The sequence below is a fragment of the Bos mutus genome, chromosome 6 (genome assembly GCF_027580195.1).
Source record: "Bos mutus isolate GX-2022 chromosome 6, NWIPB_WYAK_1.1, whole genome shotgun sequence".
In the NCBI taxonomy this organism is placed as follows: Eukaryota; Metazoa; Chordata; class Mammalia; order Artiodactyla; family Bovidae; genus Bos; species Bos mutus.
This window is the reverse complement of record NC_091622.1, coordinates 54738651-55027008: the sequence shown is the minus strand read 5'-3', so window position 1 is coordinate 55027008 and position 288358 is coordinate 54738651. Positions and strand designations below refer to the sequence as shown.

The window sequence follows — 288358 nt, the reverse complement described above, 5'->3', positions numbered from 1 at the left end:
TAGGCGACCCTCACTAAACAACTTTCACTGTTTGGGTTCTGGTAATTGCTTCGTTTTCTTGCTCATTTAGACCTAGCAGTAGAAAGCCAACAGCTCTTGCCAGCCCAGGGCACTGCATCATCCCTTGGTAGTTTTCTCCACTTACCCTTTTGAAGACCACCTTCGTTAAGCTATCTTGAATTACCCAATTTGACTGTGCCACCTGTTTTCTGTCTAGATCCTCACGGATACATACATCCAAGTTTGAACTGTAGAGTAAGCAGCCATATCTGAGACATATGAAAATGTTAAGAGCTTCAGAGAGATGAACTTTATGGTTGTTGAAATTTTATAGTGTCTTCAGTGTGGTAGTTAAAGTGCTTGTTTTATATGTCACCGTTTTGAAGATGTGAGAATGTTTGTCATCCTCAGTAATACAATTTTTAAAAAGTGTTAAAAAGTAGAGTGCCTTTTGGAAACATAAGGTCAGATTAGCATTCATTTGGATTTCACAAGGTAACTGAACACAGATTTGAATTGTAAAGTAGCTGTAATTATCTTTTTAACAGACTCAGTAACTCTTCTTGGCAACCAGCACTATAATTATAGACATTGTGTTGGGTACAAACTTCCATGTTTTTGACAGACTAGAAGATGAAAAGATACACAAGGACTTCCTATTGTTAGTCTCACTTTTTGTCTCCTCACATTTCTTTACATCTGAAACTATGACCCAAATGGGATTTACACTTCATTATTCATGACATATTGTCCTCTTTAGCAGAATAAAGAAACTATGCCTTTATGGAATAAAGTTGATGTTAGGGCTAGGATGTAATGTATTGTTTGCATGATGATAATAACCTTTCTAAAGAATAAAATGTGCCTAGATATTGCAGTATTTATATAAGGCAAATAAATAATACTATAAGATAATAAAAGTGAAATAATTCTTATTAATAAGATATAACACACCAGAGATATTGGCAATAACAAAACATATCAGAAAACTCAGGAAAAATGCTAAAGCAGAAATGTAAAAATTAATTTTTGTTTGGAATGTTATTTGGGGGGGATTAATTTTGTTTACTCCTTTGAGAATGCAAATCACACTTAAAAAATAAGTATCTCCTTAAACTTCTTTTCTATTCTTACTTGAGATGAAAACATTTGTTTTTATAATTAGCTGAGTGGTTAGGAAATGGTATGGCTATGCCAAGGAAACAAAAAGAGATATAATTTATTTCAGAAAAAAAATTTAAATAAAAAGTAATGGGAGAATTTGTTTAACATTTACAAGGAGAAAATATAAAGTGTTCCTGAGATTCTAGACACTTAATGTATTGTTATTTATTATATAATTATATATAATAAAACTAATATAGAGAAAAAGTATTATTATTCTCTCATCTTCCATCCTATCTACTTTCACACAGGGAAACAACCTCAAATTTAAAAGAGATAAGACCTTTCAATGGTTGATATAACTTACAATTGTTACAACTCAGAACATAGTCATCTCAGGGAGTAGCTGAGTCAACTCGGGCTTCCGTTACTGTGTACCATAGACTGGGTGGCTTAAATGACAGAAATTCATTTCTCACAGTTCTGAAAGCTGGGAAGTCCAAGATCAAGGTGATGGCAAGGTAGGTTTCATTCTGAGCCCTCTTGGCTTATAGGTAGCCACCATTTCACTCTGTGCTCACATGAGCTCTTTTTTGTATGTGAGTAGAGAAAGCAAGCTCTGGTCTCTGTTCTTTTTATAAGAAGTCTCATTACTAATCACATCAAGGGGGTTTTGCCCCGGTGTCACTATCTAACCCTATATATACCCTCTGAAGGTCCTACCTGCAAATATCATCACATTGGGGGTTGTGGCTTCAACGTGTGAAATTTGGAGGAACACACACATTTGGACTATAACAGAGAGGGTACTTCTTTATATGTCTTGATCTATTGGTATTGTGAATTGGGTGATAAAGGAAGTTATCCTTTAAGTGATTTTCCTTGTTTTCTTTGCTTCCTTCTTTTCCTGCTTCCTTCCTTCCTTGTTTGAGGTTTTTTATATGTGACTATGAATAAATGTGAATAGGTGACATGTTCCTACCTAGTTTTTTTTCCTTAGGAAATACATAGTCATTCCTCCTTTACTTTACAATTTGATTTACAACTACATTGCTATTTTTTTCAAATAAAACAAAGAATTTATATGCATTTTCATAGTATGTACTTTAGCAGTATACAATGGTTTATCAAAATAATAAAGAAAATTAAAATTTTAGCTCAAATTACCTAGTTCTCAGAATGCATCTCACTTGTTTGCAGCTTCTTGTGTAAGAATTTTTTTTAAATGCTGATTTTCAACATCTCCTTATTACTTTTTTTTTTTTACTGTAGCTTTAAGCTTGTACACATGTGCATATAAGTTCTTTATAAGAATATATATGTAATAATGAAATATTATGTAATCCTTATCCTTTGTATCTCTTGGGAAATGATAAAGGTGATTTTTTAAAGAACAAAACTGTGACTTTAGTGATACAAAGTAAAGGGAAATATATTTGGGAAAAAATGAGCAATTAGATATAAGAATAATTTGTTTTTAGGAGTAGACATGAAATTAACCAGAAGAATTTGAAAAAATGTAGTAGACATAGTGGTAAATATTTGATGATTCTGATTGTCAAATATTATTTCAGAGAGCATAGTTTTGAATGGAACAGATGAAGAATCCAATATTTTGTCTATAGAATTTTATATTTTAGTCCTAGTGTTCTCTTAAGCATCTTCCTCCCTTAATGTTATGTTTTTAGGCAGATTAAACAAATAAACCTATTTGAATGTAGCTGCTTTATGTCATGTACAGTGTTGATCTTCTGGAAGCCTAACAAGTTAAAGTTAACTCTACTGGTATGTTTTGAGATACTTGGTTGAGCCTTTCTTTCCAAGCTGGTCATAGAAGGAAGCCAGCATGCATTGATCACATAGGTTTGGCCAATGGCAAAAATAAATTAAGGCTTCCCTGTGGCTCAGATGGTAAAGAATCTGCCTGCAGTTCAGGAGTCCAGGGTGTGATCCCTGGGTTGGGAAGATCCCCTGAAGAAAGGCATGGCAACCCACTCTAACATTATTGCTTGGAGAATTCCATGGACAGAGAAGCCTGGTGGACTACAGTCCATGGGGTCGCAAAGAGTTGAACACGACTGAGCAACTAACACTTGCACTTTCAAAAATAAATTAATTCTCTGCATTGATTGATATCATGATAGTTTCTCTCTCAGAGGAAGGATTGTGATGAGACATATGACTATATGAGGCTAAAGGACAGAGCTCAACCCCATTAGTTAAATTTGTGAATAGCTTGGTTATGGCCATATGTGATGTTCCATGACTTCCCTCAGAAATTATAGAATATACTATAGTCTGTACCAGATCCCACTCATAAGAAAAATTCATAATTTATTATCCAGCCATTTGGATTTAGATGGACCCATGAAAATTCCTGATATTTTGTTTCCTCGAGCCTCCTGTTAGCCCCAATGCATGAAATGACATGTTGAAATGTGATTCAGAGCACACACTGACATACAGTGGGTTGAACTCAAGCAGCATCATTAAGACCACATTATGTTATTATACAAATGATTTTGAAAGTTAACTGCTATGCAGGTAAATAGTGGATGCAGTCTATTGTATAAATCTAACATTTTTCCCACCATGGTGATTATTGAAATTTTGGGCTCATAGGTTGTTTGATGTAGTGGATAGGTATAGCTCCTTTGAGGGACATAAAACAACCTGCTAATGAGCTATGGTGAAACATTCCCACTGAAAGATATCAAATAATCTGAGTACTGAAATATCTTTTCTGTCATAGGTATGTTAGAGAGACACTGAAATAAGGATATTCCAGTTTAGCAAAGCTCACTGATAATATGAAGATAAATTATAGGAATATGTCACCTGTATGTCCCATAGGTCAGATCACATTTCTGCTTTGGGATAGGTAATGGAATTCCCATAAAAGATTTCAATAACTATTGATAAATAGTATCAGTTCAGTTCAGTTCAATTCAATCCCTCAGTCGTGTCTGACTCTTTGTGACCCCAGGGACTGCAGCACACTGGCTTCCCTATCCATCACCAACTAACAGAGCTTACTCAAACTCATGTACATTGAGTCAGTGATGCTATCCAACCATCTCATCCTCTGTCATTTCCTTCTGTTTTTCTCCCAGTTTCAATCTTTCCCAGCATCAGGGTCTTTTTCAGTGAGTCAATTCTTTGCATCAGGTGGCCAAAGTATTGGAGTTTCAGCTTCAGCATCAGCCCTTCCAATAAATATTCAAAGTTAATTTCCTTTATGGTTGACTGGTTTGATCTTTTTGCTATCCAAGGGACTCTCAAGAGTCTTCTTGACAGTCCAAAAGCATCAACTCTTCAGTGCTCTGCCTTCTTTGTGGTCCAACTCTCACATCCATAGATGACTACTGGAAAAACCATAGCTTTGACTAGACAGATCTTTGTCAGTAAATATCTCTGATTTTCACTACATTGTTTAGGTTTGTCATAACTTTTATTTCAAGGAACAGGCGTATTTTAATTTCAAATTCTCTAAGAATTTGGTATAAAGCAAGCTGCCTGGCTGACTGATAGAAATGTCATAATAAAGAATGTAATGCCATTTGGAAGTCTGCTGCCCTGGTTGAGGAAGAAAAAGATGACCCTGCCCAATAAGCATAAATGATAAGTGTATCTGATACTGAAGGAAGAATTATGCTCTTACTTTCATGTTAATGTCTGGGCTTTGGCCAACAATTTTGTTGTATAGACTAGAAATTGGGTTTTACATACCTGAACATTAAATAATGTTCCTATTTGGAGAATACACCTATGGAAATGTTTTTGGGAATTCTGAGGATAAATTAAGCTAGACCTTTATGATGTCCACCAATTATTAGCTTAGAAAGCAACTGTAAAGCCAAGACATACAACCTGATTTGGCCTCTGGATATGGCTAGTTCGGAACATGAAATCAGCAGACACAGAAGTGTATACCCTGTATAATTTTGAATAAAATGATGATATTTTCCTCTATCAATGACTGACATTGCAAATGTGGTTAATGATGTACAGAATGCCAATAGAAATCATCAAATACAATATGGTAGTTTTCAAAGAAGACATCTGATGAATCTTATCTCTTAGCATTTAGCTCTTGTAAAGTCTTACACCTGTAACTAGGCTAGCCTGTAACTCATGTTGACCAATAGACTATGGAGGGGGTCACTGCACCAGTTATACATCTAGATGACAGGCAGCTTCTGTTTCCTCTCTTGGATTGCTCAGTTTCTTAAACTTTGAGATAATATTTGAGAGGTATAACTCTTCTGCTGAAGGTATGAAAATATCCTATAGAGAAACCACTTGAAGAGGAGCCACCTTAGGATGACATGGAGATGCTAAAGATACAGCAATCCCATACAGTGACTTCAATACCAGCTGCTCCTAACTGCAATTTTATTAGACACTTCAGGTGAGACTAGTGAAACAACTTCCCAGCTCATTCAAAGAAATTCACAAAATTAGGAAAGATTTAAAAAATTTAAAAACGTGTCCTAAGCTACTAAGCTTGAGGTATTTTGTTATTTAGCAATCAGCAATCAAAATAATGACTGTCAATGAAATTCCCAAAGCTATGTGATTGGGTAAAGAATTTATAGGTTTACTCATAGGAATAAGTGAAAATAAAGCTTATGTGAATAATAAACCCAGGATGAAATATATTTTATAAATTGTTCTAAATGGCCCAATTGATATAATGTCAGTGAAGACATGAGCTAAAAGAAAAATAAATAGGGGAGAACAAGGTGGCAGAGGAGTAGGTGGATGTGGAGTATATCTCTCTTCATGGTTACATCAGAAATACACCCCCAGACACAGAAGTGCATTCAGAACACCAGCTGAGAGCAGACAGGAGTACTAGACTAGTGGAAAAGAACATAAAACCACACAAAACTCAGTAGGATGAAGGAACTAGGGGGAGAAACAGGAGTGTTAATAGGACTGGACCTGCTCTCAGCAGATGGGGGATCTGAAGTAGGGGTCCGATCCCCACAACAGGGCAATTGTCTGAGTCAGAGGAGAACCATTTAAGGCTGAGAGTGAAACAGCTGATCTATGGCAGCCTAAATGAAACGATAATCAGATAGTCCTTGCTGCAGCCATACATACCCTTTGCAGGAACGCTGGTCTCCTGGAAGAGGCAGCGGCTGGGAGCTGAACTTAAGGGATTGTGGAGCAATCACAGGGTAAGGGCTGCTGTTGACTGCAGAGAGACAGATTGAGGGGATGTGAGAGAGGAGGTTGTGGTGAGAAATGCTGGTGAACGAAAGCCAGGCAGCCATGGAAGCAAGGAGATACTGCTAAGTCACGCTTAGGGGGTGGAGCCATCACCCTAGCCTCTCTCTCCCCACTTGTCAGCATCTGGCAGCTGAACAAGAGAGAGGCTGGCCCATCAAACACCTGATGCACTGAACTACAGAGTAGGACCCCACCCAGGGTGCTCCTTTCAGTGACTGATGTGCCAAACTACAGAGTAGGACCCCAGTCAGGGGGGCCCCTCTAAGTGCCTGACATGCTGAACAACAGAGAAGGACCCCAGGCAAGGGAGCCCTCCAAGTGCCTGAACGTGTGGAGGTACAGAGAAAAACTGACCACAGAAGCCTGCTGATCGCTAGCTACAAGAGGCTTGAAAAAAGACATGGATAGGGCAATAACTCCTGCAGTGGAGGCAGTCTGTTTCCCTGTACACTTGTTGCACCAGGTGGTGCAAGTGAAGCAGCTGCACCACCTTCACACTCAATTCTCACTGGGGCAGAGCTGCCACAGGCAAAAACAAAAAGTCTTGCATTTATGTGGACAAGGTCGCTCAGGTTGTGTCCTACTCTTTGTGACCCTGTAGACGGTGGCCTGCCAGCCTTCTCTGTCAGAGGGGGGTTCTCCAGGAAAGAATACTGGAGCTTATTTTCCAAGACTGGTTGCCATACCCTTCTAGAGGACTATATTTCCTACTACCCTAGCCGCCAATTCCCCTGAGTACCTGGTGCTGCCAGAACCCCTGTGCCACAAGCAATTGCACCACCTCCACACTTGGCCCTCACAGGGGCAAACCCAAGTCCTCCAAGGCAGCCTCAGGAGCTAAACCCACATGTAGAAGTGAAAATAAAACCACAACTCAAACCCAAGGGTAGCTGTGGCTAAGGAAGAAGATCCAAAATCTTCCCATCAGCTGTACAAGCCGCAAATTAAATCCACATGATCAATTAAGCAGACTCTGTGTCTATGGAATATATAAAAGGCCATTGAGAGTGCACACAAAGGAAACCACTTGAATACAAGACCTGACATCACCAAATCACCAGTAGCACCCTGTGCAGGATGCCTCATCTAAACAATAAACTAAACAAAAATACAAACCCAAACATCAGCAGAGAGGAGTACCACCTCACTCAGCCTTGCCCATCAGAGGAAAAACAAACAAACAAAAACTCAGCATAAATCTCATCCTATACGAAACTCATCACAAACCACTGTGCCAACATTAGGAGGGCAGAAACTGAAAGGAAGAAAGAATTCAACGTCCTTCAAGGAAATAATTCAACTTTCCTTGAAGCCTGGGAAAATGAGACTTCAAACACAATAACTTTAAAAATAAATGATAAGGCAGAGAAATACTGCACAAATGAAGGAACAAACTAGAAACACAGGTGTCCAAATAAATGAAGAGGAAATAGGAAAATTACCTGAAAAAGAACTCAGAATAATGATAGTAAAGATGATAAAAACCTTGAAAACAAAATGGAGAAAATGAAAGAATCAATTAACAAAGACCTAGAATAATTAAAGAATAAACATACAGACACAAACAACACACTGAAATTAAAAATATCCTAGAAGGAATCAATAGCAGATTATCTGAAGCAGAAGAAAGAATCAGTGAACTGGAAAATAAAACGGTGGAAATAACGTCTGAAGAGCAGAATAAAGTAAAAATAATGGAAAGAGCTGAAGACAGTCTCAGAGACACCTGGGAGCATATCAAATGCACCAACATTCGAATTACAGGGATCCCAGAAGAAGAACAGAAAAAGAAAGGATATGAGAAAATTGTTGAAGAGATTACAGTTTAAAATTTCCCCATACATGGAAAAGGAAATAGTCAGTCAGGTCCAAGAGGCACAGAGTCCTATACAGGATAAACCCAAGGAGAAACATGCCAAGACACATACTAATCTAACTAACAAACACTAAAAACAAAGAAAGAATATTAAAAGCAGCAGGGGAGAAGCAACAAGTAACATGCAAGGGAAACCCCATATGCTTAATAGGTGATCTTTCAGCAGAAGTTCTGCAGGCCAGAAGGGAATGGAAGGATATATTTAAAATACTGAAAGGGAAAAATCTACAATGAAGATTACAGTATCTGGCAAGGATCTCATTCAAAATTGATGGAGAAATAAGCTTTTCAGACAAGCAAAAATTAAGAGAATTCAGTACTACCAAACCAGCTTTAGAACAAATGTTAAAGGGACTTATATAGTCCAGAAATACAAGAGAAGAAAAAAGATATATAAAATCAATCCCAAACAATTAAAAAAATGGCAAGGGGAACATATACATCAATAATTACTTTAAATGTAAATGGATTAAATGCTCCAACCAAAAGACGCAGACTGGCTGAATGGATTAAAAAAAAAAAAAAAAAAAGGCCTATATATATGCTGAAACCCACTTCAGACCTAAAGACACATATAGACTGAAAGTGAGAGGATGGAAAAATATATTCCATGCAAATGGGAACGAAATAAAGCTGGAGTAGCAATCCTCACATCAGACAAAATAGACCTTAAAATAAAGAAGATTATACAAGATAAGGAAGGACACTATGTAATGATCAAGGGATCAATCCAAGAGGAAGACATAACAATTGTAAATATCTATGCATCCAACATAGGAGCACCTCAATACATAAGACAAACACTAACAGACATAAAAGGACAAATTGACAGTAATGCAATAATAGTAGGAGACTTTAACACCTCATTAACACAAATGGATAGTTCATCAAAGCAGAAAATTAATAAGGAAACACAAGTCTTAAATGATACATTAGATGAAATTGATCTCATTGATATCTTCAGGACATTCCATCCAGATGCAGAAGAACAAACCTTCTTCTCAAGTGCACGTGGAACATTCTATAGGATAGACCACATCTTGGGTCACAAGTCAAACTTCAGTAAATTTAAGAAAATTGAAATTGCATTAAGCATCTTCTCTGATCACAACACTATGAGACTAGAGACTAGATATCATTTACAAGAAAAAAACTGTAAGAAACACAAACACATTCAGATTAAACAACACGTTTATAAATGACCAACAGGTTACTGAAGAAATCAAAAGGCAAATTATAAAATTTCTAGAAACAAATGACAATGAAAACATGACAAGTCAAAACCTATGAGATGCAGCAAAAGCAATTCTAAGGGGGAAGTTTATAGCAATACAACCCTACCTCAAGAAACAAGAAAAAACATCAAATAGACAATCTAACTTTACACCTAAGATCAGATCAGGTCGGATCAGTCACTCGGTCGTGTCCGACTCTTTGGGACTCCATGAATCGCAGCACTCCAGGCCTCCCTGTCCATCACCAATTCCCGGAGTTCACTGAGACTCACGTCCATCGAGTAAGTGATGCCATCCAGCCATCTCATCCTCTGTCATCCCCTTCTCCTCCTGCCCCCAATCCCTCCCAGCATCAGAGTCTTTTCCAATGAGTCAACTCTTCGCATGAGGTGGCCAAAGTACTGGAGTTGCAGCTTTAGCATCATTCCTTCCAAAGAAATCCCAGGGCTGATTTCCTTCAGAATGGACTGGTTGGATCTCCTTGCAGTCCAAGGGACTCTCAAGAGTCTTCTCCAACACCACAATTCAAAAGTGTCAATTCTTTGGTGTTCAGCCTTCTTCACAGTCCCAACTCTCACATCCATACATGACCACAGGAAAAACCATAGCCTTGACTAGATGGACCTTTGTTGGCAAAGTAATGTCTCTGCTTTTCAATATGCTATCTAGGTTGGTCATAACTTTCCTTCCAAGGAGTAAGCGTCTTTTAATTTCATGGCTGCAGTCACCATCTGCAGTGATTTTGGAGCCCGGAAAAATAAAGTCTGACACTGTTTCCACTGTTTCCCCATCTATTTCCCATGAAGTGGTGGGACCAGATGCCATGATCCTCATTTTCTGAATGTTGAGCTTTAAGCCAACTTTTTCACTCTCCTCTTTCACTTTCATCAAGAGGCTTTTGAGTTCCTCTTCACTCTCTGCCATAAAAGCAACTGGAAAAAGAAGAACAGAAAACCCCCAAAATTAGTAGAAGGAAAGAAATCATAAAGATCCAAGCAGAAATAATATTTTTTAAATAAAAGAAACAACAGTAAAGATTACTAAAACTAAAAGCTGGTTCTTTGAGAAGACAAACAAAATTGACAAACTCTTAGCCAGACTCATCAGGAAAAAAAGAGAGAAGAATCAAATCAACAAAATTAGAAATGAAAAAGGAGAGGTTACAATATACAATGCAGAAACACAAAGGATTAAAAGAGACTATTATGAACAACTATATGGCAATAAAATGGATAACCTGGGAGAAATGGACGGATTCTTAGAAAAGTTCAATTGTCCAAGACTGAACCAGGAAGAAATAGAAATTATGAACAACCCAATTAAAAGCACTGAAATTGAAACTGTGATCAAAAATCTCCCCAAAACAAAAGCCCTTGACCATATGGCTTTACAGGAGAATTCTATCAAACATTTAAAGAAGAACTAATGCCTATCCTTCTAAAACTCATTCAAAAAATTGCAGAGGAAGGAGCACTTACGAGCCCACCAACACCCTGATACCAATACCAGATGAAGACAACACAAAAAAAGAAAACTACAGGCCAATATCACTGATGAACATAGATGCAAAAATCTTCAACAAAATTTTAGCAAATAGAATTCAGCAACACATCAAAAAGCTCATACACCATGATCAAGTTGGGTTAGTTGGGTTTATTCCAGGGATGCAAGGATTCTTCAATATACAGAAACCAATCAATGTGATATACCATATAACTAATTGAAAGATAAAACAATATGATAATCTCAATAGATGCAGAGAAAGCCTTTGACAAAATTCAGCACCCATTTACGATTAAAACTCTTCAAAAAACGAGCATAGAATGAACCTACCTCAACATAGTAAAGGCCATATATGATAAGCCTACAGCAAACATTCTTATCAAAGGTGAAAAACTGAAAGCATTCCCCCCATGATCAGGAACAAGACAAGGAAAAAGACACCCTTGTCGTCAACATTTGCCAGTATTATTCAATATAGTTCTGGAAGTCTTAGGTACAGAAATCAGTGAAGAAAAATAAATAAAAGGAATCCAGATTGGAAAATAAGAAGTAAAGCTCTCACTGTTTGCAGATGACATGATACTGTATATAGAAAACCCTAAAGATAATATCAGAAAATTACTAGAACTAATCAGTATTTAGCAGTTTCAAGATGCAAAATCAATATACAGAAATCATTTGAATTTCTAAATACTCACAATGAAGAATCAGAAAGAGAAATTAAAGAATCAATCCCATTCACCATTGCAAAAAAAAGAATAAAATATCTAGGAATAAACTTACCTAAGGAGACAAAAGAACTGTACACAGAAAATTATGACACTAATGAAATAAATTAAAGACAATGTAAACAGATGGAGAGATATTCCATGTTCCTGGGTAGGAAGAATCAATATTATGAAAATGACTATACTACCAAATGCAGTCTACAGATTTAATACTGCTGCTGCTGCTAAGTTGCTTCAGTCGTTTCCAACTCTGTTCAACCCCATAGACGGCAGCCCACCAGGCTCCCCTGTCCCTGGTATTCTCCAGGCAAGAACACTGGAGTGGGTTGCCATTTCCTTCTCCAATGCATGAAAGTGAAAAGTGAAAGTGAAGTTGCTCAGTCTTGTCCAACTCCTAGTGATCCCATGGACTGCAGCCTACCAGGCTCCTCCATCCATGGGATTTTCCAAGCAAGAGTACTGGAGTGGGGTGCCATTGCCTTTTCCAATAGATTTAATGCAATCCCTATCAAATTACCAACAGCATTTTTCACAGAACTAGAACAAAATTTTCACAATTCATATGGAAATACAACAGACCCTGAACAGCCAAAGCAGTCTTGAGAAAGAAGAATAGAGCTGGAGGAATCAACTTTCCTGACTTCAGATTACACTACAAAGCTATAGTCATCAAGATAGCATGTTACTGGCACAAAAACAGAAATATAGACCAATGGAACAAGATAGAAATCCCAGAAATAAACCCATGCATCTATGGGTACCTTATTTTTCACAAAGGAGGTAAGAATATACAATGAGGCAAAGACAGCTTCTTCAATAAATGGTACTGAGAAAACTGGACAGCTACAGGTAAAAGAGAGAAATTCAAACACTTCCTAACACCATACACAAAGATAAACTCAAAATGGATTAAAGACCTAAATGTAAGACCAGAAACTATAGAACTCTTAGAGGAAAACATAGGCAGAACATTTGATGACATAAATCAAAGCAAGATCCTCTATGGCCCATCTCCTGTTGCTACTGCTAAGTCGCTTCAGTCGTGTCCAAGTCTGTGCGACCCCAGAGACGGCAGCCCACCAGGCTCCCCTGTCCCTGGGATTCTCCAGGCAAGAGCACTGGAGTGGGTTGCCATTTCCTTCTCCAATGCATGAAAGTGAAAAGTGAAAGTGAAGTCGCTCAGTCGTGTCCGACTCCTAGCGACCACATGGACTCAGCCACTAGGCTCCTCCATCCATGGGATTTTCCAGGCAAGAGTACTGGAGTGGGGTGCCATTGCCTTCTCCATGGCCCATCTCCTAGAGTGACATAAATAAAAACAAAAGTAAACAAAGGGAACCTGATTAAACTTAAAAGATTTTGCACAGCAAAGGAAACTATAAGCAAGGTGAAAAGACCACCCTCAGAATGGGAGAAAATAATAGCAAATGAAACAATTGGCAAAGAGTTAATTTCCAAAATACACAAGCAGTTTATACAACTCAATGCCAGAAAAGCAAGCAACTCAATCAAAAAGTGCTAAAAAGACCTAAACAGATATTTTCCCAAAGAAGATATACAGATGAGTAACAAACACATACATGAAAAGATGCTCAACATTGCTCATTATTAGAGAAATGAAAATCAAAACTACAATGAGATATCTCCTCACACTGGTCAGAATGGCCCTCATCAAAAAATCTACAAACAATAAATGCTGGAGAGGGTGGAGAAAAGTGAATGCTCTTGCACTGTTGGTGGGAATGTAAATTGATACCCCAACTATGGAAGATGGTATGGAGATTCCTTAAAAAACTAGGAATAAAATCATCATATGACCCAGCAATCTCACTCTTAGGCATATACCCTGAGGAAAGCAAAATTGAAGAAGATAGATGTATCCCATTGTTCATTGCAGCACTATTTACAACAGCTAAAACAGGGAAGCATCCTAGATGTCCATCAACAGATGGATGGATAAAGAAGTTGTGTTACATACACACAATAGAATATTACTCAGCCATAAAAAAGAACACATTTGAGTCAGTTCTAATGATGTGGATGCACCTAGAACCTATTATACAGAGTGAAGTTAGTCAGAAAGAGAAAGATAAATACTGTATTCTAACACATATATACAGAATCTAGAAAAATGGTGCTAAAGAATTTATTTACAGGGCAACAATGGAGAAACAGACATAGAGCATAGACTAATGGACATGGGGAGAGGGGAGGAGAGGGTGAGATGTATGGAAAGAGTAACATGGAAACTTACACTACCATGTGTGAAATAGCCAATGGTGATTTGCTGTATGGCTCAGGAAACTCAAACATGGGCTCTGTATCAACCTAGAGGGGTGGGATGGGGAGGGAGATGGGAGGGAGGTTCTAAAGGGAGGGGACATATGTATACCTATGGCTGATTCATGTTGAGGTTTGACAGAAAACAACAAAATTCTGTAAAGCAATTAGCCTTCAATAAAAAATAAATTAATTAAAAAAAAAAAAAAATATATTTTAAGAGTGTGGTATGCCTCTACTAATACCTATAAAATGTATAAGTAGAATAAAAGAGAGATGGGAGAATAGTCTAACTGGTAGCAAAATATTTTAAAAAGTAAACATATATGATCATAATAAACATTTTATTTTTTTATTCATTGATACAAATGATGATTGACCATATTTTTGTATATCTATAATTATGCATAAAATGTTATAGTAGCTGCTCTAATACAATCTTAATAGAATTTTTAGAAATATTAACAAAGGGATATTGACCATGATCAGGAGGTGAACTTGGGGAGTGGAAGGGTAAATAGATGATTCATTTTTTCTCTTATCTACCTTTTGAAATAACAAAAGACCTTTGGTCAATTACCCCTTATAACACTGACTTAAGAAATATTAATATATAGGTGGATACAGGATGAGAATCTGACCAACAATTGAGTACTGGAGAAAACACCCATACTTCAGTATCAATATTAACTAATAAGTCATGACTAACTGGTATTGATGGGATGCACCTACACCAGAGAATGGGAACTAGCCACATATTCCTGAGTCCTAATTAGGAGTAAAACCTGAAAGAAGCCTAGATCTTGATGACTTCTCTAAGCTGAGACTGAGCATACTTTATCATCATCAGGGCGATCAGACGCATCTCAAGAATAAAATGGTTTCAAGATATTCAGATGCTGGACTTATTTATGTGCTGTTTCTTATAGTATACATTTTTTACTTGTTCAATTTCTTAAGGCTAAGTAAATTTATTGTAGGAAGAGGTTACTGTGTCTGGTAAATTTGGTTGAAAATCTGAACCCAGGATTAAAAATGGAGTGTTCTTTGATGTTAAGAATCATATATCTTCTCAGGACTTCCCTGATGGTCCATTGATTAAGACTCTGTGTCCCCAGTGCAGGGGCCATGGATTCAGGTTCAATCCCTGGTCAGAGAACTAAGATCCTGCATGCATGCTGCATGGCACAGCCCCAAAATAAAAATAAAGACATGAAAACTTTGGGAAAAAATCATGTATTCATATGGCAATAGGTAAAAGGAGTCTCAAGGTTGTGTGTTGTTTTAATGCCTTACTCTGAAAAGGAAGGGCTGTCTTCTCTTGCTGTAGAGCATCTAATCATGACTAGTCCCTATCTTCTTTTGGGCAAGATATTTATATCCATTGCTGAAGTCTGTAATTGATCAAATTCACGGTTTGTTTTCTTTTGACTCCAGTTCTTAGTGAACTACCTGGTATGGTTTTCATCACTATTGGATTCAGAGCTGCAAAATCCATCATGTGGCACATTTAATAGTCCTGTTGTTCTACTGGGAATCTCTTTCTTTGCCTCATGACATCTAGGATGCAACAGAGGACTCTGCATGTCTCTAAAATCAGTGAAATTTTCCAATTTTGTATTCTTGTAACTGTTAAACAATTCCTAAATGTACCTGGCTATTTCTAGATTCTGCTGGCTTCAGAGTTTCTTCCCAGACAGGGAATCTAGGACACATTTCTCAGGTCCAGTTTTCTTCCTTCTGATTCTCCCTCAGATCATTTAATTGCTACTTCCTGCTTGGAAGATAATTCCCCTATGTCCTGTGGCTTTCCTTTTCAAAGTACCCCTCATTTTCCCCCCTTATTTCAGACTATAATTGAATACTGAAACTAAAGAATTAATTCATTCTACATCAGGCAAAATCAGTATCTACTATGAGCCACACTTTGTTCTAGATACTGAACAAGTTAGACAAGATTGCTGATCTCATGGAACTTATATTTTAGTGAGGAGAAACAGAAAAAGCAAAAAGTATAGAGAAAAGAAAACTGATCAATGTTACACAATAAAATGAACTTCCCTGATGGCTCATATGGTAAAGAATCTGCCTGCAGTGCAGGAGACCCAGGTTCAATCCCTGGGTCAGGAATATGCCCTGGAGAAGGGAATGGCAATCCACTCCAGTATTCTTGCCTGGAGAATTCCATGGACAGAGGAGCCTGGTGGGCTGCAGTCCATGTGGTCACAAAGAGTCAGACATGACTGAGTGACTAACACTAGACATAAAACAGTATGTCTTGGTTGATAACCTAGTTAAGTTGGGTGGTTAGAATAGGTCTTACTGAAGAGGTACATTTGAGCAGAGAAATTAATGTAAGAGTAACCGAGTGAGACCTGCAAGGATGACAGGACAGATCATTCAAGTGAGGTAGCAGTGAGGGCAAAACTGCTTGTTAAAAAATCATTAAGAAATAGTTAGAAGACCCATGAAGCAAGAGAATAAAGAACCACTGGAAGAAGAATAGATTAGGTCAAAGAGTTCAGTAGGTAGCAAGTCATGGAGAAGTTTTTTACCATGATGAAACATTTAGATTTCAGTCCATTTGCAAAAGGAGAGTTTAGGAAGATTCCAAGCAGAGACGTGGAGCTGCCAGGTGGTGCAGTGGTAAAGAATCTGCTTGCCAGTGTAGGAGATGCAAGAGACTCAGGTCTAATACCTGGATCAGTAAGATCCCCTGGAGAAGCAAAATGGAAACCCACTCCAGTATTCTTGCCTGGAAAATTCCATGGACAGAGTAGCCTGGTGGGCTATAGTCTATGGGGTTGCAAAGAGTTGGACATGTCTGAATAACTGAACATGGAGGCCTGAGACCAGAGATATAACACTATCCAATTTATATTTTTCAAATGTCACTCTGGGCTTCTTTGGAATTCTATGTAGAGGGTGTAGCAGGGTAAAGAGAGCAAGCAAAGAGATCTTTTATGAAGCTCTTTCTGAAATCTACATTAAAAATGGTGATGTAAAATAGACAAAAGAATATTCAGCGAATGCCTTTTGGAGGTAGGGCCTATAGGACTTACAAATGGATCAATTGCACTATATGAGGAAAAATAAGAAAATAAGAACGATTCTACATTTTGGTTTTGAATAAGCAAAACATCCCTCTATTTGTAGATAGTAGTAAGATTAAGAAAATAACAATTTGGACAGAGGTGGGAGAGAAGAGGAAGATTGTTCTATTTTTTTATGTTAAATTTGAGATTTCCCTCTTGCATGTCTATCCAATGTAGATGTAAAGAAACAAGTACAGTATATTAATTTAATCCTATGAGATGTACAATGTTATAAACTACATGGTACCAGTAATTTTTTTTGACAAAAATGGCACTGCTGTGAGATCAACACTGCCCAGGAAAATAGGATCATGTAGGTATAATTTCTGAGACTCACTCCTTAGGTCACATTTATTTCCCAAGGAAATACATAAGAAGCTTTAGAGAAGAGAGAAAACACAGCTGAGAGCTGAGAAACCAAGCAGATCTAAAGTATACTTGATAAAAAGAACAAACACCTTAAACTTTTTCCTTGACCAACAATGATCACAAAGATCCTAACCTTCTTCACAGGTCTCTTGAGATTAGAGCAGTTTTGTGAGATGCCTCATAAGTTCATGACAGCTGGAAATGGCAAGCTACTACATTTGTATTACATTCGTAGGCACCACTCATTTTCATGATGCACCTGATGGATTCATCTGAGTAATTAATTTGGTTTACTATAAAGTAAAAATCAAGTTTAAACAGTATATGTGCTTCACTAACCTATTTAATGAGTTTTTCCCTGTAAAAAGAATATATATAGTAAAATAAAGTAACAAATGCAACCTATCTAGGTCAAATACTGGAGTTATAATGCTATCAAATTCTGAAGAGTGGCAAAGTTTTTAATTATATATTCATATATATCCAAGTGATGAGAGGCTAGAATTTGAAAAAGTATTGGAAAACTTCTGAAATTGTGTTCTGTTCTGTAACTATTAAGGTATTATTATTTATAAATATATGTTTCAGTTGACTTTAATTATTTGCCCAGTGATTGTGCCCTCTTTTTGAACCTACAGTAACAAAAAAACAGAATAATAAGTATAAAGAATAAGTATAAAGTTTTAAAAATGTGTGTCCATGGTCAATTATGTTGTGAACTCTGATGAGCTTGCTAACAATAAGGAACATTCAACATCCATAATGTTTGTTTAAACGTAGAGTAGGGTTTCAGCTTTTCAGTTCAATTCAGCTGCTCAGTCGTGTCCGACACTTTGTGACCACATGAACTGCAGCACTCCAGGCCTCCCTTTCCATCACCAACTCCCAGAGTTCACCCAAACCCATGTCCATCAACTTGGTGATGTCATCCAACCATCTCATCCTCTGTCGTCCCCTTCTCCTCCTGCCCTCAATCTTTTCCAGCATCAGGGTCTTTTCAAATGAGTCAGCTCTTCGCATCAGGTGGCCAAAGTATTGCAGTTTCAGCTTCAACATCAGTCTTTCCAATGAACACTCAGGACTGATCTCCTTTAGGATGGACTGGTTGGATCTCCTTGCAGTCCAAGGGACTCTCAAGAGTCTTCTCCAACACCACAATTCAAAAGTGTCAATTCTTCAGCGCTCAGCTTTCTTTTATAGTTCAAATTTCACATCCATACATGACCACTGGAAAAACCATAGCCTTGACTAGATGGACCTTTGTTGGCAAAGTAATGTCTCTGCTTTTCAATATGCTATCTAGGTTGGTCATAACTTTCCTTCCAAGAAGTGTCTTTTAATTTCATGGCTGCAGTCACCATCTGCAGTGATTTTGGAGCCCAGAAAAATAAAGTAAGCCACTCTTTCCACTGTTTCCCCATCTATTTCCCATGAAGTGGTGGGACCGGATGCATGATCTTAGTTTTCTGAATGTTGAGCTTTAAGCCAACTTCTTCACTCTCCTCTTTCACTTTCATCAAGAGGCTCTTTAGTTCCTCTTCACTTTCTGCCATAAGGGTGGTGTCATCTGCATATCTGAGGCTATTGATATTTCTCCCAGCAATCTTGATTCCAGCTTGTGCTTCTTCCAGCCCAGCGTTTCTCATGATGTACTGTGCACATAAGTTAAATAAGCAGGGTGACAATATATAGCCTTGATGTACTCCTTTTCCTATTTGGAACCAGTCTGTTGTTCCATGTCCAGTTCTAACTCTTGCTTCTTGACCTGCATACAGGTTTGTAGGCTTATTTATTTCCTTCCAAAGAGGAAGGCACAATAATGATAAGACAGCAATAATTACCACACACAGAAAATTGCAGTTTTATAACAAGTAGAAGCACAGAGATAAGTATAAAAGGCAAAATGCAATATATCAAAGATAACTGATTAGAATTAATATTAATTAATGTTAAAAACATCACTCTAAGCTCATCATTCTGTTAGAGTTTGAGGAAACCCAGTGGTTGTTATCTCTGTTTACTTCACTTAAGTTCAAAATCTGTTAAGAAAACAGTGGTTTTGGCAGATAAAAATCAAAGTGGAATCTTTATTGTCAATAAAAATGGCACTGAAGAATGCAAATTAAATGTACTCAGCAAAGTCTTAACACTGAACTTAAGTGTTACACATGCCCATCCACTCAGTTGGAGGAAGCTCTGTGCTACCACATGTTTGTTTTCCTCCAGGGCAATCGAACAAACTTCGTAGTCACATTCAGAAGCTCTTCAATGTACCTATTATAATTTTGTTTTGTTTTCCTACGCCTGTCTAAATTACATTACAGTCAATATCCCTTCTTCCTTTCTTTTTGACAAAACACTTCAAAATTTCCTTATGGTATGGTGTGTGCATGTGCTTGTGCAACATATTTGGGTATGTGTATGTGTGTGTGTGTAGCAAATTCCGTCTTATCAGCAACAAAATATTTTTTTAAATTGTGGTTAGATTTGATAGGCAATGGAAAATATTGAGGGTTTTTTTTTTGACAAGTATCAAATATTATAAAATTATATGCTAAAATTTTGAAATTGATCATGTTTTAGAACGTCCCGTTTTCCTACAGCTAATGTAGTTCATAAAATGAAGACATTAAGAGAAAGCATTTATAAAAGTTAAAGCAAGTGACTCATACACAGCCAACTCTCAAATAGATGACAGTTCCCTTTCTCCTTTTCATTTCCTTACTCTGGACCCTTGGAGGAAAAGGATGCAATTCTGAATTACTAGTCAAATTTAACAATCAAGTAGAGTTGGTAGCTTCTGAAATTATTGTCATTGATTTCTTTGGGCATCATTTAAAAATAGAATTGTGAGGTGTTATAAGAAGAAATAGACCTGTTATAATTTGGGAACAGGACAAGGAAAACAGTTTTCCAAAATTTCCTTGTGCCCTTCAGAATTCTCCAGTCAGTATATTTGTTCTTGATGTTATCACTATACTTTCATTTTCACTTTTCAATTTTATGGTGGTTTTGAAAGAAAGTCTGTAGCTTAAGGTTTATAAATATTTAAGCTGTTGCTAGATAGAGTTGAGATCTGAAGCCAAGTGGAAAGAAGAAAACGTACTCGGGGGGAAAAACAAAACAAAACAAAACAAAACACGAAACATTAGGAAGCCTCAAACAGTGCCTGGAGAAGTTTTTAGGAAAAAAGGTGTGTGTACAGATAGAATCATCTACTTTGGAGCTAATTTTAAAGTACCTCAAAGCTGAAAAAATACAGGAAAATTCTTATATCTTCCACTGAAGTAATTTATTTATAGTTCTGCTGCTGCTCTTTAGTTGCTAAGTTGGGTTCAACTCTCTGCAACCCCATGGGCTGTACCCCTCCAGGCTCCTTTGTCCATGGGATTTCTCAGGCAAGAATACTGGAGTGGCTTGCCATTTTCTTCCCTAGGGGATCTTCCCGACCCAGGGATCAAACCCAGGTCTCCTGCGTTGCAGGCAGATTCTTTGCCAGTGAGCCACCTGGGAAGCCCATTTATAGGTATAGTATAATCAAATTCCCTTTTATAGGTTTGGGCCCAGAAGTAGAATCTTAGTAAGAATAGATAGCATTAAATAGACAGTATATATATATATATATATATATATATATATATATATATATCAGTTTATTCTATTTATGCTAAAAATAAAGATTACTCAGAAAGCACACATTTAACAATTATAGCAATAATAAAAAGTTCAAAACACTTCTAAGTGGTGTGTATGGTAGTAAGTGCTGCAGAATTATCTTCTCATGTAGTCAATGTCATGAAGTAGGTCTCATTACCTGTACTTTAAGTATGAAAGAATTGACATTTATAGAAGAGGAGTCAACAATAGACAGCATTCTAACCCTAGTCTGTCCTACCCAAAGTCCATGATCCTATCCACACAAAACACAATCATTATCACTTGGTGCAATAGGCAGACCTTAGAGTGGGCCCCCTGACTCACACCCTTGGTGTTCATGCCTGGTAAAATCTCTTCCCTCCGTTTGTGGTAGAACCTCTGACCTGCTTTTTAAACAATGGAATGCAGGAAAGGTGAAGAGCTTAAAACCCCAAATCAGACTTTCTGCGGTCTTAAAGAAATTGGTCATGTTGGAAAAGCCCCTGTGTCAAGGAACTGTGGGCAAGCTCAAGAAATGAAAGGCATCCAAACTGGAAAGGAAGAAGTAAAGCTGCAACTATTCATGGATGACATCATTTTATATAATGAAAACACTAGAGACTCCACCAAAAACTGTTAGAAATAATGTAATACGTTAAAATTGCAGGATACTATACAGTAATCTGTTGCATTTCTATACACTAACAATGAGCTAGCAGAAAGAGAAATTAAGAAAACAATTCCGTTTATACTCACAACAAGAATAATAAATTACCTAGGAATACATTTAACCGAGGAAGTGAAAGACCTATATGCTGAAAACTATAATAGTGCCTTGGAATACTGTGAATTAATAGATTGGATAAGATTCTCTATACCTTCAAAGTACTGAAGATAAAATTCAAAAGTCATAGTCTATGGAAATAATTTGCAAGTCTTAAAAAAAGGCTAGTTGACCAAAATAAGATCAAATAAACACTATAAAGATGCAAATGTGATACAAAATACTTTATGTAAATGGAAAAATTTACCTGTAGCAATTTTAAAACTTTCTCCAAGGTCATGTAATTATGTGGAATACATTTTTTTAATGTGTGTGTGTATATACACATATCGGAGAAGGCAATGGCCATCACATTTTGTCCAAAGGTTTTGAAATGGTTCACGTGACAAGCTAAAATATAAAATTTGATTTTCTCAGTTCCTTGAGGACTGTCAAATGCAAATCTGTGAAGAAACATCTTCTTTTCATTGAATCAGTGTATTTTACATGCACTATATATTTGTTTTGAGTGCTTATCTTCAGGAAACAGTTTCAGAGATTTTTCATAATTTCAGGAAATAATTTTATGAGGAAGAACCATCACTTTTATGATATTTTAAGAAACCTTTATGAAAAGGTAGATATCACTGATTTGATAGCACTTATTGAAATTGTAAAGTATAAAGTGACTTAATAAGATTGATGTTTTACTCTTGGAAACACACTCCAGATACTTCCTGAACTTAGGACAAAGTTATTTATTATTTTTATATATTTGATATGATTTTTAAACTAAAAACATAAGACTGAAGTTCTGTGAAACTTTAAGATAAAGAGTAATGAAAATGCAAAAAATATTGGCATCAGGAATTTTTATAAAGTGAATTGTGTGCCCCTAAAATTCAAACAATGAAGCACTAAACCCAATGTGACTGCATTTTGAGATTGAGGTTTTTTTAAAAATTTAATTTAATTTTATTTTTTATCTTTACAATATTGTATTGGTTTTGCCGTATATCAACATGAATCCACCACAGGTATACACGTGTACCCCATCCTGATTCAGGATGGGGAGATTGAGGTTTAATGAGGTAAATAAGATTAAGTTAAACAATAAGCTTTAAGGCTGTCATCAGATAGGACTAGTGCACTCATAAGAAAATGAAAAGACACCAAAGGTCTCTCTGTTTCTTTTCACAGGGTTACAGAGCAAAGTTCATGTGAAGCCACAGTGAGAAGGTGGCTCTCTGCAAGTCAGGAAGAGAGGAAGAAAGCAAACCTCCTGGCACTTTGACCTTGGGTTCCTAACCTCCATAACTGTAAGAAAATAAATTTCTGCTGTTTAACTTACCCAATCTCTGGTATATTATGGCAGCCCAAGTTGACTAGTACAGGGCTAAAAGTGATGGAGAGACATGGAGAAGAAGATGCTGTGGGAAAAAAATCTATGAAGATAACATTACAGTCTTAAAGTGGTAAATAAGATGTTTGTTTCTAAATGAAGAAAATAATATCTAGAAAAATATTTGAGTTTAATAAATATAAAAATTATGTCATAATATCAAAATATTTAATTGGTCCTTCTATAATATATATACAAATACAACCAGGGATGTAACAGAAGCAAACATAATTGCCACAAATGAGGACATTTAAACTCAGTGGACTGTGTTTCTGTAGAGTTTGTTTCACACACCCTATCTTGTGAAAATTCTAAATGAGTGACTCTACTTCAAGAAGTCTCTGTGTATGTGAGTGTGGTATGTTCTATAATTTTATATCCAGGATAATTTTTTAAGTTTATAATTCATTTTTTAAAAGAAAAGAAATATAACCTTTATGTTTTATGTAATTGACTCCATAAACAAATCTATGCATAAAATTAGTATTTAGGAGCAGTCTGATATTCCTCAATAACTGACAAACACATTCATTTTAAAGGTAAATAAGATGGTCAATAAAGGTAAATAAAATAAAGCTTCCCTGGTGGCACAGATGGTAAAGCTTCTGCCTGCAATGCAGGAGACGTGGGTTCGATCCCTGGATTGGGAAGATCTCCTGGAGAAGGAAATGGTAACCCACTCCAGTATTCTTGCCTGAAGAATCCCACAGATGGAGGAGCGTGGTAGGCTATAGTCCATGGGGTCGCAAAGAGTTGGACACGACTGAGTGACTTCACTAAGATGGTCAAAATATTAATTAATAGGTATCATAGGCATTTTCAAGCTAATTATACCATCAGTTCAGTTCAGTCGCTCAGTCATGTTCGACTCTTTGCAACCCCATGAATGGCACGCGGCATGCCAGGCCTCCCTGTCCATCACCAACTCCCGGAGTTCACTCAGACTCACGTCCATCGAGTCAGTGATGCCATCCAGCCCTCTCATCCTCTGTCATCCCCTTCTCCTCCTGCCCCCAATCCCTCCTAGCATCAGAGACTTTTCCAATGAGTCAACTTTTCGCGTGAGGTGGCCAAAGTACTGGAGTTTCAGCTTTAGCATCATTATTCCTTCCAAAGATATCCAAAATCCCAGGGCTGATCTCCTTTAGAATGGACTGGTTGGATCTCCTTGAAGTCCAAGGGACTCTCAAGAGTCTTCTCCAACACCACAGTTCAAAAGCATCAATTCTTCGTCGCTCAGCTCTCTTCACAGTCCAACTCTCACATCCATACATGACCACTGGGAAAACCATAGCCTTGACTAGATGGACCTTTGTTGGCAAAGTAATGTCTCTGCTTTTCAATATGCTATCTAGGTTGGTTATAACTTTTCCTCCAAAGAGTAAATGTCTTTTAGTGTCATGGCTTCAATCACCATCTGCAGTGATTTTGGAGCTCCCCAAAATAAAGTCTGACACTGTTTCCACTGTTTTCCCATCTATTTCCCATGAAGTGATGGGACCAGATGCCATGATCTTCGTTTTCTGAATGTTGAGCCAACTTTTTCACTCTCCACTTTCACTTTCATCAAGAGGCTTTTTAGTTCTTCTTCACTTGGCTTCTGCATATCTGAGGTCATTGATATTTCTTCTGGCAATCTTGATTCCAGCTTGTGCTTCTTCCAGCCCAGCATTTCTCATGATGTACTCTGCATATAAGTTAAATAAGGGTGACAATATACAGCCTTGACGGACTTCTTTTCCTATTTGGAACCAGTCTGTTGTTCCATGTCCAGTTCTAACTGTTTCTCCCTGACCTGCATATAGGTTTCTCAAGAGGCAGATCAGGTGGTCTGGTATTCCCATCTCTTTCAGAATTTTCCAGAGTTTGTTGTGATCCACACAGTCAAAGGCTTTAGCATAGTCAATAAAGCAGAAATAGATGTTTTTCTGGAACTCTCTTGCTTTTTCCATGATCCAGTGGATGTTGCCAATTTGGTCTCTGGTTCCTCTGCCTTTTCTAAAACCAGCTTGAACATCTGGAAGTTCACGGTTCAGGTATTGCTGAAGCCTGGCTTGGAGAATTTTGAGCATTACTTTACTAGCATGTGAGATGAGTGCAATGTGTGCTAGTTTGAGCATTCTTTGGCATTGCCTTTCTTTGGGAATGGAATGGAAACTGACCTTTTTCAGTCCTGTGGCCACTGCTGAGTTTTCTAAATTTGCTGGCATATTGAGTGCAGCAGTTTCACAACATCATCTTTCAGGATTTGAAATAGCTCAACTGGAATTCCATCACCTCCACTAGCTTTGTTCATAGTGATGCTTTCTAAGGCCCACTTGACTTCACATTCCAGGATGTCTGGCTCTAGGTGAGTGATCACACCATCATGATTATCTTGGTCGTGAAGATCTTTTTTGTACAGTTCTTCTGTGTATTCTTGCCACCTCTTCTTAATATCTTCTGCTTCTGTTAGGTCCATACCATTTCTGTCCTTTATCAAGCCCGTCTTTGCATGAAATATTCTCTTGGTATCTCTAATTTTCTTAAAGAGATCTCTAGTCTTTCCCATTCTGTTGTTTTCCTCTATTTCTTTGGATTGATCGCTGAGGAAAGCTTTCTTCTCTCCTTGCTATTCTTTGGAACTTTGCATTCAGATGTTTATATCTTTCCTTTTCTCCTTTACTTTTCGATTCTCTTCTTTTCATAGCTATTTGTAAGGCCTCCTCAGACAGCCACTTTGTTTTTTTGCATTTCTTTTCCATGGTGATGGTCTTGATCCCTGTCTCCTGTACAATGTCACAAACTTCCGTCCACAATTATACCATAGGTTTCTTATTATTCACACTCAAGGGATTGTATATGTATCAGAATATACATAAAATATGTTTATGAACATCAAAATATCAAATATGTTTAAACATCAGACATATTTGTTATAAACATCAAAATAAGTTTATGAACATTATCAGCCATGAAATTAAAAGACCCTTGCTTTTTGGAAGAAAAGCTATGACGAACCCAGACAGCATATTAAAAAGCAGAGACACTGCTTTGCCAAGAAAGGTCTTTATAGTCAAAGCTATTGTTTTTCCAGTAGTCATGTATGCACGTGAAATTTGGATTATAAATAAAGCTGAGTGCTGAAGAATTGATGCTTTTGAACTGTGGTGTTGGAGAAGACTCTTGAGAGTCCCTTGGACTGCAAGGAGATCCAGCCAATCCATCCTAAAGGAAATCAGTCCTGAATAGTCATTGGAAGGGTTGATGCTGAAGCTCCAATACTTTGGCCACCTGATGTGAAAAACTGACTCACTGGAAAAGACCCTGATTTTGGGAAAGACTGAAGGCAAGAGGAGAAGCGGACTACAGAGGATTAAATGGTTGGATGTCATCACCAACTCAATGGACGTGAGTTTGAGCAAGATCTGGGAATTAGTGATGGACAGGGAAGCCTAGAGCGCTGCAGCCCATGGGATCACAAAGAGTTGGACACTACTGAGTGACTAAACTGAACTGAACTGATGAACATCAAAATATTTCAATGTTACTTTTTGTAGTTTACAGTACAAATTATTTAGGGAGTTAGTCTAATGGTTTATCTTTTCATGGGAAATAAGCACATTACATTATGTCTTGGTTTGATTAATTGGATTATTAAGGTAGGCTTTGAGTGGGAAAAGGGGCTTACATAGGCACATGGAATTTGCATGATACTGTCATTAACAGCAAATCACAGTGCTTGCTAGAGTCTCATTGTTACTCCAATTTGGGATCATAGGCAGCTGCTCTCTAACTCTCCCTAAAAGAGTCATATCAGCATTTATGTTTTTTTAATTTGATACGACTATAATACTCTACTGAAAAAATTAGAAATGACTTATATTTGAATATAAATTTAGCCTAATTAGTACAATTTTTTAAAAACATTATGTTTCTGTTTCTTTTACAGACTCTGAAATCTCCTACTTCTTTCTCCCCATCCTAGGCGTCATGTCTAGCTTTCCCAAAAGATAACAACTTTACCATACCCTTCCACAGGGCCCTTTCCATTTCAAATTTTGATTGTGAGACTCTAAAATGAACACATAGTTTCGCTAGGCATTAGATAATTACACTAGGTTTCAGAAAAGCAAGATATTATTTATTATCATCCTCAAAATGTAATGTCGTGTTTGTGGAGATATTTAACCATGATAATATTTTATAGTCTTTGAGCAGCTTAAATCTAGAACATGAAACATGTTTTGTCTAGTATAAATCCATGTAATAACAGGGTTGTTGAAAGAAAGATATTTAATGAATGGTGAAGTGTTGTCAAAATTTTCATAATACCTGTATGGATAATCTTAGGTGGTCTATTTGAGGGAGTGGTAGGAGGAAAATAAATGAGCATCTACATTTAATCATGGACAGATGATGTCAGGGCAAAATGGTTGGACTTCATTCACTAGATTACAGTAACCCATTCTGAGTTATTAAGCAGGCAAGTAGCAGAATGGAAAACATTTTGGGAAGACTAATATAACAGAGGTGGACAAGGTAGAGAAACTATAAAAGTGGAGTCTTTACAGCCCAGTGAATTGTTCTATTCCAGAAAGGTATAAAAACAACATGAATCAATGAAAGTAAAGGTATAAAATATTGTTGTCTAAATAGATATAAGCAGGAGATAGAGAAGTGTAAAATGAATTTGAGATTTTGATTTAAAGAAATAGAAGAATGTGATGCATTTAACAAAGCGAGAAATTAGATAAATAGGGGAAATTTATGAATTTTCCTTTATGTGTGTTGAGTATGAAATGGAAGTGAAATAGTAGATAATAAACATATAAGACTTACTATATGCTGCACATACTTCTAAGCACTTTTCAGATATTTACTCATTCAATATCAAACAATACATTTTATAATATCTATTTTTTAACTTTACGATATTGTATTGGTTTTGCCATACATCAAAATGAATCCACCACAGGTATACATGCGTTCCCCATCCCGAACCCTCCTCCCTCCCCATACCATTCCCCCGGGTCACCCCAGTGCACCAGCCCCAAGCATCCAGTATCGTGCATCGAACCTGGACTGGCAACTCATTTCATACATGACATTATACATGTTTCAATGCCATTCTCCCAAATCATCCCACTCTCTCCCTCTCCCTCTCTCACAGAGTCCAAAAGACTGTTCTATACATCAGTGTCTCTTCTGCTGTCTCGTATACAGGGTTATTGTTACCATCTTTCTAAATTCTATATATATGTGTTAGTATCTCACATGCTAGTAAAGTAATGCTCAAAATTCTCCAAGCATCAGAGTCTTTTCCAGTGAGTCAACTCTTCACATGAGGTGGCCAAAGTACTGGAGTTTCAGCTTTAACATCATTCCTTTCAGCTTTAGCATCATTCCCCTTCTCCTCTTGCCCCCCTGGAGAAGGGGATGACAGAGGATGAGATGGCTGGATGGCCTCACTGACTCGATGGACGTGAGTCTGGGTGAACTCCGGGAGTTGGTGATGGACAGGGAGGCCTGGCGTGCTGCGATTCATGGGGTTGCAAAGAGTAGGACACAACTGAGCGACTGATCTGATCCGATCTGATACTGTATTGGTGTTTTTCTTCTGACTTACTTCACTCTGTATAATATCTAAATAATATTTTTAGGCAATTGATGATATCTGATTTAGAACTGCAAACATTTAGAACTGCAAACAGATCATCAGTATCTATCATTGTTCTTATCAAGGCCCCTTCTACAGGAAAAAAGCAATAATAATTCTAAAATTACTTAAGTTTATATAGAGACTGTCATAGATAAAACCAAGTTTCCTGTATCTCTGAATATATATTTCCATTAGAGTTCATAGGAAGTATTTCAATTTTGAGAAAACAAAGGTTAAATTTTAAGTATCATTCATGCATGAGTATGTGCTAAGTAGCTTCAGTTATGTCTGATTCTTTGCAACCCCATGGTCTGTTTCCACCAAGCTGTTCAGTCCATGGGATTCTCCAGGCAAGAATACTGGAGTGGGTTTCCATGACCTTCTCCATGGAACCTTTCCGGCCCAGGTAGCAAACCCGTCTCTAACCTATCCTGCATTGGCAGGTGGGTTCTTTACCACTATTGCCACATGGGAAGCCAGGTGTCATTCATACAGTGTCACTAAGTTACAAGATAGTAACTACACATTTCAAAGTTACATCATTTCGCCTTAAAAGAGCTTAGAGGCAGTTTGCAGTTACCTCCTGCACTTATATACTTTTGGCTAAGACAAAGTGACTTTTTTTCTTTAGGATCTGTGCAAAATAGTTCATTTTTTGCCTTTCTATACTGACTGTGACTTTGGATCATTCTACAGTAATATTGTAACTTAATATAGAATATTACATTTTACCATTTCTGTCGGTGCTTCCAGTTAATACTAGTAGGAGTAGCAAAAATCTGCCTTTGAGCACAAATTTTATTCACTCAAGAATTCCTCCCAGAAATGAGCCAAAAACATATTAGCAAATATAAACCTTTTTTGGAGACCTATTGGCCGCTGGATCTAGACTTTCTTAAAATAATACTTAGGAATTCACAGCCATACATGGCAACTCTATAATGCTTGAAAACTATAATAGACTGTGAGAGAAATCATGTTTGACACATTCAAAAAAGACTTTTCCTCTTTGACCACATTTATTCAAACTTCTTTTCTTCCGCTTTCCTTTGCTACTCATCCCCATGGTCTCTTTCTCTTTGTCTACACCTTATTTCTTCATTTCCAGTCATTTTCTCACTGTATTTTCCTCTTAGAACTATGGTGCTGGAGAAGACTCCTGAAAGTCCCCTGGATAGCAAGGAGATCAAATAAGTAAATCTTAAGGGAAATCAACCCTGAATACTCGTTGGAAAGACTGATGCTGAAGCAGAAGCTCCAGTATTTTGGTCATCTGATGCAAAAGAACCAACTCAGTGGCAAAGTCCCTGATGCTAGGAAAGATTGAAGGCAGAAGGGAAGCGGGCATCAGAGGATGAGATGGTTGGATGGCATCACTGATGCAATGGACATGAATGTGGGCAAACTTTGGGAGATGGTGAGGGACAGGGAGGCCTGGCGTGCTATAGTCTGTGGGGTCACAAAGAGTCGGACACGACTGGGCAACTGAACAACAGCACCAACACCGCCTTATCTCTTCATTTTCTCACTATGTTTTTCTTTTTTCTTCTCTTCTACATGTTATTTTCACTGTTAAAACTAAATTTATTCTTTTACTTAACTTTAATCTCTTTTTTAGTTACTTCATTCAATTATTTTAAGTGGAAGTAGATTTGAATTTGATACTAAAACGGAAGTACATGTTTCCTAAACCCAAGCAGAAATAACATCTTGTCTTTTTGCTACTTACTGTAGGGAAAGACAAAATAATTACACATCAACATTTAATGTCACTGAACTTTTAAAGAAGATTTAATGCTAATAAAATGTATTTTGTACTTTTTTCCTAAGGTGTAAAAATAAAAACTACTTATATTTCATTTTTAAAGTGCTCAAATAAAATTTTTATGTTTGTAGTATATAGCGATTCTGACCCTGATGACTCGTATTTGGAAAATTCATTGTTTACCTTTAAAATGGCATATCATCTTATTTGTTCTAGTTTATAATACTTGCTAACTGTTAATTTTTTTGAACTGCCAGAGCTTTATGTCTCTTTTAATATGATGAAAGAAAAAAAAGAAAGTTAATTGTACAGTCGTGTTTGACTCTTTGCAATCCGATGGACTGTGGCCCATCCAGGTCCTCTCTCCATGGAATTCTTCAGGCAAGAGTTACTGGAGTGGGTGCCATTTCCTTCTCCAAGGGGTCTTTCTGATCCAGGGATCGAACCTAGTTTTCCTGCATTATAGGCAGATTCTTTACCAACTGAGCCACTAGGGAAGCCCTTTAATATGATAATAATCCAATGTTATAGCTTGGGTATATACTGAAAGTGAAGAAATGTTGTCTCCTTGAATATTAATCCATATCTAATAAAGTTCAAGTAACAAGATAAATCAGTTTATATAATATTTTATATAATCCTACAGTTAAAAAGGATATTAGGCATGTAAATAATACATTTTAAAAGCATTGTCCTTCATTAAATAGTTATTTAACTTTCTCCTTCATTTTAGATATGTAGAAACTGATATCCAGGGAGATTAGGGACTCCTATGAATCACTCTGACAGTGATGCCAGTGATAGGACCAGAACTCATCTGTGCTGAATCCTTTTTTAGTAGCCTTTGAAATTTCATTCTGCTGCAAAAAAAACAACAAACAAATGCATAAAAATAAAGACAAGAATTCAAAATTTCTGTCACTATGGTAATCCAAGTTAGTGTGCTAATCAGTAGTTCTCACTTTTATATCCCCCAATACTTGAATGCTATAGGGGATTCAAACTATTAGGTCTTTCTAGGTTTTGATAGCTGCATGATGCCCATAAACAAATTCTCAAGATAAACAGCAATGGCACCCTACTCCAGTACTCTTGCCTGGAAAATCCCATGGACGGAGGAGCCTGGTAGGCTGCAGTCCATGGGGTCTTGAAGAGTCAGACACAATTGAGCAACTTCACTTTCACTTTTCACGTTCATGTATTGGAGAAGGAAATGGCAACCCACTCCATTGTTCTTGCCTGGAGAATCCCAGGGACAGGGGAGCCTGGTGGGCTGCCGTCTATGGGGTCGCACAGAGTCGGACACAACTGAAGCGACTTAGCAGCAGCAGCAGCAGCAGCAAGATAAACAATTATGGAATTATCCTAATGTACTGTAAGAATGTTTGATATATTTGTCTGTCTTTCTGGGATTTGAATATAGCTTAGATTCAGAAAAAAATATGTCAGCATTTTAAACAATTACAGCTATGGTAAATAAAATGCTTTAAGAAACTTCAAAAAAAAAAACAAAAAGAAACTTCACTAAGTCTTCAAAATGCCCATTAGCCTCCAACCATTTTGACCTAGGTTCAGTTCCTGGGTTGGGAAGTTCCCCCGGAGAAGGGAACAGATACCCACGTCAGTATTCTGCCTTGGAGCATTCCATGGATCAAAAAGAGTTGGAATACTGAGCAACTTTCACTTTCACTTTGATTTAACTGGAATTTTTAAAGTTTTCCTTTTAAATTATCTTTAAGTAGAAAGCATCTTGAATCTATTCCAACTCATAATTCATAATTAGTTTTACTTACAATTTAGTACCTGCACCTCATTTGCATAACTATCTGCTACATTTGCATCAACACAGCACAGGATCTATAACTTACTTACTGAAAGTACCTCACAGCATTTACAAAGAGCTGCTCCACTCAGAAGCTGCCTTATGTTTGCATGGTGGCTGTATTTGAATTATCACAGCTGTGATTTACTTCCAGTCTCCAACTCAGTAATTTCAGTATAGTAGATTTTTTATTTTTAATTTATTAATTTTTCTTAGCATCGATTACACCTTGACCACAAGTTCAATTTCCAGCTGGAGATGTAGCCATTTATATTCTGAGTCTAGAGTCACTGTTGCCAGAGAGTGATTACCTATTACCAGCAATTTGATTTAGTACACGTGAAAAATGAGACACCTCTTTGACATCCTTGTGGAGGTGTCAAGTAAACATTTAATCATTTAACTGTGAAACTGTAGGGAGAGATGTGATATATATATATTTGGTATATTTGGTAGATAGCATTTAAGACGTGAAATTATCTGAAGAACGTTAGAGAAACTGGGACTGTACCTTTAGATGTTAATGTTTAGAGATCAGAGGGAGAGTAGAGGAAAATGAGAAGGTGCACTTAACGTATGGGAAGAAAATAAGATGACTTTGGATTCCTAAAGCCTCAGTGAAGGAATTATACTAAGAAAGAGAGAATTGTAACCTGGGTCAGATGCTGCTGCTCAGTCAAATATGCAAATAGGAACTGATCTTTTCATTTTGCAAAGTGAGTAACACTGGTCATACGTATAGGAGTAATTTTGTTGGAGTGGTGAGGCAAACCTCCCATTGGTATGAGCTTAAGAAGCAGTAGGAGAAGAAAATCAGGAGAAACAAAGTACAGACACTTTACATGAAAGTTTGCTATAATCAAAAATGCAATGGGACAATCGCAGAGACTGAGGTATACTTGAGTAGGTTTTTAATTAAGATGGGCAAAGAAAAGTGGAAGAATGGGGTAGGAAAAGATGATTTTTCTGGGAAATAAAAAACTACTTAAAGTTGTTGTTATTACTTTTCTGATTAATTAATTTCTTTATTGTATTTATTAATGGCTGTGCTATGTCTTTATTGCTACCTATAGGCTTTCTCTAGTTGTGGCAAGTGGGGCTACCCTCTTGTTTTAGACCACAGGTTCTAGGTTGCGTGGGCTTCAGCAGTTGTGACGCATGGGCCTACTTGCCCCATGGCATGTAGGATCTTAGTTACTAGACCAGGGATTGAACCCATATCCCCTGCAATGGCAGGTAGATTCTTAGCCACTGGACTACCAGGGAAGTCTCGACTTGAAGTTTTTGATACTGATATTAAACTGAGAATAGTCAGCATTGTTTTGTTTTCTTTTTTTTTTCTCAGATATTTTCAGTTCTGGAGACAATAGCCTGCAATAAGTTTACTCTTGGCTTTAACTAGGGTGTTTTCACCAGGCGAGTATGTCAGTGAGAGGGGCAAAGATATTGATGGTGTATACAAAAGGTTATAACTGATTAAGGAAATAAGTGAGGTCATATGGAGCTTAAAGAATACTAAAAACTGATATAATCAGTGTTGTCTAGGTTCCAGTGGAGTCAAAGATTTGGAAGAATATGGAACTACAATGACTAATCTGAAGAAAAAAAAAAAAGGAAAGTGGTAGTTGGAGAGTTGAAGGTACAGAAACAGGTTATGAGGGGCTACAGTTATTATATGTAAGAGTAGCTGAAAGAGAAGAGGATACAACTCTGGAGAATAGGAGATTTAGCAAGGGAGACTGAGGAACTAAAATGTTAGGGTAAAGGAAGAATTGTGATGATTTGAGTAATGTTAAAGAGGGTAACAAAAATCCAGGAAATAAAATTTGGAAAATGAAGAGAAGAGCCTTAGGATGTAGATGAATGCAACAAGGAGGAGGAGTAAGTGGAAGAGTCTGAAGACAAGAGACTCAATTTAAATGTACAGTTCTTTTTTTTTTTTTTCAGTCATTTTATTTTATTTATTCTTTTTATTTTTATTTTATTTTTAAACTTTACAATATTGTATTAGTTTTGCCCAATGTCGAAATGAATCCGCCACAGGTATACCCGTGCTCCCAATCCTGAACCTTCCTCCCTCCTCCCTCCCCATACCCTCCCTCTGGGCCGTCCCAGTGCACCAGCCCCAAGCATACTTGTTCTGCATTTTGCCACTCTCTTCTATTAACAGGAAAAGTGCATGAGGATACAAACTTTAGATATCTGTTAACTACTCTATCTCCAGTGTCTAGAAGAGTGTCTGACATACATTTGTTATTTTTCAGTCACTTAATTATGTGTGACTCTGCAATCCCACAGACTGCAACATGCCATGCTCCTCTGTCCACTACTATACCAGGAGTTTGTTCAAATTTATGTCCTTTGAGTAAATAATGCCTCACAACCATCTCATCCTCTGCTACCCTCTTTTCCTTCTGCCTTCAATTTTTCCCAGCATCAAGGTCTTTTCCAATGCTTTGGCTCTTTGAATCAGGTGACCAACATTTTGGAGTTTCAAATTCAGCATCAGTTCTTCCAATGAATATTCAGAGTTGATTTCCTTTAGGATTGACTGGTATGATCTCCTTGTTGTCCAAGGAACTCTCAAAAGTCTTTTCCAGCACCACAATTTGAAAGCATCAATTCTTTGGTGCTCAGCCTTCCTTCTGGTACAACTCTCACATCTGTACATGACTACTGGAAAAACCATAGCTTTGAGTATATGGAACTTCGTTGGCAAAGTAATGTCTCTGATTTTTAATACACTGTCTAGCTTTGTCATAGCAATTGTTTGACATATACAGCCATGCAATTGTTGAATAAATAAATCATCACACAAAGAAGAATCTATAAGACAGAAATACCTCAAAAACACACATATATATTATAATTTTGTATATGATGTGTTTTGTTCAGGGTTCAATGGTGACTCATACAAAATAGTAAGCAATTCTACTTGAAAAGGATCAATCATAAAAGACTTCTGAGAAAAGGTAAGTCAAAATCTGAATTCCTGGAATATGGTTATGTGTTGTGAAGATGAAGAGAGAAGGAAGTGTGGTCGTTATACCAGTAATAGAAATTTGTCAAGAAAGAGCTTTGTAAGAACAGGTGTGAAATAATGTATACTTCTAAAATGTGGTTTTGTATTATTTCACATACAATAGAGTCATTGAAAATAATTCAAAATGAACTGATGAGACAAAAGGCAGTTACAGTTACCTCTACTTATTCAGAGATAATAATTGTTATCAACTTGGTATTTATTATATGCCGTGTTGGGCCACCCAAGACAGATGGGTTACAGTGGAGAGTTCTGAGAAAACGTGGTCCACTGGAGAAGGGAATGGCAAATCACTTCAGTATTCTTGCCTTGAGAACCACATTAACAGTATGAAAAGGCAAAAAGATAGGACACTGAAAGGTGCCTAATATTCTACTGGAGAAGAGTGGAGAAGTAACTCCAGAAACAATGAAGAGACAGAGCCAAAGCAAAAACAACACCCAGTTGTGGATGTGACTGGTGATGGAAGTAAAGACTGCTGCTGCAAAGATCAATATTGCATAGGAGCCTGGAATGGTAGGTCCATGAATCAAGGTAAATTAGAAGTGGTCAAACATGAAATGGCATGAGTGAACATTGACATTTTAGGAATCAGTGAACTAAAATGGATTGGAATGGGAAAATTTAATTCAGATGATCATTAATCTACTACTACTGTGGGCAAGAATCCCTTAGAAGAAATGGAGTAGCCCTCATAGTCAACAATAGAGTCTGAGATGCAGTACTTGCTTGCAATCTCAAAAATGACAGAATGAACTATTTCCAAGGCAAAACATTCAATATCAGGGTAATTCAATTCTATGTCCCAAACCAGTAATGCTGAAGAAGCCAAAGTTGAATGGTTCAATGAAGGCTTACAAGACCTTCTAGAAGGTCTAACACCCTTCTAACACCCAGAAAAGATGCCCTTTTCATTATGGAGGACTGGAATGCAAAAGTAGGAAGTCAAGAAATACCTGGAATAACAAGCGATTTGGCCTTGGAGTACAAAATGAAGCAGGGCAAAGACTAACAGTTTTGCCAAGAGAACATACTGGTCATAGCAAACACCCTCTTCCAACAACACAAGATAAGACTTTACACATGGACATTACCTGATGGTCAAAATCAAAATCAGATTGATTATATTCTTTGCAGCTAAAGATGGAAAAGCTCTATACAGTCAGCAAAAACAAGACTGGGAGCTGACTATGGTTCAGATCATGAACTCCTTATTGCCAAATTCAGACTTAAATTGAAGAAAGTAGGTAAAACCACTAGACCATTCAGGTATGACCTAAATCAAATCCCTTACAATTATACAGTGGAAGTGAGAAATAGATTCAAGGGGTTAGATCTGATAGACAGAGTGCCTGATGAACTATGGACAGAGGTTTGTGACATTGTACAGGAGGCTGTGATTAAGACCATCCCCCCCCCCCAAAAAAAAATAAATGCAAAAAGGCAAAATGGTTGTCTGAGGAGGACTTACAAATAGCTGAGAAAAGAAGAGAAGCTAAAGGCAAAGGAGAAAAGGAAAGATATATCCATTTGAATGGAGAGTTCCAAAGAATATCAATGAGAGATAAGAAAGCATTCCTCAGGGATCAATGCAAAGAAATAGAGGAAAACAATAGAATGGGAAAGACTAGAGTTTTTTTCAAGAAAATTAGAGATACCAAGGAACATTTTATGCAAAGTTGAGCACAACAAAGGACAGAAATGGTATGGACCTAACAGAAGCAGAAGATATTAAGAAGAGGTGGCACGAATACAGAGAAGGACTGTACAAAAAAGATCTTCATGATGAAGATAATCACAATGGTGTGATCACTCACCTAGAGCCAGACATCCTGGAATGAGAAGTCAGGTGGGCCTTAGGAAGCATCCCTATGAACAAAGCCAGTGGAGATGATGGAATTCCAGTTGAGCTATTTCAAATCTTAAAAGATGATGCTATGAAAGTTCTGCACTCAATATGCCAGCAAATTTGGAAAACTCAGCAGTGGCCACAGAACTGGAAAAAGTCAATTTTCACTCCAATCTCAAAGAAGGACAATGCCAAAGAATGTTCAAACTACTGCACAATTGCACTCATCTCACAGGCTAGCAAAGTAATGCTCAAAATTCTCTAAGCTGGGCTTCAACACTACATGAACCATGAATATCCAGATGGTCAGATTTAGAAAAGACAGAGGAACTGGAAATCACATGGCTAACACATGTTGGAACATAGAAAAAGCAAGAGAATTCCAGAAAAACATCTACTTTTGCTTTATTGATTATACCAAAGCCTTTGACTGTGTAGATTACAACCATCTGGAAAATTCTTCAAGAGTTGAAAGTACCAGACCACCTGACCTGCCTCCTGAGAAATCTATGTGCAGGTCAAGTTGCAACAGTTAGAACTGGACATGGCACAACAGACTGGTTCAAAATTGGGAAAAGAGTACATCAAGCCTGTGTACTGTCACTCTGCCTATTTAATTTATGCACAGTGTAGGTCATGCAAAGTGCTAGGCTGGATGAATCACCAGCTGGGGTCAAGATTGCTGGGAGTAATATCAATAATCTCAGATACACAGATGAAACCACCTTTAAGGCAGAAAGTTAAGAGGAAATAAAGAGCCTCTTGATAAAAGTCAAAGAGGATTGTGAAAAAGTTGGCTTAAATCTCAACATTCAAAAAACAAAGCTCATGGCATCTGGTCCCATCACTTCATGGCAAATAGCTGGGGAAACAATAGAAACAGTGACAGGTTTTATTTCTTGGGCTCCAAAATCACTGCAGATGGTGACTGCAGCCATGAAATTAAAAAACTCTTGCTCCTTGGAAGAAAAGCTATGACCACCCTAGACAGTGTATTAAAAAGCAGAGACATTACTTTGCTGACAAAGGTCTGTCTACTCAAAGCTATGGGTTTTCAAGTAGTCACGTATGGATGTGAGAGTTGGACCATAAAGAAAGCTGAGCACTGAAGAATTGATGCTATTGAACTATGGTGTTGGACAAGACATTTGTGAGTCTCTTGGACTGCAAGGAGATCCAACCAGTCAATCCTAAAGGAAATCAGTCCTGAAGAGTCATTGGAAGGACTGATGCTGAAGCTGAAACTCCAGTACTTTTCCACCTGATATGAAGAACCTATCATTGGATAAGACCCTGATGCTGAGAAATATTGAAGGCAGGAGGAGAAGGGGAGGACAGAAGATGAATTGATTAGATGGTATCCCCGACTTGATGGACATGAGTTTGAGCAAGCTCTGGGAGCTGGTGATGGGCATGGAAGCCTGGCGTGCTGCTGTCCATGGGGTCACAAAAATGGACACAACTGAGGGACTGAACTGAACTGACTGATTTATTATATACCTACACATATACATGAATGGATTTAAAAAATATCAGTTGTACTAACCAACGGAAAGTTCTTCATGACTTGTTTTCTGTCTCAATATGTAAAGAACTGCCTTATTATTTTTTGATGAAAACATAGAGGTCTTAACAGGTTTGGGTAGGAAATATATGATAATTTCACCAAATATTTCCTTGTTTATTCTCCTTTTGCATCAATGTTTCCCTGAAACAAAACCAATAGGGTGTGTGTATGTTTACATATCTATGTGTCTGTATCTATCTGTGTTTCCACATCTCTATCTATCTATGTAGACAAATGTGGAGATAGAGACCTAAAGAAAGAAAGGAGAGGAAAGCATTTTATTTATTTTAAGACATTGCTTTATACGATTGTAAGGACTGGTACATCTGAAAGCTCCAGGGTATATCTGAAGGCTGGAGACCCAGGAAGAGATGATATTTCAGTGCAATCTTGGGTGATGGTGATTTGAAAATTAATTTCTTCCTTCTCCAGGCATTTTCTCTTGAGAAAATGAGACCTACCCACATTACAGAGCTAATATACTTAAAAACTACTTATTTAAATGTTCAGTTCAGTTCAGTTCAGTCGCTCAGTCATTTCCGACTCTTTGCAATCCCATGAATTACAGCATGCCAGGCCTCCCTGTCCATTACCAACTCCCGGAGTTCACCCAAACCCATGTCCATCAAGTTGGTGATGCCATCCAGCCATCTCATCCTCTGTCATCCCCTTTTCATCCTGGCCCCAATCTCTCCCAGCATCAGAGTCTTTTCCAATGAATCAACTCTTCACATGAGGTGGCCAAAGTATTGGAGTTTCACCTTTAGCATCAGTCCTTCCAATGAACACCCAGGACTGATCTCCTTTAGGATGGATTGGTTGGATCTCCTTGCAGTCCATGGGACTCTCAAAAGTCTTCTCCAACACCACAGTTCAAAAGCATCAATTCTTTGGCTCTCAGCTTTCTTCACAGTCCAACTCTCACATCCATACATGACTACTGGAAAAACCATAGCCTTGACTAGACGGACCTTTGTTGGCAAAGTAATGTCTCTGCTTTTTAATATGCTGTCTAGATTGGTCATGGGAAAAGCCTATGGCACCTCACTCCAGTACTCTTGCCTGGAAAACCTCATGGATGGAGGAGCCTGGTAGGCTGCAGTCCCTGGGATCGCTGAGGGTAGGCCATGACTGAGTGACTTAACTTTCACTTTTCACTTTCATGCATTGGAGAAGGAAATGGCAACCCACTCCAGTGTTCTTGCCTGGAGAATCCCAGGGACAGGGGAGCCTGGTGGGCTGCCGTCTATGGGGTCTCACAGAGTCGGACATGACTGAAGTGACTTAGCAGCAGGTTGGTCATAACTTTCCTTCCAAGGAGTAAGCGTCTTTTAATTTCATGGCTGCAGTCACCATCTGCAGTGATTTTGCAGACCAAATTAATTACATCTAAAAAATACCTTTATAGCAACATCTATACTGGCATTTCGCCAAAAAGTGGGTACCATAGTCTAGTCAAGTTGATGCATAAAATTGACCATCATAGTGGTTTATAATACTTGCCATCACAACCACTGCAAAGAACTATCTTTTGTGGGTATGATATAAATATGTATAGGATATTTTTAGAGCATGATATAAATATTTCTGTTTTTATAGTAGTATATTATATTATTATATTTTTAGGACTTTCTTTTCAAAATGGAATTGCTGGAAAAAGGCATTGTTATTGTTAAATATGAAATATATTGTCTACCAAAAATGCTACATTTAATGTACACTCAGTATATGAAATTGCAAGGTATATTTAAGATTTTTCAGTAATCCTTTGTGACTACCAACCATAAAAGACATGATTTAGTTTAGACACTGTCCAATCCATTGTATAATCATTGAGTTCCTTCTATTCTTTGGGCATTAGGGAAATAATCATATAATTAAGTAACTGCCCTCAAGGAGCTTAAATCTAGTGAGAAAAATATAGACAACCAGATAATTATAAATAATATGAAAAGTACTATCATAGATGTCTGCACAGTATACTCAGCAGCATGCAGTAAGTGTCTTCTCACTTCTCTTGGAAGTTGGGAGGGAGCAACATCTGCCTACATACCTGCTAAATCTCTTCAGGTATGTCCAACTCTTTATGACCCTATGGACATTGGCCTGCCAGGCTCCCTGTCCATGGGATTCTCCAGGCAACAATACTGGAGTGAGTTGCCATGCCCTCCTCCAAGGGATCTTCCTTACCCAGCAATCAAACTGGCCTCTCTTACATCTCTTGCATTGGCAAGTGGGTGGTTCTTTACCACCAATGTTACCTGGGAAGCCCAAGGAACACCTGGATTAAGACTCAAAAGTTAGGAGAGAGACATAAACAAGAAAGGGATAACATTAAAAAAAAAAAAAAAAACCAGAACCTGGTGTGAGCAAAGACTCAGAGGTTAGGAATCATATTTTGTCTCTGGGGACTGTATACAGTTTTATGTTGTTTGAGCATGAAGTGTGAAGTCAGGCATGATAGAAAATGGGGCTGTGGAGTGAGGCTATAAACAGATCGTGGATGACCTTGAAAGCTATTTTAATGAGCTTGCATTTTATGTGCTAGATGATGAGGGGATTTTACAGAGTGTTGAGCAGAACATGGAAATGATCATATTCACATTGCAAATGCATCATGTGGAGAAAGGGCTTAAGCAGTGCCAGGGTGATGACAGAGTAACCAGGGAAAATGAAGTAAGATGTAGGTTGAAATGACTGGCAATGGCTAGACAAATGAGGACCTTATTTTGATGAGGAATTTCAGCTTTATCTTACTTAAAAGGATTTCAAGCAGAGGATTAATATAATTAAATTTAAATTCTAGAAAGATCATTTTCAAAGATATAAAGGATGGAAGGGAGTAATGGGAATACTAGTTTGATAAAATGTTAGTTAATATTTGCCAGACAAAACGTTACTCTCTGTAAAATTTTAAGGTATTTTATTAAATAGTGAGGAAAAGCTAAGTATTCGATAATTCAAAATGAAAAGTGCCAGGGTCCAGCCCCGGCTGATCCAGGATATTCGAAGGGGAGACGGCTTCGGCGACTATTTAAATATTCATCAAAGATATAAAGAGTAATAGAATGAGCATAGCTCAGTAGGAAAATTCAGTGGAGAAAAGAGGCTGAGTAGCTCGGTTTATGCGGGAGACCAATAAAACTTCAAGACAAGAAGCTTGCACCACTTACGTAGGCCGCAGGTGTCCTTCCGTTCTCCCGAAGGAGAGGAGACACTGAGGCCTCCCCAGTCGGATCTTAGAAGCCCAGGCATAATTAGTAAGCATGGTGGGTTCCGCGCTCCAGATGGAGACTCAACCAGAGTTTGAGAGGGAGAAAGACATGGGGAGACCAGTATTTCGAGGAACTGATCCCAATTCTTTATTTTCCAGAGTCTGTTTTTATACACTGAGATGTTATACAAAAGTCACGTGGGGACAGCTGTCCTGACTTTTATTAAAGTCAGGTGCTTCACACAAATGTATACAGAGGTCTTAGGGGTGTTACATCATCTTCTGGCCAGGGGGGCCTGCTGACAATTTACGACCCTCTCCTTGTGACAGTGGTCAGTCAACCAGGACACTTATTTCTCCAGGGTGATTATTCTCAAAACAGACACCACCCAAATAAAGTTACATTCCTATAGGGTGAGGGTATAGTGGGTTTTAGTTAAGGAAAGAATTTACTTAGCCTAAGGTCTAATGTGATTAATATCAAAGGTTAATACTTATTTCTTCTATATATTCATTAATGTGTGTAAGGGCAGGGAATGTGGAGTCTTAGCAACAAACATTGGCTCGACAAATGAAAAACCCTTCACCAATACAATTTCTAATCAGCCCATTATACTTATACTAATAGTTTTCTAACTTTTCTAAGGAACCTGTTTTTAGAAGGTTTAAAGCATCTCGTGCCTCTCATGGTTGGGAGGCTGTGAGTGATCACATGTGGCTGGACAAGCCTGTCAGGCAGGCTAGAGAAACTTCAGAGGAGTTTGTAGGTTAAAACACTCTTATCACGCCCAGGAGTTTTTATTAACTGGAACTCTAGGTTAACTCCTTCTCCGAAAGAGGTGGTGGGAGACAGCCCCCCATAAAGTCAGAGGTGTAGGGGAGAGCACAAAGTAGTAAAGTAGGCAGGCTCTGATTATGGGGGTAGATGCTCGAGGATTTCCGGGGGGACTCCTGAGGCTCAACCCTGCCTTTGCGTATGTCGAGCCTCCTTCCTCATGACCTTTGTCATGGGCGGAGTGCCTCACGCCGGCCCCCAACAGAAAAGAACATTGTCTACTTTCCCATATCTTCCCAGTTTTCTAGAATCATTGTATTTTCCTTTTCTTAATGTCATGGGTTTTGATGAAGTCCAAAAAATAGTACTCACCTTTCAGGTTATGAACCAATTGGGTATTACAAAAATCGGTAATGAAAGAATAACATGTTAACTTCATTGTTTATGAAGATAAAAGTATTTAGGGAGGGTGATAGTTAACCCTGGTCTCTGCATTAGAAGGCAGCCCATTAGGAGGAGAGAGAAGTAGATAACTGACCTTATCCTTTAATTCCTGGGCCATGTCAATTCTTTGGATGGTTAAGAGAAAGAGAAGGGGAGGCACAAGTTATTTCCACCTTTCCCCCCACTAAACCTACTGGATTTAATCACAGGTCAGTGACTGACCAGTAGAGCAGGTATGGTTACCAACCATCAGGATGATAAGCCTCTAACCTCATGAGGCAATTCTCTAAGTAACAGTGACTATGATTGCTCATTTGGTTCTCTTCCTTAGACCATTCATCAGCAGAGTAGTTTAAACTTGCACTCCCAGAAGTCTCAGAAATGGGTCAGATTTGTGTTTAGTAAGTTTCTTTCAGGGTTATTTTATTCAGTTCAGTTCAGTTCAGTCGCTCAGTCGTGTCTGACTCTTTGTAACCCCATGAATCTCAGCACGCCAGGCCTCCCTGTCCATCACCAACTCCCGGAGTTCACTCAGACTCACGTCCATCGAGTCAGTGATGCCATCCAGCCATCTCATCCTCTGTCGTCCCCTTCTCCTCCTGCCCCCAGTCCCTCCCAGCATCAGAGTCTTTTCCAATGAGTCAACTCTTCACATGAGGTGGCCAAAGTACTGGAGTTTCAGCTTTAGCATCATTCTTTCCAAAGAAATTCCAGAGCTGATCTCGTTCAGAATGGGCTGGTTGGATCTCCTTGCAGTCCAAGGGACTCTCAAGAGTCTTCTCCAACACCACAGTTCAAAAGCATCAATTCTTTGGTGCTCAGCCTCCTTCACGGTCCAACTCTCACATCCATACATGACCACAGGAAAAACCATAGCCTTGATTAGATGACCTTTGTTGGCAAAGTAATGTCTCTGCTTTTTAATAAGCTATCTAGGTTGGTCATAACTTTCCTTCCAAGAAGTAAGTGTCTTTTAATTTCATGGCTGCAGTCACCATCTGCAGTGATTTTGGAGTCCAAAAAATAAAGTCTGACACTGTTTCCACTGTTTCCCCATCTATTTCCCATGAAGTGGTGGGACCGGATGCCATGATCTTCATTTTCTGAATGTTGAGCTTTAAGCCAACTTTTTCACTCTGTACTTTCACTTTCATCAAGAGGCTTTTGAGTTCCTCTTCACTTTCTGCCATAAGGGTGGTGTCATCTGCATATCTGAGGTTATTGCTATTTCTCCGGGCAATCTTGATTCCAGCTTGTGTTTCTTCCAGCCCAGCGTTTCTCATGATGTACCCTGCATATAAGTTAAATAAACAGGGTGACGATATACAGCCTTGACATACTCCTTTTCCTATTCAGGGCTGAAAATTCACTTTTCATTTTGTCTCCTGCTAGAAATTTTGTTCATCCACATTATCTAATATAAACTTTTAGAGATTCTGTAATGAGGGAAAATTGTAAGGGAATTCTATTATTAAAATACTAGTCATCCCAAAGATAAAATGTCAGCCACATAGAGTTGTCCCCAGTTTCAAAAAAAACTTTTTTCTATTTTCAAATGTCAAAGATAAATGGAACACAAAGAGTTTAAATTCTCTTGAACAATTTAGGTTCAGAAACAAAGTCAGGATGAAATTTGAAAGTCCAATTTTATTTTATTTTAATTTTATTTTATTTTTAAACTTTACATAATTGTATTAGTTTTGCCAAATATCAAAATGAATCCATCACAGGTACACATGTGCTCCTCATCCTGAACCCTCCTCCCTCCTCCCTCCCCATACCATCCCTCTGGGTCGTCCCAGTGCACTAGCCCCAAGCATCCAGTATCGTGCATCGAACCTGGACTGGCATCTCGTTTCATACATGATATTTTACATGTTTCAATGCCACTCTCCCAAATCTTCCCACCCTCTCCCTCTCCCACCGAGTCCATAAGACTGTTCCATACATCAGTGTCTCTTTTGCTGTCTCGTACACAGGGTTACTGTTATCATCTTTCTAAATTCCATATATATGCATTAGTATACTGTATTGGTGTTTTTCCTTCTGGCTTACTTCACTCTGTATAATAGGCTCCAGTTAAGTCCAATTTTATTATTTTAAAATTAAAAGTCTGAAATCCAAAATCATTGTTACATATTTTTTTCCAAAATCCATCCTCCCCATTATTTTTAAAAAATTTTGACAACTCATTAAGAGCATTCTCAATGTTGATGTGAGGTTTGGATTTTTTAGAAGCCAAGCTCTCTTTTATTGAAATGAGTGTGGTAATTTCTGGGTCTCAGAAGTTGTATTAATTTAATATCAAATTTTACTTTTTATTTATTTTTTTGCTTTTTGTTTATTTTTAAAGAATTGAAAAATCCCCTGGGCCTTCCCACTATTCTATCCAGCACCTGGAGTTCTCGTTTCATTTTTTTCAAACCATAGGAAAAAGTTAAACTATTCTATATTCATGTTTTTTCAAACTAGCACATATTCTAAGGCTAAGTATTTCAAGTTTAATTTACATATATATTCCCAGAACTCTAGTCATAGTTTTATAAACACACGCACACACACACACACACACACACACACACACACACACACAGACCATTGTAAAACAACTGGTACCCAAGTGAAGGTGGAAAGGTGAAGAAATCTTTGTTTTTACCTTAATAGGATGCTAGCTGGCCTTTGCCAGCTACCAGAAATTCATCACTTGTGAACCTAAACTGCTCTGTGTACTATGAGGTGGCCAAAGTATTGGAGTGTCAGCTTTAGCATCACTCCTTCCACAACACCCAGGACTGATCTCCTTTAGAATGGACTGGTTGGATCTCCTTGCAGTCCAAGGGACTCTCAAGAGTCTTCTCCAACACCACAGTTCAAAAGCATCAATTCTTTGGTGCTCAGCTTTCTTCACAGGCCAACTCTCACATCCATACATGACCACTGGAAGAACCATAGCCTTGACTAGATGGACCTTTGTTGGCAAAGTAATGTCTCTGCTTTTCAATATGCTGTCTAGGTTGGTGATGACTTTTGTTCCAAGGAGTAATGTCTTTTAATTTCTTGGCTGCAATCACCATCTGCAGTCATTTTGGAGCCCAAAATAATAAAGTCTAGGTAACAATATACAGCCTTGATGTACTGTTTTCCTATTTGGAACCAGTCTGTTATTCCATGTCCAGTTCTAACTGTTGCTTCCTGACCTGCATATAGGTTTCTCAAGAGGCAGGTCAGGTGGTCTGGTATTCCCATCTCTTTCAGAATTTTCCACAGTTTATTGTGATCCACACAGTCAAAGGCTTTGGCATAGTCAATAAAGCAGAAATAGATATTTTTCTGGAACTCTCTTGCTTTTTCGATGATCCAGTGGATGTTGGCAATTTGCACTCTGGCTCCTCTGCCTTTTCTAAAACCAGCTGGAACATCTGAAGTTCACGGTTCATGTATGCTTAAACCTGACTTGGAGAATTTTAAGCATTACTTTACTAGCATGTGAGATGAGTGCAATTGTGCGGTAGTTCGATACCTTCTTAGAGGGTAACAAATCATACATCTGTTCTCTCAGAGTAAAAACTGAAACATCTGAGAAGTTGCTGACTTCTCACAGAGTTCTGAGATTTATGGTAACTGCATTCTTTACTTTCCATGCTTTACTTCCCTATCCATGATATCCAATTACACTGCACTATCCTATCAATAATGAATTCTGTGTAAACTCTAAACATTAAAAGAAAATAGGAAAGCTTCTTTCTTTAATGAGAGAGCATCCCTGGCTTGCATGTTAGTGTTTCTCCTGACTGTTTTCACAGAATTGCTTAGGTCTAAGAAACTTTCCTCTTATCAAAGAAACTTTCCTCATATGCAAAGAGTCCCTCTGGATATAAATGGTTCTTGTGGTACCAGTGCCTCTGGGGCATGTGTTCAAGCCAGAGGACTCCTACCTTAGTCAGCTCTTCTGCAATTCCGTTTGGGAACAAAACAAGTGCTAATTACATTACTAGGTTATAATAAATGACATCTTTCATTCTTTCATATATCTACTCATCTATTTATTTAGTTTCTTGCTATGAATGTATGTTATTCCTTCACTTATTCTTCCTTATTCCTTTTCTCCCAAAGAAGACCTGAGGGCTAGAGGAGTTTTTCTGATACCAGTAACTGATGGAATACATGAGAAGTTGAGAAGAGAGAAAATTTTCTAGGATCCTAATAAACTATAAGATAATTAGATTAATTAGTTACTTTACTAAGTAAAGAGTAGGTGAGCAGATGTCATCCTATTTGGGGAAGTTTATTAAGATGGGTTAGAGTTATTCACGGAGAAGGCAATGTCAACCCACTCCAGTACTCTTGCCTGGAAAATCTGATGGACAGAGGAGCCTGGTAGGCTACAGTCCATGGGGCCGCAAAAAGTTGGACACGACTGAGTGGCTTCACTTTCACTTTTCACTTTCATGCATTGGAGAAGGAAATGGCAACCCAATCCGGTGTTCTTGCCTGGAGAATCCCAGGGACAGGGAAGCCCGGTGGCCTGCCGTCTATGGGGTCGCACAGAGTCCTACACGACTGAAGCGACTTGGCAGCAGAGTTATTCATGGTACAGGATGGCATAGGGGTCTGTGGATATTTAATTAGATTGCTTTTTGGGAGCTCCATGTTTCTATTTCCTCCTCGTAGACTGGCTTTGGCTCTAGAAGTATAGAGTAATAACTTGGTAGCTTTATCTAGGAAAGTTTGAGAACTTTTAATACCTTTAAATAGCTAAAAAAAAAATAGGATGCTTATTCATTTCCACTCTCCTTCAAAAATGATCAGAGAATAATTCCTGGTCAGTCATCCTGCTCACTCACATCATGGATTTCTACCACTCTCTAATGTGAAAAGTCAACTTGGTACTCAGGCGTGGTATGCTATACCTGCAGCGCTTTTTTCTTTACCTCTTTTTTTTTTTTTTTTTTAATTTCTAATTTTAAGCAGATTCCCGTAGTTAATGATTTTAAACAACAGAGTCATGGCAATGGTATAGATAACCTGCTCAACAAAAGTGGGACCCTATATAAATTTTCAATATAAATTTTTTGTGGCCTAAAAACATATATTTTTCTCATAAAATAAAGCTCATATATACATAACCATCATTCATGTATTACTTAATCATTTGCTATAAGGCTAGCCCCCATATAATTTATTTATACCCACATCAAAACATGTAATTTTGCCACTCATCCTTGAAGTACCTCATGTGTCCCATCCCAATTTCAAATTCCCTTTCGCTCAAAGCAGCCAATATCCTAATTTTTATGGTAACCTCTTTCTTAAATTTCTTCACAATTTTATCACAAAAGCTACATTCTTAGATACTATAGTCTTGCTTATTATTTTTTAAAGTTGTGGTCTATTTTGAAATTATTTTTATAGGTACCCTGTCACTACTTTGATTTTTTAAGAATTAATTTACTGTTGGTCTTTAACAATCTGGATTTTGCTGACTGCATAAAGGTAGCTGGATCCAGAGGTTTGATAAGAATCTTGTCTAATATCTTTGTCAGAAATATAGACAGAGGTGTATTCTTGCAGTAGAAGGTACACAATGTCTAATTGTTTTTGTTAGAGATGCTGTTGAAATTCAACGCCTAGTATAGCCAACAATTCATTGCATTTTGCAGTTCACAATTGCAAAATTGATGACACTAAATCAATCACTTATTTATTATTACTTGAAATGCTTTATACAGAAAGATAAAGACCTCTTTATATCATCTACTATTTGATTAGGAAGTGGCACAGTTAAAATAGAAAATATGGGCTAAGTTGTTGTAATTTCTTCATAGTTACTGGTTTTCAGAATAAAGAATTGATCCCCTATCATCCTTCTAAGTGGACCAATTAACTTTTTCTTTTTTTTAACTTTCAATTCATAAATTCAAATGAATGCAAAAAATTTCAAATAATGGAAATTATTATTCTAAGTACAAAAAAGATCTTCATGACCCAGATGATCACGATGGTGTGATCACTGACCTAGAGTCAGACATCCTGGAATGTGAAGTCAAGTGGGCTTCAGAAAGCATCACTACAAACAAAGCTAGTGGCGGTGATGGAATTCCAGTTGAGCTCTTCCAAATCCTGAAAGATGAAGCTGTGAAAGTCATGCACTCAATATGCCAGCAAATTTGGAAAACTCAGCAGTGGCCACAAGACTGGAAAAGGTCAGTTTTCATTCCAATCCCAAAGAAAGGCAATGCCAAAGAATGCTCAAACTACCACACAATTGCACTCATCTTACAGGCTAGCAAAGTAATGCTCAAAATTCTCCAAGCCAGACTTCAGCAATACCTGAACCGTGAACTTCCTGATGTTCAAGCTGGTTTTAGAAAAGGCAGAGGAACCAGAGATCAAATTGCCAACATCTGCTGGATCATGGAAAAAGCAAAAGAATTCCAGAAAAGCATCTATTTCTGCTTTATTGACTATGCCAAAGCCTTTGACTGTGTGGATCACAATAAACTGGAAAATTCTGAAAGAGATGGGAATCCCAGACCACCTGATCTGCCTCTTGAGAAATCTGTTTGCAGGTCAGGAAGCAACAGTTAGAACTGGACATGAAACAACAGACTGGTTCCAAATAGGAAAAGGAGTCCATCAAGGCTGTATATTGTCACCCTGTTTATTTAACTTATATGCAGAGTACATCATGAGAAATGCTGGGCTGGAAGAAACACAAACTGGAATCAAGATTGCCGGGAGAAATCTCAATAACCTCAGATATGCAGATGACACCACCCTTATGGCAGAAAGTGAAGAGGAACTAAAAAGCCTCTTGATGAAAGTGAAAGAGGAGAGTGAAAAAGTTGGCTTAAAGCTCAACATTCAGAAAACGAAGATCATGGCATCCGGTCCCACCACTTCATGGGAAATAGATGGGGAAACAGTGGAAACAGTGTCAGACTTTATTTTTGGGGGCTCCAATATCACTGCAGATGGTGACTGCAGCCATGAAATTAAAAGACGCTTACTCCTTGGAAGGAAAGTTATGACCAAACTAGATAGCTTATTAAAAAGCAGAGACATTACTTTGCTAACAAAGGTTCATCTAGTCAAGGCTATGGTTTTTTCCTGTGGTCATGTATGGATGTGAGAGTTGGACTGTGAAGAAGGCTGAGTGCCAAAGAATTGATGCTTTTGAACTGTGGTGTTGGAGAAGACTCTTGAGAGTCCCTTGGACTGCAAGGAGATCCAACCAGTCCATTCTGAAGGAGATCAGCTCTGGGATTTCTTTGGAAGGAATGATGTTAAAGCTGAAACTCCAGTACTTTGGCCACCTCATGAGAAGAGTTGACTCATTGGAAAAGACTCTGATGCTGGGAGGGATTAGGGGCAAGAGGAGAAGGGGACGACAGAGGATGAGATGGCTGGATGGTATCACTGACTCGATGGATATGAATCTCAGTGAACTCTGGGAGTTGGTGATGGACAGGGAGGCCTGACGTGCTGTGATTCATGGGTTTTGCAAAGAGTTGGACATGACTGAGCGACTGATCTGATCTGATCTGATCTGATTATTCTATTTGAAACATTATATCAAGTTAGTGGAAGATTCTTTAATTTGGTACCTTTGGCTTGTTGCTTGCTGTTTTATTTGTTTGACATTACCATAATTGACGTATGATAAGACCTTACTTCACTTTGATAGCCTCCTCAGTATTTGGTACAATTAAGATATTCCAGGGTCACTGTATCCATTTTTCTGTCCCAGACGTGGATCAACATTTATTCAAGGGATGCTTTTCCTTTTCATGGGTAATGGAATTTCAAACTAAAATCTCAGCTCCTAACAGCTTCCTAAGGTTGCCATTGTTTCCCGGTCTGATCATACTAATACTTCAGATTCATATTTAGGCCTACCTTTAAAATTTAACCTTTTGTAATTAACCTACTTTTAATTTTTTTTTTCCCCATTCTGAGAATCCTTGTACTAAAGGACATAATGGATGTGAGAATTAAAATAATCCCATAATTTCTCATTAACTTTCAGTTCAGTTCAGTTCAGTTCAGTCACTTAGTCTGTCCTACTCTTTGTGACCCCATGGACTGCTTGCAGCATGCCAGGCCTCCCTGTCCATCGCAAACTCCCGGAGTCTACTCAAACTCATATCCATTGAGTTGGTGCTGCCATCCAACCATCTCATCCTCTGTTGTCCCCTTCTCCTCCTGTCTTTAATCTTTCCCAGAATCACAGTCTTTTCAAATGAGTCAGTTCTTTGCATCAGGTGGCTAAAGTACTGGAGTTTCAGCTTCAGCAGCATCAGTCCTTCCAGTGAATATTCAGGACTGATTTCCTTTAGGGTGGACTGGTTGGATCTCCTTGCAGTCCAAGAGACTCTCAAGAGCCTTCTCCAAACCACAGTTCAAAAGCATCAATTCTTCAGTGCTCAGCTTTCTTTATAGCCCAACTCTCACATCCATCCATGACTACTGGAAAAACCATAGCCTTGACTAGATGGACCTTTGCTGGCAAAGTAATGTCTCTACTTTTTAATTTGCTGTCTAGGCTGGTCATAACTTTTCTTCCAAAGAGCAAGAGTCTTTTAATTTCATGGCTGCAATCACCATCTGCAGTGATTTTGGAGTCCCCCAAAATAAAGCCTGTCACTGTTTCCACTGTTTCCCCATCTATTTGCCATGAAGTGATGGGACCGGATTCCATGATCTTAGTTTTCTGAGCTTTAAGCCAACTTTTTCACTCTCCTCTTTCACTTTCATCAAGAGGCTTTTTAGTTCCTCTTCACTTTCTTCCATAAGGGTGGTGTCATCTGCATATCTGAGGTTATTGATACTTCTCCCAACAATCTTGATTCCAGCTTGTGCTTTTCATCCAGCCCAAAGTTTCTCATGATGTACTCTGCATGTAAGTTAAATAAGCAGGGTGACAATGTACAGCCTTGATGTACTCCTTTCCCTATTTGGAACCTGTCTGTTGTTCCATATCCAGTTCTAAGAGTTGCATCCTGACCTGCATACAGATTTCTCAAGAGGCAATTCAGGTGGTCTGGTATTCATATCTCTTGAAGAATTTTCCAGAGTTTGTTGTGATCCACACAATCAAAGGCTTTGACATAGTCAATAAAGCAGAAGTAGTTTCTCTGGAACTTTCTTACTTTTTTGATCATCCAGCAGATGTTGGGAGTTTGATCTCTGGTTTCTCTGCCTTTTCTAAAACCAGCTTGAACAACTGGAAGTTCACAGTTCATGTACTGTTGAAACCTGGCTTGGAGAATTTTGAGCATTACTTTGCTAGCCTGTAAGATGAGTGCAATTGTGTGGTAGTTGGAGCATTCTTTGGCATTACCTTTCTTGGGGTTTGGAATGAAAGCTGACCTTTTCCAGTCCTGTGGCCACTGCTGAGTTTTCCAAATTTGCTGGCATATTGAGTGCAGTGCTTTCACAGCATCATCTTTCAGGATTTTATATAGCTCAAATGGAAGTCCATCACCTCCATAATTTGTTTGTAGTGATACTTCCTAAGGCCCACTTATACACAAAACATTATCCCACATTATATACACAACAATTTTAGATTGCTGCTGCTGCTGCTGCTAAGGCGCTTCAGTTGTGTCTGACTTTATGACCCTATAGACAGCAGCCCACCAGGCTCTTCTGTCCCTGGGATTCTCCAGGCAAGAATACTGGAGTGAGTTGTCATTTCCTTCTCCAATCTTAGACTAGCTTTATAAATACTGCTACTTGTGGTATCATAAATGAATCTTCACATGGCATTTCCTTTGTGTGTGTGTCTGTCTCCAGCTTTCTTTCTTTTATCAGGACACTAGTTATACTGGATTAGAGCCTACCCTTATGACCTCATTTTAGTTTATTATTTATTACCTCTCTGAAGATCCTATCCCCAAATAAGGTCACATTCTGAAGCACTGGGAATTAGTACTTGAACATATGAAATTTGAGAAACAATTAAATCCATTATAATCTTTCTGATATAAGGATAGTGGATTAAAAATATTATATTAGTTTCAGGTCTACAGCATAGTGATTCAGTATTTTTATAGTTTATACTCCATTAAAATTTTTTGCAAGATAATAGCTATAATTCCCTGGTTGCTACTTTTCTACTGTTTAATTATATTTGAATTGGTTTTCCTAAACTTTTAAAAGAAAGTGTGGTTCAGGGTACTTTTTCTACCTTCACAGACCTTCTTTTTTTGCTTGTGTAATAGTCAAATATGTGGTAACCTAGCTGTATCATCTCCTTCACTTTCATGTGGATTTTTATATTCTAAGACCACTTTTCTGCTAAGTTTTGATTCAACTCTGAGCACTTTTTCCTCAATGTGAGTCCTATCAAAAGAAGTTCTGAATGTTAAGTTTCGAGAGTTTATGGATGGCTTCTCTAGGCCCTTATAGATCTTGCCCTGGACTCCTTGTACACGTCCTTCTGGATTAGGCACAGCCTCTCCACTTCAACTGGTGTTCTGAGTGGTCTCAGCGTGATTGCTACTAAGTGTGTGCTAGTCGCTTAGTTGTGTCTGACTGTGTGTGACCCCATGGACTGTAGCCTGCCAGGCTCCTCTGTCCATGGAATTCTCCAGGCAAGAATACTAGAATGGGTTGCCATACTTTTCTGCAGGGCATCTTCCCCAGGGGTTGAACCTGGGTCTACTGAGTACCTGCTGATTATTCTGGAGCTCTTGCTTCTCAGGTCCATCCAATACTTTATTCTTACCCTTTGCTTTCTCCTGCACAGATGGTGATACCATGCAGGTATTGTTTTACTGTGACTTAGAACTTCGAGTTCATAAAGATCTTTTCACCTGGTTTAGTATTAGTTCATGAATTGGTTTTTGTTTTCCTTTCTTCTATCTCCCCTAGTTGTTTGTATGTAGGGATTTGTAAAGAGTGAAAAATTATGACACCATTGCTCTTTCCCTAGAATCGAACCTTCAGGGAAATTGCTTTATTTAATCTAATGTAATTACACATTCCAATAACTTTTCTCCCTTTTTCCCCCTTTCTTATTGTAACCGTCCACTCATTTTCCATTTTGACCATCTGAATCTATCTGGGAAATGTGGCTCGAGGAACACTGAAACATAAAGGAGTGAATTATCACCTCTTGAATTCTGAAATAGTGTTTCAAAATTTCTAAAAAATCATAATAATTTGAAAAGAAAAGTTTTTCTTTTTTTGCTTTCCCAGAGTATATTTACATTCCAAGTGCCAAAGGTATTCAAAAATAAAAACTAAATTTTAGAAAAATATTTCCTAATCTACAGATCAGATGTTCTATCCTAAGTTTGGTTTTGGATTTGGGCTGAAAGATTTTATGACTGGGCTGGAAGTATCATCAGGGGAAGTAATAGAATCTAGTAGTGTTGGAAATCTCTGTGAAGGGCCTTTTGTCTACAGTGTATATTTTAGAAAACGAATGTATAGAGATAACTTCTGTCCTAATTCTTTCACTAAACTCCAATAGAGTATAGCTCAACAGAGGTATCCTTGTGAACATGGAGCAATAGTAGACGAGAACTGGCTTTACTTGTTGTCAGGGGCATTGAGAGAGAATGCTTAAGCATTTTGTGTGAAATGAACTGGAAGACCAGCAGCTTTCCTGTGACTGGAGAGGGCATATCAGTTTTTCAAGACAGAGAAAGCTCCCAGAAATCTTTTAGAAGTGATAAGAGGCCACAAAAGCAATTACTGATCTGTCCTGTGTCAGCAGAGATAAGGTAGGTTTTACCCTTTGTGGAAGATGGCAGGGAAGAGGGGGAAAAAGCCAGGAGTCACGTAGTATCAGAATATGTCAGACCTCTGCAGATGTCTGTGGGCCACCAAAGATAGAGCCTTAAGTTTATTTAGAAGGATGGCAGAAAATGAGGTCTAGAACGATTTTGAAAACACTGAGATGAGCATTTATTTTGTTACTATTACATGGACTAAATGCTTAAAGTAATACCTGAGTTATTGATAAAACAAGAATTAAAAAAAAATTGCTTCCAAGATGATATCTGATGCTTTATTCTCTGATGTTCTGCTGAGGCCAGTTTTCCCAAATAGTTCTATGTGGTTAAAATGGCAGGTGCACAGTTGAAAAAGTTTTAAAAAAGGAAAATTATGAAGAACTTTTGACGTGAATAAAAATATTAGTTCAAATCAAATGCTTGTGACTTGAAAATGCCACCTCTCTATAGTAAATATTTTAGATAATAACTTCTAAATAATTGATATAGAGTTCTGTCTGTTAGCATTTGCCTTCAATGTATGGACAATGAAATCTGAAGTATCTGAGACCTACAAAGAGTGAATATTGTAAAACATTTACATTTTTCTAATAACTTAGTTTTACTTCTTAAACACCAAGAGTCTGACAATATTAGGAATTTCTACCTTGTACTCCTTTCAATATATATTACAGATTTTCTATATTATAGAAAATCAGATCAGATCAGATCAGTCACTCAATCATGTCCAACTCTTTGTAATCCCATGAATCGCAGCACGCCAGGCCTCCCTGTCCATCACCAACTCCCAGAGTTCACTGAGACCCACGTCCATTGAGTCAATGATGCCATCCAGCCATCTCATCCTCTGTCATCCCCTTCTCCTTCTGCCCCCAGTCCCTCCCAGCATCAGAGTCTTTTCCAATGAGTCAACTCTTCACATGAGGTGGCCAAAGTACTGGAGTTTCAGCTTTAGCATCATTCCTTCCAAAGAAATCCCAGGGCTGATCTCCTTCAGAATGGACTGGTTGGATCTCCTTGCAGTCCAAGGGACTCTCAAGAGTCTTCTCCAACACCACGGTTCAAAAGCATCAATTCTTTGGCGCTCAGCCTTCTTCACAGTCCAACTCTCACATCCATACATGACCACAGGAAAAACCATAGCCTTGACTAGACGAACTTTTGTTGGCAAAGTAATGTCTCTGCTTTTGAATATGCTGTCTAGGTTGGTCATAACTTTCCTTCCAAGGAGTAAGCGTCTTTTAATTTCATGGCTGCAGTCACCATCTGTAGTGATTTTGGAGCCCAGAAAAATAAAGTCTGACACTGTTTCCACTGTTTCCCCATATATTTCCCATGAAGTGGTGGGACCGGACGCCATGACCTTCATTTTCTGAATGTTGAGCTTAGAGCCAACTTTTTCACTCTCCACTTTCACTTTCATCAAGAGGCTTTTTAGTTCCTCTTCACTTTCTGCCATAAGGGTGGTGTCATACTGTTAATATACTATTAGTATACTAGTATAGTATATCTTATACTATAGTATAGGATAGTGTCAAAATGAACAGAAAGTTTTCTTCAAGGCATGCATGGATGCTCAGTCACTTAGTTATGTTTGACTCTTTGTAACTCCATGGATTGCAGCCCACTAGGCTCCTCTGTCCATGGAATTCTCCAGGCAAAAATACTGTAATGGGTTGCCATTTCCTCCTCCAGGGGATCTTCCCAACACAGGGATCAAACCCACATCTCCTGTGTCTCCTGCATTGGCAGGTGGATTCTTTACCACTGAGCCATCTGGGAACACCCTTTCTTTAAGGCATATGATATCAAATAGCCAAACTAATTATTTGGTAACCCTTATTTTTCTGACTCCAAGCAGTATATCCATAACTTAAAATTAGGGAGCCCTATGATAGACAACTCAGGGTCCCTAATATCATTTCTTCTTGCATGCATGCCAAGTCATGTCAGTAGTGTCCAACTCTTTGTGACGCTATGGACTATAGCCCTCCAGGCTCCTCTGTCCATGCAATTCTCCAGGCAAGACTACTGGAGTGGGTTGCCACCCTCCTCCAAGGGATCTTCCTGACCCAGGGGTTGAACCTGGGTCTCTTACATCTCCTGTATTAGCAAGCAGGTTTTTGTTTTTACCACTAGTGCCACCTGGAAAGCCCTAGTTTCATTTCTGCTCCACAGTACTTTAGCCTCTGTGAAGAGAGCTCTAAGGGAGCTGTTTTGTAGGAGGCTGGAGATGATTGGAATAAGAGTAAGTATTTACCTAACAAAAAAGATAAATTTGGCAAATCAGATGTGTAAGAATCAGAAATCTTATCCAATAACAAGCATTACTAATATGCAAGATATCAAAAGGCATAGGAACATGGAGAATGGACAGGCATGTCAATGGTCTCTTCTCAGATTCTTTCCTTCCTACGTTGGATAAGCACTCTGGTGCAGAATGAAAAACATAAAATATTACCTGATACATCTTGGAGCATTTAATTTATGAAACCTTTCCATTTTACACACCAGCTTATGTGACATTTTCCATAAATTCTGAGTTTATTTACCAAGCAAGAGCATTACGTAGATAAGAATCTTTCTCTTAGTGAATATCATTAGTCTACAGCCAGGAAGGTCATTTATTAGTGTATTTACAAGGAGATTAGACTATGTCATATGACTTTCCCCAGAAGCCCTCACCTCCCAATGAGGAAAGTAAATGGATTATAGGAAAGTTTCTTTAACTTCTGCCACTCCAGTGACCCATAGAGAAAAATAGCCCCTTACACAGACTTTTACTTTTACCTAACATTTAATAGCAAATATATACCCATGTCTCTGTAGAAAGGAACTTCATACTGGGAAAAATCTTTAAGACAACTTCAACACACACACACACACACACACTACCACTAATACCACCACCACATAGCATTATTTCATGCTATGTGGACTCTCCATTCTATTTATATTTCATCTTTTATCTCTTTTTAACAATTCCATATGTCCTGGATGCCTCAGAAATAGTTCTATGTAATCCCTCTTTTTAGATTATTAAAATGCCTCTGGGTTCAGTTCTGGCTTTATTCATTGAAAAGAAATTTGGTTTTTCATCCAGGCTGTTGCCTGGGTTAATGTGAATTAATTGTATTAAATTAATGTATTATTACATTAAATTAATGTGTTATTACATTAATTTAATTAGGGCTTCTGTCATAGCTCAGTTGGTAAAGAATCCACCTGCAGTGTGGGAGACCCTGTGTCGATTCCTGGGTCCAGAAGATCCACTGGAGAAGGGATAGGCTACCTACTCCAGTATTCTGGCCTGGATAATTCCATGGACTGTATAGTACGTGGGGTTGCAAAGCGTCGGACATGACTATGCAACTTTCACTTTCACTCACGTTGATGTAACTGAAACACCCATTTATATAACTCTCTTTTGAGCTTCAGACTGGTAAATCAAGTGTGACCACTTAAGGATCTGATGTATCAAATTTAACACCGCATTTCCTCCTGTACCCCAAATATGTTCTTTGGTTTTTGCCAATTTTCCCATTTTAGTTAGTACCATCATTCATCTCTTTTGTTGTTAACATTCAGTTCAGTTCAGTTCATTTCAGTCACTCAGTCGTGCCTGACTCTTTGTGACCCCATGAATCGCAGCACACCAGGCTTCCCTGTCCATTAAAAGTGCTAAAATTATAACTGATATAGTCTTTATTTAGTCTTCAATTTACAGGAAAGTCTGGTCCATTTCTCTCCAACAGTATCATCTGTCAATGTTCACTGCTAATAACTTAGAACAAGACACAAATTTACCCTTACCTAAACTATGGCAATAAATTCCTAACTGGTCCCCTCTCACTCTTACCCTTTCAAATCTGGTTTGCTATAGAAAGGCAGAAATGATCTCTTATCTATGTCATTAAAGGTAAAATTGTGTTCCCAAACAATATCTCAAAGTCCTAACTTCCAGTACCTCAGAATGTGACCTTATTTGGAAATAGGGGAATTGCAGACATAATCAGTTAAGATGACTTGAGTCCTCATAAGCAGATGGCCTGGTTAAGATGACACACAAGAAAGATGCCTTGGGAAGATCAAGGCAGAGATTGGAGTTGTACTGTCACAGGCCATGCAAAGGCAGGGGATATTCAGAAATTCCTGGAGGAAGTATCTCCTGTAAAGGCTTTGGTGAGAGCTTTGCATGGCAGACACCTCGATTCAGACTTCTAGCCTCTCAAACTTCTAGGGAATAAATTTCTGTTTATTATTATTATTTGTTTGCTTATCTTTGGCTGTGCTGAGGTCTTTGTTGTTGCCAATGGACTTTGTCTAGTTGCAGTGGGCAGGGGCCACTCTCTAGCTGTGGTGCACAGGCTTCTCACTGCAGTGGCTTCTCTTGTTGTAGAGCACACGCTCTAGGGCGCAAGAACTCAGTAGCTGCAGCTTCTGGCCCCTACAGCACAGGCTCAGTAGTTGTGGTGCAGGCTTAGTTGCCCTGCAGCATGTGGGATTTTCCGGGATCAGGGATCGAACCCATGTCTCCTGCATTGGCAGGTAGATCCTTTCACTGAGCCACCATGGAGGCCCAATATCTGTTGTTTAAGCCATGCAGTTTGTGGTACTTTGTTGCAGTAGCTCTAGGAGACTAATACATATCTAGATCAGATAGGGTTAGTCCTCTGCTTAACACCCTCCACTGACTTCATTGAGCAACCTTATCATGGTCTCATGGCCCACAAGATCTCATCTTTATCCACACCTCAGGCTGCTATCTCTGTCATCACTACACCCCAAGAGACCACTCCACTACGTAGCACTCTCTTCTCTTTTCCTCTTCTTCAGGCCAATGCTAGGTCTTGCCTTTCTCTGGACTGGGAGGCTCCTTGGGCTCAAGGCAGACTGCTTCTTATCATTCAGATCTCAGCTCAAGGAACATGTCTCTAGAGGCACCCAACATGACCATCCTGTGTTAAAGTGCCCTCCAAGTCATTCTTTATCAAATTACCTTATTTCTTCTACAGCACTTTTCACTATTCAATGTTATTTTGTTTAATAATATTTTTGTCATTTTCATGTGGAATAAACAGGGACATTATCTCTCTTGTTCATTACTGTATTCCTAGGATATGTTAGGCACCCAATAAATGTTTATTAAAAGAATACAGTGGAAACAGTGGCAGAATTTATTTTTGGTGGCTCCAAAATCACTGCAGATGGTGACTGCAGCCATGAAATTAAAAGACACTTACTCCTTGGAAGGAAAGTTATGACCAATCTAGACAGAGTATTAAAAAGCAGAGACATTACTTTGCCAACAAAGGTCCATCTAGTTGAGGCTATGGTTTTTCCAGTAGTCATGGATGGATATGAGAGTCAGACTATAGAGAAAGCTGAGCGCCGAAGAATTGGTGCTTTTGAACTGTGGTGTTGGAGAAGACTCTTGAGAGTCCCTTGGACTGCAAGGAGATCCAACCAAACCATCCTAAAGGAGATGAGTCCTGAGTGTTCATTGGAAGGACTGATGTTGAAGCTGAAACTCCAATACTTTGGCTATCTGATGCGAAGAGCTGACTCATCTGAAAAGACCCTGATGCTAGGAAAGATTGAAGGCAGGAGAAGAAACAGACAACAGAGGATGAAATGGTCAGATGGCATCACCGACTCAACAGACATGCCTTTGAGTAAACTCTGGGAGTTGGTAATGGACAGGGAGGCCTGGCGTGCCACAGTCCATGGGATTGCAAAGAGTTCGACACGACTGAGCGACTGAACTGAACTGAAGTGAGACTAATACACAAATCCTTCTGTAATCATACTACAGGAAATGGTGAATATAATACTGCATATTGCAAATCTCTGCATTTCCTTTTGCTATGCCTTGAGGCAAGAAGACAGCCTTGTCTTTGCCCTATTTGTTTGTTCAATAAATGATATTAGATTTGCTCATGTTTGCTCATGTTTCTACATTCTTCTCAGCTGCAGGCTCATACTTTAAACTGTATGAATGAAGTCGACCTACTGTTTCATTCTTAATTTTAAATATTTTTGTAAGAGCCTTGAGCTCTGTACCATTGTTTGAACATTACTGTCATTTAGGAAATACCAAACATTCAATCCTGAGTGTGAATGTCAATATTGCCTTTTTCTTCATCCTATGATTTTGCTTCTATTCTGCTATTAGTTTGCAAAGTCAATAACAAACCTTGGTAGAATTGTTTGGGGGAATAATTGTTGGATTGAGACTGATTGCTTCTTATATGAGTAAACCACAAGAACTCTACTCATGAAAGTTAGCATCTGTTTTGCTTTTTAAGAGTCTTTTTTCCTCTATAATCTTTGGGGTTTTTTGTTTGTTTGTTTTGGTTTCTATTTATTTATTTATTTTTTCGACTGCCCTGGGCCTTCATCGCTGTGTGCAGGCTTTCTCTAGTTGCAGTGAATGACGACTACTCTCTAATTGCAATGCACTGGCTTATTGTGATGGTTTCTCTTGTTTAGCCCACAGGCTTAGCTGCCCCTTGGCATGAGGAATCTTCCTAGAGAAGGGATTGAACTCATTCCCCTGCATTGACAGGGAGATTCTCAACCTCTGAACTACCAGAGAAGTCCTCTCCAGGACCTTTGATAGTATTGGTTGTTGAAATTCTAGGACAGTTAAGTTTTTGATAGCTGATGTAATCACTGTATATCCCTAATTAGTTGGGGATTTATCTTTCTTTCTATCCAAAGTTTAAAATACTTACTAGTATTTCCAGAAGTATGAAGATATATACATGTAATGTATATTTATTTGTGTGAGTGCCATACGGTGACCAACTGTCCTGACTTGGGACAAAGGGATTTCACTGGCAAAACTAGGGTGACCTGGAGCAAATTGGGGTGGTTGGTCACCCTGGTGTGCTGAATATGTTGCGTTTATCCCTGAAATGAAGGCATTTTTTATATTATCATGCTTAACATATACTCATATATCATTGTATGAGATGAATTTTATTGTTATCTCCAAAATCCAAATGAGAATTCAAGAGCAGTAGCTGCATGTCCTAGGTTACACAACTGAATTCTGCCAAAGCTTGAGTTCAAATCTAGTTTTGTCTGTCTTTAGAGTCTGAGAGGTTTAGAATGCACGGAAATGGATGGATTCTAGCCAGACATAATTATCACTCAATAAAAGTGACCTAAGGAAGAAAATTGCAGAAAACAGTAAGTTTTCTGTGGTCTGAGTATTTTTATGACTTGTGCTGATATAATGAATTATTTATAATGATCTCATTTATTCAAAACTGAGAAATGTAACATTTATAAAATCTGTCTCCAATTGAAGTATTTTTTCAGAATTATTCTTTCTATGAAATCTGTGTACATCTTTTTAAACTGCCATGAGAGTGTTAATATTTTATGAAAAGATCATAATTGCATGTATAATTGAACTATGACTTATCTGGATTTCATCATGTAAGCTGCTTGGCTTCTTAGAGTGAAAAAAAATTACACTCATATATTTCTACCCAAAGTATTACATAGACTGTGACTGTGTTGAAGTGAGTTGATTAAAAGAATAATATTTAGGTTGGCCAAAAGCTTCGTTTTTATTTTTTTATATATAAGATGACTGTAGTAGCACTTAGATGCCTTTAGCATCATTCTGAACACTTTTGTTAGATTGTTTTGTGACAGCTGTATTGTGATAGCTGTTGTATCAGCAACAGTTAAAAACAACCTTATCAAAATTTGTAAATTTTTGAATAGCCAATTTAATACTGAAGATGGAAGGATAAAAACATTTTCAGAATATTATGCTTTGTTATTTCAAGAAAGTAAAAAATGCAACTGAAATGCAAAATAAAAGATGTGTGCACTCTATGGTGAAGGTGCTGTGACTGACCAAATGTGTCAAAAAGTGGTTTGTAAAGTTTGGTGCTGGAGATTTCTCACTGGGCAATGCACCACAGTCAGGTATACCAGTTGAAGTATGGCAATCAAATCAAGATATTAGTTGAGAGCAATCAACATTACGTCATGAAGAAGATAGCTGCCATTCTCCAAATATCCAAATCAAGCATTGAAAATCACTTGCACTAGCTTGGTTATGTTAATTACCTTGATGTTTGGGTTCCACGTAAATGAAAAAAAATAATAAAAAACCTTCTTGACCATATTTCCACATGTGACTCTTTATTTAAATTTCACTAAAATGCTCCATTAAAAAAAAAAAATCTGATGGGTGGTGAAAAGTGGTTACTGTTCAATAGTGTGAAATGGAAGATATTGTGGGGCAAGCAAAATAAACCAACCAGCAACCACATCAAAGACTGATCTTCATCCAAAGAAAGTGATACTGTGTATATGGTGAGATTAGAAGGGAGTCCTCTATTATGAGCTTCTTCAGGAAAGTCATAAATTAATTCCAACAAGCACTGCTCCCACTTAGACCAACTGAGGGCATCATACCACAAAAAGTACCTGGAATTATTCAACAGAAAATTCTTAATCTTCCATTGGGAGAACACAAGACAGTTCATTTCTTTGATGACCAAGGCAAAAACGGTTACAGCTTGGCTAGGGAGTTCTGATTCATTTGCCATATTCACTAGACATTGTACCATCAGATTTCCATTTACTTTGGCCTTTACAAAATTTTCCAAAAGGAAAAAAAAATCCATTTCCTGGAAGACTGTAAAAGGCACTTTGAATAGTTCTTTACTCACAAAAAGATAAAACATTTTGGGAAGATGGAATTAAGAAGTTGGAGTATTACTCAGACATTAAAAAGAACACATTTGAATCAGTTCTAATGAGGTGGATGAAACTGGAGCCTATTATACAGAGTCAAGTAAGCCATAAAGAAAAACACCAATACAGTATACTAACACATATATATGGAATTTAGAAAGATGGTAACGATAACCCTGTATATGAGACAGCAAAGGAGAAACTGATGTATAGAACAATCTTTTGGACTCTGTGGGAGAGGGAGAGGATGGGATGATTTGGGAGAATGCCATTGAAACATGTATAATATCATATATGAAACAAGTCGCCAGTCCAGGTTCAGTGCATGATACTGGATGCTTGGTGATGCAGCACTGGGATGACCCAGAGGGAAGGTACCTGGAGGGAGGAGGGTTCAGGATGGGGAACACGTGAATACCTGTGGTGGATTCATGTTGATATATGGCAAAACCAATACAATATTGTAAAGTTAAAAAATAAAATAAAAAAAAGAAAAGAAAAATAATCTAAAAAGATTAAATATATGTATATGTAAAACTGAATCACTTTGCTGTACACCTGAATCAAACACAACATTGTAAATCAACTATATTCCAATAAACGCTTAAAAATTAAAAAAAAAAAAGAAGTTGCCTGAAAAGTGGCAGAAAGCAGTGGAACAAAATAATGACTAGATTATTCAATAAAGTTCTTGGTGAAAATAAAAAATGCATCTTTTATTTTTATTTAAAAACTAAAGAGACTTCACAGATTGAACAACTCAGACTACCACTAGACTGTTTGTATACATCACGCACACATCACAACAGCTTGAATCTGAAAAATGGAGAGTAATAATAGTCAAATTGTCATTTTTATATTGCACACTGTCGTAAATTTCTCGAGCACTTAATATGGTTTGAGAAATGTGCTATATTGTTAATATATTAAGCATATTATAAATGGTTTTTTTTACTTGACACATTAAATACAAAATCAAATTCAATAGTTAATATGTAAAGATCTGGATTATACATTTTAAACAATATAACTTTATGTCTATTTCAGTATATATTTGTTTGAAGGAAATGTTTCCAGTGAATGTGCATCTCCTGGCACATTGTATTCTTATCAAGAACATGACCTCTGTATTCAGATGACACATGTTTGAATTCCAGCTCTGTCAGTTCAGTTCAGTTTCAGTCACTCAGTCATGTCCTACTCTTTGTGATCCCATGGACTGCAGTATGCCAGGCCTTTATGTCCATCATCAACTCCCACAGTTTACTCAGACTCATGTTCCTTGAGTCGGTGATGCCCCATCTCATCCTCTGTCATCCCCTTCTTCTCTGGCCTTCAATATTTCCTAGCATCAGGGTCTTTTCATATGCATCAGCTCTTCACATCAGATGGCCAAAGTATTGGAGTTTCAGTTTCAACATCAGTCCTTCCAATGAACATTCAATCTCCTTTAGGATGGACTGGTTGGATCTCCTTGCTGCCCAAGGGACTCTCAAGAGTCTTCTCCAACACCACAGTTCAAAAGCATCAATTCTTCGGTGCTCAGCTTTCTCTATAGTCTGACTCTCATATCCATCCATGACTACTGGAAAAACCATAGTCTCAACTAGATGGACCTTTGTTGGCAAAGTAATGTCTCTGCTTTTTAACATGTTGTCTAGATTGATCATAACTTTCCTGTCAAGGAGTAAGCATCTTTTAATTTTCTGGTTGCATTAAACATCTGCAGTGATTTTGGAGCCCAAAAAAATAAAGTCTGCCACTGTTTCAACTATTTCCCCATCTATTTGCCATGAACTGATGGGATCAGATGCCATGATCTTACTTTTCTGAATGTTGAGCTTTAAGCCAACTTTTTCACTCTTCTCTTTCAGTTGCAGTAAGAGGTTCTTTAGTTCTTCATTTTCTGCCATAAGGGTGGTGTCATATGCATATCTGAGGATAATGATACTTCTCCTGACAATCTTGATTCCAGCTTGTGCTTTTCATCCAGCCCAGAGTTTCTCATGATGTACTCTGCATATAAGTTAAATAAGCAGGGTGACAATATACAGTCTTGATATACTCCTTTCCCAATTTGGAACCAGTCTGTTGTTCCATGTCCAGTTTAAACTGTTGCATCCTGATCTGCATACAGATTTCTCAAGAGGCAGTTCAGGTGGTCTGGTATTCCCATCTCTTTCAGAATTTCCCAAAGTTTATTGTGATCCACACAGTCAAAGGGTTTGGCATAGTCAATAAAGACGGAATAGATGTTTCCTGGAACTCTTGCTTTTTTGATGATCCAACGGATGTTGGCAATTTGATCTCTGGTTCCTCTGCCTTTTCTAAAACCAGCTTGAACATCTGGAACTTTAGGGTTCACAAATTGTTGAAGCCTGGCTTGGAGAATTTTGAGTATTACTTTACTAGTGTGTGAGATGAGTGCAATTGTGCGGTAGTTTGAGCATTCTTTGGCATTGCCTTTCTTTAGGATTAGAATTAAAATTGACCTGTTTCAGTCCTGTGGCCATTACTGAGTTTTCCAAATCTGCTGACATATTGAGTGCAGCACTTTCATGACATCATCTTTTAAGATTTGAAATAGTTCAACTCAATTCCATCACCTCTACTAGCTTTGTTCATAGTGATGCTTCCTAATGCCCACTTGACTTCACATTCCAGGATGTCTGGCTCTAGGTCAGTGATCACACCATCGTGATTATCTGGGATGTGAAGACCTTTTTTGTACAGTTCTTCTGTGTATTCTTGCCACCTCTTCTTAATATCTTATGCTTCTGTTAGGTCCAAACCATTTCTGTCCTTTATTGAGCCCATCTTTGCATGAAATATTCCCTTGGTATCTCTAATTTTCTAGAAGATATCTCTAGTCTTTCCCATTCTGTCATTTTCCTCTATTTCCTTGCACTGATCACTGAGGAAGGCTTTCTTATCTCTCCTTGTTCTTCTTTGGAACTCTGCATTCAAATGGCTATGTCTTTCCTTTTCTCCTTTGCTTTTTGCTTCTCTTTTTTTCTCAGCTATTTGTAAGGATTCCTAAGACAGCCATTTTGCCTTTTTTGCATTTATTTTTCTTGGGGATGGTCTTGATCCCTGTCTCCTGTACAGTCTCATGAACCTCCATCCATAGTTCATCAGGCAATCTGTCTATCAGATCTAGTCCCTTAAATCTATTTCTCACTTCCACTGTATAAGCCTAAGGGATTTGATTTAGATCATACCTGAATGGTCTATTGGTTGTGCATACTTTCTTCAAATTAAGTCTGAATTTGGCAATAAGAAGTTCATGATCTGAGCCACAGTCAGCTCCTGGTCTTGTTTTTGCTGCCTGTATAGAGCTTCTCCATCACTGGCTGCAAAGAATATAATCAATCTGATTTTGGTGTTGACCATCTGGTGATGCCCATATGTAGAGTCTTGTCTTGTGTTGTTGGAAGAAAGTGTTTGCTATGACCAGTGCTTTCTTTTGGCAAAACTCTATTAGGCTTTGCCCTGCTTCATTCTGTACTCCAAGGCCAAATTTGCCTGTTACTACAGGTATTTCTTGACTTCCTGCTTTTGCATTCCAGTCCCCTAAAATGAAAAGGGCACCTTTTCTTTGGGATGTTAGTTCTTAAAGTTCTTGTGGATCTTCATAGAATCATTCAACTTTAGCTTCTTCAGCATTACTAGTCAGGGCATAGACTTGAATTACTGTGATATTGAATGGTTTGTCTTGGAAACGAACAGAGGTTATTATGTCATTTTTGAGACTACATCCAAGTACTGCATTTTGGAATCTTTTGTTGACTATGATGGCTACTCCATTTCTGCTAAGGGATTCTTGCCCACAGTTCAGTTCAGTTCAGTCGCTCAGTCTTGTCTGACTCTTTGTGACCCCATGAATCGCAGCAGGCCAGGCCTCCCTGTCCATCACCAACTCCCAGAGTTCACTCAGACTCACATCTATCGAGTCAGTGATGCCATCCAGCCATCTCATCCTCTGTCATCCCCTTCTCCTCCTGCCTCAAATCCCTCCCAGCATCAGAGTCTTTTCCAATAGTCAACTCTTCACATGAGGTGGCCAAAGTACTGGAGTTTCAGCTTTAGCATCATTCCTTCCAAAGAAATCTCAGGGCTGATCTCCTTCAGAATGGACTGGTTGGATCTCCTTGAAGTCCAAGGGACTCTCAAGAGGCTTCTCCAACACCACAGTTCAAAAGCATCAATTCTTTAGTGCTCAGCCTTCTTCACAGTCCAACTCTCACATCCATACATGACCACAGGAAAAACCATAGCCTTGACTAGATGGACCTTTGTTGGCAAAGTAATGTCTCTGCTTTTGAATATGCTATCTAGGTTGGTCATAACTTTCCTTCCAAGGAGTAAGCATCTTTTAATTTCATGGCTGCAGTCACCATCTGCAGTGATATTGGAGCCCCAAAAAATAAAGTCTGACACTGTTTCCACTGTTTCTCCATCTATTTCCCATGAAGTGTAGGACTGGATGCCATGATCTTCTTTTTCTGAATGTTGAGGTTTAAGCCAACTTTTTCACTCTCCACTTTAACTTTCCTCAAGAGGCTTTTTAGTTCCTCTTCACTTTCTGCCATAAGGGTGGTGTCATCTGCATATCTGAGGTTATTGATATTTCTCCCGGCAATCTTGATTCCAGCTTGTGCTTCTTCCAGCCCAGCATTTCTCATGATGTACTCTGCATATAAGTTAAATAAGCAGGGTGACAATATACAGCCTTGACGGACTCCTTTTCCTATTTGGAACCAGTCTGTTGTTCCATGTCCAGTTCTAACTGTTGCTTCCTGACTTGCATATAGGTTTCTCAAGAGGCAGATCAGGTGGTCTGGTATTCCCATCTTTTCCACAGTTTATTGTGATCCACACAGGCAAAGGCTTTAGCATAGTCAATAAAGCAGAAATATATGTTTTTCTGGAGCTCTCTTGCTTTTTCGGTGATCTAGCGGATGTTGGCAATTTGATCTCTGGTTCCTCTGCCTTTTCTAAAACCAGCTTGCACATCAGGAAGTTCATGGTTCAGGTATTGCTGAAGTCTGGCTTGGAGAATTTTAAGCATTACTTTACTAGCTTGTGAGATGAGTGCAATTGTGTAGTTTGAGCATTCTTTGGCATTGCCTTTCTTTGGGATTGGAATGAAAACTGACCTTTTCCAGTCCTGTGGCCACTGCTGAGTTTTCCAAATTTTCTGGCATATCGAGTGCAGCACTTTCACAGCATCATCTTTCAGGATTTGAAATAGCTCAACTGGAATTCCATCACCTCCACTAACTTTGTTCATAGTGATGCTTTCTAAGTCCCACTTGAGTTCACATTCTAGGATGTCTGGCTCTAGATCAGTGATCACACCATCGTGATTATCTGGGTTGTGAAAATCTTTTTTGTAGAGTTCTTCTGTGTATTCTTGCCACCTCTTCTTAATATCTTCTGCTTCTGTTAGGTCCATACCATTTCAGTAGATATAATGGTCATTTGAGTTAAATTTACCCATTCCAGTCCATTTTAGTTCACTGATTCCTAAAACATCAGTGTTCACTCTTGCCATCTCCTATTTGACCACTTCCAATTTGCCTTGATTCATGGACTTACCATTCCAGGTTCTTATGCAATATTGCTCTTTACAGCATTGGACCTTGCTTCCATCACCAGTCTCATCAACAATGGGTTTTCGTTTTTGCTTTGGCTCCGCCTCTTTGTTCTTTCTGTTTTTTTTTTTTTTTTCCTCTACTGATATCCAGTAGCATGTTGGGCACCTACCGTCCAGGGGAGTTCTTCTTTCAGTGTCTTATCTTTTTGCCTTTTCATACTGTTCATGGGGTTCTCAAGGCAAGAATACTGAAGTGGTTTGCCATTCCCTTATTCAGTGGACCACATTTTGCCAGAACTCTCCATCATGACCCATCTGTCTTGTGTGGCCCTACATGGGATGTCTCATTGTTTCATTGTGTTAGACATGGCTGTGATCCATGTGGTTAGATTGGTTAGTTTTCTCTGATTGTGGTTTTCAGTCTGTCTGCCCTTTGATGGAGAAGGATAAGACACTTATGGGAGCTCCCTGATGTGAGAGACTGACTGATGGGGAAACATCTTGTTCTGATGGGCGGGGCCATGCTCAGTAAATATTTAATCCAATTTTCTATTAATGGGCTCTGTAGGTTGTGAATCATATAGTTATAGATAAATTACTTAATTTCTCAGTGTCTTAGTTCCCTGGCCTTTAGGGCTCCGACATCTTCCAGTGTTTGATTAGTTGAGCTAATAACTGTACATCCCTCAGAACTGTGGCTGACACAATGAGCTTACCTACGTGTCATTGTCATTCTGTATCTAAGGCACATGACTTGATTGGTCAGTCATTTCCAATTCCTTGCAACTCCATGGACTGCAGCCCACCAGGCTCCTCTGTCCATGGAGCTTTCCAGACAAAACTGGTCATTGTGTATACAGCCTTCAATTATTAAAGTAAATTTTAGACCACATTGTGGCATGCATTAAGTATCAGTTTTATATTAGTTTGTATCCTTGCTAGCACATTTTAACATATCTGAAATATCGTGTTGGCGAAATTAAATTTAGACAATAAATGGGTTTGTATTCCTTGAGATTGACCATTAATTCACATCTTTACATCAAAATGGAAATAAAAGGCATTGTGTTTCTATGCTGTGTTAGTGTACAGCTGACACATTCCAAACACTTGTGGGAAGAACTGTTACTGAGCATGTCCCAGAGGTACAGAGTCAGCAAAAATTTTCATAGTCCTTGTGGCCTGAGGAGTGCATGTCTCTAACAGATTGCCAGGAAAGATTAACTGCTGTAGGTTAAACAGCTGCTGGTTCAAACTGTTTTGATTTTTTGATATCTCATGTTCATTCCGTTTCCAGATGGAATTGGCCCACTTGTTAAGGAGAACCACAGGTAGCCCAGCTGCTGTTTCAAAAAGTCTGGTCATCTTGTACATTGTGATCATTGTGTTTTGACACAGAATTGGCTCAGTTGTTTTTAGAAAGCCCCCAAGGGAAAATTTTACAAAATAGTGTCTTAACCTTTTCAAGGAGATAAATATACCTCCCATTTTTCCTTCCTGTGGCAAGTAACATAGGACATCCAGGAAACCCAATTGTAAAACGACTGCCTTAAAATGTATGGAAGAGAATAGTATAGAGTTCAATAAATTAATCAGGAAATTGATAAATAGCCAGACTTTCATGCTCAGCTTTTTCATTTTTTTTAAAAAAAGGGGTATTTGGCCATTACAAAGGAGAGTCTGGCATTTATGTGTAGGAAGGTATTTATGTGCTTAAAACATCAAAAGAAAATTGTTCTGCTGAAGCATGCTTTACAGAATGTAAATCACCCTTTACTACAGGCCGTTGCCCACTCAGAGTACAGTAGGAGGGTTTTGAGGTTGTGGCCATCACAGCCTTTTAAACATTTAGAATTAGACAAAATAATGTATATTTTATATATGCACATCTGTATGTACACATTTACAAAAATAATAATATTCAAATGCCATATATATTAATAGATGTATGCTATTGAGGTGAATTTCCTTCTCCTCCAGGTTTTTGATTCCAGATATTTTGAAATCCAATTCTGAGTTTCATGATGTTACATTCCCCCATCTCCAATGAAACAAAGTCACATGCAAAATTATTAACATATGATTAGAGAGATCACTTTTGAGCACATTTATTCTATCTGGAAAATTACTGGCCAATAAAAAACTCTCTATATAAATCTCTTTCTATTTTAATTAAAATCTTTACCTGACTGTAATATCATTTATATGTTGTTAGCATATGTGTGGCTTAGTGGATAAAAAAATCTGCCTGCAATGGAAGAGATACAGGAGACACAGGCTAATCTCTGGATCGGGAAGATCCTCTGGAGGAGGAAAATGGCAACCCACTCCTGTATTCTTGCCTGAAAAATCCCATGGACAGAGGAGCCTAGCAGGCTATAATCAAAAGAGTTGCAAAGAGTCGGAAAGGATTGAGTGAAAGCAAAACGGCCACATACTCTGTATCTTTGTGCTTACTGAACCGCAGCTCCTGTGCCTCCTGCACTGCAGGCAGATTCTTTACCACTTGAACATTTGGGAAAGCCCTGTTAGATGCAACTCTCTTTTAAATCCTTCCTAAAGAGCAAAACAATGAAATAATTAACTCAAATAATAAAGGCATAATTTCAAGTAAATACTAATAGCATGGATCATTGTTAAAGAGCAAAAACAGAGGCCCTAACTTTAGCACACAGGTGCTAAAGTCTGTGATACCAAATCTAGATTTAATACCTACCCTAACTGTAGTTTCAAACTTCCTCAGAAATATAATCTTCCTACCAGAAATTTTCTGGTCAGTAGCAATGAGGTAAGGGGCTTCCCTGGTGGCTCAGTGGTAAAGAATCTGCCTACCAAGTAGGAGATGAAGATTCAGTCCCTGGTACCAGAAGATCCCCAGAGAAGGAAATGGCAACCCACTCCAGTATTCTTGCCTGGGAAATCCCATGGTAGGTTACAGTCCATAGCGTCACAAGAGAATCAGACGTGACTTAGTGACTAAACACTAAACAACAACAACAACCAATGAGATAATCTGTCCTATGGGCTCTTTCCCTACCATCGTCTCCCACCTCCCCTGCTGTCATTTCCTTATCCAGGGAAAGAGCAATCTGCATGATAAAACACCAAGTATACTCTTTCCAGGGAAAAGATAGTGTTGTTCCTCAGTGTCTAAGTCATGTACCACTCTTTGTTACCCCATGGACTGTAGCATGCCAGGCTTCCTTGTCCTTCCCTATATCTTGGAGTTTGCTCAAACTCATGTCCCTTGAGTCAGTGATGGTATCCAACCATCTCATCATCTGTCACTCTCTTCTCCTCCTGACTTCAATCTTTCCCACTATCAGGGTCTTTTCCAGTGAGTTGGCTCCTCACATCAGGTAGCCAAATTATTGGAGCTTCAGCTTCAGCATCAGTCCTTCCAGTGAATATTCAGGGATGATTTCCTTTAGTATTGACTAATTTGATCTCCTTGCAGTGCAAGGGACTTTCAAGAGTCTTCTCCAGCACCACAATTCAAAAGCATCTGTTCTTCAGTGCTCAGTCTTCTTTATGGTCCAACTCTAATATTTGTACATGACTACTGGAAAAACCATAGCTTTGACTATATGGACCTTTGTCAGCAAAGTGATATTTTTGATTTTTAAGACGTTGTCTGCAGGAAACATGGGTTCAATCTCTGGGTCCGGAAGAACTAATGGAGAGGGCATGGTAAGCCACGCCAGAATTCTAGACTGGGGAATCCCAAGGACAGAGTAGCCTGGTAGTCTACAGTCCACAGGACTGCAAAGAGTTGAACATGACTGAAGTGAATGAGCAAGCAGGTTTGTCATAGCTTTCCTTCCAAGGAGTAAGCATCTTTTAATTCTATGGCTAGTCACCATCAAGTGATTTCAGAGCCCAGGAAAGTAAACCCTGTCACAGTTTCCAATTTTTCCCCTTCTGTTTGCCATGAAGTGATGGGACTGGATGCCATGATCTTAGTTTTTTGAATGTTGAGTTTCAAGCCAGCATTTTCACACTCCTCTTTCACATTCACCAAGAGGTTTTTTAGTTCTTTACTTTCTGCCATTAGAATGGTATTACCTGTATATTTGAGAAACCTGTATGCCATTTAAGTTCACTGATTCCTAAGAGGTTGATATTCACTCTTGCCATCTCCTGTTTGACTACATCCAATTTACATTGGCCATGTGATGCAAAGAGCCAACTCAGTGGAAAAGATCCTGATGTTGGGAAATATTGAGGTCAGGAGAAGAAGGGGATGACACAGAATGAGATGGTTGGATGGCATCACTGACTCAATGGGCATGAGTTTGAGCAAAAGACTCCAGGAGATAGCGAAGCACAGGGAAGCCTGGCATGCTACAGTCCATGCAGTTGCAAAGAGTCACACACAACTTTGCAAATGAACAAAAACAAATTTACCTTGTTTTCATGGATGACCCACTAACATCCCAGTTTTTTATGCAACATTGTTCTTTATCACATCAGACTTTACTTGCATCACCAGACATATGCACAGTTGAACATTGTTTCTGCTTTAGCCTAACTGCTTCATTCTTTCTGGAGCTATTTCTCTGCTTTTCCCCAATAGCATATTGGACACCTAACCTGTGGAAGGATCATCTTCTGGTGTCATATCTTTGTACCATTTCATACTGTTCATGGGGTTTTTGAGGCAAGAATTCTGGAGTAGTTTGCCATGTCCTCCTCTGGTAATGGTGATTCTAATACTCATGGAAATAACAATTGCAAATACTGTACAAAGTATAAACAAATTCTTTAAAGGTAGTGAGGAATGGCCTTAGCAAGCAGATTTTTTTCCCCCATGCTCACTAAGAAACCATCCATTTTTAATTGGATTATAATTGTTTTACAGTGTTGTGTTTAGGTTCTGCTGTACAAGGAAGTAAATCAGCTATATGTATACATATATCCACTCCCTCTTAGAACTCCCTCCCACCTCACCTCCCCATCCCACTCATCTAGGTCATCACAGAGGACCAAATTGAGCTCCCTGTGCTATATGCATCATGTCAAACCTAATCTCCCTATTCATCCCACTCTCCCCTTCCTTCTCTGTATCCACATATGCATTCTCTGTATCTGTGTCTCTATTTCTGCCCTGGAACTGTTAGACAGACATAAGCAGCAAGGAGGTGACATGAGTAGAAAAGAAAAAAAAAGGGGAGATTACTTAAGCTAAGCCCCAACCATCTGGTGACCCTACTCTGATATTAGCAGCAAAGAAGTGATGTTGGGTAAAGACAAGAGGGGAATAGTCTAGTTAGACCCCAACCATCAGGAGACCCTCCCCTGACCTCACCCAGAATGAGTGAAGCTGTGGTCAGGTGGTGGGGAATTTATCCTGATGAGTGAGAATGGTCACATGAGAGAACTTCCCTGGCCTGCGCATACCAGGATAGACAGACATGTGGATGTGCAACTCTGCGACCCGTGGACTGTAGCCCTCCAGGCTCCTATGTTCATAGGATTTCCCAGGCAAGAATACTGGAGTGGGTAGGATTCCCTTCTCCAGGGTATCTTCCCGACCCAGGGATTGAACCCATGTCTCCTGCATTGCAAGTGGATTCTTTTTCATCTGAGCCACCAGAGAAGCCCAGACAGACCTATAACCTCTAGTAAACTCAAACTCATTAAACCAACATTATAATAAAATCTACATGTGGCTTTGACCTCTCCCAGGTGGGTTTTTGTTAGTGAATCAAGGGTAGGAGCATATGCAATAATGAACTTGTTATAAAACTCAGGATAGTCAATCAAGTAGCAAACCTCTGTCACTCACCCATGATTGCACCTGCCTCCTCACAGAACAACTCCTTACAAATACCCTTAAGAATGTATAGTAGTGCTGGTTTCACTTCATAGAATGCAGGTTTCACTTCACAGAGGTCCACTCTCCCTCTGAGAGTGTCTCTGTACTTTAATAAACTTTGCTTTGCACTTAAGCCCGAAGTGGCAGTTTGTGAATTTTTGTGTGCTATCAAAAGGATCAAGATTGTTGATCTGGGTCCCCTGTTTACCTTTTTGATTCAAGCCATCTGACAGCAATGCACACAAACCAGGTATCAGAACTAGGTTCATCTGTTCCATTTTTCTAGATTCCACATGCATGCATTAATGTACGGTATTTGTTTTCCTCTTTCTAACTTACTTTGCCCTGTACGACAGACCTTAGGTCCATCCACATCTCTACAAATAACTTAATCTTTTCCTTTCTATGGCTGAGTAATATTCCATTGTACACATGGATCGTATCTTCTTTATCAATCAACCCTTGAGAGAAGAAAAACAAATTCTCTGAGTGACATTCACAGTTGTGTTACATTTCCCCAAAGTCACACCCCTGTCAGTGTGACATGAGGCTAGTTGAAATATAAGCAGAAAGGCACAGTTTTATTGACTTAAAATGTCCAAGGAGAGAGTTTAGGGCTGTCAGAGAATTCAAGGGCTGGGTGGGGAGCAGAAAGGAAAGGAAAGGAAAGGAAAGAAACCTAAAATCTGTGAGCACATCCTCCTGAAATGTTTGCCTAAATCTAAACTTTATGTGTTTGGAGTTCCTGCTAAAAATAACATCTGGAAAATTAAAGGAATTGGGCAAATGTTTTAGCTGATATCTACTGCAATAGAAACAGGGTTTCTTGTTTGACTTTTGCTGAGTTCGATAAACAACTCAGGCTTTACACAAATTGGCACTATCCAATATTAACATTGTTGCTGCTGCTGCTGCTGCTGCTGTCACTTCAGTTGTATCCGACTCTGTGTGACCCCATAGATGGCAGCCCACCAGGCTCACCAGTCCCTGGGATTCTCAAGGCAAGAACACTGGAGTGGGTTGCCATTTCCTTCTCCAATGCATGAAAGTGAAAAGTGAAAGGGAAGTCGCTCAGTCGTGTTCGACTCTTTGCGACCCCATGGACTGCAGCCTACCAGGCTCCTCCATCCATGGGATTTTCCAAGCAAGAGTACTGGAGTGGGGTGCCATTGCCTTCTCCAATATTAACATTAAGCCTCTACAGATTCTTGGTAATCACCTATTAATTTGTTTGCCTGCTACAAAAATAATGAAGCATTCTTAAATTACAAAATAGAACCAGGAAAAATGTCCTCAATAAATGGAAAGTCACCAGGCATGTGTAGGAAGAGAAAATGCATATAATTAAGAAAAAATCCCTCAAAGGAACAGACTCGAAGGTGACTAGGATGTTGGAATTAGCAGAATGGCACTTTAAAAGAACTATTATGAAATCTAAAAAATTTGAAGAAAAAGATGACCATAATAAGTTAATAGATGGGAAGTCTCACTAGCAAAATTGAACTATAGAGAAAAAAAGTCAAATTGAAATTCTAAAATTGAAAAATACAGTGTCTAATTTTTTTTTAATTACTGAATGGGTCTCACAGTAAGTTGGTGATGACAGAGAAAGAATCAGTAAATTTGAAGACAGAAGAATAGAAATTATCCAATCCAGGGAACAGGGAGAAAAGGATTTAAAAAAAAAATCAATGAAGAACATCATAGACCTGCATGGTAATAACAAGCAGTACAAGGTATGCTTAATAAATTTAATAACTTTAATGTGCTTATCTATACTTTCTATCATTTCTTTTCCTATTTGTTTCCTTCTTAGTTTTAGCTACATCTCATCTCATGTAATAATACTTAAAATTTTCATTATCTTAATCTTTGTAATACATAGTTGAAATTGGCTCTTGATAGCTTAGTTTTGTTGGTTTTTGTTGTTCACTCACTCAGTCATGTTGAACTATATGCAACCCCATGGACTGCAGCATGCCAAGCTTCTCTGTCCTTCACCATCTCCCAGAGTTTTCTCAGTCTCATGTCCATTGAGTCAGTGATGCCATTCAGCCATCTCATCCTCTGACATCCCCTTATCCTCTTGACTTCAATCTTTCCCAGCATCAGGGTCTTTTTCAATAAGTCAGGTCTTTGCATCAGGTGGCCAAAGTATTGGAGCTTTAGCTTCAGCGTCAGTCCTTCCAACCAATATTCACGGTTGATTTCTTTTAGGATTGGCTGGTTTGATCTCCTTGCAGTCCAAGGGACTCTTAAGAGTCTTCTCCAGAACAATAATTTGAAAGCATCAATTCTTCAGCACTCAGCCTTCACTATGGTCCAACAGTTTTGTTGGGGCCACCTGCATTTGCTGGACTAAAGGGTACCACAGTCTGGCTTTCCTGTGATAATAAGACTTAAATCTAATGTGCTGGACTAAAGGACACCATAGTCTGGCTTTCCTGTGATAATAAGACTTAAATCTAATGTGCTGGACTAAAGGATACCACAGTCTGGCTTTCCTGTGATAATAAGACTTAAATCTAATGTAGAGAGAGAGGAGGAACCACTGTAAATTCCAGCATTTGGATCATACTTCATTTTCCTTAAATATTTGCTTCTCAGAATTTTATACATCAAGAAACACATATAAAAAGATGCTGACTTACAGAATGCTAAAGAAAATGAAAAATCCACTTTGTGGTTAAAAAATAAATGTATCAGGGCCCATTCTGTGTACCTGTAGCTAGAAAACACATATACACACACATCGCACCAAAGACCTCATCACTGGACATTCTAATACAAAAGTGAAGTTGGCTCAGACAGCTAACATTTCCGCTGGAGCTACTGGATTTTGTTGTGCTAAGAGTTTTTAAGTGGAGAATGAATTCAAGTGAATTTAAATTAAAAATGCTCTTATATCCTGATATGAGAGTAATTAAGCACATTCATGTTACTAAAGCACAGATCAAAGTGCAAATCAAAGTTTTGAACTTTATATATATATATATATATATATATATATATATATATATATATATATATATGGAGAAGGCAATGCCAACCCACTCCAGGATTCTTGCCTAGAGAATCCCAGGGACAGAGAAGCCTGGTGGGGTGTCGTCTATGGGGTTGCAAAGAATCAGACACGACTAAAGCGATTTAGCAGCAGCTGCAGCATATATATATCAAGTTGGAAAATAACTAAGCCTCCCTAAACTTGCTTCCCTCTCTGTAAAGTGGAAAAAATTATAGTCTTGTCTCATAGGTTTTAGAAAAGTTAAATGAGAATGCATGCAAAGAGCCAACACGGTTTCTGTCACAGAGTAGGTATTCAGTACACACTAGCTATCATCTCTATGATAATCATCAGTATAGTTCTTTACATTAAGATCATTAGTAGTAGTATGTGTGGAATTCTTATCATGTAGGGAAAAGCAGCATCATGGGTTTCTGTTTCTCTCAATAAAGATAATTTAGTTTTAGATAAGTATATATATAAGAAGAAAATGGACACAATTTAAATAGTTATATAAAGACATGCAAATCTACCAAATCAAGTTTAAAATAAAGCATATTTTTAAATGAAGATTTTTATCTTGTTTATTTAATATCAGGGTATGCTTTCTTCAGTACATAACTTGTACACTTGACTTCAACATGCTTAGTTGAACAGGAACAAAACATACATATTCATATTCTTTTTGTCAAAGAAGTAGACACACAAAGCAATTTACTTTTAGATAGCAGGATGGAAAAGATTCAAGATATGTATGCATCTTTCTCATCCTGAGATCCAAAATGGAGATAATTACAGTCTCTGATTCATAAGACTGAGAAAAATTGTTAGTGCATGTAAAGATTAAATATAATGGATATGTAAGTATATGGGATTCCCAGGTGGTGCTAGTGGTAGGAGCACAATGTAGGAGACACTACAGATGCAGGTTTGATCCCTGGGTCATGAAGATTCCCTGGAGAAGGAAATGACACCCCACTCTAATATTCTTGCCCAGAAAATTCCATAGGCAGAGAAGTCTGGCAGACTATAGTTCTTGGGGCTGCAAAGAGTCAGACGTAACTGAGTGACTGAGCACAAACACACATACAAGTATATGTATATATAATGTATTAATGATATACAGAGGATCACTTTTACTATGGGAAATTTTTTATAGTTCATACTGTACGCAGTGATAAATTTTTATTATTTATGTGGATTAAATAATTGTTTTAGAAAATACCCAATAGGATAAAAATGTACTGTATTTTTTTTGTTTGTTTGCAAACCACTTTTATTTATTAATTTATTGTTGATTTCTTTTTTATTATTATTATTTTTTACTTTACAATATTGTATTGGTTTTGCCATACATCAGCATGCATCCACCACGGGTGTACACGTGTTCCCAATCCTGAACCCCCCCTCCTACCTCCCTCCCCATACCTTCCCTCTGGGTCATCCCAGTGCAGCAGCCCCAAGCTTCCTGTATCCTGCATCAAACCTGGACTGGCGATTCATTTCCTATATGATATTATACATGTTTTAATGCCATTCTCCCAAATCATCCCCCCACTCCCTCTCCCACAGAGTCCAAAAGATTGTTCTATACATCTGTGTCTCTTTTGCTGTCTCACATACAGGGTTGTCGTTACCATCTTTCTAAATTCCATATATGTGTGTTAGTATACTGTATTGGTGTTTTTCTTTCTGGCTTACTTCACTCTGTATAATAGGCTCCAGTTTCATCCACCTCATTAGAACTGATTCAAATGTATTCTTTTTAATGGCTGAGTAAGAATCCCATGGACGGAGGAGCCTGGTGGGCTGCAGTCCGTGGGGTCGCTAAGAGTCGGACACGACTGAGCAACTTCACTCTCACTTTTCACTTTCATGCATTGGAGAAGGAAATGGCAACCCACTCCAGTGTTCTTGCCTGGAGAATCCCAGGGACCGGGGAGCCTGGTGGGCTGCTGTCTATGGGGTCACACAGAGTCGGACACGACTGAAGTGACTTAGCAGCAGCAGCAGCAATACTCCATTGTGTATATGTACCACAGCTTTCTTATCCATTCATCCATTCATCTAGGTTGCTTCCATGTCCTGGCTATTATAAACAGTGCTGCGATGAACACTGGGGTACACATGTCTCTTTCAATTCTGGTTTCTTCGGTGTGTATGCCCAGCAGTGGGATTGCTGGGTAGTATGGCAGTTCTATTTCCAGTTTTTAAAAAAAATTAATTAGTTTATTTTAATTGGAGGCTAATTACTTTACAATATTGTATTGGTTTTGCCATACATTGACATGAATCTGCCATGGGTGTACATGTGTTCCCCATCCTGAACCACCCTCCCACCTCCCTCCCCATCCCATCCCTCAGGGTCATCCCAGTGAACCAGCCCTGAGCACCCTGTCTCATGCATCAGACCTGGACTGGTGATCTCTTTCACATATGATAATATAAAAAATGTACTGTATTTTAACTGTGCGTCATTTACAGATGGTAGACTATGATGAAGTGCAGTCAGGCTGCACTTTAGATACATATAGTTTTGGTAGGATTTTTCAACCAAATAAAAGACCTAATAGTAGGTTTTATAATATAGTGTTTTTTTTTAAATAATCTATTAGTTAATAGATGATCTACTAACTTAAAATATATCTAAAATAATTCTGTATTATCTAACATATTAAGTAATTTACTACTAAAATTATATAAATAATTTACTTCTAAATCCCCCCCTGTTTTCAATATTTGTAGGAATGTTTACATGCATTTATACATTTTTTTTTACTGAATTATTTTTATCTCTGATAGCTTTCGCTGAGAAAGGGCAGTTGTGAATTTCTGACAAGTTAGTACGTGCTGTTGAAAAAGTGTGAACCAAGTAATTAAATCCTATTTGAAAAAGAAGATAGATTTAGCCACTGCTCACACCTCTTCAACTCCTCTTATCAAGCTTTAGTAGTTGCTTTTTTGAAATAATACTGCAATTTCTGTTAACCTCAATGGACAGTTTTAGGCAAAATATATAATTTGGTTTTCTACACTATTGATAGGTTTATGGAATATTTATTTTTCGTTTGGAGAGTAAAAATCAACCCAAATAGAAATTTAACATACAGATGCTTTGTCTTTATAGATAACATATTGAAAATGCACCAGAAATGTTTTGATAGGCATTTTCATCACAAGGACTGCCTATGTTTGTTCTTTTTGATAATTTTATGTGATATTTGATTAATAGAGCATTTAAGTAATGAATTCAATTGCAGTAGAGGCATTCTGGCTCTCAGTTTAGATCCTGAAACATGAAGATTTAATTACCTTTAGTTTATCTAGATAGCTACAAGCAGCATAATTGGTCATAAAGTTACATAGTGCTTTTTTTTCAAAACTCAGACATAATATTTGACTCAAGAGCATTTTGCATCAGTGAATTCTATTAGTGGATACAATTTGTTGGAAACAGTCTAATTCTTTTGGAAAATTGCATCTTTCTTATTTGTATATGCTACACTTTTATTGGAATAGATAAATTTTGCAAGAAATTAAAAAATAAATGAATCATATTTTTGTTATAGAGTAATCTTATTTGTTAATAAAAATAATGCATGTAATCCATTAATTGAAGAACATAAATGTTAATCTCAGTTATTTTGCATGAGTACTAAATCGCTTCAATCATGTATGACTCTTTACAACCCTATAGACTGTAGCTCCTGCAGGCTCCTCTGTCCTCCACTGGGATTCTCCAGACAAGAATACTGGAGTGGGTTGTCATGCCCTTTCTCCAGTGGATTCTCCACCCAGAGATCGAACCTGCGTCTCTTGTGGCTCCCGCATTGCAGGGAGATTCTTTAGTGCTGAGCCACCGGGGAAAGCCCCCCAGTTAATGTATAGAATGGCTAATTCATATCTTTTCTATTTTACTATTTTTGACACTTCCTTGTCCTCAATCCCTTTTGTAGAGAATTTTCTCCTCAATTCACTCAAATCTGGGTTTGCTTTCATCACTTCATCAAGATCATCCTTATTTATTAAAATGCAGCCTTTATTTTCCTATATCCAAAATATATTTTTCAATGCCCTTTATAATTTATCTCACTGTTTTTTTTTTTTTTTTCATGAAGCTTTCTGGACTCTTACATCACTTGAGACTTTCATTTTTCACCCTTTATCATTCTGGCAACTATTTTTCACATGCTCAATCTTCTTTTCATTCAGTGTTCTAATAATCTCTCTAGAACTGATCCTAAAGGTTTTTCTTTCATAGATTTTCCTTAAGCAATATTGTAACATACATGAATTAATTTCATCTATCAAAAGAGATCCAAACATTATTGTATTCCTTAAGATTATCAGATCAGAAATAAGTATTTATAAGTGCATAATTTAGAGTTAGAATTCTCATTCCAAGTAACGGCACTGTGAACTTTAAAATGATTTTTAAAATTAAAACTAATGAGGTGAATTTATTGGGATACAGCCAATTATTTTTTCCTGGGAAAATAATAAAAAAAGATCACCTAGAGAGTTTAATCTCTAACTCTTAAAACAATTTCACTCCCCTAAACAAAATATTTATTTTTATTTTCCACTGAACACATGGATAGCCAACATAATATAGGGTGCATATAATTAGACAGCCTATCAGCTCAGATGCTCTACTCCAAGGAGATTTTTAATGCTCGTACCCAGGAAGTAAACTGCCCATCCCTGGTTCAGGCTTGAGTGAGGCTCAAAATTCAGTTGAAACTCCAATTTAGTCAACAAAGAAATATTTAAAACCACCTCTATTCCTCTTGAAAACAATAAAGCAGAAGTCTATTCAGAGAACAGCAGTTTTGGTTTAAAAAGGAAAATGCAACAACACATAAGCTTAGAGATAACCCAGTCTTTGGCATAATTAGTAAAATTGAACCCTATTGGATCTGTGTCTTCTTACGTATGAGTATAGAATAATATGACTTATTTGTAAGCTTTTTTTTATTATAGATTTTTTGAATTAGAAAAACCTGGGCTTGAATTTCATCTTTGATTCGTAAAAAGGTAGGATTTGTGTGACAGCACTTTTGCCCCTGATTTTTGAGTTGAGATCAGTTTGCTTATTGGTAATGTGGAGCCAAACGTTGAAACCATGAGGTTATTCTTCAAATTATTTTAGGAATATGTCAATGACTTACATTAAACTCCTACGTTATGCTTGTTTCATGCTGTGCTGTGCTTAGTTGCTCAGTCATGTCTGACTCTGAGAGTCCATGGACTGTCTCCTGCCAGGCTCCTCCATCCATGGGGATTCTCCAGGCAAGAATACTGGAGTGAGTTGCCATGCCCTCCTCCAGGGGATCTTCCCAATCTAGGGATTGAACCAGGTCTCCTGCATTGCAGGTGGATTCTTTGCTTGCTGAGCTACTATGGAAGCCTGTACATGTCTCATATTAGGAACTTATTAAATAAACATTTGCTATTTTTCTTGGTTGTTCCATCTCAGTGTTCTCTTTCTCCTCTTTTCTAAGATGCCACACAATGTAAGCCATTCTTATCTATATCTGTCTTTCTAATTCATATATATTTTATGCTGTGCTTAGTTGCTCAGTCGCGTCTGACTCTTTGTGACCCCATGGACTGTAGCCCGGCCAGGCTCCTCTGTCCATGGGGATTCTCCAGGCAAGAATACTAGAGTTGGTTGCCATGCCCTCCTCCAGGGATCTTCCCAACCTAGGGATGAAACCAAGGCCTCCCGCATTGCAGGCAGACTCTTTACCATCTGAGCCACCTCTTTTTAATCCATACATAGTTTACAGAGATGTTACTATATTGTATTATCCACTAAAATATTAAACATCAACATAGTAATTTTTTTTTAATTTTTTAACTTTACAATATTGTATTGGTTTTGCCATATAACAAAATGAATCCACCACAGGTATACATCTGTTCCCCATCCTGAACCCTCCTCCCTCCTCCTTCCCCTTTGTGACCTCATCAGAGAAGATAAATTAGGGTGAGTATCTTTTCTAAATTACTGGCTTAAGAACACAAACTATGGTATCAGAAGTCTGTGGCTGTTAGTCGCTTAGTCCTGTCTGACTCTTTGAGACCCCATGGATTTTAGTCCACCAGGCTCCTCTGTCCATGAAATTTTCAAGGCAAGGACACTGCAATGCATTACTATTCCTTCTCCAATGGTATCAGAAGGAAGTGAGTTTGAATCCTACTTTGATTTTTATAACAGGCAAGCTACATTTTCTTTCTAAGGCTTTGTAAAAGAAATTAAAATGACATTTGTGAACTGTTTGTGATGTTCGCAATATCTGCATATATATATATAATAAAGGACTCAATAATTTTTACATGTTATTTAATTATCACCACTGAAACTACAAATATATCTGAGTATTCTTTACTTTGTTTACTTATAAGGGTGAGTCTTAATACAAATATGAAGCACTGGGTGCACACAGATATTTGTATAATTTAACACCAGGCCCATAATTAGTGTTTTTGAAAGCTGTTAAGAAAACTGAGTTTCTATAATATCTAAGTAAAGATTCTTTATTTCCCAAGATTTACTGATTTAAGAAATGAAACTCTGAAAGTAAAAGAGGATTTAAGAAAGGTCTGCTTAAGTTCATACCAATTCTCTCATTTATTTGTGATTTATCACAGTCTAGGATTTTATACCACTCTACTTTCAAAATTAAATTAAAATGGTTAGCTTGTACTTACTGTCCTGTCCCAGTTTCCCTGCTCTGTTGGCTTGTAATATTATTTCTTAGAATCAAACTCAGTAAAAACAAACAAAAATCTTAATGTTTAAAGAAGTAAAGAGTTTATACGATATGTATATGGTATTGATTTATATGTTTCTCACAGTTTCAACGTTAAAAGATGTTTTCAGGAATGTTTCATACTAACAGCAATAAGCTCCGTTCAGTCGCTCTGTCGTGTCCGACTTTCTGCGACCCTGTAATTGCAGCACGCCAGGCCTCCCTGTCCATCATCAACTCACGGAGTTTACTCAACTCATGTCCATTGAGTCGGTGATGCCATGCAACCATCTCATTCTCTGTTGTCACCTTCTCCTCCAGACTTCAATCTTTCCCAGCATCAGGGTCTTTTCAAGTGAGTCAGCATTCCGCATCAGGTGGCCAAAGTATTGGAGTTTCAGCTTCAACATCAGTCCTTCCAATGAACACTCAGGACTGATTTCCTTTAGGATTGACTGGTTGGATATCCTTGCAGTCCAGGGGACACTCAAGAGTGTTCTCCAACATCACAGTTCAAAAGCATAAACTCTTCGGTGCTAAACTTTCTTTATAGTCCACTCTCACATCCATTTATGACTACTGGAAAAACCATAGCCTTGACTAGATGGACCTTTGTTGGCAAAGTAATGTATCTGCTTTTTAATATGCAGTCTAGGTTGGTCATAACTTTCCTTCCAAGGAGGAAGCATCTTTTACTTTCATGGCTGGGATCACCATCTGCAGTGATTTTGGAGTCCCCCAAAATAAAGTCAGCCACTCTTTCCACTGTTTCTGCATCTATTTTCCATGAAGTGATGGGACTGGATGCCTTAGTTTTCTGAATGTTGAGCTTTAAGCCAAATTTTTCACTCTCCTCTTTCACTTTCATCAAGAGGCTCTTTAGTAATTCTTCTCTTTCTGCCATAAGGATGATGTCGTCTGCATATCTGAGGTTACTGATATTTCTCCTGGCAATTTTGATTCCAGCTTGTGCTTCATTCAGTCCAGCGTTTCTCATGATGTACTCTGCATATAAGTTAAATAAACAGGGTGACAATATACAGCCTTGACGAACTCCTTTTCCTATTTGGAACCAGTCTGTTGTTCCATGTCCAGTTCTAACTGTTGCTTCCTGACCTGCATACAAATTTCTCAAGAGGCAGGTCAGATGGTCTGGTATTCCCATCTCTTTCAGAATTTTCCACAGTTAATTGTGATCCACACAGTTAAAGACTTTGGCATAGTCAATAAAACAGAAGTTGATGTTTTTCTGGAACTTTATTGCTTTTTTGATGATCCAGCAGATGTGGGCAATTTGATCTCTGGTTCCTCTGCCTTTTTTAAAACCAGTTTGAACATATGGAAGTTCACAGTTCATGTATTGCTGAAGCCTGGCTTGGAGAATTTTGAGTATTACTGTACTAGCGTGTGAGATAATTGCAATTGTGTGGTAGTTTGAACATTCTTTGGCATTGCCTTTCTTTGGGATTAGAATGAAAACTGACCTTTTCCAGTCTTGTGGCCACTGCTGAGTTTTCCAAATTTGCTGGCATATTGAGGGGAGCACTCTCACAGCATCATCTTTTAGGATTTGAAATAGCTCCATTGGAATTCCATCACCTCCACTGGCTTTGTTCATACTGATGCTTCCTAAGGACCACTTGATTTCACATTCCAGGATGTCTGGCTCTAGGTGAGTGATCACACCATCGTGATTATCTTGGTCATGAAGATCTTTTGTGTACAGTTCTTCTGTGTATTCTTGCCACCTCTTCTTAATATCTTCTGCTTCTCTTAGGTCCATACCATTTTCTGTCCTTTATTGAGCCCAACTTTGCATGAAATGTTCCCTTGATATCTCTAATTTTCTTGAAGAGATCTCTAGTCTTTCCCATTCTATTGTTTTCCTCTATTTCTTTGCACTGATCACTGAGGAAGGCTTTCTTATCTCTCTGAAAACCTATAAGACCTTTTATAAGAAACACCCAAAAAAGATGTCCTTTTCATTATAGGGGACTGGAATGCAAAAGTGGGAAATCAAGAAACACCTGGAGTAACAGGCAAATTTGGCCTTGGAGTACAGAATGAAGCAGGGCAAAGGCTAATAGAGTTTTGCCAAGAGAACGCACTGGTCATTGCACACACACTGGTCATAGCAAACACCCACTTACAGAAACACAAGAGAAGACTCTACACATGGAGATCACCAGATGGCCAACACTGAAATCAGATTGATTGTATTCTTTGCAGCCAAAGATGGAGACACTCTATACAGTCAACAAAACAAGACCAGGAGCTGACTGTGGCTCAGATCATGAACTTCTTATTGCCAAATTCAGACTTAAATTGAAGAAAGTAAGCAAAACCACTAAACCATTCAAGTATGACTTAATTCAATTCCTTTATGATTATACAGTGGAAGTGAGAAATAGATTTAAGGGACTAGATCTGATACAGTGCCTGATGACTATGGATGGAGGTTTGTGACATTGCACAGGAGCCAGGGATCATGACCATCCCTAAGAAAAAGAAATGAAAATAAGCAAAAAAAAAGAAAATAAGCAAATGGCTATCTGAGGAGGTCTTACAAATAGCCGTGAAAAGAAGAGAAGAGAAGAGCAAAGAAGAAAAGGCAATATATACCCATTTGAATGCAGAGTTCCAAAGAATAGCAAGGAGAGATAAGAGCAATAACCTGGTCCATTAAACAAGTATTGATTATTTTACATTATTTTTGCTTTCTCTGAGTTCATTGATTTTAGTATAATTCTTTTATTTATGGCAAACTTTCTTTAAAGTAACTTTAATGAAAATAATAAGAAATAGTTGTCTATTAAGTTCCAATAATATTTCATTATGTACCTTAGTATGTTTTTAATTACTTCAAGAGTTAAATTAAAAAGTAGCATGATTAGTATAATCATGTTGCATTCAATTTTAAATATTACAGATCCCAAATTATTTAACCTATATTGTTTATACTGGGGCAATTTTATTTTTATTCAAAAATTTCTCTTGTGTATGTGCCTATTTCTTAATTTTTACACATACTGATATAAAAAATTGAATTCCACTATATTTATATATCCAGGCTGGCATTAGTCCATAACTTAATGCCAAGTCTCTATACTTCTTCTTGAGCATATTAAAAATGTTAGTGAATGAATTAAAACATACAAGCCAAAATCTCAAAGGCAATTAGGGCATAGGTTATTGAGGCACTCTTCTCTGCTTTGTTATGTATTACTTCAATAATACTTAATAATGGTTTGGACTACATCAATTGAAGACATTGAGGCATAGAAATATTTAGAGTTACCCCAGGACACAGAGCTAGGAAGAAAGTTCGAAGACTACAACTCAGATATGGGACCCCAAGGCTCTTATAATCATTACACTAAATAGGCTTACAGCAGTTACCTTGTTATACATATCTGAGCTATCTTACACAAGTTCTATGTTTTAGGTTTAATTATAAAATAATACAAATTGTTAGTGACTGAACATTGAACCTTAAACTTTGTCACAGTAGGTGAGAATTGTGTCTGCATCTTAAAAATAATAAAGCAATCATGACAAGAATTATACTGCAAATTTGAAATTTGCTTGGAATAGGCATTTTAATGCCTACAATAAAATTGCTAATGCTTGAATATGATTTTAAAGTCTGTGGTTCATTTTGATTTATCGTCTAGACATGGAAGAAGAGTTCCAACAAAACTCATCTAAAAGCTGAAGTGGAAAGAATGAGGTTGTTTCCTAGTTTGCACAGCATCAAGCCAGATCCTTCAATAAGTAAGTTAAGAAGGTAATAAATTTAAATGGGACAGCAGAAGTCTTCCATGAAGGTATGCACCATTAAATTTCAAAGGCTACTAAGTTTAAGTCTATTTCCCAGCATGAGTTTGTCCTGCCTTGTTTTCACTGGCTTAATTTTCCTAATCGAATACAGTCTCTGTGTAAGGTGAAATAAGGCCCTGATATCTCATTGGGAAGCTTAGAGGGTAGGCAGAATAATGGCTCCCCAAAGATGTCCATGTTCTAATTCCTGATGTTAAACCTGTGAATATGTTAACATTACATGACAGAAGGGAATTATAGTTGCATATGGAATTAATGTTGCTGATTAGTTGACCTTAAAATATGGAGATGGCTTCCCTGGTGCCTCAGCAGTAAAGAATCTGCTTGCCAGTGCAGGAGACATGGGTTCCATCCCTGAGTTGGGAGAAAGAAATGACAAACCACTCAAGTATTCTTGCCTGGGAGATCTCATGGACAGAGGACACTGGTGAGCTTTAGTCCATGGGATTGCAAATGAGTGGAACATGACTTAACAACTAAACAACATCATCAAAAACAACAACAAAAATATGAAAAATATTCTAGATTATCCAGGTGGGTTTGGTGTAGTAGTCACATGGGTCCTTAAAGGTGCAGCAAAAAGCAACAAGAATGAGTCCGAGGGATATGACAGTGGAAGAAGGCAAGACTGATGGCAGCACATGAAGGATTTCATACCCAGTTGCTAGTTCTTAAAAGAAGGGAGCTTTGAGCAGGGATGAGAAAGATATCTCTAATTGCTAAGGGCAGCCTCCAGATTACAGTGAGCAAGGGAATGGAGACCTCAAGACAATTGCATGGAACTAACTGAATTCTGCTGAAGCTCCAATACTTTGGCCACCTGATGCAAAGAGCATTAGAAAATAACCCGTTGCTGGGAAAGATTGAAGGCAAAAGGCGAAGAGGGTGGCAGAGGATGAGATGGTTAAATAGCATCATGGATATGAATTTAAGCAAACTCAGGGAGATAGTGAATGACAGGGAAGCCTGGTGCACTGCAGTTAATGGCATCATAGAGTCAGACATGATTTTGCAACTGAACAACAACAAACTGAATTCTGCCTATAACCAAAGACCATGGAAATGGATTTTCTGCTGGAGTCCACTGAAAGGAAGGCAGTATGCTGACATGTTGATTTAGCCAGTGAGACAATGCTGAAATTCTGATTTCCAGACTGTAATGATAATTCTGTATTGTTTCAAACCACTAATAGAGTTTATAGCAATGTATTACTTTGTTATTGTAATAAAAGGCTAATGCACTCAAAACCCACAAATCTCTGCTCAAAATATTCTATTTTCCTATCAACCCTCATTACTTTTTACCTTGAACATTTTAATATGCAAATAGTGACTCTATCCTTTCTTTGATTAGTAATCAAATGGGTAAACTGCAAGTAATTCCTCTTTTAAAATTAACAGCTAGAAATTCTATTTTGAACAATCAGTTCAGTTCAGTTGTGTCCGACTCTGTGACCCCATGGACCGTAGCACACCAGGCTTCCTTGTCCATCACCAAAATCCAGAACTTGCTCAAACTCATATCCACTGAGTTGGTGATGCCATCCAACTATCTCATCCTCTGTTGTCCCCTTCTCCTCCTGTCTTTAATCTTTCCCAGAATCACAGTCTTTTCAAATGAGTCAGTTCTTCACATCAGGTGGCCCAAATTTTGGAGCTTCAGCATCAGTCCTTCCAATGAACATTCAGAACTGATTTCCTTTAGGATGGACTGGTTGGGTCTCCTTGCAGTCCAAGAGAATCTCAAGAGTGTTCTCCAACACCACAGTTCAAAAGCATCAATTCTTCAGTGCTCAGCTTTCTTCACAGTCCAACTCTCACATCCATACATGACTACTGGGAAAATCATAACTTTGACTAGACGGACTTTGCCATCTAAGTAATGTGTCTGTTTTTTAATATGCTGTCTGTGTTGGTCATTGCTTTTCTTCCAAGGAGCAAGTGTCTTTTAATTTCATGGCTGCAGTCGCCATCTGCAGTGATTTTGAAGCCCGAGACAATAAAGTCTGTCACTGTTTACATTGTTTCTCCATCTATTTGCCATGAAGTGATGGGACCAGATGCCATGATCTTAGTTTTCTGAATGTTGAGCTTTAAGCCAACTTTTTCGCTCTCCTCTTTCACTTTCATCAAGAGGCTATTTAGTTCTTCTTTACTTTCTGCCAGAAAAATACTATTTCAAGTAAGTTAAAAGTACATATTTATTAGTATATGCTGCTATATCTATGCATAGAAATAACTAAATGTTTTTTACTTCTTCACAAAGCCTTGAGGTTGTTTGATATTTTATAGATAAACTACTTTATATCTGGGTTTCATTTTAGAAAAGAAATGATCTTGGAATGTTACTGATTATTGATTCAATTTCTTTGTGAGCTATAGGCCTATTCCAGTGCTTATTTCTCTTTATGTGAGTTTTGGTAGTTTGTTGCTTTCAAGGTACTTATCCATTCCATATAATTTATCAAATCTGTGGACAGAGATTTGTTCATTGTGTTCTTTGTTATTCTTTATTGTCCCATGATCAGTAGCAACGACTGCTCTTTATTTTTTTGTGTGCCATGGATTATTTATTTCCCCTTAATATTGCTCTCTGAGAGCAACTCACTGCCTATATTTTTGACCCGCTGTAACTTTTTCCTTTTTAAAAAAAAATTTTTTTATTATTATTATTTTTTTACTTTACAATATTGTATTGGTTTTGCCATACATCAACATGCATCCACCACAGGTGTACACATGTTCCCCATCCTGAACCCCCCTCACACCTCCCTCCCCATAATGTATTTTTAAATTTTTATTTTAATTGGAGGCTAATTACTTTACAATATTGTAGTGGTTTTGCCATACATTGACATGAATTAGCCATGGGTGTACCTGTGTTCCCCATCTTGAACCCCCCTCCCACCTCCCTCCCCATGAGACAAGGTGCTCAGGACTGCTCTTTAATTTTAATTTTAATATTGATCATTTATGTCTTTTCCCTTTTACTTTTCTAAGACTTTCCACTGAAGTCAATATTTCCCACAGTTTCTTTTGATTCCTTCTTAGAGTCTCCATCTCTCTGGTTACATTACCCATCTATCCTAGCATCTTGTTAATTTTTTTATAGTGTCCTTAGCATATGAGTCATAGGTATTTTATATTTCCTGTCTAAAAATTACAACTTCTGTGTCCTACCTGAGTCTGATTCTGAATCTTTCTTTTCATCTTCAGATTGTGTTTTAGCTCATTTTTGGAAAGCCTTGCAAATTTTTGTTGAAACCAAAAATGTTGTAATGGGTAATAGGATTTGAGGTGAGTAGACTTTAGTATGAATTTTAATACTGACCTGGCTATGAGCTGGACTGTGTGTAATATTTACTTGGCTGGATTGAGAGACTTCCAGTTACTTTCCTGGACTTGTTTTTGTCTCTCCTGTTGACTTTGTTCTTCTAGGTGTATTTCTCCTCAGTGACAATCTATGTCTTGCAACTCTTTCATTTGTAAACCATAAAATTGCAAAAACAGTTTCTTATTTGTATCTTCACATTTTAAAGAATAACCTGAATTTGATGGTTTATACCTTGGAAAAGTCAAGGCAGATTGAAGAATACCAGAGTATTATTTGGAATTCCTACTGGTTAAAATTATTCAAAATTTTTTGTTTCACTAGTTGAATTAAATATTCTTAGATGTTTAACAATTTATTTTACAAAGAAGTCAGAAGCTTATGACTCAGAAATATTTAGCATTTGAATGATATTCTGTGAACCATAAGTTGCTCACAAAAACCATTTTTTACCTCAAGGAATTGAGTATTCTGAACTATTTGGCAATTCTACTGCCATTTATTGTATTGTATGACATATGACCTGCAGTCTTTTGAGTGTCCAAAACTTTAAATCATGTAATATTTTTAAGACAATCAAGGATCCATTTTGAATTCAGTTCAGTCGCTCAGTCGTGTCCGACTCTGCGACCCCATGAATCGCAGCACGCCAGGCCTCCCTGTCCATCACCAACTCCCGGACTTTACTCAAACTCATGTCCATAGAGTTGGTGACGCCATCCAGTCATCTCACCCTCTGTCGTCCCCTTCTCCTCCTGCCCGTGGTTCAAAAATCATAAGTGAGATGACAATCTGATGAAAAATATATTATTCAGGGTTCCTGGTTCATATCTATTTTAAACAGAAAGAGGACAGATAAAATGACACTAAGTAACTAACGGGTTTTCTAGGAGAACCTGAAAAGAAGTCATGAGAACTACAGAAACTGAATGACATATATAATTATATTGCTGGGGAATAGATACAGACTGTATTCCTGCTATTGCTGCTAAGACAGAAACATTAATTGGCACACAAATAATCAATACTGTTCACTCATTCTTGTTTCCTCATCTAAGATATTCGTGTCACTCATTTCCAAAATTATCAGGCATAGATATTTCTAATTGTGGGAGCCTAGGTTACATGCCTAGGGAAAGACTAGATATCTCTACAAAAATTGAAATTATCAAGAGAAAATTTTAACCAAGGTAGACACAATAAAGGACAGAAATGGTAGAGACCTAGTAGACGCTGAAGAGATCAGGAAGAGATGGAAAGAATACATAGAAGAATTGTACAAAAAAGATCTTTATGAATGTGATTACTATGATGCTGTTGTCAGTCACCCAGAGCCAGATATTCTGGAGTGTGAAGTCAAGTGGGCCTTAGAAAAAACTACTATTAATAAAGCTAGTGGATGCAATGGAATTCCAATAGAACTATTCAAAACCCTAAAGGATGATGTCATCCAGGTGTTGCATTCAATATGTCAGCAAATCTGGAAGGCTCGACAGTGGCCACAGGACTGAAAAAGATCAATCCTCATCACAATTCCTAAGAAAGGTACTAGTAATGAATATGCTAACCATTGGACAATTGTACTCATCTCCCATGCTAGTAATGTCATGTTTAAAATTGTGCATGATAGGCTTCAGCATTATGTGAACCAAGAAATTCCAGATGTCCAAGCTGGGTTTATAAAAGGAAGAGGAACCAAAGATCAAACTGTCAACATTCACTGAGTCATAGAGAAAGCTAGGAAATTACAGAAAAACATCTACCACTGTTTCATACACTACATTAAAGCCTTTGACTGTGTGGATCATAACAAACTGTGGAAAGCTCTTAAAGGCATGGTAATATCAGACCATCTTACCTGTCTTTGAGAAACCTGTATGTGGGTCAAGAAGCAACAGTTAGACCTGTATTGTGGGTCAAGAAGCAACAGTTAGAACCCTGTATGGGACAACTGATTGGTTCAAGATTGAGAAAGGAGTACAGCAGGGCTGTCTGCTGCCACCCTGTTTGCTTAACGTATACACTGAATTGCTGCTGCTGCTAAGTCACTTCAGTCGTGTCACATCATGAGAAATGCTGGGCTGGATGAGTTGCAAGCTGGAATCAAGATAGGTGGGAGAAACATCAACAACCTCAGATATGCAGATGATACCACTCTAATGGCAGAAAGTGAAGAGGAACTAAAGAGCCTCTTGATGAAGGTGAAGGAGGGAGAGTGAAAGAGCTGGCTTAAAACAAAATAGTAAAAAAAAAAAAAAAGAAAGCTCAGATCATGGCATCTGGCCCTATTACTTCATGGCAAATAGAAGGGGAAATAGTGACAGATTTCCTCTTCTTGGGCTCTAAAATCACTGTGGATGGTGATTGAAATCATGAAATCAGAAGATGTTTGCTTCTTGGCACGAAAGCTATGACAAACCTAGACAGTGTGTTGAAAAGCCAGAGACAGTACTCTGCCAACAGAGGTCCATGTAGTCAAGGCCAAGGTCTTCTCAGTGGTCACATATGGTTGTGAGAGCTGAACTGCAAAGAAGGCAGAACGCCAAAGAATTGATGGCTTCAAATTGTGGTGCTGGAGAAGACTCCTGAAAGTCTCTTGGACAGCAAGGATATCAGATCAGTGAATGTTAAGGGAAATCAACTCTGAATACTTGTTGGAAGGACTGATACTGAAGCTCAAGCTCCAGTATTTTGGTCTCTGAAGCAAACAGCCAACTCATTGAAAAATGTCCTGATGCTGGGAAAGATTGAGGGCAGAAGGAGAAGAGGGTGTCAGAGAATGATATGGCTGGATGGCTTCATGGATACAATGGACATGAACTTGAGCAAACTCTGGGAGATGGTGAGGGACACGGAGGCCTGGCATGCTGCAGTCCATGGGGTCACAAAGCTTTGGGCACGACTAGGAACTGAACAACAACAGGTTACATGCCTTTCCCCAAGCTGCAGAGAGTGCTGGGGGATTAAGTTCTAACTTTTGCTCTGGAAAGGAAGGACCAATAATGTGAAAATGTTCTTTGAATAGAAATGTTGATTTAATACTTCTAAGGTGATTTAAATATGAACACTTGCAATAACTGAGACTATATAATATCTAGGCAGTTGGTAAAGTTTTCTCTTACATTGACTGCAAGGGAAATGTTAATTTTTATGAAGTGAAGTATGTGAAAAATATATTGTAGAATCAAATACATGGCATTTATATCATCTGTTTTCCCACTCTGTGACTGAAGAAATTTAAAACTTAGAAATACAATTTCAGCATGTGTGTTGTGGAGTCAAAACAATTCTCTTTTACACATGAATACATGTTTCAGGTTAAGTAAGGTGATGTATATTATTTGGTGTATTAACTGTAAATATTAAAGTAGTGCTTTCAAATAACCTTATTAGTTACGGGTAAAGAATAAATTTTTAATTTATATGCATATATTGAGTGAAAATTGCAACTGTTTAATTAAGAACTTAGGTGTTTTGTATGGTGTGAGGTTTATATATATATATATATATATACACACACATATTATCAATATATGATTATGTTTACTAAGTAACTAGTAAATAAATGCCTAAGTAGATGGTTTGAACCTGTTTTACGACCTCAAGATGGAGGGAAAAATTTGTAACTGCGTTGTGAATTAAAGAGCATATTGTGATCTTTATGGAAGTTATCTATTTTAATAATTACCTGTCATCTGCTGGGACAAAAGAATGGAAAGAGCCAGAGAGAACTAAGACTCAAGGGAACGTATTTTATAGACTGAAAAGATCTTGCATAATTGAAAATTTTCTTTAGGAGGGAATAATGTGAAATTGATATTTCAGCCTATAACATTGACAACTTTTACTGGAGAATTAAATGCCTGCATAAATGATGAATCTCAGGGCATAGATTAGCACAATTTTCTTTTTTATTTCTTCATAACTCATTGTATAGTTAGGAGCATCTATTTGTGAATTATGAATACCTTATTTGTAATATGATTTTTTAAATAAATTGTGACATTGAGATAACATGGATACTATGTAATTGCTTTTTCTATAAACTAAGGATTTATTAATCATATTGATATTCAAAACTTGAAAGTACTGAAAGGCAATGAGCCTCATGTATGTCCCTTTAATAGATGTGTATCTTAGCAGCTGAGAACTAGAATCTGCTCATTATTAACCATAATATAAAATCATTAAAGAAAATAGAAAGGAAGGAAAGAGGGGGAAAAACGGATGCAAAGATGGAAGGGAAGAGAAAGGGAAAGAAGGAGAGCGGAAGAAGGAATGAAGTGTTGCTCTCTGTTAAAATTTCTCCAACACCAGAATTTCAAGAATCAATTGATTTAAATATTGTTTATGTCAAACACACTTCTCTAATTAAAAAAATATCTTTCAAAAATATATGAGATTTTGCCTTGGTAGCGACTGTGTTACATAATGTAGTATGCTGCTGCTGCTGCTGCTAAGTCACTTCAGTCGTGTCTGATTCTGTGTGACCCCATAGATGGCAGCCCATCAGGCTCCCCTGTCCCTGGGATTCTCCAGGCAAGAACACTGGAGTGGGTTACCATTTCCTTCTCCAATGCATGAAAATTAAAAGTGTAAGGGAAGTCACTCAGTCATGTCTAACTCTTGGTGATCCCATGGACTGCAGCCTACCAGGATCCTCTGTCCATGGGATTTTCCAGGCAAAGAGTACTGGAGTGGGGTGCCTTCGCCTTCTCCATGGAATCACATAATTAGTAAAGTAAGATAAACTGATGACTGGTTATGTATCTGGGAAGGATTGTCAGCTTCATATACCACCCAAAGCCTTTGACTGTGTGGATCACAATAAACTGTGGAAAATTCTTAAACAGATGGGAATACCAGACTACTTGACCTGCCTCCTGAGAAATCTGTATGCAGGTCAGGAAGCAACAGTTAGAATTGGACATGGAACAACAGACTGTTTCCAAATAGAAAAAGGAGTAAATCAAAGCTGTACATTGTCACCCTGCTTATTTAATTTATATGCAGAGTACATCATGAGGAACACTGGGCTTGATGAAGCACAAGCTGGACTCAAGATTGCCGGGAAAAATATCAATAACCTTAGATATTCAGATGACACTACCCTTATGGCAGAAAGTGAAGAAGAACTAAAGAGCCTATTGATGAAAGTAAGAGAGGACAATGAAAAAGTTGGCTTAAAGCTCAACATTCAGAAAACTAAGATCATGGCATCCAGTCCCATCACTTCATGGCAAGTAGATGTGGAAACAGTGCAAAGAGTGGCTGACTTTATTTCTGGGGGCTCCAAAATCACTGCAGATGGTGACTGTAGCCATGAAGTTAAAAGACGCTTACTTCTTGGAAGGAAAGTTATGACCAACCTAGACAGCATATTAAAAAGCAGAGACATTACTTAGCCACCAAAGTCTGTCTAGTCAATGCTATGGTTTTTCCAGTAGTCATGGATGGATGTGAGAGTTGGACTATAAAGAAAGCTGAGCACTGAAGAATTGATGCTTTTGAACTATGGTGTTGGAGAAGACTCTTGAGAGTCCCTTGGACTGCAAGGAGATCCAACCAATCCATCCTAAAGGAAATAAGTCCTGAATGTTCATTGGAAGGATTGATGTTGAAGCTTAAACTCCAATACTTTTGCCACCTGATGTGAAGAGCTGACTCATTTGAAAAGACCCTGCTGCTGGGAAAGATTGAAGGCAGGAGAAGGTGATGACAGAAGATGAGATGGTTGTATAGCATCATTGACTCAATAGACATGAGTTTGAGTAAACTCTGAGAGTTCTGATGGACAGGGAAACCTTGTGTGCTGCAGTCCATGGGATCACAAAGAGTCAGACATGACTGAGCGACTGAACTGAACTGAACGTCTTATTGTCTTATTCAGTGAAATGACATCATCACTTCTTGTTCATCCATTGACAGTACATAGATAGTTGAAGATGGAGGACCCTCAGCAAAGACCAACAAGATGATGAGCTTAGCTATGAAAGCTTTCCAGCTCTGCTGACAGAAGTACATTATTAAACAGTCAGGAGTGTTTTGCAGGCTTTGACTCAACATTTACAGTTGTCCTTGATATTGGTCAGGCATGATTCTGGGCAGTTTCCAGGTACTGATTCTCTCTCTCCATCAGTAGCTATCATTCCTTTGTCTCAGGATCTGCTTGGATCTGCTCCAAAATCATGTCCTTTTCTTCTCTAAGTATGCAGTCCAGTGAATCCCTGGAGAGTTAAATAATCTCATTTTGCTCTTGTGTCTTTCAGATTGGTGCAATAAAAACTGTTGCCTTTATTCCCTCAGAGGATTCCATTCTGATTACTTCAAGACATTTCTACTCTCAATACAACCAGCTCTTGGAAATCAAATGTTTGATTTGTTCTTGCAGATCTTTTATAATAAGCCGGCTGTTGCTGCTAAGTTGCTTCAGTTGTGTCCAACTCTGTACGACCCCATAGATGGCAGCCCACCAGGCTCCCCCATCCCTGGGATTTTCCAGGCAAGAACGCTGGAGTGGGTTGCCATTTCCTTCTCCAATGCATGAAAGTGAAAAGTGAAAGTGAAGTAACTCAGTCATGTCCGACTCTTTGTGACCCCATGGACTGCAGCCTACCAGGCTCTTCCATCCATGGGATTTTCCAGGCAAGAGTACTGGAGTGGGGTGCCATTGCCTTCTCTGTAATATGCAGTCACAGTTGGAAATAAAGATATGACAAGAAGAATTACATACAAGCAAGTGTTAAAAACTATAACACAGTGATTAATATCTTAATATGTTATTATAACTTTATAACACTATAGGGAAAATTACCAATATGGAGGCTTTCCAAATATTAAATAATTGTGAGATTTGTTTGATCTTTATATAAAATGTTAGACAAACAATAAACTAGTGCAAAAAATGCTCCAGTGAAGTTAATATTACCTTGGGAACTAGACAAGAGTTTCAGTCATGCCATTTTGTTTCAGAACAGTAACAGATAAATATATTTAATACCATTTGGAAAAATTCTTAATATCTATAAAACAATTTTAAATGAATTTAATATTTATTTTTTTTTAAAAGGAGGCTTTTTTAAATTTGGGAATTGTAAAAATGTTTACAGATATAACTGCAAGATCATTTTTAAACAAAAATGTATTTTATTTTTAAAAGTAGTAAAAAAGTTCATTTTGATCCAGGCATCATCTTAGGTTACATGATTTCCCCAAATGTTAATAAAATGTGTTTTGTGCCACCCGAGAATTTATATTCTATTGAGGAGCAGATATTTAATAAATAAAACACTATATAAATAACAGCAAGTTTCTCTAGTTTTATTTTAATATTAATAGAATTGAGATATGGCTAGTTGTATTTTCACCAGATTTAAAGAATAAGGTTTGGGATGCCCCAGTCCCTTGGAGGAGGGCCTGGCAATCCACTCCAGTATTCTTGCCTGGAAAATCCCCATGGACAGAGGAGCCTGGTGGGCTACAGTCCATGGGATCACAAAGAGTCAGACATGATTGAGCGACTTAGCACACACAAACATCATAAAAGATAGGGTATATGGGCATCTAAGAGCATCCTAGTGATACAGGTAGGAACACTCAAAAGCAAATAAGATATTTCTATTGTGACTCAATCAGAGTTTTTAAGCATTTTGGATAGATGAATAGCATTCCCAGACCGATTGGTTAGATCACTCTGGCTATGGGGTATAGGATGTATTCATTCCAGTAGAAGACCTGGATTCAGTAATAATCTAGTTTTAACAATAATTCAGGAAAAGATATGGCCTAGACTATGGCCTTTAAAAAATCTTCTTTAATATTTTTAGTAGAAAATAATTTATTCAGATTCTTTTGTGGTGAAAGAATCCTCTCCCAAAGGAATATCTTTAAAGGTATTGCATGAGCAATAGAACTAAGACTGGGATGAGAGTGCAACCTCCAAATAAATCTCTTGAACTGTAACACACAAACCCATGCATCCTAGAATTTTTATTGTTCTTTTACCACTATTCTGTACACTGTAATAAAATGAGGTGTAGAATTTCTGTATATTTTTGATATAAGGGAACAGAATTTGTAATCCTGAATTCTGCTCACCAATTAAATTGAGCCAGGGACTATGCCTGATAAAAAAGATTAGATTTAGATCAACTATGTCTATTTGGTATTTGGTTGCCTCATAATAGCCTAAATGGTTAGGCTACCAGATTGCATAATTTAGTAGATAGGTGGACAAATAACTTGAACACACTACATTATGACTTGAACACACTACATTATAACTTGAATACACTACATTATATACTACATTATACGTGTGTACTGTCAATAGACATGTACAATATAGTGATACACTTCTTTCATTGTATTTTTGTTTTATATTTTAGAAATAAAGTCTGGGTTAATTTCACAAGTAGAATCGACATTTGAACTTTCACTCTAGTGTCTTGAATCTGACTTGACTTTTCTGAATTAAGTAAAGGAGTATGTATCATTTCAACAGTGCAGTTATGTTAGTGAGTATCATGGGGTATACTACATTAAGAAGAGATGGCCAAATAAGCAGTTTATTCTGGTTGTGTGCCACAAAGTTATCAACCATCTCATGGATTTCCAGAAATAAGATAGCCTTTCAGTGTTCCCCAAGCTTAAGAGACTTCCAAAATACTGGATAACATATGCCAGGTCTGACGATAAAGAAAAAAGTGGTTTAACGTAAGATATTTGTGCAAAGATAACTGGAAAATATTGACAGTAAAATTAGCATAGGAGAACAACTCAAGCATATTAAAACAGTCTCCTAGTTATGCAAATTTCATACATTTATGCTTCTAGTATGGTAACTAAAATGGATCTGTTGTTGAATTCCATTCCATTCCATTATGGAGTCAAATGTTCTTTTATTTCCATGGGGAGAAATTCAGCCCCAGATGCTTTTCTTCCCTTTCTTGTCAGTAGCATTTCCACATTTGTACCAAGCATAGAAAAATTATATTTTGCTGAAAGCCCTAAGAGATTTTTTTTTATCATATGCTGTTCTTCGAAGACTTGTTATAAAATCCAAGCAATTTTTCATTATAAAATGCAAATGAAAATCTTGAGTCTCATCATCTATACTAGTTACTTCTCATTCCTATATTTACCTCAGCTGAGAAGACTCTTCCTTCTACATAGACTGATTATGTTTTATAATGTATGCAAAAGAGTGTTATGTAATGTGATATTACAGTAATAGTCGTGGTTCAAATTCATTCCAAAGGTAATTCTGTTTATTTTTTTTTAAACTTTCTATCACAATCTCAAGAATACACATCTACTATTATTCTCCAAAAATATTTTTACATAACATTAAAGAAAGGAAGAAAACTTTGCTTGTTTCTTTAAATGTTTTTTTCCAACAAATAGTGGTTTTTCTAAGCCACTAAACCATGAGACAGGTCCTTAATTCTTAAGTGGATGTAATCAAAATATCATCAGGATTTTGAATGGATCAGTGATCACATGAGAGGAAATTAAAAAGTGAAGCAGAGATATAAAATTAAAAGTATGCTATCAGGCCATTTTTCTTCCACTTATCTAAGCTCCCTTTACCTTTTATGCCTCTAGATGGACAATTTTAGTAAGGGATAGATTTTTCACAGTAGTTGTCACTCAAGTTAAAAGAGAAATTTCTCATTTTAGGCTTGAGAAGGAAAGAAATGCAGGCAAGAATGAGGGGAAACACACATGCACACACACGTGTACTTAGTCACTCAGTCATGTCTAACTCTTTGTGACCTTAAGGACTTTAGCCCACCAGGCTCCTCTGTCTGTGGGATTCTCCAGACAAGAATGCTGGAGTGGGTTGCTGTTTCCTTCTCCAAGGGATCTTCCTGACCCAGGGGTTGAACACATAGTCTCTTGCATTGATGGGCAGATTTTTTACTACTCAGCCACCAGGGTAGCCCCCAATATGGGCTTCCCTGTTAGCTCAGTTGGTAAAGAATCCACCTGCAAGGAGACCCTGGAGAAGAGATAGGCTACCCACTCCAACCTTCTGGCGTAGGGAATTCCATGGATTGTATAACCCAAGGGGTCGCAAAGAATCAGACGTGACTGAGCAAATTTCACTTTCACTTTTCATACATACATATATGTGTGTGTGTGTGTGTATGTGTGTGTATAAGCATCCTAGGTGGTTCAGTAGTAAAACATCTCCCTGCCAATGCAGGAGATGCAGGAAACACAGATTTGATCCCTGGGTCAGGAAGATTCCCTGCAGAAGAAGTACTCAAGTATTTTTGCCTAGATAATCCCATGGAGAGAGTAGCCTGGCAGGCTTCTGTCCATGGGGTCAGACACGACTGAATGACTGAACACACATGCATGTGAGGAGGTGGCATGTAGGGCATGACAACCCACTCCAGCATTCTTGTCTAGAGAATCCCATGGACAGAGAAGCCTGACGGGCTACAGTCCAAAAGGTTGTAAAGAGATGTGACTGAAGTGACTTAGCACACACACATACACCAACACACACATATATATATATATGTGGAGTCAAATACTGAGCATTATGTATACAAGGGAATATTAAGTCCCATATATATAATAAATGTATGTTTAAACTCAACAGGTCATATAATATGACTGAAAGCATATAAGCACCAATTATATGGTTCATTTACTAAACAAATTATGCAAATTTTTAATTTTAAAAATGTTAAATATAAGAACCATGTATGCTTCCTTGTATGTATTTGAGAATTGTTTTAGAATTGTGTGGTACTATTTTGAATCTGAGCCACCAGGGAAGACACTATTTTGAATACATATATCTATTTCCTTAATAGCAAAGTAGAAAAACAGTAGTTAATATTTTATGCAAAAGTACATTTTGATGAAGAGAGTTGATGTCATTGGTACTGTGTCTAGCAAAACATTTCCATTGTGTTAAATATATAAATATTTGCTCACATAATAGGTACTTTTCTTTAAGACTGACCGTTGTTCAGTCGCTCAGTCACCTCTCTTTGTGACCCCATGGACTGCAGCACGCCAGGCTTCCCTGTCCTTCATCAGCTACGGGAGACTACTCAAACCCATGTCTATTGAGTTGATGATGCCATCCAAGCATCTCATCCTCTGTTGTCCCCTTCTCCTCCTGCCTTCAATCTTTCTCAGCATCAGAGTTTTTTCTAATGAGTCACATCAGGTGGTCAAAGTATTGGAGCTTCAGCTTCAGCATCAGTCCTTCCAATGAATATTCAGGGTTGATTTCCTTTAGGATTGATTGGTTTGATCTCCTTGCAGTCCAAGGGACTCTCAAGAGTCTTCTCCAATATGACAGTTCAAAAGCCTGAATTCTTTGGTGCTCAGCCTTCTTTGTGGTCCAGTTCTCATCCATACATGACTGCTGGAAAAACCATAGCTTTGACTAGGCAGATCTTTGTTGGCAAAGTAATGTCTCTGTTTTTAACATGCTGTCTAGGTTTGTCCTTTCTTCCAAGGAGCAAGAGTCTTTTAATTTCATGGCTTTAGTCACTGTCTGCAGTGATTTTGGAGACCAAGAAAGTAAAGTCTGTCATTGTTTCTATTGCTTCCCCATCTATTTGTCATGAAGTGAAGGGACCAGATGCCATGATCTTCATTTTTTGAATGTTGAGTTTTAAGCCAGCTTTTTCACTTTCCTCTTTCACCTTCATAAAGAGGCTCTTTAGTTCCTCTCTACTTTCTGCCATAAAGGTGGTGTCATCTGCATATCTGAGGTTGACTAGACAGACTATTATCATATTTATAGTGTTTATGTTTATGGTGAATTTTTTTGCACTGATCATATTTTCAAATTAATTATTCACCCTTCAGGTGAACTGAAACTGAAAAAGCCAGATATTATGAGTATTAATCTTTGTTAGCTGAAAAATACTATCAACATTTTAGGTGTTATTTTTAATACTCACACTATGACTGGAGGAGTGTCTAAGTCATAAGAAATCATGTGCTACACGTACAGTTGAACTCTTTCATCTCAGGGGGAACCACTTAGGATAGCAGAGATTCAAGTCACTTTATTCCCCCTTTTTCTCTTCATTGCTAACAAGATAAAGGATGTGTTTTACTTCCTATACTCTAAGTTGTAAAGAAATCACTGTATATAAAAAGGAACAGTGGAAAAATTGTGGCAGACAATTATTAAGACTGACTGACCATGCATTCTGGGAACTGCCTCTTTCTGTTTCTTTCTTTTCCACCCACAAAATTACAGAGAAGGAAGCTCAGAATACATGTTGAATAATATGAAGCATCCCACCATGTGCTATACCCCTGAGCCCTGCATATCTGATTAGTCCAGAAGGGGCTAAATCATTTATTTCTCTAGGTGCTTGACGTTTTGATATGGAGAAAATTCTAGGTCTCGTTTTATGTTGCTGAAACTATATAGTGTAAAGTGGGCATATTTCATGTTTATGCATACAGTAGAAAAGCAGAGAATTTCTGTTCTGAGTCAGAGAATAATGATACTGTGAGGAACATGTTGAGAGGGAGAGAGAGAAACAGAAAATCTGGGGAGTCATTTTTTATTTCCTGGGTTTAGTCCAATAGATTTCAGTGAGTTAACTGTTTGTCCTTACTATAAATCACTGTTTTACTTCTTGATTTTAAGCTGTTTCACTTGTGTTACATCTTAAAAGAGATTTACAAAATTTAAATCTTGAAAGCCACTAAATTTTTAGATTGTGTCAGTACAAAATTTCCAACACTTTTCATCAGTTATCAAGTATAGTATTTATTTCATAATTTACTGGGTAACATTTTCCCTAATTCCTCAAGTAATTTCTGGCATCAAAAATGAATATATATGAAGGTGCAGTCAACTGTATTCCTACCCTGAGGCACTGTTATATTTTAAAACAGAATAGATTAACACTGTGTTGAGTAGCTACTGTGGAATACAGTTCTCCATGATGATCTCATGTTTCCACACATTTTCTAAGCAAAATGCTGACTGCAGTGGTCTGGGGCTATATTTTTAAGATGTTTGTATAGCTAACAGCCATGGGAAGTTGAAACACTGCTCACCTATCTGGCAAAAGGCAGATTTGCTTGCAGGCTTTCAAGACAAAGAGAACATCTCTTTCTGAAACAAAGGTGAAACATACGCACTGTCCCCAAATAATTGGGATTCTCTAAACTCGGGTTTCCTCTTCCTATGATACATGTTAATTGGCCATCTTTGTGTCACCCTGTGGGAAGTGGGGCTCTGGAAAACAGTGGAGAAACACTGATATTCTGTTGCTATTTCTGTGAGTAATAAACTATTTTTCATCTATAACTTAGGAATCCCATGTCTTTTCCTATCATCCTTGGTACAGACTATCTTATTAGTTTGAATGTGAGATGAAGTTTGAGATCTTTCATAGTTCTCTACAGTTAGCTTCTGTCAAGTTTTAAATAAATTATCTATTTTTAATAATAATTTCATCTAAAAGCTTATTAACACATAGCTTTAATTGTAAAGAAAGGAGATCAAGTTAAATAGCACAGTGTACTGGCTTATTTAGAGAATATTTGAGCTCTGTTCTGTGTTCTTAAAAATGTATAATGTTTATAGGAAATACACCTCAAAAATATGTTTATGTATATGTGTGTATGTATATATACACACACATACATACATATGTTTATATATTATTTCTTTAATACCACACACTAACAGGTGAATTAATTCCAAGCTTTTAATGATCTTTGTCCACTATCTAATATTTATTGGATTTATGTTTGTGTGTTTGTTTAATTGTTGCATTTCAATCATCCAGTAAAAAATAAGATTCTTACATTTTGTGTTTAATATACTCATAAGATTATTCACAGTTTAATATAAAATTAATTGTAAATCTTGTTAACATGACCATTTGGTATTTGTATTCATAGTGCTCTTATATAAATTATTAAAACTATTTAAAATTATCTATCATATTTTATTAAAAATAAAGAGATAAAGAAGAGGTATATGTTGCTCATGCTATATTTCATTAACTCACATCTGATTTCTGTGGTAGACTGTTAAGCGGAGCTAGCACACACCCCCCAAGCCAGCATAGGCAATACAGCTGTCTAACCCAGGGCCTTCTCCATAGCAGAGCTCATCCAACCCTCAGTTTTTATGCAGGCAAAGCTGAACTGCCAGGAATTAACATCCTGGGGGAAATTTCTTAAGGAAGGATGAATAACATCCTCTGTATAAAGGCTCTTGTCCTTTTTTCTCTCCAATATATACAACTCTGGGAAGACTTCCGTGGGCTTTCAGAAGGTACCAACAGTATAACCACTCTTTCTCAAGTCAGTGAACTCAATAAACTCAATAATATATCCTCATTATGGCCATCCCCTACTTCTTCGGCTCTCTCTTGAAGCTTTGTCTTTTGTGCCTCCAGGGCTCACTTCCCTAGTATACCAATAGATCACCCGCAACCAGCAAACATAAGTGCTTCCATCAGGCTCTGCTCTGGGCAGAACACACAGGAAAATGTAAGTTAATTGAAATTTATTGAATGTCTTCTCTGTATCAGGCATCGTGTAACTTTAGCTCCAGTTTTCAATTTTTCGGAAGAAAAATGGAGTGATATAAGAATTAAATATTGAATCCAGGTGTCTTAATTCAATGGCCTGATCTTTTCTACTTTATGTCTTCAGCACTTTTTTAGAACTAGGTGCATTTTAGGGTAAAAAAAAAAAAAATAGTGAGATTCTTGGAAAGATGGTATCAAAGGTACCTCTCTATTTTTAGACCTAACTCTGAGTTTCAGTCTGGTATTGCTTTAATTCAGAGTCTCTCAAAGTTGAGACTGTTTACATTTGAGGTTGAATCATCTCCCACTGCTGGGGGCAAAATCCCAAAAGTCTCCCAGTTCAACGCACATACACTGTTTAAAACCACTGTACTAAACTAAGCTTTCAAAGCAAAAAGACTGGACCATTCTTTTGTTCTCCAGCATTCTTCACAGTGGTTGACACTTAATCAAGGCTTACTAAATATACAGCTAATCCCTGAACAATGAGAGATTTAATTCAAATGTAATATATAATTTGCCCACCTGTTTTCACTGTCCCTCCCCATTTGCAGATTTAACCAATCACAGACCATGTAATGCTGTAATGTTTACTATTTAAAAATATCCATACATAGGTGGACTTGCACAGTTTAAACCTGTGTTTTGCAATGGTCGACTGTATACTGCAAAAAGAAAAAAAGAGAGAAAGAATAAGTGCCTTAGAATTAAAAAGAAAATCACCATAAAAGCTTATAGATCATTTATTTAAAGAATTATATATCTATTTAGTAATTTCCAAACTACATATTTCATATTACTTGTTAAATTTTGATCACTAAATTGTCTAAATGTATTTTTTTCTCTGTTTTAAATAACTTTACAGAGAAAAACACTCAAAAAGAGAATCCTTGGATGTGTTTTTTTTTTCCATTTTCATTTTTCTATTTCAGCCTCACACCTTTAATTGAGTATTACTCAACATAATGAATTGATTATCTTCAAATGACTCTAAATTTATATGAGCTCAGAGAAAACCCTCAAACACTTGTCCTTGTTTATGACTTTTGCCATTCTCATGTCATTCATGAGTATATCATCTGAATTTCTCATCCTTGCATAAAACATATTTTCACTTATTGAATGGTTTTAAGTTCTTCAAACACAGTGATATCCATGGCATTATATGAAAAAAATGATAAATCCATAAGAATTTAGGTATAGTTAAAGTTGAATTCTTATGATTTATGAGGTCTGCAGAATATCTGAGAGTAAGATCCATAAGATAACTGCCTCAGGATGAAATTTCATCATTTTTTTAATACTTAAAATATAACAATCTCATCAAGTTTATCAGTAAGTTGTGTTTCAATGCTTTAATAGTGTTTAAGAAACAAACCCAGTATTCTTTTTTTCACTATAATATTGATGTTTCAAAATCTGAGATTTTATTTCTTCATAAAATCAATGGTTTAAATAACCTGCCATGGTATATCTGAATAAATTGTATTTATTAGAAGTGTATTTATTATTAAATTCCAGGGATAATTTTTAAAAATTACTTTATTTATATCCCTAGTACCTGCCTCAGCAGAAACCAAATAAAACAAAGATTGGTGGATTAAACCAGGGTTTATTATATGATCATAAATATGTATTGATAGACGATTCTAAGAGTGTGTTAATAAGGTATAAACACATTTCTACTGCCTAAGTATCTTTATTCTTAATAAATTTTAAATTTTAAATAGGGGCAACCTGTTTTCCAATACTTATTCAGAAATAGGATAACATAGCATGAAAACTTGACTACTTGACTTCAAAATTCCTGACTCACACCCAATAAACCCTAAGGTACATGAAAATATGTTTTACTCATTTTGTCCACTGATGTAGTCCAAGAAACTAAAACAGTTTCTGGCATGTTACAGAAACTTTAAGATTTCATTAGTGAATGAATAAATAAATGCAGTCTTTAACTTAAGTATAAGTTTTCTATTGCTGCTGTATCAAATCACTAAAATCTTGGTGGCTTAAAACAACACAAATTTATTATCATATCATACTGGAGCTCACACATCTGGCATGGGTCTCCCTCAGTTAAAATCAAAGTCCTAGCAGGGCAACATTGCTCCTGGGGGCCAGTGGGGAAAAAATCCATTTTTGTGTCTTTTCCAATTTCTAGATGCTTCCAGTATTTCTTAACTCATGGCTACCTTTCATCTTCCAAACTAGTAATGGCTGGTTTGGTTAAATGGTTAAATCTTTTTCACATGAGGCATCACTCTGACACTGACCTTTCTTCTGCCTCCTGCTACTTTTGAGGATCCTGGTGATTATGCTGGGTCTACCTGAATAATCCTGGATAGTCTCTATTTTGAAGTCAGCCCATTAGCCTCATCAGTTCCAGATGCAATCTTATTTCCTCCTAGCCATCTATGTAGCTTAGCATAATGGATATGTTCAGGTGGTAAATCTGCCTACCACAATTTGGTAATAATTATGCAATATCAGATAAATTATTTAACTATATTGAATAGTATCAACCCTAAGAGACTCTATTTAACAATTTGTTTTGTTGAGTTATGCAAAGGTCTTGGAAGAGTGTCCTGCCACATTTAGCACACAGTAAAATAGTTCTTATTACAATAATGTCCTTTTGAAGCTAAACTTTTGTATTTAATAATTTAATTCCATTCTTGCTTAAAGGAGGATGGATTGATGTCATCTGCCTAAGGTTTCTTGAATATTTAATGACATTTAAAATGTGAAAATAGAAAAGGTGAATGCAATTTCAACATTCTTTCCTCAGAAGGAAGATCTTCCTGGCTTTATGTGCTGGAAAAATCACCTAAAGATATTGTCAGAAAAGGTGAATATGCTTGCACTATATGTGTAATAGTGAAACTCTAAAGTTTGAAATATTGAAGATTATCTAATTTTTATATATTTGCATTGTAAATATAATGGAAATTAGATAAAAACAGGAAAATCTTCAAAAATAAGTTTTAGGGCCCTCATTTGAATGTTTTTCAAACAATAGGTGTAAAGGTGGTATAGGAGGAATTAACTAGATTAAACCAGGGAAAATCATTCAGATCAGGATCATTGCATAGTGTGACTAAATATCTATTCTTAGAGAATAAGTCGGAGAAGGCAATGGCAACCCACTCCAGTACTTTTGCCTGGAAAATCCCATGGACGGAGGAGCCTGGTAGGCTGCAATCCATGGGGTCGCGAAGAGTCAGACACGACTGAGCGACTTCACTTTCACTTTTCACTTTCATGCATTGGAGAAGGAAATGGCAACCCACTCCAGTGTTCTTGCCTGGAGAATCCCAGGGATGGGGGAGACTGGTGGGCTGCCGTCTATTGGGGTCGAACAGAGTCAGACACGACTGAAGTGACTTAGCAGAGAATAAGTGTTCAGATACTTGAATTATCTTTTATCTAAACCAACCAGACTATCCCTGTATCTCTGTAGGGGAAAAGTGAGATATATTAATGACAGCTATTTGTTAATGTGAGTTAAAAATTGTTAAAGATTATATGCTGATTACATAGTAAAGGGGCAAAGCTGCAAACAGTAGCTGCTTCCTCAGGATGTAAATAATTTAATTCAGTTGAATTAATAAAATAACATTTAAACAATCTTTGTATTTTTTAATGGAATTGTAATTTGAAGTATGAGCGTCTGTGTTCTCCAGTAATCCCATAAAATATAAGATTCGTGTTCTAATTTCTTCATTTCACTTTTCCTGAAAAAAGAAAATTATTTTCAAACAGACACTAACTGTATTTGTATTGCAGACTCTTCTACATTTTAAGATATATTTATCTTCAAAATAATTTTTTTCTTGGCAAATAAATTAAACAAGAGAAAAATTCCTGTTAAAATGTAAAATCTTTCTATTTGTTTTCAATTTGGGGGGGCGTGCTTTTCTAGTCAAAATAAACCTCTAGTAATACTTTTCCTTAAAATTGAGAGAGAATACTTTTTCCAGTTCAACTTGTGTAAATTTTGGTCATGCATTTAATTTCACCAGATCTCTTCTTTCTTATTTGTTAAAAATGGGCACATTATTCCTTGCCTTCCTTTCTTATCATCACATACATAAAATGAAATGACTTATGACAGAAAAAAACTTTTTGATTATGAAGCTTTTACACATGGGTCCCATTATTCAATATTTTAGCTTTGCTATAGTGTTGCATTAGCTCTGTGAGTTAACTGTCCATTGAACCTTTTGGACAGTTAGCTTGGCAGCTATGTGAAGTCTGTGACTTGGAATTGCGGAGATGGGTGGCAATGACAGTCATCAAGTGTGAAGGAATTTAATGTTTAAAATATAGCTTCTTTATTTTTTGTGCTATGATATTGTGGGATATTTTGAACTTATTGCAAGTAAGAAACAGGTAGAAAGAGTTTAAAACAAGCAAAAATCAGAAACAAAACTAATAACTGGATAGAGAATTTCCCTCAAGATCCTGTAACTACTGTTTGCACCCCTATTACTATGACCCCCACCAATAAGAACAGCAACAATAACTTTTGTAATACCAGAAAGTTTTCCAAATGCTTTATAATAAATTATTACGTACAAATGCCAGGATTTTCCATTTTTCTCAATCATTTTTATTATTATTTACTTAGTATATTTTTTAAAAAATCATGCAGATTTAATATTTTTACTTTAGCCTCCTCCTGGGAAATATTATCCTTGAAAGAATGGGTGTGATATAGCTATTAATATTATTTTTAAATTCTGCTTAAGATAAAATTAATATAGAAAATTTAGAAAATTTTATTAACATGTCTCCTAAAATAAGCTCTTGCTCCACCATTGGTTTGCTAGCTACACTTTGGGGAAGACTGAATGCATTTCTATACCCATTTTACAGATGTAAGAATAGATAATTACAGAGGTTGAGTAACATGACCAAAGGCACATGTTTTTATCAGTAAGTCAGAGGTAGAGGTTTTTATCAGTGTAAAACGTGTACTCTAGTAACCTGCAAGTTCATGTTCCTTGGTATGCTAGCCCAAATTCATACCATCTCGCCATCCATTAGGTATTTTTCAGAGTGGCTTCTTGTCCTCAGAAACAGACAGGGCCAGATGTCCACTTAAGCTTTTATAAACTTTAATAAGCCAAACTAGAGAGTTCCTGTTGTTTGTCCTTGGATTGTGCATTTTATTTCTCCTATAACAAGTTATGCATTTGTTTGAAAGCATCATGACATTTATTAATTATCCAAGCTGAACTCTCATTTTCAGTAAATGGCACCTTACACAGTGGGACCATGTCAAACAGGAGCCTTGACTGAGGAACAAATGTCAGTGTGGTGGGAAGCCTGCTGAGTGTTTAATAACTACAAATGAAGTGCACTGCCAGTGTTATAAAGCACCGTTCCATCACCCAGTAGGCTTCCTTTGTAAGTAAAGATAAAATGACTTGGACGATCTGTACTGAATCCATCCACTTTAACTGTAAAAGCACCGGACAAGATAAGATTTCTTCATCCAGAATGGATGCTGGAGAAGAAAGAAGAACAAAAAGGTCATTATCTAATAATAAATGAAATACATAATTTCAATGCATGGTCAGTATCATGGTTTTGGGAAATGAGCTTTGGAAAATGAGGGTAAACCATTTTTGAGCCCTCCATATTCTCTGGATGTGGTGGGCCTAAAAAATTGGAGGATGTGGGCCTGTACTATAAAGTTATTTGTGTTAAAACACTGAAAGACACAATGAAAAACATTACAACTAATTCTAAAGGAAAAGACTCAGTGATTTTAATGTGCCTATAGGTCTACTAAAGACAGAGAATATGAATAAAGTAAGCACATTGTACATAATAAAAAGTTGACATGTTGTCACCAGGGCAAGAGATCTTTCAGCAAAAATTCTAGTGTTTTTGGCGTTGTCCTGAAGTATGTCTCAAAGAAATGTCAGTCGTTGGAAAGAATTGTAGACAAATAGGAAAAAGCTGTATTAAATATGAAAGCTTCATGAACATTTTATTAAACATAGCTTCTTTTTAAATTCTTGCAACAATCTTGTGAAATAGGTAGTAGTATAATACACTTAAAGTTGGTAAGACTGATGCTCATCAGATTTAAGGGAAACCAGGGTCAGGCAGTACTAGTGTTAAATAACCTGCCTGCCAGTGCAGAAGAGGTCAGAGACATGGGTTCAATCCTTGGATCAGGGAGATCCTTTGGAGAAGGGAATGGCAACGTACTCCAGTATTCTTGCCTAGAGACTTCCATAGACAGAGGAAATTAGCGGGCTAGTGTCCATGGGATCGCAAAGAGCTGGATGTGACACACACACAGGGTCAATCAGAACAAGGGAAATCAAATCCACGATCCTTCATGACACCACTGTGGCCTTGCTGTACAGGCTTCAAGAGGAATATGGGTCAGTATGAGCCCAAGGGGGCTTCTCAGGTGGCCCTAGTGGTAAAGAACCTGTCTGCCATTGCTGGAGACATAAGAGATACAGATTCAATCCCTAGGTCAGGAAGATCCCCTGGAGGAGGACGCAGCAACCTACTCCAGTCTTCTTGCCTGGAGAATCCCATGGACAGAGGAGCCTGGTGGGCTACAGTCCGTTGGATGGCAAAGAGTTAGACCTGACTGAAGTGACTGAGCACACACACATATGAGCCCAAGGGAGTTGTTAGTGGAGGTTTTACTGACCCTGGTCAGGATACATAAAAATAATGGAGTGTATTTCATAGTAATATTTCTAAAAATCACTTGGAGCAGCCAAGTCTTATATATAGTTAAGGAAGGAGAGAGGTACAGTCAGACAGAGACAGAGAGAGAGACTACCTTGGAATGAGTGTCGTTAGCTCAGCTGGCACTGATCACTCCAGAAGGTCCCATGAGTTGAGTTTTTCTCAATCCCTTGTTCTTCTGTATCAGGTGTTAAATTATCTTTCCTAAAATTGTTCTCAGCAATTTATACCAACTACACCTAACCTCTCATTCATATTGGAGACCTTAACATCAATTTGAAGAATCAGTAGGTTTGGGTTTGAACTTTCATTGTTCCCTTGTGTGCTGAGTAATGTGCACAATGTACCTGATTACTCTGAATGGACTTTAATATTTTTAATTTAAAAAATGAGAATGTAACCACTTCCCATGGTATGTCTTTGAGCAATAGCTAAAACAATGTACCTCTGCCTTAATGATCAGTGAAAGAAAATGAAAGCTAAAGTTGCTCAGTCATATCTGATTCTCTGCAACCCTGTATAGTCCATGGAATTCTCCAGGCCTGAATACTAGAATGGGTAGCGTTATCCCTTCTCCAGGGGATCTTCGCAACCCGGGGATCGAACCCACATTTCCTGCATTGTGGGCAGATTCTTTACAAGCTGAGCCACAAGGGAAACCCAAGGATACAGGAGTGGATAGCCTATCCCTTCTACAGGGATCTTCCCAACCCAGGAATCGAACCAAGGTCTCCTGCACTGCAGGTGGATTATTTACCAACTGAGCTATCAGGGAAGCCCTCTAATGATCAGTAGTACATGCTTACTATTGCATGGAGTTTATATAACTTTTGCCTTTTTGAATTTCTTTTTCTTGGGAATGGTCTTGATCACTGCCTCCTGTACAATGTCATGAACCCCCATTCATATTTCTTCAGGCACTGTAACAGATATAATCCCTTGAATCTATTTGTCACTTCTAAGGGATTTGATTTAGGTCATACCTGAATGGATTACTGGTTTTCCCTACTTTCTTCAATATAAGTCTGAATTTGGCAATAAGGAGTTCATGATCTGAGCCACAGTCAGCTCCCAGTCTTGTTTTTTCTAACTGTATAGAGTGTCTCCATTGTTGGCTGCAAAGAATATAACCAATCTGATTTTGGTATTGACCATCTGGTGATGCCCATGTGTTGAGTCTTCTCTTGTGTTGTTGGAAGAGGGTGTTTTCTATGACCAGTGTGTTTGCTATGACCAGTGCATCCTCTTGGCAAAACTCTATTAGCCTTCTCCCTGCTTCTTTCTGTACTCCAAGGCAAAATTTGCCTGTTACTCCAGGTATTTCTTGATTTCCTACTTTTGCATTCCAGTCCCCTATAATGAAAAATACATCTTTTTTTGCGGGGGTGGAGGGTGCGGGTGGGTTCTAGAAGGTCTTGTAGGTCTTCATAGCACAGTTCAGCTTCTTCAGCATTACTAGTCAGGGCATAGACTTGGATTACTGTGATATTGAATGGTCTGCCTTGGAAACAAAGAGAGATCATTCTGTCGTTTTTGAGATTGCATCCAAGTACTGCATTTCAGACTCTTTTGTTGACTATGATGGCTACTCCATGTCTTCTAAGGGATTCTTGCCCACAGTAGTAGATATAATGGCTACCTGAGTTAAATTCACCCATTCCAGTCCATTTTAGTTTGCTGATTCCTAAAATGTCGATGTTCACCCTTGCCATCTCCTGTTTGATTACATGCAATTTGCCTTGATTCATGGATGTAACATTCCAGGTTCCCATACAATATTGCTCTTTACAGCATCAGACATTACTTCCATCACCAGTAACATCCACAACTGGTTGTTGTTTTTGCTTTAGCTCTGACTCTTCATTCTTTCTGGAGTTATTTCTCCACTAATCTCCAGTAGCATATTGGGCACCTACTGACCTGGGGAGTTCATCTTTCAGTATCCTATCTTTTTGCCTTTTGATACTGTTTATAGGGTTCTCAAGCAAGAATACTAAAGTGGTTTGTCATTCCCTCCTCCAGTGGACCACATTTTGTCAGAACTCTGCACCATGACCCATCCTCCATGGGTGGCCCTAAATGGCATACCTCATACAGGAAGCAGTGATCAAGACCATTCCCAAGAAAAAGAAATGTAAAAAGGCAAAATGGTTATTGAGGAGGCCTTAAAAACAGATATGAAGAGAACCAAAAGGCAAAGGAGAAAAGGAAAGATATACCCATTTGAATGCAGAGTTCCAAAGAATAGCAAAGAGAGATAAGAACACCTTCTTCAGTGATCAGTGCAAAGAAATGGAGGAAAACAATAGAATGGGAAAGACTAGAGATCTCTTCAAGAAAAATTGAGATACCAAGGGAACATTTCATGCAAAGATGGCACAATAAAGGACAGAAATGGTAGGGATCTAATGGAAGCAGAAGATAATAAGATGAGGTGGCAAGAATATACAGAAGAACTATACAAAAAAAGATCTTCATAATCCAGATAACCATGATGTTGTGATCACTGACCTACAGCCAGACATCCTGGTTTGAGAAGTCAAATGGGCCTTAGGAAGCATCACTACAAACAAAGCTAGTAGAGGTGATGGAATTGCAGTTGAGCTATTTCAAATTCTAAAAGATGATGCTGTGAAAGTGCTTCACTCAATATGCCAGAAAATTTGGAAAACTCAGCAGTGACCAAGGACTGGAAAAGGTCAGTTTTCATGCCAATGCCAAAGAAAGGCAATGCCAAAGAATGCTGAAACTACTGCACAATTGCACTCAATTCACATTCTAGAAAAGTGATGCTCAAAATTCTCCAATACTACTGTGATTTGTCAATGCGCATTACTAAGAGGCTTTTATTTTTTTTTCTAATTTTATTTTATTTTTAAACTTTACATAATTGTATTAGTTTTGCCAAATATCAAAATGAATCCGCCACAGGTATACCTGTGTTCCCCATCCTGAACCCTCCTCCCTCCTCCCTCCCCATACCATCCCTCTGGGTCGTCCCAGTGCACTAGCCCCAAGCATCCAGTATCCTGGACTGGCAACTCGTTTCTTACATGATATTTTACATGTTTCAATGCCATTCTCCCAAATCTTCCCACCCTCTCCCTCTCCTACAGAGTCCGTAAGACTGTTCTATACATCAGTGTCTCTTTTGCTGTCTCGTACACCGGGTTATTGTTACCATCTTTCTAAATTCCATATATATGCGTTAGTATACTGTATTGGTGTTTTTCTTTCTGGCTTACTTCACTCTGTATAATAGGCTCCAGTTTCATCCACCTCATTAGAACTGATTCAAATGTATTCTTTTTAATGGCTGAGTAATACTCCATTGTGTATATGTACCACAGCTTTCTTATCCAAAAATAAACAACCCAATCAAAAAATGGGCCAAAGAACTAAATAGACATTTCTCCAAAGAAGACATACACATGGCTAACAAACACATGAAACGATGCTCAACATCACTCATTATCAGAGAAATGCAAATCAAAACCACTATGAGGTACCATTTCACACCAGTCAGAATGGCTGCGATCCAAAAGTCTACAAATAATAAATGCTGGAGAGGGTGTGGAGAAAAGGGAACCCTCTTACACTGTTGGTGGGAATGCCAACTAGTACAGCCACTATGGAGAACAGTGTGGAGATTCCTTAAAAAACTGGAAATAGAACTGCCTTATGATCCAGCAATCCCACTGCTGGGCATACACACTGAGGAAACCAGAAGGGAAAGAGACACGTGTACCCCAATGTTCATGGCAGCACTGTTTATAATAGCCAGGACATGGAAGCAAACTAAGAGGCTTTTAAAATATGGCATGTCTTCTTTAATTTTTGAGTATATATGTGAATATTTTAAGTGATTGTTATTTATTCATACACATATATATATATTTTAAAAAGGAAAACACTGAAAAGAAAATGTAACAAGAAAGCTAGAGTAAAGATGTGCTGTTTGATGTTGACTTTAATTAATGATTCATAGAGCATTTAAAATGTTACAATATGGATCACATACCTTTTGTGATGCATTTCATATGTATCTTTGTGCCAACAAAAATGCAAGCAGAGCAAAGGGAAAATTGGAAAGACAAGGTTTCTGTTTCCTAGTCTTTGTCAACCATCACTGAACCCAGGTTAGAGCATATATTATTATTTCAAATTACATTCAGCTTTGTATGGAAATTAAAGCATGACTACACATGGAGAAATATGATATATTTATAAGTATGAGGTGCTTTGATGCTGATCTAATTATTCCCATTAAGAGACCTACTATTTTCAATAGAAAAAGTATAAGTTAAATTTTATCGAATAAGTTTCTCCAACAAAGAATATCTATTTTCTTTATCAGTAAAGATTTATTAGAATGTGTAAAATTTTAAAATGCTGAATTCATAGAAATGAAGGGTAGAATGGTAGTTGCCAGCGGCTGTGGGGTGGGGAGGGCTGGGGAAACGTTGGTCAAAAGGGTACAATGTCAATGTCAAAAAAAAAAAAAAAAGGGTACAATGTCCAACCAGAAGATGAATTAAGTTATGGAGATCTATGTATACAGATCTATGTATGTATTATGTATAGCACGGTCACTATAGTTAGCAATACTATATCATGTACTTGAAAATTACTGACAGTAGATCTTAAAATTCTCATCACACACACACACACACACAACGGATGGCAACTATGTGAGGTGACAGATGTCTTAACTAACCTTATTGTGGTAAACATTTCAAAATATATAAACTGATTTCATATACACTTTAAAATAACTTTCACATGTTACTTTGTTCTTCACAATAGCTAATTATGATTTTTATCACTATTTTGTATGTTAAAGAATGTGAGACTCAGAGATACAGAGCTCCTAAATATGTAGAAAATCCAGAACAATTACTCAAGTCTCTTTTTATCCCTTTGCTTTCCCATGGGAAAAAAATGATAAAAATGAGGGAAAAAATTATCAACTTCATATGGAACATTTTTAGACAGTTGTTATTATTATTTGGACTAAGTCATGTCCAACTCTTAGGGACCCCATGGACCATAGCATGCTAATCTCCCCTGTCCTCCACTATCTCCCAGAGTTTGCTCAAAATCATGTCCATTGAGTCAGTATGCTATCTAACCATCTCATCCTATGCCACCCCCTTCTCCTTTTGCCTTCAATCTTTCCCAGCATCAGAGTCTTTTCCAATGAGTTGGCTCTTCATGGTGGTGGTGGTTTAATTGCTAAGTTGTAATCGACTCTTATGACCCTATGGACTCTAGCCCTCCAGGTTCCTCTGTTCAAGAGACTCTCCAGGCAAGAATACTGGAGTGGGTTGCCAGGGGATCTTCCTGACCCAGGAATCGAACCCAGGTCTCCTGTATTGCAGGCAGATTCTTTACTGACTGAGCTATAAGGGAAGCCACCTGGCTCTTCACATCATATGTCAAAGTAGTAGAGCTTCAGCTTCTGCAACAGTCATTTCCTTTAGGATTGACTGGTTGTATCTCCTTGCAGTCCAAGGGACTCTCAAGAGTCTTCTCCAGCACCACAGTTCGAAAGCATCAATTAGAGTATGAATAATTTGAATCTTCTATAAACAAAAAAGAAATGGGGAAAACAAAATATGGTAGAATACATGATAACACAATTTTCTAAAATAAAATAAGTCAGGGAGGAGAAATATCAGCATGTTTAAGTAAATATAAATTGAGGTATGTGAAACAATTTTTTAAAGTTTTAAGACCTAGACTAAAATCTTGGTTCCGTTTCTTATTAGCCATGCGATTAACATCAAAACAGTCAGTTTCTCTGAATCTTTATTTCCATACTTATACAATTAATAAATTAGATGTAAGAGGTAAGACTTACTGGTTACAGAATGTATAAACACAGGTGAGAAATGTAGGTAATGCATAAGAAAGAATTCTAAATGCAGAAAGTGTTATGAAAGTGGAAGGCAGTCATTTCATTCCCAAAAACCTTTAGTTTGAGCCATTCTTTCTATAAGGGATTTGAAATAAACACACCCTATGCAACTACTGTATCTCACTGCTGTCACTGCCTCTATAGTTCTTTTTGTGAAAGTGGTGTTGTGTTATAATTGATGTCAGTTTTCTCTGAGGCCTCCATTTTTAAAATTTCTAGTTGGCAAAACTTCAAAAAAGCCAGTCAATAATTTGGATCTGAATTCTTTGTAGAGATTTTGGTCCTTTGCTGAAGAAGAGAAGATGTAGTATGAGACATTCTGTGACCATTTCTTATAATGACCTTTTATATTTTATCCTGTTGATGGATGATGGAAAATGCAGCTTATCCTTGTATATTTGTCTTAACTCAGTAGATGTCATTGCCTTTCTCTTACTTCTATCTTTCTGCCCTGTGGTACTCTGAATTTAATCAAGAGCTTTTATTTTGTCCTTGGAAAGATGCAGATAGATTTTCATATTCATTTTGTGGATTATAAAACCAAAGTTAAACCATTCTGTAAAAATTCCAATGCCTTCAGTTCAGTTCAGTTCAGTCGCTCAGTCGTGTCTGACTCTTTGTGACCCTATGAATCGCAGCACACCAGGCCTCCCTGTCCATCACCAACTCCCGGAGTTTACTCAAACTCATATCCATTGAGTCGGTGATGCCATCCAGCCATCTCATCCTCTGTCATCCCCTTTTTCTCCTGCCCCCAGTCCCTCCCAGCATCAGGGTCTTTTCCAATGAGTCAATTCTTCGCATGAGGTGGCCAAAGTATTAGAGTTTCAGCTTCAGCATCAGTCCTTCCAATGAACCCGCAGGACTGATCTCCTTTAGGATGGACTGGTTGGATCTCCTTGTAGTCCAAAGGACTCTCAAGAGTCTTCTCCAACACCACAGTTCAAAAGCAGCAATTCTTCATTGCTCAGCTTTCTTCAGAGTCCAACTCTCACACCCATACATGACCACTGGAAAAACCATAGCCTTGCCTAGATGGACTTTTGTCAGCAAAGTGATGTCTCTGCTTTTGAATATGCTATCTAGGTTGGTCATAACTTTCCTTCTAAGGAGTAAGCGTCTCTTAATTTCATGGCTGAATTCACCATCTGCACTGACTTTGGAGCCCAAAAAATAAATTCTGACACTGTTTCCACTGTTTCCCCATCTATTTCCCATCAAGTGATGGGACCAGATGCCATGATCTTAGTTTTCTGAATGTTGAGCTTTAAGCCAACTTGTTCACTCTCCTCTTTCACTTTCATCAAGATGCTTTTTAGTTCCTCTTCACTTTCTGCCATAAGGGTGGTGTCATCTGCATGTCTGAGGTTATTGATATTTCTCCTGGAAATCTTGATTCCAGCTTGTGCTTCTTCCAGCCCAGTGTTTCTCATGATGTACTCTGGATATAAGTTAAATAAACGGGGTGACAACATACAGCCTTGACATACTCCTTTTCCTATTTGGAACCAGTCTGTTGTTCCATGCCTTCAGTGATTTTTAAGTCTATCTAAGGATAGATTCTTACAGAATTACTGGAGAAATGGTAACAATTGTTTTGAAAAATCTTGATACAAATTGATAAGTTGCTTTAAGAAAAGAGCTTGAGAAAAGAATATATCTGCTTCCAGGGAATTTGCCATACACTCCCTGTCACTGAGGATCAATTTTAAAATATGTTAATTTGGGAGACAATAAAGTATTTTGTCAAAAGACATACTTAGATAATCTAATCATAATTAGATTGAGGTGAAATATTTCTCTAGTTTATTTAAATTATAAATTTCTTCTGTATTTTTTTCTAAGGTTTACTTTTTCTATATCAGATTATTATTTGCAGCAAAATTTTTCACAATTTACAGATTTTCTTGTAATTTTTTTATGGTATAACTTTATGTAAAGTTAGTGTGTAAACTTTATGTGGGTTAGTATTTCTCTTTATTATTTCAGGATTTTGTTAGCATTTCTAACATACATTTTTATTTATATTTAATTGAAATTTTTATTTTGAAATAAGTATAGATTTACTCACAGTTTTAAGAAGCAATCAGAGAGATCCAATGTAACTTTTACTCAGTTTTCCCCCAATGGCAATATCTTGCAAACTTCTACTGCAACCTCACATCCAGAATATTGAAATGATGTACATTTCCAACACCATCAGAATTCCTGTTACCTTTTATAACCATGCCCACCTCCCTCCCATCTCCACTCTGCTGTAACCTCCCCCAAACTGCTGCTTTATTCTTAGTATCTATAATGTCTTCATTTCAGAAGTATTCTACAAATGGAGTGACAATGTATGTAATCTTATGCAATTGACTTTTTCTTCACACTGCATGAGGTTCTGGAAATTTATTGAAGTTATTGTGTGCATCAATGGTTAGTTCCTTTTGTATTTCTGTGTAGTAGTCCATGATATGATGTACCACAGTTTTGCTTTTTTTTTTTTTAATTTTATTTTATTTTTAAACTTTACATAATTGTATTAGTTTTGCCAAATATCAAAATGAATCCACCACAGGTATACCTGTGTTCCCCATCCTGAACCCTCCTCCCTCCTCCCTCCCCATACCATCCCTCTGGGTCGTCCCAGTGCACTAGCCCCAAGCATCCAGTATCATGCATGGAACCTGGACTGGCATCTTGTTTCATACATGATATTTTACATGTTTCAATGTCATTCTCCCAAATCTTCCCACCCTCTCCCTCTTCCACAGAGTCCATAAGACTGTTCTATACATCAGTGTCTCTTTTGCTGTCTCGTACACCGGGTTATTGTTACCATCTTTCTAAATTCCATATATATGCGTTAGTATACTGTATTGGTGTTTTTCCTTCTGGCTTACTTCACTCTGTATAATAGGCTCCAGTTTCATCCACCTCATTAGAACTGATTCAAATGTATTCTTTTTAATGGCTGAGTAATACTCCATTGTGTATATGTACCATAGCTTTATTGAAGGATAATTGCTTTATAGAATTTTGTTGTTTTCTGTCAAACCTCAATGTGAATCAGCCATAGGTATACATATGTCCCCTCCCTTTAGAACCTCCCTCCCATCTCCCTCCCCATCCTACCCCTCTAGCTTGATACAGAGTCCCTGTTTGAGTTTCCTGAGCCATACAGCAAATTCCCATTGGCTATTTATTTTACATATGATAATGTAATTATTAATCTGCTGAAATGGTTTGTTTAATCTTTAACCTGCATCTGGGTTGTTTCCAGGTTTTGGCTACTACAAATAAAGCTGCTTTACACATTCATGTATAGTGAACATGAGTTCATAAATTTTCATTTCTATGAGATAAATCCTCAGAAGCACATTGCTGAGTGGTTTGTTGTTCAGTTGCTAAGTTGTGTCCAACTCTTTGTGACTCCATGGATTGACTTCAGCATGCCAGGCTTTCCTGTCCTTCACTGTCTTCTGGAGTGTGTGTGTGCTTAGTCACATATGACTCTTTGCAACCCCATGGACTATAGCCCACTAGGCTCCTCTGTCCACGCCATTTTCCAGGCAATAATACTGGAATGGGTTGCCATTTTTTCCTCCAGAGGATCTTCCTAACCCAGGGATCCAGCCCCAGTCTCCTGCATTGACAAGCAGATTCTTTACAACTGAGCTACCTGGGAAGCCTCTGAAGTTTGCTGAAATTCATGTCCACTGAGTCAGTAATTCTATCTAACCATCTCATCCTCTGCCTCCTCCTTCTCCTCCTGCCCTCAGTCTTCTCCAGCATCAGGGTCTCTTCCAATGAGTTGGCTCTAGATGTCAGATGGTCAAAGTATTGGAGCTTCAGTTTCAGCAGCAGTCCCTCCAATGAATATTCAGGGGTGATTTCCTTTAGGATTGACTAGTTTGATCTCCTGGCAGTCCAAGGGACTCTCAAGAATCCTCTCCAGCACCACAATTTGAAAGCATCAACTATTCAGTGCTTAGCCTTATTTATGGTCCAACTCTCACATCCATAGCATGACTACTGGAAAAAGCATAGCTTTGACTACATGGAATTTTGTTGACAAGGTGATATCTCTGTTTTTTAATATCCTGTCTAGGTTTGTCATAGCTTTCCTTCCAAGGAGCAAGCATCCTTTAATTTCAGGGCTTCAGTCACCGTCTTCAGTGATTTTGGAGGCCAAGAAAATAAAATCTGTCACTGTTTCCACTTTTCCCCATCTATTTGCCATGAAGCGACAGGACGGGATGCCATGATCTCAGTTTTTTGAATGTTGGGTTTTAAGCCAGCTTTTTCACTCTCCTCTTTCACCCTTATCAAGAGGCTCTTTGCTGAATGGTATTAATAATAGTATGTAGACCTGGCTTCCATCCCTGGGTTGGGAAGATCCCCTGGAAAAAGGAAAGGCTACCCACCTCAGTATTCTGGCCTGGAGAATTCCATGGACTGTATAGTTAATGGGGTCACAGATTTGGACAGGACTGAGAGACTTTCATATCCTTTGGTTCTTAAGAAACCACTTGTTATTCAAAGTGACTGTATGATTTTACATTTCTACTAACAGTATATGAGTGATTCAGTTTGTCTACATCTTTATCATCTTTTGGTGTTTTCACTATTTTTTAATTTTAGTTATTTTGATAGGCATTATAGATTGTAGTTTGAATCTGCAATTCCCTAGTGGCTAATGATGTTGATATTTAATTGTACTTTGCCAACACCTTTATTGTTGGCATATTTTAAGGGTTTATTTATGGGTTCTCTTTCATTATTTTATCTGCAAGTACCACATCATCATAATTAGTGTAGCTATATAAATGTCTTGAAACCATGTAGACAGATTCGTCTCCATTCAATCTTCTTTTGGAAAATTGTTTTAGGAATTATAGTTTCTTTGCTTTCTATATAAATTTTAAAATTACCCTTTTATATCTGAAAATATCATGTTTGGGTTTTCATAGGAACTATATAAAATCCATATATCCGTTTGGGAGAACTGACATATTTTCTATGTTGAATCTTCAGATTCATAACATAGTTGTGGTAGACATTCTAATTGCTAGAATTTGTGTTTTTTCAGTTGTAAAATTTCCATTGGTTTTGCTTTGTATTTATTTACTGATAGTTTATATTTTGCTAAGACTATTTTTCATGTGTTTGAAGCATGCTTCTAGTTGCTTGTTGAAGCATTTTAAAATAGCTGCTTTAAAATCTCATTTAGCTAATTCTAACATTTCTCTCATCTTAGCATTGGTATCTTGATTGCCTTTTTTTTTTTTTCATTCAGTTTGATATCTTTCTGGTACTTAGTATGATAAGTGACTTTCAAATGAAACCTGGACATTCTGAGTATTATAAGACTGGCTCTTACTTAAACCTTTTGTTTTAGTTGGCTTTTTCTGAGACCACTTAGGCAAGAAAGGGAGTTACCACCTCCTTATTGCCAGAAGGAGATGGATTCCAGTTTCCCCACTTTGCTGCTAATACACAAGGAGATTCTCATTACTCCTGGGTCATTTGGTCATTTTGCTCTCCACTGTTCCTCCACTATACCACCTTGCTTGGGAAAGGCATGTATGCCTACTTACTGCTTCTCCTGTGAACTCAATTGACACATGAGAGGTGGGACCTCATTACTGCTTGATGGTGGTGAAAGTCTTAATTATCCACAAGATCTCCTCTGATACCGCTGGGGAAAGGGAAGAGAACTCATTACTGCTAGATGAAGGTTGAAGTCCAGATATCCCACACAGTCTTCATTGAGCTCCCAAGCTGCTGCTGCTGCTGCTAAGTCACTTCAGTCATGTCCGACTCTGTGTGACCCCATAGACAGCAGCCCAACAGGCTCCCCCATCCCTGGGATTCTCCAGGCAAGAATACTGGAGTGGGTTGCCATTTCCTTCTCCAATGCATGAAAGTGAAAAGTGAAAGTCGAGTTGCTCAGTCGTGTCCGACTCTTAGAGACCCCATGGACTGCAGCCTACCAGGCTCCTCCAACCATGGGATTTTTCCAGGCAAGAGTACTGGAGTGGGGTGCCATTGCCTTCTCCAGAGCCCCCAAGAGAGAGGGTTTATTACTGCCTAATGGGAATGAAAGTCTCAGCTCTCTCCCTAATCTTCTCTGCTACCACTCTTGCAGGGACTGGAGAGGATATTGGCTACCTCTTTTCAGCTGGGCAAGGGTAGAAGTACAGGATCTTTACTTGTCCTCGGTTAGCATGCATGAGGATGTAGCCATATGTTTTTCCTGTGAACTTTGTATGGAATAAAGTGGTTGTTTTATAAAAGTTTTCTTTCTAACTCACCACTGTGTTCTTCCTTTGACTTTGAGGTCCCTCATTGGCCTTTCTACTTATCTGGCTTTCAGAGTCTTCATATGTTTATTTATTATATAACTTCAAGTGTCAACTTAGTGGGAGGGATAAAGAAAAGGGCCCACTGAGAGCCTAGTGCCACAGGAGCCACCAGTGGACATGGGGGCCTGCTGGTATGGGTGAATCAAACGTGTGGTTTCATAGATCATTTCAAAGCCACCTGGAGCCATGAGAGCTGCCTGAGGGGCCGTCACTGGGCTTTCTAGGGCCTTGAAACCAAGGAAGGTACATGAAGCTGCAGGGGCTTCCTAGAGCCACTGAAACAGTAGGCACACTGGGGTGAGACAGGTGCCCAGTGGGAGCTACTGGGGCCATTGGATCCAGCACCCATGGTTACCCAGCAGACTGAAGTCACAGTAGCCCACTGCGAGCTGCCTAAGACTGTATGAGTCATCCTGGTGTTGGGATGGACAGGTCAGATTTGGAATTCAAAGTGAAGTTGAACGCTCATTGTAGGGAGGGTGTCTCCATGCTGGGCTACTAGCGGTTGGTGAGCAAAAGATGGGGATACTGTGAATTTATATTCTACCTCAATGTGTCTTTTTACTGTGCTTCCCCCACTTGCTGTCAGCTCTCACCTGGAATCCTGGGCTTTTGTGAAGGGTTTTTTTTTTTTTTTTTTTCATGTACAGAGACTTCTTCAAGTTGATGTTTCGGGGTCGGGGGTGAGTGCTAGAAATATCTATTTTGGTGACCATTACCCAAATGTCTTGCTGCTGCTGTTGCTAAGTCGCTTCAGTCGTGTATGACTCTGTGTGACCCCATAGATGGCAGCCCACCAAGCTCCCCCATCCCTGGGATTCTCCAGGCAAGAATACTGGAGTGGGTTGCCATTTCCTTCTCCAATGCATGAAAATGAAAAGTGAAAGCGAAGGCGCTCAGTCGTGTCTGACTCTTAGCGACTGCAGGGATTGCAGCCTACCAGGCTCCTCCAACCATGGGATTTTCCAGGCAAGAGTACTGGAGTGGGGTGCCATTGTCTTCTCCCCAAATGTCTTAGCCAAATTTTAAAATAAGTTAAATTCCTAGTAGCCTTTTACTGATTACTTTGGGTTTATAAGTGAATTTGGAGGACTTTACCTCTTTACTGTAAGTAATATTTTCTTACCTATGTTGATTTTTTGAAAGTCTCTTTCTGATATCATAGCAGTTTCAGACATCATAGCTGTCAAGTGTGTCTAGATCCTCATATATTTTGGTACTCTTGTCGATTAGCCTTTTTTCTATTATGATTTATGAATGTTCGTACTCATATATAAAAGTATAGCCAATGGTTGTGGTGTAATTATTATTTTTCTAGTAGCTCTATCATGCGTGTAGTGTTTAGTACATGATTTAGGAGTGTCCTTTATTAAGAAAGATGCCATAGAATTACTAGTGTCTTTACAGCCTAATGTGTGAGAGTCTCTTTTGATTTTAATAGATTTATTTATTATACATATATATATTATTCACATCCATGTTTATTTTTCTATTATGAACCTATTTCAATTTTCAAATACATATATTTAAAATTTTTTTGATTTTACTCATTTTAAGTATTTTTTCCTTTATAATTCTATTATATGACCTTGCTTTACTATTATAATATTCTCTGCAAAGATCTTGAAGAGATGGCACATTTCTTTTGATTCTGTTGATGACTTTGAAGGTCATTTCAGAGATTCTTTTATCTTTATTAAGCTAAGTGTCTATCAAAGAAAATATTTTACAAGAGAACTTTAATGCTTTTATTGAGATATGTTTCCAGGTTTTCACACATCTACTTGACTTTTTAAATTTTAAATGGAGTCATAAATTATGCTATTTGAATTTTTCTTACATTGCATAGTCTAATTGGTTTTGTAACCAAATTTAAACTATAATTAGACTACATGTGTGACTGGGTTTAAAACTGTCATTTAATAGCTAACAAGTTTATTAAAGAGGGTTACATAGTTGACACATGTTCTGAGATCACACAAATTTGAGAATTTCTATGGCTATATTCAAACTGCTTTGGAATCACAAATTTAGTTTCAGCAGTTTGTGGCTATTTAAAAATTTTTCTTTTACAGTTTGGTTTTGCAGAAAAATCAGTAGTGTTGCTTAGATTTTTATTTCTTTATGGATAACAGTATTTTCTTTCCTGGAGCTCTATAGATTTATTTTATTTGATAAACTATCCTTGAAAATTTCAAAGTGACACATCTAGAGTCCTATTTATTAGTACAAATAACATAGTTTTTATGATTACATAAGATTACTGATATACCTGGCAGAAAACATGACAATATAGAAAGCATAATGTGGAAATTGAAATCTTCCTTAATTTAAATATCAAGAGAATATTTAGTCAATAGTATATTTTATTATTTATTTAGATATATTACTGTAAAATAGCTATAATACTGGTTGATACTATCATCCAGCTTGTATTTGATATTTTTACCTAACGTAATAATTTGAAATATTCTTTCCAAATTATTGAATAAATATATGATATTTATTTATACAGATATAATTTTATTGTTCAGTCTCTAAAAGTGATTGCCATAGGCTTCAATGAACAAAGATGAACCTAAGTCTTTTTCCATATTTATGAGTCTGTTCTTAGATTTATTTCATAGATATAGAAATGACAGTTTGGAAAGCACGTTTAAAATATATGTATGTATGGTTGAGTTTCCTCCCCCATGGCAGAGACAATATAGAATGATACAAGAGTATCCATTTTCAGGAGTGTTTCTCTTAAAATTAATTTTGAACACATAACTTATTGTCAAGTTTGGGACGATATGCTGCTGCTGCTGCTGCTGCTAAGTCGCTTCAGTCGTGTCTGACTCTGTGCGACCCCATAGACGGCAGCCTACCAGGCTCCCCCGTCCCTGGGATTCTCCAGGCAAGAACACTGGAGTGGGTTGCCATTTCCTTCTCCAATGCATGAAAGTGAAAAGTGAAAGTGAAGTCGCTCAGTCATGTCTGACTCTTAGCGACCCCATGGACTGCAGCCTACCAGGCTCCTCCTTCCATGGGATTTTCCGGGCAAGAGTACTGGAGTGGGGTGCCATTGCCTTCTCCATGGGACAATATAGTAGGACAATATTTTACTTCCTTTCTTTGGCTACATTTGTATTGCTTAAGCTGTAATTTCTTTTTCTTTGCTCTGGAACTCCTATATTAAGATTGTATTGATCATTTGTGTAATCTAAGAAAACACATCTACTATGTAACTTTCTGTAATAAATTTGATTTACATTAACTGATAGTATTCAAACCAATCACACTTGGTATAGCGTCATCGAAAAATCAAAAGACTTCTCTATTGTTTTTTTTGTTAGGAAAATTTTCCAACTTTCTTCATGGGTAACTTAGTATTCTCTTTTTAAAATTTTTATCAGTATCTGCTGTTCTTCACAATTAACATTATAGTTTTAACTCAGTAATTATGTTATTTACCTTTACAATGTTTCTTAATCTTAGAAATTTATTTATTTATTTATTTTTTGCTGTATACATTTTATGGATAGACTTTTCTTTGGAATTTTGTCTAATTTAGGTGGATGTTTAACTTCATATTTTCAACAGTAAACCTGTTGCAGATCACGGCATCTTCCACTTTCTTTGGATCTTCAGGAAGATGGTTTGATCGGTAGAAACATCTAAGCTTTGATGCTATTCATGTATTTGTACACAGATGTGGGCAATACCTGCACTGCATTGGCTTATATATGTATTTAAGGACTGAGAGTGTTTTTCATTGCTGGTTGACGTTCCTGACCACGTTTTACCTAGAGGACTTCAAGGGATGGAGGTGAAAATATAAAAACTACTTGGTATATGGAATTTAGAAAGATGGTAACAATAACCCTGTGTACGAGACAGCAAAAGAGACACTGATGTATAGAACAGTCTTATGGACTCTGTGGGAGAGGGAGAGGGTGGGAAGATTTGGGAGAATGACATTGAAACATGTAGAATATCATGTAGGAGGCAAGCTGCCGGTCCAGGTTCGATGCGTGATGCTGGATGCTTGGGGCTGGTGCACTGGGACGGCCCAGAGGGATGGTGTGGGGAGGGGGGAGAGGGGAGGGTTCAGAATGGGGAGCACATGTGTACCTGTGGCGGATTCATTTTGATATTTGGCAAAACTAATACAATTATGTAAAGTTTAAAAATAAAATTAAAAAAAAAAGGAATACTTCAGAAAAAACAAAAAAAAAAAACTACTTGGTAAATTTCTAGTTCAAAAATGTAGTATGGGACCAATGAACAAAAAGAGTTGAATTTATAGATAACCATGAATGACTTGGGGGCCCTTTTTAAAAATGAAAGCATCTTTGTGAAACTCACAGAACATGATACTTAACTTCTATCATAAATCCTGAGGCTTTTTCTTTGTTGAGGTTTTTCTTTGCTCTTCATAGAGTCATATGAAGTTGCCATGGTTAAATTCAACTGGCATGAGTTTCTACAGTGGGAGGGAATCTTAGGCCCCTAAAATCCTTCTTTAGCCAGTGGGAAGAGATGAGATCCCAGACTCCTTACCTTCATCTGTCATCCTTTTAGTTGGGAAGGTCAGAGAGAGTTTTTTAAAGATCTCCCCAATCTTTATATCCTGAAACACTGTTCTCTTTTTTTGGATGGTAGAGGGAAAGGGGATCAGATGAAGTGCGAGAGGGGTGAGACAGATTCTCACTGCTTCTATCAAGCTTGTAGCTTTGAAATTGTATCAAGTACACCAATAGCATCTATCCAAAGTTTTCTCTTTTTTTCCATTTTAAATGGCCAATGGGAATTTGCTGTATGTCTCAGGGAACTCAAACAGGGGCTCTGTATCAACCTAGAGGAGTGAGGTGGGGAGAGAGATGGGAGAGAGTTGCAGGAGGGAGGGGACATATGTACACCTATGGCTGATTCATGTTGATGTTTGACAGAAAACAAGAAAATTCTGTAAAGCAATTTTCCTTCAATGAAAAAATAAATAAACTTAAAAATAAATGTATAAGAAGAAGAAAAAAATTACTTCATTGACTTTGCTGGGCTGGGTATTTGTTGCTGCTCGCAGGCTTTCCCTAGTTTTAGTGAGGCAGAGGTACTCTCCAGTTGCGGTGCTCAAGCTTCTCATTGCAGTGGCTTCTCTTTTCGCAGAGGGTGGCTCTAAAACACATGAGTTTCAGTAGTTGTGACACACAGGCTTAGTTATCCTGTGACATGTGGAATCTTCCTGGACCAGGGATCGAACCCACGTCCTCTACATTGCCAGGTGGATTCTTAACCACTGGACCACCAGGGAAGTCCTCTTTTTTACATCTTGATACACATATTCTCTCTCTCTTTTTTCAATTATTTCTTTCAGTGGGAGTGGGAAGTGAAGGATATAATTATTCTGTTATTATTCCAACATTTTGTCTAAAATGTCTACAGGTGTCTATTCAAATGATTATTTCTCAATTTAATGAATAAAAATGACATGAATTATTAACAAAATTTACCTTGTAATTACTTCTTAGCTTCCTTTCTTAGTTTTATTTTATAATAATCAGCATTAACAAATATTACCAAGTTATTACATTTGGGTGTATAAGCTATATAGGGATGCACACTTTATTCTTTTCCTCTTTGTCATTCAAGAAATAAAAAGCTTTACTAGGTAAAACAATTTTCTGTTTCTTTTTTGTATTTTTCTATTTGTATTTTACTGTTCATTAAGATACAAGAATTGTACATAGTCTGCATATCTCAAACCTGCTTTACTTCTCCCTAACTCATTTTTAAAATTCTGCTGGTACAAAAAGTGGCTTGGGATTTTTAAAATGCTTCATCCCTGAAACAGGTTAAAAGTTAATCTATTTTTGAGTATGGATGACCTTGTTACAGAACACCCTAGTCAATTGATATAAATTAACATCTTCTCTGAAGTTAAGAAAAATAGTTAAGAGAAAACATTAGCTTAATCAAAACTAATTCTCTCTAATAGGTTGCTTTCCTGACAGTTCTTCAAGTGACCTACAGAATAAGATGGTGAAGGCCGTTCTAGGTGGATTGTCTCAGGTTATTTATTATTCCTAACCATTAAATCCTACTGTAATCTATGAAAAGCTTAATGTCATAGTTATAAATGGCAATCACACCTTCACAGAACCCATCTGAAGACCTCACATTCTTTTGGAAAATACAATTTTTGTTCATCATAAATAAACTGAGTTTCATTAAATAGCTAGATATCAATTTCTTTTTTTTTCCTCCAAAATTCAGGCTCGGAATTTAGTATTAGCCATAAAAGTAAGTTTATGGTTCTACCGAACTTGCTTCCAGTGTTAGAAATAAGGACAGCTGGGTATTTTAAAGTGAAGCTCCCTGGTGTTCCCTAGAGTTAGGTCCCTAGAGTTAGGTTCTTGCAAACTTACAGTACTTTTGTCTCAATATAAATACCATATGGGGTAGACATGGTTGAAGTTTTACTCCTATTTTTATTCCTAAACTAAAACAATTAAAAAACTCCATGAAAAGGAGAATTTTAGTGACATTTTCAGTAATGTTAATTTGTAATAAAATTTATCATGCAGTTGAATAAATCTTTGATTCCTTTATGACTTGCATTTTTGATGACCATGTTGCATTCATGATACAGATGAGGATGATTATTTATATGGAATAAACATGAATATAGATTATAATTAAGAATTATAATGCCCAATAATGCCCAATTTTTCTTACAGTAAAAATATCTTTACCTTAGCAGGAGTATATGATCTTATTTTGAAGGTTTATATGAACCTATATAGATATACTAACTAAACCAAGGTGCCTCAAAAGCTATTCTATGAAATATTAATTCCATAAGATAAATTATCAGTGAAAGCAATTTTTATAAAAAATTCATGTTTGAAAAACAAGGGATTCAGTCACATGTAGTAGTTTTTGCACTGAGCAAATCTGAAAGACGGAGAAGGCAATGGCACCCCACTCCAGTACTCTTGCCTGGAAAATCCCATGGATGGAGGAGCCTGGTAGGCTGCAGTCCATGGGGTCGCAAAGAGTCGGACACGACTGAGCGACTTAACTTTCACTTTTCACTTTCATGCATTGGAGAAGGAAATGGCAACCCACTCCAGTGTTCTTGCCTGGAGAATCCCAGGGACAGGGGAGCCTGTTGGGCTGCCATCTGTGGGGTCGCACAGAGTTGGACATGACTGAAGTGACTTAGCAATCTGAAAGACTTTAATCTGTTAATATATATTTCTAATCAATAAGAAGGAGAGATGGCTGGAGCATTTTCTAGGATGATTTTATCATGACAGATGACAATTTATTGGACTACATTTGAGAATAACGTTTTAGGCTTTCTGAATGTGTTTCATCTTTTGAAGGATGTATATATGCCAAATGTTTTTATTTTTTTGGAGAATCTTTTACATATGATTATACCCTTGGAACAAATCATTTGCATTTTATCAAAAGTTTTATAGTTAGACTTTTTTTAGTGACTCCCCAAAATAAAGTTTATGAATATGTTAGATTATGAACATTAGGAAAAAATACAAGATTTGTTCTGCTCAGAGGTGTATTTGCTTATTGTGTTTAGAACAATGCCTGGCACAGAATGTTGTTTAGTTACTTAGTCATGTCTGACTCTTGTGACCCCATTGACTGTATCCTGCCAGTCTCCACTGACCATGGGATTTCCCAGGTAAGAATACTGGAGTGGGTTTTCATTTTCTTCTCCAGCGGATCTTCCCAACCCAAGGATGGAACCAAAGTCTTCTGCGTTGCAGGCAGATTCTTAACACTGAGCCACCAGGATAGCCCTTGGCACAGAGTAAGTAGGCCAGTATTATTGTTTAGCTATAGAAATGTAAACTATTGCTTTTAAGAAGGGCTTTGACTTTCTTCATTAATTGCTAGAAAACCTTGTCTTTTTGGTCTGCTGATAGCACACCTGTGCCATACTGATCAGAAAGCACAACAGCCAGTTACATTCTTTCTGCCACCCCTAGCACTCAGTGTGATCAGTGATGAGGTGGCAATTTTGAACACACTTGGCTATGGATGAATTACCTCTGTAAAAACCAGAAATAGTATGTCAATCTACACTTTCATTGCATCATCAACATCAGCTCTTATTAAATTGCTTCACACCCGTTATAAGATGACATGAATAGCATCTCACTGTATTAGCCATGGCTAGAGAGTCAGCAATAATGGAATGGTGGAAAATAGAACAAAAGTCAGAAGAGTAGAAGTCAGTAAACACAGAAGTTTACCACCATCTTAAAAAAATCAGTAAGACAATAGAGTGACTTCAAAATTCTCACAGGTGCCAAAAATTACACAGAAGAAATGAATTCACAAGTTTGAATTTCTCTTCTGAATAGTTCATAGTTGTAGAAATTCCCATGCTGTCTCTTTCTCTTCCTCTCCTCTCTCTCAATGCCTACACATTAGTATATATTAAAAAAAATGTTCTGTGCCATTATTACCCTCATTACATATATATTGTTCCGTTCAGTTCAGTTCAGTTCAGTCACTCAGTTGTGTCCGACTCTTTGCGACCCCATGAACCGCAGCACGCCAGGCCTGTGCTGTCCATCCCTGTCCATCGCCAACACCCAGAGACCACACAAACACAAGTACATCCAGTCAGTGAGCCATCCAACCATCTCAGCCTCTGTCATCCCCTTCTCATCCTGCCCTCAATCTTTCCCAGCATCAGGGTCTTTTCAAATGAGTCAGCTCTTCTCATCAGGTGGCTAAGGTATTGGAGTTTCAGCTTCAACATCAGTCCTTCCAATAAACACCCAGGAATGATCTCCTTTAGGATGGACTGGTTGGATATCCTTGCAATCCAAGGGACTCTCAAGAGTCTTCTCCAACACCACAGTTCAAAAGCATCAATTCTTCGGTGCTCAGCTTTCTTCACAGTCCAATTCTCACATCCATACATGACCACTGGAAAAATCATAGCCTTACCTAGATGGACCTGTGTTGGCAAAGTAATGTCTGCTTTTAAATATGCTATCTAGGTTGGTCATAACTTTCCTTCCAAGCAGTAAGCATCTTTTAATTTCATGGCTGCAATAACCATCTGCAGTGATTTTGGAGCCCAGAAAAATAAAGTTAGCCACTGTGTCCACCATTTTCCCATCTATTTGCCATGAAGTGATGGGACTGGATGCCATGATCTTAGTTTTCTGAATGTTGAGCTTTAAGCCAAATTTTTCACTCCCCTCTTTCACTATCATCAAGAGGCTCTTTAGTTCTTAACTTTCTACCATAAGGGTGGTGTCATATGCATATCTGAGGTTACTGATATTTATCCTGGAAATCTTGATTCCAGCTTGTGCTTCATCCAGCCCAGGGTTTCTCACTATGTACTCTGCATATAAGTTAAATAAGTAGGGTGACAATATAGAGCCTTGACGTACTCCTTTTCCTATTTGGAACCAGTCTGTTGTTCCATGTCCAGTTCTAACTGTTGCTTCCTGACCTGCATATAGGTTTCTCAAGAGGCAGGTCAGGTGGTCTGGTATTCCCATCTCTTTCAGAATTTTCCACAGTTTATTGTGATCCACACAGTCAAAGGCTTTGGCATAGTCAGTAAAGCAGAAATAGATGTTTTTCTGGAACTCTCTTGCTTTTTCCATGATTCAGCAGATGTTGGCAATTTGATCTCTGGTTCCTCTGACTTTTCTAAAAACAGCTTGAACATCTGGAAGTTCATGGTTCATGTATTGCTGAAGCCTGGCTTGGAGAATTTTGAGCATTACTTTACTAGCATGTGAGATGAGTGCAATTGTGTTGTAGTTTGAGCATTTTTTGGCATTGCCTTTCTTTGGGGTTGGAATGAAAACTGACCTTTTCCAGTCCTGTGGCCACCGCTGAGTTTTCCAAATTTGCTGGCATATTGAGTGCAGCACTTTCACAGCATCATCTTTCAGGATTTGAAATAGCTCCACTGGAATTCCATCACCTCCACTGGCTTTGTTCCTAGTGATGCTTCCTAAGCTCACTTGAATTCACATTCCAGGATGTCTGGCTCTAGGTCAGTGATCACACCATCGTGATTATCTGGGTTGTGAAGCTCTTTTTTGTAGAGTTCTTCTGTGTATTCTTGCCACCTCTTCTTAATAGCTTCTGCTTCTGTTAGGTCCATACCATTTCTCTCCTTTATTGAGCCCATCTTTGCATGAAATGTTCCTTTGGTATCTCTAATTTTCTTGAAGAGATCTCTAGTGTTTCCCATTTTATTATTTTCCTGTATTTGTTTTCATTGATCACTGAGGAAGGCTTTCTTATCTTTCCTTGCTATTCTTTGTAACTCTGCATTCAAATGGGTATTTCGTTCCTTTTCTCCTTTGCTTTTTGCTTCCCTTCTTTTCACAGCTATTTGTAAGGCCTCCTCAGACAGCCATTTTGCTTTTTTGCATTTCTTTTTCTTGGGAATGGTCTTGATTCCTGTTTCCTGTACAATGTCACGAACCTCCATCCATAGTCAACAAGCACTCTGTCTATCAGATCTAGTCCCTTAAATCTATTTCTCACTTCCACTGTCTAGTCATAAGGGATTTGATTTAGGTCATACCTGAATGGTCTAGTGGTTTTCCCTACTTTCTTCAATTTCAGTCTGAATTTGGCAAGAAGGAGTTCATGAACTGAGCCACAGTATATTCCGGTCTTGTCTTTGCTGACTGTATAGAGCTTCTCCATCTTTGGCTGCAAAGAATATATTGCTCACTAGTGCCTTAAAGAAGACATATATACATATGTGTATATAAATTTACATGTATATTCATTACATATATATGTATGTCATGTACATATCTCACTTCTATATTCCTAGATCCTAGTACAATGCTTAATACTATTAAATGAAGAACAAAAGTATAAGTGGCAATTCTTAATTTTCCTCAGTTTTCACCAAGATCAGTTACATATTCTTTCATTTACAGTTTTGTGGGATAAAATTTGATTTAATTTTAACTACACACACCATATGTACTCTATCATATGTATAAAGAGAATATTTATTTCATTGAGATAAATTTCCATTGTTTTAAGTTGGAGATTTTCAACTGAATATGTCCTTGGTTGTTTTAATGAACAGTGTTAGAAATATGCATCCACAAATACTCATAAGAAAGAGTATAATATGAATATTTATAAAGTTTCTAAAATGGAGAACATTTATTTCTTGGAACTCCAGTATTAACAATAGGAATTACTATTTCTCTTACCACTTGTTAAGGGGTTTATATAAACATTTCAAGAACCTCTAGGCAAAATACGTCTGAAGAAGTCAAACTTTGTTTGCACTGATTTTATTTAAATGAAATATTTGAAATGCTTTTTTCATGTGCATATCATAATACAAAATAATAAAATTAACAATATAAATAAACCAGTTTCAATCCCAAAATTTGAAAATGAATCAAAGCTGGCATATCTATTGGAACAAATAGTGTATTTTCAATATGGATTAATTGCTGTATACTTGCAAATATTAACTTTTGAATTCTTAGATGATATATACTTAAATCTTCATATTTGCAATCATAGAATTATTCTGTACTCACTAAAATAAGTAACAAATAAAAGCATAAATTGGAAACATTGAAAATCCCCTTACTTGTTATACCCATGGGACATATATTGCTTTTAAAATTCATTGTAATTCGTAAAGTATAATTCAGGTCCTGGAATATATACAGTAGCTAAAAAGACATAACTTTTATTTTGGGTTGAGTATGGCTGATTTAATCTTTATTTTCAAAACCAGTGGTCCAAGAAATTGATAGCTGAGACATCATTTCTTGAGATTTCTTCAATTGATCTTATTTATAGTTCATTAATTTTTCATTTAAGAAAAATAACAGGACAATGATAAGTAATGTCTGTGGAATACTTACTCTGTGTCAGACACCTGTCTAAGGATCCTTAGAAAGTAGAATTCTTATTTTTCAAATTTATAGGTAAGAAAATGAAGACTTGAAATATGTGATCAGTTTACCTAATATATTTCAGCAAATTCATGTCTTGAGTTGAGGCTCAAACCTCTCTTTGGAGTCAACCTGACTCTGAAACTCTTTTCGTTTCATTTCTGACCTGTAGTGTGTCCAGCTGGCACTTCTGGGAAAAAAATGTGTTAATGCAAATGAAAACCAGAGTCATAAGGACAGATTTCTAAGTGAAAACTAGATATAATGAACAAAAATATTTGTGCTTATCACAAATACTCACTCAACATCTATTCATACTTTTCTATAGTTCTCACAAGATTGGCAGTTTCATTTGTAAGGGCATAGAATACAAGAATATGAAAACTATTTGATACAAGCAAACTGAGTAAGGGTAGTAGAAAGGATGTTACAGAATAAATGATGAAATAGTCCTAGGAAAATCAGAAAAAAAAATAAACAATATTGTTGGCTGATTTTATTTTATAAGTTGACATTTGATACATATGAGTATTTATTATTTTCATTCCTTTTCTGTTGCCACAGTAGTGGATATTGAACATATGAAAGGAGGAAATTTTGCTCCTTTAATTATAAAGTAATTAAGTGATAGTATAAACAAAAATGATCTTTAAAATGTTTAAAAACGTGAAAATCAGACACATAGTTCTGGAAAATAATCCATAAAAGACACAGAAAAAAGAGAGTTTGTTAATTTTCAAATAAATGAGCTCTCAACTTACTGTCAATCAAATTGCTTTTACTGGAAATTTATTAGCAAAATTTTGTGCAACAAATGTATGGGCTAATACCACATGTTAGCAATTGTTTACTTATTTCTACAATGTCTGTTGCACATGCATATGTGCTCAGTTGCTCAGTTATGTCCGACTCTTTGTGACCCCATAGACTGTAGTCCAATTAAATCTATTCATGACCCATAATGATTTCTCAGAAAATGATGATTTTATTGAGGTATTGATTAAGAAAGTATACCTTACAAATCTTTGTAAATTTAGAATATTACATTTTATTTTTTGATTATATGATATATTGTAACAAGTAAATTCATCCCCATCTTTCACTTTATTATATATCATCTAAAACCTTTTTTCACTCTGTCTTCATTTTGCAGCTACTGAACATGTTTTATACCTTTGTTAGCCTCATTATATGCCAATGATTTATTGTTGTTCACTCAAGTCTGACTTTTTGTGACCCCATGGACTGCAACATGCCAGGCTTCTCTGTGCTTCACCTTCTGCTGGAGCTTGCTCAAACTCATGTCCACAGACTCAATGATGCCATCCAACCATCCCATCCTCTGTCACCCCCTTATCCTCTGCCCTCAATATTTCCCAGCATCTGAATCTTTTCCAATGAGTTGCCTCTTCACATCAGGTGGCCAAAGTATTGGAGCTTCAGCCTTAGCATCAGTCCTTCCAATGAATATTCAGGGTCGATTTATTTTAGGATGGACTGGTTTGATCTCCTTCCAGTCCAAGGAACTTTCGAGAGTCTTCTCCAGTACAACAGTACGAAATAATCAATTCTTTGGTGTTCAGTCTTCTTTATAGTCCAATTCTCACATCCATACATGACTACTGGAAAACCATAGCTTTGAGTAAAAGATATTTGTCAGTAAAGTGATGTCTCTGCTTTTTAAAACACTGTCTACGTTTGTCATAGTTTTCTTCCAAAGAGCAAGCATCTTTTAATTTCTCCATCTACAGTGATTTTGGAGCCAAGAAAATAAAGTCTGTCACTGTTTCCATTTTTTTCCCCTTCTATTTGCCTTGAAGTGATGGGACCGGATGCCCTGATCTTTGTTTTTTGAATGTTAAGTTTTAAGCCAGCTTTTTCCTCTCCTCTTTCACCATCAAGAAGCTCTTTAGTTTCTATTTGCTCTCTGCCATTAGGGCGGTGTCATCTGAATATCTGAGGTTATGGATATTTCTGCTGGGAATCTTTATTCCAGCTTGTGCTTATTCAAGCCTGGCATTTCGCATGATGTACTCTACATATACGTTGAATAAACAGTGTGACAATATACAGCCTGATGTACTCTTTTCCCAATTTTGAAACAGTCATATTGGTTTTAACTGTTGCTTCTTGACCTGCATACAGGTTTCTCAGGAGGCAGGTAAGCTGATCTAGTATTTCCATTTCTTTCAGAATTTTCCATAGTTTGTTGTGATCCACACAGTCAAGCCTTTAGCACAGTCAATGAAGCAGAAGCTTTTCTGGAATTCACTTGCTTTCTCCATTATCCAACAGATGTTGGCAATTTGATCTCTGGTTCCTCTGCCTCTTCTAGACTGAGCCTGTACATCTGGAAGTTCTCAGTTCACATACTGCTGAAGCTTAGCTTGAAGGATTTTGAGGATAACCTTGCTAGCCTGCCAAATGAGAGCAATTGTGCAGTTGCTTGAACATTCTTTGGCATTGCCCTTCTTTGGGATTGGAATGAAACCTGACTTTTTCTAGTCCCATGGCCACTGCCAAATTTTCCAAATTTCCTGGCATTTTGAGTGCAGCACTTTAACAGTATCATCTTTTAAGATCTGAAATAGCTCAGTTGGAATTGCATCATCATCACCAGTTTTGTTTGTAATAATACTTCCTATGGCCAGCTTGACTTCATATATATTATTGTATATATTGATTCTAATATATATCTAGATGATTATGCATATATTTCCTGGATCATTGTACAGAATAAATTATTGGTGATTTTAAGTAATCTTAATGAGTGTTTGTTCCATAAACCAAGGGGACATATTGGTGTTTATAACTTAAATATAATATTAGTATCATAATATTGATTAAAAATATGGACCACATTTTAGAAGAAATGTTTCATTTGAAAAGTTAAGTAAGTGTATTTATATGTAAGCATACATAGTTATCCTTGGTGGCTCAGTAATTAAAGAGGACTGCAGTGCAGGAGACCTGGGCTTAATCCCTGGGTTGGGAATATCCCCTGGAGAAGGAAATGGCAACACATTCCAGTATTCTTGTCTGGGAAATTCCATGGGCAGAAGAGCATGGTGGGCTACAATCCATGGGGTCAAAAGTGTTGGACATAAGTTACAACTAAACCTACCTACATATAATTATATATTGATATGTATGCTGCTGCTGCTAAGTCTCTTCAGTCGTGTCTGACTCTGCGCGACCCCATGGACTGCAGCCCACCAGGCTCCCCTGTCCCTGGGATTCTCCAGGCAAGAACACTGGAGTGGGTTGCCATTTCCTTCTCCAATGCATGAAAGTGAAAATGAAAGTGAAGTCGCTCAGTCGTGTCCGACTCTTAACAACTCCATGGACTGCAACCTACAAGGCTCCTCCATCCATGGGATTCTCCAGGCAAGAGTACTGGAGTGGGGTGCCATTGCATAATCACCTAGTGCCTGGCAAATTCTATGGACAGAGGAGCCTGGTGGGCTACAGTCCATGAAGTCACAATGAGTCAGATGCTGCTGACCACAGCAGCAGCAACATGTATACGTATGCTATAGAGGTGAAGTGATAATTGCTCAGTCATTTACAACTCTTTGTGACCCCATGGACTGTAACCCACTAGGCTCCTCTGTCCATGGAATTTCCCAGGCAGGAATACTGGAGTTGGTTGCCATTTCCTACTCCAGGGGATCTTGTCAACCCAGGGATTGAATGTGTGTCTCCTTCATTGGCAGGTGGATTCTTTACCACTGAGCCACCAGGGAAGCCCAGTATATACATATTATATGTATATAAATGCATATTGGGGTTCCCTGGTGGCTCAGTTGGTAAAGAATCTACCTGCAACGTGGGAGACCTGGATTTGATACCTGGGTTGGGAAGATCTCCTGGAGAAGGGAATGGCTACCCACTCCAATATTCTGGCCTGGAGAATTCCATGAACTCTATAGTCCATGGGATCACAAAGGGTTGGACAAGACTGAGTGACTTTCACATGTACAAATACCTAAAAATAAGGTGGTAGTCCTACAAATATTGTAACTCCTCCCTTTGCTTACTGAGTGATCAACATGAGAAGGCCAAAGTGATCAGGCGACAGTTGCAGATTCATGTTTAATGGGGATCTTAGTATTTCCTGTGATTAAAGATTCTCTACTCTGGGAAACAGGATATCTAGGTCTACATGGCATAAAATTGTGAGATCAGAAATACAATTTCCTCAAAGGTGTCTCTAGGAGAAATGGGAAACAAAGACATTCCAACATTTATTTATGTTTTAAATATAAATCTATTTATTTTAATTGGAGGCTAATTACTTTATAATATTGTAGTGGTTTTGCCATACATTGACATGGATCCACCATGGGTGTACATGTGTTCCCCATCTTGAAACCCCCTCCCTACTCCGTCCCCATCCCATCCCTCTGGGTCATCCCAGTGCACCAGCCCTCAGTACCCTGTCTCATTCATCGAATCTGGACTGGCGATCCTTTTTGCATATGATAATATACGTGTTTCAGTGCCATTCTCCCAAATCATCCCACCCTCGCCCTCTCCCCCAGAGTCCAAAAGACTGTTCTATACATCTGTGTCTCTTTTGCTGTCTCGCATGTGGGGTTATCGTTACCACCTTTCTAAATTCCATATATATGCATTTATATATTGTATTGGTGTTTTTTTCTCTGGCTTACATCTCTCTGTATAATAGGCTCCAGTTTTATTCACCTCATTAGAACAGATTCAAATGTATTCTTTTTAATGGCTAAGGAATATTCCATTGTGTATATGTACCACAGCTTTCTTATCCATTCATCTGCTGATGGACATCTAGGTTGCTTCCATGTCCTGGCTATTATAAACAGTGCTGAGATCAACATTGGGGTACACGTGTCTCTTTCAATTCTGGTTTCCTCAGTGTGTATGCTCAGCAGTGGGATTCCTGGGTCATATGGCAGTTCTATTTCCAGTTTTTTAAGGAATCTCCGTACTGTTTTCCATAGTAGCTGTACTAATTTGCATTCCCACCAACAGTGTAAGAGGGTTCCCTTTTCTCCACACCCTCTCCAGAATTTATTGCTTGTAGACTTTTGGGTAGCAGCCATGCTGACTGGCGTGAAATGATACCTCATTGTGGTTTTGACTTGCATTTCTCTGATAATGAGTGGTGTTGGGCATCTTTTCATGTATTTGTTAGCCATCTGTATGTCTTCTTTGGAGAAATGTCTGTTTAGTTCTTTGGCCCATTTTTTTGATTGGGTCATTTATTTTTATGGAATTGAGCTGCAGGAGTTGCTTGCATATTTTTGAGATTAATTCTTTGTCCATTGCTTCGTTTGCTATTACTTTCTCCCATTCTGAATGCTGTCTTTTCACCTTGCTTATAGTTTCCTTCATTGTGAAAAAGCTTTTAAGTTTAATTAGGTCCCATTTGTTTATTTTTGCTTTTATTTCCAATACTCTGGGAGGTGGTCATAGAGGATCCTGCTGTGATTTATGTCAGAGAGTGTTTTGCCTACATTTTCCTCTAGGAGTTTAATAGTTTTTGGTCTTATGTTTAGATCTTTAATCCATTTTGAGTTTATTTTTGTGAATGGTGTTAGAAAGTGTTCTAGTTTCATTCTTTTACAATTCCCAGCACCACTTGTTAAAGAGATTATCTTTTCTCCATTGTATATTTTTGCCTCCTTTGCCAAAGATAAGGTGTCCATCAGTTCAGTTCAGTTCAGTTGCTTAGTCTTGTCTGACTTTTTGTGACCCCATGAATCGCACCATGCCAGGCCTCCCTGTCCATCACCAACTCCTGGAGTTCCCAAACTCATGTCCATCGAGTCGGTGATGCCATCCAGCCATCTCATCCTCTGTCGTCCCCTTCTCTTTTTGCCCCCAATTCCTCCCAGTATGAGGGTTTTTTAAATGAGTCAACTCTTCTCATGAGGTGGCCAAAGTATTGGAATTTCAGCTTCAGCATCAGTCCTTCCAATGAACACCCAGGACTGATCTCCCTCAGGATGGACTGGTTGGATCTCCTTGCAGTCCAAGGGACTCTCAAGAGTCTTCTCCAGAACCACAGTTCAAGGTGTCCATAGGTGCATGGATTTATCTCTGGGCTTTCTATTTTGTTTCATTGATCTATATTTCTGTATTTGTTCTTGTTTCATACTGTCTTGATGACTGTAGTGTAGTCTGAAGTCAGGCATGTTGATTGCTCCAGTTCCATTCTCCTTTCTCAAGATTGCTTTGGCTATTCGAGGTTTTTGCTTTTGTTTTTGTTTTTTGTATTTCCATACAAATTGTGAAATTATTTGTTCTAGTTCGGTGAAAAATACCGTTGTTAGCTTGATAGGGATTGCATTGAATCTATAGATTGCTTTGGGTAGAATACTCATTTTCACTGTATTGATTCTTCTGATCCATAAACACAGTATATTTCTCCATCTATTTGTGTCCTCTTTGATTTCTTTCACCAGTCTTTTATAGTTTTCTATATATAGATCTTTTGTTTCTTTAGGTAGATATATTCCTAAATATTTTATTCTTTTCATGGCAATGGTGAATGGAATTGTTTCCTTTATTTCTCTTTCTGTTTCCTCATTGTTAGTGTATAGGAATGCAAGGGATTTCTCTGTGTTGATTTTATATCCTGCAACTTTACTATCATTGATTAGCTCTAATAATTTTCTGGTGGAGTCTTTAGGGTTTTCTATGTAGAGGATCATGTCATCTATAACAGAGAGAGTTTTACTTCTTCTTTTTCAATCTGGATTCCTTTTATTTCTTTTTCTGCTCTGATTGCTGTGGCCAAAACTATGTTGAATAGTAGTGGTGAGAGTGGGCACCCTTGTCTTCTTCCTGACTTTATGGGAATGCTTTCAATTTTTCACCATTGAGGATAATGTTTGCTGTGGGTTTGTCCTATATAGTTTTTATTATGTTGAGGTATGTTCCTTCTATTCCTGCTTTCTAGAGGGTTTTTATCATAAATGGATGTTGAATTTTATCAAAGGCTTTCTCTGCATCTATTGAGATAATCATATGGTTTTTATTTTTCAATTTGTTAATGTGGTGTATTACACTGATTTGTGGATATTGAAGAATCCTTGCATCCCTGGGATAAAGCCCACTTGGTCGTGGTGTACGATCTTTTTAATATGTTGTTGGATTCTGTTTGCTAGAATTTTGCTAAGGATTTTTGCATCTATGTTCATTAGTGATATTGGTCTGTAGTTTTTCACTTTGTGGCATCTTTGTCTGATTTTGGTATTAGGCTGATGGTGGCCTCATAGAATGTGTTTGGAAATTTACCTTCTTCTGCAATTTTCTGGAAGAATTTGAGTAGGATAGGTATTATGTCTTTTCCAAATTTTTGGTAGAATTCAGCTGTGAAGCCCTCTGGTTCTGGGCTTTTGTTTGCTGGAAGATTTCTGATTACAGTTTCAATTTCCATGCTTGTGATGGGTCTGTTAAGATTTTCTATTTCTTTCTGATTTAGTTTTGGAAAGTTGTACTTTTCTAAGAATTTGTCCATTTCTTCCAAGTTGTCCATTTTATTGACATATAATTGCTGACAGTAGTCTCTTATGATCCTTTGTATTTCTGTGTTATCTTTTGTGATTTCTCCATTTTCATTTCTAATTTTGTTGATTTGATTCTTCTCCCTTTGTTTCTTGATGAGTCTGGCTAATGGTTTGCAAATTTTATTTATCTTCTCAAAGAACCAGCTTTTAGCTTTGTTGATTTTTGCTATGGTCTCTTTGGTTTCTTTTGCATTTATTTCTGCCCTATTTTTTAAGATTTCTTTCCTTTTACTCACCCTGGGGTTTTTTATTTCTTCCTTTTCTAGTTGATTTAAGTGTAGAGTTAGGTTATTTATTTGAATTTTTTCTTGTTTCTTGAGGTAAGCTTGTATTGCTATGAACCTTCCCCTTAGCACTGCTTTTACCGTGTCCCATAGGTTTTGGGTTGTTGTGTTTTCATTTTCACTGGTTTCTATGTATATTTTGATTTCTTTTTTGATTTCTTCTGTGATTTGTTGTTTATTCAGCAGAGTGTTGTTCAGCCTCTATATGTTGGAATTTTTAATAGTTTTTCTCATGTAATTGACATCTAATCTTACTACATTGTGGTCAGAAAAGATGCTTGGAATGATTTCAGTTTTTTTTTTTTTTTTAATTTACCAAGGCTAGATTTATGGCCCAGAATGTGATCTATCCTGGAGAAGGTTCCATGTGCACTTGAGAAAAAGGTGAAATTCATTGTTGTGGGGTGAAATGTCCTATAGATATCAATTAGGTCTAACTGGTCTATTGTATCATTTAAAGTTTGTGTTTCCTTGTTAATTTTCTGTTTAGTTGATCTATCTATAGATGTGAGTGGGGTATTAAAATCTCACACTATTATTGTGTTATTGTTAATTTCCCCTTTCATACTTGTTAGCTATTACCTTACATATTGTGCTGCTCCTATGTTGGGTGCATATATAATTGTTATATCTTCTTCTTGGATTGATCTTTTGATCATTATGTAGTGTCCTTCTTTGTCTCTTTTCACAGCCTTTATTTTAAAGTCTATTTTATCTGATATGAGTATTGCTACTCCTGCTTTCCAACATTTAAACTAGATGCATACAGTCTAACTATTGGTGACATAGTACTATATAATGTCAGAAGGTTAAACTATAAACTAGACCCTAACACTTTCTTAAATTCATAGTATGTCATTTCTAGCTCCTTGGATGTACCTTTGAGAGGTTATTCCAAGACTTCATCAGGGAACCATCTTCCTAGGGATGTGGTGCATGATAAGAACAGTGGATCCATAATCATATGCCTTTGGCCACCCTTCCTTAGCCATAAAATGTCTCCATAGTCCATTATTGTCTTGGATCCCTGTCAATATATCACATATTTTGTGAGCTCTTGGACAGTTTTGCTGGCTGCAGTGCTATAGACATGAAAAGCCAAACATATCCAGAATAACTGCCAGTCATGGTCAGAAAGAATCACTGCCTTTTCCAGAAGAGAAGTGTGGTATAAACTTTTTTTCCCCCTCACAAGTGGCTGGTTAGTCTCTGGACAAGAATTCTAAAAGACAACTCTCTAAGATGTCTGCTCCTAATTCCTTTGACTGTGAATATGATGATATATCATGACCATGATTGTTATATTCTATGGAAAAAAAAAATTTGCAGAGGTAGTAAATTTACTAAATCTTAAGTACCTATGTGTACTAAATTTATATGTGGCTATCAGTTATTTACATCTATCAGTTGTCTTTGTTTTTCCTTCACCAAAAACATTTTGTATTGGGGTATAGCAGATTAACAATGGTGTGGTAATTTCAGGTGAACGGTGAGGGCACTAAGCCATACACATGCATGTATCCATTCTCCCCCAGAGCATCAGTTGACTTTGAGTTAATCATAATGGAAATGATCCAGGTATACCTAACTGAATCCTATGAGCCCTTTAATTGCAGAGACTTTTCACTTGGAAGTTGCAGAAGACCGAGCCAGAGAAACAGGAAAATGTCTCAACATACTTCAGCTGGCTTTGAAATTTGAGGCGTCAAGTACAAGGGCTTGAGAGCAGCCTTGAGGAAGGCTAGAGAGGCTTGTTGAGAGCCATCCAAGAAAAAGACTCCTACAAACACACAGAACTGAGTTCTGTTAACCATTTACATGAGTTTAGATGTGGATCTTCGCCCAGAGCCTCCAGATAGTAGCTGAGCCTCAGTAATATCTTGATTTTGGCCATGTGAGACCCTATGGGGCTTATCTAGGGTCTCACACTGGTCTTAGGCTTCTGACCTATAGAACTGTGTGGTAATAAATCCTTGCTTTGTGTCACTTGGTTGTGGCAATTTGTTATGCAGAACAGGAGGCATGCTGCCACACTGAGAGCTGTTTTCCTTGACTGTTAACTGTTCAGACATACAGAAGGATCAATAATTAGGTCAGTCTTGGCAAGAGGATGCATGTGCTGTGTGCTTAGTTGCTTAGTCGTGTCTGACTCTTTGCGACTGTATGGGCCCACAAGGCTCCTCTCTCCATAGGATTCTCCAGGCAAGAGTATCAGCATGGGTTGTCATTTTCTCCTTCAGGGGATCTTCCCAACCCAGGGATTGAACCCGTGTCTCCTTCACCTCCTGCATCACAGGCAGATTCTTTACTATGGAGCCATGTGAGAAGTCCATAATGTGCTTTTGGGCCTGTACAAAGCTTCCATGGCTGATCCTTTTATGGGCTATTGGACAATTACGTGAGTTGTCAAGACCAGAAACTAGTTTATATCTCTGAATTAGTCATGTTTCCAGCTGCGTATCCACTGGTTCTGTTGCAATGTGTGTGTGTGTGTGTGTGTGTGTGTGTAGATATTAGCTGAAGGTTAAAGGTGAAACTCTTCAGTTCAAGATATCCAAGGATAGAGAACATTGGTAGAAATTACTAATGATACACACACTTGGTTATGAAATATTTACATTTATTTCCTCCTACAAGCTAAGCACCCAGAGTTAATGAGCGTGAGAAGGATAATAAGGACACTGTTGCATTAAAAATGGTCAGTCTATTATTGATTCTAATTCTCTGACTCTCCTGCTGGCACATTAGTGACCTCTGCAAGGAAAATTTTTTCTTAAGGTCTGCATGAAAAAGTTAGAGTTTTTTTCCGTGTGTACATCCCAGTACACTGAAAACCCAATTCAGCACAGTCCATTGGGTATTGTTCCCAGGGAGAACAATACCCAATGCTTATTCACAGTCAGGCTGGCTGAGTTTCTGTGTCATATGGTTTTCCTGGGAGGTCAGAGGTCCCAGCTTTTGCAGAGATCTTTATTAGGGCTTTTACAGGCTTTCTTTCAAACACAAACAACTGACTTACCTTACTTTGTGTTATGGACCAAATGTGTTCCTTTCAAAACTATTAACCCCCAATGGGTGATATTTGGAGGTGAGGTCATTGGGAATTAAGTTTAGATGAGGTCATGAGGATGGTGCCCTCATAATGGGATTAGTGTCTTTATGAGAAGAGAAAGACACACAAGAGACCCCTCTCTCTCAAAGGGGATTTGAGCACATCTTGAGAAGGTGTTTGTCTACAAGCCAGGAATCAGGCACTTGCCATGAACCAAATTTGCCAGAACTTGATCTTGGACTTTCTAATCTCTATAACTGTGAGAAATAAAATCTGTTGTTTCTGCCCCTGAGTCTATGGCAGTATGTTATAGCAACCTGTGATAGTTACCTAGATGTGTCTAATTAAGGGTAGCCTGGGGTGTCCAGATTAAACATTATTTTTGGGTATGTCTATTAGGTTATTTCTGGATGGGATTAGCATTTGAATTGGTGGACTCAGTAAAATATATTACCTTCTCCATGTGAATGGGCATCATCCATGCTAGAACATGAATATAGCAAAAAGCTGAGAAAGGAGGAATTTGTTCCCTTTTCTACCTTCTTATCTACTAGAGCAATACATTGGTCTTCCACAGTCCTTAAACTAAGATTTACATCATTGGCTCCTCTACTTCTTGAATCTTTGTACTTGGACTATTCAGTACTTTGTACTTGACACAATTCAAGTACTTTGTACTTGATATAATTCAGTATCACTAACTTTCCTTGGTATAGATGACAGATAATGGGAATTCTCCAAACTCTGTAATCACATGAGCTAATTTCTCATAATAATTTTCTTTATCTATTATCTATCTGTCTATGTACCTATCTTTCTATCTATCATCCATCTTTCACAAGGTATTAGCAACCTTAATTCCATCTGCGACCTTAATCTGCCTAGGTTACCTAAAGTTAAATATTCACAAATTACAGATATGAGAGACATCTTTGGTGGGAGAAGTGTCATTATTCTGCCTACTACAAATACACATATGATAGTGAATAAAATGCAAAATATTTACTCCACAATTACTTTCATTGCTAGGTTTATTTTTACAGCCAAATAAAATCCCATATATGAAATTGTCTTAGCTTTTATTTTGGTTCCAATATGATGTAGTATAGCTTGCATTTAACTAATATATACATATATCCTTTATATATCATATATATCCTTTATATATATATACATACAAATGTAAATCATATATATATCTATTGATATAAACTAATTTATCATGATACATATATAATATTTTATAGCTTTATTTTATTATTTTAAATTGATAAAATATTACATATTCCTAGAGCCCAAATTCATCACTGAATTTATTTAGGCTATAGAAATTTCTGGGCTGAATTGCTAGGCATAAAGGGTTAGATCATGAATAAAGGGAATAAGTTCATAATGAAATTCAAATTTTTCCTTAATAGAAATGGCTGGCTCATATTAGATACATGGTGTGCACTATTCAGTCAACTGAATCACTACAATACTTCAGAATACAAACTTAGCTTGATATGCTAATTGGATATCATTACCAGATGATTATTTATGTTTATAGATATTTTTCCAAACTTAGTAGTTTGAGGCATAACAAAGAAAATATGGACTAATTGTTATTATCAAATGAGAAATCACTTCAATTTTCAGGAATTAGTAATTTGGAAAAATATAATTTCCTATTGGATATAATTATTAAGAAATAAATTTTACAGTAAGATAAATTAAATGATAGCTGGATTATAGTGAACTAATGTTTTTTTATTCCTTTTTCTTCTCTTGGTTCAAATGATTTTAGGCCTGACATGTAGTTTATCCTTGATGGATGAACACAGACAGTAAGAGAGGGGATGAGCTAATAATGGTAAATTCAGTATTGAATCAGAAATATATTGAGATTCTGAAAGAGATTGAGATATGTGCTTCAATCATAGTTTGTCACTACTGATATTTGTTGGTTGATGAGCTGTCAATGAATCAAAAGGAAAAGGTTTTATAAGAAGCAACTAGACTTGCAGAAAAAGCAGTTTAATACCCCAAAGACTGTATAAATAGAACTTATAAAGTAAAAGTGGCAATAAAGTTTGTAGATCAGAAGGGATAGAGTTTAACTTAATTCTAAAAAAGACAGCCTCTATATTTCCCCTTTAATATCTACATTTTTTATAACTACTTTTAAATGTGATAATGAGTCTTAGCTTTTTTCTCCAAGAGGCATGTATATACAAAACATGATAAACTACAAGTTATAATTTTGCCCAAAACCAGTCCATTTTAGTATCATTAGTATAAGTATTTTCTGTGGTCAATTTAAATCAAGTCTGTATTATCCATGGGTCATGAATAATTGAAATTTACAGATTTTCCATGGATTTAACTCTGTTGAAAGTTCTGAACAAGGCATCCACTGAAACCTTTACTAGAGAGGCAAACATGGCTTTGGGTAAGATACTAATTTTTTTTTTTTTTTTTTACTTCATGAATCAAGAAGTGGATTATCTTGGTCATCGCACAAGACACTGAAAGTAGGTCATCCTCATGGCATTAATCAACTACTAATTCCTAATGTTCTCTAAAACTTTCTATTATACCTACTGTTTTTATGTGCTGTGCTTGTTCGTTCAGTTGTGTCTGATTCTTTGCGACTCCATGGACTTCAGCCAACCAAGTTCCTCAGTCCATAGGGATTCTCCAGGCAAGACTACTGGAGTTGTCATGCTCTCCTCCAGGGGATATTCCCAACCCAGGGGTTGAATCCAGGTCTCCTTCATTGCAGGTGGATTCTTTTACCATCTGAGCCATCCAGGAAGCTCATACCTATTATTTACTTCACTAAAATTTATGATGGATTCTGAAGACTTGTGTCTTTGTTCACAAAATTATCTGCATGTACCCCTTTTCCTGAAAAAAATTTCAGAAATCAGGAACAGATCTATTTAAGTGATATGATTAACTTGTTTATATGTCTAAAAGGAAGTGGATTTTTGAAGATTATACTTGAGATTTTTCAATTTGGGAAACTACATTTTACAAGAACTGCTCATTATCCTTTATTGAGTAATTTGTTTTGGATTAGTCTGGGGAGACCACAAGGCCAAGAAAATCCATGTTGTTTGATACGTTTCAATGCTGGTTCACAAGCTCACAGAGATATTCTGCTCATCTGGGTTCTAAGCCTTGCTCACAACCATCAAGCTTCATTTTGGTCTGTCTGCTTCAACAGAAATATTTGATATATTGATAGGAAATGGGAGAGGATACTTTCCAACATCATTAGCTAGTGAGATCTGTATAAAGCAATGAGTTCATTCCAATTGTAGTTATTTAAGCTACATAGAGGGTCATCTATGTTAATGGAACGTTTTGTTTTGTTTTCCTTTAGAATCAATAAAGGTGAAATGTTAAAATTTAGGATACATAGGACGTCAGAAAAGGAATTTTCTCATTAGCAATTGCATACATAAAATACAACTTAATCTGATTTATTAAATTGGAGCATTGTTACCTGGGGATACAACCTTCCCTGATTTAACATTTGAAATAAAAGTACACAAAATAATTCTGAATAGAATCTGTTGAATAAAGATATTTGATTCATGTATATAATAAAATTTTAAATATTACATTGTGGCAGAAAGATATAGTAGGAAGGAAATGGAATTTGGTGTCAGACATAGTTGGATTTCATTCATAGTCCCTCCTTTGACTTCCCTGGTGGCTCAGATGGTAAAGCGTCTGCCTACAATGCAGGAGACCTGGGTTCAATCCCTGGGTTGGGAAGATCTTCTGGAGAAGGAAATGGCAACCCACTCCAGCATTCTTGTCTGGAAAATCCCATGGATGGAGGAGCCTGGTAGGCTATAGTCCATGGGGTCACAAAGAGTCGGACATGACTGAGTGACTTCACTTTCCCTTTCCCTTTCCCTCCATTTACTAGACTTTTTTTTTTTTTTTTTTTTGGCATGCCACATGATATGTAGGATCTTAGTTCCCCCACCAGGGATTTAACCCAGGTCCCTGCACTGGAAGTGAAGAGTCTTAACCATTGGATCACTAGGAAAGTCCCTTACTAAATCTTTAGGGCATGTAAGTTACTTAAAATATTAGAGGAAATCTTAAAAATATCTGGAATTAGTTTTACTGTCTAGAAATGATTTTGATTAGGTGAAGTCTATTCTGTGCTGGAGGGTAGCACTGAATTTGATATCTGACCCAGCCTCACATTTTGGTCTATTTGTTCTCTGAGCAGGTAGTTTGGACTAGGCAACAAGCTAACCCTTTGAGATACAAAGTATGAGTCAAGGAAAACCCTGTCATTGTGGAGTCTATGTTCAAGTTGACAATAATGGCATTTTAAAAATCATATAGCTTTGATCTTACTGGCTGGAGACATATTTTATTTCCTCCTACACTTCTATAGTCAGTTTCTAATTTCAGTGTTTTCTTCATCTCTTGCAAAGAAAGTGAAAGTGTTAGTTGCTCAAGTCATGCCCAGATCTCTGCAACCCCAATGGACTGTAGTCCACCAGGCTGCTCTGTCCATAGGGTTTTCCAGGCAAGAATCTTCCTTTTCCAGGGAATCTTCCCGACCCAGGGATTGAACCTGCATCTCTTGAGATTCCTGCATTGGCAGATGGATTCTTCACCATTGAGCCAACCTGGAAGCCAGTGCTGACCATAAAATACAAATAAAGAAAACTTTTCAATTATATATTTGGTGATAATATTTACATTGCTGAAAAAATGTAAACACAAGACTTTACACAGAAACAGGCAACAATGGTAAAGTTGTTCAATGAAACTCAGTGAAACAATATATTCATCTGTTAAATAGAGTATGATAATACATTTCTTGAAGGATTATTTTACATTTAAAAGAAATAACCCAAGTGCAGTAACTAACAGAAGATATTTTGTGGGTTCTCAATAAATATCACTTTTATTTTCCTCTTCTATTTCCACTCTCCGTTGCCAACAACTTATTGAGTAGCTGCTGTAATGTGGCACTACACAAGAATTGGGGAAGTACCCAAAGACTATTGAGTAGATTTGCAAATGGAAATTAAATTATTAGAAGTAAAGAGACAAGATATTCAAAAGCAGAGACATTACTTTGCCAGCAAAGGTGCATCTAGTCAAGGCTAGTGGTCATATATGGGTAAGAGTTGGACTATGAAGAAAGCTGAGCACTGAAGAATTGATGCTTTTGAATGGTGGTGTTGGAGAAGACCCTTGAGAGTCCCTTGGATTGCAAGGAGATCCAACCAGTCCATTCTAAAGGAGATCAGTCCTGGGTATTCTTTGGAAGGAATGATACTAAAGCTGAAACTCCAGTACTTTGGCCACCTCATGCCAAGAGTTAACTCATTGGAAAAGACTTTGATGCTGGGAGGGATTGGGGGCAGGAGGAGAAGGGGACAACAGAGGATGAGATGGCTGGATGGCATCACCGACTCAATGGACATGAGTTTGAGTGAACTCCGGGAGTTGGTGATGGACAGGGAGGCCTGGCATGCTGCAATTCATGGGGTTGCAAAGAGTCGGACATAACTGAGCGACTGAACTGAACTGAACTGAAAGAGTCAGGAAGTAAAATTAGTAAATTAGTTGTGGCAGTTTAGAATTTCTACCAGAAGTTAAATTCTAGGATATTCAAATAGACCACAAATAGATATTTGAGGTGGTTATAAAGATTTGCTATGGAAAATACTTCATAAGTTTTTACTAGAATTTTTATGACCTCTTCCCTTCCTCAAAACATTAAGGATTGAAACCAATAAATGGTGGACATTTATTGACCATAAAAGATTTTAAATGCTCTTATTTATTTCTTCCTTTTCATCCCCAACACAAATATTATATCATATGTCCAATAGGAGATGCTTACCAAATTCACATTCCTCTTAACTATTCTTGAGTACATAGATTCCATTTTCCAATCTTCCCTTTAAGCTATGTGTGGCTATGTTTCTGAGTTCTAGCCAATGATATTATTAGTGTGTGCTGTAGAATGAATGTATCCTCCAAAATCCATATATTAAAAATACGCCCATCGCTGAATCATGTCAATGTATGGCAAAAACCACTATAATATTGTAAAGTAATTAACCTCCAATTAAAATGAATAAATTAAAAATAAATAAAAACAAAATAAATAAAACCTAATCTCCAGTGCGATGATATTTGTAAGTGGGGCTTTTGAGGGGTAACTAGATCATGAGTATGGAGCCCTCATGAGTCAGATTAGCACTCTTATACAAGAGACTCTAGAGATTTTCCTCCCCTCTTCCACCATGTAGTGTTAGTCGCTCAGTTGTGCCTGACTCTTTGCAACCCTGTGGACTGACTAACCCACCAGACTCCTCTGTCCATGGACTTATCCAGGCAAGAATACTGGACTGGGTAGCCATTCACTTCTCCAGGGGGTCTTCCCAACTGAGTTTGTACCTGGGTCTCCTACATTGCGGGTAGATTGTTTACCATCTGAGCCACCAGGGAAGCCTTCCACCATGTAAGAACACAGAGAAAAGACAGGTGCCTATGAGTCAGAAAATGGGCACTCACTAGACACTGAATCTGCAGGTGTCCTGATCTTAGACTTTTCAATTCTCCCAGAATTATGAGAAATAAATGTTTGTTGTATATAAGCCACCCAGTCTGTATTATTCTGGTCCCAGTAGACTAACACAATATGTTGACAGAAGTCAAATGTGCCTTTTTTACATATAGGCCATATAAAACTTTTGTATTTTTCTGATAGACACTATTGCTGCAAAACTTAGCAGGTTAAAACAACCTCTTTTTTTCCCCAAATTGCGGAGTGGGGGCAGCCAGAACTTTCAGAAAGGATTGGTTTGGCTATTCTAGGGTAGACTCTTTTATGAATTGAGTCACCTGAATTGGAGTCACCTAAAGCTCCTCTGACTGGAGATCTCAAGTAATTCATGTGGCTTTGTGCTGATGCTGTCTGCCAGCTAGAAGTTCGGCCAAGAATTGTGACTGGAGCATCTACATGGGGCATTCAAGTAAGGTGGACTGAGGGTAGCTGTAATTTCTAAGTGGCATCTGCCTTCTCCAAAAGTAAACATCTTGAGTTGTTGTTCAGTCACTCAGTTGTGCCCGACTCTTTAAGACCCTAGTAGGTGCAGCAAGCTAAGCTTCTGTGTCCTTCACTATCTCCCAGAGTTTGCTTAAACTCATGTCTATTGAATTGATGAAACCACCCAATCATCTCATCTTTTGTTGCCTGCTTCTCTGCCTGCCCTTAATCTTTCCAGGAATCAGGGTCTTTTCTGGTGAGTAAGCTCTTTGCATTAGGTGGCCAAAGTATTGGAGCTTCATTTTTAGCATTAGTCCTTCAAGTGAATATTCAAGATTGGTTTCCTTTAGGACTGACTGCTTGAGAACACCAGGCAAAGGTAGGATCTACTTTTGAACCAGCCTCAGCAGTCACATAGCATTACTGCCCCACACTGGATTAATTGAATTCCACCCAGGCTTCTGGAATAGAACACAAGCCTCACATTTTGATAGAAGTATCAAATAATGTGGGAGTCATTGTTCTATACTCCAACTCTGTTTTTTTCTTCCTTCTAGTCATCTGCATATTGATGTCCAGCATAACATGGAAGTTGTATGTAGAATTTGGAAAAAGATTCCCTTTTTTTAAGTCCTTGAAGAAAACTATGTGGGGAGGAATTGTTCAGTCTTTCATTCCCATACAAAAGGCATTATTTAGTTCTTCAGTCATCTCCAACTCTTTTGAGACCCCATGGGCTGTAAGACCACCAGGCTCCTCTGTCCATAGGATTTCCCAGGCAAGAATATTGGAGTAGGTTTCCATTTCCTTCTCCAGGGGATCTTCCCAACCCAGGGATTGAAACATGCAGTCCTGCATTGACAGGTATATTCTTTACCACTGAGCCACCAGTGAAGCCCAGAGAAAGGCATAGCTTACTATTATTTGTAAGATAGGGTACATTTTTATCTTATCTGTTAAGATGGCGTTTTCTAATACACACACACACACACACACACACACATTCTTTTTGATTCTCAAAAGTACTTTTTAGTATCATTTTTTCCAATAAAAAGTTTTGGGTTTATAAACAACACACCTTTTTTGTGTGAAATCCAGATTGGGATATATGACATATTTAAAATGTTTTTGAGTAAACACTATAACTTTTTGTTGTAATTTAGAAAATAATTAAAATTATTATAACACTGTGTGCCAAGTCACTTCAGTCATGCCTGACTCTTTGTGACCACATGGACTGTAGCCCACCAGGCTCCTCTGTCCATGGGATTTTCCATGCAAGAATACTGGAGTGGATTGCTTTGCCCTCCTCCAGGGGATCTTCCCAACCCAGGAATCAAACCCACTTCTCTTATGTCTCCTGCGGGCAGACATGTTCTTTATCACTAGCACCACCTGGGAAACCCAATTATAACAATTACTGTTATTATAATAATGATATGGAGAAGGAAATGTCCATCCACTCCAGTATTCTTGTCTGGAGAATTCAATGGACAAAGGAACCTCATGGGCTATGTCCATGGTGTTGCAAAGAGTCGGACGTGACTGAGCACACAGCATAATATTGATAACTGATAATAATTAGCAATTAAATTCTATGAAAGTTCTATTCATTTGATTTTTTTATTTATGCAGTTACCAGTGTTGTGTAGTTTGCTATAAAATGTACTTGCAAACACTCCGTACTTGAAGGGCATGAAAAATATAAAATGCAGTACCTCTATTTAATAGTACAGTATAAAATTAATTTTGATTGGTAGTGTAATTTTTTCATTTAGCTATTTGGCTTTGGCTACTTATATTTCTTGTTTTAAATTTGTATTTTGGAGTATAGTTTATTAAAAATGTTGGGTTAGTTTCAAGTGCACAGCAAAGTGATTCAGTTAAACATGTACCTGTATCTATTCTTTTTCAAATTATTAATATTTTCCCATTAAGTACCCAATGCTATCAACTGAATTTCTATTAAAAAATGAGCTTATATCAAGTAAGATGTTAAAATTCATGCATGTCTCCAATTTTACTTTTTAAAGTGCAATTATTTAAAAATTTCTCCTTTATTCAGAGAGAAACTATTTGTTAATTCTGATTTGAGTGACTTGAGAAAGTTGGTTAATGCTTCACAAGTGTTTCCTTAGCAGAACAAGTATAATTTAATTAATTTCCTCATAATTTTTATGAGGATTAAGATCATTAATGTAAAACATCCAGGGTCTAGCACATAGTCAGACCCAATAATTAACAGTCATTTTCTCATGAAAGTTCAGCATCATTTGATATTTACTGAGTACTTAAATTATTCTACAATCCTTTGCATATCTTATATACTGATTTCAATGTAGACAGTAACATAAACTAAAAGTCTATTTTAATCACCACTAAAAGATAAGTAAACAAAGTCAGGTAACTTAAATCTCTGTCAAAAGTAGTAGAAGCATGATTGTAATATAATTTTCCACACAAAGTTATTTTTCATTTGTACATTCTAAATCCGCTTCCATTTTGTCAGTTGAAAACATACTATTTTCTTAAGACTTCTGAAAAAAAATAAAACATCTACTAATCCCACAGCAAAATGATTCATTCCTTGTGAAATGGCCAATATAGTGAATAATGATATCTATCACTTATTAGAATTCTAACTGTGTGTGTGTGTTGTACTAGTCTGAAGTTTCTCTGAGATCAGGAGTTGTGCTTTATTTTTATTATCTTGACAACTATTCTTTCTAGCACATATGTTTCTTATAGTAAGTGATCAGTAAATATTTATTACCTACACATATGACAATACAAATTCAACTTTCAAAAGGAGAGAGCTGGTGGGGAGAATATACTCTTAGGCAGTTCTAAGATAATGGAAGGAATTCTTAATAAAAGGCTTCTCTACTTACTGAGACAAATTCACTGTCATTATTTTTGTAGAAAATATCTGAATGAAAGTTTGGTCAGCCTTGTTGTTAAACCTTAATTTAAAATGGCTAATTATAATCATTGAATTCTTGTTTGCTGTGTAACATGGATAACACTTTCTTGTGTGTTATGGATAAATGAAAATGTTTGCAAATAAATGCAACCAAAGGGAGTACTCTCTATTCAGCTGAAAATACCCACAAAGATGTATCAGGGAGGGATTATCATGGAGAACATGATGTTTCCTAGGGTCCTCTTGAACATTCTGAATTATAGTAAATTTTGGACTGGAAGTTGCCAGAAAAATAAAAGTGTCTTAGTACCTCCTTAACTCCATTCTCCCACTTTTCTTCCATGTTTAGTCCCTTTAAAGCTCTCCCTGGTTAACCTAGTTATTATTTTTCTATGACAAGGCTAACCAAATCAATCTGCTGGCAGATAATACTGTATTGATGTGCTCAGATATTCAGTCGTGTCCAACTCTTTGTGACACCATGGACTATAACCCGCCAGGCTCCTCTGTCCATGTGATTCTCCTGGCAAGAATACTTGAGTAGTGTACCATTTCCTCCTCTAGGGGATCTTCCTGACCCAGGGATCAAACTTGCATCTCTTGGGTCTCCTGAAGTGGCAGGCAGATTCTCTACCAACAGTGCCACCTGGGAAGCCCACTGTATTGATGGGAAATGTATTTTCTTTCAGGTCTTTCCTATATAAATGGGTAAATGCTAAGATTAAAAATTGAATGGTTCAATTTTTACCTCCTCTCATTTCTCTTATCAACTCTTTTATGATTAGTAGTAGTGAAAGTCACTTAGTCACGTCTGACTCTTTGCAACCTCATGGCTTATACAGTCCATGGAATTCTCCAGGTCAGAATACTAGAGTGGGTAACCTTCCCCTTCTCCAGGGGATCTTCCCAACCCAGGGATCGAACCCAGGTCTCCCACACACTGCAGAAGGATTCTTTACTAGCTGAGACATTCATTATTTCCTCATTAAATTAAAATGTTCAGTTTCTGAAGGCTGATTTGGCTATGATGGAAAGAAAATAAGAGACTATAAGGGATAACTCACTTAGTTCAAAGATAATTTTCTCATGAATTGCATTTTGCAGTTCAAATAGAATTTAACAATGGAAATAAGCGAAAAAGATAGCCTGTGTGTGTGCCAAGTCTCTTCAATCATGTGCAAATCTTTGCAACCCCATGGACTATAGCCAGCCAGGCACCTCTGTCTATGAGATTCTCCAGGCAAGAATACTAGAGTGGATTGCCATGACCTCCTGCAGGGGATCCTCCTGACCCGAGGATGAAACTGAGTCTCTTATGTCTCCTGCATTTGCAGGGTTTTTAACCACTAGCACCACCTGGGAAGCCCAAATAAGATAGAAGTCAGCATAAATCTATAGCTGATTAAAAAACAAAAGAATGAATAAGGCATTAAACTTACTCTAAATAAAACTAAAGCTGAGTATACTTACAACTGATAGACAGGAAGTTGCTCTATTTATTGAACAAAATGAAACATATTAATGACATGAATACTATTAAACTGAATTAACGTGAAATAACAGCATATATGTTAATCAACATCCTTTTCAAATTATAGTTTTATATTAATATGCTCACATTATTCTCCTATATTTTTTATTTAATGGGAATGCAAAGGATAATTTTTTTATTCTATTGAGGGCTGATTTAGACATAGTTAGTCCCCAGTGTAGGTTGTGTTGTTTTTATTTTTTTAACGTTTCACATGGTAAGCTATATTATAGAATAGAAAGAAATCTGTGTAAAACTGTGTTTAGAAAAGATTGCATATTTTACTTCCCACTACTTTAGAGATTAACAAAGGCTCTTCATATGGTCTACTAAGTAATATGGAAAAGCAATATATTTAACCTTTTTTTTTAACCTAGAATTTCCTAAATGTATTTGATTTAAAAAATTATTTTGCAGTATTAAAACTTGTGCAACCATGTTCCTTGACATACAGTTTGGGAAGACTGTTTTAGGCAATCTTTTGCTTTACCCTAATATGGAACATTTGTGTCATCTGTTTTTCTTAACAGTGAGATTTTGAAAGTAAAAGCATTGTTCAGTAGTGCCAATTGAATTTGGCAGCTAGGAGAATATTTTCGTGATGACTTTTGAAGCTAAGAGCTGAGATTTATCTTGGTAAAATCCTATTTAGTTATAATCTCTTAAAGCTTCAAAACCATCTTTGAGAGCCAGTGAATAGCCCCAGGGATTGCAAAATGAATGCTTTCATGTGTGGGGTCCCATTGGATCCTGTAAACTTTTACCATATTTTCTATCTCTAGATTCAGTTCTCATTGCACTCTGAGGGGAGAGATGGAAAGAGAGAGGGAGGGAGAGACAATATACTTGTATTTATAAAATCTGAAATTGTAAAGTTAATGTTCTTTACTCCAATCTACAACTGTTAAAACTGTTGTTTAAATTCTGGGTCAAAAATGAATACTATAGGGTATTCGTTCTGAAGTTCTTGGTCAGGAATATTAAATGGATAGACTGATAAGATCCATTTTAAATGTGAAGTCATACTTAGGTATTTTTTTCATGTCATTTTGGGTTTTACCTAGGTTCAGTTCAGTCAGTCCAGTCGCTCAGTCATGTACAACTCTTCGCGACCCCATGAATCGCAGCATGCCAGGCCTCCCTGTCCATCATCAAGTCCCGGAGTTTACACTAACTCATGTCCATCAAGTTGGTGATGCCATCCAGCCATCTCATCCTCTGTCATCCCCTTCTCCTCCTGCCCCCAATCCCTCCCAGCATCAGAGTCTTTTCCAATGAGTCAATTCTTTGCATGAGGTAGCCAAAGTATTGGAGTTTCAGCTTCAGCATCAGTCCTTCCAAAGAACACCCAGGACTGATCTCCTTTAGAACTGACTGGTTGGATCTCCTTGTAGTCCAAGGGACTCTCAAGAGTCTTCTCCAACACCACAGTTCAAAAGCATCAATTCTTCGGTGCTCAGCTTTCTTCACAGTCCAACTCTCACTTCCATACATGACCACTGGAAAAACCATAGCCTTGACTAGATGGACCTTTGTTAGCAAAGTAATGTCTCTGCTTTTGAATATGCTGTCTAGGTTGGTCATAACTTTCCTTTCAAGGAGTAAGCGTCTTTTAATTTCATGGCCACAATCACCATCTGCAGTGCTTTTGGAGCCCCCCACAAAAATAAGGTCTGACACTGTTTCCCCATCTACTTCCCATGAAGTGATGGGACCAGATGCCATGATCTTAGTTTTATAAATATTGAGCTTTAAGCCAACTTTTTTACTCTCCACTTTCACTTTCATCAAGAGGCTTTTTAGTTCCTCTTCACTTTCTGCCATAAGGGTGGTGTCATCTGCATATCTGAGATTATTGATATTTTTCCTGGCAATCTAGATTCAGCTTGTGCTTCTTCCAGCCCAGTGTTTCTTATGATGTACTCTGCATGTAGGTTAAATAAGCAGGGTGATAATATACAGCCTTGACGTACTCCTTTTCCTATTGGAACCAGTCTGTTGTTCCATGTCCAGTTCTAACTGTTGCTTCCTGACCTGCATACAAGTTTCTCAAGAGGCAGGTCAGGTGGTCTGGTACTCCTATCTCTTTCAGAATTTCCCATAGCTTATTGTGATCCACACAGTCAAAGGCTTTGGCATAGTCAACAAAGCAGAAATAAATGTTTTTCTGGAATTGTCTTGCTTTTTTGATGATGCAGTGGATGTTGGCAATTTGATCTCTGGTTCCTCTGCCTTTTCTAAAACCAGCTTGAACATCTGAAAGTTCACAGTTCACGCATTGTGGTGGGCTGTAAATATAGGATTATGGCATTGGTGAGGGTGAATACTTCTGTACATTTTTACACATATTTCTTTATTTCAATAGAGATAACTACATTATTCCAGTATTTCAGCAAACTTAGACTTTGAATGGTTATAAATTTGTATCATGCATGTAATTATACTAGAAATATATGTTCTTAGAAAGAATGTACAAGTAACCTTCCTACACATCTCTCTTGCATTACTCCTTTCTAAAATATCTTCTGGGGCTGGTTATTTGAAGGCACCAGCAAAATATTATTCCCCATTTATTGAGTGATGGTTCTGGTGTTCTGAGTGATTTGAGCACTGATTCAGCTTTATCATCCAAGACAGTTTATTTTATCTCTTTGACTCTGTGCTTAAATATCAATACAAAATGGGTTTGATAATAGAACATACCACATTGCATTGTTATAAACAAATGGGATACTCTGCATAAAGATTTTGAAGCAGGTATTAAAAAATAAGTGCTCAGATAATTGGTGCTATTTTTTATTACTGTATAAAATATCTTTCCCTCTAATCCCTTCTTATCCCTTTAAATTCTACAAAGCTAAACTTTTAAAAGTCTTCCAAACTTTGCTATGCATCAGAATATGCATAAGAACTTGTTTAAAAACAGAAAGACAGGTAAAACCAAAACAAACCAAAAACAGTTTCCTGAGATTTACCTACATTCTTCCTGAAGTCAAATATTGAAGTAGGGTTCCTTGCCATGAAGATTTGTATCAAGCTTTCATGATGTATCTTATGCAAGAACTTTTAGTCTAGTTGTATTATAAATATGTTTAGTCGCCAAGTACTATTTCCGCCTCCAAATACCTCAAGTCCACTTCCTCATTGTTGTATCCCTGATCAGCAGTTTGTCTTTTAGAAGTTCTTTTGTTCTTCTGCCTTTGCTTTAAAAAAACTCATAGCAGTTACAGTTTTAAAAATGTTTTAAAATATTTGTTATATGCAGTGTATAAAATACTATGTTTACCTATTTTTTCAATAAATTTTTCTCTCTGATCAATATAAATGCTATGAAATTTTCCCCTCATTCTAGGTTGAATCTTACTGTCTTTTGCCTCAATTTTTTTATAGCTTAATGTGAAGGCTGTCTACTCAGAAGTCATCTTAAAATTATTTCCCATTATTCTTAGATGTAGGTTTTAGCTGTTTTTATTTTTTTAGCAAAGCAAATATTGCTTTTTCTACAGCACAATTTTATTCATACTCCCAAACTATACATAGCTTGTTCCTCTTTTTAATTAATCAAACATATTACCTCTTTAAAAAACATGATGGAAGCTTTTTCTTATTGAGATATATGACCTGTAGCATGAAGTTTCATGCAAAAGTAAGTGAAAGTCACTCAGTCCTGTCCAACTCTTTGCCACCCAGAATTCTCCTGGCCAGAATACTGGAGTGGGTAGCCTTTCCCTTCTCCAAGGGATCTTCCCAACCCAGGGATGGGACCCAGGTCTCCCACATTTCAGGTGGATTCTTTACCACTGAGCCATCAGGGAAACCCAAGAATATTGAGGTGGGTAGCCTATCCCTTCTTCAGGGGATCTTCTCTGCCCAGGAATCAAACCGGGGTCTCCTGCATTGCGAATGGATTCTTTACCAGCTGAGCTACAAGGGACCCAAGTAGAAATATATTAGAGTACTCTGCTTGAGCATGGTAGAGGATGTAACTTGTAATTTGGTTACATAAATATTACTGTTTAAAAAGAGATTGAAGGGAACTTCCCTGGTTGTCCACTAGTTAAGATTCTGCCTGCAAATGCAGGGGACCTGGGCTCAGTCCCCACCTGGGAAGATCGCACATGCCAAGGACCAACTAAAGCCTGTATGCCGCAACTACTGAGCCCATGCGCCTAGAGCCTGTGCTCCACAAGAAAAGCCATTGCAATGAGAAGTCCTCTCACTGTATCAAAAAGTAGCCCCCACTAGCTGCAACTAGGAAAAGACCGCACACAGCAACGAAGACCAAGCATAGCCAAAATATATTAATAATCATTTTTTAAAAAGGTTGAGGTGTCATAGTCTATTGAGTAATATTCTATGTTAATTTTTAACTTCAAAGTGTTTAATAAAGTGTGAAAGTGCTAGTCGCTCAATCATGCCTGAGTCTGTGACCCTGTGGACTGCAGCCCACCAGGATCCTCTGTCCATAGCATTTTCCAGGCAAGAATCCTGGAGTGGGTAGCCATTTCCTTCTCCAGGCAATCTTACCAACCCAGGTATTGAACCCGGGTCTCCTGCACTGCTGGCAGATCCTTTACTGACTGAGCTACCAGGGAAGCCCTAGTAAACCTAAAAGTGTTTAATGTGTGTTAGTCACTCAGTCATGTCCAGCTCTTTGGGACCCCATGTACTGTAGACCCCATGCTCCTCTGTCCATGGGATTCTCTAGGCAACAACACTGGAGTGGGTTGTCATTTTCTTCTCCAGGGTAAGGTATTTAATAGATATCTATCAAATATTGGGAATAGCAGTATTATGACTTGGTAGGGTAGAATCATTTAAATGAGATGCAAAAAGGAGTTTCTGAAAGAAGAGATCACAACTGGAAAAGTATAAAAGAGCATAATATGTTTCATATAGTCTAATTTTTTCTTAAATATGGAACATTGATATCTTATGGAAGAGTAGGGTAGAAGGAATATAAGAGACTGAGACTGCTCCAAAATTCCATTTGTATGTTTGTTTACATAATCCTAATCCAAGATTTAGAGCAGAATATGGATACTGGTGGTAGACTGCAAGTCCATGGGGTTGCTAAGAGTCGGACACAACTGAGCGACTTCACTTTCACTTTTCACTTTCATACATTGGAGAAGGCAATGGCACCCCACTCCAGTGTTCTTGCCTGGAGAATCCCAAGGATGGGGAAGCCTGGTGGGCTGCCATCTCTGGGGTCACACAGAGTCGGACAGGACTGAAATGACTTAGCAGCAGCAGCAGCAGCAGCAGCATGGGCACTGGCTGCAGAGATTTTACTCAAGTAACTCTATGGTAACTCATCTGTTGCAACTGAGGCTGGGACTGGTGCAGTGAGCCCCATGTCTCAATTTGCCATAAAGTTGAATGATGACAGTGGTTGAAGATTTGAATAAAATGGAAGCCCAAGGATTTGTAATAGCATCCACCAACACAATCATAATTTTTCTCCAACAGTGAAAACCACCTGAATTTTTGGTAGGATGTCTAATAGCCTCCCAAATATCTAAAACCTAGTCATAGAAACTTGTAGAAAAAGGAATTTTGTAGATGTGATTAAATTAAGGGTATTGAGGTAGTGAGATTATCCACTGCCTCAATATGGCATTATATTTATATGCTATAAATATAATCGAGTGTTTTTATAAGAGGAATTCAGAGTTTGATTTGACTACAGAACAGAAGACAATGTGGGAACTGAAGCAAGAAACTATGCTGCTGTCTTTGATGATGAAGAAAAGAGTCATGAGCCAAAGAATCTAAGAAATGTAGCTAAAAGCTGGAAAAGTCATGAAATTGATCTTCCCAGAGACTCTCTAGAGGGAACCTGGCACTTCTGTCACTTTGATTTCAGCCCAGGGAAACTGATTTTGGATGACCCTAAAAAGTGTGATCGTTTCAAGATAAATGTGCTGTTTTAAGGTCCTAAGTTTGGGGTTATTTGTTTAAAAAGGCATGGGGCCCTAAAGCCCCCCTCCCCCCTTTTTTTTTAATGGAAGAAGAATGGGCATTGACTGGATTCTGAGGAAATGTGGCCACCCAGTAGTATGGATGAACAGGAAACAGGTAATTTGACATTAGTGAGAGAGAATTGATGATAAAATAAGGCAGCTTATTCAGAATAAGTTGAGGCTAGTAAATGGGGCTGTGAAAGTGAGATTCAGAGAAGGGAAGGGCCATGGGGTCTCAAAGAGTTGGACACAACTGAGCTATTTTCACTTTCACTTTACTGAGTTTAAAGGAGGTTAAATGAAAGTAAGAACTGATAGATCTGAAGGAGTAATTTTTATAGTAACCAGGCATTATTAGGATTTTAGAACTCACAGATAGAGCCCAGCATGAGGCAGTGTAGAGGAGCTGAGGCTCTCAGATAGAACTGCTGAAACCTGAGTATTCTATTCTTAATTATTCTGTCTCTTTTCCCTCTCAGTTCACCTTCAGATAACCTCAAAGTAGCAAAAAAAATATTATGCAATGACTAAAAAGTTGGAGTTGTGTATTGAGTTCTATTTATTCACTTATTAAATATTATTTTAAAGTATTTGGGATATTATCTCTATTTTACTATTATAAAAATGAGTATGTAAGAAAAAGCATTTATGATAGTAAAATCATAAATAAATTGACTCTTTATCAATTTGTATAGGAATGCAGAAATAACTGTTGGTCTATTTTATATGTATAGATTTGGTGTTAATTTATTAATCCAATTCATTATATGAGCTTTCATTTTCCTAAAGCTTGGGTCTTCCCTTTCTGCTCCTTAAGGCAGTAATACCAGGAGAAAATTGGCCTCATCTTTCCCTTCTTAAAATGTATTAACATATAAAAAAGAGATTGAGAGGAGACTAAGAAGATTTATGAGGCTAGCAAGATTTATAAAAGATCAGCAGGAAGTAAATAGTACTAAAATACATCCTTTAATAAAAAGAGCCCTCTTAGTCTTTTGAGGCCTTTGAATCCAATTCTTTGTGACTCATCCCAGTAATTACTGCAAGGGTAAGTTATTGTACCCTAAGACACAACAGAATTGTTCTCCATCAAATGTAATATAGAAAGTTCTGTGCCACATGTTATACATTTCTAAGATTTTTAGGTAGGCTTCTTCTGGTCACATATGTATCTACTATAATGCAATTCTTCACAGGTTATGGAACTTTGACCACAGGCATCATGAGGTTATTTACAAAATTTCAAATAGAATAGTTAGATTTAGCAATATAACTCCTGGAAAATAATACTGAATTTCCTGATTATTTTTAACAAATGAGGCTTTGTGAGTGTTTTCACAAATGTGAGTATTTTCACAATACTGGGAAATAAGCTACTCTAACTTAACCCATTCTCAGGTTATCTTTTCATATTTAATTGACAAAGGAATTGTTCATCCTATAAAGTTAGCACATTTTATAGGAACTTATTATTAGTTTGGGTTGTTTAACCAAAAGACTGTGCAGCAAGGAAGCGTGTATTTTTAAAGAAAATATCTTTAGTATTATTACAAGAGTAATGTATTCTGTTGCAAAACTTTCTAAAATAGAACATTGAAAGTAACAGTCAGTAGTCCTCTAGGCTGTATCCAACAACAATTTGATAACATTTTCTCATTCAAAATCAACATTAGTCTTACACATTTTGTCTTGAAATCTGTTTCATTTACTAGTTATAAGAAACTGTTTATAGATGTTTCATGACTCTTTAATATTCCAAACTATATATAATTATAATTTTTTAAAGTTGTATTAATAAACATTAATGTTTATTTCCTGTTTTACTAACATAGAACACATTTCTAATTATTTTTTTCTCTTGGTCAAGTTAAATTTTGAGAACTGAACTTGACTTGGAATATTATGTCCTCACATTGTACTCTAACTTCACTACACTTTTGTGTTTGGACTTGTAGATATTTTCCACTGAATATTTTACTACTCTGTAAAGGAACTAATGAAACACATTTAGTATTTCAAATTTAATTGATTTTATTGTTAAGTCAAATGAGATTAAACATTTTAAAAAATAATGATCTACCTTTGCATTTTTTTTCCCTTGGTGCACTTATGATTTGGAAGCTTTCTGTGTTTGGTCCACTTAAATGTTGAATCATATTCATATATATCATGTGGAAGCATACTTCTGGATTGGTCATAACTGAAGTCACAGACAGTTTTAACATATTTTAAATTTTAATTTATTCTAACATACTCCCTACTTTCAAAAACAGCAACACCCATAGATTTTGGGGTCTCATTTACTTAATAATGTTCACTTGATTCCTGTATATTTTATGACCTCTTTGAAGTATTTATTATGTGTGTATTTAGCATATATATATAGTTGTTTTCATTCAGTTGCTAAACTGTGTCCGATTCTTTGTGACCCTTGATAGCTTTGGCCTTCCCTGATAGCTCAGTTGGTAAAGAATCTGCCTGCAAAGCAGGAGACCCTGGTTCAATTCCTGGGTTGGGAAGATCCCCTGGAGAAGGGATAGGCTACCCACTCCAGTATTCTTGGGCTTCCCTTGTGTCTCAGCTAGCTGGTAAAGTATCCACCTGCAATGCAGGAGACCTGGGTTCGATCCCTAGGTTGGGAATATCCCCTGGAGAAGGAAACAGCTACCCACTCCAGTATTCTGGTCTGGAGAATTCCATGGACTGTATAGTCCATGGGGTAACAAAGAGTTGGACTTGACTGGGTAACTTTCACTTCAGTTCACTTTGCTACTCCATGGACTGCAGAATGCCAGGCTCCTCTATCCTTCAGTATTTCCTGGAGTTTGCTCAAATTCATGTCTGTTGAGTTGGTGATGCTATCTCACCATCTCATCTTCTGCACCCTTTTCTCCTTTTGCCTTCAGTCTTTCCCCCCATCAAGGTTTTTTCCAATGAGTCAACTCTTCACATCAGGTGGCCAAAGAATTTGAGCTTCAGCCTCAGCATCAGTCTTTGCAAAAATTATTCAGGGTTGATTTCCTTTAGGATTAACTGGTTTGATCTCCTTGCTGTCCAAGGGACTCTTAAGAGTCTTCAGCACCACAATTTGAAAACATCAATTTTTTTTGTCACTCAACCCTTTTATGGTCCAACTCTAATATCTGTAAATGACTACTGGAAAAACCATAGCTTTGGCTATATGTAACTTTGTCCACAAAATGATGTCTCTGCTTTTTAATGTGATGTCTAGATTTGTTATAGCTTTCCTTGCAAGGAGCAAACATCTTTTAATTTCATGGTTGCAATCACCATCAGCAGTGATTTTGGAATCCAAGAAAATAAAATCTGTCACTGCTGCCACTTTCCCCCTTCTGCTTGCCATGAAGTGATGGGACTGGAGGCCATAGTTTTAGTTTTTGGAATGTTGAGCTTTAAGCCAACTTTTTCACTCTCTTCTTTCACTTTCATCAAGAGGCTCTTTAGTTCTTCTTTACTTTCTGCCATTAGAGTGGTGTCATCTGGATACCTGAGGTTGTTGATATTTCTCCCAGTAATCTTGATTCCAGCTTGTGCTTCATCCAGCCAGGCATTTTGCAAGATGTACTCTGCATTTACATTAAATAAGCCAGGTGACAATATACAGCTTTGACATACTCCTTTCCCAATTTGGAACCAGTGAGTTACTTCAACTCTGTTGTCTCTTGACGTGATTTCAAAATTGGGAGAGTTCCTGTTGTTGACGTATTTCACAAGGTATATGTAATAATTTATGTGTGAAGTGTAATGCAAGTTTATGTTCTTGATGAATGAATAGGGAATAATTGCAAGACATCTGGATGACAGAAAAGTGGAAGAGTAGAGCAGCAGGGAGTTGACAAGATATTCAGAAAAGGAAATTTCAAAGGAAATGTAATAGTTTGAATGTAGGAAGCTAAAACATTATAAATCTACTCTATAGTTCATGACATATAGTGTATAGAGAAAAAAGTTTAGAGAAGTAATACTAATAATGACATTAATACTAATTTTATGCTTGGCACTGTGCTAAGAGATTAGCACTTATTTTTTACATTCACCAATAATGAATTAAGTGTTATCATTACACATATTTTCAGATTAGTAACAAGAAGTTTCTTAAATTCGGTTGACCAAAATCAAATGGCAAAAAAGCAGCAACCTTGACAGTCAAATGTAGGAAGTGTGTCTATAAGCTGATTTATTTTCCTTTCTGTTACTACTGAGCTTTAGTCACCATGCCCAGCATTCCATTTCATTATCAGTATTTGAAATAAAAATAAGTAAAAATGTAAATTTGTGTATGTAGATATATAACTAAAATTATAGAGATATGACATTGGTCCTGATTTTATGTCATTCCTTCTCAAGGTAAGATTTGAAGGTGCTTAGGTACTAAAATGTTCCTTCTAGGTTTCCTTAATATCTACATTGGCAGTATGGCTTTTTAGTGGATAGAGGTAGAGTTTTGTAGATGGATTCTTTTTCTGGTCCTGAAAACCCATTAATGACATATATTCTATTAATTCCACACACTCATTAAATGAGAAAACTGAATCCAGAAACACTTTAGTTTTGAAAGATACAGCAAAAATATCATGTGATTTCTAATTTTTCCATCTGCATTTTATAAAATTTCCATATTACATAAACCTATGTATCTATATATGCCTACATCTGTCAATCTACCTATCTTAGTAAATTTAGATTGTGTTATTTTCCCTTTGATTTCCATTCTCACCTTTTGATTTAAGACTTGAAAAATAGCCACAAGGACATTGCAAGAGAAATTGTCTTCTTGGTATTCCTAGTTTGGAACAGAAGTTAAATATACTAAATCTCACAAGAAAGCCTGCTTAATGACATTTACAGCTCGATTTTACTGATTCAGAAGGTTTGAATAAGCTTCAGATAAGCATCAAAGTTTATTCAGGGTGAACTTGAATTATGAAACTTCTAAAGTTCCATCATCGATAATTCTACATTACTTTTGAAGATGTCAGCCATAGCATCCCAGTGGAAATTCTGGTTTGCCATTGTACCTCAGAGTCAAGGATGAATAAGGTCATGTATTAGCTGCTTTATTAAAAGCATGAGATAAGGGCAGACTGAGAGGAAAGTTCCTTAAGAACTCAATGATGGAAAGAAGTGCGAAGATGTTTTAATAATGATTAGGTAGTATAAGGTCATGGGACTTCCCTTGTAGCTCAGTTGGTAAAGAATCAGCCTGCAATGCAGGAGACCAGGGTTCGATCCCTGGGTTGGGAAGATCCCCTGGAGAAGGAAATGGCAACCCACTCTAGCATCCTGGCCTGGAAATTTCATGGACAGAGGAGCCTGGTGGGCTGCAGTCTATTGGGTTACAAAGAGTCGGGGACGACTGAGTGACTAACACTTACTTACTTAGTATAAGGTCATGCAGTTCATCTACTATATTTAAAAACTATTTATTATTTAAAGTAATAATGATACTAATTAGTCAAATGTAACTGTGTCAATGGAATTGATATTTTTATGTGTACAGACTAAGTCAGTAGATCAGTACTTAGAAGAGTATATATATTTATATATATAAATATATATAATAAAATAGCATACACATTAAAACTAATTTTATAAGTACAACTATTTTAATGAAGACTAAATTAAATATTAATATTAATGAAAACTTTCTCTAATACAAATGTACATATGTAATGTATAATATTCTTTGCATTAGGATATTTCAGAACAAATTTGAGGGACAGTTAAGTTAGGAGTAATTAACTACTTGCATAAAATTTGAGCCCACCTTTATGATATTCACAACTGAACTTATTTAAAACCCTCTCAACAAAGAAGAGTCAACTGATAAAGCTGTCTCAAATTTAAGTTCTTAAGCTTTGGTACAGCTTAATGGAAAATAATTTTTTCATCTTTGATTTTCTGTCTTTAAGTTTATAAAGCAGTAAGTGATAAAAAAGATAAATCATCCACAATGGTTTCTTAGTTATTCTTAATTACATTTTTCCCATATACTAATTAGTTTTCTAAGTTGCTTAGACTAATGTCAGGAGCACAGAGACAATTTTCTATACCACATTTTTATTAAGCTCAGTACACAGTATGCCATTTTTAAATAGATTTATAGGAATTATTAAGAACAACTTAATGTGCGCATGTTTTTGTCTTTTTATTTTCTCTTTGAAAGAGAATCTCAGGATCCTGCTATTTTTTTTTTCTTTCTAGTATAACAAACTAACATCTGTGCAATTATACAAACCTGCAAATTACTTTTTTTCTTGTGAGCTAATTGCTTCAAAACTATAATGGAAAAAGATTTCAAAACCTAAATGCAAGGCGATGTTAGGCAAAATTAAATTGTAAACATTCTGATTAACATACAAAATTTAATGAGTATGTTTTGATGGAAAATCTTGAAAATAATGGAAGTGTATAGAACTGTTGGCAAATATTTAATTTAATTAATGAATTTATATAATTGATAGTTGTATTTCACATTAAACAATTATTATTTAACTCACATTCATTTTCTTCTTTATAAAATGAGAATATCCTTAGGAATCATAAAAAAAAAGTAAAACTGAATTGAATTATGCTCCTTCTTCACAGACCAAGATACAGAAAGAAAACACATGTATTTAAATAAATAACACTATTATTTTGATATATTTGAAACATTTGCTCAGTCATATCCAACTCTTGGTGACCCCATGGTCTGTCCATGGTATTCTTCAGGGAAGAATACTGGAGTGTGGTTGCCATTTGCTTCTCCAGGAGATCTTCCCAACCCAGGGACTGAACCCAGGTCTTTGGCAATGCAGGCTGATTCTTTTCCATCTGAATTACCAGGGAAGACCCTTAATTGAAACAGGAAAACTCAGCAGAAAAAAAAAAAAAAAAAGAGAGTCCATAGACAAACTCATTCAATGAACTTTTACTATCTTGTCCGTGAATATTAGTTAGGTGTCATCTTTTGTCATTTATTGTCTCCCATTTCAAATTTTATCAATGAATTGTTTGCACTCTCCCCATACAGATGTACTTTCCTAAAATGTTTCTCTGCCTTTTTGTCCCAGCTAGCCTTAGTCTACATGTTATTTCCTTCCAAATGATTTATTAAAATCTTTAAGTCCACTATGTAAATAATTTCTATGTAGCTGATTTTTCCTTTAAGTTTAGAGATTTCTTGTCTTCTGGAGTGGAGTGATCTTTCCAAAATATATCTTTCTAAAATCATATCTTTACTTATAATTTAAAAAGTGGTTACAAGCTTCAAACCACTTGAATATTCTAAGGGAATGGTTGAATTAATTATGCTAATACTCTAATATGGAACTGCTGGTAAGTCACTTCAGTCGTGTCCGACTCTGTGCAACCCCATAGACAGAAGCCCATCAGGTTCCCCCATCCCTGGGATTCTCCAGGCAAGAATACTGGAGTGGGTTGCCATTTCCTTCTCCAAGGCATGAAAGTGAAAAGTGAAAGTGAAGTAACTCAGTCATGTCCAAATCTTAGTGACCCCATGGACTGCAGCCTACCAGGCTCTTCCATCCATGGGATTTTCCAGGCAAGAGTACTAGAATGGGGTGCCATTGTCTTCTCTGAATATTGAACTAGCATGCCACTATTTCACTTGGAATAATAGTTATAATATTTCATTAAATTGTCACACTAAGTACAAAGGAATAAGTGTAATATTAATTTTTAAAACCAACATATATGTGGTTATGAGCATGAATAAAGGTTAGAAAATACATTCACCAGGTAATTAATGGTGGTTACGTGACAGGACAGGGTGTGAATGGTGCGTGTGGAGTTGAGAATTACTTTGTCTTCCATATGTAAAAGACAAGCAGCCTCTCAAAGCTGAAGAAAAGGTCAGCTATATGTAAACTGGATTTCTCTGGTGGCTCAGAAGGGTAAAGTACGTGTCTGCAGGGTGAAAAACCCAGGTTTGATGTAGACTACAATCTCTGATCCAAGATTTTCAAGACACCATTACAGAATAAAAACAAAGAAAATCATAGCTGGTTACATCATAAGCAAGTAAGAGAAACTGCTGCTGCTAAGTCGCTTCAGTCATGTCCGACTCTGTGCGACCCCATAGTCGGCAGCCCACCAGGCTCCCCTGTCCCTGGGATTCTCCAGGCAAGAACACTGGAGTGGGTTGCCATTTCCTTCTCCAATGCATGAAACCGAAAAATGAAAGTGAAGTTGTTCAGTCGTGTCCGACTCTTAGCAATCCCATGGACTACAGCCTACCAGGCTCCTTTGTCCATGGGGTTTTCCAGGCAAGAGTACTGGAGTGGGGTGCCATTGCCTTCTCCAAGTAAGAGAAAACTGAAGGTTGAAAAGTAAAAATCTTTATAACTGTCGAGGGAGTGTGTACTTTCCTTGGTTCTGTCTTGTCCCAACAAAAATTTAAAGTGACAGATGGACCAGTGTTAAAGCCCTATGTGATTTTCTCAGACAGACCAGTGTTTACAGCTCCGTGTTACAGCTCAGTTTTATTTAGAAACCAAACGAGAATACATCCTCCAGGTGTGAGGGTGGGCCGAGCCAAAAAACAAGAAGAGAAGAGAAGCCCCCGGCCCAATTTTGGCTCCTCTTTTTATATGTTTTTTCTCCTCCCCCGGTCCTGCTCTATATAAATAGGGCTAGCCAAGAGTGCTGTTTGTTTTACCTGAGGTCCTCACTCCAGTCCTTGGACTGTCCTTTGCTCTATTTTTGTGGGCTCTTCCCTTCTTTGTCTTTTAGCCACTGCCATTCTGGACTCCTTTCTCCTATTCTAACTACCTAACAAAACAATCAGAGTAAAAAAGAAATCACATAGAAGACATAATGATAATGGCAGAATTTAGAACGTGCATAAGAGAAAACAGTAGAATGACAACATTAATGTGCTGAAAGGGAACAAAAGCCTGTCATTGAAAAATTCTATATCCTGCAAACACATCCTTTCAAAATGAAGGCAAAAGAGGCATTTTCCTATAAAGGAAAAGTGATATACTGTTTGCTGGCAAGTGTAAGTGTTAGTCACTGAGTTGTGCCCAAATCTTTGGGACCCCATTAACTGTAGCCCACCAGGCTCCTCTGTCTGTGGAATTCTCATGGCAAATAGAAGGAGGAAAAGTGGAAACATTGATAGATTTTATTTTCCTGGGCTCCAAAATTGCTGCAGATGGTGACTGCAGCAATGAAATTAATACACACTTGCTCCTTGGAAGGAAAGCGCTGACAAAGTTAGAGACATATTGAAATCCAGAGACATCACTTTGCTGACAAAGTCCACACAAGTCAAAGCTATGGTTTTTCCCATACTCATGTATGGATGTGAATGAGTAGGTGTTCAATCAGTTGTGTCCAACTCTTTGAGACCTCATGGACTGTAGCCTATCAGGCTCCTATATCCATTGGATTCTCCAGGCAAGAATACTGGAGTGGGTTGCCATTTCCTTCTCCAATGGATGTGAGGGTTGGACCATAAAGAAGGCTGAGTATCAAAGGACTGATGCTTTTGAACTGTGTTGCTGGAGGACTCTTGAGAGTCCTTTGGACTGCAAGGAGATCAAACCAGTTAATCCTATAGGATATCAATCCTGAATATTTATTAGAAGGACTGTTCTGATGGTCCAATACTTTGGTCACTTGATATGAAGTGCTGACTCATTGGAAAATACATTGATGCTAGAAAAGACTGGAGGAAAAAGGAGACACCTGTGGCAGAGAATGAGATGGGTAGACAGCATCTCAATGGACGTGAAATTGAACTAACTTTAGGGATAGTGGAAGATAGAGGAGCCTGGCATGTTGCAGTCCATGGGGTTGCAAAGAGTCATATTTGACAAAGACTGAACAGCAATAAGCACAACACTAATAATTTATCATGCTTCTCATAATAAGCTTATGAATAATATTATGTACATTCATTGTGATGATGTGTTTCATTAATAATTCTAGAGAAATTTAAAGTGCAATAGCAATCTTTTTAAAAAAAATTCCATATTTTCAAAAGTAAGTATACTGTATTATTTTAAAATAAGGATTACCTAAATTGTATAAAGTCCAAATTAAAAAAAATAGTATTTTTTATAACCTCCCCCTAAAGACAGTGCTTTAACAGTCTGTTTGGCAGAAGAGAGGTTTCTTTATACTTTTAGGATGTACATGGTAGAAGATCAATGAAAAGTTTGGGATAGCACAAGAAAACATATGTGTTTAAGTACAGAAAGGAAACAGAGGTTGCCATTAGGGGCATGCTAAAAAGTAGCTGCCACTCACTGCTTTAATAATCAGGCATTTGCCCCATAAAGAGATACAGCTCCTACTGGATATCAAGAAATCATGTACTTGCCAATAAAGCAAAAACAGAAGGCACCCATAGACTGATCCAAGGGAAAAGTGAAATAACAAGTGCGTTTTAGTTATGCTATATCTGTGGAATACAGTCTCATGAATTTAAATTTGTTAATATGGTAGTTAACTTAAAGGAGCTATTCAAATCAAATATAGGTTGAAACAATGTGATTTTGTCAAAATGAAATTGTTTCTTGTTAGCTTGTCGTGAATATCAAAGATTTTTAAAAATGAAACAAGCTTTAGTCTCTTGATTATGTCTTATCTCTTTCCATTTGATTTTTCAGCGATTTTTTATAATCACGGGGCCTTATTGGATCACCGACTTGATGGACGTGAGTTTGAGTGAACTCCAGGGGTTGGTGCTGGACAGGGAGGCCTGGCGTGCTGCAATATATGGGGTCGCAAAGAGTCGGACATGACTGAGCGACTGAACTGAACTGAACTGTCGTGTATATCAAAGATTTTTAAAAATGAAACAAGCTTTGGTCTCTTGATTATGTCATCTCTTTCCATTTGATTTTTAAGCATTTTTTATAATCACGGGGACTTATTGACATTATTAGTAAATATAAAAGTTTTAACTTAAACATCCAACCACTGGTAGTTATATTTCTTTTTCACATTAGCATAGTAATAAATAAGATATGCTTGCTCAATTTAAATTGGTAATACTGAAATAGAAATTAAGCAATTAGACTGAATCTAGAATAATACATATAATAAAAAATTCATGTCATTACTTTAAAAATCCAAGTAATAGCAACAAAAATAGAATGAACTATGATAATAATAGAAAGACAAATAGCTAGTCCCACATTTCTTCTTATCAGACATATTATCTCTCTAGGTTTCAGTATTTTGTTTTCTAAAATGAGTGTGAGAAGTTTCAAAACAGAAAGACACTTATAAGAGACTGGGGGTAAATCCATAGAATACACACCTCCCTATCCTGTGTCCAGGATAGACATTATTAATTAATGATGATATTTTGCATTGATAAGTTTTAATATTGACCCCAAATTTCCACACAGTGCCTCTGGACCACCAGCATCAGTTATTTAGAATTCCCAGTAAGATGAAAATTGCTTGTTATTTATTGTTGAGATGACTTTTATGGTATGTTTATTTTCTCTTCCAGTTCAAGCACCTTATCATTCTCCTTCTATAGAAGTTACCATCATTACTGTTTAAAATTGATTTATTGAGATGTATACAATAGGCCAGCATCCCAGTACCAGGGCATGGGTTCAATTCAGGCTGATCGAGATTAAAAGTACATGTTTTGAATTAACTACTTGAGATGTAATTTTATGTGTCAGTGTGACTGGACTACAGGCAACCGAGAGTTGCCAAAACATTTTTGAATGTGTCTGTGAAGGTGCTTCTGGAAGAGATCAGCATTTTAATTGGTAAACTAAATAAGATCACCCTCACCAAAGTGGATGAGCATCATCCAATCTATTGAGGGTCTGAATAAAACAAAAAGGTGACAGAAGGGCAAATTTGTCCTTTGTTTGAGCTGAGACATCCATCTTCCCCTGCCTTCAGATATTGGCACCTTTGTTCTTGAGCCTATGGACTCAGACTGAGTTATACCACTAACTTTCACTCCAGCTTAAAGATTGCAGATCATGAAGCTCCATAATCATGTAAGCCAATTATCAGTTCAGTTCAGTTCAGTCACTCAGTTGTGTCCGACTCTTTGTGACCCCATGAATCACAGCACGCCAGGCCTCCCTGTCCATCACTAACTCCCGGAGTTCACTCAAACTCATGTCCATCGAGTCAGTGATGCCATCCAGCCATCTCATCCTCTGTTGTCCCCTTCTCCTCCTGCCCCAATCCCTCTCAGTGTCAGAGTCTTTTCCAATGAGTCAACTCTTCGCATCAGGTGGTCAAAATATTGGAGTTTCAGCTTTAGCATCAGTCCTTCCAAAGAACACCCAGGACTGATCTCCTTTAGAATGGACTGGTTGGACCTCCTTGCAGTCCAAGGGACTCTCAAGAATCTTCTCCAACACCACAGTTCAAAAGCATCAATTCTTTGGCACTCAGTTTTCTCCACAGTCCAACTCTCACATCCATACATGACCACTGGAAAAACCATAGCCTTGACTATATGGACCTTTGTTGGCGAAGTAATGTCTCTGCTTTTGAAAATGCTGTCTAGGTTGGTCATAACTTTCCTTCCAAGGAGTAAGCGTCTTTTAATTTCATGGCTGCAATCAACATCTGCAGTGATTTTTGAGCCCCCCCCCCCAAAATAAAGTCTGACACTGTTTCCACTGTTTTCCCATCTATTTCCCATGAAGTGATGGGACCAAGTGCCATGATCTTAGTTTTCTGAATGTTGAGCTTTAAGCCACCTTTTTCACTCTCCTCTTTCACTTTCATCAAGAGGCTTTTTAGTTCCTCTTCACTTTTTGCCGTAAGGGTGATGTCATCTGCATATTTGAAGTTATTGATATTTTCCCCAGCAATCTTGATTCCAGCTTGTGCTTTTTCCAGCCCAGTATTTCTCATGATGTACTCTGCATATAAGTTAAATAAGCAGGGTGACAATATACAGCCTTGACATACTCCTTTTCCTATTGGAACCAGTCTGCTGTTCCATGTCCAGTTCTAGCTGTTGCTTCCTGACCTGCATATAGGTTTCTCAAGAGGCAGGTCAGGTGGTCTGGTATAAATAAATATATTTACTAATAATTGGAGATATCTAGATCCATGATCCATGATTTATGATGATTTGACTTATGACTTTTCAACTTTATATAAAGGTGCAAAAAATTATATGCATTTAGTAGAAACTGTACTTCAAATTTTGAATTTTGATGTTTTCCTGTGCTAGTGATATACCTTATGCTATCCTTTCATGATGCTGGGAGGTGCAGAGAGCTGCAGCTCCTGGTCAACCACAAGATCACAAAGGTAAATTCAAACCCATTCAGTACCCATATAATCATTTTGGTTTTCTATTTCAGTACATTATCCAATAAATTACATGAGCTATTCAACACATTTTTATGAAATAAGCTTTGTGTTAGCTGATTTTGTCCAACTGTAGGCTAAGGGAAATGTTCTAAGCACATTTAAGGTAGGTTGATTTATTGCTGCTTAGTTACTAAGTCGTGTCTGACTCTTGGACTGTAACCCCATGGACTGTAGCCTGCCAGGCCCCTCTGTCCATGGGATTTCCCAGGAAATACTGGAGTGGGTTGGCATTTCCTTCTCCAGGGGATATTCCCAACCCAGGGACTGAACCCACATTTCCTGCACTGGCACACAGATTCTTTACTACTGAGCCAAGGTAGGTTACAGTAAGCTATAATGTTCAGTTGCTTAGGTATATAGAATTAATTTTTGACTTAGAGGTTCAGTTCAGTTCAGTTGATCAGATGTCTCTGACTCTTTGTGACCCCAATGGACTGCAGCACGCCAGGCCTCCCTGTCTATCACCAACTCCCAGAGTCTACTCAAACTCATATCCATTGAGTCAGTGATGCCATCCAACCATTTCATCCTCTGTCATCCCCTTCTCCTCCCACCTTTAATCTTTTCCAGCATCAGGGTCTTTTCAAATGAGTCAGTTTTTTGCAACAGGTGGCCAAAGTATTGAAATTTCAGCTTTAGCTTCAGTCCTTCTAATGAATACTCAGGACTGATTTCCTTTAGGATGGACTGTTTTGGTCTCCTTGCAGTCCAAGGGACTCTCAAGAATCTTCTCTGACACCACAGTTCAAAAGCATCAATTCTTCAGCGCTCAGCTTTCTTTATAGTCCAATTCTCACATCCATACATGACTGCTAGAAAAACGACAGCTTTGACTATACGGACCTCTGTTGGCAAATTAAGGTCTCTGCTTTTCAATATGTTGTCTAGATTGGTCATTACTTTTCTTCCAAGGAGCAAGCATCTTTTAATTTCATGGCTGTAGTACAATTAATTTCACCAAATTAATTAATTTGACAGTGAGATTAATTTCATCATCTACAGTGATTTGGAGTCCCCCAAAATTAAGTCTGTCAGTGTTTCCACATCTATTTGTCATGAAGTGATGTGACCAGATGCCATGATCTTCGTTTTCTGAATGTTGAGTTTTAAGCCACTTTTTCACTCTCCTCTTTCACTTTCATCAAGAGGCTCTTTAGTTCTTCTCCACTTTCTTCCATGAGGGTGGTGTCATCTGCATATCTGAAGTTATTAATATTTCTCCTGGCAATCTTGATTCCAGCTTGTGCTTCATCCAGCCCAGTGTTTCTCTGATGGCTCAGACAGTAAAGAATTTGACTTACAAATTTTCGTTTTATGATGGACATCTCAGGATACTACCCCATCATAAGTCAGGGAAGATCTGTGTATATATTGTTGGTTCTATTTATTTGGAACATCTTGACTTACATACTATCCATTTTAAGTTCTTTAATTATTAGAAAGTTTAAAATGATCCAAGATAAAATTGAAGTATAAAGCTAATTTTTTCTTAAATCTGAAATCATGGAAGTATTCATGGTCATCTTTGAATATGTACCCTTTAAAAAGAATGTCCTAAGGCAGAATTATATTTCCTTCTTTTTAAGGGTTGTTTCGGTTTGAAATTCAAGGCTACTGCCATCTATTCACAACATTCTAATATTTCCTCATCCTTCCCAGCTGACCTTGCTGTATGTCACTTGAGGATTTGGAGCAACATATATCAATCCTCCTTTTCATTTTCTGCAAATGTTTATAGGTAATAGCACTAATAGCCTCTATGTTTCATTAAATATTATATTTAATTTTCTCTACAAATTCATGTTATATGAGTCATTAGCTATCTTCTGAGCCTTCCATAATTGGGAATTCATATGATCTATAATATGCTAACATGACTGATTTTCACAAAGCTGTGGTTACAATTCAGATTTCCAAATTAAATGAAATAATTATTTTTGACTTCATAATTAACTTAAGTAACAATTAGCATATTTGTTCATTTTCCTGCTATATCTTTTCCTATTAAAGATCTTTCTATACCCTGAACAGATATTGATACTACTAACACTATATTGTTTAATTAATTGATAAAAGATTAACATACCTTTAAAAGGGCTGTAACTTCTAAGTATTAAATTTTTAAGTATTAGTGGCTCAGTCGTGTCTGACTCTTTGTGTCCCCATGGACTGTAGCCAACCAAGCTCCTCCATCCATGGCATTCTCCAGGCAAAAATAATGGAGTGGGTTGCCATTTTCTTCTCCAGGGGGTCTTCCTGACCCAGGGATTGAACCCGAGTCTCCTACATTGCAGGCAGATGCTTTACCATCTGAGCCACCAAAGAAGCCCTGACTTCTAAGTATATACACATATATTTTAATAGAATGTTTAAGGCATATGGGCTCAACTGAAGAGAAGTCAATTTGAACATATACTTTAATATCCAGTTGTATCTTTGTGCCATTGTGTTGGACAATTTACCTGAGATGAGAGAACACTAAGAGAAAGTATTACATGAAGCAAATTGGTTCTGCTCTAAATTAATGATTAACCACTTCAATAGACTTTCATAATATTTAGCAATATTAGTGTATTTCTCATTTACTTTAATCTTCCATTTTCCATAACACCTATTTCAAACTTTACCAAATTTCCACCCCCTTTTATTTTCCTCATTCCCAATAGATAATTGAACCTCCAAATTTGCATAAAATATAATTTATATAAGACCTGATTCATAGAAGCAATGAGATAAGGAAATCTACCTATGTTTGTACACATCTTAACATCCTTCTCTCCTGCCTTAATACTGTCCTCTCTCCAGCTAAATTAAGTCCATTCTTATACGACATTCCCCGTGCCCCCTTCCTGCTTTATACAATAGCTAAAATGTCATCAAAACCAAGGAGAGAATGAGGTTTTCCTCCTCTAATATGGCAAACAGCAGGGGTTTAGGAAAGGTTGTGAGGTATACATAGTAGGTGAAAGGCTCCAGCAGAAAAAATATGTGAGGTTTTTGATCACATTTTATCCCACAAATTTTATGAAGAATAAATTCAGTGAAAATTTTTAAGGTGTTACAATGCTAGGGATTCTCAATTTGGTGTATTCCAGTTCACTAATGTCTCCTAGCAAATTAATATACAGAACTCAATCCATCTTTCCAACTGGGTTCACAGAGTTTGGATAAGAGCTAGACTCTAGGCCTCCCTCATCCCCATTGTTAAGGCAGTCTGAGTGCAGGCTGGAAAAGACTTTCCAGACACAGGGTATTTTATTACTTTTTTATTTTTATTTTTTTGCCATACAGATATAAATCATTTATTATTGTATTATCTTTATCAGTTTTAACTTTTTTCAACTTGTTTTGATTCATTGCTACCCATAAATCATAGTTCTTTAGTCTTCCTTTTTCTACCTTTAAGAAATAGAATCTTTACCATTAAGATCTACCTGTTTCCTCCCACGTCACTTGTTCTGGCACGTGTACAGAGTGTGACTGTGTCCGACTCTTTCTATACCTTTTTCTGACAGAATATTCTTTCCTGACTCATAAATTCATGGTCATTTGAAACAGTTTTAATATTAAATAATTTGTTAAAACAGAACATCCCATACAAAATTTGTGCTTTCTTCTATTCTTTTCATTTTTCCAGGATCCTAAAGCTTTCTTCTGGTGTCTTGAGCCTTATGTTAGTCATTGTTCTTACTGTGTAAGCTGTCACACTCCTTTGATATTTCTCTGTCTGCATACTCCCACTTTCTAGCATTAGCTCTTCAGAATCCAACCTTCACTGCTTCATCTTTCTCAACTTTTATTCCCACTGATTGATGTTTTTTTGCTTTTGAAATTCTTTTCACATCAGTGGATCTTTCCCTTCCCACCAGTTTGTAGAAGCAGACGGGTAGAATTGAAAACTACTGAAGAGAATCCCTACAAGTGCTGGTCTTGTTGAGATGAGTTTCATACAATTTGTGGGTGCTCAAAATTGCAAATTAGTCACTGGTGATTCAGTTCAGTTCAGTACTGTCGCTCAGTCGTGTCTGACTCTTTGCGATTCCATGAATCACAGCACGACCTGTCCATCACCAACTCCCGGAGTTTACTCAAACACACCACAGTTCAAAAGCATCAATTCTTCGGCACTCAGCCTTCTTCACAGTCCAACTCTCACATTCATACATTACCACTGGAAAAACCATAGCCTTGACTAGACGGACCTTTGTTGGCAAAGTAATGTCTCTGCTTTTGAATATGCTATCTAGGTTGGTCATAACTTTCCTTTCAAGGAGTAAGCGTCTTTCAGTTTCATGGCTGCAATCACCATCTGCAGTGATTTTGGAGCCCAAAAAGTATAAAGTCTGACACTGTTTCCCCATCTATTTGCCATGAAGTGATGGGACCAGATGCCATGATCTTAGTTTTCTGAATGTTGAGCTTTAAGCCAACTTTTTCACTCTCCTCTTTCACTTTCATCAAGAGGCTTTTTAGTTCCTCTTCACTTTCTGCCATAAGGGTGGTGTCATCTGCATATCTGGGCCCCCAAATTGGAGTGACTATACTCCTAGGAAAAAACAGTATCAGACAATACAGGTCCAAACGGTTTTCAAGGGTCAATATTCTAAGAGAAATGGAATGTTTAGGTGTACAAACCTGGCTATAAATTATAAACACTTGTCTTATAAATTATAAACACTGCTGCTGCTGCTGCTGCTGCTGCTGCTGCTAAGTCACTTCAGTTGTGTCTGACTCTGTGCCACCCCATAGACGGCAGCCCACCAGGCTCCCCCGTCCCTGGGATCCTCCAGGTAAGAACACTGAAGTGGGTTGCCATTTCCTTCTCCAGTGCATCAAAGTGAAAAGTGAAAGTGAAGTCGCACAGTCCTGTCCGACTCTTTGCGACCCCATGGACTGCAGCCTACCAGTCTCCTCCGTCCATGGGATTTTCCAGGCAAGAGTACTGGAGTGGGGTGCCATTGCCTTCTCCAAGGGTATTTTAGAATATAGAGAATTTATTGAGAACAAAGGGCTGATGTAATGAGGGGCACAGCAGAGACAGCTGGCTGACTTCCTGATGGGCCAGAGAGAGCAAACTGAAAGGAGAATAGAGAGTGAGATGCTGTTAGAACAGCAGGTGGGCTCAAGGGAGAGTCAATGCTTTAGTGGGATTGCAGCCACTTGTTTTAGTCTCTGGATAAGATCCTCTCCAGATCCTCTGGAGAAGGCAATGGCAACCCACTCCAGTACTCTTGCCTGGAAAATCCCATGGACAGAGGAACGTGATAGGTTACAGTCCATGGGGTCGCAAAGAGTCGGACATGACTGAGCGACTTCACTTTCTTTTCACTTTTTATAGTCTCAGGGCAAATGAAATCTCTATAGAAAGGGGTAGTGTTAGGTCATTGGTCAGTATTCTATATGGTGCATATGTTCCTTAATATAGACAGGGGAGCTGGCTGGTTAGGAGCAGGATAGTGAATGAAAAACCAGATAGGCCCATGACAATAGTTGCCATGGAGCTTGGTTAATTCTGGGGATACTGTCCTATGACCTCAGTATAGGGTTCCACTCCCATCTTATCATTTTCACTAGAGGGACAAGTCTCCCACTTTACATCAGAGTATTACTTTCACCAACACTTCCTGAAAAGACAAACTGTCTAATGTGATTTGTGAGAAATCCCTCTAAGTCTTCATGTATTGCCTTGAATTTAAAAAAAAAATCTTCTAGGATAGAATTACTTAGTTTCCTGTTCTAGAAGTTGCAGTGGTGGTTCTGACATTTGTCAGGCACTGACTCCCTGAAACTTGATAGAAAAATTGAGCTTTACAATAGAACATAATGAATTGAGTTTGGATGTCCAACTGACCCTGAACTGTTCTTTATTGAGAACTAAAACTTCACTTTTAGCAATTAAATATATTTGTTAGAGTAAACTCTTAGAAAATGGCATAAATTGCTTTCTTGGTAGAAAAATCTCACATTGAGAAGGATATTTTGATGTGATGAATTTTTGTTTTTATTCTAACTTTATATTAACAGAAAGTAGTGTAAATATTTTAAAAAATGATTTATGCTTATTTAACCTAACAAGTCATATATATTAAAAAAAAAACTTTATCTAAACAATATTTTCTTTTCTATTATTCTCTATGAACTCTGTTCCTCAATAATATCTCCCCAAAGTTTACTGAAAATTTTTAGAAACAAGAATCCTCAGGTTATTTTATGGCCAATTTAATCCTTGACCTCTTCACTTACACTGTCAAAAATGTCAGTTAATGTCAAAAATATCAGTGATTTTGTTTAAAGTGCTCATCCTTTTCAGTAAGTTTGAAATGTTACTTTACACTGACCTTGAACCAAATTGTAATATCTTATGAATAATGATTACCAATATGGCCCATTACAGCTCTGACATTAAATAAAACAGAATTTATTGAGACAAATGTCAATTTCATATGTGTGTATATATAGATAGATGAATTGATAGATATAGATATACAATTTCTATATATATATAAATTGTGTGTGTGTGTGTGTGTATATGTCAAAAATATCCATGGTTACTCTTACCCCAAACAACAGCTCCTCTGTCTTATTCTTTGTGGACAAAGAATGTTACCTGCTATATTAGTAAAGAAGGGAGGCCATCAAGCCCCCCCTGATCCTGTATCATGAGAGGATTCAGGGAAAAAAGCCAGATACTGACCTCAGATAGCTAAGGTACAGATCAGAGGAATAATTTCAATAGCCCCTGACTCTTACATCTTTCTATTCAAAGAAAGACATTAAGTTAATTGACTTGAGATATTCATTTTTCTTTTCTAATCTTTTGATGTTCCAGCTACCTGGATTTTAAAAATTCACTTACCTTACCTCTTAGGAGCAGTCCCTCAGAGCTATCTGAAAAGCTGCCTTCCACAGGTCTTAGAATACTTAGAATCGTTATACTTACACTCAAGTCTAATGGTTAAATTCAATTTTGCATGTATCTTTTCTTATTTCATCAAGAAGCTTTTTAGTTGCTCTTCACTTTCTGCCATAAGGGTGGTATCATCTGCATATCTGAGGTTATCGATCTTTCTCCTGGCAATCTTGATTCCAGCTTGTGCTTCTTCCAGTCCAGCGTTTCTCATGATGTGCTCTGCATAGAAGTTAAATAAGCAGGGTGACAATATACAGCCTTGACGAACTCCTTTTCCTATTTGGAACCAGGCTGTTGTTCCATGTCCACTTCTAACTGTTGCTTCCTGACCTGCACATAGGTTTCTCAAGAGGCAGGTCAGGTGGTCTGGTATTCCCATCTCTTTCAGAATTTTCCACAGTTTATTGGGATCCAAACAGTCAAAGGCTTTGGCATAGTCAATAAAGCAGAAATAGATGTTTTTCTCGAACTCTCTCGCTTTATCGATGATCCAGCAGATTGAAAGAGGAGAGTGAAAAAGATGGCTTAAAGCTCAACATTCAGAAAATAAAGATCATGGCATCTGGTCCCATCACTTCATGGGAAATAGATGGGGAAACAGTGGAAACAGTGTCAAACTTTATTTTTTGAGGGGCTCCAAAATCACTGCAGATGGTGACTGCAGCCATGAAATTAAAAGATGCTTACTCCTTGGAAGAAAAGTTATGGCCAACTTAGATAGCATATTGAAAGTCAGAGACATTACTCTGCCAACAGAGGTCTGTCTAGTCAAGGCTATGGTTTTTCTAGTGGTCATGTATGGATGTGAGAGTTGGACTGTGAAGAAAGCTGAGCGCCGAAGAATTGATGCTTTTGAACTGTGGTGTTGGAGAAGACTCTTGAGAGTCCCTTGGACTGCAAGGAGATCCAACCAGTCCATTCTGAAGGAGATCAGCCCTGGGATTTCTTTGGAAGGAATGATGCTAAAGCTGAGACTCCAGTACTTTGGCCACCTCATGAGAAGAGTTGACTCATTGGAAAAGACTCTGATGCTGGGAGGGATTGGGGGCGGGAGGAGAAGGGGATGACAGAGGATGAGATGGCTGGATGGCATCACTGATTCGATGGACGTGAGTCTGAGTGAACTCCGGGTGTTGGTGATGGACAGGGAGGCCTGGCGTGCTGTGATTCATGGGGTTGCAAAGCGTCGGACACGACTAAGCGACTGAACTGAACTGAACTTTCTTATTTCAGTCTTCTTTCATATGTATGTTTTTTTCTTTAGACCCACTATCTAGGAACTGATTCCAAAAAATTTTAGAGTTTTCATGGTAAAAGCCAAGAAAAGACAGGTTATTACTTCCCAGTTTGACTAATGGCTACCCTTTCACACCCAAATCTTACTTGTCTGAAAGGCAAAACGTTTTTCCCCACATGATTACCATCAGGAATAAAGGTATATTTTAGGGAAATGATGTCTATGAATAGGCTATCTTCCATTCATAGTTTTATAGTTTTACCCTTATGAATATAATATAGTCATTATTCCTTAAAACAATGGCATAGCATTTCATATAAAGATAACAAATACAATGACACAAGAGGTATTTCTCTATAGCACTTGATGTGGCAAAGCTGAGGACTACTAGGAACATTCAAAAGTTTAGAAAGCTACTTCATAGAAGAGATTTTTTTCTCACTGCAGACTTAAAATTGATCTTTAAAAATAATGGAGATATAATTTACTTTCAATTAGAAGTCATTTAAATAATTAACATCATGTAATATATACTTTTGTGAGCATATTCTTTCATAAAATAATTATGCTTTTTTAAAAGAGAAGTAAATTAAAACTTTCATGAATATTCAGTTAGTGGTATCAGTTCAGTTCAGTTCAGTCACTCAGTCATGTCCGACTCTTTGCAACCCCATGATTCACAGCATGCCAGGCCTCCCTGTCCATCACCAACTTCCGGAGTTCACCCAGACTCACGTCCATCGAGTCAGTGATGCCATCCAGCCATCTCATCCTCTGTCGTCCCCTTCTTCTCTGCCTCCAATCCCTCCCAGCATCAGGGTCTTTTCCAATGAGTCAACTCTTCGCATCAGGTGGCCAAAGTATTGGAGTTTCAGCTTCAGCATCAGTCCTTCCAATGAACACCCAGGACTGACCTCCTTTAGGATGGACCGGTTGGATCTCCTTGCAATCCAAGGGACTCTCAAGAGTCTTCTCCAACACCACAGTTCAAAAGCATCAATTATTCGGTGCTCAGCTTTCTTCCGGAGAAGGCAATGGCACCCCACTCCAGTACTCTTGCCTGGAAAATCCCATGGATGGAGGAGCCTGGTAGGCTGCAGTCCATTGGGTCGCTAAGGGTCAGACACGACTGAGCGACTTCACTTTCACTTTTCACTTTCATGCATTGGAGAAGGAAATGGCAACCCACTCCAGTGTTCTTGCCTGGAGAATCCCAGGGATGGGGGAGCCTGGTGGGCTGCCGTCTGTGGGGTCACACAAAGTTGGACACGACTGAAGTGACTTAGCAGCAGTAGCAGCAGCTTTCTTCACAGTTCAACTCTCACATCCATACATGACCACTGGAAAAACCATAGCCTTGACTAGACGGACCTTTGTTGCCAAAGTAATATCTCTGCTTTTCAATATACTATCTAGGTTGGTCATAACTTTCCTTCCAAGGAGTAAGCGTCTTTTAATCTTATGGCTGCAATCACTATCTGCAGTGATTTTGGAGCCCAAAAAAACAACGTCTGACACTGTTTCCACTGTTTCATGTTAGTGGTATAAATCACCACAAAAAATTACTTCCTAAGGTTATGAGCATGATTAGCGAATTGTTTTCTGAAAATTTATCATGTACCAACATATCAGAATAGCCAAGTGAGTTTGCAATGACCTTTTCCTTTAAGTAAAATCAGGATGTTTACCTTAGCAAGAATGCTGCCTTTCTTGCTACTCAACCTTTATCTGAGTAACTATAGTGAAATTTAGGAAATAATACAAATTTTTAAACATGACATTTACTTAGGTATTGTATACCTTCCTGAGAATCAATTACTCAGAAGCTAAGCGTTACTGTCAAACTGAAAAAAAAAAAAAAATACAGGCATCTTCACTCTCTTTGTGGATTTTATATGAATGTGAGGAAAAAGTTTTCTCTGGTAATATTTCTCATTAGTCAGTAGAAAACATGGCATCATAGAGATTCACTCATATTGTAGTTTCCTAGATAATTTTTCACATATTTCTCTCAATTTATTGAAGAACTGTGATGAGATATGAAAACCAACAGAATCATAAACACTCAAGGTAACATAAGGAGCATCATCTGATCTAGTTTTGCACTGGATATTCTCTGCTCTCATTCATAATACTAACAAGAAACTTCTAGTCTCTTTGAGTACATTTGGTGATAGAACACTAAAGTTTTATGTAATCTATTCATTCAATTTTGTGGCTAATTTAATTGTTAAGGAATTGTTTAGTTTCAGACAAACGTGGCATTTGAACCCATTAGTCTTTCATTTTAGATCAAATATTTCTTCAACCTGGTCCTTTCTTATATACTGGAAGATAACTACCATGTATCATATACAGTGGACAGAACTAAACATAAGGCCCTTACTATGAGTTAATCAGTGGGCTAGGGCTACACTGCTTCTTGTACCAACAATACTCTTTAGTTAACTAGGTGAATTAAAAAAAAAAAAAAACACCTACAAGTATAAACTGTCACTTGTAGAATGTAAAATGTATATTGTTCCTATGTCACTGATAACACAACTTCTATTTCTAGTACAATTAACACTGCTATTAATATTACTTTTAATTATTTAGGTTCTTATAATTTCCATACATTATAAATATATGTTATCTAAAACATAGTTGGAAATTTTATTGCAAATATTGCAGAGGGACAAGAATCACACATAACTTTTATCATAGCAAATAGCAGTGTGTGGAATATCTGTTTTCACATACTGAACACTAAGTATTGTAGGAGTGATTTCTCACACAGAGCAGAGTGGGTAAGTTTGAAAATTACTGCAACTTTCTAGTTTTATCCTTGGAGACAAATTCCAGTCTTCAGATTGGGGCTATAAAGAGCCTGACATTTGCAACGAGTTTAAGAGTTAGAGGAAATTGCGATAGCATATTAGGAAGCAGAGATAAAGGAATGAAAGAGCTATACCGAAAATGGCTTCAAAACCTGCTTGGGAGTTGTCATGAGTGATTACCGAGTACTGTTGTTCAATCACTAAGTCATGTCCAACTCTTTGTGACCCCATGGACTACAGCTTGCCAGGTTCCTCTGTCCTTTGGTATCTCCTCAAGTTTACTCAAATTCATGTCCATCAAGTCAGTGATGCTATCTAACCATTTCATCTTCTGCTGCTCCCTTCTCTTATTGCCTTCAGTCTTTCCTAGCATCAAGGTCTTTTCCAGTGGGTCAGCTCTTTGCACCAGGTGGCCAAAGTACTGGAGTTTCAACTTCAAGAACAGTTCTACCAGTGAATATTCAAGGTTGATTTTCTTTAGGATCGACTAGCAATCAAAATGCCAACATTCATTGAATCACAGAAAAAGCAAGGGAATTCCAGAAACACATCTACTTCTACTTCATTGACTAAAGACTTTTACGGTGTGGATCACAACTAAGTGTGGAGGATTCTTAAAAAGATGGGAGTACTAAACCACCTTACCTGTCTCCTGAGAAACCTGTATGCAGGTCAAGAAGCTACAGTTAGAACTGGACAAGAAACAACTGACTACTTCAAAATTGGGAAAGGAGTATGACAAGGAAAGCTGTATATTGTCATTCTGCTTATTTAACTTACACACAGAGTACATTGTGTGAAATTCTGGGCTGCATAAATCACAAGATATAATCAAAATGGCCTGAAATATCAATAACCTCAGATATGCAGATGATATCATCCTAATGGGAGAAAGTGAAGAGAGACTAAAGAGCCTCTTGATGAGGGTGAAAGAGGAATGAAAAAGCTGGCTTGAAGCTTAACATTCAAAAAACTAAGGGATCATGGATCTGGTCCCATCATTTCATGGCCAATAGAAGGGGAAAAAGTGGAAGCAGTGATAGATTTTGTTTCTAAGACTCTAAGATCACTGAGGATGGTGATTGCAGCCATGAAATTAAAACACACTTGCTCCTTGTAAGGAAAGCCATGACAAACCCAGACAGTGTATCAAAAAGCAGAGACATCAATTTGCTGACAAAGGTATCTGTAGTCAACACTACAGTTTTTCCAGTAGTCATGAACTGATATGAGAGTTGGATCATAAAGGAGGCTGAACTACAAAGTATTGATGCTTTCAAATGTGATGCTGGAAAGACTCTTGAGAGTCCCTTCGACTGCAAGAAGATTACTGAGTACTGGCTCTTAAGTAAGCAGAGAGAAATTACACCAGAGAAGACACAAACTATTAGAAAGCTGTAAACTGAATCATCCCCAGAGCTCATCCACGACAGTGAGATGTTCTGGTCAGGGTGCCTGGGATTCCCAAGCACAGCGGAGACTCCAGAGGTGTCATGGTTTAGTATTAAGGGTTAATTCCAGCCAGAATAGGGCCTCCCAGGTGGCACTGATGGTAAAGAAGCTGCCTGACAATGTTGGGGACTAAAGAGAGGTGGGTACTATCCCTGGGTCAGGAAGATCTTCTGGAGGAGGGCACAGCTACTCAGTCCAATATTCTTGTCTAGAGAATCCCATGGCCAGAGGAGTCTGGTGGGCTACAGTCCATAGGGTGGCATGACAAGCAGCTTAGCACACATGCATGCTCACTAAGAATAAAGTCTACTTTTCAGCCACTTTCATAAATGTAAAATTCTGTTCTTGAAGTGATTAAATGGATAGCCTTTGAAGGAAGTAAACAAAATCTAGACATTCAGAAGTGCAAAATTACAGACTATAACATCAACAGACATAATGATAAGCAGAATCATCAAGATTCATTTCACAGGAAACCAGGAGACACAGATGTCAAAATTAGCAGACACAGATGTCAAAACAGATGTTAAAACTATTTATGAGTATTTAAAGGAAAAAATGAACATAATGAGCAAATAAATGGAAAATACAAAACAAGACTCAAGTAGAACTCCTAGAGGTAAAAAATATATCAGAATTGAAAACCCCTCTGCATATGACTAACCGTGGATTAAACACTGCATAAAGAAAGTATCAGGGACTTAAAAAACACAGCAGCAAAATATACTGATTGAAGCAAAGAAAGAAAAATGATGAAAAAAAAAACTTAAAAAAATGATATTTAATAATCTGTGGATTGATATTGAATGATCTAACGTGAGTGAAGGTGCTTTTATAAAAACCTAACTGATACTTTTGCAAATTTATTGCAAAATTTGTCCATATATAAACATTAAAGAACTCAAAAAATAAATTATAAAATTCTGCAGCAAAGCATATCACAATAAAATTGCTTAAAACAAGTAATAAAGTCTTTAAAGAAGTAAAAAACCAATTTTTTTTTGTACAAGGGAACACATATGGGGATGACTTCAGACTATGTAAACCAGAAGACAATATAATAACTTATTTAGAGTGATGAAAGAAAACAAAAAACTGTCAGCATAGAATATTGGATCATATCCAGTGAGAATATACCTTAAAGAAAAATAGATAGGAGAATTTATTACAAATAGTTCTGCATTTCAATATATGTTAAAGAATAGTAGGATTTTAAGATAAAATACAATAAATGTTTAAAAAAAAGGGATATTCAGGCAAAAGGGAAATGATACCAGATACAAATAGAAATCAACACAAATAAATGATGATTGGACATATTGAATAAATATAAAATAATTGAAAAATGATTTATAGAGCACTCCATTAAAAACACTCCATTTGATAGTAACTTATTACTATCAAATATTAGTAGAGCATTCAACAAATTAAACCATAAAATTTGTGACAAAACATCTGTCAACAAATTTTAAACATTTAAAAATATAATGGATGTTACAAAATCTCTACAAAAACCCCAGACATATGAAATGAAATAAATCTTCATGACCACCGTAACAGTAACTTTTAATTGCAAAATCACAGGGAAATTAGAAAATATTTTGAAAATGAATGAAAATGAACATGTAGCCTATTCAAATTTGGGGATTCAGCTAAAGTGGTTTTCTGGAGCCTCAAATGACACAAATTATTCTTATTGAAATGCTTTCAAATTGGAAAGATAATATTATTAAATCCATGGTGTAAAAGCCTGTCTTATTAAGTCAAAAAAAAGGAGACAAAGTAACCCTTAAATAAGAAAAAAATGGCTCATATAATAGTGGAAATCAATGAAATAGAAATAGTAGATATTGTTAACAAATCCAGAGCTGCTTCTTTATAAAATATCTATAAAATTGATTCATATTTAAATAGACTGATCAAGTATTTAAAGAGAGGAAGAGAAGTTGAGATTGAGAGAAAGAATACAAGTTATCAGTATGAGGAATTAGAGACTGAATATCATAACATCATAAATGCATTATAAGAATAATAAGGGAATTATATCACTAAGAAAATTTAGGTGAATTAATGCTGCAGACTATCAGCATAAACAAGATGGACCACCATCCAAATTTGGCCCAGGGTTAGAGACCGACAATACTACTACACACACACCAGCGGGGCATTAAAAGATGTACTATTTTCATAATGAAGCTTTCCAGGGAAAGTAGAGCATCTACCAAGCAGGTCCAAAAATGGTGAGAGAGCAGGAAAAGGAGAGCGGCTTGTAATTTTTATTGTAGTTAGACTGTGTGACGAGGCTGAAAGTTTCAGCATTGCAGAAACCTACAGTTTTGGACCTGCTGGTGCTAAATGCAGGAGCATTTAGGTTTTCATACCAACTTACATAGATATGGGTCAGAAAGCAAAGAGGGAGTGTTGAATTTTATAAGGTATTAGCCCAAATTGGTGTCAGCCTCTTTGTTACACATGGACAACACCCTGGAAAGACTTTACTCAAAGTAACTCAAGAAGAAGTAGGAAGTTTGATTACCATTGTAGAATTAAAATAATTTGATTCTTAATTAAATTTTCCCCACAATGAAAACTATTGGTCAGATGGTTTACCTGGTTCACATAGCCATCTGTCTTCCACATACTGATTTATTGGGAAAAGCAAGGGGGGTTATGGTTTCCTTTAAGTGATATTGAAAAGAAAACAACAGAAAAGCAGCCATTTAACTAATGTCCTATGTCTCAAGTACTATTCAGAATAACTTGTTCTCCAATCCTTGTAAACTATATCGAGTTGTCAGTTGAAACCCAGTGGTCTAGATACTGTAAATGAAATTTCTGAGATCAGCATAAGCCTTTGGTCTGATTGCAAACACTGTAGTTTTAGTCTACTTACTTTTTTGCTATCAAAAGACATAGTGTCATTTATGGACTACATCTGCTTGCTTCTTTGTCAGTACATGGTGAAAACCTTGGTTTTTTATACTCCACAGTAACTGAGTAGGATTCCACCTATCACTGTATCAAAATCTGACCTCTTTTGATCAAGAAAATAGAATTCAAGACAATAGAAATAGTACAATAACCAGAATATTAATATCAAATTGCATCTTAATACTATACACCAAAGCTTTCAATGTTGGGCTTTCAGTTAAATTTAGGTCCAGATGTTTCTTCTCTGATAATAATAAAGGTTTCCTGGCAGGTGAGACATTGATATGGCATTTGATTTAATTATAGATTTAGAAGCTCTATGTTTTACTGACCAAGATGTCAAATTCATGAAGCAAGAATTGATAAATAAGCCATCATCAGAAGATTTTTCCAGAATTCAAGATACATAGTATGTCCCTGCTAACTACAAATGTCACAAAAGCTTTATTACATCTGCAGCAATTTTCTAGCATAACAATGGAGTAATAAATTCTGTTAAAGAACCAGAGAAATCTAATAACTTAAAAATATTTCCCTTAAAATGTTTACACCTAAGAAGTGGTCCTTAAGTAGTCAAACTTTAATTTTCAAGCAATTAAGTTGTCTTACAGAATCAAGTCCTGACAAAAACAGTAAAAAAAAAAATACAATAAGGTATAAGTGAATAGTTGTGTGTATAGGGTATTTGTAATTCATATATGATATATACCGTGGGTAAAGTCAGTTTCAGAATTGAGAGTAGGAAAGGTCAGAAATGTTTTTCTCAAATGGTATGGCCTATAGGAATGAATATGGAGCATCTGTCTAGCAGAAGCTATATTTTTCCATTCTTCATTGAATAGAGCAAAGTCTGTATAAAGCCTATAGGACTGCTCTGCTGCTGCAGTATGACAGATTATTAGCTTCAGTGGAAACGGTTAGAAGTCTCTACTCTTAATGAAAGCAATCTTATTATTTCTCTAGAGTTTCATTTTATTAACTTTCAGACACCGATAAATGTACAGATTCAATCCTGCAGTGTATCATAGCACATGCTTTTGATTTCAATAGTTTTTCAGGGAGGATAAATTATTTTAAGAAAGGCCGACTATAGCAATGATTATTAAGATCTGTCTTTAAGCATTTGTTATGTGATATTTAATAAATTACTAATAATAATTTGTACCAAATTGTATATGTCCCCATTGAGTATTAATGATAATTTGGTATATAAGTATATTAAATAATGTTGAAATGAATACCTGAGACTGGATTTTTTTTCTTATCAATTAAAAATTCAATGAGGATACTTATGAATTGCACAGCTTTGAGTCTAGTATATTTGAGTATTTCCTGGGGCTAGATCAGCTTTTGCTATGACCCTGGTATAATGACCATATTGACAAAAAGCTATGGAACTGTTGAAACTAGAAGTAAAGATTACTCTGATAGAGATTTTAACTCAGTGTGTGATCAAAATTTGAAATGTAGCAGGAATTTTTGAAGGAGCAATTTAAACATAACATTAGGCAACATGATCTAATCAGGAAATTATTAAATGTATGTTCAAATTTGGGTAGAAATAATTTTCTAAATGCTTCCTTCAAAAATATAATTTATTTTTTAATTCTGTGAAATAAATATTTGGGACAGCATAATTTTGAGTACTGCTTTTAATTGCTTTGAAGAATTAGCAGTATTTGTTTTTGCTAGGCCGTTCTGCTATGAGTGTATTTAAAGCATTGTTAAAGTGTCAAGATTTGAAAGTGAATGTAACAACACTCAGTATAGCACACTAAATAGTATTTGTTCCAAAAGAAGGGATATTTCTAACCAATTTACTAGAGGTTGTTACAATTGTTGTGAAAATAAAATATGATAAATATGCAATCATGATTATTAGTGCAGAGGATGACCTGAAATGGATAGTTGTAAAATGGATAAATAATATATTGGTGACAACCTGAAAAAAAACGTTGCCTACTTTTTATTTATGAACAAATTAATTAGGTTAAAAAATAGATTCCAAATTGAGTAATTTGGAATTGATTAAATTAAACTGATTAATTTAAAACAGATATAAGTATGTTATATGACTTTTTATTGTATAATGGATTCCATTAATGTTTCACATTCAATTACTGAACACATATGTATGTCAGACATTTTACTAAGTACTAAAATAAGATGAATAGGAGAGTTTCTTCCCCTGACATTGACTTTTGGTAGGGAAGGTAAGCCTAAATCATATAAATAAATATCTATCTATGAACTAATATAAATTCAGAATTAAATATACAGATTTGTATAAATATTTATATTATGGAAAAGTATATCAAAATAAAGGGGCTCTGATTAACACAACTCAATTTTGCTTATGTATTTATAAAGATTAATATAGGTCTATATTTAATCAACTTGCTTCATAAATAACCATGATATGTACAATTCTTTTTTTATTTTAGTGCTGATTATCAGTCTCGTTCTTACTCCTCCTAGATAGAGGTTATTGGGGATTACTTGGGATGATGTTAGAGTATTTTTCCTTCGTGTATGTACCTGTGGTTCCAGGTCTGTGCACTGCAATATTGCTCCAAATATTCATCGGTGCATAAATGATTTGAATCACAGCAGATAGAATTCTTACTTATATTTCAGTTCAGTTCAGTCGCTCAGTAGTGTCCGACTCTTTGCAACCCCATGAATCGCAGCACACCAGGCCTCCCTGTCCATCACCAACTCCCGGAGTTCACTCAGATTCACGTCCATCGAGTCAGTGATGCCATCCAGCCATCTCATCCTCTGTCATCCCCTTCTCCTCCTGCCCCCAATCCCTCCCAGCATCAGAGTCTTTTCCAGTGAGTCAACTCTTCGCATGAGGCGGCCAAAGTACTGGAGTCTCAGCTTTGGCATCATTCCTTCCAAAGAAATTCTAGGGCTGATCTTCAGAATGGACTGGTTGGATCTCCTTGCAGTCCAAGGGACTCTCAAGAGTCTTCTCCAACACCACAGTTCAAAAGCATCAATTCTTCAGCGCTCAGCTTTCTTCACAGTCCAACTCTCACATCCATACATGACCACATGAAAAACCATAGCCTTGACTAGACGGACCTTTGTTGGCAAAGTAATGTCTGCTTTTGACTATGCTATCTAGATTGGCCATAGCTTTCCTTCTAAGGAGTAAGCGTCTTCTAATTTCATGGCTGCAGTTACCATCTGCAGTGATTTTGGAGCCCAAAAATATAAAGTCTGACACTGTTTCCCCATCTATTTCCCATAAAGTGATGGGACCGGATGCCATGGTCTTAGTTTTCTGAATGTTGAGCTTTATTGTGATCCACACAAATCAAAGGCTTTGGCATAGTCAATAAAGCAGAAACAGATGTTTTTCTGGAACTCTCTTGCTTTTTCCATGATCCAGCAGATGTTGGCAATTTGATCTCTGGTTCCTCTGCCTTTTCTAAAACGAGCTTGAACATCAGGAAGTTCACGGTTCACATATTGCTGAAGCCTGGCTTGGAGAATTTTGAGCATTACTTTACTATCATGTGAGATGAGTGCAATTGTGTGGTAGTTTGAGCATTCTTTGGCATTGCCCTTCTTTGGGATTGGAATTTCAGTCTTTGCAGTGCAAAGTTTGTTTCACACACACTAATATGTCTTTCCTTCTATTGTACTTGGTGTAGGTTGGAAAGCTGATCGATTTTCTTTAGACCACAATGGCTGGATTGAAAGTAAACTTTATAGAATTGTGCTTTGCTTTGTTCTATTTTTTTTTTGTAAATTGAGTTATTAGATGTTGATCTTGAGGATTTATATACCTTATGGCAGAAAGTGAAAAAGAACTAAAGAGCCTTTTGATGAGAGTGAAAGCAAAAGAGGAGAGTGAAAAAGTTGGCTTAAAACTCAACATTCAGAAAACTATGATCATGGCATCTAGTCCCATGACTTCATGGCAAATAGATGGGGAAACAATAGAAACAGTGAGAGACTTTATTTTCTTGGGCTCCAAAATCACTGCAGATGGTGACTGCAGCCATGAAATTAAAAGGCACTTGCTCCTTGGAATAAAAGCTATGAGCAACCTAGACAGCATATTAAAAAGCAGAGACGTTCAGTTCAGTTCAGTTCAGTTCAGTCACTCAGTCATTTCCGACTCTTTGTGACCCCATGAATTGCAGCACTCCAGGCCTCCCTGGCCATATTCGCCAGGCCTCCATCATCGTATTCCAGAGTTCACTCAAACTCAGGTCCATCCAGTCGATGATATCATCCAACCATCTCATCCTCTGTCATCGCCTTTTCCTCCTACCCCAATCCCTCCCAGCATCAGAGTCTTTTCCAATGAGTCAACTCTTCTCATGCAGTGGCCAAAGTACTGGAGTTTCAGCTTTAGAACACCCAGGGCTGATCTCCTTTAGAATGGACTGGTTGGATCTCCTTGCAGTCCAAGGGACTCTCAAGAGTCTTCTTCAACACCACAGATCAAAAGCATCAATTTCTCAGAGTTTAGCTTTCTTCACAGTCCAACTCTCACATCCATACATGACCACAGGAAAAACCATAGCCTTGACTAGACGAACCTTGTTGGCAAAGTAATGTCTCTGCTTTTCCATATGCTGTTTAGGTTGGTCATAACTTTTCTTCCAAGGAGTAAGCATCTTTTAATTTCATGGCTGCAGTCACCATCTGCAGTGATTTTGGAGCCCCCAAAAATAACGTCTGACACTGTTTCCACTGTTTCCCCATCTATTTCCCATGAAGTGATGGAACCAGATGCCATGATCTTTGTTTTTTGAATGTTGAGCTTTAAGCCAACTTTTTCACTCTCCACTTTCACTTTCATCAAGAGGCTTTTTAGTTCCTCTTCACTTTCTGCCATAAGGGTGGTGTCATCTGCATACCTGAGGTTATTGATATTTCTCCTGGCAATCTTGATTCTAGCTTGTGCTTTTTCCAGCCTGTTTCTCATGATGTACTCTGCATAGAAGTTAAATAAGCAGGGTGACAATATACAGCCTTGATGTACTCCTTTTCTTGTTTGGAACCAGTGTGTTGTTCCATGTTCAGTTCTAACTGTTGCTTCCTGACCTGCATATCGGTTTCTCAAGAGGCAGGTCAGGTGGTCTGGTATTCCCATCTCTTTTAGAATTGTCCACAGTTTATTGTGATCCATACAGTCAAAGGCTTTGGCATAGTCAATAAAGCAGAAATAGATGTTTTTCTGGAACTCTCTTGCTTTTTCCATGATCCAGCGGATGTTGGCAATTTGATCTCTGGTTCCTCTGCCTTTTCTAAAACCAGCTTGAACATCTGGAAGTTCACGGTTCACATATTGCTGAAGCCTGGCTTGGAGAATTTACTTTACCAATAAAGGTCCATCTAGTCAAAGCTATGGTTTTTCCAGTAGTCATGTATAAGAGTTGGATTATAAAGAAAGCTGAGTGTGGAAGAATTGATGCTTTTGAACTGTGGTATTGGAGAAGACTCTTGAGAGTCCTTGGATTGAAAGGAGATCCAGCCAGTCCATCCTAAAGGAAATCAGTCCTGAATATTCATTGGAAACACTGCTGAAGCTGAAACTCCAATACTTTGGCCATGTGATGCAAAAATCTGACTCATTGGAAAAGACACTGATGTGGGGAGAGATTGAAGGTGGGAGCAGAAGGCGAAAACACAGGTTGAGATGGTTTGATGGCCTCACTGATGGGATGGACATGAGTTTGAGTAAGCTGCAGGAGTTGGTAATGGACAAGGAAGCCTGGTGTGCTACAGTCCATGGGGTCGCAGAGTCGGACACCAGTTTGCGACTAAACTGAACTGATGCTGAATGTATTATTCTGAGGAGACTTTTGTAGGAAACAGATTTCTGCTAGGATTAGTTACTTCACAATGGAATAAAAGGTTTTCAACTAATATTGCTTTCCTGGGAACCATTCAACCAACTTTTTCTTACTTAATGTCTTTTGCATATCTCTCTTTACCATCTGATTTTAACTTACTAGTTGAATTTGTTGTAGTGGTGGAATCAAGAACATTCAGTAGGAAAAGAGGAATAAACTTGAAATAATACATGAGAATCAAATGAAGCCAAACTTCATTTTAAATTATTGCTTAATATTTAAATTTTGATAAGGCCCCCTAGAGGGCTTCAGTTTATTTCTTTCATCATCTTCTGGTGGAATGTATTTATTTTCATTTATTTTCCTAGTACTTATTTTAGTTGTATCAGTACCCTATGTTGAATCTGGGGTCTCATGGGAACATGTGACCTCCTGTGAAACTTGCTCTCTGCTTTATTTTATGTTTATCTTATGGATGAAGTGACAAAGTGCTATTTTTTAATATTTTATTTTATTTATTTTTTGGCCACACAGGGTCTTAGTTGTGGGATGCAGGATTTTTTCTTTTCTTTCTTTTTTTTTTTTGTAAAGTTGTAGTATGTGGGATCTAGTTTCCTGACCAGGGATTGATCTCAGGCCGCCTTGCTTTGGGAGTGTGGAATGTCAGCCACTGAGCCACTAGGGAAGTCCTGCAAAGTACTATTGAAAGTGGAGAAATTTGCATCAGGGTAGAAAGTTATTAAATTTCCAGATTTACTGAGGTCCTATTTGTCACATATTTCAGATGCTAGAAACAAAATAACAGTTTTTCTTCCTTCTTTTAGAAAACTAACCATTATTTATTTCTTTTGTACCACTTAACTAAGTAATGATTGTCTTTTAGACTTGATATGAATTTATCAAAGCCAAAATCAAAATCAGTATACCAATATCAGCCCTAGTCTATTGAGCACTTTTAACAATTTAAGGATTTTGACTTTGTCGACTATTGGAAGATTGGCATGTAGGTCAGGGTTTAGCATCATGAGCATAACAATTTCGGATCAGGATCACTTCCTTAATTTTAACATTAAAGTGAGGAAGGTGGAGGATGTAGACTATATGTCATTCTGAAAATCCAAGCTTTCTCTCTAAATCTTCAAATTTGATTCTGACTCTGCACTGCTTTTCAAAATATGTGATAAAATACTACAACAGGAATTTTCTATAATTCTCTTTTTCCTTTTAAGCATGTTTATATTTTAAGTTTCTATACTTTCTTTAGCATAAGATATATTTTAAAAGATATAAACTATTTTAAAATCTAACATACACTCACTTTTCAATAGTGACAAAATATTTGTTATTGCTTAGTCACTAATTTGTGTCCAACTCTTGCGACCCCATGGACTGTACCACCATGCTTCTCTGTCCATCAGATTCTCCCAGATAAAAATATTGGAGTGGGTAGCCATTCCCTTCTCCAGAGGATCTTTCTGACCCAGGGATGAAATTCATGTCTCCTGCATTGGCAGGCAGTTTCTTTAACACTGGGCCAGCCACCTGGGAATCCCAATGACAAACATATTTTTCTAATTATATCCCCTATTGAGTTTGTGTGTCTCAAAATTCAGTTGGAAGCAGGGTAAAATTACTATTCCTTCAACTTACTTAATGCAAACCCGCAGTCAACATGTTTATCAGAAGAGGAATAGTAAGAGCACTTATTAGGTTTGTGTTTGTACACACTGAATGGCAAAATATTAGACTTATGGGGCAAAACAAGATAAATAAAAAATTAAAATGTCTTACACTAGGTTCTAGTCTGCTTTGGCTGCTATGACAAAAATATCATAAGCTGGGTTAGCTTATAAACAAAATAAATTTAAGTCATATACTTCTTGAGACTGGTAATTCCAAGATCAAGGTGCCAGCAGCTATGCCTGGTGACATGCACAAGGCTATGCCTTGGTTGATACACAATCTTTTTGTTGTGTCTTCATGTGGTAAAAGGGGCCAAGGAGCTGTCTGGAATCTCTTTTGTAAGAGTCTCTTTAGAGTCTCTTTTGAGCTTATTCAATGTGATGCTATTTAGAGATGGGATCTCATGACCTAATCATCTCTTAAAAGCCCATCCCTACATACATTGGATATTAAATTTCAACATATGAATTTGGACAGTTGGGGGGAGCACAAATATTCAGTCTTTAGCATAGTGACTAAAGAATACTGTATGACATCTTTTCCATACTATTCCACAAAAAAGGATGTAATGCAGAGAAAAAGAAATACTGGAAATTTCCAAGGTCTGAGTTTTAGTCTTAGGTCTTCATATGCTGCTCTCATTTTGTTGTAGCCATACTGCATACCCTCTATTAACCACAAAGTCCTCATTGAGAAAATATATTTGGTAGCCACAGGGACAATCCTTAAAGTCATCTCAAGCCTCAAGATTTTTTGTTAAGTTGACAATAGATCAAAGAAGCATGAATCATAAATAGCTAAAATAACATGAAAATATATGATGATGTGTATAAAGATCTGTGGATTGTTCCCATCACAAATAAATCATAAATTTTTCATGTTAATTTTCCTCACTAGACCCTCTTTTATAAATATATATGCTGTTATTTATTTTGTAGTGTGGAAGAAATTAACAAAGCTTGAGTGCTACACACAGTGATAGATTTACAATATGTTAAATACCATGCTGTGATTTGTCATTCTGTGTGTGTGTGTGTGTGTATAATGACCTGTAATATTTTTCTTTCAAGTTTTATTCTGAGCTAGAATTATCTACAAATACACATGTGCATACATGCCTGATCTTTGGGTTTCCAATAGTGATTGTAAAGAATTTAAAAAATAAATCCTTTCACAATCTCTCATGCAGTGAGTATGTGCTAGAGCAACTTACTATTGTAAGAGAGAGGATGTATCACATTGAGGTTCCATTAATTCCACACTGCACTAAAGCACTGATAAACAGAAGGACATGAATTAACAAATAACACATTTTACTATAGAAGGGCAAGTAGCACTCAAGTATGTTAGATAATACGGTCAGATATAATAACCTAATTTCCAACTTAGACAAGTTCTAATGAAAACTACGGATAGTTGCTCAGATAAGCCAGAGGAGGAATGAAGAACACAATTGAACACATTAATCCATTTCATTAAATTCAAAAATTTGAGCATTTTAAGATAAATCAGAATAAAGATAAATGCTGAAAGCCATATACCTTTCAATCAAAACCAGGATTAGGACCTGACATTGAACTGAGAGAGACCCTAATTTAAACATGCTAGCCCCTAAACTTTTGCAGCTCCCTGAGAATGAAGTTTTACTCATAAGAAGCACTTGCTCTGCATTCTGTCCATGTTACATCGGCATTTATTCCTACAGAGTGTAACTTACCAATCATCACTTCTTTCTTTTGATTTCTTATAGATAATTAAGCATCCAGGGGCTACAAATGATATCATTATTAACTCTTTGAGGTAAGCCACTGCATCTTCTGAACAGTGACAAAGCCCATAAAGCACCTAGGAGGATTTTTATGTCTCTAGAAACTCATCAGTCAAGAAATGGTAGTCCTGTTAAACAGCTGACTCACAGTAAAGAGTTTTATTACTTCCAAAAATGGTATCTTCTTATAACAGCTTACTGAATGTCCCTGCTACTAGAAAGGTCAGTGAGTAAGATGTGACTAATACTGTTGTCAGAAAGCTCATGTCCTCACTCCCAACAATGGCGGCTCCGAGCCCCAGCGGCGGCGGCGGCGGCGCGGCGGCGGCTCGGGGCGGCAGCGGCACCCTGGGCCCGCGGGGTCCCGGCGCCCGGCCACCCGGCCGTCAGCAGCATGCAGGAGAGAGACTGAGAACACACAGCATTGAGTCGTCAGGAAAACTGAAGATCTCCCTGAGCAGCACTGGGATTTCACTGCAGAGGATTTGAAAGACCTCGGAGAGATTGGACGAGGAGCTTACGGTTCTGTCAACAAAATGGTCCACAAACCCAGTGGGCAAATAATGGCAGTTAAAAGAATCCGGTCGACAGTGGATGAAAAAGAGCAGAAGCAGCTCCTCATGGATTTGGATGTAGTGATGCGGAGCAGTGACTGCCCATACATTGTTCAGTTCTATGGCGCGCTCTTCCGAGAGGGTGACTGTTGGATCTGCATGCAACTCATGTCTACCTCGTTTGATAAGTTTTACAAATATGTATATAGTGTATTAGATGATGTTATTCCAGAAGAAATTTTAGGCAAAATCACTTTAGCAACTGTGAAAGCACTAAACCACTTAAAAGAAAACTTGAAAATCATTCACAGAGATATCAAACCTTCCAATATTCTTCTGGATAGAAGTGGAAATATTAAACTCTGTGACTTTGGCATCAGTGGACAGCTTGTGGACTCGATCGCTAAGACAAGAGATGCTGGCTGCAGGCCCTACATGGCACCTGAAAGAATAGACCCAAGTGCGTCACGCCAAGGCTAGACGTCCACTCTGATGTCTGGAGTCTGGGGATCACATTGTACAATTGGCCACTGGCCGCTTTCTTATCCAAAGTGGAATAGTGTATTTGATCAACTAACACAAGTCGTGAAAGGGGATCCGCCACAGCTGAGTAACTCTGAGGAAAGGGAGTTCTCCCAAGTTTCATCAACTTTGTCAACTTGTGCCTTACGAAGGATGAATCCAAAAGGCCAAAGTATAAAGAACTCCTGAAACACCCCTTTATTTTGATGTACGAGGAGCGCGCCGTCAGGTCGCATGCTACGTGTGTAAAATCCTGGATCAAATGCCAGCCACCCCCCTGAGCTCCCCATGTATGTCGATTGATGTTGCTGCTACGTCAGACTCTAGACAAAGGGCTGGGAGGAAGCAAGACGTACAGAACCTTCACCCCTACCACAGTGTTTTTATTGCTCGCCAGACACCATGCACACCAGGACTGGTGTTTGTTTTCATCCCGTCTGTATACTCCCGCCACCCCGAACGCGCATCCCGTGCGACCCGAGCACCAGCGCGAGCGTCAGTGCGGGTCAGAGACCTCGCCTGCTCTCCCGTGAACGTGGATGTCAGTACGATCAGCTTGCTGACTGTGATAAGACCACATTGTAAACTCATTTCTAGACTTGAAGCCTGGAGACGCAGCTGCTGGAAGGGTGTTTCGTCAGGCTTCCGAATGCTGGATGGATGCGGTGGTGGCCACGCTGTGTCTGAATGCAGGCTCTGGGCTGGAGCGCGAGGCAGGCACGGCCGGCGAGACACCTTGCCTTCCGGAGCTGGGAGACGGAGGAGGGGTAGACTTTCTTCACCAAGTGCAATAGGTTGACTGATTGGACCTTCTGTTGTTTGACAGTCACTGTCCACGCTTGGGGATCCATGTGCTCAGCCAAATTCCCTGTTTGAAATATCACGTTAAATTAGAGCACGTTTATCTTTACCAAAAACCGTGCTGCGTTCAGAGAGGAGAACGTGAAAATGCCGAGACGGGACAGAACGTGTTCTTTTCTCCCCCGCCCACCCCCAGTCCTCTGCCCTCCATCGGGGAGACTCAGGAGTCTGCCACGCGTCAGAGAAGGTGCTGATTCTCAGAATTCGGTGTGCTGCCAATTGGATGTTCCACCTGCCACAAACCACCCGGGCTGAGAAGGGAAGAATACGGAGGGCAAAGTTTACAGATGTTTTTAATCCTAGAATCCTGTCTGGAACAACTCGTAGCAGCTATGTATTTCCCCTGGTCCCAAGCCTGATGCTCTGGCCACCATAACTCACTGACGGGGAGAAGTAGCTGGTAGCAATGTGCCTTGACTGATCAGATAAAGATGTCTTTCAGGCAGCGAAAGACCAGATCTCAGCTGTGTGACATGCCTGGTCCAGGTCTGCAGCTTCTGCGCCTCTTTCCCCACCTGTGTGGTCTGTTGCCCCCTCGTGACTCTTGCTTGATCCAGTATCTCACCTTTTTCCCTATAACAGAAACCTTTATGATTACCAGGGATGTTCCTTACCAAGAATTTGTACAGCCCCCAGTGTATCCCATGATCTCAAGTTTAAAAGGCTGAGAAGGTGGGGCCCAGCTGATGTGGCAGGTGATGGAAGAACATCTCTTCTAGAGATAACACTTGACCAGAGGAGGATTTCTTTTACATGAGTTCCTCACCTACAAGATTCTAGCAGGTCACCACATTTCTTACGATTGGAATTCTACAAAAAACAACCCTAAAACCAAAAAACCCCCAAAGAGCCCCAGAATAGTTCTAGGAGGCCGTTGAAATTTGCATCTTCTGCTGTCCTTCCTCCCTTCCCCACGAGCCGGGTCTCCATGGTCTCCCTCCGCCCCCTGCCGCCCCTGCGTAGGTGTGACGGTCAAGTCTGTCCAGCGGCGCCGTGAGCAGCTCACGCCCACTGGAGCGTAAAGCGGCTGAGGTCTGAGACGCGGCAGATGCCGTGACAGAACCAAACAGCGGTGGGTGTCGCTGTGTCTCCTCCCAGGTGACAGTCACGGACACTTCTCAACAACAAAGGGAGGATGGTGCTGTTTACAGTTACATCCTGTCAATTTCTGAATTCACCAGTGGTTTCTCGCTTTGGTCCACTCGCCTGATCTTCCTGTTTTCTCTGCCGTGGCATCGAAACCCCAGATTTCCCAGCCTCGGAGGGGAAGCCCTGCAGCGCCTGCCCCTGACCATGCCAAGCCATCGCCCCCCATCCCCACGGCTCCCGGGGACTCAGGAGGACTCGAGATCTCCGTGGTCACCCTTCTGTCTGGCTCCGCGTGGGGTCACTTTGCCATATGCAGATGGAGAGGAACACAGTGCTGACCGTCCAGGAGCTGATCTGACTGTTCTCTCATGTGGATGACCACATAAAAAAGGCAATTTTAGTGTATTAATCATAGATTATTATAAACTATAAACTCAAGGGCAAGGAGTTTATTACAGTGTATCTTTATGAAAACAAAAGGGTGTGCAGTGTTCACACACTGTAACAATAGTGTAAGAACTGTACATTGTGAGCTCTGGTTATTTCTCTCCTGTACCACAGAAGCATATTGTATAAAAACTGTCGGAAAGCTGATGTGAAGGGCTATTGCCTTATTTGTCTGTAAAAAGTGCAGCTCAGTCACATGACTGCTTCCTGGAGCTTGGGAATAGTTTATCCTGTATTCTTGTTTGAATTCTCCCTCTATTTAAGATATATCCATGGAATCAAGTGTCGATGTAATAGTTCTCTCCTCTTGCCTGCAGGTCAGTTGTAATAAATCTAGGATGTGATGAAAAAAAAAAAAAAAAGAAGAAGAAAAAAAAAAAAAGAAAGCTCATGTATTTCAAAGCCACTTTTTATCGCACCTTTTGTTTGGTACATACTGGGTAGGGGTTGCATTATTTTTCATCCATTTTAATAAGGAGATAAAGCTAGAGTCTATTTATAATCATAGGGCTTCATTAAATGCACTCTGCATTAAATGAATCAAACTTACTGGCTTTTTTTTTTTTTTTTCTTACTGGCTTTTTTTCTGTAACTTTATGTTGAAGTGTTTAAGGTTACACTATAAGTGATCAAAAACTTTCTCTTAAGTGAGATGCTAAGTTGACACATTTGACACACCTAAGAATGACTTCTTTGATCAGCGTGTATTTAGTTAAGTGTCCATGCTTCAGATATGAAGATTCCAATATCCAGTTTGGATTAGAGGGGGAAAATGATATTTTCCTATAGGTAATATTTCCTAAAGATCCTTTTATAGATAATGATATAAATATAAGGACAGTTCCATATATACATGTCTGTGGTATTGTCACAACTCCTGAAATACTATGTTTGTGTGTATGCATATACATATGTCAATATATAGTTGTATATTGTTGTTCAGTTGCTTAGTTGTGTCAGACTCTTTGTGACCCCATGGACAGCAGCATGCCAGGCTTCTCTCTCTTTCACTATCTCCCAGAGTTTGCTCAAACTCACATTCATTCAGTCGATGATTGAATCGCCATCCAACCATCTCAGCCTCTATTGCCTGCTTCTCTTCCTACCCTCAGACTTTCCCAGCACCAGGGTCTTTATAGTCAGTTGGCTCTTCACATCAGGTTGCCAAAGTATTGGAACTTCAGGTTCAGTATCAGTCCTTCCAATAAATATTCAAGAGTTAATTTAGGATTGATTGGTTTGATCTCCTTGTTGTCAAGCTTCTTCTCTTACACCACACTTCAGAAGCATCAATTCTTCAGTGCTCAGCCTTCTTTGTGGTCCAACTCTCACATCCATATGATGACTACTGGGAAAACCATAGCTTTGACGATATGCACCTTCATTGGCAAACTTATATCTCTGCTTTTTAATATGCTGTCTTGGTTTATCAAAGCTTTTCCTGCAAGGAGCAAGTGTCTTTTTGTTTCATGGCTGCAGTCACTGTTAGTCATTTTGGAGCCCAAGAAAATAAAGTCTGTCACTGTTTCCATTTTTTTTCCACATCTATTTGCCATGAAGCGATGGGGCCAGATGCCACGATCTTAGCTTTTTGAATGCTGAGTTTTAAGCCAACTTTTTTACTCTCCTCTTTCACCCTCATCAAGAGGCTCTTTAGCTCTTCCTCACTTTCTGCCATTAGAGTAGCGTCATCTGCATATCTGAGGTTATTGTTGTTTCTCCTGGCAATCTTGATTCCAGGTTGTACTTCATCCAGCCTGACATTTCACATATTATACTCTACATATCAGTTAAACAAGCAGGGTAACAATATACAGCATTGACCTACTCCTTTCCCCATTTGGAAGCAGTCTGTAATTTCACATCCCATTCTAACTGTTGTTTACTGACACGCATATAGGTTTCTCAGGAGGCTGGTAAGGTGGTCTGGTATTACTATCTCTTCAAGAATTTTCTACAGTTTTTTTTTTATGATCCAAACATTCAAAGGCTTTAGTGTAGTCAAAGAAGCAGAAGCAGATGTTTTCTGCAATTCCCTTGCTTTTTCTATGATACAACAGATGTTGACAATTTGAACTCTGTGTTTTCCAAATACAGTTGGACATCTGGAAGTTCTTGGTTAAAATAAAAATATATATTTGTTGTATATAAAATATTTAAATATATTTGTTGTATATAAAATAACAAATATATATTTGTTATATATATGTATATAATACATATATACATACATATATACATATAACACAAATACATATTTGTGTTATATGGTTGTATATATAACCACAAAAATAGCATCAAATAAAAGGCTCTATTTTCCTGTAAATTCTGGGCAATAGAGGGTCAAAAGTACTAAGTCAAATGGCCTATTTAATTTCCTCAGCCCCAAGTTTCCAATTCATATTAACCAAAGACAGTGACCATTGATGCTATGTGATCCTAAAATCTTTTACAGTGCCTGGAAGTGTTACTCTGTACAGCATAGATAATGATCTTATAATGTTTCCCTGAAGTTGGTTTATACATTTGAATCATATTTCAATATGCTTATACTTAAGATAATGTATAACTTTCTCTGGAAAAAAAATTGTTTCTAAAATTTAGTACCAGAAATATCTCTCCTTTACTCTATAATGTCTTGTTTTCTATCTGAATATAACTTTAAAACTTTTAAAGATAAAATGGATCACTCCTAAGCCCAGTACACTGGCTTCCTACTGAAAAAATTGTCCCTATGCACTTGAACAAAGTTATCTGACCCTGAAATCTGACAGATTAAAGCATGCCTGAATATAACATTTTTTTTTTATAAGAGGCAAATTATATATCGTAGGAAAAAAGTGTCTGCTCTGTTAATGTGGTTGATCTCTAGTTGTAGTCTGTCCTTAGTAACTATTATACCATTTATACCAAGCAAAGAAAGATTTCAAAGGAGGCCATGGAGGTGAGTGGTAATTGTCACATGATTGTGCAGAGACATCTCAGGTAATTTCCTGAGCCTCTGATGTATTGTGCTATCAGTCTTAATTTTCTCCTGCCATTTCTGCTTCAACTAAAGAAAAGGAAAATTTATTAAGATCTCAAAGGAATGTAAAAATGAGATCAAATATCCTATATTTAGCAAAGACGGTTTTTAAGAACAATGAGGTGGCTTAAATTTTAGAAGACGGTGCGGCATAAGTTCTTTTTAAATGTTTCCTTATCAGGTTATGTGTTCTGTTAATTTTTAAAGAAGTCTTAGAGATTTTACATTGATTGGATTAAAATAAGCTATTTTAAATGAAGTAAAATGTATATAACATGGAGCTTTAAGCAATATTTTATGTAACAGCTTCCCTGCCAGTGAGAGGCCGTATTTAATTCTGAAAGTATGATATGGTAAATGGTGCATTTATTATTAGCTCTTTCTAATACAGACAATATGAAAAAAGAGTTGAGATTTTAGTATGAGACTTTAGTTCTAGACCAATCTGTTACCACTATCTACTTATGAAACATCAGTGAGTGAACAAGTGTCTCTAAGACTTTCATAAATCTTTTAACTGAATACATGCAATGGATAATATCTGAAATTCTGCTATCAGTAATGTATTTAATTTTAGTATCTTAGGAATAATATCAAAATATAGATTAAAATCACATTTGGGAATGAATTTTCATTTCATATGTAGATATACACACATGTACATATATGTACATATTTATTTATTTATTTCTATCCCTAATACCATGTCTCCAATAATACAAGCCTATATTGGGGAAGAAATTTAGAAACACATATCACACAGCTTTATTGGTTAATGAGTTACCTGAACCTGCAAAAATAGGCATTTTATCAAAACTCTTTCAACTTAATAGAGACTGTCATCATATTTCTTGTTACTGAAATGATGTCAGCATGCCTTCAGACTACTTTAAATGAAGAATATAAATGGTAGCATAAAGCCCTGTTCTAGATACCCTCTCTAGTAAGCTCTAAGGATAATAAGTTCAATTTTCTAAGGAAACATGTTAAGTGAAAAAATGTTGGGTCAAATATCAATTTACAGTCTCTCACTTCCAAACACATTATTCTTTTCTCCAAGTTTTGTGGACTCTGTACACATTTCTATTTCTCCAGCTGGTGCATTGCTGGGCTTTTCTTTTCTTTTTTTTTCCCTGAGTGACTTAACTTTGACTTTTCACTTTCATGCATTGGAGAAGGAAATGGCAACCCACTCCAGTATTCTTGCCTAGAGAATCCCAGGGATGGCGGAGCCTGGTGGGCAGCCATCTATGGGGTCACACAGAGTCGGACACGACTGAAGCGACTTAGCAGCAGCAGCAGTATCAACTTTTATTTTGGTAAATATTGATAAACATAACACATAATTTGGTATCCTTGATTTTGTTAGTTTTTGTCTGTTTGCATTTTACTTTATTTTATTTTTTTATTATTGTTATTTTTATTGGTGTATAGTTGCCTTACAACACTGCATTACCTTCTGCTGTACAGCAAAGTGAGTCAGCCACACACAATCATCTATTCCCTCTTTTTTGGATTTCCTTCCCATTTATATCACCACAGAGCATTGAGTAGAGTTCCTTGTACTTCATAGTAGGTTCCCATTAGTTAGCTACTTTATACATAGAAGCATATGCCAGTCCCAATCTCCCAATCCATGCCATCACGCTTTTATTTCAATAGATAGTGTTAGAGTGACACAGTGAGGTGATAGCAGCAAGAAGGCCCTTTCCTCAGGTTGATTGCTGCCTGCATATTTTATTCAGTGCAGGAGGTGATTCTTGGTGGTTCTCATTTCATAGACAGGTTTCCCTTTATAAACAGGTTCTACCCCATTGTCTTTCACAGGAGCTGTGCCCATACTTTCAAGCCATGCTTTTCCTACCTGGCAGGCTGCTTTTACAGATGAAATGTATCCATCATCAGGCAACTGACTGTCCTTCATGAGGTTGCTTTTAGAGAAGGTGCCCCTGTGACCTCAGGCAACTGTCTCACCAAGTAACTTGCTTCTGTAGATTAGCTCCCACGTGTTCACTTCCTCTGGCACTGGGAGATCATTTCTGTAAACCAGCACTGGCCTGCATCTTCTGGAAATCTTTTTCTGCCATTGACCAACTGCCCCTCTCCCTCTGTCCATGCCTTCTTAAAAGAGTTTGAAATCTTGGTCTTGGCTGGAGGAACCTCTGCTAAGTGCTCAGTTTTTTATTGTCCAATATCCATCAGCCTACTAATAGTATAACCCATTAATTTGTACCTGCAAATTCTGGACTACATAGAGTCCCTTATATCTCTTTTAGTAGTTAAATGTTTTTTTTTTTTTTATAAATTAATGATTCTTTATAATAAAGATTCCTTGTTTAAATTACTGGTATGTTTTTTGTCCCCTGACTGGACTTTCATGGATGTAAAAGTATAATGGAGCTCATTGCTTTTGTTCAGTAATTAAATTTTTTTTTTGGAAGTATACATATAAAAACAAAAAATGCACTGAGCATACAAATCTTAGGAAAATAATTCGAACTAAATAAAGTGCACAACATTATTAAAAAATATTTGTCATAGGAATAAAATTAATATTCCTAGGCACTAGACACTCTAATGGCTTCCTGAGGTATAAACACTTCTTTACCTGCCAGAGGTCAGGATGCCTGAAAGTGTTAGTCGCTTGGATGTGTCGAACTCTTTGTGACCCAATGGACATGTGTGTCTACCAGGTTACTCTGTCCATGGAATTCTCCAGGCAAGAACAGTAGAATGGGCAGCCACTACCTTTTCCAGGGGATCTTCTCAACCCAGAGATTGAGCCCGGGTTCAATCTCCTGCATCACAAGCAGATTCTTTACTATCTGAGCCATCAAGGAAACCCAATAAAGGCTCAGGTACTGGACAAATGAATTAACCATGCTTTCTGTATCAACAATTAACTTCATCCTTCTTAAAACATCCACATAATTATAAATTTTTCAAAACTCCACTTAGTAACATTTTAATTTTTTTTCTGTCAATATGCTTTGCCTCCTTTTTAGAGAGGGGGGAGAAAAAAGGATGGAAAGTGAGACTGAGTTATGATATATAAAAGAGAAAGACAAAGAGACATGAGAGAAAAGAAGAGGAAAACTATTAAAACAAAGATTGATTTTTATTTAACTGCCAAATTTCCCAGAAAATTACTACAGTAAAGAAGTTGAACAGAAATGAACTACTATGTGATTATTCTGGGAGTTTTATTGTGTTTACCTTCTTTTGTTCTCAACTAATTTTATTAACACTCTTGCCCACTTTTCCTGTGTATTGTGTGTGTGCTCAGTAGTTAAGTCGTGTGTGATTCTGTGATGCTTTGGACTGTACGCCACCAACATCCTCTGTCCATGGGATTTTCCAGGCAAGAATACTGGAGTGGGCTGCATTTCCTTCTCCAGATGATCTTCTTGACTCAAGGATTCAACCTGTATCTTCTGCATTTGCAGGAGGATTCTTTACCACTGAGCCACCTGGGAAGCCCCTCTCCTTTATGTATAACCTCTGCTTAAAAGCTAGGTTGTCCCTAATAGATGTTTAAGCTGAACCTCTGAACTTATTGAAACAAGTTGTGGTTAATAAATTATAAGAGTTTAGAAGTAGAAGAAGCCTTAATGATCGTCTACTAAAATCCTTAATTTCATAGAAAAGGGTCATGTACTCTAAACAGAAGAAGAGATAGGCATAATCATAGTAAGGTACATTTAATCTGGAAGTTTTTTGAGAAGGCTCAATAGCATAATGAATACAAAGGTGAAATGAGAAAAATTAGAGGAAGGCTTTTCATATGGTAAAACTTGCAGAAAATCAGGAAGAGTGAATTACAGAGGAAAGCGGAAGATGAACCATGGATGAAATATTAACATTGCAATTTAACATTGCAATTTGACATTTAAGATTGCAATATTTATCTGCATCATAAGAAAGGAAACTTGGTTAAAAGTTGATATTCATAATATTTACTTTATTAGATAGATGATAGAGCAACAGATTGACTGACTGATAGAGAAACAGAGCTACATCTGTATCTGTACATATGGGTACATCTATCTTCTAAGTGCATTGTTTGAAACATAGTGTACATAGAAATTAGGGATACTGCTTCTAAAGACTGACTTCTGGTGCAGTAAATTCTCCATATCTCATATGTTAAAATGTGACTATGGCTCTTAACTATAATGTTACAGTGTGGATGGAATGAGATAACTTGTGTTAAGTTTAGCATGGTAATGGTATCTCACTCTCTAAGAAGTCAAATATTGTTAAATATTTTTGGTAAGATACAGAGAAAATCCATTAAAATAGGAATTTGAAAGGATGGTTTAATTTATTTAAAATGATGATTAGCTAAAGGTTATAAATACAAAAGCATATCTTGTCTATTTGCACTGGAAATGCTTTGATAGCTTTTTGTTTCAGCATTTAAGAAACTGATAAACAACATCTAAGATATCCACATTCCTTCCTGACATCAGGTGGCTGGGGCCAAGGAGTAGCTGTTCATCGTAACTAGGGCATGGTCTTGTTGTTTCTGTTTTCACATGTCCCAGTCACTGGTTATCATTTTTCTACCACAGAGCTTTCTTCATCTATTTTTCATTATCTGCCTGATCCCAAAAGGTTTTTAAATTTTCCACTTCTACTTAATCGAATTCTGAAGACCCTATTAGGTAAAGATCTACAGCTGACTAGTGCAGGAAAAATAAGTGCAAAAAATACATCTGATATTCACTATAAAAAACTCGACTCTACATGTATATTCTTTGAATGTTACGTCCCCAGAGGTAAGCTTTAGTTCTCTTACTATAATATAACATTTATAATGCATGCATTTCAGTGCATTTCAATCACTAAATAAAATGATGCTACTTAAACAATTCAAGATTACTACTGCAAAATATTTGCTATTAAAAAAAACTGATAAAATATGTAGAATGAACATTTATATTTTGGACAGCATAAAGGGCATTGAACCAATTGTGTGACCATGCTTATTTTTGACAGAAAGACACTCTACACCTCTGCCTGTGTTGATTAGCACAAAGAAAGCCATTGCTTAAGCTTATGATCTTTTGGATGGATTAAATTTTCTACTGCACAAAAATCAAAACAAAGAATTGTTGAGACTGTATGTATTCTCATAGTTGTACCTCTTTTAATTGGTCAGTTACATAAAGGTATTCTAAGTATGCAAATCCAGAAGTTATAAATTGGATTGCCTAACACTTTACTTAAGGAAAAGTGCAAAGTTTTGCCAAGAGATGAACTGGTCATAGGAAACACCCTCTTCCAACAACAAAAGAAAAGACTCTACACATGGACATCACCAGATGGCCAACACCGAAATCAGATTGATTATATTCTTTGCAGCCAAAGATGGAGAAGCTCTATACAGTCAGCAGAAGAAAGACTGGGAGCTGACTGTGGCTCAGATCATGAACTCCTTATTGCCAAATTCAGACTTAAGCTGAAGAACGTGGGGAAAACAACTAGACAATTCAGGTATGACCTAAATCAAATTCCTTATGATTATACAGTGGAAGTGAGAAATAGATTTAAGGGACTAGATTTGATAGAGTGCCTGATGAACTATAGACAGAGGTTTGTGACATTGTACTGGAGACAGGGATCAAGACTATCCCCAAGAAAAAGAAATGCAAAAAAGCAAAATGGCTATCTGAGGAGGCCTTACAAAAGCTGTGAAAAGAAGAGAAGCAAAAAGCAAAGGAGAAAAGGAAAGATATACCCATTTGAATGCAGAGTTCAAAAGGAGAACTAAGGAGAGATACGAAAGCCTTCCTCAGCGAGCAATGCAAAGAAATAGAGGAAAACAGTAGAATGGGAAAGACTAGAGATCTCTTCAGGAAAATTAGAGATACCAAGGGAACATTTTATGCAAAGATGGGCACAATACAGGACACAAATCCTATACAGGACAGAAGCAGAAAATATTGAGAAGAGGTGGCAAGAATATATAGAAGAACTGTACAAAAGAGATCTTCATGACCCAGATAATCACGATGGTGTGATCACTTACCTAGAGCCAGATGTCTTGGAATGTGAAGTCAAGTGGGCCTTAGGAAACATCATTATGAACAAATCTAGTGGAGGTGATGGAAATCCAGTTGAGCTATTTCAAATCCTAAAAGATTAGGTCGTGAAAGTGCTGCACTCAATATATCAGCAAATTTGGAAAACTCAGCAGTGGCCATGGGACTGGAAAAGGTCAGTTTTCATTCCACTCCCAAAGAAAGGCAATGCCAAAGAATGTTCAAACTACTGCACAATTGCACTCATCTCACATGCTAGTAAAGTAATACTCAAAAATATCCAAGCCAGGCTTCAGCAATATATGAACCAAAAACTTCCAGATGTTCAAGCTGGTTTTAGAAAAGGCAGAGGAACGAGAGATCAAATTGCGAACCTCCGCTAGATATCGAAAGCAAGAGAGTTCCAGAAAAACATCTATTTCTGCTTTATTCACTATGCCAAAGCCTTTGACTGTATGGATCATAGTAAACTGTGGAAAATTCTGAAAGAGATGGAAAGACCAGACCACCTGACCTGTCTCTTGAGAAACTTGTATGCAGGTCAGAAAGCAACAGTTAGAACTGGACAGACTGGTTCCAAATAGGAAAAGAAGTACGTAAAGGCTGTATATTGCCACCCTGCTTATTTGACTTATATGCAGAGAACATCATGACAAATGCTGAGGTGGAAGAAGCACAAGCTGGAAGCAAGATTGCCAGGAGAAATATCAATAACCTCAGATATACAGATGACACCACAATTATGGCAGATCAGATCAGATCAGATCAGTCACTCAGTCGTGTCCGACTCTTTGCGACCCCATGAATCCCAGCACACCAGGCCTCCCTGTCCAACACTAATTCCCAGAGTTCACTGAGACTCACATCCATCGAGTCAGTGATGCCATCCAGCCATCTCATCCTCTGGCGTCCCCTTCTCCTCCTGCCCCCAATCCCTCCTAGCATCACAGTCTTTTCCAATGAGTCAAATCGTCACATGAGGTGGCCAAAGTACTGGAGTTTCAGCTTTAGCATCATTCCTTCCAAAGAAATCCCAGGGCTGAACTCCCTCAGAATGGACTGGTTGGATCTCCTTGCAGTCCAAGGGACTCTCAAGAGTCTTCTCCAACACCACAGTTCAAAAGCATCAATTCTTTGGCCCTCAGCTTTCTTCACAGTTCAACTCTCACATCCATATATGACCACTAGAAAAACCATAGCCTTGACTAGACGAACCTTTGTTGGCAAAGTAATGTCTCTGCTTTTGAATATGCTATCTAGGTTGGTCATAACCTTCCTTCCAAGGAGTAAGCATCTTTTAATTTCATGGCTGCAGTCACCATCTGCAATGCTTTTGGAGCCCCCAAAAATAAAGTCTGGCACTGTTTCAGCTGTTTCCCCATCTATTTCCCATGAAGTGGTGGGACCAGATGCCACGATCTTCATTTTCTGAATGTTGAGCTTTAAGCCAACTTTTTCACTCTCCACTTTCACTTTCATCAAGAGGCTTTTGAGTTCCTCTTCACTTTCTGCCATAAGGGTGTTGTCATCTGCATATCTGAGGTTATTGATATTTCTCCTGGCAACTTGATTCCAGCTTGTGATTCTTTCAATCCAGCGTTTCTCATGATGTACTCTGCATAGAAGTTAAATAAACAGGGTGACAATATACAGCCTTGACAAACTCCTTTTCCTATTTGGAACCAATCTGTTGTTCCATGGCCAGTTCTAACTGTTGCTTCCTGACCTGCATACAAATTTCTCAAGAGGCAGGTCAGGTGGTCTGGTATTCCCATCTCCTGAAGAATTTTCCACAGTTTATGGTGATCCACACAGTCAAAGGCTTTGGCATAGTCAATAAGGCAGAAATAGATATTTTTCTGGAACTCTCTTGCTTTTCCCATGATCCAGTGGATGTTGGCAATTTGATCTCTGGTTCCTCTGCCTTTTCTAAAACCAGCTTAAACATCAGGAAGTTCACGGTTCACATATTGCTGAAGCCTGGCTTGGAGAATTTTGAGCATTACTTTACTAGTGTGTGACATGAGTACAATTGTGCGGTAGTTTGAGCATTCTTTGGCATTGCCTTTCTTTGGTAGTGGAATGAAAACTGACCTTTTCCAGTCCTGTGGCCACTGCTGAGTTTTCCAAATTTGCTGGCATATTGAGTGCAGCACTTTCACAGCATCATCTTTCAGGATTTGGAATAGCTCAACTAGAATTCCATCACGTCCACTAGCTTTGTTTGTAGTGATGTTTCTAAGGCCCACTTGACTTCACATTCCAGAATGTCTGGCTCCACGTCAGTGATCACACCACTGTGATTATCTGGGTCGTGAAGATCTTTTTGTACAGTTCTTCTGTGTATTCTCGCCATCTCTTCTTCAAACACACTGAAACCATACTCACAGAAAACTAGTAAATCTAATCACACTAAGACCACAGCCTTGTCTAACTAAATGAAACTAAGCCATGCCCGTGGGGCAACCCAAGATCGGCAGGTCATGGTGGAGAGAACTGACAGAATGTGGTCCATGGAGAAGGGAATGGCAAACCAATTCAGTATTCTTGCCTTGAGAACCCCATGAACAGTATGAAAGGCAAAATGATAGAATACTGAAAGAGAAACTCCCCAGGTCAGTAGGTGCCCAATATGCTACTGGAGATCAGTGGAGAAATAACTCCAGAAAGAATGAAGGGATGGAGCCAAAGCAAAAAGAATACCCAGCTGTGGGTGTGACTGGTGATAGAAGCAAGGTCCAATGCTGTAAAGAGCAATATGGCATACGAACCTGGAATGTCAGGTCCATGAATCAAGGCAAATTGGAAGTGGTCAAACAAGAGATGGCAAGAGTGAATGTTGACATTCTAGGAATCAGCGAACTGAAATGGACTATAATGGGTGAATTTAACTCAGATGACCATTATATCTACTACTGCAGGCAGGAATCTCTCAGAAGAAATGGAATAGCCATCATGGTCAACAAAAGAGTCCGAAATGCAGTACTTAGATGCAATCTCAAAAACAACAGAATGATCTCTGTTCATTTCCAAGGCAAACCATTCAATATCACAGTAATCCAAGTCTATGCCCCAACCAGTAACGCTGAAGAAGTTGAAGTTGAACTGTTCTATGAAGACCTACAAGACCTTTTAGAACTAACACCCAAAAAAGATGTCCTTTTCATTATAGGGGACTGGAATGCAAAAGTAGGAAGTCAAGAAACACCTGGAGTAACAGGCAAATTTGGCCTTGGAATACGCAATGAAGCAGGGCAAAGACTAATAGCTTTTTGCCAAGAAAATGCACTGGTCATAACACACACCCTCTTCCAACAACACAAGAGAAGACTCTATACATGGACATCACCAGATGGTCAACACCGAAATCAGATTGATTATATTCTTTGCAGCCAAAGATGGAGAAGCTCTATACAGTCAGCAAAAACAAGACCAGGAGCTGACTGTAGCTCAGACCATGAACTCCTTATTGCCAAATTCAGACTTACATTGAAGAAAGTAGGGAAAACCACTAGACCATTCAGGTATGACCTAAATCAAATCCTTTATGATTATACAGTGGAAGTGAGAAATAGATTTAAGGGCCTAGATCTGATAGATAGAGTGCCTGATGAACTATGGAATGAGGTTCGTGACATTGTACTGGAAACAGGGATCAAGACTATCCCCATGGAAAATAAATGGAAAAAAGCAAAATGGCCATCTGGGGAGGCCTTACAAATAGCTGTGAAAAGAAGAGAAGTGAAAAGCAAAGGTGAAAAGGAAAGATATAAACATCTGAATTCAGAGTTCCAAAGAAGAGCAAGAAGAGATAAGAAAGCCTTCTTCAGCGATCAATGCAAAGAAATAGAGGAAAACAACAGAATGGGAAAGACTAGAGATCTCTTCAAGAAAATCAGAGATACCAAAGGAACATTTCATACAAAAATGGGCTCGATAAAGGACAGAAATGGTATGGACCTAACAGAAGCAGAAGATATGGCAGATAGTGAAGAAGAATTAAAAAGCCTCTTGATGAAAGTGAAAGAGGAGAGTGAAGAACTTGGCTTAAAGCTCAACATTCAGGAAACTAAGATTATGACTTCCGTTCCCATCATTTCATGGCAAATAGAAGGAGAAACAATGGAAACAGTGACAGATTTTATTTTCTTGGGCTTCAAAATCACTGTAGATGGTGACTTCAGCCATGAAAGTAAAAGACGCTTACTCCTTGGATGGAAACTGATGATCAACCTGGGCAACATATTGTAAAGCAGAGACATGACTTTGCCAGCAAAGGTCCATCTAATCAAGGCTATTGTTTTTCCAGTAGTCAGGTATGGATGTGAGAGTTGGACTGTGAAGAAAGCTGAGTGCCGAAGAATTGAAGCTTTTGAACTGTGGTGTTGGAGAAGATTCTTGAGTCCTTTGGACTGCAAGGAGGTCCAACCAGTCCATTCTAAAGGAGACCAGTCCTGGGTGTTCTTTGGAAGACTGATGCTAAAGCTGAAACTCCAATAGTTTGGCTATCTGATGTGAGGAGCTGACTTATTTGAAAAGACCCCGATGCTGGGAAATTTTGATGGCTGGAGGAGAAGGGGATGACAGAGGATGAGATGGTTATATGGCATCACCAACTTAATGGACATAAGTTTGGGTAAACTCTGACAGTTGGTTATGGACAGGGAGGCCTGGCATGCTGTGGTTCATGGGGTCTCAAAGAGTCAGACACAAATGAGCGACTGAACTGAACTGAACTGAGGAATCTGTTCAAAAGTCAGCTACTGATTTACTCTCTAGCATAATTTCCATATACCAATGTCTTTAGATGGTTGAGCGTCAAGTGCTATGAACATTTTCCTGGATAAATGGTTCAAATAAATGTATTAAAGCAGTTATTAAATACTTTTTATTCTATACCAAATATATACTCATGGCCATAATATCAATGCTCGAAAGGAAAATCAAACAATCGATTAGATGGTATTCTAGAGGGATTAATACATGCAAACAGTAAACATGTAGACAAATACGCTACTGAAACATTATATATAGAATTACATATTTTTATAGGTGATAATGCTAATAATTTTTAACCATCCCACAGACTATAGTTATGAAGAGTACCTTTTAAACTTTAAAATTATGTATTGTATAGGTCAAGAGAAAATCTGTATAATTACTTATACAGTACACACAAAATTATCCAATATTCTTTCTTTTGCAAAATTATAAAGAAAATATACTTTGTGTTAGTAGTACTAGAACTCATTTGTGACTAATATAAATTCACATATTTTTGGATATAAAATGTTTATTTATTTATTTATTTATTTTTCATTTTTATATTTATTTTTTTATTTTTTTTTTTTTTAAATTTTATTTTATTTTTAAACTTTACATAATTGTATTAGTTTTGCCAAATATCAAAATGAATCCGTCACAGGTATACATGTGTTCCCCATCTTGAACCCTCCTCCCTCCTCCCTCCCCATACCATCCCTCTGGGTCGTCCCAGTGCACTAGCCCGAAGCATCCAGTATCGTGCATCGAACCTTTTATCTTGATAAAAAGGTATCAGGGAAATATGGTTTTCTGAGTAAGACAATATTATAAAATCTCTAAAGAGAGATCAAAGGAAATTCTAAGAAGTTTTAAAAGAAAAATGCATTTTTCTCCTGAAAATCTTCTCCCACTCGTTACCTGATTTATCTCGTTTAATTTAAATATTCCCAAATATCCAACAGAATGGACTAAGAGTCAAAGAAATTTAGTAAAGCTTTACTACTTTTTAGGTCTGTGAGCTATAACTCTGCTACTCAATGTTTGTTTAGTCCATAGGCCATCAGGATGGGCATCAACAGAATTACTGAGTCCAAATCTACATTTTAACACATCACGTGTTTAGACTAGACATGAAAGTTACAAGAAGTCTGTTCTCCACACCATTTAATCTCAGAATGTGGAGTATGTACATACTCCACTACTTTCCCAATTTCTAATCTCTTTTCTACCAATCCCCTTGCTGGCTACCTACTCAAATCTTCGACTTTTAATTACATCTCTCCTGACTTCCATATAAAACTTCATGAAATTATTCCTTGTCTTCTTCTACATCCTCTTTTCTTCAGTACCTCTCATTTTCTGTCCCTCAGACATACTGTCTTCCTCAGTCACTATTTTGATCTGAACTAAATAATAAATGATGTCAACCAAGACTTCCTCTATTACTAGATGTATTCATCAAGAATTGTTCATTTTTGCCACCTGCCTTTTTAGCAATCATAAAGATGAATATGCAGTTCTTCTCCTTAAGTTTATAGATATGATGTTTTATACAAACAGAATTTGAAATATTGAAATAATCTCTGGTGACATTAAGTTCTGTAAATCTTCTTAAGGATATTTTCATTAGTATCTATGACCTAATTTAGAACATATTTATATCATGATATAATTTTATTTACAAATTATACAGTGGAATTGACAAATAGATTCAAAGGATAAGATGTGATAGACAGAGCACCTGAGGATCTATGGACAGAGGTTAAGAACATTGTACAGGAGGTGGTGATCAAAAGCATTCACAAGAAAAAGAAATGCAAAAAGGTAAAATGGTTGTCTGAGGAAGCCTTACAAAGAGCATAGAAAAGAAGGGAAGTGAAAGGCAAATGAGAAAAGGAAAGATATACTAATCTGAATGCAGAGTTCCATATAATATTAAGGAGAGATTAAAAAAAAAAAAGCCTTCCTAAGTGAACAGTGCAAAGAAATAGAAGAAAAAAGTAGAATGGGAAAGACTAGAGATCTCTTCAAGAAAATTAGAGATACCAAGGCAATATTTCATGCAAAGATTAGCACAATAAAAGGACAGAAATGGTATGGACCTCACAGAAGCAGAAGATATTAAGGACAGACATTGTTGTCAATCCACAGAACTATTCAAAAAAATCTTAATGACTTGGATAACCACAATGGTATGAACACTTACCTAAAGCCAGACATTCTGGAGTGCAAAGTCAAGTGGGCCTTAGGAAGCCTTAGGAAGCATTATTATGAACAAATCTAGTGGAGGTATTGGAATTCTAGCTGAGCTATTTCAAATCCTAAAAGATGCTGCTGCTAAAATGCTACACTCAGTATGCTAGCAAATTTGGAAAACTCAGCATTTGGCCATAGGACAGGAAAAGGTCAGTTTTCATTCCAATTCCAAAGAAGGGAAATGCTAAAGAATGTTCACTCTAGAACACAACTGCACTCATTTCACATGCTAGCAATATAATGCTCAAAATCTTTCAAGATAGGCTTCAACAGTATGTGAACTAAGAACTTCCAGATGTATCAGGTGGATTTTAGTAAAGGCAGAGGAACCAGCGATCAAATCACCAACATCCATTGGATCATACAAAAAAGCAAGAGAATTCCAGAAAAAAAAATCTGCTTCATCGAGTTTCCTAAAGTTTTTGACTGTGTGGATAACAACAGACTGTAGAAAATTCTTAAACAGATAGTAATACCAGACCACATTACCAGCCTCCTGAGAAACATGTATGCAGGTCAATAAGCAATAGTTAGAATGAGACATGAAACAACAGATTGTTTCCAAGTTGAGAAAGGAGTATGTATAAGACTGTATATTGTCACCCTGCTTATTTAACTTACATGCAGAGTACTTCATGTGAAATTCTGCACTGGATGAAACACAAGCTTGAAACCAAGATTGCCAGGAGAAATATCAACAACATAGATATGCAGATGACACCACCCTAATGGCAGAAAGTGAAGAGGAGTAAAAGAACCTCTTGATGAAGGTGAAAGAGGAGAGTGAAAAAGGTAGCTTAAAATTCAACATTCAAAAAACTAATATTATGGCATCTGGTCCCATCACTTCATGGTAAATAGATAGGGAAAAATTGAAACAGTGATAGACTTTACTTTCTTGGGTTCCAAAATCACTGTGGATGGTGACTGAAGTCATGCAACTAAAGGACATTTGCTCCTTGAAGAAAAGCTATGACAAACCTGGACAGCATATTAAAAATCAGAGATATTACTTGCCATCAAAGAGATATGCTTTGCCAACAAAGCATATTGTCAAAACTATGATTTTTTTCCAGTAGTCATGTATGGATATGAGAGTTGAACCATAAAGAAGGCTGAAATCCAGAGAATTGATGCCTTTGAACTCTGGGGTTGGATAAGACTGTTGAGAGTCCCTTGTACTGCAAGGAGATAAACCAGTGAATCCTATAAAGTAAATCAACCCTGGATATTCTTTGGAAGAACTAATGCTGAAGCTGAAGCTCTAGTGCATTGAAGAGCTGACTCACTGGAAAAGACCCCGATGCTGTGGAAGTTTGAAGGTAGGAGGATAAGGGGATTACAGAGGATGAGATGGTTGGATGGCATCACCGACTCAATGGTCACAGACAGTCAGATAGGACTGAGTGACTGAAAAACAAGACATTTATAATATGTTTATGTTATGGTATAATTTTCTTAACAGGGGATTATCAGATAGTGGTTAGTTAGAATTTGCCTATAAAATAATTTATTACTAGTGTTTGTTGTTTTTCAATCTAGTGATCAATCAATCTGTGTATCATCAATCATCATTTTTATAATGTGGGGAGTAGGACTTTGCAAATTTTTTTTCTTTCTCCTGCATATATTAATTAATTTGAATTTAGATTTTCTCTAAGATCAGTTTAAATAAACTTTATCTTATTAAATTACTCATTTAATCTAGATTTTAAATGTTTAATTTGAATATTATCAGAAAAAAAAATTCTCATGTTTTATGAAATTTATTTTTATCTATGAATATGTCTTCCCAGGTGGCTCAGTGGTAAATAATCCACCTGCTGGAGATCTGGGTTCGATCTCTGGATGGAGAAGATCCCTTGAAGAAGGAAATTGCAACCTGCTCCAATACTCTTGCCTGAAAAGTTCCATGGACAGAGGAGCCCAGAAGGCTACAGTCCATGGTATTACAAAATCCTTGACACCACTAAGTGGCTGAGTATGCCGTTGAAACTGAAACTTAAATACTTTGGCCACCTGATGTGAAGAACTGACTCATTTGAAAAGACCCTGATGCTGGGAAAGATCGAAGGCAGAAGAAGGGGACGACAGAGGATGAGATGGCTGGATGGCATGACCACCTCGATGGACATGAGTTTGATTAAACTCTGGAAGTCAGTGATGGACAGGGAGGCCTGACATGCTGCAGTCCATGGACTGCAAAGAGGTGGACATGACTGAGCGACTGAACTGAACTGATGCATATATGAATAATTATTTATGTTATTTTATTTGATTTTGTTTGATTTTGTTACTTTTATTTGCTGCTTTTGATGTTTTATTTATTTATTTTTTAATGTTTTTTTTTTAAATTTTATTTTATTTTTAAACTTTACAATACTGTATTGGTTTTGCCAAATATCAAAATGAATCCGCCACAGGTATACATGTGTTCCCCATCCTGAACCCTCCTCTCTCCTCCCTCCCCATACCATTCTTCTGGGTCATCCCAGTGCACCAGCCCCAAGCATCCAGTATTGTGCATCAGGCCTGGACTGGCGACTCGTTTCATACATGATAGTATACATGTTTCAATGCCATTCTCCCAAATCATCTCACCCTCTCCCTCTACCACAGAGTCCAAAACACTGTTCTATACATCAGTGTCTCTTTTGCTGTCTCGTATGCAGGGTTATTGTTACCATCTTTCTAAATTCCATATATATGCGTTAGTATACTGTATTGGTGTTTTTCTTTCTGGCTTACTTCACTCTGTATAATAGGCTCCAGTTTCATCCATCTCATTACAACTGATTCAAATGTATTCTTTTTAATGGCTGAGTAATACTCCATTGTGTATATGTACCACTGCTTTCTTATCCATTCATCTGCTGATGGACATCTAGGTTGCTTCCATGTTCTGGCTATTATAAACAGTGCTGCGATGAACATTGGGGTACATGTGTCTCTTTCCCTTCTGGTTTCCTCAGTGTGTATGCCCAGCAGTGGGATTGCTGGATCATAAGGCAGTTCTATTTCCAGTTTTTTAAGGAATCTCCACACTGTTCTCCATAGTGGCTGTACTAGTTTGCATTCCCAACAGTGTAAGAGGGTTCCCTTTTCTCCACACCCACTCCAGAATTTATTGCTTGTAGACTTTTGGATTGCAGCCATTCTAACTGGTGTGAAATGGTACCTCATAGTGGTTTTGATTTGCATTTCTCTGATAATGAGTGATGTTGAGCATCTTTTCATGTGTTTGTTAGCCATCTGTATGTCTTCTTTGGAGAAATGTCTATTTAGTTCTTTGGCCCATTTTTTGATTGGGTCATTTATTTTTCTGGAATAGAGCTATAGGAGTTGCTTGTATATTTTTGAGATTAGTTGTTTGTCAGTTGCTTCATTTGCTATTATTTTCTCCCACTCTGAAGGCTGTCTTTTCACCTTGCTTATAGTTTCCTTTGTTGTGCAGAAGCTTTTAAGTTTAATTAGGTCCCATTTGTTTATTTTTGCTTTTATTTCCAATATTCTGGGAGGTGGGTCATAGAGGATCCTGCTGTGATGTATGTCGGAGAGTGTTTTGCCTATGTTCTCCTCTAGGAGTTTTATAGTTTCTGGTCTTATGTTTAGATCTTTAATCCATTTTGAGTTAATTTTTGTGTATGGTGTTAGAAAGTGCTCTAGTTTGATTATTTTACAAGTGGTTGACCAGTTTTCCCAGCACCACTTGTTAAAGAGATTGTCTTTAATCCATTGTATATTCTTGCCTCCTTTGTCAAAGATATAGCAAGAATCCTTAACAAAATTCTAGCAATCAGAATCCAACAGCACATTAAAAAGATCATACACCATGACCAAGTGGGCTTTATCCCAGGGATGCAAGTATTCTTCAATATCCGCAAATCAATCAATGTAATACACCACATTAACAAATTGAAAAATAAAAACCATATGATTATCTCAATAGATGCAGAGAAAGCCTTTGACAAAATTCAACATCCATTTATGATAAAAACTCTCCAGAAAGCAGGAATAGAAGGAACATACCTCAACATAATAAAAGCTATATATGACAAACCCACAGCAAACATTATCCTCAATGGTGAAAAATTGAAAGCATTTCCTCTAAAGTCAGGAAAAAGACAAGGGTGCCCACTTTCACCACTACTATTCAACATAGTTTTGGAAGTTTTGGCCATAGCAATCAGAGCAGAAAAAGAAATAAAAGGAATCCAAAGTGGAAAAGAAGAAGTAAAACTCTCACTGTTTGCAGATGACATGATCCTCTACATAGAAAACCCTAAAGACTCCACCAGAAAATTACTAGAACTAATCAATGATTACAGTAAAGTTTCAGGATATAAAATCAACACACAGAAATTCCTTGCATTCCTATACACTAATAATGAGAAAACACAAAAAGAAATTAAGGAAACAATTCCATTCACCACTGCAATGGAAAGAATAAAATACTTAGGAATATATCTACCTAAAGAAACTAAAGACCTATATATAGAAAACTATAAAACACTAGTGAAAGAAATCAAAGAGGACACTAATAGATGGAGAAATATACCATGTTCATGGATTGGAAGAATCAATATAGTGAAAATGAGTATACTACCCAAAGCAATCTATAGATTCAATGCAATCCCTATCAAGCTACCAACGGTATTCTTCACAGAGCTAGAACAAATAATTTCACAATTTGTATGGAAATACAAAAAACCTCGAATAGCCAAAGCGATCTTGAGAAAGAAGAATGGAACTGGAGGAATCAACCTACCTGACTTCAGGCTCTACTACAAAGCCACAGTCCTCAAGACAGTATGGTACTGGCACAAAGACAGAAATATAGATCAATGGAACAAAATAGAAAGCCCAGAGATAAATCCATGCACATATGGACACCTTGCTTTTGATATTTTAGTTGCTAAGTCCGACTCTTTTGCAACACCATAGACTGTAGCATGCCAGGCTCCTCTGTCCATGGGATTTCCCAGGCAAGAATCCTGGAGCAGGTTGCAACTTGCTCCTCCAGGGAATATTCCTGACTCAGGGATTGAACCTGAGTTTCCTGTGTTGGCAGATAGATTATTTACCACTGAGCCACCAGGGGAGCCTTAATTTATTCCTTAATTTAAATAGTGTTTTTTTTTTTTTTAATGTTATTTTGTCAAAGAACTAGCTTTATAAATTTATTTTAAATCTGCTGATTTTTTTGCTCTGTAAATAATTTAATACTGATTTTATATCTAAGTTCATTCTTCTGCTTTATCTTTATTTTCTTACTCAACTAAAATAAATGTTCATTTAATTTTGTTTTAAAATCTATATAGTTCCTTAAAGCTATGCACTTTGCTTTCTCTAAACACTGGCTTGCTGCTGCTAAGTCACTTCAGTTGTGTCTGACTCCGTGTGACCTCATAGACGGCAGCCCACCAGGCTCCCCCATCCCTGGGATTCTCCAGGCAAGAACACTGGAGCAGGTTGCCATTTCCTTCTCCAGTGCATGAAAGTGAAAAGTGAAAGTGAAGTCACTCAGTCATGTCTGATGTATTATAAATGTTCTTCTATATAGTGCTTCCATTTTCATAATTTTCTAGAAATTATTCAATTATGTTCCATATTTTCTTTAAGATTTTTTTTTTTTTTTTTTAAATTACTGGGGCCTGCTGCAGAAGGCCTCCCAGTGTGACACCAGGAGGTATCCACCATTTTCTCATCTTCAACTCAAAGGCCGGCCTTTCAAATCTGAACCACCACCTCAAATCAACTGCCCCCACCCCCTCAAGATTTGTCTTGGGATTTCTTTGGAAGGAATGATGCTAAAGCTGAAACTCTAGTACTTTGGCCACCTCATGCGAAGAGTTGACTCATTGGAAAAGACTCTGATGCTGGGAGGGATTGGGGGCAGGAGGAGATGGGGACGACAGAGGATGAGATGGCTGGATGGCATCACTGACTCGATGGACGTGAGTCTGAGTGAACTCCGGGAATTGGTGATGGACAGGGGGGCCTGGACTGCTGCGATTCGTGGGGTCACAAAGAGTCAGACACGACTGAGCGACTGAACTGAACGAAACTGAAAAATTTTTATGTTTTAAAGCACTTATAGAGTTACAGAAAAACTGAGCAGACTGTTCAATGTTCCCATGTACCTTCCTCCCATCTGCATTATGATTAACATTTTGCATGAGTGTGATGTGAGAGTTGGACTGTGAAGAAAGCTGAGCACTGAAGAATTGATGCTTTTGAACTGTGGTGTTGGAGAAGACTCTTGAGAGTCCCTTGGACTACAAGGAGATCCAACCAGTCCATTCTGAAGGAGATCAGCCCTGGGATTTCTTGGGAAGGAATGATGCTAAAGCTGAAACTCCAGTACTTTGGCCACCTCATGCGAAGAGTTGACTCGTTGGAAAAGACTCTGATGCTGGGAGGGATTGGGGGCAGGAGGAGATGGGGATGACAGAGGATGAGATGGCTGGATGGCATCATTGACTGGATGGACATGAGTTTGAGTGAGCTCCAGGAGTTGGTGATGGACAGGGAGGCCTGGCCTGCTGCGATTCATGGGGTTGCAAAGAGTCAGACACGATTGAGAGACTGAACTCAACTGAACTAATATATTTGTTAGAATTGATGAACTAATATGGGCATTATTATTAACTAAACTCTATAATTTACTCTAAATTTACTTTTTGTGTGGTACTGTTCAGTGTTTCTGACAAATGCCTAATGTCATAAATGCATCGTTACAGTATCATACAAAATAGTTATAATGCCTTAAAAATCTCCCGTACTTTATGTATTCAATCCTTCTCTCTCCCTCTAAACCTCCAGATCTTTTAATGTCTCTAGTTTTGTCTTTCCCAGAATATTACATAGTTTGAATCACACAGTGCATAGCTTTTTCAGACTGAGTTCTCTCACTTAGCAATTTGCTTTTAAAATTATTCCATGTGTTTTTTTTTGGATTTAATAGATCATTCCTGTTATTGTTTAATACTATTTCATTTTATGATTTTCCACAGTTTATCCATTCATCTATTGAAGGACATCTCTGTTGCTTCCAAATTTTGGCAACTTTAATAAAATTGCTATAAGTATTTGCATACATATGGATGTAAGTTTTTCAACTCTTTTACATAAATACTTATGAATCAGATTGCCAAATATCATGCTAATGCTGTGGTTTGTTTTGTAAGAAGCTGTCAAACTGTCTTCCAAAGTGACTGTATCAGTTTGCATTCTTACCAACAGTGAGTGAGAGTTCATAGTGCTCCACGTTTTTGGTGATCTAACATTTGGTGATGTCAATGTTCTGGATTTGGGTGATTCTAATAGGGGTACGCTTGTATTCCATTGTTGTTTTACTTTGCATTTCTTTAATGATATACGATGCTGAACATCTTATATATGCTAATTTGTCACCTTTGTATCTTCCTAGTGATGTGACATTCATCTTTTGTCCATTTTTTAACTGAGCTGTTTGCTTCTCATTGCTGAGCTTTTAGAATTCTTTGTATATTTTAGATACAAGTACCCTAACAGATATATGTTATTTGCAAATATCTTCTCCCAATTTGTGGATTTTTTTTTTGATTACCTTAATGGATTCCTTTTAGACTAAAAATTTGTTTAGCATCTAATATGATGCCTGGTCCACAGAAGGACTTAGTGGATATTTCTGGAATTAATATATAATGATTAATGTATGGAGAACGTAGGTACAGAAATATATGGTCTTAAACAGTAGATTATTTTTCTCCAGTGTTGAAGTAGGAAAATAAAAATGTAAATGAAAATAACAACTCAGAGAAATACTAATGATACATGAAAAACAACTTTATAATAAGATAACAAATAAGCATGTTATTAAATTCCTTTCCAAACTTAACATTCTAATAAAAACTATCTTGATACTTGGCATTTTAAAAATGAGCTCCGAATAAGTTGAAATTGCTAACGTCTAACAAAAATGTATGCAGTATTTTCTCTCTACATATGTTTTTCTGCTTTCTCTGCATGGCAACACCATTCTGTAACATCTATCCATCCATATTTTACAGATTATGCTCTTTTGCTTGTAATTTCCTTGTTTGTTTCATCCTTTAACTAACAGAGACCTTCCTAATTTTTCTTTTTTTTTTTTTTTCCTAATTTTTTCTTTTAAGAGTCTAGTAAATGTAAATTTCTCTATGAAATTTTCTCAAACTCAATGCAGTTAGTCATTCTGTTGTCAATATTTGCTAACAAGGCATTAACATTTCTCTCAGTAGAGGTTTTATTTTATTGCAAATATTTACCATATTGTGTCACCTAATAATCCATTTGTCCTTAGAGTGAACAGTTCAGTTCAATTAAGTCACTCAGTCCTGTCTGACTCTTTGTGACCCCATGAATCACAGCATGCCAGGCCTACTTGTCTATCACCAAAACCCAGAGTTTACCCAAACTCATGTCCATCGAGTCGGTGAAGCCATCCAGCCATCTCATCCTCTATCGTTCCCTTCTCCTCTTGCCCCCAATCCCTCCCAGCATCAGAGTCTTCCAATGAGTCAGTTCTTCACATGAGGTGGCCAAAGTACTGGAGTTTCAGCTTCAGCATCAGTCCTTCCAATGAACACCCAGGACTGATCTTTAGGATGGAGTGGTTGGACCTCCTTGCAGTCTAAGGGACTCTCAAGAGTTTTCTCCAACACAACAGTTCAAAAGCATCAATTCTTCGGCACTCAGCTTTCTTCACAAGTCCAACTCTCACATCCATACATGACCACTGGAAAAACAATAGCCTTGACTAGACGGACCTTAATTGGCAAAGTAATATCTCTACTTTTTAATATGCTATCTAGATTGGTCATAACTTTCCTTCCAAGGAGTAAGCGTCTTTTTTTTTTTTTTTTTTTTTTAATTTTATTTTATTTTTAAACTTTACATAATTGTATTAGTTTTGCCAAATATCAAAATGAATCCACCACAGGCATACATGTGTTCCCCATCCTGAACCCTCCTCCTCCTCCCCTCCCCACACCATCCCTCTGGGTTGTCCCAGTGCACCAGCCCCAAGCATCCAGTATCGCAGATCAACCTGGACTGGGAACTCGTTTCTTACATGATATTCTACATGTTTCAATGTCACTCTCCCAAATCTTCCCACCCTCTCCCTCTCCCACAGAGTCCGTAAGACTGTTCTATACATCAGTGTCTCTTTTGCTGTCTCGCACACCAGGTTATTGTTACCATCTTTCTAAATTCCATATATATGCGTTAGTATACTGTATTTCTGTTTTTCCTTCTGGCTTACTTCACTCTGTATAATAGGCTCCAGTTTCATCCACCTCATTAGAACTGATTCAAATGTATTCTTTTTAATGGCTGAGTAATACTCCATTGTGTATATGTACCACAGCTTTCTCATCCATTCATCTGCTGATGGACATCTAGGTTGCTTCCATGTCCTGGCTATTATAAACAGTGCTCACGATGAACATTGGGGTACACGTGTCTCTTTCCCTTCTGGTTTCCTCAGTGTGTATGCCCAGCAGTGGGATTGCTGGATCATAAGGCAGTTCTATTTCCAGTTTTTAAGGAATCTCCACACTGTTCTCCATAGTGGCTGTACTAGTTTGCATTCCCACCAACAGTGTAAAAACTCTCCAAAAAGCAGGAATAGAAGGAACATACCTCAACATAATAAAAGCTATATATGACAAACCCACAGCAAACATTATCCTCAATGGTGAAAAACTGAAAGCATTTCCTGTAAAGTCAGGAACAAGACAAGGGTGCCCACTTTCACCATTACTATTCAACATAGTTTTGGAAGTTTTGGCCACAGCAATCAGAGCAGAAAAGAAATAAAAGGAATCCAAATTGGAAAAGAAGAAGTAAAACTCTCACTATTTGTAGATGACATGATCCTCTACATAGAAAACCCTAAAGATTCCACCAGAAAATTACTAGAAATAATCAATGACTATAGTAAAGTTGCAGGATATAAAATCAACACACAGAAATCCCTTGCATTCCTATACACTAATAATGAGAAAACAGAGAGAGAAATTAAGGAAACAATTCCATTCACCATTGCAACGGAAAGAATAAAATACTTAGGAATATATCTACCTAAAGAAACTAAAGACCTATATATAGAAAAACTATAAAACACTGGTGAAAGAAATCAAAGAGGACACTAATAGATGGAGAAATATACCATGTTCATGGATTGGAAGAATCAATATAGTGAAAATGAGTATACTACCCAAAGCAATTTATAGATTCAACGCAATCCCTATCAAGCTACCAACAGTATTCTTCCAGAGCTGGAACAAATAATTTCACAATTTGTATGGAAAACAAAAACCCTCCAATAGCCAAAGCGATCTTGAGAAAGAAGAATGGAACTGGAGGAATCAACCTACCTGACTTCAGGCTCTACTACAAAGCCACAGTTATCAAGACAGTATGGTACTGGCACAAAGACAGATATATAGATCAATGGAATAAAATAGAAAGCAGAGATAAATCCATGCACATATGGACACCTTATCTTTGACAAAGGAGGCAAAAAATATACAATGGATTAAAGACAATCTCTTTAACAAGTGGTGCTGGGAAATCTGGTCAACCACGTGTAAAAGAATGAAACTAGACCACTTTCTAACACCATACACAAAAATAAACTCAAAATGGATTAAAGATCTAAATGTAAGACCAGAAACTATAAAACTCCTAGAGGAGAACATAGGCAAAACACTCTCTGACATACATCACAGCAGGATCCTCTATGACCCACCTCCCAGAATATTGGAAATAAAAGCAAAAATAAACAAATGGGACCTAATTAACCTTAAAAGCTTCTGCACATCAAAGGAAACTATTAGCAAGGTGAAAAGACAGCCTTCAGAATGGGAGAAAATAATAGCAAATGAAGCAACTGACAAACAACTAATCGTATACCAGCAACTCCTACAGCTCAACTCCAGAAAAATAAATGACCCAATCAAAAAATGGGCCAAAGAATTAAATAGACATTTCTCCAAAGAAGACATACAGATGGCTAACAAACACATGAAAAGATGCTCAACATCACTCATTATCAGAGAAATGCAAATCAAAACCACTATGAGGTACCATTTCACACCAGTCAGAATGGCTGCGATCCAAAAGTCTGCAAATAATAAGTGCTGGAGAGGGTGGAGAAAAGGGAACCCTCTTACACTGTTGGTAGGAGTAAGCGTCTTTTAATTTCATGGCTGCAATCACCATCTGCAGTGATTTTGGAGCCCTCCAAAATAAAGTCAGCCACTCTTTCCACTGTTTCCCCATCTATTTCCCATGAAGTGATGGGACCAAGTGCTATGATCTTCCTTTTCTGAATGTTGAGCTTTAAGCCAACTTTTTCACTCTCCACTTTCACTTTCATCAAGAGGCTTTTTAGTTCCTCTTCACTTTCTGACATAAGGGTCGTGTCATCTGCATATCTGAGGTTATTGATATTTCTCCTGGCAATCTTGATTCCATCTTGTGCTTTTTCCAGCCCACCATTTCTCATGATGTATTCTACATATAAGTTAAATAAGCAGGGTGGCAATATGCAGCCTTGAAGTACTCCTTTTCCTATTTGGAACCAGTCTGTTGTTCCATGTCCAATTCTAACTGTTTCTTCCTGACCTGCATATAGGTTTCTCAAAAGGCAAGTCATGTGGTCTGTTATTCCCATCTCTTTCAGAATTTCCCACAGTTTATTGTGATCCACACAGTCAAAGGCTTTGGCATAGTCAATAAAGCAGAAATAGATGTTTTTCTGGAACTCTATTGCTTTTTCAATGATCCAGTGGATGTCTACTCTTACTTTTCTTCATAATGTATCAACCTTGGATTAAAAATTAGCACACAGAAAATCTTCAATAAATATTAGATATTTATTATTTTTATTTATTAATATTAAAATAATATTAATATTATTATTAAATATTAGATATCAGTGAAAGTATTTTAAGTAATATATTTTTCTTTAATAAAGTAGCAACTTATTTTTAATTTTAAAATTAATATAAACGTAATAAGAAATGAAGCTCTTGACTTTGGATTTTTAAATTTCTTTTATGCTCAAACATTTTTTTAAAATCCTAAAGGTTTAATACTAATATTTAAACCTAAGGTTCAAAGTTAGCAATTTCAACTGTATTCAGAGCTTATTTTTAAAATAAAGTTTTAAGAGAGTTTTCTTTATAATTTTAAGTTTGGAAAGGAACTTAATAACATACCTATTTTTTAAAAGCCTAAGGTTTACGTAAGTATTACACTTATTTAATTGTTAAACTCAGTAGTATTTTAATAAAGGGAATCAAAACTAGCAAAACGTGATGACAAATGTATGTTTTATTTTAATAAGTAGGTGTTGAAAAGAAACATATTGGCTATATTTTATGTCAGGCATTGTGCTAAGCATAAACCATTTCCTTTGCACAACAAATCCTGTAAGCATTACAATTACTATATGCAAGGAAATTCAGACTCAGCTACAAAAAGTGAGTTTCCCAGGGCATCATACATGCAGCAAGACTCAATAAAAGGTCTCTCAGATTTTTAACACCATAGCATTTTGCTTCCAAACTGCTTTCATGAACATTATCTTTAATTAGTTTTCCATTTAAAGAATATTACATTTCATAGAGTAAGAGGTTTGCTAAAGATATCATAACAATAAGAGACATAGAACTCAATTCCTTTCATTTCATAGCTTCTGGTTATTCCAGACTCATTATTAGAATAGAAGAAATAGAAATCATTACAGAAAACAATACGATGATAACATACTTGTATTAAAATGAGGGAAAAAGAAGTATGTACCTGCTTGTATATATGTGTGTGTTTCTGAAAACTCTTTATTAATTGATTAATATATATTCTTGTTCACCTTTACTAGTTGTATTTGAGGAAAGAATAAATTACATGAAGATTTGACCAAAAGCAAAGAAAAACTCAGCACACTTCACTGAGATTAAATATTTCTCAGAAGCTCATCAGTGAACAAGTCATATTATTGTGGTTATTTATCTGTAGTTGACTGCATCCATTTATCAAACCTTTTTCTTCCCCAGTTTTTTTTTTTTTTTTACTACAAGTCAACTTCCTTACCTAGTCAGTGATAAAGTAACTTTACATGATGCTATTTTTCATTAAATAATTTTCTTTTTTGACCATTACAACTTTCTTCATTTCTTATATCATTGCTTATGATCATTCATTCATTAAGCAGTAGGCATTTTAATGACTGAAAGAAAAAAGCAAAACTAAAACTAGAGGAGATGAAAGTAAAGGAAGAAAGACATATTGTAGCAAATCCTTCATCTTTACATCAATACTGTATTTGTCATACTAAGAAATGAGAATTTCTTAAAACATGTTTGGATATCACCAATAAGGATACTTGTAGGGTTTTCTAGGAATAAGGATAGTCTCACCTGTATAGTCATTTAAAGAGTTGAACCATGACTATGCAAAGATTAATCACTCAATTTTTATTCTAAGAAGGGATTTAGAATTTATATTTAAGTCAATATAGTTATTTGAGATGATAATTGCATTTTATATTATAATTATATTTATGAAAAATTACTACAGGTTACATTTGAAATTTTAGAGATTAATATAGTGTACTTATGGAAAAAATGAACATTTTATGTGATAGTCTTCATTTTAAAACAAAATTTTATATCTGATAGCTTAAACACTGGAGACAGGCTTACTTACACTGCAGAATATCAAACCATACACTTTCATAATAATAAATGTTACCAAGAATAAGCCTTTGCTGAATTAAGAATACATTGTATTTATAAGTTGCTAGATAATATAAAGGAATTTATAGCACATGGAATTATAAATACTGGGTTTATAATTCTGTGTAACTGTTTCTAAAATGTCTACTGTACACAGTGAGTTAATGATAAAAATGAAAATTATGCATCATAATTGAGTAAAATCAGTACATATGATATAAATAATTTGATATACTGTGATTAAAATGTAAGTTTTTGCTAAAGAGGTCTAGCCTTAAATCCAGTACAACTTTTCAGTATACCTACATTGTTCTCCAGAGTTTTTATAGCATAGTAATGACAGTTGCCTGATGTAGATGTTAAAAAGCATATTTGAGTAAATATTTCAACTTATACAATAAATCAAAATAAATATGGAAATTGATACTTTTTAAAAAGATCAGAACTGATCATGAGATAATTCTTTGTATCTAATAGGATGAACAACTTTATATTTACATGGACAATGTCTATAAATATGCTAGGAAAAATACTGAATTTGGAGTCAGAATTTTGGGTTTTTGATTTTGACATGTCTAATCAGTAGCTTTTTACCATAGAATGTTATTTAGCTCTCTAAGAAACTCTTTTGATGCTATGAATGATCATAGAATGGTCCTTCTTTCATTCTAAACATATAATCATATTTCCCATCCTTAGGAAAACAAAGCAAAACATTATAACAACAATTATATCTATGGTCTACAAAAACAAAATTTCTGAGGTACAACATTTACCCTTGGGTATAGAATATCCAATTGTTCTCTTCATCTTCTTCCCTAAATTTATTTTAGACTAGAGATATAAAATATTGAGTGGTCATTTTCATTAGCATAAAGCACATTATCACCATCAGTAGAATGTCCCTATTGTTTAATATTTAATATTAATTGCATTCCTTTTATATCTATGGATACTCTGATGCACATTGGCATTTACTTAAACATAAATGTATATATTTGAAAAACCGTGTGCCCTTGCAAAATATGTACTGATGTTTTATATGTATATTACACATCTTAAAGGGCTTCCTGATAGTTCAGTGGTTAAGAATGCACCTGCAATGCAGGAGACACAGGAAATGCAAGAGACACAGGTTTGATCCCTGAGTCAGGAAGATCCCTTGAAGGAGGAAATGGCAACCACTCCAGTATTCTTGCCTGGAAAACCCCATGGATAGAGGAGTCTGGCAGGCTACAGTTCATAGAGTCACAAACAGCCGGACATGACTGAGCATAGCTCAGAAGCAGCACACATGTTAAATATATGTGAAAAGCATTTTTCTGTCTGACCTTGTTGTTCATTCAATACTATGCTGTTAATAGGTAGCTATGTTGCTAATTACATCTACTGTGTTGCTTCTGCTGCACAGAGCTAGACTGAGTTTGAGGAGATACCCCACATCCAAGGACAGAGAAGCCCCAGCAAGATGGTAGGAGGGGCGATCATGTTTCTAATCAAACCCCATAGCCAACAGAGATGCTCAGAGGGATCAAACAAGCCTTTTGTGCACCAGGACCCAGAGACCCCACAGAGACTGAGACAAAACTGTGTTTGAGCGTCTCCTGTGGAGGTACAGGTCAGCAGTGGACTGCTGCAGGGGCAGGAGCTCTGGGTGCTTTAGACCTGGGTATGGCATAAGCCCTTTTGGAGGATGTCTCCATTAACCCCACTGTAGAGCAGCCAGAACTTACACAGGACTGGGAAACAGACTCTTGAAGGGCACAAACAAAACCTTGTGTGCACCAGGATCCAGGAAAAGGGAGGAGTGACCCCACAACAGACTGACCCAGACTTGCCTGTGAGTGGGAGTCTCCAGCAGAGGTGTGGGTTGGCATTAGCCTGCTAAGGGTTGGGGGCACTGTGTGCAGTAGTGTGTTCATGGGACCTTTTGAAGGAGGTCACCATTATCTTCATTACCTCCACCATAGATTGGCATTAGGTCAAGTAACAGGGAGGGAACACAGCCATGCCCATTAACAGAAAGTTGGATTAAAGATTTACTAAGCATGGCCCTGCCCATCAGAACAAGACCCACTTTCTCTCTCAGTCAGTCTCTCCCATCAGGAAGCTCCCATAAGCCTCTTATCCTTCTCCATCAGAGGGCAGAGAGAATGAAAACCACAATCACAGAAAACTAACCAATCTGATCACATGGACCACAGCCTTGTCAAATTCACTAAATGATGAGACATGCCATGTAGGGCCACCCAAGACAGATGAGTCATGATGGAGAGTTCTGAAAAAACATGGTCCACTGGAAAAAAGAATGGCAAACCACTATAGTATTCTTCCTTCAGAACCTCATGAACGGTATGAAACAGCAAAAAGATAGGACACTGAGAGATGGACTCCCCAGGTAGGTAGGTGCCCAATATGCCACTGGAGATCAGTGGAGAACTAACTCCAGAAAGAAAGAAGAGATGGAGCCAAAGCAAAAACAACAACCAGTTGTGGATGCCACTGGTAATGGAAGTAAAGTCTGATGCTGTAAAGAGCAATAATATTGCATAGTAACCTGGAATGTTAGATCCATGAATCAAGGTAAATTGGAAGAGATCAAACAGGAGATGGCAAGGGTAAACATTGACATTTTATGAATCAGTGAACTAAAATGGACTGGAATGGGTAGATTTAACTCAGATGACCATTATATCTACTACTGTGAGCAAGAGTCGCTTGGAAGAAATGGAGTAGCCATCAGAGTGAACAAAAGAGTATGAAATACAGCACTTGGCTGCAATCTTAAAAACGACAGAATGATCTCTGTTCATTTCCAAGGCAAACAATTCAGTATCACGGGAATCCAAGTCTATGCCCCGACCAGTAATGCTGAAGGAGCTGAAGTTGAATGATTCTATGAAGACCTACAAGACCTTTTAGAATTAACACCCAAAGAAGTTGTCCTTTTCCTTATAGGGGCCTGGAATACAAAAGTAGGAAGTCAAGAAATATGTGAAGCAACAGGCGAATATGGCCTTGGAATACAAAATGAAGCAGGGCAAAAGTTAGCAGAGTTTCACCAAAGGAACAACACACTGGTCATAGCAAGCGCCCTCTTCCAACAACACAAGAAAGACTACACATAGACATCACCAGATGGTCAATACCAAAATCAGATCGGTTATATTCTTTGCAGCAAAAGATGGAGAAGCTCTATACAGTTAGCAAAAACAAGACTGGGAGCTGACTGTGGCTCAGATCATGAACTCCTTATTGGCAAATTCAGACTTAAATTGAACAAAATAGGCACAGCCACTAGACCATTCAGGCATGACCTAAATAAAATCCCTTATGATTATACAGTGGAAATGAGAAGCAGATTCAATGATAGTCAGAGTGCCTGAAGAACTATGGATGGAGGTTCATGATATTGTACGGGAGGCAGTGATCAAGACCATCCCCCCAAAAAAGAAATGCATAAAGGCAAAATGGTTGTCTTAGAAGTCCTTACAAATAGCTGAAAAAGAAGAGAAGCAAAAGACAAAGAGAAAAGCAAAGATATACCTATTAGAATGGAAGGTTCCAAAGAATAGCAAGGAGAGATAAGAAAGCCTTCCTCAATGATCAATGCAAAGAAATAGAGGAAAACAATATAGTGGGAAAGACTAGAGATATCTTCAAGAAAATTAGAGATGCCAAGGGAACATTTCAACAAAGATGGGCTCAATAAAGGAAAAAAAAATGGTATGGATCTAACAGAAGCAGAAGATATTAAGAGGTGGCAAGAATACACAGAAGAACTATACAAAAAAGATCTTCATGACCAGGATAATCATGATGATGTGATTACTCACCTAGAGCCAGACACACTGGAATGTGAAATCAAATGGGCTTTAGCAAGCATCACTACAAACAAAGGTAGTGGAGGTCATGAAATTCCAGTTGAGCTATTTCAAATCCTAAAAGATGATACTGTGAAAGTGCTGCACTCAATATGTCAGCAAATTTGGAAAATTCAGCAGTGGCCACAGGACTAGAAAAGGTCAGTTTTCATTCCAATCTCAAAGAAAGGCAATGCCAAAGAGTGCTCAAACTAGCACACAATTTCACTCATCTCACACTCTACCAAAGTTATTCTCGAAATTCTCCAAGCCAGGCTTCAACAGTACATGAACCGTGAACTTCCAGATATTCAAGCTGGATTTAGAAAAGGCAGAGGAACCAGAGATCAAATTGCCAACATCCGCTGGGTCATCAAAAAAGCAAGAGGGTTCCAGAAAAACATCTACTTCTGCTTTATTGAGTGCACCAAAGCCTTTGACTATGTGGATCACAACAAACTATGGAAAATTCTTAAGGAGATGGGAATACTAGACCACCTGTCTTGCCTCCTGAGAACTCTGTATTCAGGTCAAGAAGCAACAGTTAGAATGGGGCATGGAACAAAAGACTGGTTCCAAATACAGACAGGAGTAGGTCAAGGCAGTATTTGGTCACCCTGCTTATTTAACATATATGCGGAGTGCATCACGAGACATGCTGGGCTGGATGAAGCACAAGCTGGAATAAAGATTGCTGGGAGAAATATCAATAACCTCAGATGTGCAGATGACACCACCCTTATGGCAGAAAGTGAAGAAGAACTAAAGAGCATCTTGATGAAAGTCAAAGAGGAGAGAGAGTTAAAAAGTTGGCTTAAAACTAAACATTCAGAAAACTAAGATTGTGGCATCTGGTCCCAGCACTTCATGGCAAATAGATGGGGAAACAGTGACAGATTTTATTTTTGGGGGGCTCCAAAATCACTGCAGATGGTGACTGCATCCATGAAATTAAAAGATGCTTGTTCCTTGGAAGAAAAGTTATGACCAACCTAGACAGCATACTAAAAAGCAGAGATATTACTTGGCCAATGAAAGTCTGTCTAGTCAAACTTGGGTTTTGCAGTAGTCATGTGTGGATGTGAGAGTTGGACTATAAAGAAAGCTGAGTGTGAAAGAATTGATTCTTTTGAACTGTGGTGTTGGAGAAGACTCTTGAGAATCCCTTGGACAGCAAGGAGATCCAACCAGTCAATCCAAAAAGAAATCAGTCCTGAATATTCATTGGAAAAACTGATACTGAAGGTAAAACTCCAATACTTTGGCCACCTGATGGGAAGAACTGACTTATTTGAAACGACCCTGATGCTCGGAAAGATTGAAGGTGGGAAGAGAAGAGGATGAGAGAGGATGAGATGGTTGGATGGCATCACTGAATCAATGGGCTTGAGTTTGAGCAACTCCAGGAGTTGGTGATGGACAGGGAAACCTGGAGAGCTGTAATCCATGTGTTTGCAAAGAGTTGGACATGACTGAATGGCTGAACTACCTATTGCTTCTAACTCTTCATAGCATTCTATTTACCACATTTTCTTTGCCCAGTCATTCAGAGACAAGCATCTAGTCTGGCTCCTACTCCCTGCTACTATGAATGATGTTACATTGAACATTCCCACATATCCTCTTAAGGATCCCTGTTAGAGGTTTTCTGGGATATATATTGCAAAGTGGGATACTTGGTCACATTTATTAGCATCTATTCAATTATTTGATGTAACTTTTTGCCATATTTTTCTGTATGTGAAGTGGCATCTCAATTTAAATAGTGTATTCTTGAATGCTTATCATCTCTTGATAATTTTATCACACTGAATTCTAACTTTGGACATGCTCAGCTGGGTATTTTTTTCCTTTAATGACATCACAGGAAGATTTCCATTTTCTAACTGAGATGCTAGAGTCAAACTTATCTGAACATCATTCATTCTCTTAAACAGGGGAACCCTCCAGAGGAAAAAGATACAGAGGATAGGTGAACCTGACTAGTTTCCTTGCATCTGTATCCCCAAGTAAATATGAAAAATGGTATCTGCTGAAAGGAGAACATCTCAAAATAGACTTCATAAGATGACTCTGCCTAAGAATAACCTGTACTAAACAGACTGCAGTTTCTCTTAGACTTGATACCCCTGGAGGATTCTATATAAGCTATGCAATCTCTGACATAAAATGGAGATGTGTCATAGCTGAAAGTCTTGCTACTGTGTGAAGCACTCCACAAACTCATCAGGAATCTCATCTCTCCTGGGCCAGAGATACATATCTGACACAGAAAGAGGAAAGCCAGAGGAACTTCCGCCATTTCCCAAATCACTTTTTGCTTCACTGCACCTCTTGCTTGCCTGTGTTAATGAAATTATTTGTCAGGTAAAGCTTGACACTCAGTGAGATCTCTGTTTTTAGCTGACTGGACAGTCTGATTTTTTGTTATTAAACCAGTCTCGTTTGATAATTTAGGTAAGTATTGCATTAAAACTTTTGGTCTAGTTCAATTTAAGATATCCATCTAATATCTAGTTCAGAGTTTCCAGATCCAGTTTGAAACTTGGTCTTAGGCTCAGGGACCTGCAGTAGGAAGAGAAGCACCATCTACTCTCTCATTATTCCTTCTTTCTCACCACCTCCATCCATTCCCACACTAATGGATCTTCTATAGTTGGGTTGAGAGGTTTAGGGATCATGTAAACATGTAAAATCCTTATAAGACTGCTGCAACTTTTATTCAGACTTCAGTGACAGCTCAATCACAGGTATTTAAATGGTACTGTTTCTAGGATCCCCTTCTTCTATTTACATTTCCCTGGTAAAGAATTCTACCTGCCAATGCAGGAGACATGGGTTCGATCCCTGGCTCTGGATGATCCCCTGGAATAGGAAATGGCCTAGAGAATCCCATAGATAGAGGAGTCTGACAGGCTATGGTCCATGAGGTCACGGAATTGGACATAACTGAGAAACTGAGCACACAGAATTAAGGCACAGAGAGACAGATCTCTGATATGGGAAGTGCCTTTTCATGAAGGTTAACTTCTTTTGGTCCCATCCCTCAGGATTCCTGCTACTGTTGTCTCAAGCCTTGCATAAGATCTGCAAGAGAACTCCTTGGTGAAGTCTGAAGTGCCTATAGAGAAAGGAGACTTAGCTGATTATCTGCTGAAGCTTACAGGTTTATCTGAATGAGTCCTCAAAATGTATCACACAGAAAATTGTATTTCCTGTCCACTAAGGCATCAGTATCTACAGAAAGAACTACTACCTACACCACGTGCTTTTTCCCATTTTCTATTAACTACACCTATCACATAATTGCAAGAAACAGGAGCTTCAGGGTAGGGAAGGGAAGATGACTGAAAGACTATGTTGCTGTTGTTTAGTTGCTCAGTTGTGTCTGACTCTGCAACCCCATGGACTGTAGCCTGTCAGCCTCCTCTCTCCATGGAATTATCCCAGGAAGAATACTGGAGTGGGTTGCCATTTTCTTCTCCAGGGAATCTTCCTGACCCAGGGATTGAACATGCATCTCCTGTGTCTTCTGCAATGACAGGCAAATCCTTTACCACAGAGCCACCTGGGAAGCCCAAAAAGACTATAAAGAAGAGGAATAAATCATGCTCTCATACTGTCCCCTGGGAAGGATGCTAAGTCGCAATACTGCTGTGAGTACAGAATGAAATAAGTAGTTGTTTTTGCTGTGAGATTAAAGTTTGACACAGGACTGGACAAGACTGTAAAACATCTGAAGATAAATATCAATCACCAAAATTAAACCGATCACAAAACAAACAAACAAACAAAAGATGCCTGCTACTGGTGTCTCAAACCTTGCACACGATCATTTTGAGGGCTCATTCAGATAAGCCTGTAAGCTTCAGCAGATAATCAGCTTAGTCTCTTTTCTTCATAGGCATGTCAGACTTCATCAAGCAGCTCTCTTGCAGATCTTGTGCAAGACTTGAGACACCAGTAGCAGTTGTCTTTTTTCTTTTACTTTTGTTTTGTGATTGGTTTAATTTTGGTGATTGATATTCATCTGGGATTCACTGAGATCATCAAAGAGTAGATGAGCGAGAACTAGCAAAGCCTACCATGGACGGAGGGTCCTGGAAGGCAGCAGTCCATGGGGTCTCTAGGAGTCAGACACAACTGAGCGACTTCACTTTATTTTTTCACTTTCATGCATTGGAGCAGGAAATGGCAACCCACTCCAGTGTTTTTGCCTGGAGAATCCCAGAGATGGGGAGCCTGGTGGGCTGCCATCTATGGGGTTACAGAGTCGGACATGACTGAAGCGACTTAGCAGCAGCAGCAGCAACTAAATACAAGAGTAGAATAAAATTAAAGCTATTTCTTATTTGTGCCCCTTTAAGGTCAACCCATTGAGTGCATCCATTGCATATACGAGTCATTTGGGGTTCTTGCCTAAATTTTTTTTTTTATAGTCTTACTACATTTTTCTTTAAGATTTTTGGGCCTTTTCAACTTCTCTCTTTGCAAAAGTATTGTAAAATTATCCAGTCACTCACAGATTTACTATATATTCCCATCCTCAGATATAATATTATAACACAGCTTCTATTTCTTCCACTCTATTAAATCTATTTTTCTAACATGGATCCCTGAGTGCTTATTTTACTGAGACTCTCTAAGGGTGATCTGTTTAATGATCAACTTTTAAACTCTTTGTTCCTTCCAATTTAATGACAATATTTTGTCTTATTTTTTGACTCTTGTCCTTGGTATGCATTTTTATACTTGACCCTTAAAGTCCTTTGTATGCACTGGATCTCCCAAGGCATTGTAAAGAAGTCCATTATACTTATTTTTCTTTCTCTTCAGTTTACTCTTCTGACTGAAAATGCCATTCTCAATGCTTGTCTTCAGCCCTCAATCTGAATTTATAACTCATATATATTCCTGCTTATAAGTCAGGTCTGTATGTCTCAAAAATAGCTTATACTGTTCAAACTATAATTGAATACGATTATGATGTCAGTTAAATATTATATATAAATGTTATATGTGTGTGTGTGTGTGTGTGACTGTGTGTGCTAGTCACTCAGTTGTGTCTGACTCTTTGTGACCCCAAGGACTCTAGTTCACCAGGCTCCTCTGTAGAATTCTCCAGGAAAGAATACTGGAGTGGATTGCCATTTTGCCATTCCCCTCTCCAGGGATTGAACCTGGGTATCCTGAACTGCAGGCATATTCTTTAATGTCTGAGCCACCAGGGAAGCCACGAAACTTTCTCAGGTGGCACAGTGGTAAAGAATCCACCTGTCAATGCAAGAGACTCAAGAAACACAAGTTTGATCCCTGGGTAGGGTAGATACTCTAGAGAAAGAAATGACAACCCACTCCAGTATTCTTGCTTGGGAAATCCCATGTACAGAGGAGCCTGGAGGGCTACAGTCCATGGGGATGCAAGAGCCAAACACAATTTAGTCACTAAAACAATATATATATATATTAATTTAATGGTAAAAATTTATCCCAGGCATGTGACTCTGTAACGTGGGGCTATCCTGTAATTCTTCATATCCTCTCACTTCCAATCAATTATCAACACCAGTGAAAACTTTTCTGAAATTCCTTCACCTCTTTGCCATATCATACCATATATGCTTTTATTTTAATGCCTATATTGGACTTGGCCCTTTATTCATCTCTCTCATTATTCTTAGGCATCTCTGTAGTATATTATCTAGCATATAGTCTGCAACCAAAAGGTATATGCTCCTTATGTATTCTATGTCCTGAACTAACTTACACTTTGCAAATTGCTTTTCTTTTACTTGTTTCTTACATTAATAATCTTTCATTGAATCAAAATACCATTTATGTAAAATGTTTCTTTAAGAGAATTATAATGTGCACTTATTAGCTGTGGCTGACCATCTGAATTGCTTTGTGAAATAATGCATAATATAAACAACCAACAAACAAACTGTTCACTACATTTAATTTATAAATATTTTTCTTCCTTTTTAAACATATGCATTGACAATTTTATAAACTTATGGATTCAATTAGGAGAATGCAATTTTATGGAGGACACAATAAAAATGTAAGAATACTTCATGAAATGCTATAAAAGTAAATGTAATAAATTTTGTCTATTTCCATTCTGACTGCATAGTATCCTATTTCCTTCTTTTGCATCAACTTAAGTCCTTGCCTCACACATAACCTCTTTTTCCTTGCTGTGCACTGTTTCTGTACCCAGGGTTTTACTTCTAACTTCTACAAGATATTTTATTTTTTTATACCTACTACTGCTCTTTCTGCTTTCACGCTCTTTCTCATTATAACCTGGCAGCTATATCCTCTTGATCTTTATTCTCCTCAATCATTTTGTAGCATTTGACAATGTTGACCACTTCCCTTTGGACATATTTTCTTCTTATCCAAATATTGTTCTATTCAACTGCTCATTCTGTCTAATTTTCTCTTCATGATAGAGAAGGCAATAAATTTCCATGATTAGTCAATCAACAAATATGTATTCAATATCTCCTGTATGTCAGCACTTTGCAAAATATAATACAACACTTATTTCCAAAGAACTTACTATTTTGATGGGAAGACAGATTTATAATGAATTCAAGCATAGCATCATTTTCCTGAAAGTGAGATCAATCACAGTGAAGAGACTGAGAAAGGAAGGTATTCTAAACAACTTATAAACATCTAGATGGATAAATTTAATTTTGATTCAAAAAGCATTAAAGGAAAAAATTAGATTCCATATACCAAGAAGTATGGTGAGAATTCTCCTACCTAATACTTATTCCTTTGTAAGGCAATGAAGGAATAAATTCAGCTATAAATCATTGATAGAAAAATGAGAAAATTTAAACCAAGAATGCTATCTTTGCATTCTTAAATGGACTTGCTATAGAAATTCCTATGCTAATTTCCCATTTTTGCAATTAATTTACCTTTTAAGTATGACCTAATTGGTCAAGAATTACATAATATTTATACACCACGTTTCCCCTTCTGATACCCCATATATCTAATTCAAGTGTGGCAGTCTACTGTAGTGTAAAGCTTTTTATCATGGCTTTTGTGATATTTCATACTGATAGGATGTCTTCTGTCACTCAGAATGATCTTGCCCAATCTTTGAGGACTCATGCATATGAAAAGTAATCCTTCTTGACAGTTTCCTCCAATTTAAGACAGCAATTTCTTCTGTATCTGCCTGCTTTATTGATAACCTTCATTGGTGAAAGGGAGTTGTCTGCAACCCAATATAGATGAAAATGAATAGAGATTAACTACAAATGTAACCTTGCTAGAGAAATTATAACAATTTGAGACACATTGTCTCTTGAAGATACTAAATAACTATATCATATAGTTTATGAAACAATGTAGTTTTTCTCATCTCTTTCAGCAAAATCAAAGCCAACTCCTTTCTATTTCTTTCTCTATGTTCCTTCCTGCCTCCATCCTCCCTAATCCTTTCTTCTTTTTTCCTTCCTTCTCTTTCTTTCTTTGTAGTGTCATATATGTTAATTAATTTATGCCTCAATTTATTCATGTGTAAAACTGGGACAACAATGATACTTCACATGATTATAAGGAATAGAAATAAAATGTTTTCAACTGTCTGTCATGGTAGTAAGAATGTGTTGTAATATTTTTTCACATCCTTATCAATTTCTTACAAGACATTCAAGTATAAACTTCTGTAACTTATATTGTGAGACAAGAACTGTGATTCTCTCTCATAGTGTGTGCAGTGGGCAGAATTCCCCTCAGAACTATCAATGCCTGATTTGCTAGAAGCTGTAAATATCTTACCTTACATGGCAAAAGAAAATTTGCAGTTAAGGTTAGGGATCTTAAAATAGGGAGAAAATCACGGATTATCAAAATGAGTCCAGTATAATTATATGAACCCTTAAAACAATAAATTCTCTTGGTATGGAATTGAATGACATGAAGTAGGAAGGAAAAAATAGAGATCCTGATCATGAGAATATTGCCACTAAGACAATCTGCCCACCATCAGTATACGATTGAATCTCAGAGGCAAAATACGATGAAAGACAAGGAGAGAGAAAAGCAAGAATAAGAAGGAAGAGAAGGAGGGGGAGGAGGAAGTAGTAGTAATAATACTACTATTAGTATTACTATTACTAATATTACTATTAGTATACTACTAATAGTAATATTATTATTAGTAGTAGTATTACTACTACTACTATTATTGTTTAAGAAAAACAATAATAGCATTTCAAAATAAAGTTAATACTGTGTAGACACAATGTAAATAGCAATAAAATTTAAAATTATTAAGAATACATCTAACAAAATTTCCAAAACCATAATTGAAAAAAAAAAAAAAGCATGGCTGAAAGACCTAGTAGATTTTGAAGGGAAACAAAACAAAACACAATATCATTCTAACAAATGGCCTACAGATCTAAGTCTGTTATGAGAAACCCAAAGAGTAGAAAGCAATTTTGCATTTCTAAAAAATGAACACATATTATAAAATATACCAGTTAAAATCTAGTAGTTTTATACAAAATTATAGAACTAAATAGTGGACTGGAATGAAGACTCAGAAGGAAAACTATATATGTATTTTGCTATAACTGGGGAGGCCTTACAAATAGCTGTGAAAAGAAGAGAAGGGAAAAAAAGGAGAAAAAGGAAAGATATAAACATCTGATGAAATAAAATGGGCTTTAGCAAGCATCACTACAAACAAAGGTAGTGGAGGTCATGAAATTCCAGTTGAGCTATTTCAAATCCTAAAAGATGATACTGTGAAAGTGCTGCACTCAATATGTCAGCAAATTTGGAAAATTCAGCAGTGGCCACAGGACTAGAAAAGGTCAGTTTTCATTCCAATCTCAAAGAAAGGCAATGCCAAAGAGTGCTCAAACTAGCACACAATTTCACTCATCTCACACTCTACCAAAGTTATTCTCGAAAATTCTCAAGCCAGGCTTCAACAGTACATGAACCGTGAACTTCCAGATATTCAAGCTGGATTTAGAAAAGGCAGAGGAACCAGAGATCAAATTGCCAACATCCGCTGGGTCATCAAAAAAGCAAGAGGGTTCCAGAAAAACATCTACTTCTGCTTTATTGAGTGCACCAAAGCCTTTGACTATGTGGATCACAACAAACTGTGGAAAATTCTTAAGGAGATGGAATACTAGACCACCTGTCTTGCCTCCTGAGAAATCTGTATTCAGGTCAAGAAGCAACAGTTAGAATGGGGCATGGAACAAAAGACTGGTTCCAAATACAGACAGGAGTAGGTCAAGGCAGTATTTGGTCACCCTGCTTATTTAACATATATGCGGAGTGCATCACGAGACATGCTGGGCTGGATGAAGCACAAGCTGGAATAAAGATTGCTGGGAGAAATATCAATAACCTCAGATGTGCAGATGACACCACCCTTATGGCAGAAAGTGAAGAAGAACTAAAGAGCATCTTGATGAAAGTCAAAGAGGAGAGAGAGTTAAAAAGTTGGCTTAAAACTAAACATTCAGAAAACTAAGATTGTGGCATCTGGTCCCAGCACTTCATGGCAAATAGATGGGGAAACAGTGGAAACAGTGACAGATTTTATTTTTGGGGGCTCAAAATCACTGCAGATGGTGACTGCATCCATGAAATTAAAAGATGCTTGTTCCTTGGAAGAAAAGTTATGACCAACCTAGACAGCATACTAAAAAGCAGAGATATTACTTGGCCAATGAAAGTCTGTCTAGTCAAACTTGGGTTTTGCAGTAGTCATGTGGATGTGAGAGTTGGACTATAAAGAAAGCTGAGTGTGAAAGAATTGATTCTTTTGAACTGTGGTGTTGGAGAAGACTCTTGAGAATCCCTTGGACAGCAAGGAGATCCAACCAGTCAATCCAAAAAGAAATCAGTCCTGAATATTCATTGGAAAAACTGATACTGAAGGTAAAACTCCAATACTTTGGCCACCTGATGGGAAGAACTGACTTATTTGAAACGACCCTGATGCTCGGAAAGATTGAAGGTGGGAAGAGAAGAGGATGAGAGAGGATGAGATGGTTGGATGGCATCACTGAATCAATGGGCTTGAGTTTGAGCAACTCCAGGAGTTGGTGATGGACAGGGAAACCTGGAGAGCTGTAATCCATGTGTTTGCAAAGAGTTGGACATGACTGAATGGCTGAACTACCTATTGCTTCTAACTCTTCATAGCATTCTATTTACCACATTTTCTTTGCCCAGTCATTCAGAGACAAGCATCTAGTCTGGCTCCTACTCCCTGCTACTATGAATGATGTTACATTGAACATTCCCACATATCCTCTTAAGGATCCCTGTTAGAGGTTTTCTGGGATGTATATTGCAAAGTGGGATACTTGGTCACATTTTATTAGCATATATTCAATTATTTGATGTAACTTTTTTGCCATATTTTTCTGTATGTGAAGTGGCATCTCAATTTAAATAGTGTATTCTTGAATGCTTATCATCTCTTGATAATTTTATCACACTGAATTCTAACTTTGGACATGCTCAGCTGGGTATTTTTTCCTTTTAATGACATCACAGGAAGATTTCCATTTTCTAACTGAGATGCTAGAGTCAAAATTATCTGAACATCATTCATTCTCTTAAACAGGGGGAACACCTCCAGAGGAAAAAGATACAGAGGATAGGTGAACCTGACTAGTTTCCTTGCATCTGTATCCCCAAGTAAATATGAAAAATGGTATCTGCTGAAAGGAGAACATCTCAAAATAGACTTCATAAGATGACTCTGCCTAAGAATAACCTGTACTAAACAGACTGCAGTTTCTCTTAGACTTGATACCCCTGGAGGATTCTATATAAGCTATGCAATCTCTGACATAAAATGGAGATGTGTCATAGCTGAAAGTCTTGCTACTGTGTGAAGCACTCCACAAACTCATCAGGAATCTCATCTCTCCTGGGCCAGAGATACATATCTGACACAGAAAGAGGAAAGCCAGAGGAACTTCCGCCATTTCCCAAATCACTTTTTGCTTCACTGCACCTCTTGCTTGCCTGTGTTAATGAAATTATTTGTCAGGTAAAGCTTGACACTCAGTGAGATCTCTGTTTTTAGCTGACTGGACAGTCTGATTTTTTGTTATTAAACCAGTCTCGTTTGATAATTTAGGTAAGTATTGCATTAAAACTTTTGGTCTAGTTCAATTTAAGATATCCATCTAATATCTAGTTCAGAGTTTCCAGATCCAGTTTGAAACTTGGTCTTAGGCTCAGGGACCTGCAGTAGGAAGAGAAGCACCATCTACTCTCTCATTATTCCTTCTTTCTCACCACCTCCATCCATTCCCACACTAATGGATCTTCTATAGTTGGGTTGAGAGGTTTAGGGATCATGTAAACATGTAAAATCCTTATAAGACTGCTGCAACTTTTATTCAGACTTCAGTGACAGCTCAATCACAGGTATTTAAATGGTACTGTTTCTAGGATCCTTCTTCTATTTACATTTCCTGGTAAAGAATTCTACCTGCCAATGCAGGAGACATGGGTTCGATCCCTGGCTCTGGATGATCCCCTGGAATAGGAAATGGCCTAGAGAATCCCATAGATAGAGGAGTCTGACAGGCTATGGTCCATGAGGTCACGGAATTGGACATAACTGAGAAACTGAGCACACAGAATTAAGGCACAGAGAGACAGATCTCTGATATGGGAAGTGCCTTTTCATGAAGGTTAACTTCTTTGGTCCCATCCCTCAGGATTCCTGCTACTGTTGTCTCAAGCCTTGCATAAGATCTGCAAGAGAACTCCTTGGTGAAGTCTGAAGTGCCTATAGAGAAAGGAGACTTAGCTGATTATCTGCTGAAGCTTACAGGTTTATCTGAATGAGTCCTCAAAATGTATCACACAGAAAAATTGTATTTCCTGTCCACTAAGGCATCAGTATCTACAGAAAGAACTACTACCTACACCACGTGCTTTTTCCCATTTTCTATTAACTACACCTATCACATAATTGCAAGAAACAGGAGCTTCAGGGTAGGGAAGGGAAGATGACTGAAAGACTATGTTGCTGTTGTTTAGTTGCTCAGTTGTGTCTGACTCTGCAACCCCATGGACTGTAGCCTGTCAGCCTCCTCTCTCCATGGAATTATCCCAGGAAGAATACTGGAGTGGGTTGCCATTTTCTTCTCCAGGGAATCTTCCTGACCCAGGGATTGAACATGCATCTCCTGTGTCTTCTGCAATGACAGGCAAATCCTTTACCACAGAGCCACCTGGGAAGCCCAAAAAGACTATAAAGAAGAGGAATAAATCATGCTCTCATACTGTCCCCTGGGAAGGATGCTAAGTCGCAATACTGCTGTGAGTACAGAATGAAATAAGTAGTTGTTTTTGCTGTGAGATTAAAGTTTGACACAGGACTGGACAAGACTGTAAAACATCTGAAGATAAATATCAATCACCAAAATTAAACCGATCACAAAACAAACAAACAAACAAAAGATGCCTGCTACTGGTGTCTCAAAACCTTGCACACGATCATTTTGAGGGCTCATTCAGATAAGCCTGTAAGCTTCAGCAGATAATCAGCTTAGTCTCTTTTCTTCATAGGCATGTCAGACTTCATCAAGCAGCTCTCTTGCAGATCTTGTGCAAGACTTGAGACACCAGTAGCAGTTGTCTTTTTTCTTTTACTTTTGTTTTGTGATTGGTTTAATTTTGGTGATTGATATTCATCTGGGATTCACTGAGATCATCAAAGAGTAGATGAGCGAGAACTAGCAAAGCCTACCATGGACGGAGGGTCCTGGAAGGCAGCAGTCCATGGGGTCTCTAGGAGTCAGACACAACTGAGCGACTTCACTTTATTTTTTCACTTTCATGCATTGGAGCAGGAAATGGCAACCCACTCCAGTGTTTTTGCCTGGAGAATCCCAGAGATGGGGGAGCCTGGTGGGCTGCCATCTATGGGGTTGCACAGAGTCGGACATGACTGAAGCAACTTAGCAGCAGCAGCAGCAACTAAATACAAGAGTAGAATAAAATTAAAGCTATTTCTTATTTGTGCCCCTTTAAGGTCAACCCATTGAGTGCATCCATTGCATATACGAGTCATTTGGGGTTCTTGCCTAAATTTTTTTTTATAGTCTTACTACATTTTTCTTTAAGATTTTTGGGCCTTTTCAACTTCTCTCTTTGCCAAGTATTGTAAAAATTATCCAGTCACTCACAGATTTACTATATATTCCCCATCCTCAGATATAATATTATAACACAGCTTCTATTTCTTCCACTCTATTAAATCTATTTTTCTAACATGGATCCCTGAGTGCTTATTTTACTGAGACTCTCTAAGGGTGATCTGTTTAATGATCAACTTTTAAACTCTTTGTTCCTTCCAATTTAATGACAATATTTTGTCTTATTTTTTTGACTCTTGTCCTTGGTATGCATTTTTATACTTGACCCTTAAAGTCCTTTGTATGCACTGGATCTCCCAAGGCATTGTAAAGAAGTCCATTATACTTATTTTTCTTTCTCTTCAGTTTACTCTTCTGACTGAAAATGCCATTCTCAATGCTTGTCTTCAGCCCTCAATCTGAATTTATAACTCATATATATTCCTGCTTATAAGTCAGGTCTGTATGTCTCAAAAATAGCTTATACTGTTCAAATTATAATTGAATATGTATTACGATGTCAGTTAAATATTATATATAAATGTTATATGTGTGTGTGTGTGACTGTGTGTGCTAGTCACTCAGTTGTGTCTGACTCTTTGTGACCCCAAGGACTCTAGTTCACCAGGCTCCTCTGTAGAATTCTCCAGGAAAGAATACTGGAGTGGATTGCCATTTTGCCATTCCCCTCTCCAGGGATTGAACCTGGGTATCCTGAACTGCAGGCATATTCTTTAATGTCTGAGCCACCAGGGAAGCCACGAAACTTTCTCAGGTGGCACAGTGGTAAAGAATCCACCTGTCAATGCAAGAGACTCAAGAAACACAAGTTTGATCCCTGGGTAGGGTAGATACTCTAGAGAAAGAAATGACAACCCACTCCAGTATTCTTGCTTGGGAAATCCCATGTACAGAGGAGCCTGGAGGGCTACAGTCCATGGGGATGCAAGAGCCAAACACAATTTAGTCACTAAAACAATATATATATATATTAATTTAATGGTAAAAATTTATCCCAGGCATGTGACTCTGTAACGTGGGGCTATCCTGTAATTCTTCATATCCTCTCACTTCCAATCAATTATCAACACCCGTAGAAAACTTTTCTGAAATTCCCTTCACCTCTTTGCCATATCATACCATATATGCTTTTATTTTAATGCCTATATTGGACTTGGCCCTTTTATTCATCTCTCTCATTATTCTTAGGCATCTCTGTAGTATATTATCTAGCATATAGTCTGCAACCAAAGGTATATGCTCCATATGTATTCTATGTCCTGAACTAACTTACACTTTGCAAATTGCTTTTCTTTTACTTGTTTCTTACATTAATAATCTTTCATTGAATCAAAATACCATTTATGTAAAATGTTTCTTTAAGAGAATTATAATGTGCACTTATTAGCTGTGGCTGACCATCTGAATTGCTTTGTGAAATAATGCATAATATAAACAACCAACAAACAAACTGTTCACTGCATTTAATTTATAAATATTTTTCTTCCTTTTTAAACATATGCATTGACAATTTTATAAACTTATGGATTCAATTAGGAGAATGCAATTTTATGGAGGACACAATAAAAATGTAAGAATACTTCATGAAATGCTATAAAAGTAAATGTAATAAATTTTGTCTATTTCCATTCTGACTGCATAGTATCCTATTTCCTTCTTTTGCATCAACTTAAGTCCTTGCCTCACACATAACCTCTTTTTCCTTGCTGTGCACTGTTTCTGTACCCAGGGTTTTACTTCTAACTTCTACAAGATATTTTATTTTTTTATACCTACTACTGCTCTTTCTGCTTTCACGCTCTTTCTCATTATAACCTGGCAGCTATATCCTCTTGATCTTTATTCTCCTCAATCATTTTGTAGCATTTGACAATGTTGACCACTTCCCTTGGACATATTTTCTTCTTATCCAAATATTGTTCTATTCAACTGCTCATTCTGTCTAATTTTCTCTTCATGATAGAGAAGGCAATAAATTTCCATGATTAGTCAATCAACAAATATGTATTCAATATCTCCTGTATGTCAGCACTTTGCAAAATATAATACAACACTTATTTCCAAAGAACTTACTATTTTGATGGGAAGACAGATTTATAATGAATTCAAGCATAGCATCATTTTCCTGAAAGTGAGATCAATCACAGTGAAGAGACTGAGAAAGGAAGGTATTCTAAACAACTTATAAACATCTAGATGGATAAATTTAATTTTGATTCAAAAAGCATTAAAGGAAAAATTAGATTCCATATACCAAGAAGTATGGTGAGAATTCTCCTACCTAATACTTATTCCTTTGTAAGGCAATGAAGGAATAAATTCAGCTATAAATCATTGATAGAAAAATGAGAAAATTTAAACCAAGAATGCTATCTTTGCATTCTTAAATGGACTTGCTATAGAAATTCCTATGCTAATTTCCCATTTTTGCAATTAATTTACCTTTTAAGTATGACCTAATTGGTCAAGAATTACATAATATTTATACACCACGTTTCCCCTTCTGATACCCCATATATCTAATTCAAGTGTGGCAGTCTACTGTAGTGTAAAGCTTTTTATCATGGCTTTTGTGATATTTCATACTGATAGGATGTCTTCTGTCACTCAGAATGATCTTGCCCAATCTTTGAGGACTCATGCATATGAAAAGTAATCCTTCTTGACAGTTTCCTCCAATTTAAGACAGCAATTTCTTCTGTATCTGCCTGCTTTATTGATAACCTTCATTGGTGAAAGGGAGTTGTCTGCAACCCAATATAGATGAAAATGAATAGAGATTAACTACAAATGTAACCTTGCTAGAGAAATTATAACAATTTGAGACACATTGTCTCTTGAAGATACTAAATAACTATATCATATAGTTTATGAAACAATGTAGTTTTCTCATCTCTTTCAGCAAAATCAAAGCCAACTCCCTTTCTATTTCTTTCTCTATGTTCCTTCCTGCCTCCATCCTCCCTAATCCTTTCTTCTTTTTTCCTTCCTTCTCTTTCTTTCTTTGTAGTGTCATATATGTTAATTAATTTATGCCTCAATTTATTCATGTGTAAAACTGGGACAACAATGATACTTCACATGATTATAAGGAATAGAAATAAAATGTTTTCAACTGTCTGTCATGGTAGTAAGAATGTGTTGTAATATTTTTTCACATCCTTATCAATTTCTTACAAGACATTCAAGTATAAACTTCTGTAACTTATATTGTGAGACAAGAACTGTGATTCTCTCTCATAGTGTGTGCAGTGGGCAGAATTCCCCTCAGAACTATCAATGCCTGATTTGCTAGAAGCTGTAAATATCTTACCTTACATGGCAAAAGAAAATTTGCAGTTAAGGTTAGGGATCTTAAAATAGGGAGAAAATCACGGATTATCAAAATGAGTCCAGTATAATTATATGAACCCTTAAAACAATAAATTCTCTTGGTATGGAATTGAATGACATGAAGTAGGAAGGAAAAAATAGAGATCCTGATCATGAGAATATTGCCACTAAGACAATCTGCCCACCATCAGTATACGATTGAATCTCAGAGGCAAAATACGATGAAAGACAAGGAGAGAGAGAAAGCAAGAATAAGAAGGAAGAGAAGGAGGGGAGGAGGAAGTAGTAGTAATAATACTACTATTAGTATTACTATTACTAATATTACTATTAGTATACTACTAATAGTAATACTATTAGTAGTAGTAGTACTACTACTACTACTACTATTATTGTTTAAGAAAAACAATAATAGCATTTCAAAATAAAGTTAATACTGTGTAGACACAATGTAAATAGCAATAACATTTAAAAATTATTAAGAATACATCTAACAAAATTTCCACAAACCATAATTGAAAAAAAAAAATTGAAAGCATGGCTGAAAGACCTAGTAGATTTTGAAGGGAAACAAAACAAAACACAATATCATTCTAACAAATGGCCTACAGATCTAAGTCTGTTATGAGAAACCCAAAGAGTAGAAAGCAATTTTGCATTTCTAAAAAATGAACACATATTATAAAATATACCAGTTAAAATCTAGTAGTTTTATACAAAATTATAGAACTAAATAGTGGACTGGAATGAAGACTCAGAAGGAAAACTATATATGTATTTTGCTATAACTGGGGAGGCCTTACAAATAGCTGTGAAAAGAAGAGAAGCGAAAAGCAAAGGAGAAAAGGAAAGATATAAACATCTGAATGCAGAGTTCCAAAGAATAGCAAGAAGAGATAAGAAAGCCTTCTTCAGCGATCAACGCAAAGAAATAGAGGAAAACAACACAATGGGAAAGACTAGGGATCTCTTCAAGAAAATCAGAGATACCAAAGGAACATTTCATGCAAAAATGGGCTCGATAAAGGACAGAAATGGTATGGACCTAACAGAAGCAGAGGATATTAAGAAGAGATGGCAAGAATACACAGAAAAACTGTACAAAAAAGATCTTCATGACCCAGATAATCACGATGGTGTGATCACTGACCTAGAGCCAGACATCCTGGAATGTGAAGTCAAGTGGGCCTTAGAAAGCATCACTACGAACAAAGCTAGTAGAGGTGATGGAATTCCAGTTGAGCTCTTCCAAATCCTGAAAGATGATGCTGTGAAAGTGCTGCAGTCAACATGCCAGCAAATTTGGAAAACTCAGCAGTGGCCACAGGACTGGAAAAGGTCAGTTTTCATTCCAATCCCAAAGAAAGGCAATGCCAAAGAATGCTCAAACTATGGCACAATTGCACTCATCTCACATGCTAGTAAAGTAATGCTCAAAATTCTCCAAGCCAGGCTTCAGCAATATGTCAACCGTGAACTTCCTGATGTTCAAGCTGGTTTTAGAAAAGGCAGAGGAACCAGAGATCAAATTGCTAACATCTGCTGGATCATCAAAAAAGCAAGAGAGTTCCAGAAAAACAGCTATTTCTGCTTTATTGACTATGCAAAGCCTTTGACTGTGTGGATCACAATAAACTGTGGGAAATTCTGAAAGAGATGGGAATGCCAGACCACCTGACCTGCCTCTTGAGAAATTTGTATGCAGGTCAGGAAGCAACAGTTAGAACTGGACATGGAACAACAGACTGGTTCCAAATAGGAAAAGGAGTTCATTAAGGCTGTATATTGTCACCCTGCTTATTTAACTTATATGCAGAGTACATCATGAGAAACGCTGGACTGGAAGAAACACAAGCTGGAATAAAGATTGCTGGGAGAAATATCAATAACCTCAGATATGCAGACGACACCACCCTTAAGGCAGAAAGTGAAGAGGAACTAAAAAGCCTCTTGATGAAAGTGAAAGTGGAGAGTGAAAAAGTTGGCTTAAAGTTCAACATTCAGAAAAGGAAGATCATGGCATCCAGTCCTACCACTTCATGGGAAATAGATGGGGAAACAGTGGAAACAGTGTCAGATTTAATTTTTCTGGGCTCCAAAATCACTACAGATAGTGACTGCAGCCATGAAATTAAAAGATGCTTACTCCTTGGAAGGAAAGTTATGACCAACCTAGATAGCATATTCAAAAGCAGAGACATTACTTTGCCAACAAAGGTCCATCTAGTCAAGGCTATGGTTTTTCCTGTGGTCATGTATGGATGTGAGAGTTGGACTATGAAGAAGGCTGAGTGCTGAAGAATTGATGCTTCTGAACTGTGGTGTTGGAGACGACTCTTGAGAGTCCCTTGGACTGCAAGAAGATCCAACCAGTCCATTCTGAAGGAGATCAGCCCTGGGATTTCTTGGGAAGGAATGATGCCAAAGCTGAAACTCCAGTACTTTGTCCACCTCATGAGAAGAGTTGACTCATTGGAAAAGACTCTGATGCTGGGAGGGACTGGGGGCAGGAGGAGAAGGGGACAACAGAGGATGAGATGGCTGGATGGCATCACTGACTCGATGGACGTGTGTTTCAGTGAACTCTGGGAGTTGGTGATGGACAGGGAGGCCTGGCGTGCTGTGATTTATGGGGTCGCAAAGAGTCGGACACGACTGAGCGACTGATCTGGCAAAGGAAGCCTTAAAGTAATCAAGAAAAGTCTAATAAACTTTACAAAAGTTAGATAACCTAAATATATAAAAAGAACACATTAGATATAAAATCACTCAAATTAATATAAACATGAAAACAATTAAAACAAAGAAAATATTTTTACCTTGAAGGATGGATATATATCTTCAAAATCAAAAAACAAGTATATTAAGTAAGTGATGTTTTACCATATTAAAAATAGCTGTTTTGTTAAACAAGACATTCTAAATATTCCATAAACAAAAGATGAATGATTATTAAAATGAGTATAAAATTAATCATTGTAAAATTATGACATGTAATTAATGAAAAAAAAGAAACAGAGAAATCAATAACTAAAGGAAGAGTTCCTCATCATCATATAGTGAGATTTTGTGGAACACATAGAGAAAATTTCCTTGATCTACATGTATCAACTGGAGAAGGAACTTGCAACCCACTCCAGTATTCTTGCCCAGAGAATCCCATGGACAGAGCAGCCTGGTGGGCTACAGTCCATAGGGTCACTTACAGTTGAACACAACTGAAGTGACTTAGTACACACGTGTATCAACAAGGATGTGTTTTCAAAATATTACACTAAATGAAAGTAGCAAATTTCTATGAGGCAGGATAAAAGGACAGAACTTATGTGAATTACAAATGTTCATAAAATTTATCATTGTAAAGTTTATGGTTATACATATATTGGATACATAGAAATAGGCACTGGAGCAATACATCTTTCTTTTTTTTTCCTGGAAATATCTGATGGGGAATGGAGAAGGGAAAAATACGTATTAATTTTGAGGGTTGTGTACAACTTGTGTCTATAGTATGTCTCTGTGCTTCCAATGATTTGAGGGGTGGGAAGGAAAACTCTTGAGGAACAATCAGAGTTTTTTGGCATTTTTTGAAGACTATATTTGTTATCAAACTCAAACCTTCCATAACTTTCTGTATTCATATTATTTTGTCCTGAAAGCTCTTATCTCATTTACATCCAATTTACTTATAAGAATTTTATCACATCAAATTTCTTTTCCTGCTGAAAAATTTGTAAGAGATATAAAAATATCTTATTTGACTTCTGTTAAACCTAGACTAAAAAAAAAAAGTACTATACTTAAAGTTGATGACACTAATGACATGTCCATATTAATTAGACCAATAAACAAACTAACACTAGTATCAGGTATTAAGTTCATGTTGAATATTTCCTAGGTCACATGAACCTGAAACTCATTCTGTCTAGTTTTATTCTATAGTTTTTAGAGTTCAGTTATTAAGTGCTTATTTTTAAGTCAATTGAATAGACTATTTTATAAGTTCAATCTTTGTAATATTTTCCAGAGGTAGAAACATTTCATATGCATAATGTGTGCACTGACATATAAACAGACAAAACTCCAGATCTTATGTGGTGATTTAGTGACTAAGTTGTATCTGACTCTTGTAACCCATGGACTATATAGCCTGCCAGGCTCCTCTGTCTATGGGATTTCCCAGGCAATAATACTAGAATGGGTTGCCATTTCCTTCTCCAGGGTATCTTTCTGACCCAGGGGTCGAACCCTGGTCTCTTCCATTGCAGGTGGTCTCCTTCTTTGCAGGTAGATTCTTTACCAACTGAGCCTCCAGGGACATCTCATAGCTTCACTTTAAAACCTTAGTCACAACACAGAGCACAAAGTACACATGCACAGCTGTTACAGGCTGACCAGTACAGGCCCTAGTCAGACACTCCCTTAAATAAAAATGTCTCTCAAGGGTATACACATGTCAGAACCAACTGGCCCCAAAGAGCACCCCTTACCCAAATGGTGCCTGGTGCTCACAAATAATCCCCAATGGAAGATGCACATCAGAATCAACTGGCTAAAGACAGATGCTGGCTGCACACGCTCCAGTTGGAAAACCTGGTCCCGGAGCTTGTCAGTGCATCCAAATGCACATTTCTATTCCCACCAACTGAAAGTGAAAATTGGCAGTGGGAGCTAATCAGGGGAGAGATAGGGAGACTCCCAGGAAAGAATGGTTTTGGCATCTGCTGGGACTTCCCTGAGAATACCCCTCTTTGGGCTGACTAGCCATAAGCAGCTGGTTCTTCACAGCCAACCCAGCATGGTAGTACAGCTGGCAGCTTCAACTTAGGAAGCCTGGAGGATCTAGACACTGCAGGAATGCGGCCCTGTGTTGGATGCCAAAATCTGTTACTGAACTCAGATACAGTGTCTTGCTGTGCAAAAATCAATACCCAAGAGGCAATTGTTGCTGGAAAAGAAAGTTGCTTTTAATCAGAATGCTTGTAATCTGGGGAGAAGATGGACTTGTGTTCCCTCAAAAACAAACTGTTAAGATTCAGGTCAGTCATGAAAGTTTTTAAAGGGAAAGTAATCTCAGCTAATCACTGAGATAAGGAACAAATACAAAGCCATCTCTCTCTGCATGTAGGCTTGTCAACTCCTTGCGCTCGTTCTTTAGATGCTATCTTGTTCACACAGTTCAGGAGTTTACTGAAGGGGAAGCTGCAGAAGAGATCTGGTCATCTGTTACTTATTCTTCATTTCTGCTTTGATCTAACAAAAGAACCAACAAGTTAGGCAAGCTCTCGCATAATCAAAAGACTTGATAAGTGTTCTTGGGACAGAGATGGAGACCATAGGGGTGCCTAGTTTAAGATTAGTTACAGTATAGCTTTGCTAAAATGACAAGAGAAAAGGGATTTTACTTTGAGGGTGGTTTCCTGCAAAGAGCTGATTACATATTCTCTTTAAAAAACATTGCAACACATTTCAATTTTCACCATAAATTTTGAAAAATCTTGAAGTTCAAAATGTTGACTTGATTTTTGTGAAAATATTTGTATTTATAGATTGGGTTAGAATTAACTCTTCCTGTTAACCACTGAAAATGTCAGTAAACAAGCAAAACTGCAATTTTCATTTAAAATACTTAATGCATTATTCAGTTGTACTCTGCCTTACATTTCTAAAATGTCAAAACGTGGTGGGAGCCTTATTTTATTCACAAATATAAATCTGAAAAACATTTTAGGTTTGAGCACTTTATGTTCATTGATTGATTCATTCATTTTTTAAATCCAGATTGTATCCCTATATTGACCTAAGCACATTACTAATCTTTGGAAATAAAACAATGTTGAGAAAAGCACTCTAATGGCTTCTAAAATTCTCGGTTATTTGGATTTCTTTTCCATTTAATTTAGTCATAGAAAATTAGTTTTTTCCAACAAATGTTGAAGATCTGCTTGGAAAAGACCAGATAATTTTCTTTTTTTTTACTCTGCAAGGTAATGGGGTCTGAGGAGAATAGATATGTGAGTAACAGCATGATATATTGGCAGGTAAAACAAGTTGGCAGGTCTACTGAATAATACATTCCTGTTGATTACCAAAGAAATCTCCCTTTCATGTATTAGGTGCCCTTTGTTATGCCATCAAAATGACCCTTTTACTAAGGCTTGAGTGAAACAATATTTGTAGATAGTCACACTTAATTATGCTAGAGGGGAATACATCATTTATATTTTAATGTGTAGATGAGTACTAAAAATTTTAAAGTATAAAACTTTTTATTTTTTATTATTTTATTTCACCACAATCAGAAACCTGACTCATCCTAGTCAACACAAATGCAAAAATGTAATGTGTGTGCAATTATAAAATGTTAAAGTCATGTTTAAAACAATTGTAATCATTTGTTCTTGACAATGAAAAGTCATAATCACTCATTTTGACAACACAATGATGGGTTCTTTTTATAGATCACTCAGATGTTCTAAGGAACTGAAGTTAAATGACTTACATTTAAATACCATTTCTAAATCATAGACCTGTTCAGATTTTTTGATCAATATTAACAATGAAGACCTAATGCATGTTAGGTATTTAAAATGTGTCAATTTTAAAAGCTGAGTTGAACAGAAAAGTTATTTAGGAATCAAGCAAATCTTTCTCAAAGTTGAAGAAAAATAAACTCTTAAAAATGCTGTTATATTTTTATTATATGTTAATACATGTAGATAGCTTTATTTGCTATATTTTTGTTTTACAGAATTATATTACTAATAAATATAAAAGTATTCACTATAGGGTTAAATTATCTAGTGATGTTGATTGATTATATATTTTAATATCCTTGCAAATTTAAATTGCCAATTAATCTTTCTAAAAATTTGCATATTTTTATATGTAGTTCCTGAGAGAGAGAGGTATAGATTATTATTAGGTATAGATTATTAGTCAATCTAAATAATGCCTATTGTTTTCTTATATGCAAGTATATCTTGTATTTAGGGCAGTCAAATTATGAGTACTAAATTGTTGTTATCTATTACTACCATGACTGTATTTGCCAGATTATGTTATGAAAAATGAGTGTGTATGCTCAGTTGCTCAGTTCAGTCCAACTCTTTGTAACCCCATGGTCTGTAGCCCGCCCGGCTGCTTGGTTCATGGAATTTTCCAAGCAAGAATACTGGAGTGGGTTGCCACTTCCTACTCCAGTATTCTCCCAGATCTAAGGATTGAACTCACGTCTCTTCTGCCTCCTTCACTGCTAAGTGAATTCTTTACCACTGTACCACCTAGGAAATTGACATCTTTTATGGGCAGTGGATAACTAGAAAGCCATAGAATTACTGTAGTTCCTTTTAATCTATATACTTGTAAAATTTTGTCTGTAGTCTGAATAATCTTACAGATTTTTGTTTTGCTACTTTTCATAGAGACAGGTAATCATGTTTTCAAGGTAAATTAATATTGTTTCCTTAAATTAAGTACATTTAGAATCAATTAATACTTAGAGCATAAATGGTATCATGTGGTCACCTGAAAATACTGAGACATAAAAAGTGTTCCTCATACTGGATCATTTAGAATGATCATTTAGAATCATTTAATCATTTTGCCATCGACTCATTTTAACAATTATTAATGTTTAATTTTTTCAATGCACTCTAATTTTTCATGAAACAGTTTATTTTGATATCTTCTGCTAAAGAACTAGGAAAATGATTATTAGAATAGTCTCTAAAGACAGCAAATATCTAATAAGCAAAAATTATTTTTATTAGCAATGATGTTATATTTTAAAATCAGGCAGTTTCTGAGAGAGAGAGGTATAGATTATTAATAGGTATAGATTATTAGTCAATCTAAATAACACCTATTGTTTTCTTATATGCACGTATATCTTGTATTTAGGGCAGTCAAATTATGAGTACTAAATTGTTGTTATCTATTACTGCCATGACTGTATTTGCCAGATTATGTTATGAAAAATGAGTGTGTATGCTCAGTTGCTCAGTTCAGTCCAACTCTTTGTAACCCCATGGTCTGTAGCCCGCCCGGCTGCTTGGTTCATGAAATTTTCCAGGCAAGAATACTGGAGTGGGTTGCCACTTCCTACTCCAGTATTCTCCCAGATCTAAGGATTGAACTCACGTCTCTTCTGCCTCCTTCACTGCTAAGTGAATTCTTTAACACTGTCCCACCTGGGAAGCCACTGTTATGAACAATATTTGACATTAATGACTTAGCTGAGCAGAGGTCTATTGTCTAACAGTGTGATTCATTCTGTGATATGCCTTGCTCTGTATTCATAATATTTGAAGTTCATGAATAGAATTAAAAAGAAATAAAGTTCTAAAATAAAATATGTTCCTAATATTTAGTCTACTTTTATGACAACTGTTGTGTAGCTGTTCTCTCACAGGGTGCATTCTTATGTCAGGTGTAATAAACATTGTGTGGTGAGGCAAGATAATCATAATGTATTTTTTAGTGTTGTAAATATGATAAGAATGGTTTGCCTGTTTCAAGACTTTCAGATTTCTTCCATTATATCCATGACATATGATAGCCTGATCTGACAATTTGACATTCTGCTAACAGTCTCTTCAACTTTTAAAAGGTTAACCTTCTTATAGTACTTTATAATTAGTACAATCTATAGCCAATCATAATGTCCCAATACAATTATCTGCTATTAGGCTAAAATCTATTTACTGGGAAAATTTTTCTGAATTAATAGGGCAATTGTTTTCAATATTTGCTGATTTACCAGATAAAACTATTTGTCATGAAAAGAAGTTCATGTGCTCATGTGTTGGGGTGGAGGGTTGGGGGTGGGTGGGTGCGAGCGTGTGCCATGGTATGCTTTGTGACTTTGCAATCTTTTCAATTGTGTGACATCTCATCACCTCATAAATGATTCACATGGTGCCCAGAGGTACAGTTAAAGAGGGCAGACTGATGTCATGAATGCTTATTTGTATAAAGCTCTATTAATAATAAATTAGTTATCTCTTGTACAGTCAGGATATAACGTCTGTGTCTGACAAATGATGGTCATAAAATTAGGCAATTCTTTTCTAAGAAAATGTGAAATTCTAGAAATATATATGTATTCTTTGGCTCTTTGTAATGACTATCTCAGAAGAATACAATGAAAATACAATAACACATTAAAAATAAATTTTCTGCTGTATATTGTTGGATAATAAATATGGAACCTTCATTAAATCTATTTCAGCACATTGTCCTCTGTTAAAACCTATATCAGTAAAATACAAACTGACCCACTGTGCTATAACTATGCACAAGAAAGAAATTTTATATTTAAACTTCCATTCAGCAGACTTCTTATAGCTTGATGAGTATATAATGAATTTGAGAGTATTTTGATAGTGTATTCCTTTATATGCATATATGTGGTAGTTATACTGATAGTTATAAAGTGCAACTTTTTTATTTTGCAAAATTTGATTTATTTTTACCTAGTGTAACATGAAAAACAGAATAATAAAAGTAAAACTTCTGATTAAAATCAGTGGAAAGAGGAATAAGTTCCATTATATCTGCAAGTCACTAAAATGACCTTAGTGGAATTTTTTAAGGTATTTCGCACAAGGACAAAACAAAGAAGAAAGAACAGTAATATATATCTGGAGATCTGGTAGAATGTTAGCTGAATAGAAATAGGACTAAACTGAAACAAAATCTCTAATCTAAAACAATAAAAACAAAATCAATTTACATCACAAATATATTAAAAGATTAAAAAAAAAAGATATGAGTGGGGAGATGAGATGGAGAGAAAACCATGATATGTGGTAGTCCTTTAAGAAAAAGACCAGTATAGTTATCAGGTTAATTCTACAACCTTGAATGTTCCTCTGCCACTTGGGAGAATCCTGGAGATTTAGTTTCTACAGGTTGGAGAAAATTTCTGGATGTTGTTCAGTCACTCAGTCATGTTTGACTTTGTGACCCTACGGAGTGCAGCATGCCAGGCTTCCCTTTACTATTCCCTTTACTATCTCCCAGAATTTGCTCAAACTCATTTCCACTGAGTTGAGGAAGTCATCCAATCATCCTGTCTTCTCTTGCCCCCTTCTCCTTCTGTCCTCAATCTTTCCCAACATCAGGGTCTTTTGCAGTGAGTTGGCTCATCGCATCAGGTGGCCAAAGTATTGGTGCAACAGCTTCAGCATCAGTCCTTCCAATGAATATTCAGTACCAATTTCCTTTAGGATTGACTGGTTCGATCTTCTTGCTGTCCAAGGGACACTCAAGAGTCTTCTCTTGCACCACAGTTCAAAAGCATCAATTCTTCAACGCTCAGCCAGCTTTATGGTTCAGCACTCACATTGATGTATGACTACTGAGAAAATAGCTTTGACTATATGGACTTTTGTTGGCAAAGCGATGCCTCTGCTTTTTTATGTGCTGTCTTGGTTTGTCATAGCTTTTCTTCCAAGGAGCAAACATCTTTTAATTTTGTGGCTGCAGTCACTGTCTACAGTGATTTTGTAGCCCAAGAAAAGAAAGTCTGTCACTGTTTCCATTTTTTCCCCATTTATTTGCCATGAAGTAATAGGACTCGATGCCATGATCTTAAATTTTGAATGTTGAGTTTCAAGCCAGCTTTTGTACTCTCCGCTTTCACCCTCATTAAGAGGATCTTTAGTTCCTCTTTGCTTTCCAGCACAAGGATAATATCATCTGCATATCTGAAGTTGTTGATATTTCTCCTGACAATCTTGATTCTAGCTTGTGAGTCTTTCAACCCAGAATTTCCCATGATGTATCCAGCATAGAAGTTAAATAATTAGGGTGACAATATACAGCCTTGATGTACACCTTTCCCAATTTTGAACAGGTCTGTTGTTCCATGTCTGGTTCTAACTGTTGGTTGTTGTCCTGCATACAGGTTTCTCAAGAAACAGGTAAGGTGAGCTGGTATTCCCATCACTTTAAGTATTTTCCACAGTTTGTTGTGATCTACACAGTTAAAGGCTTTAGCATAGTCAATGAAGCAGACATTTTTGGTATTCTCTTAGTTTTTCTATGATCCAGTGGATGTTGGCAATCTGATATGTAGTTCCTATGCTTTTTCTAAATCCAGTTTGTACACCTGGAAGTTAGTTCATGTACTGCTGAAGCCTACCTTGATGACTTTTGAGCATTACCTTGCTAGAATGTGAAGTGAGCACAATTGTGTAATGTGAACATTCTTTGGCATTGCCCTTCTTTGGGATTGGAATGAAAACGGACATTTTCCAGTCCTGAGTCCACTGCTGAGTTTTCCAAATTTGCTGGCATATTGAGTGCAGCACTTTAACAGTATCATCTTTTAGAATTTTAAATAGCTCAGCTGGAATTCCATCACCTGCACTAACTTTGTTCATAATAATGCTTCCTAAGGCCCATTTGACTTCATACTCCATGCTGTCTGGCTCTTCACGGGTGACCACAACATTGTGGTTATCTGGATCATTAAGACATTTTTGTATAGCCTGCCCCCTCTTCTTAATCTCTTCTGCTTTTCTTAGATCCTTGCCATTTCTGTCCTTTATGGTGCTAATCTTTGCCTGAAATGTTCCCTTGGTATCTCTGATTTTCTTGAAGAGATCTCTAGTCTTTCTCATCTATTGTTTTCTTCTATTTCTTTGCATTGTTCAGTTAAGATGGCTTTCTTAGCTCTCCTTGATATTCTTTGGAACTCTGCATTTAGTTGGGTACATCTTTCCCTTTATGCTTCTCCTTTCACTTCTATTCTTTTCTCAGCTATTTGTAAGGGCTTCTCAGTCAACCATGTTGTCTTTTGCATTTCTTTTTCTTGGGGATGGTTTTGATCACAGCCTCCTGTACAATATTACAAACCTCTATCCTTAGTTCTTCAGGCACTCTGTCTATCAGATCTAATCCCTTGAATCTATTTGTCACTTCCACGATATAATCATAGATGATCTGATTTGGGTCCTACCTGAATGGTCTAGTGGTTTCCCCTACTTTCTTCAATTTAAATTTGAATTTTGCTATCAGAATTCATGATCTGAGGCACAGTCAGCACTAGGTCTTGTTTTTTCTGATTGTACAGAACTGCTCCATCTTCAGCAGCAAAGAATATAATCAATATGATTTTAGTGTTGACCCATCTGGTGATGTCCATGTGTAGAGTCATCTCTTCTTTTGTTGAAAGAGTGTGTTTGCTATGAACCATGTGTTCTCTTGGCCGAACTGTAGAGTAGGCCAATGAAGTTTGGAATACAAAACTTCATTTTATATTCCAAGGCCAAACTTGCTTGTGACTCCACTTATTTTTTGACTTCCTACTTTTGCATTTTAATCTTCTATGATGAAAAAAGGACTTTTTTTTTTTTTTTTGATGTTAGTTATAGAAGTTCTTTTAGGTCTTCATAGAACCATTCATCTTCTTTGGTATTAGTGGTTGGGGCATAGACTTGGATTACTGTGATGTTGAATGGCTTGGAAATGAACCAAGATTATTCAGTCATTTTTGAGATTGCACCCAAATACTGCATTTTGGACTCTTTTGTTGACTATGAGGGCTACTCCATTTCTTCTAACTGATTCTTGCCACAGTAGTCGATATAATGGACATCAGGCACAATGGAGGCCTCAGCATGAGTGCATGCTAAGTCACTTCCATTGCGGCTGACTCTTTGTGACCCCATAGACTGTGGCCCACCAGGCTCCTCTGTCCATGGGATTTTCCAAACAAGGAAATGGTTTGCCTTTTCCTCCTCCAGGAGGCCTCAGAGTGGACATTACATGAATGTTTATAGAATGTAGAGACCACTACTCGTGCTAAGCACAAAATTTATCAATGTGGTTTACAATCCATTTTTGATGTTGGAAAAGACTTCTCTGAATTGTGGTGAACCCAAAAGAAAAATTATAAAGATACTCTGATGGAGTCTGTGTCTGTTTAATTGATAGGGAATGATCTTCCATTAGAATCTTATTTTTCTATCACTAAATACAAAGTGACAGTTAAGGATTACCACAAATTTAATAAAAGAAATGTAAAGAAAATACCTTATGAAAATTATCTAAAATTAAATGCAGACACAAAAGTAAAACAAGAAACAAATGCAAATTGAAGGAAATAGATAAGACTGAAGTCATCAAACTTAAAGGATCACTATTAACAGTTTTAGCTTTTTGAGTATCCCTGGTAAAAGAAAGCTTTAATAAGTAATTGCTTACTAAAAGAAAAGGAAAAAAAAAAAAAAGAAGGTAAAAGTACGATACCTATGTGCATGCTGTGTAGTATCTGACTCTTTGGAACCCCACAGACTGTATCCCACCAGGCTCCTCTGTTCATGGGATTTCCCATGTCAAGAACACTGGAATAAGTTGCCATTTCCTTCTCCAGGGGACCTTGCAGACCCAGGGATTGAAGCCATGTCTCTTGTGTCTCCTGAATTAGCAGGAGAAATTTTTACCAATGCACAATCCCAAAAGTGTGATGGCAATAACTATTACTCAGTAGAAATATTGGAAGATAAAGATACAAAATATCTCCCAGAAGGAAAGAAAACATTAGAAAATTAGACACTTGTCTAGAGAGCTGATAAATGTTCTTTGTTAGAAGAGGGAATTTATGTATTTAGCAAGCTTCAATTCTGTGACAGTGCAAAGAAAATAAGGGTGCCTTTTGGAGGTTATACTTCAAGCTCAGAAAGAACAAAAGACATCCCTGATTGGGTATGTCTTTATATTCAGGGCTTTCCAACATTTCAGAATCAAAAGTTAAAGGGAACTTTCCAGGCTGGCTCAGAAGGCACTCTTCATTCCATCTATTTCTAGTGATTGATAAATGTGTTATAACCTTTTTTCCCCCTGACATTTCCCCTTTTAATCTATTCTGCTTTGAGGGCTGAGAAAATATGCTAAAATTTAGGTACCCCCTAGGAATCAAGAATATTACTGGGCTCATTTTTGATGGCTTATGATGTATATTTTATAATTTGATCCAACAGTTAATAGTTCTCTTCCTATCTTTCAAAGGTCCATATATGTTTTACTCTGCAAATTCTTATTTATAATCTTAAAGATCATTTGCAAGTTAATTAGTGATCAGTTTATATGTTTGTTGTTTTGCATGGCTCTGGTACAAAGAAGACAAATGTATTACTTAGGAAATAATCCCAAACCCAATTTCTATCTACTAGTTTCCAAAAGGTAAAAAGTTCATATTTTAACAAAACTTTGAAACCACTTTTCTTTCAATCTTGTAATAGTTTGCATCTTCTTGTATGATATAAAATTCCCTGGTCTGTGTCTAATATGTTGAATGCGATTTTAAAATAACATATAAGATAGGTGGGTAATATTATGAAATTTATTCGAAAACTGCCTAAATCTATTTGTTTTGTAATGTTAAAGGCTTAATTGGAGGACTCCCACTTCCAGCAAGAATTGTTTCTTCTTGCCTGAAATAACTCAACATTCAGGAAAAATATATGGAAAAAAAAAATGTTTTCAGAAGCAAGATAACAAGTGGTCCAAGGCAATAATCACTGAAAGACAGAAGATAAACAAGGTGAGCCGGTGTCTGTGTCAGTTTATTACCTGGAAGAGTCCCAGAGTTCAGGGAGTGGAACCCAGCTCTTCTACCCTGGGCTCATTGAGAATATCTTGTGCACATGCCAAGGATATGGATATGAGGGGGATTAAATTCAGAGCTTTTGAGTTCACATTGTATGACACCCTCTTTTCCAGTTTTCTTCCCTGAGTTTCAGTCCTGAATCCCTCTGATGACTTAAGCCAGTAACAATGAAGGTTTCCCAGACAACACTTACCACTCCTTGCTGAACAACTGGAGAGTGCTGTTAGGGGCCACAGCACATAAATATGGACTTCACTCTCTGCAGTTCATTTATTTGAAAGAATGAACTCTTTCCAAATTCTGTGATTTGAGTTGATTCAATTTCATCAGATAACCCTTTCATTTTTTGGTCCAGAATCCCCAAGGACAGAGAAGCCTTCTGGGCTGCAGTTCATAGGGTCACAAAGAGTCAGACGTGACTGAAGCAATGTGGAATGCACACAAATAATGATTATCAGAGTTACAGTTAAGTTCAAAACAAGTTATGTAAAGTGATTTTTGTCATGATTTTTTTACACATGATTCTCAAATTGAATTGGAGGATATATATATAAATATAGATATTTACTTATATTCATTATAAAGCATAGCAATGCTTAGCAGTCTACCATCTAGAACTCAAATTGGAAACATACAAACTTATTCAGTAACTTGGAATCTCAAATATTTTATTTTCTGATAAATAGTTTTGTGCCAAGATACATTACTGATGAATAGGCATATAGTTATGGTCTCATTTTATAATCTTTCATAATTTTAGGCATAAAAAAGTAGCAATCCAAATAGGTGATATTTCCTTCTATAAACAATCTTTGACGAAGCAATGATCTTGTTCATTTATTTGAATCTAAACTTATTATAAACATACATAGTTATGTATGGATATGAGAGTTGGATCATAAAGAAAGCTGAGTGCCAAAGAATTGTTGCTTTTGAACTGTGGTCTTGGAGAAGAAGATTCTTGAGAGTCCCTTGGACAGCAAGGAGATCAAAACAATCAATCCTAAAGGAAATCAGTCCTGAATGTTCTTTGGAAGAACTGGTTCTGAAGCTGGAGCTCCAATATTTTGGCCACCTATTGCAAAGAACTGACTCATTGGGAAAGACCCTGATGCTGGGAAAGATCGAAGGTGGGAGGAGAAGGGGATGACAGAAAATGAGATGGTTGGATGGCATCACCAACTTGATGGACATGAGTTTGAGCAAGCTCCGGGAGTTGGTGTTGGACAGGGAAGCTTGGCATGCTGCAGTCTGTGGGGTTGCAAAGAGTTGGACATGACTGAGCCACTGAACAGAAAACATACTATAACCAGTCAACAGTTAGTATTCCAGTTTGACATACAGATAAATAAATGCAAAAAATATATATAAATATATAGAGTAAGTGCACATTGAGAGGAATGCCATAGGGGAAATATAGAAATATGCCCCTCCTTCATGCTATATTCAGAAAGAGCCTCTTGGAGTAGGTGACTTTTAAGTGCAGATATGAGCATGAGGTGATGTCACTTTGCAACACTTTGATGGAATGTTTTTCATAGGGAATGAACAAACTATGCAGAAACCCTGAGGTGGGGAAACTCAATAAGAAGACTATAGAGACTAGTGTCGGAGAAGGCAATGGCACTCCACTCCAGTACTCTTGCCTGGAAAATCCCATGGACGGAGGAGCCTGGAAGTCTGCAGTCCATGCGGTCACTGAGGGTCAGACACAGCTGAGCGACTTCATTTTCACTTTCATGCATTGGAGAAGGAAATGGCAACCCGCTCCAGTGTTCTTGCCTGGAGAATCCCAGGAATGGGAGAGCCTGGTGGGCTGCCATCTGTGGGGTCGCACAGAGTCAGACACGACTGAAGTGACTTAGCAGCAGCAGCAGCAGCAGCAGAGACTAGTGTGACTAGATTATGATGAGAAAGTGGCAAGAGATGAAAGGAGAAAGCTCAACGGGGACCAGATCATAAAGATCCTTATCTTTATTGTATAGCATTTAGATTTTTAAAGTACAAAAAATAAAAATATGGGTTTTTTGGTAAGGAAACATGATTTAAAATTAAAAATATAAAGTCATTCTGTGCTAAATGTAGAAGTGATTTTGAAACCAGCAGAAGAGAAGCAGGGAAAAGTTGCTTTATTAGGTGCTTACTTAGAATATTGCTGATTGGGGTGATGAAGAGAAAGTGGATGAGATTAAAGATACAGACTTAAAATATTGATATACTCTGAGAGTACAACAAAAAGATTTAAAACTGATAGACTGAATGTATGTGGCTGATGAGCAAGATAATATTTTGATTCCCTTTGGCATTCACTTGGTTATAATTACTATTATAGTGATGGGGGGACTGACTAGGAAATTGGCTATTTCATAATCCACCTGATTCTGAGATGTCATATTTATCATGCATCTTAAAATAACTTGATAGATTTCTATACGTTTTAGTAAATTCCTCCTATAGATTTAAATCTGGCACTGAAACTACTTTCAGGACTGTTAAATATCTCTTTGAACTTATACATTTATACTACTTGTGTAAATGTTGAATTTTACACTTCTGTACCGGATGTTAAATAGTAACTGCTTCCAAATCCTGATATGTTCCCTTCTCTTCTCTCAGGACTTCAAAACATTCTTGTGATTTAAAAATTAGAGGAGTAAAACCTAGCATGGTACAAAGTGTCCAGAACTCTGCTCTAGTTTTATGGTTTAGTTCCTATATTTGCTTATAATGCTGAAGCCCAAGTCATGTATTTTGGGTACTACACAAGACCAATTCTTTACAGTTATTCAGTTTTTTTCTAGACAAAATTTCCTAGATAGATTCATAACACCTTTTAGAGTGTTTTTCTATCTATGAAAATTTTTGTTCTAATATTTATATTGTATTTACATACATATGTATAGATACATTCAGAGACATTAAATGTCTTTGCAAAATTGAAAATTTTCTGTTAACAACATGATTCTTCCACATAAACCAATTTTACCCTAGGTCTTAAAATAGAATTGTATATTTTTCTTTATGTAAGTTCTATACTCTTCTGAAGATGTTTATATTTATAGATTTTATATTTTAAAAATGTAGATGGAAATTTTTAAAATCATACTTGCTATATGTTATTAAAATTTAAGAAAAATATTTCTTCTCTCACATTTATTGGTGCAACTGACCACCTTACTGAAATCTCAGAGTTCTCCAGTGATTTTCATCTTCCTATGCTTTATGCCTAGTAAATCAAGTGATATTGTTGATGAGTAATAATCATATTTTCCCTCATTTGTATTTATATTTCTTGTGTATAGGTTATATAAATCAGAGTTTTAATTAAACAGTTATGACTTCTTTCAGTCAACTGTAAAATCACACTCGCTTATTCCCTTCAAATCCTATTTGATTATGAGGCTTGCTTTAAGCAAAGTTTTACTTGTCAGAATGGTTAAAAATATTTCATATGGCCCACCTAAAGAACACTATATAACCCTGCCTACTGCATGTATTCAATACACATTATGTCTCGAAGTTCTACAAGATATGCTAAATATGATTAGTATCAATCCCTATTTTCAGTTCAAAGGGACTTTTCCTATTAAATTTTTTTCTATGAAGAAATGTGCTTACATCATTCTATTCAGAAAATAACATTTTATGCTGATTTTTGCATAAATAACTGTGTGTATACATACATATATGTTTCTACTTAAGAAAACAATTGTGCTTAAAATTGACAGAGTTGACCCAGATATGTATATTATCATATGTGGATGCTTTATGTATGATATACACATTCATGCCTACATATTCACATACATGGGCATTTTCTGTTGTATAATAAAATCACTGGGAGTAGAAAATGATTGCCTATTTCTGCATTTTTCTCTATATATCACATGCCTAGTATAATCCTCAGTTTAAAAATATTTCTTGACTGAAGTTCTAACTATAAATGCTACTGTTAACTTATAGTTTCTGCATTATTTATGTGGTCAAATAATTTGTGTACTTCAAATATGAAAGGTTGAAAAATGTACCTGTATTCATAAATTTAAAAAAATATTTAATTTTCTATTCAGCCATAATAAAACATTGATATAGGTGGAGCTTTAAATGACTATATATATGTGTAATTCTCTGCTTATAGTTTAATAAGTACTATTATTATATCATGAGACATCATTAACTTTTATGGTGGTTTTTCTATGCATATAAAGTCACTGCCCATTTGATGTACTGGAAATTCTTATTTAAGATTAATACATATAATTGTATGCGCAGGACTCTGGTTATTCTTTGTAAGAGCATATTTTAATTGAGTTTTAATGCCTAGGCAAGGAAATAATAATTAGAATGCCAAACATAAAATCAATCATCCTTATCCAGAACTGTTCATTTGTGCTAATCACTAAGATTGGAATCATTAACAAATAAAATATATTCCTTGAGCATGAAAACTTGAAAGCAGTGGATTTATACCAAGGCTAGTGTTCTGACATCCTCCTATTTAAATTTTCATGTATAAAGCGTTGTATAAAACCTGTAAACTTGCCTGTTGTCTAACTATTCTAACTCCAAAGCTAAGTTTGTTCTCTCTAGATATTTAGAAACAAAAAAATTCTTTAAAAAATTTTCACTTTGAGATAAAAATTTAATTTCTTCCTACTTTATGAAATAATTTTAATAAGTATAGCAAATAATTTTTAAATGTAATGCAATACCAGAATGATGTAAAAGAAATGAGTTATAAGGTAATAATAAATGAAAAGTTGTGATAAATATCTGCATGGCAGGATAGTTAATATTTGAATCATAGACACTTTAAAATTGTTTAGTTAAATTATAAGAAAAGTAAAAGTAATGCTATTAATTTATATAAATATATCATGTCTTAGAAGGTTTCCCTTCCATCTGTGTGGATAAGAAAGCTGTGGTACATATACACAATGGAGTATTACTCAGCCATTAAAAAGAATACATTTGAATCAGTTCTAATGAGGTGGATGAAACTGGAGCCTATTATACAGAGTGAAGTAAGCCAGAAGGAAAAACATAAATACAGTATACTAACGCATATATATGGAATTTAGAAAGATGGTAACAATAACCCGATTATGCGAGACAGCAAAAGAGACACTGATGTATAGAACAGTCTTATGGACTCTGTGGGAGAGGGAGAGGGTGGGAAGATTTGGGAGAATGGCAATGAAACATGTAAAATATCATGTAGGAAACGAGTTGCCAGTCCAGGTTCGATGCATGATGCTGGATGCTTGGGGCTGGTGCACTGGGACGGCCCAGAGGGATGGTATGGGGAGGGAGGAGGGAGGAGGGTTCGGGATGGGAAACACATGTATACCTGTGGCGGATTCATTTTGATATTTGGCAAAACTAATACAATTATGTAAAGTTTAAAAATAAAATAAAATTGGAAGAAAAAAAAAAAAAAAGAATCTTAAGAGAGAGAATATACTCATTCTTGATTGTCGTGTGGATTATTATAGCCTCACTAAAAAATATAACCAGACACTACCTTGATATTTTCAGAGTAGGGCTTTGGGATGAAAATTAATTATTTCCTCCTACCTTCCTTTTAATGTCGAAAATTACAAAATCCTATTTCCACTTGTCCCAGGTTTGTCAGCTGAAGAAGCTCATGGAATGGATGCCATCGTTGATATGGTTCAGCTCTCTGTGATGCCCATCGTGTGCCTTATTTTTAATCTTAAATTCCTAGAAATGTTCAAGGTGAACCAATCAGTTGGTTACAGGAGACCAGGTCCAAAATGAGGAATAAGAATGGGATCCATTATTGTGAATAGGGCAGATTTTTCTAGCAATCACATACTTGCATTTTCTAATAACTATTCATGAGTCCTGTTCCAACTACAATCTTGCCTTGTATCATTGTTTCCAAGTTTTGCAATCCTGCAGATAGTCTGGCTTTTCAGTTTCTACACCATATCCAACTATTTTTTCATGTGTGGGCTTTTCACTTGTTTCTTCTAACTGGAATATGCCCTTCTATATTTCTTGCACACTTAACCTAGAGGATCAGGGTGGGTGGGGGTCTCTGTCTGTATGCTGAAATTTCATAGGTAAATCATCCTGTTGACATTAGTATATCACTCTAAAACTATTCTGCAAAGAATCTATTAAAATCTGTAGTTTTCTGTAGAAGAAACATATAGGTTTACATGGTTCCTTCTGATTTTGGCATCAGAATTTAAGAGCCATAAAAAGAACATTTTAAAATCCTCATTACTAGTATATCTACAATGACTAACACAAGCAATACATTTGAAAATGAATAAATGTAAATAATTGAGTAGTGAAATGTGAATTTGGATGTATGATTCCTGAATGTCTCTCTCACATTTCACAAATTTAAAACAGAATTATCAATTATACTAACCAATTAAATATAATTGGTGAATACGTATAAGTTGTTGATGCTACACAAGAAAAATTATATTATTAGCATTGTCAAGAGTTAATGTTGCCATGCTGATATCTTCATTCTCATCAGTCAGTCAGTTCAATGGCTCAGGCGTGTCCAACATGTTGCGACCCCATGGACTGCAGCATACTGGGCTTCCCTGTTCATCACCAACTCCTGGGGATTGCTCAAACTCATGTCAAAAGTGTCAGTGATTCCATCCAGCCATCTCATCCTCTAGTGTTCGCTTCTCCTCCTGCCTTCAAACTTTCCCAACATCAGGGTCTTTCCCAATGAGTCAGTTCTTCGCATGATGTGGCCAAGGTTTTGGAGCTTCAGCTTCAGCCTTAGTCCTTCCAATGAATATTCAGGATTGATTTCCTTTAGGATTGACTGGTTTGATTTCTTTGTATTCCAAAGGACTCTCAAGAGTCTTTTCCAACACCACAGTGCAAAATCATCAATTCTTCGGCGCTCAGCTTTCTTTATATTCCAACTCTCATATCCATACATGACTACTAGACAAACCATAGCTTTGATTAAATTGATCTTTGTCAGGAATGTCTCTGCCTTTTACTATGCTGTCTAGGTTGGTCATAGCTTTTCTTCCAAGGAGCAAGTGTCTTCTAATTATGGCTGCAGTTATAATCTGCAGTAATTTCGGAGCACAAGAAAAAAAAGTCTGTCACTGTTTGCATTGTTTCACCATCTATTTGCCATGAAGTGATGGGACCAGATGCTATGATCTTAGTTTTTTGAATATTGAGTATTAAGCCAGGTTTTTCACTGTCCTCTTTCACTTTCATCAAGAGGCTCTTTAGTTTCTCTTTGCTTTCTACCATAAGAGTGGTGTCATCTGCATATATGAGGTTATTAACATTGCTCCCTGCAGTCTTGATTCCAGCTTGTGCTTCATCCAGCCTGGCATTCTGCATGATATACTCTGTATAGAAGTTAAATAAGCAGGGTGACAATATACAATCTTGACATACTCCTTTCCCAATTTGGAACCAGCCTGTCATTTCATGTCTCATTCTAACTGTTGCTTCTTGACCTGCATACAGATTTCCCAGGGGGCAGGTCAGGTGGTCTGGCATTCCCATCTCTTTAAGAATTTTCCACAGTTTGTTGTGATCCACACAGTCAAAGGCTTTAACATAGTCAATGAAGCTGAAGTAGATGTTTTTCTGGAATTCTCTTGCTTTTTTTTTTTTTTTTAATTTTAATTTTATTTTTTAACTTTACAATATTGTATTGGTTTTGCCATATATCAAAATGAATCCGCCACAGGTATACATGTGTTCCCTATCCCGAACCCTCCTCCCTCCTCCCTCCCCATACCATCCCTCTGGGTCGTCCCAGTGCACCAGCCCCAAGCATCCAGTATCGTGCATCAGGCCTGGACTGGTGACTTGTTTCATATATGATATTATACATGTTTCAATGCCATTCTCCCAAGTCATCCCATCCTCTCCCTCTCCCACAGAGTCCAAAAGACTGTTCTATATGATCCAGTGGATGTTGGCAATTTGATCTCTGGTTCCTCTGCCTTTTCTAAATCTAGCTTGAACATCTGGAAGTTTTTGGTTCACATACTGTTGAAGCCTAGCTTAGACAATTTTGAGCATTGCTTTGTAAGTGTGTAATATGAGTGCAATTGTGAGGTAGTTTGACCATTCTTTGGCATTCCTTTTCTTTGTGATTGGAATGAAAACTGACCTTTTCCAGTCCTGTGGCCACTGCAGAGTTTTCCAAATTTGCTGACACATTGAGAGCAGGACTTTTACGGCACCATCTTTTAGGATTCATGCTCATCTTATCATTAATTTTCAAAACAATAGTAATCAAAGAAAAGTGACCTGCAAGTGTAGGGGCTGGAAAAAAAGTTGTCTTTAAATTGTAGCTTGACACCTTGTCTTTAGGTCACTTAATTCCTCTGTGACTCAGTATTTATATCATGAAGAGATAAAAATAATACATATGAATAGATTTTTATGGACAGTAAATGATTTTTTAGATTTTTATGAACATAAAAAGCTTATGATATCAAAATTATAGTTACATTCTCTCTTTAAGGCTGATATCTTCTCTAATCATTTGTTTACATATCTAAATATGAACTGCACAGCAATACTAAATGATTGCTTAGTAAATTGTTCAGAAAAGTTATGATCCAATGACAGAATTTGTCATAACTTCACAGTAAGAAGTACCATGGCAAATATAAACATAATATTTGTATTTTAATTTGAGCCACATTTATTAAACTGAACAAATCATTATATTCTATGAATCATAGATTTTTTCCATGACATAATTCTAATTCCCTTTTCATCCATTTTACAGTAAACTTCTCTCAACTTGAACACAGCAAAAATTTACTACTTTTTAGTAGTATGTGACTATCTTGTTTATTTATGCCCACAGCCAAAAAGAAGAATTTGCTGTTTAAACTACATGACACATACTGGACAATAATTGTCATTCTATAGCAAAAGCCACACTCCATTTTTACTCAAGGCAAAATGTGTGTTTCAAACAAAGAATGGAAAGAGTCTGTAAGCCTGACCATCTGAATCCTGAAATAAATATTAAGAACTATATTTAGGAATCCAGTGTCATTTTTTTAATATAGGCTTTATCCTAATTTCTAAAGCAAAGAAAAAAGTCTATTATAATAGTGGAAGTATGATTAAAATGATACGTCCACATAAAGAAAATCATTTATGGTTATCCTTAGTGTAAAAAGCTTGTTTTAAAAGAGAAATGTAGCTGATTTCACAGTTTAAGTAGATAATAAGAAGTAATATTAAATGTATCCATGTGAATAACATTAAGCATAAAGATTCATGAGAAAATACCTGCATAAATAAAGGCTATCAATTTCCCAATTTGGGGAAAAGACAAATGATACCTCCAAAAAGTCCACTGAACTCCAAATAAAATAAAATCAAAGAAAATCTCATGGAGATACATTATAACAACTTTGCATAAAGCCAAACCTAAAGAGAAAATATTGAATGCAGCAAGAGAGAAATGATATGTCATATACACAAAACAATGAATCAAATAATGGTTGAATTTTCATCAGAAATAATAGAAGCCAGAAAACAATGGAATGACATACTCAAATATTGAAAGACAAGATCTGTCAAACAAAAATTCTTTATACAGGGTAACTATTCTTCAAAAATGAAAGGGAAATAAAGACATTTCTAGACAAACCAACAATGAGAGAAAATTTGCAAGCAGACCTACCTACAATAAATTCTTAAGGAAAAATTGATGAAATGATGTCAGATGGTAACTTGAATCCACATAAAGGAAAGAAGCGAATGTGTGTGTGTGTTCTCAGTCGTTCAGTCATGTCCAACTCTGCAATCCCATGGATTGTAGCTCTCCAGGCACCTCTGTCAATGGAAATTTTCCAGGCAAGAATACCCGGGTGGGTTGCCATTTTCTACTCCAAGGGATCTTCCTGACCCAGGGATTAAACTCGTGTCTCTTGCTTCTCCTACGCTGTCAGGTGGATTCTTTACATCAGGATACAAATAACTGAGACCAACCATATGAGGAAACAGTGAGAAAGTTGTCTTCTACAAGTCAAGGAAAAGAGGACACACAAGAAACTAAGTACCTTTATCTTTGTTTACCAACCACTAGAAAGGTGAGAAAAATTGTTTTTCTATTCACCACCCAGCCTGTGGTATTTTTTAGGGCATCCATTGCAAATCAATATAACTTATTACCTTCTTACAATAATACCATAGAAACAACAAATTATGATCTCAATCTTATTGATCATTTTCTGACTTAGTAGTACTTTTTTAGTTAACAATGTCTTGAAGTTATTCTAAGTTATAGGTACACATGCACACGTATACACATCTGCACATATATAATTTTGCTTTTTAATATTGTGATATTTAATATTGCTTTTTAGAGAACTAAAACTAATAAATATCTAAAGATAACTGAATACTTAATAATTAGTATTCTTAGACAATCCAAACAGCAACCAAAATTCAAGAAATACAAGATACCATGAAACCAGGTGGTACTGCATCAATGAGAATAAAATATATGACATTTGATCATCCTTTTCCTTTATATGGGCTTCCCTGGTGGCTCAGATGGTAAAGAATCTGCCTGAAATGCAAGAGACCCAGGTTTGATCCCCAGGTCAAGAAGAACCCCCAGAGAAGGCAATGGCTACCCAAACTCCAGTATTCTTGTCTAGAAAATTTCATGGACTGAGAGCCTGGAGGTCTACAATCCATGGGGTCACAGAGAATAGGACACGACTGAGTGACTAACACACTTATTGCTATATATGTTATTTTGGGAAAATTATTTTAATTGAAACAGTTTTTATAAGTAGTTTTTTGTTTCATTTCATTTTCCTTTATCTGTCCTTATGAGTTATATGTCTTTCCAAAAGTATATACTTATGGAAATAGAATGTAATTAATAATTTGGTTAATAATTAATTAATATTTAAATTTTGGTAAGAACAGAATGTCAGAATCTTAATAGCCCATGACTGTTAGAGTTCCTTAAAAAATTCATAAAGTGTCTAGGGATAGATAGATATTTGTTCAATATCATGAATCACCAAGATGTATGCTATAGTTAATACAATTTACATATATTATTTTCTATGTTTGTAATATATTACATATGCTTAGTAATGTATATAGGTAGGAAGTTAAGCAGGTAGATAGATAGATAAATCGATATTACCATATTATTCTTTCTAGTGAAGTGACAGTCACTCAGTCATGTCCAACTCTTTGAGACCCCATGGACTGTACTGTCCATGGAATTCTCCAGGCCAGAATACTGGAGTGGATAGCTGTTCCCTTCTGCAGAGGATCTTCCCAACCCAGGGATTGAACCCAAGTTTCCCACATTGCAGGCAGATTCTTTACAAGCTGAGCCACCAGCCTGCTTCTTTCTAGAGTGTGTATCATTCTGTATTCTCACAAGCAAGATTTGAGAGTTCAAATGTCTCCAAATTTCACCAACAGAATATGTTTTAAATTTTAATCTGATACATGAGAAATGGTATCTCAGTATAAGCTAATTTTTAATTTATTTTATTAGGAGCAAGGTTAAGCGTCTTCTATACATTTACTTCTATTGGTATTTCTTTTAATCAACTGTGGAATCTTATTTTGACCACTTTTCTATTCAAATTTGAGGTTTCACCTCTAAACTTAATAGAGGGAGAGAACAGAGAGAAGTAGACAGTTCCTGTTTCTATATTTACAGAATAAAGATTTCTCTGACTATAAATTATATTTCAAATATAAATTTGAAAATTTTTGGTCAATAAATAAAATTAATCTTAGAAAATTGGGGGAAACATTTGCTAATTTTGAATGCAAGCATTAAATGTTTTTGGAAAACAACAATAGAGGGAAAAGTTTTCCCTCTACACTTCTAGGTTCTTGGATAAGATTCCTTTAATAAATACATTAACAGGTTAAAACAAATAGAACTTTAGTAATATGTTTACCTCCTGTTTATATGGAAATACCTAGGAAAACTGAGGAACTCCCCAAATGACCCAAGCCTACACTTTAAATACCATTTCGAGGTTCAGATTTAGACAGGTGTTTGGGGTTGGGGAGAGGCAAGATTTGGAAAGTTACCTGAAAGAACACAGGGAGAAAGGATATAGTTGCTATGCAGATTTAAGTTGGTACCTAATTCTTTGATAAGAGTTTCTAGAGATATGATCATCTTCCTGGTACAGAGATGGAGACACCCTCACAAATGGAGATTTTCCTTGTAAATGTACATGTCTCTTAAAAAAGAGTAGTTAATTTCTACTCTATTTTCAAAGCTTCTCCTATGTCTGCTGTTTCTTGAAATAATCCTTAGGCCAGAGAAGCATATTTTGGTAGCATATTCTGCTACCCATCAGTTGTTATGTGCCTCTCCCACCATTGTAAAAAGACATATCTAGATTAGTCCAGTGTTCTCAAAAGAAGCATAATAAATAGAGACTAAACATTCAAAAAATGAAGATCATAGCATCTGGTCCCATCACTTTATGGCAAATAGATGGGGAAACAATGGAAACAGTGGTAGACTTTATTTTTCTGAGCTCCAAAATCACTGTGGATGGTAACTGCAGCCATGAAATTAAAAGACGTTTGCTCCTTGGAAGAAAAGCTATGACAAACTTAGACAATGTATTAATTAAAAAGCAAAAACATTACTTTGCCATCAAAGGTCCATATAAACAAAGCTGTGGTTTTTCCTATAGTTATGTATGGATGTGAGTGTTGGACAATAAAGAAGGCTGAGCACCGAAGAATTGATGCTTTTGCACTGTGGTGTTGGAGAATACTCTTGAAAGCCCCTGAACTGCAAGGAGATCAAACCAGTTAATCGTAAAGGAAATCAGTCCTGAATATTCACTGGAAGGACTAATGCTGAAGCTGAAGCTCCATTACTTAGGCCACCTGATACAAAGAACCTTCTATCTTTCCCAGCATCAGGGTCTTTTCCAATAAAGAGGAGGAGGTGATGACAGAGGATGAGATGGTTGGATGTCATCACTATTCCATGGACATGAGTTTCAGCAAGCTCTAGGAGATGATGAAAGATAGGGAATCCTTGCATGCTGCAGTCCATGGGGTCACAAAGATTCAGACACCACTGAATGACTGAACAACAGAGCCCTTATGGCCAAGTGACCATGAAGAGCCTTCTAGATTAGCTCACTCCTAACCTAAAGCATGAACAAGTTTAGCTATGATCAGCATAATCCACAGATGTCCCAAGCCTAGATCGGCTGACTTTCAGCCCATCCATGGTAACGAGAGCTAAATGAATCCTTGTGTTTGTATATAAATGAGTTTTGTTCTTGTTGTTTGTTTCATATTGTGGCAATAACTGATAGAAATAATATAGTTCATGTTCAAATGCCATCTCTTTTTGACATATTGGCTATTTAACATTCAGAAAAGTTCTTAAACTCTGAGTTTCCTCAAGCATGTCATGTGGACAATAATACTTAACTCAAGAGCATTTAGTGACAGATGCATTTGATTGTTGCAGAGTAGGGACATATTTCATGTCAAATACAGCAGTAATATAAAGTATTAGCTATTTCAGGTATTAAATATTCACCTTTCAAAGAACCTTTTTATCAATTTTTAATTAATAATACTTTTTTTATTACCTACTATGTGTCAGGCTCTGTGCTAGGCACTAGGAACAAAATGACAAGGATAATAAATCCAATGTGTATTCTCATCTAGGTTAAAATTTAGAAAAAGAATTAGACAATAGATAAATAATAATATAAACAGGAATAAACAGCTGCATCAAGTGTTACAAAAGTGCAAAATGATGATATTAAATTACTCTGGCATGGATGTTTAAGAAGATTTTCCTAAGGAACAGGCTTCTCTGATGGCTCCTATGATAAAGAATCCCCTGCTATGCAGAAGACACAGTAGACGCAGGTTAGATCCCTGGGTCAGGAAGATCCCCTGGAGGAGGAAACTGGCTCCGGTACTCTAGCCTGGAAAATTTCATGGACAGAGAAGCCTAACGGGTTACAATCCATAGGGTCCCAAAGAGTAGGACATGATCAACTGACTGAGCACACATACATTCTTAAGGAATACTATTTGAATTTAACTAGGAATAGATAACTTCAAATATATCTCTTCATAACCCAGATAAGTGTTTTACAAGTATTGGTGTGTGTATAAGATCATAGCCTCTGGTCCCATCACTTCATGCAAATAGAAGGGGAAAAAGTAGAAGCAGTGACAGATTTTCTTTTCTGGGCCTCCAAAATAACTGTTGATGGTGAGTGCAGTCATGAAATTGAAAGATACTGGCTCTTTGGAAGGGAAGCTATGACAAACCTAGAGAGTGTATTGAAAAGCATCGACATCAATTTGTCAACAAAGGTCCGTATAGCCAAAGCTATGATTTTTCCAGTAGTCATGTACAGATATGAGAGCTGGACCATAAAGAAAACCAAGCACTGATGAATTGATGTTTTTGAATTGCGATGCTGGAGAAGAGCCTTCAGAGTCCCTTGAACAGCAAAGAGATCGAACTAGTCAATCCTAGAGGAAATCAACCCTGAATATTCATTGGAAGAACTGATGCTGAACTTCAAAGACTTTAGCCTCCTCATGTGAAGGAGGAGGCCACTGAAAAAGACCCTGATGCTGGAAAACATTGAGGGCAGGAGGAGAAGGGGGCAGCAGAGGACTAGATGATTAGACAGCATAATGACTTAATGGATATGAATTTCAGCAAACTTCCGGAGAGAGTAGAGGACAGAGGAGACTGGCATACTGAAGTCCATGGGATTGCAAACAGTTAGACATGACTTAGCAGCTGAACAATAACAACAAGACCTGCTGTATATTCCTATCTGAAAAGGAAAAGTTTGGATTATCTGAATCTTTTAATAGATATCACTGATTAATTCTGGGAATATATTTATTATTATTTTTGTGAAATATTACATTTTATTTTTCTTCAAACGTGACATACATTATATACTTATAGTATTTTCAGCTTTCATAATTTTTTCGAAGTGTAATGGAGGGAGGATATGAACGTGGCAGAATAGGAGAACACTGAGTTCCTGTCCTCCCAGAAACACATAAAAAATATACCTATATGTGGATCAATTCTCACTGAAAACAAACTGGAGATCAGCAGAAAGCCTCTTCTACAACCAAGGCTGTAAAGAAAGATCTACAGGAAGTGGCATAGGAAGGAAAGAGAGGCAATCGGGTCAGGACACATGCCCCTAAGAAGGGGCACAGAAGAGGAGTGGGATATCATGGGCTCAGAAATCCCTCCTAGGGACTGAGCAGTTCATACTGACTGTTGGGCACCCCATCCCAGGGGTTGGACACCAGGAGGACAAGGCCCCTTAGCTAAGGGGCCTTGTGAAAGCCAGTGAGACTTACAAGAATGCTATAAGAATCTAAGACTCTGCATGTGAAGAGTCACAGATGCTTGTTTACATCCAGGAGCAAGGCAGAGGAAACAGAATGAAATTGCCAGGGGCACTGGCCAGGTTCCCATAACCAAGAGAGTGCACACCCTGACCATCCTGAGCACCCGCTCCGGCCCCTCTGGCTCCAGCACAGCACCCTACTAGGGTAAAGGAGAGTGTGCACTTGGGGGAGAAAGACAGCTAGAACCCAGCTTTGTAGCTGAATGGGGTTAAGGCAGACATTGTTGAAGCTCAGGGAAGCAGTAGACCAGGAGCTTTCAAGCTCTGACGGCATGGCTGGACCATCCCAGCACACCACGCAGCCTATCTGGGAGCCCACTCTGGCCCCTCCTGCTGCAGCACTGCTTCAGGGTGAAGATGCCATTATTGGAAAGGCAGAGACCAGTCATTGCCTCTGATAGGAAAGTGACGATCACTGAACATAGAAGTTCTGGCTCACACCTGGCTCTCACTCTAGTTCCTCCATGCTTGGCCACGCCTCTCTCCAAGTTGGTGCTGCCAGCACAATGAGAATTTTAGCAAAGAACTTGAAAACATACAAAAGAATGGTCAGTCAAAGCTGAGGAATACATTAAGAATACATAATCATTAATACATAAAT

General features: G+C 37.2%; 1 pseudogene; it reads left to right on the top strand.

Moving 5' to 3' along the window:
- The first annotated feature begins 204253 nt into the window (after positions 1 to 204253).
- On the top strand, positions 204254 to 205846 carry LOC138988188 (dual specificity mitogen-activated protein kinase kinase 4 pseudogene; annotated as a pseudogene).
- Positions 205847 to 288358: the final 82512 nt, after the last annotated feature.